Here is a 206,782-nt window from a genome sequence, read left to right on the forward strand (position 1 = left end):
ACCTTTATGATGAAACACTTATGCTTTTAATAGGCCTGTCCGTCATATCCTCAACTTCCTGTCCATCATGTAATTCTGGAGCTGAGTCTGATATGGTGACAGATAGCAGCAGTGGTCTGTTCTCATGGTTTCCTGCCTCTAGTCACTGGCCCTGTAGTGCAACTGAGCCACACATTACTCAAAGCAGGTAATAAACTAAGGCACAGATTCCTGCTCAATGATATCCTATGAGAGAGGGATTTATGAATAAGCAGAATCATTTTTCAGCTGCGGATGTCTCCCCGTAGATTCAGCCTTTCCGAGAGATAGACGGGGCTTGGTGACCTCTGTGGGATGTACTTCCAGGGCAGGGTGAAACAGAGAGCAAATGTATCAGCTTAAAGAGTTGTGCTGGGGGGACGCGTTCGTCTTCCCTGACCCCGCGTCTAGCCTCTGCGTGTCCAGCCTGGCTGTCTCAATGGAACGGTCTCTGTGGTACACGAAAGGTGAGTTTAATAGCGTGAACCCTTCCCAACTCACACCTCTCGCATGATGTCAAACAAAGGACAGAGTGCCACACCCCCCCCCCCCCTCCCAATGCACATCCAGTCACAGCTGATTAAGTGCACCTCCCACCCAGCCCTGTAGCACACACCCGTGTAGCAGAAAAACCCCCAGAATGCCACACTACTCTCCCCTAATGTACCTTATCATAGCTGGTCATGTGATCGTGCAGACCCCCCTATCCGCACTGAATAAAGACCCCCCACCGGTCCTGCTCAGTCACACCTGACTATCCGGCATGCCCCACACGATGGGCTCCATGGCAACGGTGGGGGGGGGGGGGTAAATCTCTCCCCTCAAACACGAACCTCATGCTTGACGTTTGTTCGCAGGCCTGCAGAACCTGGCGTGTTGTCTCTAGAGCGGAGCGAAAGTTCTGCACGTCCCTCCTCCCCCTTCAGATCTCCTTCAGAGGCCGCAGAGACGCGATCGGTCATCGCCGCTAACTAAAACCACGCCGCCGAGCCGCGGGGTGATCACGCACTCAATCAATAAGTCATGCCTTTACGTAAGTGCGTGGTGTGAGTGCTCCTGGTGTGTGTGTGTATTTATTTGTGTGTGTGTGTGTGTGTGTGTGTGTGTATGAATGTGTGTGTGTGTATGTGAGGGAGACTTCCTGCTGAAGTCTGAGGCTCCCAGACTTCAGAGTCGTTAGAAATCTTCCTGTGCCTAAATCTGGGCAAAACAGCAGAACTAGAACTCAACAAAACTAGAATTTCACGGAACTAGAATTCAACACAATTCAAGCAGAATATTCATTTTACTAATTGCCCTCAGATGAGAGGGCCTTTTCCCCAACAGCATTTAACGCACAGCGCTGTATCTCTGAAAGAACTTACGATGACACACTGAGGACTCACAACAGACTCAGTCGTGTCTCTCTCTCTCTCTCTCTCTCTCTCCCTCTCTCTCTTTTTTCTTTGCCTCTCTGGCCGCGTCCTTGTGTCTGGCGGCGTGTGCATGCGTTTAAGAGACAGGTACAAAAGCGAGGAGGTCATCTCCAAAGAGGGAGCGTCAGTCAGATGTCGGGGTCAGACGAACCCCAGCGAGACGAAAGGGGGGAGGGGGGAGGAGCGGGCGGGGGGGAGGTGGTCGGGGGGGAAGCCGCCGTCAGGAGCTTCAAGGAACGCGGCGTCCGGCGGGTGCCGGGCGGTCTGGACGCACTACAGAGGGACGTTTCGGCGGCTCTAGTGAAGTGCTCTCGCCCGCGCTCGAAAAGCGGCTGACCTCGCCCCCGCGACACCCCGCCCCGCCCCGCCCCGCCCGGGGGGGGGGGGCTTCGCGGGGCTCCGGGACATTCCGCGCCCTGCCGAGACCCTGCTCTCAACAAAGTGCCACAAGATAACTTAACAGGGATTTTCTTGTTTCGTACCTGTGCACAGTGTACACGCATAAACACCCAGTGACTTTTGATTTAGGGGGGGGTGTACGTGTGTGGGGTTGGGGGGGGCGGGGGGGGCGACGAGCCAACGGAAACGCGGCGGCCCTTTTCTTCTGCCCCCCCCCCCCCCGTTTGGACGGCCCTCTTTGGCGGTCTCACAGAACCCTGGCGATAAAAGAGAGCTTCATAATTGGAGCGTTTACAGTGGGACCTTCTTCCCCTCTTCTCCCTTTCTCTTTTTCGAGTTTGCGCAAACGCCAAAAGTCAAACTTTGCACCCGAGGTCAAATTTCTGAATTGATGTTCCCACAGCGAGCGTTCGGAAAATTTAAACACCCTCCCTACAATTTTCAACAAAAATGTTTTATTTTATTTTTGACAATAAATCTTTATTAGCGGGTTCCAGCAGGAAAAAATGAAATTGAATCTCTCGGTTTGTAAACCAAACTCCTCTCTGGCTTTCCGACTGGAACGGAATCGAGGGGGTATCTGACCAAAGGAAAGACAAAACGGGGCGTGTAAACAGTGGTGTAGTGCAGTAAAAGGATATAAGGCTGGGGGGGTGGGGGGGGGTTCAGTGTATTTCATGTCGCCGAAAGGCAGACTGCTTAGCCTCAAACACTGCTGGGTGCTGTTTGAGTCCGTTACAGGGTGCTCTGTCCAAAAGCAACAAGACCCTTAATCTCCCCCTTGATCAAAGACCAGCTCTAGCCCCTTCTGAATGAGACTCCCACTAATCCCGTTGGCTGCCTACATTAGAACATGGACTTACTCGCTGCTCCCTTTTCTTGTCAGGGTGTACCTGTCTTCATTGGTAAAAGAAGCAATGATTTCCAGGGAAAACTAGGTTCGGCTTTAAAATAAATCACCAGCTGCTGGTACTCTAGAAATGGCGAGTTTGCATCAAAAACTGTCAGGCAAAAAAAAAAAAAAAAACATAAATAAACTGAAATTGAATTGAACCAACTGAGGTTTTTTAAGCGAGACAGTAAACACAGTTCAGAGTGCTGGAATGGGAGCTTAAGGACTTCGCTATGGTCTGTGCGTGTGCACTGTCCCATGGCGAGCGCTTCAGGAAAATAAAGCTCACTCGTTGAAGGTTTCTCGCATTTATGACAATAAACGACAGTGTCAGTAATTCAGAGACGTCACTGGACAGATACATAAAATAAAAAATATGGCGACCGCAGGACGTATGCAGTTAGTCTCAAGCTCACGAAAAAGAGAAAGAGAGACTATGGGCTCATGATTATACACGTATGAGACCAATTTAACAGCATATATGTAAGATAATACCGTAGACCGTCTTTGACTGAGCACTTCAAAAATGCACGACTTACCGTAAGAGAGAAACAGGATATTTTCAAAAACACAGGAAAGAACAGTAAAAAAAAAATTAGCCTTGTGGTCAAACTAATCACGCACATTAATGTAATGCATACTCCAATTGCACAACAGAACATACAACAATGATTAAAGACCTGGCCTGTTCACTTAATGCACTCTGCTTCAGACTCCCACAGATGGGTATTGGATGACCGTATGTTACGATCAACCGTCTTAAGATCAACCGTCAATGTGTACGCCACTGTTTTATTTTAATCCCAGATTTGGTTGTTTGACATCGTCTTTCTTGTGACAGTCAGAGCTAGCAGCCCTCCAGCAAAGGTCATTTTGTTTTACAATCCTGCATAAACAGGATTATATTGAGCGGAACAGCATAATCCAATTGAGGGAGTCACGCTTGCATATAATCTTCATTGTACCGGCTTCCAGGTTTTTGCTTTCTCATTTAAACCGGGTGAACTCAAATGCTCAAATGGAAACGTTCTCTTTCTCACATTTGTCTGCCTTTAATTTGAGGTTGTATAACACTAGCTTTATTATTTTCATACAAACACTGCGTGCGCACATAGGTTTAAAGACCGAGAGCGACGCCAATGTTTTTGTTCGAGGCTCCTCTTAGGAAAATATTTCTTTTTTTAAAGGATCCCATAAAAAGCCACTGGAAAAATGAAAACGAGCGTTTACTTTCAAAATGTTTACATGAAAGACAACTGCTAAAAGTCAATTTACATTCGCCTGTAGAAATTACATTTTGAGAGGCCTTAAGGATACAGTCGAGTTGGTAGTGCTTAATATAGCATTGAGGACTAAATTACACATCCAAGCCCAACATAAATAAATATTAGTAAGTATGATATTAACAAGGAGCCCAATGTTTACATAAAGGTTATGATCAGCACCGTGTACAGTTCATACATACTTTCATCCCAATAGTACATATTAAACTCTTGTGTGGACTCTTCTACACACTCTGGCCTTTCGCCTAATAACACATTTCGTTCAAAAAGTCTTCAGTAAGTTCAATATTATCATTCAACGCAGTATTAGGTCCACTCACCACAAAGGGCACCTACAGGCTACACAGTTGTGATATGTGAGAGATGTGCGTCTCCCCTGATCAAAAAAGATTTTAAGTCTGATTTTAAGATTAAAATACTTGTTAAGATTAATTTTTTTACAGTGAATTTACACACCTCACTCCACTATTTATTCGACACTATTTATTTGCTAGCTTCTGTTAGCCTGCTGCTTCTAGTTCAGGTCCGTGGCGTAGGCCTGAGATGCAGTTACCCTTCCTACCTTCTGACACCGATTACACCGTACATTTGCTCCGGCCTGCTCCGGCCAGCTGGCTGTTCCCTCTCCTCAGACACCCTGTGGGCTCTTCCCTCATTCCCCGGTAGTGCAGGGTCAGGAAGGCACCATCACTGGGCCGTCTGCCACACAGACAGCAGAAAACCCCAGCCAGACTTTTGCTTAAAACTTTTTAAAAAAATGTCTCAAAAAACAATTTTCTCTCTACTTCTTTTGACGTTCTTTTGATGAGCATCTTCGCAACGGCACAGATTTGATGAGCTGCGTCTTCCTCTGACTCGCGTCTGTGCAAGCCCGGCGCGCGAACGGCAGCACGGTAAGAGGCGATGGCGGACGTCACGCGGCTCAGAGGACTGCGCATGCTCGTCTGAACTCTCTTTCGAACGTCGCAGCAACGAGCGCCGATGAGGACGACCGGGAGAAGAAGGAAAGAAAAAAAAAAGAAGGAGAAAAGCAATAAAAATGTCACAATTACAGCAGTTCCTGGCATGCTCTCTGGATGACTCATCCCTCCGCACTGAGAGAGGTCCCTGCATCCTAGCCATGGCCAGAGGAGAGCCTGAGCGGAGCGAGCTCTCAGTTCCCATTCTGCTAATGCAAAGCGGCTCACGAGAGGGGGAAACCCTCCCGGATCTGGAGCTCTTCAAACCCTCCATCACCTCAGAGCCGTACTCTGGCAGACCCGGGGAGCGGTGGTTTCACTTCTTTTTTTTTTCAAATCTGTGGATTTATGCTGGTTTTCGACTGCTTGTCATTCTTCAGGAATTCAGACGGCTGTGGCCTCTTCTGTGGTGTTTTTTCAACAGGCCCATATGTAAGGAAGCTAAGAATCCCATACGCTTGATACTACGACATTTGTGTCCCCAACAATAAAGGGCTTTGTTGCTGCTCTTGAACTACTGGTCATAGAGAGCCAGTTTTGCCAACCTTGTTGGGCTCAGGAGACACCAGTGGTCAGGGGGACTGAGGGTGACTGATGTGGAGAATGAAGTTGTTTGTGCTACACTGAGGAATCAAGGATGAGTACTCTCTTCCTTGGTGATTGTGCCAATTCATTTTTCTATAAGCCGGAGAACATTTTTGTGGGGGAAAATGTCTGTGAAAAGTGGGTGAAACACCGTCTAAGCGTTCAAGTTAAGAACCTTGCTCCAGGGTGCAATGGTAGCGTCCGACAGGAGAGTTCAGCTCGTAACCTTTGCTTTAGAGCCCCAGTTCCCTCATCATTATTCGATTCAGCCATCCCACGTGTGCTTTTGAACATGCTGTTATGAGACATGAGGCCACAAAATGGCACATGAAGTTTCTGTTGCGTTGTGTCGAAGGTTCCTCTTAAATGAACTTGTGGGCTTGTTCTTCGCATGGGAAGATTAAACTCATACCCATACAAAAGAAGAGCTGGCAAGTTCAACGAATACAGACCCAACGTGTGGTAAATCAGATGGGGTAACTCTTAAGCGAAGAAGATGACAAAATGATTTCTAAACAATGCCCTCATCCACTGGGGGGAAACTGGGAAACCCCGAAAGTGCAGACATCGTCTCATTTTCTCCGATGTTCCCGCGATGTGGCCATTACTGAAAGCCCATCCCCGAGAACTGAGTCCTTCAGCATACAGTGTAAGGGATGACAAGTCTGGTTTCCTGTTTTTCTTTAAAAAATTACAGCGAAGTGGCATGGTGCAATCATGTCACTGGGCAAACTTCCTCACTTCAGTCAGATAAAAGCGATTTTTCAGTGCTTCTCCCTCCGCCATGTCTGCAGTTAGCAAATGCATTTATTCTACGTAACATTTTAGTGGGATTTTCAATCATAATACTGTACGACATGGAGTCCTGATGGAGATCAGAAATAAATGCTATACATCTTTTTTTGATAATTGGGCTGCCTGACCACAAATGACTATGATTGGGGAAGAATTTAACCCCTGATCTCCATTAATGAGAACGGATTATCAGTTCCAGCTGCTGGAAACACACTGTCTTCATATCACTTGTATATTTTTAGTATCCTCATACTACTCACTTACTGAGGCTGCACCCCAGTTAAAGACTCAGTTATCCCTGGCATCTAGTACTTTAGGTGTTTTGATATTTTATATTGCTTCAGGGAAAACATTTTCAACATAGAAGTCCCGTATTTCCATTCATCTGTAAAAACACAAGTACTAAAATCTGTGCAACAAATGATAGATATCATAAAAGTGACAACTAAACTTTCACCTACATGTTTCACAGTAACTAAACAGACACTATTCTAAAGCAATGCAACACATGTTTTTCTACACTAAGTCATGTGACTTGGCCCCAGATTTCTCCAAGACAATTCTCATGTTTTTAAGGACATGTCTGTTCATCTTAATGAATGGGAGCCTGTGTCCATAGAAACATGAACAGAATGCTAAAAACAGATTTTCGAGCGCTTTAATTATTCAAGTCAACGCTCACCCTATGGATTCTTGATGCGGAACAGGCTGTTCGCTGGGAATTTTACCGTTGGATCGCCATTCTCATAAATAATACAGCACACCTTATTTACAACAGTTACACACCTGTTTCCAATGAAAGGACCCCGAAGCAAACGTGCGCAGATCAGGCTCCGTGTTTCTGTTTGGCCAGAGTCCCTGTTGTGAAGTCCGCAGAGGAATGCTGACAGGGCTGGCAAACAGCAAACGAGAGGACATTTCAGTAACCCTCCTGTCCTGAACTGGCCTCTGTCCTTGTCAGCCCCCACTTATGTTAAATTCAATTATACAGTCTACGGTAATTCCTACCCTGAAGTGGAACATCTGAAGAAAACTGTTTAGGGAAGGCATACAGGTATCACAAAAGAATGACAAAAGAGTCTAACGAGGGAGAGGGAGAGAGAGAGAAAGAGAGAGAGAGGGAGACATGGGGGGTGTCTGCTTGGAACAAAAGGTGAAATTATTCGGTAAAAAAATACTCCATAGTAATCTCTTGCGAAAACAGGCCAAAGATAACCCTCACGCCAGCTGGTTAGTATTACTTCCCTCTTTGACTTCAGTGGAGCCATCATTCTCTGCATGCTACATACTGTGTGTGCATGTGTGCAATGTGCATTTCTGGCAGTATTTACCATGCTCATTGCCAAAACAATCCAACTCAGACATCCTAAAATTAGCTTAACCCCAGTCCTTATAACTGCCGTCTTCATGGGTAATATATAGTATTTGAATAATATTGTTCTGCGAAGGAGACCTGGTATAAACATTAATACCATCAAGATTTTTTTTAAATGTAGTTCTTTGATACATTTTCATAACTTGAAATAATACATCATATGTCATGTCTTTGTGAAAAGATATCTGAAATAATATTAAATCCACACCACCGCATTCAGTCCTGTTTGTGGAGGCTTGCAGTCCAAGAGTTGTATTAACTATGTTCACAATACCAGTTCAACCACTTCTTCCACTTCTGGGACAGGCAGTATCCAAGATGGCTCCAACAGCTATTGGGTTATTATCAATCCACATTGGATTATTTTAAGAGCAATGCCTTCATTGTACTCACTCATTCAATCAATCAATCAATTAATTAATCAATCAATTAATTAACTTTATTTTAATAAAACAATAAAAACAGTCGTAGGCCTGAGACACAGGCCATTATTGCTATTACGGTCTCTAAAGGTCTCCTTAAAGAGGCTCCCTGCTTGTAGTGGCGGTGCTGATGACAAGAGGTCTGGAGCTGATGGCTCTCAGACTGGGCCTTATGGTGCAGCAAACCCCCAGTGAGAAAGCTGCTCCTGCTCACTACAGTTGCCATGTATTAGAATTGCCATCCAGACCATCCCAGTGTCTCTCTTCGTTCTTTTTCAGACATTGACCAATGCCTGGTGCGAAACTGAAAGTTTGAGGAAATGTCCTTGTCCTTAACTGTAGCCAAAGTTGGTGAGCCGTTGGGCATTCACACTTTTATTCAGAATCTATGCTTGTTTGTATATCTTTTGATGAATAAAGGCAACGCCAACTCAATCAAATGAGGATTCAAGAACGGCCTGCACAGTAAGTCTCTCTGATCCGAATTAGAGATCCGGAAATGAAATGAGGGAATGAGTTTGATTTACAGTCTCAAAAGTGTTTTTTGTCCTTTCTGTTTTCTGTGATTTCTGTTTGGTTTGAAATTGCTGTTTGCAAGATTTGTATTTTAGGTGCGAGACGCCTAATAGATTTTGTGAGCATGTACAGAGATAAACATAATTTATTTCAGCTGTAAAAACAACTGGCTAGACTAGATAAATAATATTGCCGCATGAAGACTCTCATTCATCATAGTGAACGGGCCTGAGACCCAGACATCTTATGAAACCCTTGAAACCATCAGTCTAGATGTCCGATCTTCTGAGAGGGAAAGGGGGAAGTCTTTTGGTTCAGAGGTTTGGGAAGAGTGGAAGAGAGAGAGGGTGATGTTTGGTTGCATCAAAAACCATGATACACCCAACCTGCCTCTGGAATGTCTTGGAACATGTCCTTGGAATGTTACCGTGGCACCCCAAAGCCAAATTCACCTCACCTGCCATCGCGTCACCCAACCATGGTGACAGCCTCAACCGGTTCAGCAGCGACCGTTGACTAACCACCAGATATCATCAGAAGGGGTACCTTCAGTGAATCTATCAGTCCTGTAAGCTTAAACTGGATCCAGCCATTCAGGGTGGAGGCAACCGATGATCAAGAAGTAATTTCAAAGTACACACACAGTATGTTTGGTTCAAGTCCCAGACTGCACCACAAAACCCCGACAACTGAATACTGCAGTGGATGCCTTCCGGGGGGAAAAGAGAAATATTTACCACACGCGGGTTTCCATTGTTCCTCTCCATTACTGTCACTTTGTCTGAATAGGATACAAATGACTGGATTCCTGGAAGAGGACGAGGACTAGGGGATCCATCCAGAGGATTGCGGTTGGAGAGCTCATTGTGAAACTGCCCCCACAAGGTACACACACATTAGTCCATCAATCTCTACACTAATCTCTGAGCCTTCTGCCACAGAGAGGCAAGGGCCACGGAGTGGACAGTAGAGAGGAACTCAATCTGCATCCACAGCGCTCGTCTATGTCTGCCTTGAACCTCAGCCAGGGAGACTCAAACGAGCTATGAGTGCCAAACATAGGCAGCATCCATCTATCAGATCCCCCCCCCCCCCATACAGCTCCTACCCCCACAGCTCTCCGATCTGCTGTATCAGTTTACACTGAAACCTGAATATCAAAATAGGGGCTTAAGGATGAAAGAGAAGGGGGAGGGGGCGGACATGTTTCTGGATTTACACACCAACCCCATTCCCGTGGAAACGACTGTGCCAGCCCCGCCACCTGTGACCTTGTCCCCTTGCTGGAGGTCATTGGTGGTGCCTAACGGGAAGGTTTGGGTGGGGCGGGTCTGTGGCAGTCGTCCCATTGCTACTTCAACAGGTGTCTACTTTGTCCCACTAGGAAAGCTGCGGTCTGTAGGGGATCAACTCAAATTCCTAAACCCCAATAGCCCCTCATCCAGACTGAGCCATGGACACAGAAGGGAGGCTCACAGCCCTGAGGTATGGTGATCATAAAGAAGACAGGTCTGTCACTAACATTCCCTGATGACAAAGAGCAAAATGTAAAATATTTTTCTTGGAAGTCTTGAAGCCCCCAGGGGATGTTACCTTAAATGGCATACGAAAAGTGTACCATGAACCCGATTTAATTGTTGTCATCAGTTGTGGTCAATAACTAATTATTAGTTATTAGATTAATAATGAGGATTCATGAAATAGTTACGTAGAATGTACATTTGTGGAAAGCAAAACTATAAATAAATAAATGTGACGAGAATATAAAAATCAAGAGGTTTCACACCCATTTCAATTACACGACACCTGAATGTTTGTATTATTGTCTGCAGATAATGAAAATTAATTTTTTTCCATTTAAGAAATGCCTACATAGGCCTCAGTCCATAGGCAACATCTAAAACAGAAAAACAGAATTCTATCTTCTTTACACCTTGCTTTGAGACACAGAGCTCCCAGCATGCCCGCTGGCTCTCGTTATATTTGTCAGGTATTAAAATTCAGACGAAAAAGAGTGAAGTTAAAAACAGCAGCCATCTCGCATTCCTCTCCTCGGCGCGCTGGACTGAACAACGAGAGCTCGTGGGGACCACACGTCATGTGCTCCTCAGACACCGGCAGGCCCCATCCGCTCTCCCGGGATACGCAGAGAGCGTCGATCGTCACGACGACGGGCTCTGACTTCGACTCGTCCATCCCTGGAATGTTGATTCTGCTGTTGCCAAGGCCGACGGGATAGTTTGACAGTCCGCTGAAAAAAACAACAAATTCTCAGAAGCGGGGGGGATCCTGGATCACCCCAGAGCTGGAACACATGCGTGCACACACACACACACACACACACACACACAAAAGCTGATGCACATGCATGCGCACACACACACACACACACACACACAATCAACAGGGTGAGTGTGAACAGAGATAGAAGGGACAGGAGAGAGAGCTTGAAGGTACTGAAGGTTGTCAGATGACGAGACCTAAAATCATGGTTTGAGGATGGCTCAAGGGTGAGAAGATGGTTTACCAACATCTTCTGCTGTCATCAAAGTGCAGATAAAAGACCACCATCCTGAAAGTGATGATGGCTAACATCACCACCACAACACTACAGACACAATACAGTGTAAATATAATCGGATCTGCATAATCCCCACATAGCATGTTGGTTACTACAGTTATTACGCCATATAAATAGTTCTTAAATATAGATGTGTGATAGAAGCTGGACTGGGGTAAGGGAGGGGCTTGAAATTGGATATCATTGCGCCATAAAAGGATGAAGAAAAGGACCTGGTAATACATCACTGAGTAAGCAGATAAAGGGTTAATGCCACAACAGAATGTTTTGGACCTGAGTGGAAAAGACAAAGGAAAACAGGAAACGGGGAATGAGAGGGAGAGTACAATTACTCTGCACGTGCACATCTCTTGCTGTATGTGAACAGAGAGCTAAAAGAAAATGGCTGCAGAGGTTTATGTGCACACACATACTTTCCTCAGAGTACAAAAGAACACAGGGAAAGAAATGTTAGTCAAGGCGTTAACAGGCAGGCGCACACAATGCCGGGAACATCTACGGCGGCCACCCCAACACAACGTGTTAATCGTTGCTCAAATGGCGAAGACAAAAAAGCATTCGGCCTGTGAGATAACAGCCAGTGGATTATGTCCCAGGAGACGAGGCTCTCGCACACACACAGTAAAACCCGTCCCCTGCCACACCAGGGAATGCGATTCACACCCCCCCCCCCCCCCCCCCCCGCCCGAGGGGAACCCCTCGGCCGATCAAAGAGAAGCCACAGGCTCGGCAGATGGCAAAGACCGGACGGGCGTGGTCGAGATCGGAACGCTAAAACCGCTCCGGTAACCGCGGCGATGCGTTCCTTTTCCTGATACGGAGCGCTTCCCCGTCCGGAAAACAGCGGTGCGGCCTGCACCAAAGGCCGGACCAGATTCCCGTCCCGTCCACAGCCTCCAGCGCACTAAAGCGCATTGAATTTGAGCCAGTGGAATTGCGGCAAAATCTGTAAGATGTTTACTGGGGGCTGGAGGCTCTGAGAAACTCGACACGTTTTCTAAAATACTCACGGCTTTCGTCTCGAGGAATGTTTTTGGAATTGAGCCACGATCAGTAAACTCGGTGTCATCTGGAATAAGAGTCCATAAATTAATTCATGAAAAAATACAAGTAAATATAATTGTAGGAGACAGCCGTGTTGAGTAGAACCAACGTTGCTCTTCTGCCCAACTACAGATGGAGAGGGCACTGGGCTGTGTATATAAACAAGGCGTATACAAAGATATAGACATGAGAAGATGGCTAGGCTCCTATTATAAAGAACACTGTGAATACTATGAAACTGACTCCAGATAAATTTAGAAAACACCAGTACCATTTTGGTTTCTTTAAGGTCGCCATTACAGCTGTTTATTTTTTTCTAAAACTAATAGTAGTCATTATAGTAGTTGCTAGTGTCCACTCGGTACTCAAGCACCTGTCGAGTCCTTCATTTGTTCCTGTTGAGGATGTGGACCACTCGATAACCTCTGAGAGCTGTGCAATAAGGCAGTGGTTTGCAGTGAGTTTTAGCATTTATATTTAGAGCTCTATATAGCATCAAATGGTAATCCTTTGCCTAAGAAGGTTTCCGTAGCAGTAGCTACAGAAGCTCAGTAGCATGTTAAACATCTGACATACAATTCAAGATGGCAGCCACTCAAAGATGGCTGGACTCTCATTACATGTGGTTGTACTCATTGACTAGAGTGACTTACAGAGCTTACATTCTTTTTATATACACAATCCATTTAAACAGCTGGGTATTCACTGAAGTAAGTCAGCTTAAGTATCTAGCTCAAGAATACAATGGCAGAGTCCCAGCTGGGACTTGACCCTACAACCCTAGTTGTAAGCCCAGTTCCGTCGCCAGCATGCTACACTGCTGCCAATTTATTTATATATTTATTAATTCACAGTGAATATATAAATGCACAGATGCTGGGTTCGTGAAAGGTCAGGATTTTTTAAATGTGCACTACTCCACCACCCGGTGGCCAATCTGTGCCATATTTTAGCTGAGGCAAATGCTCACCCACCTACACTGTCTTACCAAATTTGGTTAAAATCAGGAATACCAACTAAAACTTATCTGAGGGCAACAGGCAGAAAAAATAACAAAAGAATAGGGTTCCAATACCTGTTGTTCTTAGACTTATACCACTACCACAACAACCGCTACTACTACTACTACTACTAATAATAATAATAATTATTATTATCTATATCCACTTATCCTGGGCAGGGTCGCAGGGGGTGCTGGAGCCTATTCCAACACACATGCATACACTCATATACGCACACACACACACACCATGCCCAGTTTGGAAACGTGCACAGTTTACAGTCCTAGGGGACGGAGCAGATTCGAAAGCAAAGCCTGCCCGCATGTTCCAATTTGTTCACGTCCGGCCCGTTAAAAAAAGAGCGAGATGCAATAACCCGCCTCATTATGCCCGTTCCCCAATCGTGCGCGAAAACCCCAAAAACCGGGGGATCGAAGCGCAATGCCGTTCGGTGGCGCCAACAGCCAGATGAGGCAATTCCACCCGTAGGGAAACAGGATTTAACTGAAAGAAAAACATTCAAGAAGACAAACAACAACAAAAAAACTGTCCGTTGAATATTTTTGGAAGGAATCAGACTGTTTTAATGCTGTTGAATTAGAAAGCGATCCAAGAAAGAAAGAGAGAAACAGGCAGGGAGAGGGAGATTGAGAGAGGGAGCTGGAAAGACTATGACAGGTTTGATCCCGGGCCTAGTCAAGCGGATCGGCAATGATTGCCTGTCGCTCCTGGGGGGGTTACCACTACTGAGATACACAAACCCCGTCCAAAACCCTGACTCCCTCAGTCCAGAAATGCAAGGAAACATTTACGTTTTTGATATTTTACCCCAACGCTAATGTAAATACAATATTTTCCTTTCACATTCTTTTTATTTCAGGGCAGTCAAAAAATAAAAAGCTCCCTTACAGTTCCAGCGAAAATGTATGCGGTTCAAAGAAACTATAATCAAAAATCAGGAGTGACATTTATAAAATGGTCTAACCCAAACCCCAAAAAATAATAAATAAATAAAAAACCCAACAAATTCAAGTTTCACAGTTCACAGTTAAGGGTAATGTGATAGAATTTCTATCAATGAAGCTCATCCGTTAACATGACTTGACATGACATGACATAATGATGACAACAGGCTACTTAGCCCAACAACGCTCACCATTTTCCTACCACTACGGGGTACCCAGTGCTCACCATTTACCTGCGAACTAGACTGTCTCCAGCACCAAGCCTGGTCTTGAAAATCCCCAGAGTTTTACTGCCCCCTTGTGGCATAATTACACATTTACAAGCATTTATACCACAACTGAGCTGAGCTCTAAGACTTGTTCCCAGGTCAGAGAGACTGAAGTTCGGTCATTATTAGCCCCTGGAATTTTTTCTAGTGTTTGTACTAAATTTGGAGTCTGCATTCCAAAGCACACCAAATGTTTTTGTTCTCACATGAAGCCAGAGAGCCAGAAACTACACACATATTTTTTTCCTGAAGAATCCTTCAGATATAATTTGACTTTCACTTTGAATCCCCAGAAAAAAAAAGAAGCAAATTATGGACCCCTCACATGAAGCCAAAGAGCCAGAAACTACACACATATTTTTTCCTGAAGAATCCTTCAGATATAATTTGACTTTCACTTTGAATCCCCAGAAAAAAAAATGCAAATTATGGACCCCTCACATGAAGCCAAAGAGCCCGAAACTACACACATATTTTTTCCTTGAAGAATCCTTCAGATATAATTTGACTTTGAGTTTGAAGCCCTAGAAAATGCAAACGAATGACCCACCACCCCCACCTTCCCCTTTGCAGCAGTATTCACATGTTCTGTTCTTATTTTATCATGTCACACCCTCCACGCTCTTCCTTGGAGTAAAAAAAGAAGTGGCAATTGTTTAAGTGAACACATGTTATTTGTGTGAAGAGCTCATTATTTCCAGGGTTTTAATTTTAGGGTGTGAAGACGAGCGCTAAAATAAGAAGGAGCACATGACAGTGAGTCGTGAATAATTAAATCTCATCCTTTAATGAGGCAGTAAGGAGTGAGTCTAGACCTCTTTTAACGTATATTTTAAGGTATGTCTGCGGAATGCACGAGAAAATGGCGTAAAATGACGAGATGATTTCAAAAGTTGAGAGCATACATACATCATCTTAACCGCATTATATTACACACGTCTCTCTCATACAATGAAACTATTTCGAAAACCAAATAAGTTTGGATCTTTATAAAAGCAGCGCACTTTCCCCATGTTGCTGAGGGCCCCCTGTGATTCCTTCATAGACCACTAGAGGTCGACAGAATGCGTGCAGCAGTCAGCCACTTCTTTTCAACCCAGTAGCGCACCACCTGAGTTCCACAGCGATTTCACCTGTGGATAGTGCTACTAATGCAGTGAGCAGTGAACTGTGAACTGCGAACAATCACCTAACACCATGTGGGGCTGCCGGTTACCGTGGGGACTGACGTGGTCAGGTTGGATTTTTGGCCATGGGATGCATTAGTGCACCACAAAAGTCCTTTAGCTGGCTTTACCAAAAAAGTGCTTTAGCTGGTTTTACCAAAAAAGTGCTTTAGCTGGCTGGAGAACCAAACTGGACCATGAAAAAAAAAAAAATTAAAATATAGATGTAAGAAGGAGAGAGAGAGAGAGAGAGAAGAATAGAAGCAATCAAGTAAGTGGGTATTCTCCACATCAGATGCAGTTTTCTCTCCCAACACTATTGCTCCACTTCAGAGGCGACTGCTCCAACAGCAGCAAAATGGACCAGTTCCCTCTATCCAGATAAGATATGAAACATGCAGTTATTTAACAAAGCTAATTTTCTCCCCGGGAATCTGCAACTCTCTGGATACTTTATTTAAATAAAAATGATTATCCAGACTGAGCTGCCTGCAGTAATGAATAACCAATAAAACTGTTTTGTGGTCACAAAAAAAGGAAAAGAAAAATCTTTCCTGCAATTATTTCCTTCAGTGACAGACCAACTTAAATTATCTTGATAAAAATGTTATTTCTCAGAGCTAAATTTGTATCCTCCGAAGAGAATGAACAAAATGCTGCCGGGGCAAATGCGAATGAGGAGAATGAGGTACAACGGAATGCTGCTTCTTAATTTTCACACCAGAGCCATATAGGTACAAAAGGGTATCTTGAAATGTACATTCTAATGAAGTATGAATGACACCAATGTTCCAATTTGACGGGGTGTACGAGTCTATAGCTAAGATGTGGCACGCGGCGTCATGGTTTAATTTTTAAATAACTAAGATTAATATTTCATGAGATACTTTTAATTTTCTATTTAAACGTTTATTTTAAGCTGAGAGTTTCCGTTTTACAAGAAGCAAAACCGACAAACGTGTTATTTTATTCTGGAACACAAATGTCGATTTGAAAGAAAACTACTGATTCGTTTCAAGTAACAGTGTATGCAATGTCAATGACGATTATTTTACACAACTGGTCAAGCATGCGGACTATTTCGAAAAATTAACTTAGAATAGGCCTACTAATTAATCGCCAGTGCTGTGAAAGTTTCCCCAGATCAAATGCAGTTAACATTCAGACGAGGATGACGTTTGCTGTTGACTGTTTGTGCGTAAATACATTTAATAAACTGTGGATTCCCAACTGACCCCCGTGCAATGCTGGCAGGTAATGAAGATTCGCGCACACAGCAGGGTGCCAACTGTTAGGATAATTGCGGGGTTTATAAGGCTGTGCACAATATACTGGGTCGTTATCTTGTCGAGGAATACATCCCACAATAACTAGCAAATGGTAGGCCTATACCAATGTTAATTCTAACAGCGGACAGAAGCCTACAAATGGAGATACAACTACATACCACACCCTCTTGGAGATGACAACGTATTTGTTCAAGCAATTGGACTACCTGAACAATACAGAGTTGCGTGCCGACTTCATTTTCGTGTTTACATTTGCCAACTGCACTGTGCTGTTATTCACTTTGTTTGTGGGCCTCGTCGCTAATGTCTTCGTAGTGTGGGCAGTGATCCGTCAGAAGTCATTACAGACGTCCAACAACGCGCTCTTGGTGAATCTCGCTATCATCGATCTTCTCCGGTGCGTGGTCGACTGCCCCCTACTTCTGACCATTGAACTGCGGGGATACGGGATTGGTCAGTCGGGTGACTTGCTATGTGATGCGCAAATGGCATCGTTTTCCGTCGGCTGCTGCGTCCAGCTACTCACCTTGGCCAGCATCAGCGCAGAGCGATACCAAGCCGTAGCCAACCCTTTTGAAAATAAGAAGCGGCGAATACGGATTGCGGTGTTGATTATTCTGACGTGGACTGTGGCGTTACTCTTGTCAGTTTTGTGCATGAGTCGTCCAAGAGATTCGCCAATATATATGAAATGTAATGGGATACACAGAGAGAGCCTGCCTGCCAACGACACTTTTGGACGATATATTTTTATTCCAATTTGGACAGGTTGTTTTTCTGTCATAACTGGCTTCTATGGCCGCATATATTGGATAGTAAGGACGCACAACAAGAAAATATTTGACAAAGGGGTTTTACCTCCTCCCAAGAAGAAACCTGAAATTGTTGTGGATGATGGAAAAACAGCCGAGGCTAGAAACAGTAAATTGGAAGACGAACCTAAGAAAACAGAAAATTTTAAGGTTGAGACGCAGAAAGAGGATTCTCCCCCCGTGGCGGCCGCCAAACTTTCTGAAGTTATTGAGATTAAAGAGCGTACTTCGGACCGATTACAGGCGGGAACTGCCAAGAAAACTATGCTTACAATACCCGTTATCTCTGTGGATGCAGCAACCAGTTGCTCCCCATCAGTTTCAGCCGCTAACAGCTCTCCCTTCATGACGGCCGCCAAACAGCCTGAAGCTATTGAGAGTAAAGAGCGCGCTTCAGACCGAGATGAAATGTTACAGACTGAAACTGCAAAGAAAACCACACCTGAAATACCTGTCATCTCATTGGACGCCACAGCCGGTTGCACGGCATCCCCCGAAGTAGTCATGAAGAAAGACTGTCAACCAGCTCCCGCAGGTATGACGCTAGAAAACAAGACGGTTTCCTTCGAGGCCAAAACGAGTGTTCACGCGGCGTTGACAGATCTGGAAGGGAGTACAAAAATGGCAAGTGAGCCGGATCCTAAATCAACGGTTGACGTTAAAGTAGAAGAGGTTCCGTCTTTACCAGCGGGGGAAGCACCCAAAACAGACGCTCAGCCAAATCCACCTGCTGCGCAGGATGACCAGGAGGTGGCCGGCGCTGTGTGCATGATGCCGTCCCAGCTCGGCAAAGAGAGGGCGAGCAAAAAAAAGGAGGGAAAGCTGGCCAAACGCTCGGGCTATATCATACTCACGTTCGTCTTGTTCTGGACTCCGCTCATCGTGTCGATACTGGTCAACTTCTTCGTACACAGAAACGGTACTGAACCAGTAAGTGTCCTCCTTTAAAGCACTTGGTTAAGAAAAAAAAAAAAAACCACCTGGGCCTGTCCAATGCTATCTCTAAAATTCTTTCTGTTCGTTTGCATTTGAGGATTTTCGACCTCATGCTATATAGTCACCCTACCAAAATTTGAATGGTGCCGACTAGGGATAAATAGCATTTAATTGAAGTACTATAACACGTCGGCTTTTGGTGAAAAGGATGAGCTAATTCTGCGTCACGCGTCCAGTTTTAACATGTGCAATATTTATCCTATTAATGCCTAACTTTACATTTTTTTGCTTTCAGGTGTGGATTGTACTGGATATAGAAATCTTATCAATTTCGGTGGCCTGTATGACATCTGCCACAAACCCAATAACATACGCAGCGGTAAACCCTCAATTCCGAACCGAGTATCGGAAGTTGAAGGCAAAGTGTAAACGGTTAAAAAAACATTTCAAACGTTCAAAACGTTGATACACATTAATGACAACAAACAAATCGGCCTCAAATTATGTACGCCTATTGTATTCGCAAATGAGAAAGAACTTCATGTTAACTTGAATAATGTTAACAAACTACTCTTTTATATATCCTTCATATGCTCAATAAGGTCACTGATACATGTGTGTAAAACAAGTACAGTGTTATAATTCGAATGTACGTATTTATCATTTTCTTAGGTCAAATGTTTAGTTTACACTGTATATCCAATTATTGGACCATCACTGTAACCCACAGGTGTCAAGGTCCAGTCCTGGAGGGCTGCAGTGTCTGCTGGGGTTTCTGGCACCAGTGCTTTAGTGAAGTCATTGTTTGGCTAAAGAATCCACACACCTTGTTCTCAAGGCCTTAACATTGGCAGCGGACTGAAAGGAAACCACAAAAACTCATGGGCACTGCAGCCCCCCCGGGAATTTAGTTCGACACCCCCTGCTGTAATCCCTAGGTAGAAAATAGAAAGTCAGAAAAGCAGGCTAAGTGAGCCAGGAGCAAGTGTATTGTACAGGTCTACTCTTATGCTTCTGTAGCATAAAGGTACGTTCTATACAGCTAACAACAGTGCCCCCAAGCACCGCTGCTCGTTAAACTGCTTTCATAAACGAATAGGACATGTAATATATAATATAAATTATATTCGGCGATTAGGTTTGTAGTCAATGAAAAAACCTTGGTATTATCAAAAGATTTTGACCATTTTATTATTTTTTTTTTTTACATGTCTGGAAACACTGTGCATCATATTCAGTGAAAAGGACAACTAGCAACACAGACGTATGAGGTGAAGGTACAGGCTTTGTTCATACACGTACAGACTGTACATTTTGTAACGGACCACTTTCGGGGAAAAAAAAAAAAAAATCCCGATCAAAACCTCTTCTGCAGTAGGCATCGATCAAACGAAGGTTTGTGTAATTTGTCACCGTTGTCGTCGTCATAGTCGAAAGTCGTTGGCAAAGCTGAACTTCATTCTTTCAGATTTGAGTTATCCTTTTTCCCCCCCGAACATCAAGGCATCTCCGCTCTCCAGCACTACGTCTGACGCCGCTTTTCGCAGAACACGTCGTTTTTTTTTTTTTTTTTTTTTTTTTTTAACGGATGAACAATAAAAACAATAAGCACTTCATGCTGCTGTGTACAGTGTTTTCATCTGTCAGGTGGGGACTGCACTGGGGAATGTGTTTGCCCCTACGTTACGGGCTTCTCACGGTCTGATGTGTGGTTTCACGGAGCGAGTGTTTACACCTCTTTTACTTCCTTTCCGTTTAAACGCAAGACACCCCCTTTTTCTGTATTTGTTCGAAAAACCACAAAGGAACTGGGCTTACTCTGTAGTGACACAGCAGGTACACACTTTGCATAATTCATGCACATTTGTGACTGACAGTTCTGGAGGGGGAGGGGGAAAAGAGGGGGTGGGGACAGGGGCGGGGTTTATAACCAGTGGTCTGTAAAAGGGAATCCTGAAAGCCAAGGGGGCGGGGCCTATTTGTGCCTGCTGCCCCTCCTCTTCATGGCGGCCGTGCACTGGGGGCAGTACCACTTGCCCTTGGGCGCTTCGGTCAGTCCCACGCAGCCGTAGTGGAACCACTCGATGGGGCACTGCCGGGCAAAGACAGGACCGTTTTCACACGCGCACCACCCACGTGACCCTCCGCACCCAATCCCACAATGCAGTGCTACAGAACCTTTCGTCCATCACATTCTGCAACCTACCCATACGGCTACTGACATAGACCCCAGTGTCAGCAGGGTCCCACACACAGCCCTCAAAGCACAGGGCTCGACTCCCTGCTATTCCACTGCTGGACTAGCTGACGTGTGCACGTCTCCCACTCTTAAAGTTAGAGAATGGGGCGACATAGCTCAGGAGGTAAGACTGATTGTCTGGCAGTCGGAGGGTTGCCGGTGCAAACCCCGCCCTGGGCATGTCGAAGTGTCCTTGAGCAAGACACCTAACCCCTAACTGCTCTGGCGAATGAGAGGCATCAATTGTAAAGTGCTTTGGATAAAAGCGCTATATAAATGCAGTCCATTTACCATTTACAGAATAAAATGCTAGCGGACAGCGCCTGTAAGGACCAGGACTGAGCCAGATCAGCCCGTTTGCTAGAAGACCACAAGTGCTGCTACGGCACTCTGCTCCATGAATGGGACCCGAGTTTATTTCCCAGGTGAACTCCGCCTGACTACGCTAGGCCAAAAGGTGAAACAAAATGGCGGTACTCACGTCTTGATTGTCGCATCCCACCATCTCCCCGTAAGACACCTGCAAGCACAGACATGGGAGTTTTTTAGTGGCGCTCGTGACCAGGCCGTGGCTGAGAGCGGTCGCCGTGGTGACGGACGGACCGCGGCATCGCTCACCTGATTGCAGATGCAGTAGCGGGGTTCGTTGGGGTCGTAGGTCCAGTCCGCCTGGTTGTTGGCCTCCGACTCCGGCAGCACAGAGGCCTGCTGGGACAGCTCCTGGGCCAGGGCGGAGGAAGAGGAGCAGGACGACAGGGAGGAGGAGGACGACGAGGAAGAGGACTGGTGGTTTGAAGACTTTGTGTTGCTTCTGTAAGGTTGGAGAGAAGCGTACGCGCATTAATTCTGAAATGTTGTCTTGACAAACTAACCAGAACACTATCCAGATGCTGTGTATAGGACTAAGCACTTTCCATAGGTTTTAGGGCAATGTTTCTCAATGGCCAGTTGTCTCTTGCACACCATCACACTGCATATTAGAGAAGAAACAGAGCTTGTCTAGGCCACAGTAGAGTGGATGGAAGAAGGCTCATTTCCCGCGAAGTTAATCAGCCGCTGCGTGTGACGTCTTCAGCTCGCCCAGCGTGCAGCACTAGAGGGAGCAACAGAGGCCGGGCGGAACGTTCTGCTCCGTACTCTTAATGAGCAGAGGCTCCGCCCCCCAGGCCCTCGTACCCGAGCCTGACTGGTGCAGGCTCATTCTGAGGCAGGAGTCCTGAAGTTGAACCCCCGCCCCCCCCTCAGCTCCGCGCTGTGGGAGGCACTTTCCCAATCAGAGCTAATGAGCGCCCCCCCGCCGCTCCACACCCGCGCTTATGAAAGCACCACAGGGAGGCCCGGGGGGCGGAGCTCGGCGGTTTGCGGATTCGACTGCTGTGTGAAATATATTGTGGTACATTGGGTTTCTGGGAGGATGTGGCCTAGTTTCACACTTGTATTTAAAGGCCAGGCGGGACAGGGCGTGGCTCGGTGTGACAGGGCGTGGCCGGGGCGGGAACAGGGCGTGGCCGGGGCGGTCTCCGGCTCGCTCTCTTACTTGGTCTTGCGGCCGCCGCGGGAGTCGGAGGAGGAGGAGGAGGGGGCGAGCGTCTGCGTGAGCGTGGACGCCAGCGCGGAGGACGAGTAGCTGCTGGACTCGCGGGACAGCGGGAACTCGCGGCCCAGCTGGAAGTCGTTGTTCTTGATGGCCTCGTAGCTGGCCTTCAGACTGGACGTCCTGCGGCCCTCCTTCATCTGCAGGGAAAACGGGGGGTTTATTTATGCTTGCTCGCCCCACCAACGCAACTCGCGACGAGTTACGCATCATCCCCGAATTTCAGCTAGTGCGCTAATATAGCTCCCACTCGGGGAGAATCTTCAGCTGAGTGAGCGAGCCACAAGCCATGTGCGTGAGGTGCTTTGTATCTAAAAAAACAAAAAAAAACACCATATTTTCCATAGAAGGTATAAATAATTCATATTTGCTAATACACCACTATGACGTATCAATGGCAGTTACAGCAGTAAGGCACACAATGTGCTGTGCGTCACATACAGTACGGTGCGTTTGCCCAAAGGGGAAAAGCAGGAAGATTACAGCGTTATGATTGGCTCTGCTCAGCTGGGTGCCTCACAGTGGGGTCCCGGGCACAGTGTGGGTTATGAAACGGAGCCCCGCCCACCCCCACCATCAGGTACAGGCGGGAGGTTGGTTACCTGGGCAGTGGCCTGCACGGCCTGCGCCGCTGCCATGGTGATAGCCCCCGCCCCCGCCCCAGCGCCCGCGGGCAGGGAGCTGAGGTTATAGGAGGTGAGAGGCTGGGAGGAGTTGACGCTGTAGACGCTGTTGGAGGAGGAGGACATGTTGCTGTTCCTACAGCCTAGAGAGAGAGACACAGAGAGATAGAGAGGGGGAGAGATAGGGAGAGAGAGAGAGAGAGAGAGGGAACACTGTGACTTGTAGAAGGGTTTCAATGCGGGTTTACAGGAAAAAATCTGAGGTTGTTATCTATTAAGCGACCTTACCTGGCGTGTTCTCTTTGGAGGCGTCGGACGTGAGGGTAGAGAGCAGGGCCTCGGATTTGAACTTCTTCTCTGGGACGTGCTCTGTTGTGTGGTGAGCCGGTGTCGTGTATTTCCTCTCTAAACAGGAAACAGCGCAACATAAGAGTCAAACATCTGTAAATCTTTTGTTTTCACACACAAATCAAAAATGGAGGAGGAGACCCATCACTCACTTTCCACTGTTGTGTGAGAGTGGGCGTGGTGGTTGTTGACTGGCTGCGATGGGCTGTCCATCTCCAGTGAACCTGAAGGGAAGCAACAACATTAGACCAACGTGGTACCAAAGCACGGACGAGAGTTAGCGACACTCAGTAGCCATCAATGCAGACACAACGGTACAAAAATCACCATGTCAGCCAAACACAGGTGTGGTGAAAGAAAAAAAAAAAAAACGAAAGAACGCCTATATGGTCCATGGTGGCAGTTATTCCCATTACATTAAAAAAAAAAAAACATGATTCTATTGTGCAGCCCTACTGCAAATGGACAATGGCTGAACAAGAAGAATCTCGCTGTACCAGGAGCTAGTTTGAGAGAGGGGGCGGGGCTTCTTCTGGCGGTGTAAAGCATCGACAGCGACTCTAGGAGAGGAAGAGGACTGCGACTGCCGACGGTGACTCACGTCTCTCCAGGATCTCCGTGATCCCGGCGTTGTCCGCCTCCAGCTCCATCTTGAACTTGGCCAGCTCCTGGTCCAGCTTCCTGAGGTGCCGGTCCACCTGCGTGACCGCACACGAACCGCCACGATCATCACTCAGCGATCGACAGATGCGAAAGGCTACCCCGACATCCCACAGCCGACAAAATAATATAAAAGTGTCACAGACTGCTAAGTGTCACGCATAAGTTAGTTAGTACTCGTCTGTTTGGACAGAAAATGTTTGACTGCCATCCAGCGACCGTGAAATCAGAAAAGCCTTCCGCTTGTGTGTGTTTTGATCCTGTGGGTGATCTTATTTATTTATTTTTTTTACTCACCAAATCGTAAATCTGATTGGCTAACTGGACCTTCTCATCTGCATCCTCCAATGCTTTGTAATAGTCCTGAAATAGGAAAAAGAATGTTGATGGCAGTACTTCTGTGGTTGCTAGGCAATCGTGGAGTGAGAAAAAAAAACTGTATTACAAGTTACTATTTTCAAATGCATGTAACAAGTAGCAACCATCGTCACAGTAGCTGGAGATAGGATTCCTTCCAATTCCACCCAGGAATTAATGAACTGGACTTTCAAACTTTCTAAATAAAAACAGTCAGCTTGTGTGTATAACTGAAGCCAGGACAAAGGTTTAGCTTAATAAGAAATGCAATTTCAAAACCAGGGACTGTACTTGGCAAGGGTTGCAAAGTCATACACATATAAGATATGCTTTCCTTCATGAATCCATTGCACTGGTTTCATTGCAAGGTTATATTTCAACTGCCAAATAGAAGAACAGGGGCTTTATCAACAGCTGTAAAGCACAACGGTTAATACTGTTGGCCCACAGATAATACCTGTAAGGTGCTCTGACAGTCCCTGTTACGCTCTTACCTTCTTTATCACCTCCATTTGTTCTTCTCTCCACTCAGGTTTGTTCTTCTTCGCATTGATAAAGAACTCATTCACACGCTGCTCAAGCTGATCCATGGCGTCTAACACACACACCAAATCTCACATTACAACTAAAATACAGGTACATTAATGATTCATTTACATAACATTACGCTCATGCCATGCTGGTGTAATTCTGACATCTTATGTTCTTTTGAACTACAATCCATTTATACACCTGGAATTAACTGAAGCATTACCAGATTAAATACACTGGTCAAGAATAATAAAAACAGTGCCTCACTTGGAAATCAAGGAATGAATTGAACAATTTCAGAATAAGTTAATTATTCTTCACCTAATCAGTGATGGTGAGATTTTGCAAGACATTTAATGTGTCATCTAGTTTACACATTCAAATGAATTCATCAATACTGAAGTTTATTGTACATATCATTATCAGCATCAATCAATAACAAAATGCGATAACGTCTCTCGTTACGGTAGTTAACCTGCTAATCTTATGCGGCAGCATCGAAAGCTAACTCTCTAAGAGAATACTATTGTTAATATCAGAAGTAACTACATCTCTAATTGTGTACGAAGTGAATCGCCCAGGACAGAGCGGCTTTGCCAACTAACTGTGTAAGAAACTTCTGTTCAACTGCAGATCAAATGTACGCAACGTAGCTACGTTTCATAAATATATTACGACTCAATTGGAAAGTTAATAAAAGCTAAAATTGTTTTTCCACTGGTATTCTCCGCTAACTAACAGTGATTCCAAACAATGCCGTGACGCCATGTGTGTGCAGCAGCGTAGAAAGCTAATGTGTTACATCTTAGATGTTAACATCAAAAATGTAGCCACATAGCTAGCTATATTGAATTGAAAAGTCACTGCAAGTACCGTAGTCTAACTAGACAGTTATTTAGTTGGCTGCGTGGATTGTGTTGGTTGACTTGACGTTTGTTAGTTTCAACAACTGTGTTGTGCAAAGAAATGTTTTGAGGCGTCACGTTGTAGCAATGCCCGTACTCTGAACTTGCAGGTCCATCTCTCTCATTTCCGTAAACCTGTCGCGCAGATCCATGGGTAGCTGCTCGATCACTGCCAGAGACGAAGGGGAAAAAAAACACCCGAATGATTAGCTAGCCTGCTACCACCCGACAAGGAGAAAGCGTCAGAGCTCCTTATAAACGGGGTTAAATGCCGTAAAAATATTACATATATGTATAAATAGCACAATACTTACTCTCCAAGTAATCCTCTAAGTACAGCATTTTGGCGTGCTTGATACTTTAGACGTTTGTTAAAAGAATTCCCGTCTTTCAATATGGCGCCGTCTACCGCTGTAGCTCAAGGAAAAAAAGGCTTCTTTCTCCAACTGAGGTCATTGTAGCTGACGTACTCGGACACTTAAACTCTGATTGGACCAGTTTTGAAGTTGCGTCATAAGATTACATATGTAAATCGAAAAGCATCATGGCGCTCGTAGTCCAACGACAGTGTCGTTCGTCACAGAAAGGGATGTAGCCAATATCCGAAAAATGTAACCATTTTAGAAGCGGGTCATAATTTTTTTAAATCCATAAATGCTTACGTATATTTTCATATTGAATTAATGTGAACAGTTATGTTAATATAATTAATTTTTTTTCATCCATTTAATTATTTATATTATTTATAGACACTTGATTGGCTCTTGAAGTGTTAGCCTAGTGAAATAACATCAGCAAAGTTCGGCCGTTTCTATATTTACAGAGTATAGGTAAAGTGAGTGGCTGTGTGTGATTTAATCTAAGGCTAGGGCTAATCTGGGTGTGTGCGTTAGATAGAGAGGTACTAGTAATTGATGAATTACTAAATTAAATCAATTGATGAGACATGTAGAAAACACTTTAAATTCTTAAATATACTGGACATATACTTAATGTTGGTTAGTACCTTGATTTTTATAGAGCCAAGTATTTTTATTTGAGTACTTTTTCACTGGTTTCACTCTTAAGAGAGTCAACATCTATATAAAATTACAAATAAATAATCATAATGATCATGCTAGTTTCATGATTTAATATAACATTATATAATATAAAATATGTAAATATTACATTGTATAGGCTACTAATTGGATTGCAAGCTTTAACAGAAGGCTACATACCAGCTGTAATTACTAGGATTGAATGTTTTATAGTGTATGTCAATTATTTTTTCACATGTTGGTGTGACAACATTCTTTGGAGTATCTCCTTCGTTGCTTACATGAGTGAAGTGTGTGTGTGTGTATGTGTGTGTGCGCGCGCGCGTTTGTGTGTGCATGTGTGTGTCGTGTGTGTGTGTGCATGTGCGTGTATGTGTGTGTCTTTTGTGTGTGTGTGTGTGTGTGTGTGTGTGTGTGCACGTTTATGTAGGCCTATGCATGTGAGTGTATGTGTGTGTGTGTTTGGGGGGACTGGATTTAAACTGATCAAAATCAGATCACTTAGCTGTGCTGTGCATAGCGACCATTTTACACATGGAGATGAAGAAACAACCAATAATGAGTTAATATTGCGCAATAATTCTGAATATTGCCTCTTTATTACATTTAATTTTTTTTATAACTGGTGATAATTATTCACATTTCAATAGTACACTTTCATATACAATTGACATGCCACCTTGTGGTTAACAAGGGAGCATGTTTTACTTGTCAGATTCAATCATCAATTAATTTTTATATACCGATTCACACAGATAATATAATCCTACGATAATAGGCTACATTTTTATTTGTATGGCTCCTTTCAAGCATAGAGTAACAGTGCTTTCCAAAGCACATGCAAATAAGACTTAAAATTACAACACAAGGGGCGCAATAAAAGCAGCATAAAAGGAAAGAACGAAGTAGTTTTCCAAACATTTATTTAAAAAATAGCCTAATAGCAAAAGTCACAGATTTACTTAAAAGGTTGTTCGTGCTCACGTTTCTTGGCACTGAAATGCCGTTAACAAATGCACAGAATTTATTATTATTAGTTTTTCGTAACATATTGCATTAAAATATATTTCAATTTGTCGGATTTATGTTTTCTAAAATGTTTGACGGATTTCTAATGGGTGAACAGATGACATTTACATCAACATTTACTTTACAGTCTACTGTATAGCCAGTAGCCCACTATCACTTTCACAGGGAATAGTTGTGCTTTCCGCGCGGACAATAACGTTCCCTCAGATTTCACCCCTTGACAAACGAACGCATGCTATCTCTCGGAGACGGGTAGCCGCCCACATTCCTTATTTCTTGCTGCCTCTTATGGATCCCTACATTAAGCGTGAGATGCAGCTCCAATTAGTTAGCGTGAACCTCTAGGACCCAGAGGAACGCCCCAAGAACATGGCAGAGAACGAACTGCTTGCTCGTTTAGTCGCTCAGACGCCTTGGGCTACATGCAAAACGTGAATTGACAGCACACAACTCTCAGCGCTGACAACTCAGCTCCTGCAAGGGATTATACATAGCCTATCGTACAACGTTAGCTTTCCAACGGAATGTGAGAAATTTCGAATTCTTCATATTTCAACTTGAACTTTATGGGTTTTTTTTCAGACGAGCTGTGACTTTGGAATAACTTTCGGAGAAAACTTTGAATAACTTTACTACGGAGACAGATATTCACATTATGAAACTTTCTTCGAGGATATAAATCGAGGATATGAGGATATAAATAAAGCATTTTAAAATATTTTATTTTTGGTAGAAGTAGCAATCGTCTTTTTGAAGAAGATTCTCAAGAAGAGCTGTTTACCTAAAATTATAGGTTTAATTTTAACTGAACTGGAAAAAAAATGTTCTGAGTGAATGGTGATTGATTCTGATGTCAGCACGACTGAGCGGTCATATGAGTTCTTCATCATCCTGAAGGCAAATGTAAGGGAACACCTGTTGTGCATGGTCTCAAAAAACTTTCCACGGATTTAGCTTATGCTAAAACAAGACATCCCAATGAAACGAGTTTAAACGGAAAAGAAATGTAAAACGGTACGTTTTCAAAGACATATCATTTAATAAACTGCAGGGGTTTGTGCTTGTATTTTGCTTGAAATCATTAATATGAATGATTTTTTTTATTTATTCTTAATCTGTTTTAAGTGGATTCTGCTGCTATGGTGGGGAGTGTTAAAATGCGGAGACCTGTCCTGCAGTTGCCGCGCTCAGAATGGCTCGTGAGGACTCGGTAAAGTGCCTACGCTGCTTGCTCTTCGCTCTCAATTTACTCTTCTGGGTAAGAGAAGTCGGACGGCCGGAGCAGGTGGCGTAGTCGGCGCTCACATTACACACGACGGTGAAATTATCCTTCGCAGTTCACACTGGCCCATACTTAACAAGACTCCAAGACTTACAAGTTCATTCTTCTTCCATTTCCCTTCTAATGGTTGGCACAGTTGGCATCCGTACTATAGCCGAAGTGTTTGTCTCGGGCAGTGCTGCAGGCTATACTGACTTGTTCAACGTGGCAAAGCACCACAGATTATTTAAGATGTAGGTGCCGTTATAAAGTACAAACAATGGCATTTTCAGTCATTCCTTGTTTAGTCAGCCTTCATTAGATATTATTGTCATTTTTTAAAACCATACCCTTGTCACTATGTTTTGACTTTGTGCATCCAACCAAATTTTTCCACACTGAGTTGCGTGTAAGAACAGACGCAGAGTGAAAATGTGTTTTTGTCAAACTTAAGGCTTTATTTCTGTCGCCCTCAGATAATGGCCATCTGCGTGCTGGGCGTGGCTGCGTGGCTCAGGGATTACCTGAACAATGTGCTCACCTTGACCGCGGACACCAGGTGAGCGGCACGGAGCAGGTGCGAGCCGAAGGGGGCTGCAGCCTTTATCGGCGCGGACCTCAGACGGGCTGGTCGCCAGGCTCCACGGAGAGTCTAAAAAAGCCCTTTAGAAATAAGGAAGCTAAAAAAACAGCCATTTGCCTCTTGTGGTTTTCCATTGTTACTTGCTAAAACTTTGTGGTGAGAGTATCAGGAAATGTGAGCGAGCGTAAATAAATGTGAGCCGCAAGCTGCACCCATTTGCACGTTGATTACACCCAGCCTCCATTTTAAATTCATTTTTGCCTGTTGAAGACAAAAAGATTGTAATTTCCCCCCCCCCCCCCCATAAAAACCACTGGGCAGACAATTGCGGGGTGTACTTGTTGTTATAAACCATTAAGCACAGAGAGCAGTGATTCATCGGTCAAGCAGCCGGGGTATCTAATGGGAGCGTGAGGAGTGTCTCCTGGACCTCGTCGTGAGGAGGAGGTTGGGGAGGATGGCAGGGGGCGTGGGAAACTCGCTGAGCAAGAAGCCTGCGCCCCGGGCTGCACCTCTCTCCCCCGGCAATATCATTTCTCTCTGCGCTCCGTTTCCGCAACGCTGGTTTTTAAACCTCTCCGAGCGTGTCCGCTCTAAAGCCTGATTGGGTACGGGAGAGACAGTCTGTCCACTTCTGCGTTCTGATTGGACAGAGACGGTCAGTATTCTGCAGTCTTGTTGTAGAGAGAGACCATCGGCCCACTTGTGCATTCTGATTGGACGGAGACGGTCAGCATTCTGCAGTCTCGTCTTAGAGGGACCATCTGTCCGCTGTGTATTCTGATTGGAGGGAGGCAGTCTTAAGTGGACTGTGCATTCTGACAGCTGAGGGGAGCGACGACCTCTGACCTCTGGATTGTGGATTGGAGCAGAAAAAGGGATGAATAAGTGCAGGCATTCCTGTGGAGTGTAATCACAATTTACTTGTGGCTGCAGTATTAATACGCTGTGCCGAGGAATGGAGAGAGAGAGAGAGAGAGGGAGAGAGAGAGAGAGGAGGGAGCAGGATGGATAAATAAATAAACAACAGCACTGCCAAGTAATGTTCTGGAATTACCCCCCTCCCTCCTCCTACCCCCCCCCCAACCCCCCAACCCCCCCACAGGCTGGAGGAAGCTGCAATTCTCACGTACTCCCCCGTCGTCCATCCAGTCATCATCGCTGTGTGCTGTTTTCTAATCATCGTGGCCATGGTGGGGTACTGCGGAACGCTGAAATGCAATCTTCTCCTCCTGTCCTGGGTAGGTGTGCCTCTGCCGGGGCTTGTACGCGCGTGCAGCGCGCACCGTCCGAAACGTCCTGCGTCCCATTCCTTTTTCTCCCGTTCCCGTACACACAAAGGAGAGAGAGAGAGAGAGAGAGAGAGTGCGCTGAACTCATCTGGTTCTGTCTGAAAGGGAAATGAGGCAAATGCCTCATTGCTAACGTGTTGCACAGTTGGGAAGGCAAACAGCAGGCAAGGTCCACTCAGCAGAAATACTCACAGGCGTAGAGCCGAAAGGCAGCGACATTCACACAACATGGCGTTTCTTGTGATCGTCAACCCTGTATAACTGACAAAGCGTGACCCAAAATATTTGTTTGTTTTGTAAGCCGGTTATAGATTTCCAGGCACCTGTTAGCATGGCACAGTGTTCTGATTTCGATATTTCACGTACAAATAAAATCCAGAGACCAAGATAAAAAAAAAAGAGCGAGGCTTAGCTTCTCTATCGACTAGGCAACTTCTGACCTTGCGGCTTCTGGTCGCTGCAAGGCCTCCTGTTCGAACCTCAGACGCGAGGAAGCTCGCCTTTAAAACAGCATAAACTCGTCTCCTTAAAGAGTTTACCCCACTCAAAAATTGTTTTTAAAATTCTCCTCGCTGTTATCCTGTTCGCGTTGCTCCTGACAAACCAGGCGGCCGCGTCCCGAAATTGACTCTTTATTTACTCCGTGGTTTAAGCGTTGGCAGTTCATCACACCCCCGGAAAACTTGCGGTTTTTCGGCGAAGGAGTCGCAGGACGCGCGCGCCCGGCGATGACTACAGCTGTGAAACAATTCATTCCGCGCTTGTCACGGCGACTGAGTAACGGCTCCCGGGGTGCCGATGCGCCGCCTCCCCAAACCTCGTGAATCACAAAACCTGAGTCAACACGTTTGTCGCAGACAAGGGGGGGTGATTGACAGGCCGCGAGCTCAAATGGGACCACCCCCGTACATCAATCAGAGGGGACGGGAGATGGCTTACAGATTAGCCTGTTCTCTCACTCACTCCACTCCGCTCTGAGGCGCGGAAACGGGCGACGAACAACACGACCACGGAAACATAGTTTTAAAAAAGTCTAATGGAGAGTCACTACTGCTGCCGCTGTGACGTGGGGGGGGGGGTAATTAAGCAGGGAGGTAATTGACTGTCAGCTTCCCCACAAAGAAGTGCTATGCTCACATTACAGGCCCGCTCCGGACCGCTATGGCCCGCAGGTGATCCCGCGCTGGTCCTGAACTTAATTATAATGTCAGGGTAGCAGCTGAAATTAAATCAGGCACAATGGTCCAACAGTAGAGTGGCTGCTGTGGCGACAGCCATTCAACTGGCCAATGAAATGGCATGTTATTCTTTTCCAATCGTTTGTTGAAAACGGCTTGGAAAATGGTTTCTCTGCTTTGGCTGCAGCATGATTACTTATATGATTATGTGGTTTAAGGAACGTTTATAAAAATAAATAAATAAATAAATTATATATATATATATATATATATATATATATATATATATATATATATACGTCACAATAAATTAATATGATATAATAATGGATATCCCAGAAATATGGCCATGAACATAACTATCAGAGAACGAAACACATGGATACATTGTGGAACGTATATCTGTTGCTTTTATTCTCTACCTTTTGTTACTCAGCAGGTCTGTTTGATAAAAGAGCTGGTTTGGGGGGGTGGGGTGGGGGTGGGGGTTGGGGAGCGGAGACGAGGGGGGGAGGGGTGCGCTGTGGCTGTAATTGTATTGTTCCTCCAAATCCCAGGTGTTTGGAAGGTGGGTGGAGTTCCTGTCTTCGACCTCAGACTTTAAAAGAGGCCAGTTTGCGGAATCCCACCTGCCCCTGGTGCTGGGGGGGGGGGAGGGGGGCGGTGGGCCGGGGGGGGGGGCCCAGATCCATTCTCTCCTTTGGAGGCCATTCAGGGCCTCGGCCAGGCCCCGGCATTCTTGTGTTACGCGGGACGCGGAGCCCCGACAATGTTATCTTCCGCGGGGACAATGGGCCGCGCTCATTTATTTCAATCGCGCGCATTTGGGAGCGAGAGGAGGAGGAGGGGCCCCGAGCTCGGGTTTCGAGGGCCGCCATTCACACGGGGCCGCTCCCTTTTGAGCGGGGCGCACCCCGTGACCCCCGGAGCCCCTCGATACCGGCGGGAGGACGCGCTGGAGCGACGAGGCCTGAGGGGAGCTAGTCGTTGTGCTAGCCGCTGTGCTAGTCGCTGCACTAGCCGCTGTGCTAGTCGCTGCGCTAGTCGTTGTGCTAGTCGCTGTGCTAGCCGCTACGCTAGTCCTTGTGCTAGTCGCTGTGTTAGTCGCTACGCTAGTTGCTACACTAGCCGCTACGCTAGTCCTTGTGCTAGTCGCTGTGTTAGCCGCTGTGCTAGTTGCTACACTAGCCGCTGTGCTAGTCGCTACACTAGCCGCTACGCTAGCCGCTACGTTAGCCAGCGCACTGAACGGCTGAGCGGTAATTAAGAGCGTGCGTGCGTATCTGAGCCCAAAGCCGCGGTGCGTTTGAATAAAACATCCCTCATTAGCGCTGTGGGAACGGGACTGAGCGCCGGGCTCGGGGCCAGCGGCGCTCGTGATCGATGCTCAGCGCTCCGTAATTTCTCTTCCTAACGCCAGCCGGAGAAATGAGATGGCACCGTTTTGGCCGGAGTGGGACGGCGGGGGCAGGATATTTGCCTGGGGCGAGGAACTCATATTTCCCCCCCCCTGGGCCAGTCCGGAACTCAGCTTACCTAAATCTGAGAATTTTTCATTTTATTCCTCTTTCTTACCCTGATTACTTTCCTCTTCTCCTGCTCTACTTTTGCAGTGTCTGTCTCCATGATTTACGTGAGGAAAAATCTCAGGAAATTAACATCTAAAAGAAATGCAAATTTCAGAGAGCAGAAGCAAATGCCAAATGGAAATCTACCCAATGAAAATTGTAAATGTTATCAAAAATATTGCAGATGAATACTTTCAATGACTATTAACCGTAAAATTAAGTTGGAGCACTCTGATAACAAAGAAGACTACTAGACCTTCTTCTCTGTAGACTTTTTTTTACTCAGGATGGTTGACATTTTGGCACCGATTACCTTCCTCAGAGCATGAAAGCTTCCCTTGGCATATTTTTATGGAGTCTGTACTTGCAGAGCGCCCCCCCCATTTCTGTAGTGATTAAGCACAGGAGACACAATAAAATTGTATAACATTACTTCATAGTATTCAGGCACAGTGTTTTTTTGTTACAGGCAAGGGTCAAAGGTCAAAGGGCCCCTCTGTCTTGCTCTGGGAGAGCGTTCCTGGTCAGGTGACAGGGTCAGGTTCGTTGGAGCGTTAAAAGTTCCTGGCTACGCCCTCCCCTCGGTCGGAGAGCGAGAGGTGGATGAGAGGGTGGGGACGGACTTTGTTTGGATCCTCCCGCACTAAAAGCACAGGGGGGATTAGCGAAGCTGCGGCTTCCTGCAAATATTTAGAGTCTCCAAATAAACATCCTGATTGGCCGGGTGCAGCTCGACGGCCGCGCATAATGGAATATCTGACTAAACATTTGTTTTAGCGTGTGGGGGGACGGACATGCGTGTGTCAGAGTGGCCAGCGAGTGAGCGGCCCAGACGTTCCTCTGCGACCACAGGCTTTGGGGTTTGACGCTGGCTCTCGCATAGCGAGGGAAACTCTGTTTGCGCTGTGGCTGTTCACCGCTGAGGAAACCATCTCATTAAGTTTGAAAAACACGGAGACCCACAAAATGAAATATCCATGAAATACGAACCTGAAAGTCTATGAAATTAATCTTGAAGGCCACTATTTCATTTAAAGTCAATTTCAGAACTGATAACTTAGAAGATGTCAAGGTCGCACAGAGCCAGATGTGATTCATTAGACTGCAGGGCATGAGCTGTGTGTGTGTAATTTCTTTTTGCAGGGAATGGTATATGTTCCTTATTGTTCACCAATGAGTGATGTAGTGCTCTCCTGTACCTCATCAGTACTTTGGATGCCTGCTGGTGATCCTCTGTGTGGAGCTGGCCAGTGGAGTTTGGACCTATGAGGAGGTGAGTCTCTCTCTCTCTCTCTCTCTGCCACTTGGAATGCAGCAACCTTTCTTCCTCTGTGGTTTTAACCCCCCTGGGCACAACCTTATCAGAGGAACTGAGAGGGCGGCGTGTGCTCACTGGACGGCTTTGATCTGGTGCTGTACCTGCCGGGCGTGAGCTGCTCCAATCACAGTGCCCGGTGCTTATCACTCAGGCTCGTTAGTGAGAGGGAGAAGGGTCTGCCCCAGGGGATTATGTAAAATTGTCTTTTATTGGTTTCGAACCTTTTTCCTGCCCCGGGGGATTATGGGAGGAGGGTCATGTCTGCACCACAGGCTCCTCAGAAGCAGAGTATGTAGATGAAGCACATGGCTCAAGGCCTGTTGAGTACAGTCATGGGCTTAATACAGTGTCGTTAGCACTGCAATAAAACTGGAATCCACCCTGCCCCAGGGAATGCTGGGAGAATTAATGGAGAAGGAAGAAGTGCCCCATGGTTTCGGGAAAATGCCATCTGATCTTCTTATTAAAACACTTTACTGCTCATTACATATCTGAAAGGCCTTCATAAAGTGGTCACTACCACATTTTGGAACAGGAAATAAACTTCTTGATGGACTGATGAACATATCAACTGAGTGATGCATCTGTGAGGTGCCATTTTGAGCAGAAGAGAAAGGTCCCTCGTTTCTCTAAGCCTGTGACTGTCTCCTGAAATGTCAGCCTCCGATCCTGCGGTCCGACATGATCAGCCTCAAGTCCCGGATGCCCAGCTACGGCTTGCCGCGCTACCAGTGGCTGACGCAAGCCTGGAACTTCTTCCAGACAGAGGTAAGAGCGCAAAGCGCGGTCACGTCGAAAGGCCTCACAGCACACGGCCGCGCTCATGCCTAAGACTGTGCTCGACCGCGCCGTGCATAAAGAATGGTTCATAATGTACGTCAGCAGCTGCATAATGTGCCGCGTACATTTGAATTGCACGCGGTAATTTCTGAGCTTGAAGTTCATTCCTTGCGCGTGTGTTGCGCCTTTATATCAGGATAGGGAATGCCTTGTTACCGAGGCGACGCAGGGGAAGGAAGGTGTTCACGGCCACAGCAGCAAAGTGCTACCTGGTGACAATACAAACCGCATCCCAGCATCCTTATGGGCAGCCAGCCTTGCTGTTCCAATCTGCCTTTTCTTTTTTTTTTTTTTTGGCGGTAACTGTGTCCTTAGCGCGACCTTTCCTGGCGTGCTCTACCTACACCCTGACTCGCGTGGTTTACAGAGTGCTGAAGTGTGTGTGTGTGTGTATGTGTGTGTGTGTGTGTGTGTGTGTGTGTGTGTGTGTGCATGTCTCTCAGTCCGCGTGCTGTGAGGTGAGGAGGGTGTCCGTGCGTGTCTCAGGGTGTGGCGTCTCGGGGGTTTCAGGAAGCGCTGTGTGTCGAGGGGGGGGCTGTGAACGCGTGTGCATGTGTCTCAGTTCAAGTGCTGCGGGGTCATTTATTTCACCGACTGGCTGGAGATGACGGAGATGGAGTGGCCGCCAGACTCGTGCTGTGCCAGGCAGTACCCAGGCTGTGCCCGACAGGCTCACTACTGGGACCTGAGCGACCTCCACCAAGAGGTGAGACCGCTGGGTTAGCCTCCCCCACCCCCCTCCACCTCTAAATTTACTTTCAGTCAACTCAGCTCAACTCAACTCCAAGTAAATGCTTTTAAGGTAAACACAAGATGTTTACTTAAATTAGACTCTTAAAAAAGCTAATGTGTTTAAGTGGGAAATCACTTTATTTTCAAATGAAAGCAGCCTGCACAAGTAAACTTTCGCCAACACAAGCAAATCAAATGTTGCTCCACTGGACACTGTATCTGTTTTTTTCTTTTAAATAATTCAGTTAGTAATGACTCAAACAATTTCATATTGTATATTTCATAATAAAAAATCAAGTAAAACCAGAAAACCCAAAAACTGAGTAATGTAAAAAGAAAAACAAAATTGGTCGAAATAAGCTATACTGCTTTTTTATTTTTTTTTGAGCTGTGGTTGAAGCACTGCAGTGGGAAATTTGTATTACTGACTGGCATTCTGTGTGCTGTCACTTCCTGGAAAAGTTTGAAAGCTTTGTTAAATGCATTCAAATGATGCCGGGAACACAAAGCATGCCTGTTTACACGCGATAAATTCACAACAGTCTGTTTCCAATACCACTTCAGGTGTTTTTTCACTGTCAAATTACCTGAAGTGCTCTGGGGGAAGAATCCATACAAAACAATTAGAGGCAGTCGTGAGCTCGAGGGTTTTCTGGGAGTTGTTGTTCTGGCAGCGGGCGGGTGAGACAGCCGTCGCTGCTGATAAGTGGAGTGCCACTGCTCCTGCCAGCGAGACACGGAGGAGCTGGGAAACGGCCTCATAAAACAGGACACACTCACGCTCACGATACAGATACACACATCCGGGTGAATACACGCACACATATATCATATATATGCATATATATATAATATACACCACACACACACACACACACACAGAGGCAGGCACACACACACACACACACACGTACAGGTAGACACACACACATATACTCAAACACACACACACACACACACACAGGCGGACACACACACACACACCCACACATACAGGAGGAGACACACACATGCACGCACATACACACACACACAGACACACACACACACACACACGCGCGCTTGCGTACGAGCGCGTGCGTTCTCCGCGCACACGGACCCGGGCCGTCCCTCAGGTTAGCTGGGTGTGTGAAGCGGAGTGCTCTCCATACACTCTCGCAGCTGTGCCAGATGTTGGGGTCAGAACCTCAGGCACACGGGGGTGTGATGCTGCTGCCGCGGAGGGGAGAAACACCCCGAAACGGGCCACGGCAAAGAGGAGGCAGCGGCATTTTGAGACTCGTTCTCCCGTTCAGAAATAATTTTACATTTCAGTGCACTGCATGTTCTATGTAATTACAGTACATATTTGTCCTATGACAGCTGTATCTGATGCCTTTTTGTCTGTTGCCTTTTTGTGTTTGTGCGTGTGTTTGCACGTGTGCATACGTGTGTGTGTGTGTGTGTGTGTGTGTGTGTGTGCATGCGCGCAAATGTCTGCAGGGCTGCGGTCCAAAGATCTACAGTTTCATCCGCGGAACGAAGCAGCTGCAAGTCCTTCGCTTCCTGGGCGTGTCCATCGGGGTGTCTCAGATTCTGGCCATGACCCTGACGCTGACGCTGCTGTGGGCACTGTACTACGGCAGGAGGGCCCCCGACCCCCCCGACCCTTGTCCCGCCGCCGGGGCCGACCCCGGCCCACACTCGCCCTGCCCGGTCGAGGACGGGGCCAAACCGGGCCCAGCCCGACCCGGGGAGGCCTGGACTCCCGTGCTCCCCAACGGCCACACGCAGTTTGAGATGGAGCAGATCTCATAGCGTCACGCCCACCGTTGCCAGAAACTCGGGACGAGGAACAGTGGCCGACACGCGCTGCCGCTGCTATAGAGCCAAACGACAATCCACCATAGAAAGCAAGGATACATTAGACTGGAGCTCCTGCAGTACCAGTACAATAGGAACCCAGAATGCAACAAGAGGTGCTGGCATCTGCCGCCTCTACCATAGAAATTGGAGATACAGTAGAATGGCTGCCCTGCACTGCCAATACAGTAGAAACCCAGGCTGAAACAGGAGTTGATGGCATACATCACCACTACCACTGAAACTGAGGATACAGTAGAGTCATTGCCCTGCACTGCTGATACAATGGAAACACGTGATGAAACAAGGTGCTGGCACACACTGAAACTGAGGCTACAGTAGAGTGGATAGCCTATTGTCTTAAACAAAAGAAACAAGCCTTCCTGGCAGGCATTGCCAACACTACCATAGAAACCAAGGACGCACTAGAGTTGCAGATATTCCACTGCCATAGAAACTGTAGACGAAAATGTACCAGAACTATCCAATACCCACAAAGTGAAAGAGGATGCAACTGATTATATTGCAGCTCTTCTAGCATCTCTTTTAGTATGAGGAAACAGTTAAGTAATTCAGTACGAGTTTTTCCAAAACTGGTACCATGGAAATAGACTGAATAAAACAAGCCACTGTCTTAATCTCTTTACAATCTTTCCGTGAAGCATTCTATTCAAGGGAAGTGGAGCACACTTTTTTTTTAAAAACTGAGCTGCTGTCAAAGCCAAGTTCTTCACCTAAAAACAATATGGTAAATACATTTAAAGATGGGACATTTCTTTTTGCTGAATCAGTTTGTTTAAAGTGTCTTAATTTAACAGTACTGTGAAAACACCGAATGTCTGCTCTTTTGTTCTCCTTTGTTCGCCGTAACGGAGAGATCCATTGCTCAGCGATCGGAAAGGACTACCGTATGACGTCAGCTTGTTCAGCAGAAACCCCCCACTTGTGGCAAAAGAGCTTTATAGGGACATCCTCACTGAATGCCGTCTTTGTGTGTTTATGTATAATGCGATGTATTCGACGCTGAGCGCAGTATTGTGTCATAATGTCAGCCCATCCCTTAAGTTCTATCCCTGAGTGTTCCGTTGCACTGTCCTTTTGTACTGCAGTGTAATGAATGAGGCTCTATGAACCCCGTGATAGGTGGAGCTTATCATTGAGGTGTCTCAGATCAGGGTAATGGGATCTATAGTACCCCTGTCGTGGGCACTATACTGTGACAAGGAGGCCCTCCAAATAGCCTCCACCTTGGACGGAGTCAGCCGCACACTCACCCTAAAGATGAGCCACAGCCAAACCAAGCCAATGCCCTGTTTTTTTGACTTGACTCATTTTAATCAATCAGAATACTCTTTATGGGCTGCTGGGTGGCTCATTCAGTTAAGGCTTTGCACTGTGGCGCATGGATGAGCCTCACGGCCTTGGATCCAAATCGGACCGTGCCAATGCCGACTGTGGCCAATAGCTCCATAGTATGACGCGCGATTGGCAGTCACATCGACCAGGGTATGGGAGTCGTTCAGTCGGTTAGGGGTTTAGTTAGTTTTAGTCGGTTAAGTTCGCTATCTAGTGACCCCTGCTAGTCGATCAGGTTCCTGTGGACTGCATGCTAAAGTTGCATGTAAAAGGTCTTCCTCTGACTCCACTCTATGCAAGTTTAGCTGTAGTCTAGGGTATGAAAATAAGCAGCAGGTGACACCATGATTCGGAAGACAACCATAGATATCTACACTTCTAAATCGGCTGTGAGGTTCATGCATGAACACAGCTACAATTGTGGATGACTGGCCATTCTGAACTTTTAAAAAATACTCTTTATAACAACATTCTACGGTTGGTTCAGGCCTGTTAGTAATTCAGAAAATGTGGTAACTCCACCCTTTTTGGAGTATATATGAAGACTCAATCGTTACTATACAGCACAGGTCCCAAAACGTTTGAACCACAGGGCCATTTCCAAACTTGTACTCACCTCCCAATGTCTGAGGGTGAAATTGTTTGCTGGGAACCTTCAGTGTGGTTTTTGGACTTTTTGTTGACCTGCTGGGTGGGTGTACATGGCTGTTGACCTTATTGGCCTAAATATATAGTTACATGTATGGTACTGGCTTGGGTTTGTTTTACACACGACTTTGCTTGCTCTATAGACCATTGAATAATGGTTATATTTATTTCAATAAACTTTCTTGGTAGTGCACACATTTATCACTTGTTCCCAATTCCCAAAAAATGCAATCAAGGAAACTTTGTAAAATACATAAGATGACAGAGATGTATCTGACACTCGCTGGTGTGGCATTGGGCATGAGTGTATTCCCTGCTTCTTCTGTTTTCTATTTGCATAGATAAAGGGATACGTCTGGCATTATAGAGGTACTAAAAATGGTATGCTTAAAGAAGATGTGTTCTGACAAAGTGTACAAAAAGATCATCACAGGTGGAGCGGGTCCACTTCATCACACGACCTTCCCAACCTGCATTGCTTCCTTTTGACATAGTCATCACTAAACAGAGTATCGCATCCATTAAGAAAAAGAAAATGCGATGGGGAAAAACGCAAAGAAAAATGGAGCAAGGATGTTTTGATTGATTGGCTATTACAGTATGCTTGGTACTGGGAGTGAATCATTTAAAAGGCTCATCCAGACGAAGGGACGTCGCTGTAAAATCACAGGCTTGGGCTAGGCCACGGAACTGCCCGCTAACGTGACGTTCATCTTGATGGCAGATAAATTACTTCAAATCTGCGGGGAGCAAAGATGTCATTGAACGCCTCTATTATAGTTTGATTTGCACAGTAAAATGTTACTGCGCAACGTTTCACTTTCGGGCAGATAAATGCATAATTATATGGACGCTTTATAGAAAGTATGTGGCACTTACGACGATGAATAACAGGTTTTGATACGTGAGGCGTATATTAATAGCGTTTAATGGTGCGTTGCCTTTTCTCTCCCCAAAATATAATTCCTCCAAACACATTTCAGAAACAGCTTAGACATTGTCTGCTAAGCATTATCACAAACTGCTTGTCCACTTCAATTTCCAATAGCAGTTTTCTTTCGCGTGGCTTTCTTAATGGAAACTGGCACTCAGCAAATAACGCTGAACAATCTTTTGGAGCGTTTTCAGTCAACAGTGCTAAAAGAAAAAAATTCCGAACAACCGGTCTGAATGCACATTAAGGCACATTCCCCTCCGCTGCGGCTGTGCCATTAGCGCAGCTATTCCGCGCGGGGATGATTAATGAAGTCATCAGGGACACAGCGTGCGGGGCCTGCCAAAACGCATCACTCTTCCCAACAAAAGCAATTTGGGAAAAACGTCTCGGCGGATGCAAATAAAATTGACATTCTGATGGCAATTTGCAACGCAGAAAGTTGATATTTGGCTCTTAAATGTAGAAGAATTCAGGAGCTACGCACAGGAATAAGATGTATTGCAACTAGTAAATTAGTTTACAACAATGATTACATTATTATTGTTGTTGTTATCATTAATGCTTTTATTATTATTATTATTATCAATGTTGACATTGTTTTTGTGAATTCATCTGTGTTCCTGCATAGCACTTCCTCAGGCAAAAAGGAGCATTTTATTCCAACTCTGGGTCCTTTTGCAGATGAAGGCCGGGTCACAAGCTATATTTAAGAGCACAAAAATGATATAATCTCTACACTCATGAGACGGATGCAGTGAAAAGCCCCTTTCACCCCACCCCCCTACCCACTCCCCATTTCCATTCAAGGACAGGATACACAAAAGAAGGAAGGGCGGGGCACTAGGTTGTCAAAGTAGTACACAAAAACATTTCTTGTTGCGCTCTCCCACCCTTCTTTCAGACATGTTAAAGACCAGATAAGCTTTCACGCGAGTCCTCTCTCCACTTTTTGTGACGGTGTGCTTAACGCTCTTTTCTTTAGATGCGTTTGCCTGCGCTACGCTCCTTCTGTGCGCACAGGCGTTCGCTTGCCCTTCGCTCCTCTCTCGTGCGGTAGTGTGTCGTGCGCTCCTTCCTCGTGTGATAACGAGCGTGAACCGGTTTCCTGTCGGAGGTGGCTGGGGCTCGAGCGCTGGCAGATTTATGCCCCGGCTGTGGCTCCGTTTCCCTGCCAGGCTCGAGGTGTTTTGCTTTCCACCTTCGGGGAATTTGTTTGGAATGGAATGGATGCTATAGTTCACGACCGTACCCTGCGGACCCAAGCAAAATCCTCTCTGCTCCCCCCCCCCGAACAAACCCCCCAGTGTTCCAGCACTGTAGTGGATGTCAATGACCATCCCATACAGCAATATGGGGCTTACACATTACTTCACTAAATGCAGCCTCTCTCTCTCTCTAGCTCTCCCTCCCTACCTCCTCTTATCTCTCTCTCTCTCTCCCTACCTCCTCTTCTCTCTCTCTCTCCTTCTGTCACTCTCTCTCCTTCCCTCTCTCTCCTTTTCATCTCTCTTCCCCTCTCTCTCTCACTCTCTCTTCTCTCCTTCCCTCACTCTCTCTGCTTACTCTTTCTCTCTCTCTCTCCTTATCTCGCTCGCCCCCCCCCCCCCCCCGCGGCCTCTCATACACACACAGGGCAGGGGCAGGAACAGCAACAGCAGCAAACAGTAAAATGAGCCAGAGGCGGAAATAAAACTATTAACCTCTACCCTCCTGATAAAAATAGCCTGGGCAGGAATAGACTGTGGCTGTGTTGCGCAAGCCCCAGGTCAGTTTACCCCCCCTATGCCATGCGTACAGGGAATAGCTGCGGTGCAGACGTACAGAAACATCTGTTATCATTCCCCAAATGGAAAAAATAGGCTACTATGCGTACACAGACGCACGGAAAGGGACACCATCCCCCGACAACGGTCTATTTGTAAGGCTGTGACCGAATCCATGTGAGATCTCTGACCTGCGTCCTGCTCCTGCTCAAATCAACAATCCTCCCCGCACAGGATGTGCACAGATGATTCTGTTTGGAACATCTGCACCATAGACAGGGTGACAAGATTAATTTAACTCGGACATGCAGGCAAAACACGTGGTTTTAAACGATGAGTCATAGGTACAGTTATTATGTTAACTTACACTAACATATATTTTAATACGCTAACTCTGGTTGGAAAAATGTGAGAAAATTATATTCTGATGTTTCCCCTCACATTGATACCAATGTTTTTCTATTCCACCAAACAATTTCATGTTCTCAGGTATTGATAACGGTGTAAATAGTGCAAAAAATAAACATTAATGACTGGCAGAGTGTATGTCTTGGGACTAACATCTTCTCTACGATTAAAAACAAGACAATGTCCATCTAATTTTTTCCCCTAGTATTTTAATAGAACAGTGACTTTCTCGTTTATTCATAGACCACACTGGACAGAACAATGTGTTTGCTGTTTCTAGTTCGTAAATATTTTTTTATATTTTGTCCACAGCACAAGCCGTAACAAATTGAAAGTAGTCTTTTCTTGAATATACACAGTCTCTTGTACATTAAATACACTTTTCTAAAAGCCTCTTCAGTTTTGACAAACAAATCGAGAACAGAACTCAGACTCTTCTCCGGTACAACAAGACCAAACTCGTCGATGACCGCATGCATCTTTTTGATCTAACGGTTAAAAAACAAACAAAAAAAGAATATCCTCCTGAGACCTGCCCGAATTTTTAAAAAGGATTTTCATTTTTATGACATAATACAAGTGTCTTGGATGACAAAAAACATGTTGCAGTGAAAATATAAGATTATTGTTATCGAATGTCCCTCGTAGTGCAAGTTTCAGCATAGTAGCCTAGAATGTATGGTTCTTGAGATTAAGACCAAAGACTCATATCCCTTGCAGGGGACAAAAATACATTACTGGGCCTTGGGAGGATATAGAATTGATAGGATAATGAGTACCTGATTACTAACTAAAATAAAAGAACAGAAACGGCATTTGAAATGATCAAAATGACTGGGATAAATATTTACTACACAGAAGAACAATTTACAGCACTTGGTCACTAAACACAGTCGGCGATTTTTATTTTTATACATATTTTTTTTTCCACCCAAAAATGGAGTAAGATTTAATGAGCTGTACATGACCATTTGTTTTTAAAAAATATTCCGCGTTTCTCTATTTTTCTCTCAATAAAATGAAAATCTGTACAAAAAAACCTTGTTGCATAATTCACACAAGTCTGGCAATTTTGGAAATCATACCGCAGTTTCTGAGCAGAGCGCGATCTAGGGGAAGGCGTTCCAAGGATGAACAGTACGGTAACCTACTGTGGGATAAAAACGTTGAGAAAAACTCATTGTTCAATTTGCAATTGCACAAGGCAACAGAAAAAGAGCAATGACAGCATAAGGTCAGTATTTTCCGTCCTCGGTTTAAAAACCCATTTCGCATTGACGCGATTTACTCGCGATCACGAACGGTGAAGTGTGACGTTGCATTCCGTTCCGTTCCATTCCACGCGCGGGGATGATGTAGGTCTAATAGCGTAATGGTCGGACGCTTCATTAAACAGGGGCCGTATTGCCAGTATTGTGCACGCGGCCGGCTTATCTTGATTACTGGAAACTCCGTTCAGCTCAGCTGCTCTACACAAGGAAATTAAATTAAACTTTGCATCAGTATTTCCACCACTGCAATTTTGTTGTCGTTGCTTTACACTGTAGGCTACGTGATAGGTTTTTTTTCTGGCTATGTTGGAGAAAAAGGAAGAATAATACAATACTTCATAATCAAGTAGCATTTTCCTCAAGGTTCACAACTCTGTCTTCCTCGTTTGCTTCAGATAGCCAGCTTTATAGTCCATTCAATAGCAAAACTGCAACTGCAGTAGAAACAGAAAGATCAGTTGCGGTTTGGCCATTATCGTAAGCCTCTTTAAAGCATGACATGTAAGTAAGATAAAGCAGGAGTGTCCAATCTCATCCAATCTCACCCCTCATTTAAAGGGTTTTCTGTATCTTCCTTAATTCATTGCTTTCGAAGCGCACTAAGGAATGCTGTAATCATAGACACAAATGACCAACAAAAAACAACGACAAAGAACATCGGCATTTTCTTCTTTCGCGATTTAAATGCGTGAGTACGACTCACCGCGGCTATAAAATGTCTTCAACAACCAAGAAACACAGTTTATGCATTACTGAGCATGTAAACACGGCAAAGGAGCTTAGAGACAGGCCCGGAGAGGGGGGATATCAGGGAATGCCATCGACGGTATTCATGATGGCCAATCAACATACTCTGTGCACCGCGTAACTCAGCGGAGCAAGTAAGAGATGTAAGCAAGTGATTCTGCCCTCTGTGAAACACAGAGATGGACTGAAAAGAGCCTTATTGCGCGTGGTGCTGGGGGGTGTAGTTTCAGGAAAGGGGAAAGGGGCGGGGGGAGAACCACACAGTCACAAATCCAGGAACTGCATTAAGGTCATGCATGATGCTTCACTTACACACGCAGGCACACGCACACTCACACATGTACAGTATGTGCCTCTTCACATATTAGTATCAAAAGTCTTTCTTGTTACATCATTTTTTGCAATTAACGATACAACATAACATCCTCTTATCCAAAGCATGTGATTAAATGCTGTCTTTAAAAAAAAAAAATGGCTTCCCCCCTTCCTTGCCTCTCCAATTCTGAAGACAACATATTTAAAGACACACAATAGTTAAAAATGATTTTTCCTGTGAGAGTGTAGGATCTGAAGCTTTAAGCCCGGAGGCTGCCAGCGGAACAGCGCCCCTTCCTGGACAGGGTATCCCCAATGTCAGTGTTACACTAAAAACCAGCACACTGCAGCGCTGGAATACAAAACAGGTCCCGCTCTAGCTCCCCGGGTCTTGCAATGGCCGCGACTCTCCAGTAGGGGGGGTGCTGAGTCTCTCCCTCCCGTCCCGTCACTTCTGAGGCACAACACCGTGGCGAGGACGGGCGGAGTCTAGAGGGCGGACACCCGGACGATGTTGGCCTGCGAGTAGTCAGACGAGCTGGCCGACCCGTCGCCCTCGGGCGTGGTCACCGGCGGCGTCGGCATGGTGATGATGGCCGCCGTGATGTAGGGCTGGTCACAGTTCAGCGGCATGGTCTCGTCCAGTTTGGCGTTCAGGCAGGACCGGCTGGCCGAGGAGAGAGAGAGAGAGAGAGGAGAGAGGGAGAGAGTGGGGGGAGAGAGAGAGAGAGTGGAGAGAGGGAGAGAGTGGGGGGAGAGAGAGAGAGAGTGGGAGAGAGAGTGAAAGAGAGAGACAGGGAGAGGGAGAGAGAGAGAGGGGGGAGAGAGACAGAAGAGAAGGAGAGAGAGGGAGAGAGTAACAGTTAGAGAAAGAGAGGAGAGTGAGAGAGAACTGAAATAATTACATTTACGTACACCGCTGGGCCTTCTGCAGTCTAATTCAGAAACCCTTCCTTCAGACCACACAGAGCCTCCCACAGCTGGCCAATCCCTGCGCCATCGGATGCCATGGCAACGCTACACAACCCCGCGCGCTCTCATCGTTTTTGGCATTCGCCGTCAGACGTTGTCCAGCCGCAAATTCCACCCGGCTGAGAGCTCCGGCTCCTCTCCAGCGAGAGGGGGGGGGGCTGGCTGGCTCGGCCTGGCGGGACCCAGGCGGGCCTGGGAGGCGACCGCATCGCCAGGGTGCCGAGCGCTGGCCGGCAGAGACGACCGAATCTGCCGGAATCTGCAGCGGGTCGCGAGACGACCGGGCTGCACCTCCAGGTGTTAAAGAGAGGCCAGGCTGACTGTGGCTAACCAAGTCCCTGGGGGCGGGGGGGGGGGGGCAGCAAAACAGCGGTCAAGATGGATGACCGCACCTGCCAAACTTAAGCGGGGGCTTATAGAAACAGCTGTCTGCCCGAGCGTGGGGGGGGGGGGCACAGAGGGGTCAGCTGGCCTGCTGTAAACAGAGACTCAGTGTGATCTAACCCCCCCACCCCCGCCACTCCCCCGCGCCCCCACCCCCCATCTCAGTCTGACACTCTCAGCACCAGCAGCGCTGACCACAGCTGGGGCCTAACAGACAAAGTGTCCTTCCTTCCTTAGCAGCTTAGCCACCGAGAGAAAAGGGGGGGGTTTTGGGGGGGGGACTTGTGTTGGTTTTCTTTTTCCGTTCGGCGCGGGCGGGCTGTTTACCCCTCGTGAACCACTGCCAGCCAGAAAAGAAAAATTTCCCATGAATGACTGCTGCGCCGTCTGGCTCACCGGGGTGCAAAATGGCCGCCGCACCAGAGAGCCTCCGCGAGTGAGGAACGAACTCCGCTCTCGCTCAGCTGAAGGGGCTTCTAGGTGAGTGTTGGCTAAACAGATGTTTATTGACTACAGCCAGTGTTTCTCACATTACCGCTGGAGCCAGTGTTCCAATGCAGAGCGACGGCAGAGCCAGACTTTTCCACTGCGGAGCTAGAGCCAGCGTTTTACACTGTGGAGCTACAACACAGTCAGCGTTTTACACTGTAGAGCTAAAACACAGTCAGCGTTTTACACTGTAGAACTGCAACACAGTCAGCGTTTTACACTGTAGAACTGCAACACAGTCAGCGTTTTACACTGTGGAGCTACAACACAGTCAGCGTTTTACACTGTGGAGCTACAACACAGTCAGCATTTTACACTGTAGAGCTACAACACAGTCAGCGTTTTACACTGTGGAGCTACAACACAGTCAGCGTTTTACACTGTAGAGCTACAACACAGTCAGCGTTTTACACTGTGGAGCTACAACACAGTCAGCGTTTTACACTGTAGAACTGCAACACAGTCAACGTTTTACATTGTAGTGCTGCAGTAGAGTCAGTGTTTTACACTGTAGAACTACACTACAGTCAGCTTTTACACTGTAGGGCTACAACACAGTCAGCATTTTACACTGTAGAGCTAAAACACAGTAAGCGTTTTACACTGTGGAGCTACAACACAGTCAGCGTTTTACACTGTGGAGCTACAACACAGTCAGCGTGTTACACTGTAGAACTGCAACACAGTCAGCGTTTTACACTTTAACCTGTAGAGTTACAGAACAGCCAATGTTTTCCATTGTAGTTCGCGCCAGCTATAGTAGGGCCTGTGTTTTCCAGTGTCAAGCTAGAGTGAGGATGGCTAGCCTAAACTGAATGGAAAAGTAATGTTAGTGGATAAAGGGCCAATGTGGCACAGGGGAGAGCAAGGACGTAGATCTCATCTTCAACATTGCGGGGGACACCTAACTGGAAAATTTCTTTGGTTTTTTGCAACATGATAATATCGGAGAGGAGGGGCATGGTGGGGTCCCATGGTGGGGAGGTGTGGTTACCCCCCGCATGCCCCCAGCACACAACGCGAGTGGGGCAGTACCTGTTGGACAGCGGCCTCTCTTGGATCTGGATGGTGCTGAGCTCCTGCACGCTGCCATGGCGACCGGAGGCGGTGGAGTTGGGCAGGTGCAGGCTCCTCTTCCTGTTGCGGCGGGAGCAGCAGGAGGAGAGGCCGTGCTGGGAGGAGCCCAGGGAGGAGGAGAGGGAGCCCAGCTGGTTCGCCAGCGACACCTCCATGAAGTTCGCCTCGTACGTCTTCTCATCCACAAACTCGTGGTTCTGCGAGAGGGGGGGGGGGGGGGGAGAGCAAGGTAGCATTAATTCCGTCTTACACAGAGAGAGAGAGAGATGGAGGGGGAGAGAGAGAGAGAGAGGGAAGGAGAGGGAGAAAGAGAGAGAGAGGGAGGGAGAGAGAGAAAGGGAAGGAGGGGTAGAGAGAGAGAGAGGGAGGAAAGGGAAGAGAGAGAGACAGAGAGAGAGATGGAGTTCAAACTTATGATACAGCATTACTGCTATGCTCCCTGTGGGCATATTAAATGTTGGTTATAAATTTTACATTGCCATTTATTTATGTATTTATTCACTTTTTAACCACATTCATTTAGGTAAAAAATATACACTGGGTGTACCCCCACCTGGAAAAGGTGCCAAGCAAATGTAGAAAAAGGCCTGAGTTGCCTGAGTTGTGGAGAATACACTTTGCAGGTGTGGCTGGGTAAACACTGCAGCACGCTCATTTAAAGGGCGATAACCCTGGTGTAGACGGCGGCGAACACAGCGTAGCAGAAACAGAGCAGGCCCGTGCTGCCACTCCCCTCTGTCACCGAGACGAACGGGCCATTAATGTAATTAATTGCTCCCCTCCTCCTCTTTCCTCGTTAGCGATAACGGTCCCGCCGAGCCGCGGCGCCGCGCGAGAGAACGAGCGGCGCCGCACACGCTCGGGTCCGCGCTGTTTGAGACGGCATCGATCACGCCGAGCTCGGCGCTGAATAATGCACACCGCCAGAGAGGGGCGTGAAGCGTGCGCCCGGGCGGGAGACGATAACCCCGGCCTGCCTCAACGGCGTTTATACAGCGCTGCGTAGTGTCTGTGAGCCACTGACTCACTGCCCCAGTTCTGATTACACTCTGTCTGTGAGCCACTGACTCACTACCCCAGTTCTGATTACACTCTGTCTGTGAGCCACTGACTCACTGCCCCAGTTCTGATTACACTTGTCTGGAGCCACTGACTCACTGCCCCAGTTCTGATTACACTCTGTCTGTGAGCCACTGACTCACTGCCCCAGTTCTGATTACACTCTGTCTGTGAGCCACTGACTCACTACCCCAGTTCTGATTACACTCTGTCTGTGAGCCACTGACTCACTGCCCCAGTTCTGATTACACTCTGTCTGTGAGCCACTGACTCACTGCCCCAGTTCTGATTACACTCTGTCTGTGAGCCACTGACTCACTGCCCCAGTTCTGATTACACTCTGTCTGTGAGCCACTGACTCACTAGCCCAGTTCTGATTACACTCTGTCTGTGAGCCACTGACTCACTGCCCCAGTTCTGATTACACTGTCTGTGAGCCACTGACTCACTGCCCCAGTTCTGATTACACTCTGTCTGTGAAACACTGACTCACTACCCAGTTCTGATTACACCTGTCTGTGAGCCACTGACTCATTGCCCCAGTTCTGATTACACTCTGTCTGTGAGCCACTGACTCACTGCCCCAGTTCTGATTACACTCTGTCTGTGAGCCACTGACTCACTGTCCCAGTTCTGATTACACTCTGTCTGTGAGCCACTGACTCACTGCCCCAGTTCTGATTACACTCTGTCTGTGAAACACTGACTCACTACCCCAGTTCTGATTACACTCTGTCTGTGAGCCACTGACTCATTGCCCCAGTTCTGATTACACTCTGTCTGTGAGCCACTGACTCACTGCCCCAGTTCTGATTACACTCTGTCTGTGAGCCACTGACTCACTGTCCCAGTTCTGATTACACTCTGTCTGTGAGCCACTGACTCACTACCCCAGTTCGGATTACACTCTGTCTGTGAGCCACTGACTCACTACCCCAGTTCTGATTACACTCTGTCTGTGAGCCACTGACTCACTACCCCAGTTCGGATTACACTCTGTCTGTGAGCCACTGACTCACTGCCCCAGTTCTGATTACACTCTGTCTGTGAGCCACTGACTCACTGCCCCAGTTCTGATTACACTCTGTCTGTGAGCCACTCACTCACTGACCCAGTTCTGATTACACTCTGTCTGTGAGCCACTGACTCACTGCCCCAGTTCTGATTACACTCTGTCTGTGAGCCACTGACTCACTGCCCCAGTTCTGATTACACTCTGTCTGTGAGCCACTGACTCACTGCCCCAGTTCTGATTACACTCTGTCTGTGAGCCACTGACTCACTACCCCAGTTCTGATTACACTCTGTCTGTGAGCCACTGACTCACTGCCCCAGTTCTGATTACACTCTGTCTGTAAGACACTGACTCACTACCACAGTTCTGATTACACTCTGTCTGTAAGACACTGACTCACTGCCCCAGTTCTTATTACACTCTGTCTGTGAGCCACTGACTCACTGCCCCAGTTCTGATTACACTCTGTCTGTGAGCCACTGACTCACTACCCCAGTTCTGAGGTCTGTCTGAGCTCACTCCTTCACCACTTGCAGTGGTGGCTCTGTCATGTCACTTTTTCACTGTGAATTTGCATGTGTGTGTGTGTGTGTGTTCGTGTCTGTGTGCGTGTGTGTGCCTGTGTGTGCGTGTCTGTGCGTGTGTCTCCTGACTGATCTTTAAGAGCTGTTGAAAAAATCCGGGAATGAAGGATAACAGCGTAATTCTCAAAGGAAATGACAAAGAACAATATGAGGATGTTTCGATGTGTGTTTGCACTTTCACACACAGAAAATTAAGAGCATTCTGCTGCTGTTCGGCTGGGTTCAAAAGGCAAATAACCATACTAATGTTTCTGTTCAGGTGAAGACCCACAGTATTGCTTCTGTCCAGGCAAAGAACCATAATAATGTTTCTGTTCAGTTAAAGAAACTAATGAAGAAAATAGAATCTAATGTTTCTGTTTGGATAAAGAACCATACTAATGTTTCCATTCAGGCAAATAACCATGCTAATATTTCCATTCAGGTAAAGAACCATTGTAATGTTTCACTTCAGGTAAAAAAACATGCGAATGTCTGCAATGTGCTGTGGCAGTACGAGTTAGGGCCAAGGAACCCTCAGCAATCTACAGTGCTGTCCTGATTTTGATGAAGTAGGGGCACCCAGTGCAACAGGGATCTTACTTATATATGTGCATGCTTCTCACATCATGGCCTCTGTGACCCCCATCAACTGGGAAATGGAAGGCAGGTTTTGCAGCGGTGGGGGGTAGAGGCTCTACAGAGGGATATCAGTGAAGCGCAGGAGGTTGTTTACTCTGAACCACACACAAACACACAAACCACACACCACACATGCAGCCACACACACTACAGCACACACACATCACACACACGCACAGAATAGCACACAGATACACACACCACACACACAGACAACAGACACAGAACACACACAACACACATCACACAACACACACACAACACACCCAGCACACACACACACACACACACTCACTGACATATCCGGCGAAGAGTTCCACAGTGATTCCCATTTGCCCCAGAAGGTCTTTGAGCAGACAGGTAGAGTGCAGTTTCTTTGTTGCACTTTGTTGCTGAGACAGTTGATTTTGAGCGGATATCGGGAAAATCTAGAAGCAAAGATGCCTCTTTATACAAGAAGAGACAGCAGCAATAAAAGGCTTCACACCTAGAACAACCTCTCTTCTTAGGGCTTTAAAGAGGCATCGGGTTAAAACCACACCTCAGAGGGTCTGCTGAGGTGCTGTTGAAATAGAGGCAATTTGTAAACCACAAGTGTCAGCAGAGCTTTGGGTGACTACATACTGATCAGGGAGAAGGTGCGTAGAAGGCACAGTATGCAGACATATGCACACGTGCGTGCACACACACTCACACACACACACACAAACACATACATACAAACACTCACTGACACACGATGCACCACATCTCACTGCACACACAAACACACTGACACACACACACTCCTCTAACACACACGACACACCACACACACACACTCTCCTCTCACACGCAACACAACACCACACACACACCACTCTCTCTCTCTCACCACACCACACACACACACACGACCACTCTCTCTCTCTCCCACACACACACACACACACACTCTCTCTCTCTCACACACACACACACACACACACACACACTCTCTCTCTCTCTCACACACACACACACACACACAGCGAGTGCGGGATGCTCTCACCGTTGTCTTCTCCAGGCAGTGCAGCAGGTGGTGATGCTGGGTCTCGAAGACAGGGTTGGCTCTGGAGACCTGGGCCTGTCCCGCTTCCTTGGAGGCCTTCGGGGGACAGAGAGCCGCAGGGCGGGGTCGTTAGTCACATGACCACTGGCAGAGACCAGGCCCGGAGCAGGGGGCTCCACGCCCCGCCTGCGTTCTCAACAACGCCTCAGCCACACCTCTATGATGTCACAGAAGCCTTGCGAGAACGTCACTGGCCAGCCGGGCGGAGAGCGTCCACCCTGGCCCCGCCCCCAGCCTGGCCCTCTCTCATCTCCTAATGCCTGATGCCTTCGGCCAATGGCTCATGGTTAAAACTCGTTCTGTCTGGATTCCCATAATTCCTGTCCAATGAGCAACGCCCAGCAGAGATCTTAGCAGAGATGAGCAATTTCCCATCGTGTGCTTATGCTGTAGATATGATATAACATAAGAGTATCACACAGCCTTATTTTAACCATGAAAACCACATTTATTATTTTTTCCTTCTCCATACCATTGACTCAAAGGGCCTGATTCAACAGAATGCAGTTAATTACCAACTGGACCACCGAATCTTTGCAGTGTTTGGAAGCATGCCATGTGAAGTACTGCAGCTGCACAGCCAATTTCAAGCCAATGTCACCTGACCATCCCACTAAACCCGATTTTCTCCTTCCTGTCCCAACTGTTTCTACAGTTAATTAGACTTCAGCGCCGATGAAAAGACTCCCTGACGAAACGTCTGTTACATTTGGAGGGAAAAGGACAGTCGGAACCACAGGAGCACTAGACTCTGAGGTAGCTAAAGTGACAGAATAGTCGTTCGGTTTAACAAGGACTCTAAAGTACCTAAAAATGAAAGGGGAGGCACATAGTCGGCTCGAACGCTCTCGCATAGCCAAAATTCTTTCCCAATTAGAGGGAGAAATTCTGCCAGCTCGTGTAATGCTAAAAAGAGAAAAAATAGCAAATGCCTCATTCTCACATGAGAGGCGGCCGTGTCTGAAAAGATAGCCGTGAAAGCCCTTTTCTGGTCATTAACGCTCGCACTGGAACTGGAAAAACAAACTTCTGCGCAGGAACCTGCGCTGCCAAGCCCACGTGCGTGTCACATGAAATCCAGCCACGCGGCTACTGCCGTTTGTGAAACGTGGTCTCACAGCTGTGACAGGACTGCCATAAAAAACAAACAACCGCAGGGGTGGTTTGCTACCACATACCGCGTGTGTGTGTGTGTGTGTGTGTGTGCGTGTGTGTGCGTTACTATAAAACAGCAACCGCAGGGGTGGTTTGCTACCACATACCATGTGTGCGTGTGTGTGCGTTACTATAAAACAGCTGCAGTGGAAGCAAGAGTGTTACCAGAATAACCGCAATGAAAGTTAATATTATTATTATAATAACCGCTATATTACCAGAAAGTCGCACTGACATTTAAAAAATATTTTTTGTAAGCGACAGCTAAGCACTGCAGAGCAGAATGCATGGTGCCGCTCTGTAAACTGGCCACTGCGGCTGTGTGCGTCAGCATGAAACTACACCAGCGTTAAGAACTTAAGAATCCAGAAAAGGCCATTCGGTCCGTATAAGCTCGCTGTTTAGCTAGAAAACAAGAGAGCGTACAACACTGTATCAGGCCTGGAACTGAATACCAATACAAGGGGATATCTGCCTCTGCTACCTGGTCTGAAAAGCAGTAGCATTGCGTTGACATCTCTCTGTGTAAAGGAATGCTTCCTGAAATCCGGGTGGAATTTTCCATCAGCTAATTTTCACCTCATGCCCCCCCTTGCTCTACTGCGAGAACTCAAGCCGAAGAAATCATTTGTAGTTCACTTTGTAAAAAAAAACCCTTTCATGAATGTAAAAACCTTGATCAAATCCCCCCCCCCTCGCCCTCTCGCCCCTAGCCTCCTCCCGCTGAGCCCGGGCTTATCCGCACGCGCTCTGTTCGAGAGCGCGGTTGGTCCACAAGCGCAACGCGCCGCATTTCGTTGACTCGGGCCCCCTGAGCGCATGCAGCAGAGACATTGTGATGTCATATCCTCCATGTGATGAACAGCCATGATGCCGCTGGATGAGGCCGAATGGGGAAGGGGGGGGGGGGAGAGAGCGGACAGCGCAGGCCAAGTCCACAGCCCTTCTGCCAGATGGGTCAAAAATGCATGTTAATTAAAGAAGATAAAAGTACACGGACACAGAGCAGAGAGAGAACAGAGAAGATGGGGTTGCAGAGCCACGTTTCACACGGAGAGGGGAGGCGGGGTCGTGGAAGCACCACCCCACCGTCCCACCCTCCACCCTACCCCCCAGCTCCCCCCCCCCCCCGCCACCCCAAAACCCAACCCAACCAAGCTACATGCGGTGTTTTGATAGAATACGATGAGTCATGTTTTGCACGATATGTTGCCCCTCCCCCTCCCCCCATTTTCTTTTGGAAGGGGTCGGAGGCCGATGCAGTCATTCAGTGTGTGAGGCGGTTGGGGGGTGGAGTCGATGTTGAGGTCAGAGCCAAACTGAGGCACTTCAGAGAAAGACACCACGTAAAGCACTTGTATGTATGGGGTGGGGGGTTCTTGAACCAAGCCTGGATTTGACCCCCCCCCCCCCTCTCGAGGGGGGCGGGTGTGTCGGGGGTGGGCGCATGCACCGGGCCGTCGCACAGGTGGCCCAAGCCATTCGCGTGGTCGCCCCGGTTACCTGATGCGGTGGGTTGCCGGGGAACCCGTTGCGTTTGTATTGCAAATAGGAGTTAGTGCCGCCGCTCTTCGTCGCGTGAATTCTAGCGAGCCTGGTTTTCTGTTTTGAACAAACACACGTGTGTTTAGCTTCCCGCCGAGCGTAGCCCCTTTTTTCGTTTTGTTTTACCTGCTCTCTGGGGACCGTGGCGTCGGGTAAGAGCGGAGCTGCATTCAGATCACGATCAGGGGACGTTAATTTCGCCTCCCTGCTGACCTGGATGAGAGAAGCACTCAGACCCACCGGCTGACTATTCTGTTTGTTAAGTGAGTCAGAAACCTCGCTAAGAAGCCGCCCTGCGGTCACACAGCCCTGGAGACTGCATTCGGTCAATGCTAGTCCGTGGTCTCACAAGTGCTTTCTTCGCAAACACAGTACGGCGAGTTTAGCAGCTGCTAAAACAGAAAGGACAAATGTAAACCACTTGCATTCTTTTGTTTGTTAATCACAGTTAAATGACACATTTTGATAGAATCCAGGCTCTGCTATGAATTTTGTTCAAAATTTTTTAAAATTCCAAGTTATGACATCATCATGACAACATTACAATGCCCAGGGTGAATATTATTTTTCCTTTTTTGAGACCTCTAAATGCTTCCTGCAGAGCCAAATATGGGTATTCATTTTCATTGGTCCCGCAGGCCCTCTTGGCTCCTGGTTGAAAATCCCCTGCTATTAAAGATCTGCGGTAGATACCGTAGAAACTGGCCTTACATCGTGTTTGAACAGAGATATGGCAATACTTGGACAAGTGCTGATGTTCCACCTAAGTGAGGCACCATCTTTCTTCAAAGTCAGACCATATCTACAGCATCTGTCACTCACAAGCGCGCAACAGCAGTCTCTGATTGGTCAGTTCTGTTTCTGCTGTTTTCCACCAGCATGTTGCCGACCTCTAAGCAGGGGGTCCCTCCTTACAGGGTCAAAGGTCAAACCCCTGGTTTAAAATGGAAGTTCCCCCCGGTGCACACTTCCACTGCGCTGGGCCTCTTGCCCGAGCGCTGAAATCTCCCGCTACGGTCGCAGGCCTAACTCCTCGTGCCCAAACCGCTTTTAGCCTCTCCGAACTTTCGAGTTCTCCCGTTCTTTGGAGGTTTCTCCCCGGCTGACGGGAAAAACAGACTGTTGTTTTTGGGAACGATCCGCACGCTGGTTTTGCAGTTACGTCCTCGGATGCGCTGGAAGGAATGAAGCCATCTTTTTTTTCTATTCATTTTTTTTTTCTATCCGTTTTTCTTTTCCCAAGCCCCCCCCCCCCCTGTGTATAGTGTTGACTTGAGTATTCTAAATTAGGAGCCTTTGAGCAAACAGCGAATTATCATGTGACTCTCGTGTCGTCTCGAAAAAATCTCATTCTCGGGAGGCCTCCGCGGAGCAGGGGCTTCCTGGTACAGATCCGCCTCCATCTGAAGACACAGAAGGACCCGTCATCCGGAACATTCCTGCCCCGTCTCTCCGCTCATAGAGACGTCTCCACGTTCATTTCACACAGCTTAACGCGCTGGGCTGCCGTTACAGAGGGCCTGTATATGCAATTACGGACTGGCCCCGGAGAGAAACGCTTCACGGACTGTTTACATACCGCAGGAAACTGCGCATACACACACACACGCACACACACACACACACGCACGCGCACACACACACACAAACAAGCAGATAAACACACTGCGTGACCAGTGCGAGTTCATCGACCTCACAGACGAAGCTCGAACAGAACTGTGAACATTCCAGCACGTGCTGCGTTTAAAGAGGTCAGGGGTGACGGGCAGTACAGCGCGCAGCGCCCGCGTGAGCACCCTGCGCTCGACCCTGCGCTCGACTGCGCCGCACTGCGCAGGAGGACTCGCGCGGTCTTCGGAGGGGAAACTGACTCTCTACTGGCACCCAGGGCACCGTGTACTACTGCTCCACAGCGTGCAGCCACAGCTCAGCTCCCCAGGCCTTCGAAGCCCTTGGTAGGACCCTGAGCCCCAAGGCTGTACCAGACCTGGGTTAAACACGCATCTGAAATACTTTAACCCTGCAGAGGGTTAGACCTAGCGACCCACAGGTACAGCTCCTGCATGTTCCCGACATATTTTTTTTTAAAAGGAGCCTCTACCCTTCACCCACATTCAGGATCCTGCATATCATGAATGGTAGGCTACTCAGGGTGGGATCTAATGCTACAGGAGCATTTTCTAAAGTTTACTCTTTCACATTTAAAACTGTTCTTTTTTATTAATTTTTTTCTTCAACGTTTCAGTGTTTCATGTCCATATCTGACCCAGGTCTGGGATTGGTGACCACAGTTTGACCGCTGGCCGCGGTCTTCCGCGTACGCGGTTGCGGTTACGGTTACGGTTGCCACGGTGAGCGGCGCGCGGCTCCGCAGTACCTTCTGCGCCCGGCGCTTCTCGGCCCGCTGGCTCTGGTGGTAGATGCGGCTGAAGTTGGACACGATGACCGGGACGGGCAGGGCGATCACCAGCACCCCGCTCAGGGAGCAGATCGACCCAAATATCTTCCCCACGATGGTTTTGGGAACCATGTCACCGTACCTGGAAAAATAGGGGGGGGGAGGGGGTTGGGGTGGAAAGAAGGGGTTGGGGGTAAGAGCACTAAATATTAGCAAACAAGTCAGTAAGTCAGTATACAACATATACTGGACAACATATATGCAGGTTAAACAGAGTTATAATCGTGGAAGACCCTCTTCGCCTGTGGAAAACAAATGAGTAATATAAGAATTATACTGATATTGTAAGGTACAGTACATCACCAATCAGATTGTGATAAGATGAGATCTTAAAATGCACGGTTTTGATAAGTCATGAGGAAGGAACCAGCAGTATTACGTCACTAGGGGGTGCTATGGAGCCACTCTGCCAGTCCTTTTTTTTGAGCAGGCAAAGCTCTACTGACAGCAACCTTTTTTGAAATGCAGGCCATTTTCCTGTATTTATAATCACATGCAATTTTTTTTCTTTAAGTTAGTCGATTCAAATGAAAACGGAATGCGACTGCACATAAGTTTACGTGTTCTTTAAAATTAAACCAGTCCCTGGCCCAGTTCTCACCCGTGACCTCATTACCTTTCGAAAAAACATGTAAAAATTACATTAGCCAGCTCTTGGCGCAAGATTATTCTCGCAAACCTTGATAAAGCTCTCCGCTAATTCCCCATAATCCCACTGTGATGTAAGGCCGGTGAAAGGAAGTTGCAGTGGTACATTCAGAGTGCATTTTGTCATTTTGTGTAAATGACAAAGAGCCAGGTGCCGACTAAAACCTAGAGAGAGGGCCTTTTTAAACATCTACAAGCCCCCCTGCAGTGAATGCACTCAGCCACATTTTCAATCTTGCCACCTCCGACGGCAAAACACTGAAGAATAGGCTCGTCTTGTCCGGGAGTCAGTCCTCCGCCTGGCGCGGATCAACGGCTGCCTCCTGGCACACAAAAAGAAACTTGGCGGCATCCTTCCTCCTTATAGCAGTAAGTCACCTGATGGGGTTAACGACTGCAGAATGAGGCAGCTTCCCAGCATGCTCTACGGCAGGGATCAGCAACTCACGGTCCTCGAGGGCCGAGAACTGCTGATTTTCCACCCTCCCTTTGCCTGAGAGTCAGGTGTGAAGACAGTCTGGCCAATCAGTAGCACTAATTACCCGGGAGAAAAGAAAACCAGTGCTGGATTTGGATTCGAGGGCCAGAGTTGATTACGTTACATTACTTATCCAGAGCGACTTACATTGTATCCAGTTATACAGCTGGATATATACTGGAGCAATGCAGGTTAAGTACCTTGCTCAGGGGTACAACAGCAGTGTCCTACCAGGAAAACAAACCTGCAACCTTGGTCTTGTAACCAAGGTTACAAGACCAACTCTTTAGCCATTATACTACACTGCCGCCAGTGATGATCCCTGCTCTACGGCCCTAGCCCTGGCCAAGTTTTGTTCATGATTCAATCTCATTTGCATTCTTCTGTTGTGAAAGAACATTGTATGTGACAAGCTGCAATTCAAAGGCCAGCAGACATCAGTGCCGACCAATGAGCAGCAATGATCGAGTATCTTAATGAAAATTTGCGAGCGAGCAAAATGGGAAATATTGAGGTGTACCACTTTAATTATCAGGATTTCGGAAGCACTATTTGGCGCCCGCTCATTGCGTGAAATGTGTAATATAACCATAAAGCTAGCTAAGCTTCGGGGCTGGTCCAGTCACAGACATGAAAGACTCGAATGTAATTAAAGACATGTTAAGATCAAGTTTTCCAATTAGTTTTTAAATTAATTATGAGTAGAAGAAGAGCGGGGGAGAGAGGAACCACGGCCTCATTTTCTAGCGTTAGTATGATGTGCTGACGTCTCACGTTTTACACACCAGGAGGTCGGCTAGCTGTCACGTGCAATGATATCCGCACCCACATTCAGAGCGGACCTAAGGCTAACAATGCTGTCAAGTCTTTAAGAAAAGAGTAGAAACTACGTTAGTCCAATGGGCTAGCGAAGCCGGTAATACCTTCAGCTAATTGTCTCTCCGCTGGTGTTCGTTTGGAAGGGCTGGTATTGATCTCCGCTCATAAGAAAAGTTCCCAGAACTCAAGCTTCCTTCCGTACGTGCACGTCTTTGCACTGGCCTTTGATTACGCTGACACACAAAAAAGAACACTCGTTTGAGTTTAGAATGCGGACGGACAGCAGTGCTAACACGAAGCCTGGAGAGAATCGGAGACAACAGACAACTGCTGCTGGCCGTATCACTGTTTCGCAGAAACAAATTAAAGCGGCAAGCGCGCGTTCTCGGCAGTAAGTCGTCCCTGCTGCTCTCAGTAGGCAACTAAAGGCAACTAATCAATTTGTAATCTTTCAGCAAGTCCACTGAAGACAGTGTGATGGCTTGAGGACTGGACTCCTGCTGGCTCCACTGCTCATATTTGTGCACCGAATTGTGGTGTCCAAAAATATTTCCTTACATCAAATTTTGGTTTTCCTAGTCTTCAGCAATGAATGAAAACAAAATATTTATACTAATAAATTCATACTTTACGGTACAAGACCTTTATACTAACCACATACTGCTGAACTAGTTTGCACTTCCTCCACGTTTAGTAAAGGGTTCTATGACCTAATGCTATCTGGCCTAAGCAAACAAAAAGTATGAATTTGGCCACACTTTGTATATTTCTTCAGTAATCCAACCTCCTCAATTAGCTGAAGACCCCAACGGGAAAGTACAGTCCATATGCTGGAAGGTGATCTGCATATTGGCATCCGGAATTTAATATGAGAATTAGCCCATCTCACAGGAACTCTGGGGCTAGTAAACAAACAATATTATTACGTTCATTTTCCCAACCTGATTTTGTACCCTTGCGACGCAACAGAAGGTGAGGATTATCAGCAGTGGTGATTTCAGGGCGGCTGTGTTCCCTCTCTCCAAACAGACAACGCTGACACCAGACCGGTCTTATCTTTTATCCAGCAGCGCTGGCTTCCTGTTGGGCACTCTCTTCCTCACATTGATGAACGGCACTACAACCAAATCGCTCTGCGCCTCTGATCCACGGGCCTGATACCGGGCTGCTCTGGCATCCGCAGAATTCCTGGCCCCTCCATATCCTCCTCGTGGAAGATGACCTTGCTTTTGTCTGCGCCCGAATCTTATCAGATGATGTGGATAAAACCTGCTGAATTACAATCCCCCGCTCCCTCTAGGGAGCCATTTTAACATCACCAAAATGGCCTTTTTCCCCTCTTTTTTTAATACATGTTTGAGAGGCAGAGAGTCCTCTCAGCAGTCTCCCTCAGTCCCTTCTTTTGTGTAATTTTATACCATCCCTCCTCGTGCGCTATTGAATACGAGAGCCTGGAAATGAACTTGTGAACTGGAGCAATTTTCAGACAGAGTTTTTTGAATGGATTTCTCTGTTTTTGCAAAGGGCGGGACGAGAGCTTCGATAACCATGAGGTATTTACTTACAAATACTGAGAGTTCGGTGAAGCCAGTGGATTATTTAATGACGGGGGACAGAAGGTAACTGGTGCTGAACTGTTTGGTAGGCTGTGTTTGTGGTCCGTGCCAGATAAATATATGCTCATAAAAATTTGTCAACATTCAGTAACTTCAGCTGAAGAAGGGCACGAGTTGAGTTGTTCAGGCTTTTAAGCAAACTACTGGAGCACATGGGTGTGGTATTTAAGTCAATATTAGCTACATAACAATATGCCTGCCCATAGGATGCATGTGAGCTGTACTGGCTTAGCTTGTGCTGTACAGAGCCTGTAGCATATGTAGCATGTCTCTGTGATCGCTGTGAAGGTGATACTGGATTCAGCCTTGGGTCAAATCCCATAAACTCCCTCCCGGGAACGTTAGCAGTTTGTGGCTTTCTTTTCCTTTTCATGATCTGACCGCCGCCAGACAGCGCCTCCTCAGGTTATCGGGAGTGCGGCCTTTCGTTTTGCACGTACCACCATCAGTGTAGAAACACAAAGGAACGGGTGGCCCAAATCTGTATGACAGTTACACAGAGACACAGTGGCAGTGCTAGCAGGCAAGCCGCACCTCCTTTAACTTTTTTTACGGTGAATTTTCCAAAAAACGTTCCGTGATTCGGGGAGCTCCGCCTCCGCCTCCCGTCCGTCGGCCCCCGAGGCTCGCCGACGCCGGCCGGGCCGTTAAAAAGAGGGAGCGGCGAAATCGAGCCGACGGGACGGCGAGGAGCCCGGCGCACGCCACGCTCCGTCTCACAGAGCGCCGGGGGAAAAAACCGGCGACGCGAACGGCTTTCGCTCGCGCGACACAAACAACGAGAAGCGCTCGCAGTTACGACACAATCGCAGGCGCGGGAGGGAGGGGGGACGGGCCGTCGGAATGTGTTCGGGCAGTCGATCCGGGAGCGCCTCAGCGGCCACTGCTCATTTGCAGCGCGCGGACGGGTCTATCGAAAAAAAAAAAGCCGGTCGGCCTGACTGCCCACTCTCAGCTTCTTTCATTCTTGGAGAAGGAATGGAAGGAATCACATTGTTCAGAATCATAACCACTACACCATTCCATTCATATCTATTGTTCAGTATCATATCTACTTCTCCATTCTATTCATATCTACCGTTCCGTGTCATATCTACTACTCCATTCCATTCATATCTATTGTTCACTGTCCTATCTACTGCTCCATTCCATTCATATCTACCGTTCACTGTCCTATCTACTGCTCCATTCCATTTATATCTACTATTCAGTCGTATCTGCTACTCCAATCCATTCATATCTATTGTCCAGTATCATAACGTCTACTCCGTTCTATTTATCTCTATTACCCAGTGTCATAACAACTGCTCCATGCTACTCACATATCCAACACTACTACTGCTACTACTCCAAACACATTGTTTATGCTTTCCACCTCCTCTAGCCAGCTTGCTAACCTTGCATTTTGCTAATATATTCCAGCAAGGCTCTCTGTGTTTGCAGATGTCACATTTTACTTCTAAATATGGTGATGTGTTCCTTACACGGTTTTATTATTCGTTTTTTTTTTTTACCTTAATGCTAATAATCATTCCAGCTCAACTGTAGCTAAACAAGAGATGTCTGTCAGCCATGGCTGACTGACAGGTGTAATGCTTGAGCGGGTGAAGGGATCTACACGCATAGAAAACTCTGCTAACGCCTCAAAATACTGAATGCTGATTGGCTCAGCTGGGAAGCCAGGAAGTTCAGGTGTCCAAACTACCGATTTGCCCGCCCTGCCATTGGATAATCTGATCCTAATGAGATGAAGCTGTTGTAATGGGGATGGGAAGGTTTGCAGCGTCTTCAATAGCCTCTTTTTTTTTGTCGTGCCTCCTCTCCGAACGAAAGAACGTTCCGATCTTGACATTCAGAGCCGCTCGGTCGACAGCAGTTCGACAGCCCGCTTAACCCCGGGATAGCCGTGAGTGCTATCGAGGGGCAGAGAGAGCCGCGCTACCGCTGGCGCTAGTTTCCACTTCGTTGCCGCTCCGAACGCAATTAAGGAATAAATCAAACTCGATGGCCGGCCACGGAGCACCGTTAGGGGGGCCCGCCTGTGAATTTTTTAAAAGTTTACGGAATCATTACGGCCGCAGAGAGGTGGAGATATAACCCTTCAAATGCCTTAAGCAGTTTCAGCTCAGTCCCAGGTACTGACCAGAAAGCAGGAAGCGGGTGGAAGACCCCAGCATTCCGTTTCAGCTCCTTATAACCGCCCGCTCCTCCGACGTGCCTGCAACAGCCGTGGGCTGGGAATGGGACTTCTGTCTCCTGACTGTGTCACAGAGCACTCTTCAGAGAGTCACACAGAGTGATTTATCAATCACTTAGCGAACCGACCGGGGCCCCGGTCCCCCTGCAAGGTCAATGAAATAAAGGGTTTGGATGGACTGTGACACATTCACAAATTGGCGCCAAACCGGACTAAAGAAATTCCATGTGACACACGGCCACTTTAATCGCGGTTTGGCAGGGGTAAGTGGATACGTCGGTCTGTTTTAACCCCACTTTAAACAGCCCTGGTCTCCAGAGACCCCAGGGCCAAGACACAGGCACCGCAGTCCCTGATCCTTCTCTCTAAACACAAAACGCCCTTAAAACCTCCCCCAAGAAAGTGGCACAGTGCAAAATATCTCCAGCTACAGAAGAAGTTGCTCAATTATCAGGGAAAAAAAAGAGTGTTTTTTTCTTCATATAAATCTAGGATCATGCTCTCTATTTTTAAAGGATTTTATCGTCTCATTTCCCCTTTCAGAGTATGTATCCTGTTCGCGCTGATGAAAACTGGCACTTGGAACAGCAGAAACACAGAATTTGCTCTCCTGTCAGTCACAGTCACCGTAAATCATTTATAAATACCAATATGCCGAGAGCTAACAGATTGAGACAGACATAATTCCACCAACTCTAGCATCCGTGCTTAAAAATCCCCATCCTCCTTTCTGAAGCAACAGAGGGATGTTTATCTTTAGAGAGTTTGCTTTAAATGTTATATGAAGTTTATATTATGCATCCATGTACAGCGTCCTTCGCAAGTGCTCCTGAACACTGTGACAACTAACACCAATGTTGTGAGGTTAGGGGAAAGGCTTCACGTCTTCTCTCTGTGACATTTCTTGCAGCTCCGAGCGGCTTTACGCGTCTCCTATAAAGAGCCTACATAAAACTGCACTCACCTTATGCATAATTCCACAAGACGTTCCTCATCTGCGTCTCATCTTGGATTCGTGATGCATGTTTCCCCCCCCCACCCCCCCCTCCTCATATCCTCCTCCACTTCCTCACTGGAACACTGTCTGCCGGAGCAGATCGGTGCGTTTGACTAGAAGCCTTCTGACAGGTTGGTACAGGTGCATCAGATATTCATGACCAGAGATGCGCTACACGCCGCAACACAAGGTCTGCGCTAAGAAGAAGATGGAGATGCACATTGTTTACAGAGCAGACACGGGGGAAACTTGGGCGAGAGAACGAGATTGAGGTACAGTGCCGCCACGGTACTCTCTCTCAGCATCGCAGGGGTTAGACTGGACAAGCAAAGCACAGCGTAGACTGCCGCAGGCAACACGACTGCCAATTAAAATCACCATAAAGCACTGAAAACGTTTATGCCATTGCAGCTTTCAAGAAAAAAAACTCCCTGCTGGGTGTTGGTGATTGGACGATAGAGAAGCCAATCATATATGCTGTATAGACCATCCCACATTCCAGTGAAACACATGATTGCTTGTACCGACTTAACCTAATGCAATCTGTGAGTATAACCTATTGTAAAATACTGCGTAATTTTCACAATGCTAACATAAACATCAACAATGTAACAAAGTCAAAGAGAATGAACTGAAAGAATATATAAACAGGTAAGTCTATTTTGATGTTTCGCGAACACAAAAGTAAAAGGAATCATTTAGGACTTGCTGCGAGCCAAATAATAAATGTTTCCGACTTACTTCTGAATAGAGAGCTATTTTCTTTGATCCTCAGCTCTGCTTTAGCATGTTCTTAGTCACATTACATGCTTTCATGTTAAGCAGAAAGCTATATTCAAATTTGTTTTATGTCATTTTTTTTGGCATATGCACAGAAGAAATTCAACACGGAACAACAAGAGCAATCAAAGAGAGAAAATACAAAAAGGAAAAAAAAAATGAAATGAAAAGAAAGGGAAGAGGACTCTAAAGTACAAATAATAAGTACACAATTAAGCACTGTGATTAAGACTCAGGAATTAATACCTAGCATCCAATCCCCTACTCAGTCACACAACGTTTACAGAGCTTTGTGCAACCTTGAAAGAACCCAAACCAGATATCAAGGAAACAGAAACACAAATAGAATTTAAATGAATAGCAGGTTCTGATTTCCCCCTTATTGATTTCTTAGATTAAGTCAAACTTGCCAGTGAAAGAGGTCTCGAAAGTTAAATTTAAGCGAATTTCTGTGTCGTCCCCAAAGATGGGCAGGCCTGTAGTAAAATAAGATCCCACTCTTAATGCACAAAGCACTGAGTTTGTTTGAACAAAAGTCCTTGGGGATTAAACAAACAATTAAAGGAGAGGGGAAAAAAAAGATAACAACGAGGAAAGTAAGTAAATATAAATATTAACACAGAGCTGGGCGGCAGCGGCAATATGAAAAATTTTAACCGAGGGGCCTTCAAAATTAACAATGATTCTCTGCTGCTTTCTCACGTACTTTAGGGAAACAGCGTCCATCTAATTTAATGTAACAAGATAATTACTTTAGAGGAGGGATCTCAAACGCAAGGCCTGGACGGCCGCTGCGTCTGCTGGTTTTTCATGTGCTCCTGCACTTGAGTGCCTAATTTGAGTCATTGCTTAGCTAAAGAGTTTCCACACCTTGCTTCCAAGGCCTAAATTGGCTTCTGATTGAAATGAAATAATAATAATAATAAAAAACTCAGTAGAGTCTGCAGACCTCCAGGAATGGAGTTTGAGACCCTGGCTATTGTTAGTATTCATAACATGGCATTCAGGATTTTGTTTCTCCAATTTCTATTTATTCTTTTTAAAAAAAAAGAAAAAAAAGATTATTTATTATTTATTGATTTATGACTTTTTATTCTCAAGTTTTATTTCTCTACTTTGGAATTCCCTATCACAACTGCATGCCATCTCATCACAGCAACATCTTTAATATCCATACATTGAGAGTAAGCAGAGGCTACCGTGTGCGTCCTGTCCTCTATGAGTTGCCAGTTCCTGCTTCTTCTCACTCAGAAGTCCACCAGCATAGTTCACACTGGAGGCCCACACATCTTATGCAACCAGAGCTGAATGCTAATGCTAAGGAAAATGGGCAAAAACACTGTAAGTCAAGAAGAGAGTTAAATTCTGAGATCTTGCCTCTCTACAACACAGCAATGCATCATTTTGAGACAAGTATGATTGCCTCATTAAAAGAAACTTAAGGCCATTTCTGTCAGCAATCAACTTTTTTTAAACATACATATTTATTTATTTTATGGCTGCCATTAATTCAACTGATTGTCCTCAGAAAACGGAGGACATTTTAAACTATCAAGACCAAGTACCAGGCTCACTGAAGATGTCTGCTTGATCCTTCACATTCACAATCACTTTTTGCTGTTTTGCAGGGATTCATTTAAATTAAAAAAAAAAAAAACAGATAGGACCAATAGATGCCCTTGAAGGGCTGCTTTCAAAGCCATTTTCAAAGGTACCATTCACAAGTCATAAGAATAGATGAGGCAAAACGTACATTTTGTAAGACAACTAAGGCAGATCGTTTTCCATGACACAAAGTACAAAACACATTAACTTGGAAAAAAATATGACAAAATAAATATCAATATATAGAACAGTCACATGAATATGTATGTTTTTTTCAGATTTAAAGTCATTTAAATGTTTAATGTTTAAATTGTACATCTCATCATACGTCGAAATGCTCATTTGGGTTTGGTTTGGAGAATATCTCTAATCACATCTCTAACATGAATATGCAATGCATGCAGTACCACACTTTTCTCTGGCCCTTAAAGCATGGCGAATGTTTGCGCTCCAAGATGTGCAAACAGTCATAAAGAAACAAACGAGAAATCCCCTCATGAAACGCGAAGTATTTCTGAATCCATTACACACACATTAAATGCTTTACCCCTGGACTCCGTACAGTGGAAAAAGAGGAGATAAAATGGTGGTTACTTTCCCCCCTGCATGAGACGCATGACCCAGCTAATCTAGCCACGGACATCGTCTCAGAATATCATCAAAACCGCAACGTGACATTCGGCATCAACAATGAAATTATGCCCGAAAGACACAAGACCACGAGGCGCAATTAGGGAGATTAATATTCTTGATCTTCAATCTTCAGCAATTCTGAGGAAACATGCTGTCATAGCCATGTATAAAATTAGCAGAGCGGGATGTCATATCGAGAATCTGCTCAAGCAATACGTGAAATGTGTCCAGAGCACAGGCCTAATCAAATCAATTAAGGAAATCAAAAGATCCTCTCACTGACCGTGATAACCTGTGCAAAATGATAAATATCTTTAAATGGAAACTATCAGAGAGCCCTCGGGGCCCTTATTAAACAGTGGACTCGAAAAGTAATCTTTTTTTGCCGTTAAGGAAGAAAATAAACTGCCGAAAGTAAAGGGAGTGAAGCAAGGCAGAGAACTCATTTGGTTGCTAGGCGCCGGGGGAAAGGGTCATTGCCATCAGCTGATTTTTATCCTGTTCCAGTCATCGAAAGCGCCAGGTTCTGCGACTAGCGCCCAGTGAAACGCATGCTGTGGCTGTGGCTCTCTCCTTGAATCTTCCCTTCCACCTGACAGGGAGGGACGAGGCAGCTCCTCTCCCCAACCGCCCTTAGCATGCAGCCCGTAGGGCAGGCTAGGTGTCAGCTGCCTGAAAAAGAGCGGAGGTAAAAGAGCCAAATGCCTACCTGCCTATTCAATTTTTTTTTTAACTTAAAGGTCTGACTATCCAGTAAACGCACAGAATGATTCTAGAATCTTGGGGAACATTCCGGTTTGATTGCGGAAGGAAGCGATGATGAGAACTCTTCCCCCAAATAGTCTTGCGGCACACACGTTGCCCTGGCAACTCACCCTAATGGCTGTGATTTAGTCACGAAAAAACATCACGGAGGGTACAAAGAACGTAATGAATCAAAATGTTAAAACGGCACATTAGTCTAACAGCTAACATTCCTGATAAAATTAACATGAATTAATAAAATTTTAAATTAATTTAAAATTAAAACTGTAATGCGCTAAGGCTTTATAATGTTCTCATGTTCTTGTCATGTTCCTGGTGACATAATGCTCAAGGGACATTCAAAACTGGGCAAATGTGTGCACTTAGCAACATTCACCATAACCTTCCTAAGATTACATGAGCTTTCTGAGAGCAAGAAAATCATTAGCTGAGTGAAATATATTTGATCCTAGTTGTAAAATGATCAGACCAATGAAGAATATCACCTGTTATTTCTCTATGCCCACTGACTGCCTGGGGGGGAGAGTCTAGGGGTCACAAAGTAAAATTCCTGTCGTGTTTCTTCCACTCAGCCTGATGATTTCACTGATTAGCTCTATAGTACCTCCTGACCATATAATTGTGCTATATTAGCAAATCCATGTGATTGGAACAAAATTCTGGGGAGGACCTTTACTTTCCGAACCTTGGATTTTGCACCTCTGCTGACTGTCAAAACTTATAGTTACATACATAATGGTCATTTTATTTCTCAAATTTTCAATTTCTTTAAATGTACAATTGAGTTACTTTTTAAATTAAACTACTGCATCACCATTCTATACAGCAAAACTTAATCCATCGCATACATTTGAAGATGGATTTATTTTCTTTCATGTACATGTTCCAACAAAAGTACAAATACAATATTAGTGATAATAAAGTTAGGTCAATTGCGGCCACTTTGCTTTCAATAAGTGAGCAAGAGTCCAACTCAAAATAAGAAAATGTCTAATGTACTGCCAGGTTTTGTCACTGAAGAGGTTCTGGCTATGACTAGAAATAAACTAAATCTAAAGAAATTCAGTGAACTGTTCTCTCAGGTCAAGAATGTACAGATCCATCAGTGGCTTAGCGTTGTGTATCTGCACACTTAAACATCATTTATCGGTCCTTTGATTTTTGAGTGTGCCGTTTGCCTACACTGAGACACTAAGGAACTCTAGACCTAAGAGTGCTCTGTGAATTTCTTTTGATTTTGAATAATAGTCCACTTTAGGATTCTTAGTGTCCTGTTAGGCCATTCTTAGCAATCAATCGGTGAAGGGTTATTGTCTCCTTTAAAACAGGGAACACAAGTTGTATTATTGGCTACTTAACAGTACAGAACAGTAGTTCATCGCTCTGGATAAGAATGTCTTCAAAATGATTCATGTAATGTAACTTCTAAGTAAAGAACAAAAATCCACTTTAGAAGAGAGAAAGCAAGCTGGCTTACGAAGAACTTTTTTGCCAGTTATATAACTGAATCTTAGTTCAGTTATATAAAATTCCTATGCAGGAATTACTAGAGTGCTACAGTCTAATTACATCAAAATAAAGGCTTTTATTAAAAAAGCCCATTCAGAGTCTCCTGAGATACTCATAAAATTAGTAAATTAGTAAACAAATCAAGTAAATTTTCAGGCAATGACTTGTTCAGTGTGCTTCTAACAAACGTTTAAAAATGAATCTTGAATGAAAAGCTGGCAGTCTGTTATTCTGAGGTGCTCCTAGTTCCAGTTCTGACAGCGTAAAAAGGGACCAGGTCAGAGGAGGAAACACTCAGGGCAGAGGGAAAACCTGACACACTCTTCTGCCGGAGACCTGAAAGTGCCATCCCCCCCGATGTGTCCATTTAGCGAATGCCACACTTGCGCGTTCCTGGAACACGGAGCGATTGGAACACGTTGGGGTACCTTTGGCCTTCAGTGTACGGCCGGTGAGGGACGAAGGGGTTTGACGCCCTCCTAGACTGGGAACCCCAACACAGCCAAACTGAGACACTAGGCCTCAAACCTGCATCACCATGTCACCTCAAACACAATGGGCCTCGTTCACTTCAAAACTTTGCTTAAGTTATTCTTAATTTTGTTCTTAAACGTGTTCCAACGTAAGACCGAATGGGGATTCATGACACACGTGCAGACCTTTGTTTTTGTGCGTATCTCAGGTGCGTGAGATGACGAATGCTGACTCAGTTACTTTTACGTGCAATCCTGTTCATGTGATTAGCATAGGGAAAAACAGCCATGAACAAACACAGATAAGAAAAGAATTATGAATGCCGAAATGTTCTTGGAAATCTTCTTACAGTTTATGATCAAATGTGATCATACGCATGTTTCGTGAATGAGGCCCATTGTGTGCTTCCTGTCCGCTTCTTGCGCTACGTCCCTCACAATGTGCACACTATCTGTCTGTGTGTGTGTGTCTACCTCTGCGTATGTGTTTGTGTCTGTGTGTGTGTATTCGTCTGTCTCTGTGTTTGTATTGTGTTTGTTGTTTATGCTGCCTTATTGCATCACGTGTCACTGTAGTACAACATCAAGCTTGGAAATGATTATGTTTGCAATGTTCTCTAATAGCTGGCTTTCACACCGAATATTTTCCTCCTGGTTTTTCTCCGTGGCTTGTACTTGGATAGATTAGAGCTGCAGAAAGTAATCATCATAACTCTATAATCATTTGGATTGTATAATCATGATTATGTGTAAGTGTTAATGACCCTCTTTTTCACCAAACCTATGTTTATGAGCTTAACTCTAAAACTCAATTTCAAGCGAGTGGGGGGGAAAAAACATTATTGCATGAATGACAATTATGCTAATGACAACAAAATGGAGATTTTCCTCCCACTGGTTCTCGCGCTGTTCCGAACCTCACCACCTTCCCTCGAGTCACAAGAGAGCCATTCCCTCAAATCCCCCAGTGCCAGCTAATCAAGTGAGTGGTTACAGCCAAAATCGTCAATGGTCTGAGAAAACGATTTCCTCTGGAGAAGATTAATATCGAGTCGAAGAGAACATTAATGCTGCTAAATGACTGTGACAGGTGTGTATCTCCAAATAGAAGCACATTAACGCACCTTTACATCGGATGTTTAACATCTCATAAATTAAATTGTGCAATGCCCACAGTCCATTGCTTAAATCACTAATGCGTTTTTTTTTTCTTCTTTCCTCGCACTGGTTGAAAGCCAAGCCATTAACAATGCCTGGGTCAAAAATGCCCCCTGAACACTTTACACCGTGCTTCAAGTGAGTTTATGCATCGACCGTGTTTTCGCAAAGAATGAATCAATTATGGATTATTATTACTCATTCTAGCACATTGCTGGTCCCAGAGCACATTAAGCAAAAGAGCCATTTAGTTATCCATTAACACCTATACAGCCCTACTGTACTGTCAGGCTTGCCCATGACACTGTTATTGTAAAGAATTAGAGTGCTTACAGCTGTCATGAATAAAAGATTACAACATATTTTTTTAAGATGCCGCAAGTTTGCGGTTAGTGACCACATTAAGCCGGTGGTAATGCAGTCATGCGGTGATGCCTTTATCAGTCCACTCAGCCGGCTGGTAGGGCCCTGTCTGTATTAGTGCATTTCATAAGGGGGACAGGGTTGGGGGATATGGAAAGTGGAATTCTGGATAGTTGCCATGAGTACCGGCAGAACACTGCCACCACAGAATCTCTCCAGACACTAGATCTGCTCTACTTTCTCTGCTCACACTACTGACCCACTACAGTTGTTCGCAAGAGGTTCTGGTGCTGCACTTATCATTTATTCATATTCCTAATGAAGGACACAATGTTCATTGCCACAGAATATGAATATTCCCACGATCAAACTTGAATGCTTCAGCTTCAACAAAAGAAAGACAGAACTTTCAGGGTCAAGAACCCACAGTTGACTACCTGGTTAGTCTATATAAGCTGCTATGTTATCTCAGGCTATGTAATCATTGTTGGGAGGTAACCCTGCTGTTCAAAGACCTGCCACATTCAAGCCTACAGAAAACACACAGGGCACTACCCCAGAGAGCTGCTGGTGGGACAGCTGCCATTTAAGGGTCCGGTCACCACAGGTAGCATTTCTTAGTGCCACGGAGCACTGTTAGCCACAGCTGGATTGGCAGTGACATTTTGGTATACTGTACGAAATGCCAAGTGCACAATAAGTATGGGAAAATGCCCCACAAGAACACTAGAGAAAGGATCAGCGGCAACAATTGATTTTGCTCAGTGAGGTCTGTGTGCGTTCTGTGTCTGCAACAATAAGCCTATAGCAGTACAGCACATTTCTCACCTGAGAAAAAAAGACTAATATGGACGGATACAAAGAACAAAAAACTATCACAATGTCGAAAAGTAACACGGTTTTCCTTAACGACAGGAAACCCAGGGTTAATGCTTCGCTCACCCATTACTTTCACTTCGTAGTCCACCCCCCCTGACCTTTGAGTCCAACAAAAACATTAACTTTGAGAAACGCGAATTGCAATCAGCGAGGTTAATCTAAATTGAAAATGTAATGTAAATGTAAATAAAGTTAAATGTTTATTTCGCTCACGAAAAGATTGCCTAAATCCATTCCAGTCTTTTTGCAAATTGCAGCCTTTGTTACAGAGAAGCTTGACTCCCTCTTTAAATTTCCCCTTTATTTATCACGGTAATACCTTGCCAAAGTGGATTGTTCTAAATAAATTGCAACACGGTCTGAATGCAGCTTGGAGTTTTAGCAGGGACTGGGACTTATGCATGCATCGCACCGGTTCTGATTCATTTTCTACTGGCTCCGGCTACAGATTAGGATAAAATTAAAAAATTCTACCGCTGACATTTAAAGGCTCAGATCCTTCCTGTATTTCGGAAAATCGTTCATTACTTTCCATCATTCCATAATCTTACCGCTCTAACCCTCGCGCTTCTGATAGCCTTCTCACGCTACGGAAGACAGCCTTGGAATGATTCATATTAAGGATATTAGAGTCACGGAAACCATTACGGGTATTAAAACCAGGTTTAGGACATTTTTTTTCCCACTGTATAAAATGTAGCCTGACGCTTAAGTGTCAGTGTGCCCTTAAAAACCTCTAGCCTGATGGCTAGCACAATGCACCGCAGCTGCGACACACGTCAGCTAGGCAGAGAGAGAGAGAGAGAGAGAGCCGTTGCAATGGTTACTTCCCACTTAACCGCTAAAGGATTTATAAACACGTTGAGAGAGGCTCACGTTTGGACAGCCCTGCGGTGACACTTCTCGACCTAAGTCTCAGCTCGGGCAGGATTTCACACCCCATGGCTCTAAAAAGCCTGTTACTCACACAGGCAAGCGGACAAGAACATTTTCACTTTTGAAAATCACAACTTTGAAACGAGGTAGGCAAGCTGCTCCAGAAGTCAGAAATAATGAACACGGTTCCGTGGCAGGATGTTTTTATTAACGGCAAATACCACTGAAAGGACAAGGACATTTTGGCTTATCTGATATTATCCGATAGAACCTGCCCTAGCACCTAGAAAGAGGGGTGAAAAAAAACCGGGAGATAAGTAGATTTTCATCTGAAGATCACAGAAGGTTAACGCAAAGCCAACAGATTATTTGAAGGACCGAGCCAATATCGCCTGGACAGCAAACCAATGTGCAGTTGTGATGCTATTTAGATTCAGAGCAGAGACAAAATTTTTTTTTTTTGTTGTCATTTCACAGAAAAAACAACTTTAAACTGGACATTAATATTTAATTTGTGTAAGTGTTGTTTGCCCTAAGAATGTAGCGAATCCATTATTCTTCAACACTGTACAATAGAAGGCAGCACCCATCTTGTTTAGCCTCCACAGACGTTTCTCTGGTTTAGGGTCCTAACAGGCCAAGTCCATTGTTATCTTTCAGAACCTCTCACCGGAAAAGCACAGCATCTACCCACAATCCCCCTCCAAAAAACCAAAAAAAAAAAACTATGCGGCACCTTTGAGCCATTCAGCACTAAAGCAGCACCCACTCCTGCAACTCCAAGTCATTAAACGGAACAATACGCAACAGAGCTGAACTCCAGGTTTCATTAAAAGGAGAACAGTAGCCAGTTAATGGGGTGATAAGTCTGGAGCCGACTGGCCCAACCTGAAGCCTGCTGCCACCGAGGAGCGAAACTTAACAACGCGGCCGGCATTTCCCTCCCTTCCTGCTTTTATCTGCCGCGGTTATACAGACAGAAGTGCGGCGGATCAGATAAACGGAAGGCTTTTTTCCGTTATCGCCGCGGCTGTCGTCCGCAGATATGAGAGGGCCGCTTCGTGATGACGCTATTACCGTGTGCCGTCAGAGGATGAGGGGAGGTCCCCCCCCAGGCAGCACTAACAAAAAACGCTGCGTGTTCCCGTTTTTCCGGTCACGGCGTTCCCGGCATTCCCAGCATTCCCGGTGTGTGGCTTTGCGCAGGAAAAATGCCGGAATGCCACTATTTTCCCAACCCCTGAGGCTGGGGGATAAACGGGACGGAAAGCGGGGTTCGGCGTGCTGCCGACGCGTTTCGCCCACCCGCGATCGAGCCGCCCCTCGACGCCTCTCTCTCTCTCGACTCGGAGGCGACCCCACTTCCTTCGTTTTTGCGCTCTGGTGTCTCCCCGCCAAACGTGACCGCGCCCTCCTTCACTCCTTCTCCGCCACGCCCCCCCCCCCCCCGGTAATGGAAAGCGCCAAATTTTAGGTCAGACATTCAAAGCAGTCTGGTTCCTGTTAATGGGCAGAGATTAACAAGGGTGGGGGGGGGGTGAGTTAAATATAGCAGGCAGACACACACACACAAGAAAGCGCCCATAAGATAGGATCCGTCTTGTAAATGGAGCCCGGTCTTTGGAGCGCGATTTCAATTCACTGATGCCATCAATTCACCCGACACCGCACCGCCACGGGGGCCCCTGACGTTTAGCGAATTAATGATCGTGTTCCGCGGCGGGACGAAAAGATTAAAAATTGATTGAATCACTATGATTATTGATTAGCCTGCGGAGAGCCATGAAGTCATGCTTTCTCTAGCGCCCCCGCGACCCTGGCAGCCCAAGACGAGCCTTTGAGAAATTGGATTTTTGCGACCGTGATGCTGACGCCCCCCCCCCCCCCCCCCCCCCCCCCCCTCCCCCTCCCGGTTCACGGCCTGTCCTGTGGGACGGGATTCTGTCTGCTGTACCGGTCAGCACACGAAGCCCTCCATCACTGCGGCGTGCGGCGGTATCGGCGAGAAGGCCCGCGCGGTGAGCGAGCGCTCGGGCAGCTGAAACTGACGTGTTTCGGTCTCTCTGGCTATCGACTGCCCGTCGAGGGAGGCGCGCGTTAGCGCTCGTTTCACATTACGCGCGACGCCGCGGCTCCCAGCTGGCATATATCTGGAATTTGGACTGCACCGGCCTGACGTCTGAGTCCCAGAATCCCTCAGACCTTGGAGTGACACATAATTGGCTAGGAGGCATAGCAGAAAGGACGCTGGGCCTTAGCGGGCAGGCTAACTCTGGTTGGTTGGGAGCCTGGAAGCCTACTGTGATGTCACAGCAGACAGCGAACACAGCTGAGCAGAAACGGGCTTACATTCTTGTTCCTTCCACTGTACCCTTCGTGAAGTTTTCCAACTGCAGCCTTTAAGAAGTTTTGTCTGCAGTCCTTGTGAAAAGGACCCCAGTTTAGCCCCTTGCAGTGACGCCGCGCCTCTCAGGTCAGCGTACTAACAAGGCACCGGCAGACGTGCGGAAACGCTAGCCCGAAAACCGTCGTTTATTTATCCCGCCGGGGCGAGAGATTCTGGCGCACGTTTTATGGGGCGAAGCGTGACTCCGACGGGGAGAAGAGCCGCTCGGTCGCGAGAAAAAAAAAAAACCAAAAAAAAAAAGGGCGTTTGCCTGTGTGGAGACGGTTGCCATGGCAAACGCACGCCGCCTCCCGCCCGAGCGGCTCGTCACCGCATTGACCGGTTCGCGGAGTCTCTGAGGCCCCGCCCGCTTTTTTTCCTCCGCGCGGCTGAGGAGGAGACGGATCCGCGCGGGCCGGAGAATGAAATCGCTCTTCCATTGTGCGCTGGGTAAACACCTCCTCTCTCCGCGGGCGTACCGGGATTTAGGCTGTTTGAAAATCTATTGATGGGTTTCTCCTGCGGAGCTGGGCGAGCGTTGTGTGAATTCCTTGTTAAATATACTTTTATTGGGGGGGTGGGGTGGGGGGTGGGGGGTTAGAACGTTCCATCGCACAGCCTCAGGAGAGCAGCCCCCTGGCGTTCTCCTGCGAGCGATCAGCGAAGTGTTCGTCGATCCCTCACGCACGCACGCACGCACGATCGCTGCTCCCGGTTTAACCGCTATGTACCCGAGGGTTCGAGAGCTTTCCCATTTCTTGGAGGGCGCAATCTCCGGGTGACGGATTTAGCTTTTTCAATTTTGCTCTCTTTACTGTGCAGGGGTTTTTTTTTTTCCTCCCCCAGCTTTATGTTGTGATGTCTGTGTGGATTTATAAAATCAAAACAAATGGGAGAGTGAGTGTACTGTGGCACGGAATGAAGCTTGAGAGATTGCGATGGCGGACCAGGGGGGTGGGATGGGATTGGGGGATTGTGATTGCAGACCGGAGGGGTAAGGGGGGGGGGGGGGTCAGATATATTGTCGGTATGCACAGAATTCTGAGTGGAATTCTGCCGGCAGTGGTGAGAGCTTGTGTGTGAATGCACGTGTGGAGTACTGTAAGAGCTTGTGAACATGTGTGTGTGTGTGCCCATACGTGTATGTGTATGCGTGTGCGTGTGTATGTGTTCCACATAATAGTTCCATGTTCTCAAAACATTGCAGTTTCCACTACTGCTCCACTGATTGTGCTATGTGCAGTACAGTTTACAAGTTGCCCTGATATTGTCACATACTGATCTGGTATGTTAGGTGTGTCAAAAAAAGACAACCCTCTCTCTCTTTTACCTCACTCATTTTCAACCCTGTTTTCAACCTGTGGATTTGGATTTCACGGACTCTAAAACCATAACATATGGTACAGGTGACCATATGTGTAGTATGATTACATAAAAATGAACAACTTCAATGTGCATCTAAAAAGACACATTCACCGTTGTAAAAAAAAAAAAAAAAAAAAAGGTGAGAAGATTTCTTAAATAGAGAAGTCAATTGCAATTATGTTCAGTGCTTGTTTCTGCCAAATTGCAATTTCAGATTAAATACTGATGATAGTTTGCATGCTAATGATCCAGCCAAAAAAAATACTGAGTTCAATGGGCACAGCCCAACCAGCTGCCATTCTGGACCTTTGCCATTTTGGTTCCCGGCCCCAGGTGTACACAGGTAATTTCCCATGACCACTAGGGGGCTCTCTCATATAGAGAAGTAAAGAAAAAAAAAAAACAAGCAGGAATTACTGTGGTAGACCACCAAACCTCAGAAAGCGAACCTTTTATACCAGGTACACACGAGCAAACCCTAATCCCAAAAAGCAATCTTAGCGCTTGGCTATCTTCCAGAACAAGCTGCTCTGCGAAGGCCATCTGGTAGAGAATGGAGATGAGAAGCAGGATTCAGCAAACAAGATATTTGTCTTATTTATTAATGATGACTGCAGACTCGAGGCTAAAAGGAAATCACTTGCTCAACACGCCACATTCATTTGAGACGCCATTGCTTTGCATGAAATATTTCTCACCGAGAAACTTCCTTCCATCCGCTGCCAGTTTTGTGCTTTACTCTTATTCTGTCCTTCTCTGGAGCGCATACATACAGTATTTGTTCAGTGGAAAGCGTACCTATAACAACCAAGAAACAACTGTCATCAAAGCCAAGCTCTTCAGGGTCATTTAAACTCGCCTACACTTCATCCGTTTTCCAGTCACCCAGAAAATAGAACAGTAAAGTCAGGTCAACTGGCAAAAAAATTGAGCGAAGATAGCAAAGTCTGTACCCGAATCATAAACGATAGCAGTTGTTTCCCTTCCTGCTTGTAAAGCAGTGATGTTGAGAATGTATTTATTTTTTTGTCTCAGGTGACAAAGACCTTTCTCTACACACAGAGAGGAATAAACGAGGACATGCGACACGTGCAGGTATGGCGAGGTAAGATAAGACATCACAGCAACAACTGCGCCAGGAAGCGATAATTAGAAGCGATCTCGTTTCTTAGAATGCGTCGTTCATACCATCGCACCAACCCCAATTAACACATTTCCAGCTGCTCTATAAATAGGTCCATCACACTCACACGCTTCTCCAGCAAAGGAACATTTTAAGCACGCGGATGCGACACATAAAAGATCAGGTGAGCTAATTTCTTTTTTCTCCGTTTCCACAATAGTACAGAGTTGTTTTCGAAACACTGGGGCGCGGGCGCTGCGTAATTAGCAGACCGAGGAAGGCCTCTTCGATCAGTCGCGGGTTCGACCTGCTTCTGACTCACTCTCCTCTCCTCCCTCCGGCCTAATTTCATATTCGGAAATCCCTGGCGTTCTCCTGTCCTCCCACACCCCCCCCCCCACCTCCCCTCTCCAGCCCCCCCGGTGTCTCCCGTGGCCTGTGGATTCTAACAAGCTCGTCATCGGGCTGTACGGGAGAGCGTAGAACTGCAGAGACCCCTGGTTATTCATCACACCCCCCCTCCCCCCAAACGCTGTCCCAGATGCCGTGTGACAGCTCTGGAGCCCGGTCATTAGTGTGGCCCCTTCATCTGTCCCCCGCCTCTCCTGGCAGCTGTGGAACCTGTAGCCTACAGCCTCCGTCTCTATCTGTCCCTCTCTCTCCCCCCTCTCTGTCGCTCTCTCTCTTTCCCTTCTCTCTCTCTCGCTCTCTGTTTCTCCCCTTTCTCTCTCTCGCTCTCTCTCTATCTCTCCTCTCCCTCTCCCCCCTCTCTCTTCTTTCTCTCTCTCTCTCCCCCTCTCTCCATCCCTCTCTCTCTCTTTCTCTCTCTCCCTTCGTGCCTGTACCTTCCTGTCTAAGGACACTAAGCACTGAATTCCCTTTGCTTTCATTAATCAAACAACCCCCCCCCCCCCCCGCACCCACTCCCCCAACCCCTCCTCCACACCTGATGACTAGCCGGTAGATTAGCGTCTGCGCAGATTGCATTTCTGGAGAGCAAAATTGAAGCCTCTTGCAGGAGCGTCTGCGCCTCCTCCTCCTCCTCCTCCTCCTCCCCCCTCCCTGCTGGTTTTTAATAACGCGCTGTTTTCCCAGCATTATGCGCCCCGACTCCTGGCTCTCAGGCAAACTGACAAACAGGGCAGCTCATTAGGGGTCTTACAAATGGCTTCAGATGCTTCGCTATTCAGAAAAACCTGCAGCACATTTCTCTCTCTCTCTCTCTCTGTCTCTCTCTCTCTCCCTCCTTCTCTCTCTCTCTCGTTCGTGTCGCCACCTTCTTCCGCGGTCGATGCGGTCGCGGCTTGGGGCGGGAAAAAAAATACACAAATCTCACCGGCAACCAGGCTACGGGCCCACAGGTCACGCTTTCCCAACGGTTTAAGAGGAAGGCGAAATGTCAGAGCGATCGAAAACCCCCTGCTTTTGCCATCACGGCCTGGGACTGCCAGTGTGGTAACGTGATTTAATCCAGCCCGTGCCAACTGTTGCCTCGAGTCCCACAGGGGGCAGTGTGTGTAATTGGCTATGGTTTCGTGGCCTTGACATCATGAAACACAAAATGGAGCAGTTAGTGGCACAAGCGCACTACCATAGCTGAAGAGATAGACAGAGTGAGAGGGAAAAACGGTAAAGAAAAAGAGATACAACATACAAACATCATACTGACATGTAAGCGACAGAGAAAATAACAGGGGGAAAGCGACAGAGAGGCAGAGAAACGAGACTGGGAGAGAGGGAGGGAGGGAGGTGGATAATGCAAATTACGCGCGGCTGTCATTTTTCCGCATTAATAAGCCCTTAAAATAGCTGCAGCGCAGATTGCCTCCGTCGCTGCACCCAAATATACACCAGTCCTGGCTGGGGGGGTTGGGGTGGGGGAGGGGGGTCTCACGCAGGCCTGACGCTCAGATCCTCACAGTCCATTTCACACTCGGGGGGGGGGGGGGGCGCATTGGAACGCCCCCCGATTCGCACGCTTCACTCCAGAAAATGTTACACACGCACCTCCATCCAGCACTAATATTGCACTTCGTATCTTCGTTATCTTGACGTTGTAGCTCGTTGTCATGCCTCCTAGTTTGACTTTAACATTACTCTCTCACCTTGCCTATGCTTATAGTGTGAGCTGGACGTACCGTGTTCATGGGCTACGTATGAACTACGTAATGAACATCGTACCTCATCGGACCTGTGTTTCGCAGTCGTTCCAATGACCTTCGGTATGCACTTACTGTACGTCGCTTTGGATAAAAGCGTCTGCCAAATAAATCCAATGTAATGCAAAGTGTAATGAAAAGAGCGACTGTGCGTCTGTGGTCCTCTCTGGGCCGTGTGAACACACTGGATCTGAGAGGACCGGCGGCACACACACCGCACAGCGTACGGAAAAGGGACCGAACGCACGGAGAAGGGCTGAACTTGTTTTTTGCGCCTGCGATGGCGAAAATCGGCGAACGTTTCGCGCTAGCGCGGACGAACGGCATCTGTCGCGCGGCTTCCGCGGGCAGACAGAAGCGGGAGAGGTGTCAGCACCGCAGCGCTTCGAGCGCCCAAACGGGTCAGGGGCGGGGCTCAGGTTTCAGAGAGGAAAAGTCAAATTTAATCATCTCAGTGAGGATGTAACCCGAGCAAGTCCCCTGTACTTCAGCCACAGGTGCGCAGCAGCTCATTGCTTTCCTACGCAGGTTCAAACGGTCAGATGTGGATTAGCTGAGACGACAAAGCCAGCCCCGAGAGGGATTGCAAAAAAAAAAAAAAAAAAAATCAAAAATCTGTGAGCTGGGAGAATACCGGAGCTTTTTATATTACCGCATCAAACCCATCAAATACGCTCTCGTGAAAAAGATTTTTTCATCTTTAGGCGGAATTAAATCAAAAACCCCCGACCAGGCTAACAGCGATAAGCAGCGTTTACGAGCCTCTCTGTGTACATTAAAGGGAACGGAATTCTAAGATGGCATTATCTTGAAGATGTTAGGACCAAAGTTCAGCTTCATACAGGGCCATTTCTTACGCATCACTGATACGCTCTGGGGTTTTTAACGCTCTTCATCACTGTAGGAACTGCGCGGGCAATCACTCTTTAATTCCATGTTAAGTGTATATTAAGCCACATCATAAAGACGTATACCTCATCAACAGGAACACTATCAGATTCCCTTTTGATGGAAAGTGTGTCGTTCCCCTACAGGGGTGCTGGAGGTGACACCGTATGTCCGTTCTGCCATTTTTGGTTGGCGGCCCACCACACAGGCACACCTCTGATTGGTTAAACACAGTGTTTAATTACATAATAAACGTTGTCTCCAAAATGGCCAATACTACACACTCCTGTAGTGGGCCGAATAAGACCTTTGTTGCTTTCAGGATAAAACTCCTCAAATGAATAAAATGGGGTTAATGTTAGAGTACGTTCTATATAACTGCTAAAGAATTCTGCTTTTTGCCACACAGGGCCTTTGCCACTATGTGAGGTAAAGTTGTGTTGAGCGATGATGAGGAGGACACAGGCCGGGGCGGCGGGTTTTTCGGGGGCCTCTGTACGCGCGGTCAGGCCGCAGCGAGGGTGCTAAACACCGCCGGAACAGGAGGGCAGGAAAGCGGAGGAGAGGAACCTCATTAGAGAGAAACTGCACTGTCACCCGTCACCTCAGCGGGAAACACAAGCCACCAACAGGAGACGAGCCAACACCAGCAGAGTAAACACAGGCACACAGAGGCACATACACACACACACACACACACACGCACGCACACACATACACACACACACACACACACACACACACACCACACACAACACACACAAACACACACATACACACATACACACATGCACACACACACACACACACCACACACCACACACACTTCACACACAACGAATTTACAATAAGACACACAGGCATTCGGCCACGCACTCACCACGACACACACACACAGCAGACAACACAAGCGAACCTCATAAACAACCACGCAACCGTCACCTCACAACACAAGCACCACAGCAGACACCACACACACAGAGACACACGGCACACAACACACCGCACACACACGCACGCACACAGACACACGCACATGCACACACACACACACACGCACGCGCACACACACACACACACACACACACACACACACACGCACACACACACACACACACACACACGCACACACACACACACACAAACAGATTGCCTAAAAGAGAGACAGACGCTCCACTAAGCTGCAGCGCGGTGAACGTTTTAAAAGGAGACCGGTCTCTATCGAAAACTGTAATTGAAGGGGCTCCAGAGTACTGACTGCGTGTCGAGCATCGCCAGTCAAACAGGAAGTGGCTGGACACTGTGGCTCATTCAAAGCAGGTCCCATTCCTCTCTGTCGTCTCTCCCCCCCCCCCCCCGCCTCTGAATCTTTGCCCGACGTCCCCCCCCCCCCCCGTGATTCCAGTGCTCGGTTTTCACAACACAGCCTCCCCGAGGAGGAGGTCTCAGGCAGTCGCTGCTTCGACATTCTGTTTTTTTTTCCCGCCGCCGAGCGTCTCTTCCCCTTTCAGCGGACAGCCGCGGGAGTCCGCCCGCCTCGGGCACGTCTCCTGCGGGGCGGCGGGACGAGACTTTCAGACGCGGTCACGCGTGAAAAAGGGCAAGGGGGGGGGGACGCGGCATTCCTTCGGTCCTTCGATCGCTTAACGAGCGGCGCTGAAATGGGCTCAGCGGGGGAGGGGGGCGGCACAGCGCTGCGAGCTGTGGGCCATTTGTCGGGTCTTTAAATAATTCAGCTCTGAACGGCGTGTGTGTGTGTGTGTGTGTGTGTGTGTGCGCAGTTACCTGTGGTCGCCCCTTTATGGAGGACAGGCTGTGAGAAAAAATGCTGTTTCAGGCCCAGGGTCAGAACCTCCAGCAAACCGCGTCCAAGCAAGCGCCACGAAAACATTAAAAAGGAACGTCACACGAACGGCAGTGGAGAACATCGGCGTTGGCCTCTGGGATACAAGAGTGCGGTATCGCCTAGAAGGCACGAAAGCCCACTTACATCATCAGGTGTCATACCCAGCCACACACCGTGCCCACCCTTCTTTAGCGGCCACACGTAGCAACTTTGAACTTTGAACTGTGACATCATGTCTAACTCCCTACGGTGACTGTGACAGGTCACCTTGAGGGGCTTCAAACTGGACGACCACTGCAGTCTCTGTCATCATCATCATCATCATCATCACCAGCAGGACACGCGGAAGCACAGCGAGTGGGAGGTGCCTCCCCTCCTGTCCGCCTGCTCCGAGCTCTGCAACCCCCTCACCGCTGATAAAGGTGAGCTGGGGGTCACCCGGCTAATTCACCTTGGATCTCTCCGAAACGCCCCCCCCATCTGTTCCACAGGCTGCGCCTTGCGGACGCCAGGTGCGTTCTTTCTGCCTCACAAAAAATCTGGCATCTGGCTGGGGCGCGGGACTGGAGCGCTCTCCTGTCTGTCCGTCATTAACTTTTGGAACAAAAAATTAAAAAATTAAAAACATCGTAAAAAAGTGCGGTGAGACAAATAATGGTGGAGTTAAGTGGCTGTCATCCCCTGAAGGTCCCACAGAAGACAATGAGGCATCTGAAAATCAGCTTCAGAGTTTATATTGGTCCTTCACAGAACAAAAAAGCTTTAAAAAAGGCTCTTTCTTGCGTAGAATATATATTTTCTTTTCCTGTGACATTCTCCTTTATTCTATTTCAGAGTAGTTTTTCATGCTTGGCACACCACAAGCACTAGGGACTCTTTGCTTAGTCCTAAAGATAAATAACTGGACACAATAAGGCACATATTAATATACACTTTCACTCGTAGAAAAAGGGTTCTTAGTCTTGTCTTCATAAGGGAACCCTTTTTTAAAAAGGTCTTTGTGGAACCCTCTATGTTAGGAGTGCAAAGGTGAGTAGGTTCCCAAATTGAACCATTATGCCAGACTTAAACTAGATGGGGTTCCTCCTGGGAGACACAGAACAGCCTTTTGGAGACCTTTCTTCAGACTGAGCCTGGAGGAGAAGGAGCAGAAACATCACCTGACTCCGTGGCACAAATGTCCTATTTTGTTTAAGAGCTGTTCCAGTTCCATGGTTCGTCTTCATTAGTGTTCATTAGTCAACATAACCCCATTCCTTTTCTGTTTTTTTAATAAATATACATTCTAGGGCTTTTTCAGCTTTATCGGACAAGGACAGCGTAGAGAGACAGGAAGAATGGGGAGCGAGCGAGAGAGAGAGAGGGAGAGACAAAGGACGCGCGACTGGATTCGAACCGTCAACGTCGCATCTCGGAATGAGCAATGTGGACAGTGCTCTACAGGCTAAGAGACCAAGAGACACACCCAAAACCCAGTTCCTACACCATCAACTCGCACCACCACGAATAACAATATTCCAACACGGGCACTGGAGAGCCCACCCCCCCCCCAATTTCAATTCCTCCACTCCACGGTTTTAATGAAACGGAGGCCCCATTAAAAGATAATCACGGGAACGAAACTGGCTTTAAGTAATATGCTCGCATTAATTTTCCGAAGCCGTTCCCCCATACCCAATGAGTCATGGAACGGGCTCACACTTCGGAAAAACTTTTCAATTAATTCTGACCTTGAAACTAAAGAAAATAAAAGGGATGCATCGAGAAACACTATAAAGAAAAGGGAAAAAAAGAGGGATTATTGTTCTGCCAGGCCTGAAGGTGACTGGCTCGGCTCAGCGCTTCGCTGCCTTTATGAGCACCTTCGCGCCGCTAATGTTTTCGAGAATATACGAGGAGTCCTGCGATTCAGAGTCCAAAACAAGTTTCGCCGCCTGTCGTTCAAACAGAGAGACGTGGCTGTAACCACGGCGATGACTGTTGAGTAGCTAAGAGGCGAATGCTAAATCAGACCGTCGCCTATAGCGATGCACAACCGCGCTTTCTTCAGCCTAACAAACGTATGCTTGAGAGAAACCCGGCGCTCGTTTCTCCCCTTCTCTGGTTGCGTTCTGTATTCGAACGATCTCCTCGCCTGGCGACGTCCGGGTTGGACGGCGTACGAAAAAGGTCAAGGCCGCGAGGAGCTCGACCGTGCGTCGAGCGGAATGCGAGCGGCTTTCTGCGTCTCCGCTGCGGTTTTTAACGCCGAAACCAATCGATCTCTCGTACCGGGGGTTTTGCTAAACAGATCGGTAGAGCAAACAAACCCCGCGCCCGTAATTCTAAAGAGGAATTCAAAGACTGTTTCAACACTGCAGGGCAAGAAGAAAAAAAAAATTCAATCTCTGGTGTGACTCCTGAATCACTCTTTCATCTCTGTCTGATCGTACGCACAAACACACGCTTTTTGCCCTTAGCTTTTTACTCCAAATAAAGTGGAAGTTCGTTTTTTTTTTTTTTTTTTCTCTACACAGCGGAGTTTGTTGAGTTCATCGTCAAAATTAACTTTTCAAACCCGTGCTTGTTGAGCAAAAAGTAAGACTTCACTAGGTTCGCTGATCTCTCCCAAGGGCAGATTTCTCACCTGCAGCTCGGTCACCCTTCTTTGTACAGCCGTTCTTTGATCACGCGATACACAATTATCACATTATAACTCCCCAGCCGTCCGCGTTAATAATGCAGCCGCCGCTTAACGATGATTGACCGCAATGTTCCCCACACTGCCGTTAGCTGCATTCAACATGGCTATTAGAACCACGGGCACGTGGCAGTACCACATGTTCACAGTGCTGTGCTACACATATGTATTTAAAAATGTGTAAAGTAGCCGACACACAAATAGTACAATTATATCACCTGCACAATAAATAAACAAATGAGGCTACTGATAATAATAAAATGGTTGCAGCAGGGATAGGGTGTTAAAAACAAAGACTAAAGCAGATGAAATAAAATGGAATACAAATGTAAGGCTTAAGCTTTGTGGTTTGAACTGTCCTTTGCTTAACAGTGCTTGGTGTATGCTAGTCCACATGCATCTCGGTGTGTGGAAGCAGTTGGCAGTTGGAGTTAGAACGGACCAGCGTCCCTACATTTGGAATATTTGGTTTTGCCTCGGTCCCAGTGCACAGTTTAAATCCCAGTAGGTCACATGCTTCAGCCCATTGGTTCACCCGTTAATGGATAGGATCACAAATACATAATTACGTAGAATGTTCTTAACTGAACATTCCAATGCTGATGTCACAATCACTACTGGTACCTGAAAGCAATTGAGTTCTAGAACCCCGACTTAGAATTCTAATGAAACATTTCAAAGAACCTACTCTTCAAAGGGCTAACATTAAGTAACCTTCCACCCACTGACCTGACATCTATGTAGGTGTAATATTTCTGCCTTGGCATATCAGATTTATATGATCGCACACTTGATTAAGAAAAACAGAGCTTTAGCCTTATCCCTTTCACTACAGAAAAATACTTCTAATTAATTTGCTGGTTACTTTCACTGCAATCAAGTGTTCTTGTTGACTTCGTCTCTCAAGTACACACTCGTAAACAAGTTATCATTTCAGTGGGGGTCAACTAAAGTTTGTGTGCAGACACACTTTCTTCTGAGAAACCGTCTCTCTTAAAAGATAACGTTATGTGGGGGATTCATCACAAAAACATTAATGCTCCAATGATGGCAGCAATAAGCAACAGCGATTAAAGCACAGTGGAATTCACACACCCATACAACACAATATCTTCTCTTTTTATTATTAAAGCAATATTATATTGTTCCGCACATTAAAACAAATGACACTAGTGCACTGCAAACTAAGTGTAAAATGTAAAATAGCTTTCGAATTGTCCGTGTGGTAGTTGGTCACATTGAAGACCACCCCACTGTACCTCAGGTAAAGTTTCTCCACAGGAATGAACAAGGAGGCCAGACTAAGGTTCCCCATTTTGCATGTATTTCATCAGCAATAAGAGAAAAAAGGATAATTTATGTGAAGACATTTCCAGTGACGGCACACAAGGTAGAGATTAAGAGCGGTCCTCTGTCTCTGTTGTCATGAAGATACGGCCACAAAGGGAGAGAGAAAATCCTGTTATTCTGAAAGTTTGCCCCTCCCTCACCAACTGTAATCAGCAAGGAACTTCTCCACATCCAGAGTCGGAAAATATATACGCCCTATCTATTTTTAAAAAAAAAAGTTTACCGATAGACAATAAAGCAGCTTTGACAGTAATGATAGCGATACATGCGAAAAATACTCAATTTATAAAATCCTCTGGCAGAGCAAATCGCATTTACATAAAGTTTTCGGAATTGTCGGTAAACGTTCGAGCCACAGCTTGGAACATCCTTCCGGAAAGGCGCCGGGCTCTGCGGTTAGACAGAAAGCACCCCGCTGTAGCAGAGGGATGGTGTGTGACTGCCTGCATCGAGAGACAAGTCAGGGAGGAGGAAGAGAGAAACCTGCGGGAGCCATTGACAGGTACGGAAAGATATTCGCAACATCCCAAAAATCTTTGACGATCTAAAAAAAAAAAAAAACTGATATCAGTGAAGGGGAAAAAAAGCTTAGCGGTACAAGCTTTGACATGACACTCGTTACATGTTCCCCCATCCCAGCACTTTTTGGTAATTTGTATTTGTCCTAATAGCGTAGCTTGTTCTTCTGCCTAGTTGGCTTTGCAGAGGTTAGGTCAGAATAGTGTTCACTGTGTGAACTAAACTGTGTTCTTGGCTAGAAATAGCTGTACAACATAAGTATTGTATCTTATTGAACCTGCGTTCTGTAGTTGTCCAATGACCGTGATATACACTTTTTGTGCGTCGCTTTGGGTAAAAGCGTCTGCCAAATAAATGTAACGTAATGTAAAGCGTCACTGGACAAAAAGAAGTGTCCCTGTAATCGAGTGCTGCCGTTCGGATAAAGTGTTTGTTATTCCCGCTGATGCTGGAACGCTCTCTGATGTACTGAACTGAATGTGGCACTCGCCTTTAACAAGGTCATCTATCTGAATATGAGCTGCAGGAGCGAGGGCGTGTGTGGGTCCTGATTCGCTGGCCTGGCACGCAACCAGGCCCTCGTTTGGAGCGGCTAATGATCTATTGATCCATAGGCGATCGGCGACCCTGGACACTCCGTTCCGGCTTGACGGACTGAAGCCGCCGCGGCAGATGGCGTGCCAGTACGCGGGAATTGAGGTTTTTTTCTGTTTGGCCTGGCGTTCTCACTCTCTCTCTCTCCCTCACTCTCCCTCCCTCTCCCTCTCTCTCTCTCTCTCCCTCTCCCTCTCTCTCTCTCCCCCTCTCCTCTCTCTCTCTCTCTCCCTCCTTCTCTCTCCCTCCCTCTCTCTCTCTCTCTCCATCTCTCTCTCTCTCTCTCTCCCTCTCTCTCTCTCTCTCTCCCTCTCTCTCTCTCTCTCTCTCTCTCTCTCTCCCCCCATCACGCTGACTGATTGCAGACGGCCGGCCGACGGGAACAGCTCGCGGTTTTCTCAACCGCGCCGCGACGCTCGAGCATCGAAATACGCGCGGGGCCGGAGACGTTTGACTGTTGGCCCCGTGCGTATCGTCGGGGCCCCTGCACACGTTCCCCTCTGCGCTGAACTGATACCCGAGGATTCTGTGGGAATAGAACAGCTTTTTAGCTTTCAGCGAAGGCGACGTCGGGACCGCCTTTTTAAAAATTAACACATGCCCTGATATGACTAAAGGCCTCAAACGCTCCGGCATTAAAATGCATTTAAAAAACCGTTTCAGCTCATTTAAACCGTCAAATCCACACCGTTAGGGCTTGTGGAAATGTGTTAATTAAAAACCCTTGGAGCAGGGCCCAAAAGCATTGCGAAAACCCATAACTGGTTTTGGCCGTGACTGTGTAGCCTACTGGATCATTTGCCAAAACCTACTGTAGAATCATTTTCCTTGCCTCATAAATAAACGACGTAGAGCTTCCATTGGTGGTACTTGCAAGTTCCGCGGGAACTTAAAACTTCTTCACGGTTAATCTGACAGCTGTAGGGCAGTGCATAATTAACACCCAGCACCCAGGGTTAGGGAGGGTTTGATAGGCATGGTTCTCCGTCTAATCGCTCTGCAGTGACCCCTGCTGGTTCATTGCGTTCACTGCTGGTCTGTTAACCTGCGTGTGAGGTATCTTCCTCCAGCTCATCCATACTGGCCTGTCTTGAAGCCAAGGCGTGGACAGGAAGTGGGGCTTGGCATTACACGCTTTGGAGGGGAGCAGGTCTTTGCCTACGCTCTCCGGGCTGTTCTAGGCCTGCCTGCGGATATCGATATGCAGCAGGGCGTTCCAAATTGGGGAGAAATGAGGGAGAAGCTTAATGAAAATAAAGAAGATGAAAATAAACGATTGAGTCTTCCCACGATTGTAAATTGGTAAAGAAAGCTTTTTTGCTTTCATTTCCCTGGCTTCATTGGGCAATGCATCGTGGGAACAACGCATTGACTTCATCACAGCAATCAGCAGGCCAACGTATTTCATGCCTTAGCGTTCAGAGATCCCTTTTGCAAGTCTTTAGCAGTAGCCTTGTTCCCATTAGAATGTCACAGCAAATTTGCCTTGAAGCGCAACACAATAGCTTTCGCTTGCATGCAAAACAGCCGCTGAGCCGTGGTTTCCAAACTGCTTTTTGTCTTTCAAATAAAGTGCCGCACGATTTGTGGCAGTGTCACACGATGCAGTCAGTGGCTGCATTTGCACAGCCGAGCCCATACCAGGTGAGCAAGCGTCCACAGTGCTTCAGTGCCTCATCCCCAGGGCTACTTGTAGGCCGGTGACGCTAAAGGTCAAAGGTTAGGTCTAAAGGTCAAAGGTCACAGGTAGCTTTTCATTATCAAAGCACCGATGTTAGCAGCCAACTTTCAATGGGAATATGATGTCAACCCTAAGATGGCGCTGTATGGACGGTTTAGTGTGACATCAGCACCTCCGACAGCCAATGGCGGATAAGCAAACAGCCTCGCAAAATGACATTTACTTGACGCGTACTTATTATACACTATTTATTCAACATTTTCCCCAACTCTACACTAAGTAAATGCGCCAAGGCCTAGAGTTTACATAGCGTCTCAAAACTTTCATTTCCGCGCGTGCAGCGCTCATTTCCGTTAAGCATGAAGCTGAGAATCAGCATTCTGAAGCCGCCCAAAATGTCATGCAAATGGAGATGCAGCTACTGGCTAATGATAGGCCCCCTACACAGCAGGGTAGAGGTCAGCTTCCGCCAAACATATATCCATCCTTTCGAAAATATAACTAACATGCCACAGCCCCCTTAAGAATGGTCATCAGTCAACGCCGTGGACCCTCAACAATGGAACAATGGCGCCCCTGTCATCGCCGTCCTCTCGAGGCGCCATCTTTGTTTGGCTGGTCATTATCCGCACGCCGGCGCGACCCGCATTGATCGGGGTCAGCCTGCGGGATCGGTTGCACCACTCCTTTTGTGAAAAGTAAAAGTAGCTTCCTGCTGTTTTTTTTTTTGTCATGTGATCATATTTTTGCCGCCCCCCCCCGTACATTTACGGGACGGGACCTCACCTCGCCGCCCCTCCTTGCAGGCGGTAGCGGCTGAGCCGTAGGCCTATAAGGTTTCGGCTGGCCCCTGTCATTTGAGGCGCACGCTCGCGGTGCTGATTGTCTTGTCCACTTGAGTGACATTGTCAGTATTGTATGCGGTACCATAATACTTTCCTTCCTGCTCTCTGGGTAATACGTGTGATATGATAGGGGTAACAAGGATCCCAGGGACATCATTTCAGCATAGAAATGTCCGCTCATTAGGCAACCTTTGCAGCGCTCTAGAAGCAGTTCAATTAACAGTGACATGCTATTTAGCTAACTGACTAAGGAATTTAAACCATTCATCAAACTTTTTTCCCCATCTCAACAGCTTCGCTAACCCTACTCAAACATGCCAAGAACTTCTAAGGGTAATACAAGACATCCATTCCAGAATGTAACCTCGTGTATCGATTCCACAAATAAACCCATAAAACAAAACACAGGACCAGACCCAAGTTTCTCTGTGTTCTACTTTAACTGTATTCCTATGACAAACACAGTTAGCGCCTAGCGTTAACAGTTTTGAACACGGTCACGAAAGCAACAAAGTTTTATAGAGCAGACTTTAAATTGCTTTGCACAGACCATACATTAAAAATAGCCAACTAGCTGCAAGAACTGAAAGGTAATGAAAAACTGCTTGCCCAATGGAGAATGTCTTATTTCTCATTTAACTTCAGCTGATTAAGTTATTTATCCTTACAAAAATACATTTTGCAACCAGATTTTCAAAAGCCCTGTTGACAGATAGATGTATCTATTTCTAGGCACCTTCAAACATCCACTTTTCTGTATTATTATTGCATGCAAGTGTGTCCAGTGGAAGGAAGGAAAAGTTTCAATCAACTGCTCCACCACCACTTTGAAAGGATTAAGCTGAATGTGACATTACGTTGACGACATAAATAAATACGTTTCACTGAATATTGTCCTGAATATTGTACAATATAATGAATATTGATGTACCGAGTGTTTGACGGTTTACTTGGAAAATTGAATCCAGCACTGATTACAAATCATGTACATCACTACAAATGTAAATTGTGACATAATCAAATCTGATCACCTGCAAATTACTTCCAGTCTCCTTTGCCAAGTATATTCTAGATTGTTTGTTATAAAAATACATTACTGTTAAAGGTCCTGACTTTAACAGTAATGAGTAAAGACTGTGGTTTCATTTTTTATTCTTTGTCTATACCAAGGTTTTTTCTTCCAATGTTATTACTGAAAATGTGTCCAACTTCAACCTGAACAACATATTTCAGGGAACTCAATATTATATGTGGGCTTATTTTTCCAAACGATTCCGTTTTTTTTTTCAGTACGGCGCATTAGCCAATAGCTGCACAATCTTTTCCCCATCTCCAAGATTCCTGTCCCTGTCAATTACAGAGAAGACCAATGCTGACTGGTGGCTCCGCACTGATCAATAGGCAATAGTCACAGAGACAAGAGACCGTGTTTAACTGAAACCCAGGTGAGTCTGCTGCTAAATAAAGCTGAGACTGCTCCCCCCCCCCCCCCCCCCCACAAGATTTAAACATTTAAATCTTGTGTACTGCACAGATTCAAGTAGCGGTAATTTCCCTTTTTAAGACAGGAACTAGTCTACGGTCAGAACACGCGTGTCGTTCACCTCCCCTAGTCACGACGGGTGTTTACGCCGCTGAAGCATTGCGTAACACGCCGATACGCCTGGCTCGGAGGAAACGCTCGGATTTGAACCCGCACACCCCCCCGAGGCCCCTAGTCCTGTGAACCGCTCCTCTCCGTTAGCACTTAATGAAGCGGGGGGACAAAGCTGCTGGCATCGATAACCACTGTTTGCATTATACCCATCGCTGGTAATGAGCAGAGCCATTCTCATGACTGATGACCGCGGCTGCTGTAGGACACTAGGGGGGTGGGGGGGGGGGGGGGGGAGAGACGTGTGGGCTGCAGGGTAATCAGCAGCGCAGAGCCAAAGCCGTTGGCCTCAGGTGAAGAACAGAGAGCGGGGGTCTCCAGGCCTGTTATGCAACACCCTGACAGGTAACAGGTGACAGGTGACAGGTGTCTGATAAGAGAGGGATCTCTTTCATCACACAAAGCCATCTGTGACTCCTACAGATCACTCCTCCTTCGGGGGTGTACGGCTGCCATTAAATCATTCTTCCAGCATAAACAAAAACACACCCACACATCAAGATGATGAAGAGCACAAAAGGTTTGACTATATGAAAGTTATGCTGAGAGAAAGAGAGGGTTCGCGCTGTTAGGTTATGGTCTTATTAAGCTTTTATATGACGGAGTGAAAGAGAATTTTGAAGAAAGTCGAAAGGTTGACATCCATCCGGAGTCGTGCTTCTGTTTCCTCGAGGTGCCATCGATTTCCAACCAATTCAAAATGGTTGCATCAGTGACTTCCACCAAAAGAGAAGTTGGGAAGGAAACTCTGGCTGAGCTCTCATCGTGAACTCTGCATCTGACAGCTTGCAACTCTTCTTAAAATTAATCTCCCTTCCTCCACATTTATGAATATTGTCTATATATTATTCATTACCAAAAAAAAAATCTAATAAATAAAATAATAAAATTGATGGAATATCACCGTGTACGATATATACTGTATTTTACTGAAAGAACACTTCCATAATCACATTGTTAACAGCCAAACATACATGTATGCTAAACACATAAGTGATACTATTTATTTAAGATTAGTATAAATATTTATGCATTCGTAGCTTTTCTAAACGCCTCAACACACTAATTAAGTGTTACTGTCATGAATATCTAAGTAACTGATTGCGTGTAGCATAGCCTCTAGCATCTATATATAAAAAAACTGCAGCAAATAATTTGAGCTCATATCTTCACATAACAAAACGAATCGCTGCAGAGTAACTGAATTGTGACGTTTTGACGTATTTATTTATTTTCCCGGAAAGTGTTTTTTTTTTATTTTATTTTATTTTTTTTTACCAGTCTGAATCGTTTTTCCCGGGGAGGAAGCCGATTGCAGATAATTAGCAGAAAGTGCCCGCGGCAGGAGCAGCAGGTTCCTACCCTAGCGTTCCGAGCTTCACGCTCATCACTCAGAGAGCACCGCCAGCTACCAAACAGGAAATGATGCAACGCCAAAACCCCGTTCGGCGCTGGAGGAGGAGAAGGAGGAGAAGGAGGCGTGTTCGCGCGCGAGTCAAGTTGGAGTCGGAGCCAGAGCCGGAGCCCCAGCTGACAGGCAGACTTCCAAAAACTCAAAGCGCTGTGCGTGGCGGTGCGGTCTGTCGTCCTGAGAAATGTCACACGATCGTTCGTGAGAACATCGCGAGCCCGGCCAGGGGCTGAATCAGACGGTGCTGTGGCGCCGTAATCCCTCAGATGCTACGCCGCTTTGAAGACGCTAGCGAGCGGAGTCAATATAAAAAGCTGGTAAAAAAAAAAAACATTCCTGTGTTTAACAGGCTCCGAAATAAAGTCATTTTATTATTTTATCATCAATGCCGGCAGCTCAGAACCACGGTATTATAAACTTCATTATAAACAACCGTGAGAGGCTGTGGAGAGTTTAAAAAAAAAATGCTTTCCAGACTGTTTAGCTCAAGAGATCACTGACAAGGCTTCACAGAAGGTCATTTTCAGTGCACTTCATGCGATGCCCTTGCATAAGGTCGGGTTTCACATTAAGTCCTGAGATTCGTAGCAGGGGTTTTTAAAAAAAAGTCAGACCCTGTAATAGAAACATCATTAACGGCAGAAAAGACAGAGGATCATGAAAGTCACAGAGACTATGAGAAGACACAGGCTTACATCTTCTCCAGAAGTCACACCTCGCCAAGGTCAGACTCCCGGTGTGCGCGCGTGCGCGCGTGTGTCTGTGTGTGCGTGCGTACCCAGGAAAGGATTAAAGAAGCCATTTTGTTGGCTCAGGTCTTGAGGGATCAGGCAGAGATTGGCACATCACTAAAGGATGGTTTTGATGTTTAATCTCTTGTATCTGGGGGTAGACTAGCCTCAGTGGAAAGTTTAAGAACAAAAGGAAGTGGCAACATCCATGTATGTGTAAAGAGAGACCTTTATATAAAGTAATGAATTCCCTCTCTATGAAGACAATACTATAATAATTTAATATATTTGGAAGCATATGTAAAAATTATTTAGCCAAATACATTTGAAGGTAAATGCAATTTAAAGGGGATTTCCACCACAAAACAACCCATTTAACAGATCATGGCACAACTGTTTAAGTTTCTTATAGTGTCTGGCCAAATGTAATAATGATGAACACTTCTACCTTTCTCATTTTTGAAAAACTACAATGGGCGGGAAATTTGAACTTGCAGATACCTCCCCTGTCCTCCCATACTAGGGGAAGGAGAGTGTTGATTGAAATCACTGAGAGAAATTTGGGGTAGCTGCTGTTCCAACTGTAAACAGTATTAGCTTATGAGCTAACTAGCGTAGCGACTTAGCGTAATTGCTCTTCTGTGCTCTCTGCGATTGCAGAAATGGAATCTCAGTTTGTACTCACCCTACCCCATGCCTACAATAAATGTTGTGCCGTTTATAAGCCTTGGTGTGATTGCTACTCAAGAATCAGAAGCATTTGGTTTAAAAAGGACAACACAGAGACATAAACTGTTTACTGAAAATATTTGAGTTCATACTTTCGGTGGAATGACAGCGTGAATTTGGGTAATTGGCCCAGACATTGTAGACAGTACAACGATACATGAAGTGACTAACAACTCTCCATTGGAAACATTTAATGTTCAACTGCCAGTAGAACTGATAATGCTGCAAATTGATTTCTCAGACTTCTGTTTTTATACCACGAAAAAAAATGCCAAGTCTGCCAGGTGGTGTGAATTTTGATGTTGATGTGTGTTTTAGAAAAGCAATGAAAAACAGCAAAATGAACAAGAGCCAAACGTGATATCGTTGTCAGATAATTTACTGAAGTCTATTCGCGTAGATGTGGAGAATATCTGTATAAACTCTCCTGTGAAGGAATGTCACCAATGTCACCCGTACATTTCTCCTTACCCAACGCCTTCCTCTCTTCTCCCCAATTCTCTCTCTCGCCACTGGTTGGCTTCTCTATAAAAACGTCTGTTCTTGCTGGACTTGTTATGACAACCAAGTCAGGACCGTGTCTGAAATAGCTTGCCACAAGTCAACTGCACAAGTCGCAGCAATTTAAATCGTAGTTACGCTAAAACCCTTTAGCAATTTGCCACACTAGAGCAAAGTGGCAGTTTCTTTTTAGTTGAAGTGAAGCAGGAAAGTAAACTGAACACGTAAACCTAGATTTCTTTAGTCGGTAGTGTGAGTAACGTTAGCCTGCCTCGAAGAATGGCTGTCAGGCCAAGTAGCAAGGCCCAGCCCTTTTATTTGTATTCAGTAGGCATGGCAACCTGTGACTGCCATTATCTGATGCCCCGCCCACAGACTGTAAGCACTTGCCCACGGTAGTTCATAGCAAAGCAGGTACCTGGTAGGTTGGGGATATATCTGCAGTCAACTACATGTAGAGAGTTGGCTGAGACCTCTTTTTAATTAGGAGGATAGCTTAAAAAAACCCAGACTGGAAGTTTTTGAAGTAATTAAGAAAGCTGTATTTACCATTGTAAAGAAATTATATAATTTTTTTTTGTATTCACCGTTATAAAGAAATTGAAGAAATACGAAGAGCATTCAAAAGGCACACTGTGGAGTTTATTCAGTGGTCTGTGGCTCCGTAACCAAGGCCAATCCTTTCATCCCATATTCCAGTCTTTTCACCAGGAGAACAAATAGCAGAGGGAAAGACAAAACAACAGAGAGAGAGAGAGGAGAGAGAGAGAGAGAAAAGAGAAATAACAAAATGAAATAATGAAGTGGTGAAAGGAGAGGGAAAGAAGTTCACATGCTGTTCACATCAAATTTGACGATGCTGGTTTAACACGCAGCCATGCGATGAACATGATGTACTAGGCCAGCCTGAACCAAAGAGCTGGTTCTAAGCCATCGGTGAAGCCACTATAATCCAAACCTCAGGGGGTCACAGTGTCCTACATCAGAGAATGGAAGGTAAGAAGCAGAGGCTGACAGTGATAGATCCAGCCTGCATGTTTCTCTGAGTTTTTAAAAATATATATTATTAATGTCAGGCACCATACAATCATGGTCCCATTTACGTATTCAGCTCCAAGGCTTACTCAACCCTGTTACCGCATAAAAAAATCCATCGACATGCAACCAAACTTCACGTCGGAAATAAACCTTCCTCCATTTGGAGGAAAGAAAAACAAGCAGGGAACCGTCCAGACCCACGACGCAACTCAATTCCGCAGACACGTGCGTACCACAAAACGTCCCTCAAAGGTTGTCCGTGTGTGAGTGAGTGAGTGACCATAATTTGCCATGCATAGCTGACGGCGGCAGTTCCTGGCGCAGTGGGAAAAAACTCCAAAATGTAGTCTGGTTATCACTGACAGCCCGGCTTAAGTCTATATTGGTCTAGACTTCTGTCATAGAAAAACTCCCCCCCCCTCCCCCACCCCCTTCATCATATCCTCTTCTTTTGGTTCAGAACAACTCCTGTGAGCAATTGCTGTGAATAAGAGGGTTAGATATTGGTCTGATGGAATCTTTAAATATGTGCTGTTCTACGACGCGCATCGGCTGTTCTGTGTTGTGTTCGAGGTGCCTGTGTTCTCATCCGTTTTTTTGTGTGCCATTTATTCATTTCTTCATCAGGTCCCCCTCAGTCAAGTAACAGATTAATAGCTTAAAAGTCAGAGCCCTGTGTGCTTTTGTGCACATGTCACATCTGCTTTATCCAAAATGTGCAGTCTGAAGAAGAGTGGGCGACCTCTTTCAGCAGTGGATCAATAAACAAAACAAAGAGATGGAAAGAAACATTTTAAATAAGAGCTCACTTGAGAGTGACAATGGAGTGCAAGTCACGGAGTCAGTGTATTAGCACAATTAGTATTAACTACAAAAGCACCATAAATGGTAGACAATAAATATAAATGTGTGTACTTTGTGAGTTTAAAAAAGCTAACATTTTTTAAAACTGTAAACAATCTCATTAAAAAAGTACTAAAAATAAATGTATTCAATTGGTGTTTGCAAGGAATCATCCCACTTCCCCAAAAAATATTTTGTTTTTCTAAGGGCTGTTCTCCTTTTCCACTTCTCCAAGTTCTTTTCTTCCTTTGTTCTCGGTTCTTTTCTTCTTCTTGTTTTGTGTTTTGGCGCTATTCTGACTTTTTGAGTCAGAGTCAGTGGAGGAAGGGGCGTCTTCGGTGACTAATTGGGGAGAGAGATGGATTATAAAAAAAAACCATCGTTAACGTCTCCACCGGTAAAATGTGGGCTTTTAAAAAACCCATCGCACATTATAGGCCTGCTTCACTCTCGCGTGCGGTTGTTATTTAATTTAATCAATACTTATGACACCGAGTTGAAATCATGCAAATTGAACCTGCTCAAACGCGCTCTCTATATTTTTAGAGATCCATCACGTCAGCGGGCTCGCGGCAGTGGACGGAGACAGCTTCCGCAACATTCATTACCGTAAAGACCCTGGCCAGAGAAGCGACTCCGGCGTTCCTATCCGGCTGCGTTTATTAATAGAAACCCGCCCCTTAATAAGCGCGATTGATGTGGGAAAAGCGGATTTAGAGGCGCGTCAGGCGCAGCTGCGCAGCTCTTCTACCCGTTTCCCCGGATCAAGACGCGGATGCCTGAGCGCAGCCTATAAGACGCGGGGCTAAAAATAAGACGGGGGGTGTCCTCCTCGCATTCCTACGTGACGCGTCACACCAAAGGGAAAGGGACGCTGAGGCCGCTGTCACTGTTTGAGGGGACGGATGCGCGGCGCGAACTTCGGACATTTTTATACCCCGCGAGGAATGAGAGAGAGAGAGAGAGAGAGAGAGAGAACCAGGAAGTCAGCTTAAACATTTTCGCCTCAAAAGCTTGTAAGTAATGTTAAGCTAAATGCTTCACCGATGAAATATTTATTTGACCTATTTAAGAGATCTGTAAAATTCCCAACTTGGTCCATGGCACACAGACACAAGGAAGTACTTAAAGAAGTACACCTCCTTCCTTGTCCATCTCCTCTGTCTGCAGTAATTGGACTGCATCCATAGGATAGCCTCTTTCACTGGACGGTGACAGTTAAACACCTGAAGTCTGGCCGTGTTTCTCTGGCTAGTTGAGGACTCCTGGTGACACCACAGCTCCACCGGGTTCACCCAGAGTATTAGGTAGCCAGCCAACAGCTACAGACAGCCGTTATAACGAGCAGAACTTCCCGATCTGATATGTAATGCGGCCCACACACAGAGACGAATCACAGGGATGATGATGATAAAAACAACAGCTGCTGCGCCAGTGGTTACAGACAGTGTGCGCTCTTCCACTGCAGGGCGAGCTCAACGCTGTGAAATTGCTCGTGCTTAGGTTGCAGGCTGACGCTCAAGGCTTGAGCCTGTTAAGCTCAGTGTGGTGTGTGTGCGAGACTACAATAAGGAGTTTGTGTGTGTGTGCGGCAGGTGTGTGTGGTGGTAGTGTGGTGTTGCCGTCTGTGTCGTGTCTGTGTGTGTGTGTGTCTGTGTGTGTGTGAGCGTGTGCATGTGTGTATGTGTCTGTGTGTGTGTGTGTGCACACACTGTGTGGCTGGGTGAGTCAATGGGTCGGAGGTGGTGAGAGGATGGGTTGTTTGAGATGACCGCCCAGCAATGGACAATCGAGTCGTGTGCACAGAAAGCTATCCAGCGATAAAGCCCAGAAGACCGTGTGCAGTAGAGCCAATTCCAGAAGGACTTTACACAGCCTTATTAATGTGGCCCAACACAACCGTGATGTAACGGGCCTGTCCCATTACCCACACCACCGTGCTTTTCTCTATTTTAGTGCACATTCACGCCTGTCCGAAAACACAGCCAACATGCAGTACACTTGTCCCACACTTAATGCACCTTTACCCTAATACCGTTTCAGAGCAGTATTTGGATTTAAGTGTATCCCACTCAAATTCATCACATTCAGGGGCGTCCAAAGAATCTTCCCAAATGGCGAATTGCCAAGACGATAGGGAAGTAAACATTCCAATGAAAGCTATATATATATCATGACGCATTACTGTAGCACACATTATTGGTCCACACAGACAGTACGTCCACATGTATAATAAATTCAAATGCGCTTGGATATTTTCACAAAAGGTTAGCCACCTGTTGGTATCGCTTGCTAGCAGGAGCCGGCACAATTTCACACCGAGTTAATTGCGTTTGTTGTTGTGTGTTCTCGCTGCCCGCCATGGCGAACGGGAACAGCGTTTTGGAGTCGATAATGGCGTCCCGAAGCGCGGCGACGAATCCGCCGCACGCCGTACGTCTTCACGCCCGCTCGGACACCGCGGGCAATTACCGGAAACGCTAACACGAGTAGCCGCTCGGCTGAGTACAAAACAACCCGCCGCGTGTGAATAATGGGACGGGCCCGCGGCCTCTAGTCTAAACAACGAAACGGGGGGCAATGGCTCACTTTACGCGCGCGGGGCTTTTTTCATCAGCGCGGCCTGCGTTCCACACGGCAGCTGCTGCATTCTGGGAAAGGCCCATTACTGGGAGCAGTGGGAGCAGCAGCAGCAGCATCAGCTGGGCGAAGCAGGCGCGTCGCTCACGTCGCTGATTTCACACCCGGCCGTCGTCCAATCAGGACCTGACCGCTTCTGTTTGCAAAAGGGCGACACCCGTTTTATATAAACTAGCGAGGTGAAGAAGCCGGAGGTTCTATGCCCTGGAAGGGAGAAAAGCAGCGGACTTGAACTAAATGCCAAACAATTGATTAAATCCATCTCTCTCTCTCTTACTCTCGCTCTCTCTCTCTCTCTTTCTCTCTCTCTCTCTCTCTCTCTGTCTCTCTCTCGCTCTCTCTCTCTCGTCTCATCTGGAGCCGTGGAGATGTGGTGGACAGATGGATGTGAGTGTGAGACCGGCGTGGGATTTGAGTTCTATTCTTTCCTCGTTACTTTAATCTCTTACAATTGCATCTTTCCTGTATGATCGGGTAATAGTTTTTTATTTTTATTTTTATTCTTTACTGTATTTATCAACTAGTTGATTCGACTAGAGTTGTTAGATGTTTTTGTTTCTGAAATCTAGCAAATCTAGCCATTCATAGCCAGCTGGTTGGCTGTTTGACTGCCTGTGACTTCTACCCGCGCTACGGTGTCCGGTGTCCCCCCGTCATTCCCAACAAGGCTTTGGGAAATTTGCTAGTCCTTTTAAAAACAACGGGCCTGGGACGTAAGATCAAAAAAACCTAAACATGTAGTCTCTTCGGAGACCAGTGCATATGTTCCTCGACCCTCCAACTCAGGATTTAGAAGTCTCGCACGAAGACGGACGTTATATGTCGGTCAGAAGCAATTTTCGTCAGACCACATAAACGGCGGACAGAGGGGCGTGCAGGTGCACCTTCCTCCACTGACCCAGGGGAAGAGGAAGTGCAGGCTTTCTCCGCCATTAATGAGAGCAACCAAGCAGGGTTAGGGTGGGTGGTGGGGAAGCGCAGTCTGAACGCAACCCAAGGAGGTTACCACGGTAGCGAGTGGCGGTGAAGTTAATAATGAGCCTATGGCAGAGGGCGAAGACAGGAAGTCGGGGTCGTTTAGCCAAAGCCAGCTAGAACAGGTCGGTGGGGTTGGCACGTGGAAAAGGAGCCAACTGTCACTGATTATCAGGAGAAAAACGAAGACGACGAAATGGATTTCTGATTCAGAATCAGATGGCACTGCGGTTTTTGGAGGCATCGCATCAAACTCAATTTGTACACGCTGGACCATGTAAATGATTTTCCTGAAAATCAGTTCATGCGAATGATTATTTTCCAGACACTACAAAGCTCATTAAACCTACAGAAGCTTGTGTGTCTTGATTTACTGGAAACCATGTCACTGTGTTGAAAAAAAGCACAATGTCCAAGAAAGGGAAGAATGTTAAAAATCAGAGAACAAAAGGAGTATATAAATAGCAGTAACAAAAACTAAAAATGATCATGCATCGTAGGCCGGTCTCTCTCCTGTTTTTTTTTTTCTCTCGCTGAATTTCCACCTTTTACCCTTCTTAACCACATATACTGTATGCAAGGTCTAAGGGTGGGTTCTTTAAACATCAATGGTAGGAGGGATAGGAGCTCAGAAAGAGCTCTAGTTTCAAAGGTGTGCGAGCTAAAAAGATTAGATGCAGCTTTATTGCAAGAAACCCACAGTGATTTAAATAATGAGGCAGACAGGGGCTCATGGTGGAGGGGTAAATGTATCCTAAGCCATGGGACTAATTTCAGTGCAGGTGTAGCAATCCTTTTCTCCAATCCTACAGGGGTAAAACTGCTATCTGCCTCTGAAATATCTTCCGCCGTGGCCTGAAGACTCATCTCTTCAGACTATACCTAGAATAACCACCACCATGCTGTGTATATATATATTTAAAAAAAAAAAAACCCTTTTCTGTCATTTTTACATGTTGCCAATCCTGCACTTCTTGGTAAATTGTATTTGTCCTAGTACTCTAGCTACTTCTGCCTGTTTGGCTTTGCAGAGTAGACCAGGATAGTGTTTCATTGTTCTGCTAGACAAAGCTGTACAAATTAGAAGTAACTGTACCTTACTGAACCCGTGTTCAGCAGTTGTCTACGATCATGAAAATGCACTTCTTGTACGTCGCTTTGGATAAAAGCGTCTGCCAAATGAATGTAATGTAATGTAATGTAAGAGTAGTCCCAGTTAAGGTGGAAATTTGTGACACTGCTTTTTGCTTTATAAATGTTTACGCTCCTAATGAGGGATATGAACTTTTGGATATCTTTTTTTTTTTGGAAATTGCAGGATGCAGAAGCGCCGTGTGATCGGAGTGAGTTTATTGGGCCGGGAGGGGGATTGGAACTGCACTGTGGATTTTATTTTGGACAGGACCAGTGAAGAACCTCACCTTCAGTCATCTGTTTCTGTGTTTGCCAGCAGGAGGAGGAGGAGGAGGAGGGGAATTTTCAGTCCTTCATAACCCCAAAGCTGGGAAAGTTTGAGACACTGACTGAAGGAGCGGTCTGCCGTACCTGTGTCAAGGTTTCACACTTACGCTCCCTGGCAGGGATGAAGGCATAGAGGTGGACTGAGATCTTTGGCTCAGATATTTCCCCAAAAGGCAGCTGGTGGTCCCTGTATAAGCTGCCCATTGAAAAACAGACAGCTGACCCTCAGTGGAGGATAGTACACAGGGCAATAGCTACGGACACACATCTGGTGCTCCTGGATCCTGATAATGGGGTGGACTGTTCTGCAACAGAGTCTCTGTTACATTTATTTATTGAGTGCTCAAGGTTACGGTTTATATTTAAGACTTTTAGAAAGATTGTTTCAAGGGTTGTAGGACCAAGTCCAACCATCCTCCCATTATCCTTACCCGCGTAACCTAGCAGGGTTGCGGGGGGGTGATGGAGCCTATCCCAGGATGCATTGGGCGAGAGGCAAGAATACACTCTGGACAGGTCGCCATTTTACCGCAGGGCTGGAGGAAAAGTTTTCCTTTGAATTGTTCATTTTTAGCCCAAATATAAAGTGAGGAAGAAGTCTGTGCATGTTCTGTTAAATTTCTTGTCAGGGCTGGCCAAACTGGCAAATTAGAAAACAAAAAAAAACTGCATTCAGGGTCTAGCATCAGTGATGCCTGTTATGATGACACAGATGCTGGAAGCTAGACTCAGGGTTGAAAATGACTGCTGTAGCCTGATTGCGGAGAGAGCAGGTTAAAGTTGGGTGAAATTAAATCACACCAGTTTTAGGTTGTTTTTTAATGAATCTGGTGATCTCAAATGGGGAATACTGCACAGTGCAATAGCAGTGAATATGTTTGTATTTGTACTCAACCCAAACTGTAATCTGTCATTTTGTGGGTTGGTGGAGATGGTTTTTCACCATTTTGTTGAGTGCAGTAGACTGACACCTTTATTTGCTTTACTGAATCAACTGTTCATTTAATTTTGGCATGAGACTGTGCAAACCTACTTTTATTTTTGCAGCAGGTTACAAAAAGTCAAACAGGTCAAAATGGCAGCTTTGAATATTTTTTTACTGGGGGAGGCGAAACTTTCCATTTATAACAGCCGAAGGGCTTGGATGGAAATTAGAACAAGCAAAGATATTATTCCGTTATTGGCCTCACTGGTTAGGGCTAGAATGTGGGCTGATTTTACACTGCACAAAGGAATGAGCGATTCAGGAGGTTTTATTCAACGGTGGTGTTTTAATGAGGTCATTTGCTGTGTCAGAAATGATAGTTTTATCTTTGCCAATGTTTTTAGATGAATTCCTTTTTAAATGTTTGACTATCCTTAAACTTTTTTAAAATTGTGGACAACATTTCTTTAGTACCCTAAAAATACTTTCCTGAGATGACGTCGATTATACTTTATGGATTATACTTTATGGATTATACTTTAATCCATTAAAGTATAAAAAAATAAATAAATCTCTTTGTCTATCTCTCTCTCATTTTACTGTAAACGGAGGATGAATTGTATACCTAAATAGAGTGTACGTTTATAGCGTGTCGTTGCCGGGCGTCGTCGCCGAGCGTCGTCGGGGGAGTTTCTCCGGAGTCATCTCCGGGATCTAATGAAGTTACCGCCGGCGTGCTTCGCCACACCTCGCTCCCCGATCACGCTCTCCAGCGAGCCAACCTTCACGTGCCCAGATTTAATCAGGTGACAACTGACCTTAATGAGCCGCACGAATCCATTTCATTATCAAATCACAGGAAAAAAAAAAAAATCAATTTAAAATAAATCTTAACGGGAGATAAATTCGGACCAGGACCATAGCCTTTTCAAGGGCTTATGATAATCCATATCCATTTAAAGATGGCAGATAGATGCTGCCTGTTCAAGGAGGCAAAAAGAAACACAAAACAAAGCAGGCTATCCGGATCTATAAACGAATGGATGTTTTCCACGGAGACCACAATGGGAGATGTATTAAAATAAAGCAATGCAAGTCATTGCCATAACAGCAAGGCTTCCTTCCTTGTGTCAGGTGAGTCGAGATGTGGCAGGGTATCAGGGGCGGAAGCTAGCCTGTCATACATACTGGTGCAAGGCATGATGGGATATAGAGCATCATGCTTATAACAACGTGAAGGAGTTCATTTTAAAATAGTTTTTTTTTTTTAATGCAAATGATACACAATGGTACTTGTCAACATTCATTAAATAGTTTAGGCCTACAAATTAGGCCTAAGTTCGTGCCGATGTTTGGACATTCAGGGGCCCCCATGGCTGCTCATATGGGTGAGCTGCACCCATGGCAACCCCCACTAATTCCGCTTCCGCAGGGTATGAGATGAGATGTGTTTACATTTACATTTAAGGCTTTTATCAGACACTCTTATCCAGAGGGACTTAACTTCTTCTGTGCAAACGGTTTAGGCACCAAAGAGCAGCCGCCAAGTCAGAAGGGTCACATCCCAGAGCGACTGGTAATCCGGAGTGAGCTTTCCGGAAAGCAGTGCATCCGCAAACCCGCAACACCAAGTGAGAAGTTTTCGATTTAGTGCAGATGGGGCTCGTAAAGCCATGATGAATGTTCAGCACCAGGTTCAGCCCCACGCGAGCCAGGATGCAATTTAAACAGGTGTGTTTTCAGTCGCTGGTGGAAGATAGACAAGTCCTGATTGCGGCGGCAAGCTCATTCCAGCACTGAAGGGTAGGTGGGGTGATTGGGGGGGGGGGGGGGGGGGCAGAGTAAAGAAAAGCTATCACGCTGGATGTTGAACACAGAGGTCTGGCAGGGGTGTAAGGTTTGTTAGTATAGTGCAGAGGTGCTCAATCACGTGCCGTGGGGGTCCGAGAGTATGCCTTCCAACTGATCGCTACACCTGCTGATTTCACCCATTAACACACCTACCAACCAGAGAGGAGGGAACTAATTAGTGATATCAGCAGGCAACATGATTGGTTGGAATGAAAGCCTGGATACTCTGTGCCATCCATGGCACAGGATTGGGCACACCACTGGTACAGTGTACGTTAAAGGTGCCAGTTCTCTGGCTGCACGATAGGCCAGCACAAGTGCTCTGTATTTTATTCAAAGCTCTACTCCCGGCCTATTGTGGAGGAGGAGGGACAACGAGGAGTGAATTTCGGGCCAATCGCAGATGAGGCGAGCCCCAGCACTCTGAGTGAGCTGGAGAGGCCTGATGTCACCTGGACTGGAGTGTTCTGGGCTAAAGCAGCCTGCTGGATTGCATTGCCCTATTCTGCATTACCCTATCCACGGGGGGTTGAGAACATCTCTGCTCCCTACAGGCTAGTTTAATCCAAACTCTAATCCCTGCCTATGGGGTGGGGATGGGGGTGTTCGGGGGGGGTGGGGGGGGCGAGGCTGCCCAACCTCGCGCTGCTTCCGTCCCCTTTTCCACAACAAGGTCAGAAGCTGCAACCCCCCCACCCCCCCGCCCCAGAGGTGGGTATTAGCTCAAATTCACATTTAAGCCCTCCACCGGGCCTCTCCGCAAGCTGTGTAAATATTAGCATATTCCTCTCATATAAAATGCAAACTCCGATAATGCTTCACTTCAGGGAGCCTTCCGCTGTCCTACAAAATGAGGTGGAATGCGGGGAATACACCAGAGAAATGACACCGTTTCTAATCATCGTAAACATTCACCACGAGAAGCGCGTTCACAAATGGCATCACACACCGTGGAAAATGGCAAACGTGAAACGTCGTCTCGCAACCCGGCAACAGGTCATTTCGGCTGCACAAAGCAGCCGTGAACGGGTATAAATGACCAGGGAAAGCCATCATGAAATACTGTTTATATGGAGCACTGAAATATGTGCGAGAGGAGAACACAAATCAATGGAGGAATATAATCTGCTGGGTATCCTGAATGTGGGATTCTTGTCTCGAATCCTGAGCCTGTCACACTGTCCACTCACAGTGAATGAAGCTTGAGCTTAAATTGCACTTGAAGGTATCCCCCCTGTTTATTTTCCCCTGTGAGAGTCCTCATGCTTGGTCCCAATTGATACAGTAGCAAGTACTGGGTTCAAACGAACAGTTTGGCTACTGAGAGCTAGTTACATCCATTTGAAATTCAGCTGTATTTCTATGGAATATGAATAGGACCATAAGTAAATGCAATGCATACGATGAAGTACTGTACAATAAAACAATATGCATAGCCGTGCTTGGTTATTCACAATGATATGTATTTATCATGCCTTAATTAAAAAACATAATTTAAAAAAATGTACGTTGGTGGACTATTTTTCCTGCTGATTGCCTTTTGTGATGACAAGTTTTTTTTTTTCCTGCTGCATTGAAATACAATACAAATCACGGAAAATAAAAACAAATGACAAATTGCATTTCACTGCAAGAGCAATAAAGTTGCAGATTAAACATGCCCACACACAATGAAAAGCACACGCAATATGGTTGTATTACACTGTATCTTTACCACCCTTGCACTAATCAGGCCAAAATGAAATGCAACATGCAGTCCAATCACAGTTCTGGGGTGGGTTGAAAGGCAATGACTGACATATGATTGACCCACCCACATACTGTTTCCATTTCAGAACTGTCAAAGTCAACCAAATTTCAGCTGTGGCAACATTATTTAGTTATGGATTGGTCGCTGCCACTTGCCGACATAACACCAACTAGATTACCTGGAGTCAGCTTACATTAGTCAGCTATCTAGATACTGCTAGCTATCTGGCTAACTAGCCACAGCTAGTAGCAACCTGCAATATGTCTAGCTGTGGCTCAGAAACTCGTGCAAACATTACCAGCACAGCTGGACGCTACCAAAAACACACACGCCTGCAGGTCAGGTGGTGAAACAATGTCTGTTTAATTTCCTCCCCAGCCTTTTACAGGGACTTCTGAAACCTGTAATCATGAAAATGACTTCCCATCAGCCAGCGCTAAAAACCAAAAGCCAATCTACGAAGTGAAAACACCATTAGCCCTCGACGTAGGTGATGCCCCCCTGCGGACCAAAAGCGAATCGTGACCGACTGTGGTCGGCGGTCCCACCAGACGCCTCGTAACGGCCTTGTCGTCACCGAGGGAGGGGGAGTTTCGGCACTCGGGGTACGCGGAACCTGCTGGAACCCGCTGGAACCCGCTGGAACCCGTGCTCGAGCGGCAGAATTCACATCCATCATCGGTCGCTTCTTGGCCTTGGTGACGGTGGCAGCTCCGGTGACGGATGACGGTGTGAGAAGAAGCGGCCGCTAACTCTGGGTAACACGCGTTCTTACGCGTGACCTTGGCGGTATAGGAGGAGGAGGAGGAGGGGGGGGGGGGGGGGTAGTAGCAATGGAAGAGGAGGAGGAGGAGAATAGGTGGATAAGCGGTTGTGAAAAGAGAACGAATGACGCTGGATCGGCAAAAGAGAGAGGGTACGGCTGAGGGAGGAAGGCGTTCATTAAGGGAGACGCAGTTGCCACGGAAACGGACGGTGCGCCGAAGTTCCAGCCTTCCAACTCCCCTGCAGTGGTGGGGGGGGGGGGTGGCCCCCACCAAGAGTGAAGCTGCTTGCCTTTATGTTATACCGACATCACTGATGTCTGGGATAGTGGGAAAAAAAAAAAATCAATCATCTTTTTATCCACTCCCCCCCTCCACCCCCCTAGTGCATTCAAACGCCACTGCGGCAGGCTGATCCGCGAGCGCTCACGCCTCTTCTCAGGGGGCTGCTGGGAAGGAAGGAAGTTCCAGAGGACTGCGTGGGCCAGGACTTTTTATTTTTTAAATTTTTTTTTACGTATTCCACTCTTCAAACGATCCTTCGGAGCTGGCAGACGGGGAACCGTGAGTCACCGGGCGAAGTCCCCAATCCACCAATCCAAGCGATCCTTTCTCTCTCTCTCTTACAGACGACCACAAAAAGCAGCCGACGCGCCTTTGTTTGGGTTCCCAATTTATTTATACGCTACTGTACGAGCGATATGAAATTGAAGGCATTCGTGCCAAAGGGACTGGTGAATAATTGATTGTTAACTGTACGGAGAAGTAATTGGATAGCCAGATGAGCTCTGTGCAGCCTAGCACACCCGGCAGAGATACAGGGTCCCTGTGGGACCCACATTTCAGGGAAAAACAGACAGAATCACGGACATATGCGGCAGACTTTTTTTGATCACCGCCACAGAGTAAATGCTTAAATACATATCGCATAAATCACACCGCACTGCGCCGTACGACAACGAAAGCTCACACTTTAGCATAGCGAGCGCTGTTAATTAATATGCAGAGTATATCGCTTATCTTCTCAGCCACTGGTTCTCACCTGGCAACCTGTTGGCGAGAGAGGAGATGGTGAAACATAACTCTCCCTGTCAGCAGCTGTCGGCGGGGCCAGGTTTGCCACCTGCTGCGCAAACTCAGATCGCTCGCTCCAAGGAACCGGCTCTCGGAACCCGTCAGAAGCTGCCAAAAAATATTAAAACAATGAAATGACGGGACTTAAAAGCGCAGGCCAGGGCAGCAGAGAGAGGAGGAACCGGGCGAGCGGTGTCGCCAGATATGACACCGCTGCGCAGGGCCACGTCAGGCTGCCGTGTCTACGGGGAGAGGCCACACAAACAAACAGCACACCATAGACTGGCACAAACAAACAGCACACCATAGACTGGGATCACTAGATCTGGACCGCGTCAGGACCACGGACAGCGGCCACTTTTTTAGCTTTTAGCACTCCGTGCTCCATGAATCGCCATGAACATCGCCCTCACCGGTGGGGTTAAAAAAAAAACCCCTACTTGCCTTTTTGGCTTTTCTCCCAAAAATTGCCCCGGCTTTTAATTAAAAAAAATAACATTTGCATTGAAAGGGCAGGCTGGATGTGTTCTCGAGCAGAAACGGCTGTTTCTTTCTTTCCGTCGCGCCTCTCGTCTAACGCACGAAGCCGGCTTGCGCCATTCGGTCTTTATTTTGGCGTTTTTGTCTCGTAATTAAAGGTTTTCGAGAAGACAAGCTGTTCCTTCTGGCCCAGAGACGGGCGGGATTGCATAACTCTGGCTCGGGGATGTTGAGATCGGTGACGAATCGGGATGGTAAAAGCTGCCCTCGGGCTCGCAGCGGCACACCGCGTCCTCGTCCCGGCCACGCCGTGTTTCACCGTGCCAGTCCAGCGCCAAACGAGGCTGGGCACGAGGGGGGGGCATGTGCCGCAAGAAAAAAAAATTAAAAACAAAAAAAAAAAAAGAATACAGTTGTGACAGGTTCTCTCAGGCATAAAATACAGTCCTATGAACCTGCGATCGTGAATGTAACTGTAATACTAAAAACAGCGCTACTACTCAAAAATAATGTCAAGCGATAATACTGATGGCGAAAATACTGGTGCACAAATGGCATTTATCTTAATCTTATATATTGTAATGTCAGTAAAATAGATATGATATATTAATAATGATATATGAACATAATATATAAATAATTGCATTACAAGCTCCAGTATGAGAGAACCATATATAATAAGGCTATAGCTCTTACACATTAAAAGTACTTTGATATGTATTTTTCCTTTTACAATACAGGCTTTTGTTGTAATGTTACATTGAGATTGTGTTTGTTATTTCTTCTCAATGCACTAAATGAAATGATTAAAAACTGTTTACCTGCTTCTCTTGCATTTTGATGATCTGTTTCAATGGTAAAGTAATTATCCGTTTCAAAGTTAAATTGTGAACTAAACCTAAAAAATGAACACAAATAAAACGAGCTTTGAAATTCTGGAAAGTTACACCCTGAAACTCCAAGTCACTACCTAATTGGTTCTCTGTGTTTGGCCATCTCTACCAACTTGAAAATGCCTTACAGAAATGCTTCAAGTTCCACTGTCATCACAGGCTAACAATAGCTCTAAATTAGTCTGCCACAAACGAAGCCTTATGGCAGGGTTAAGGCTTCTGCCATAATTGCTTGGACTCCTTCCAGATTCAGGAATATCCATATTTCTGCTCAGATTCAATTAAAGCGCGTTGATGCCAAGGTGTTTGATTTTTATCACCGGCTGCCATAAAAGCCAGTGGATTCTGCAGAAGAGTCCATTAAAGAAGCAATTTTCCTGAAAGATGCGGTCCCCAAATTTTCATGTTCCTGATTTTGTGAGCATGACTGGCAGGTGTGGCCGAGCGTATTGATTGGCAAACTGTCGTCAGTATCCAAGCCACGGAAAATAAAAAAATGGACGCAGTCATTAACTTTATTTCCGTTAGGATTTTGCAGCAATTTAACCTGGAGGTCCACAAACAATGCCGCTAAGATATGTTTTTATTGTAATGAAGGTACAGGATCATTTTTATTTCCGTTCCATTTGAATGAATACACATTTAGACCAGTTATTTTACATTTTCCAAACTGTTGACTTTAATTAAAAGGTTAAGGTCTATCTTCACATGGCTGACTGACTCATTTTTGTGAGTGTAATGCTGATTTCCATAAAGCTTGTTGCACAAAACCGGACATCAACATTTTAACCCTGAATTCATGAATTCACGATAATGGGAGAGTAATTATTGACTGCAAGGCCCTGCAGTCAACTGAGGTAACCAATTTTCCTGCCCAATTCTGTATGCTCAGTCTGTGCCCGCCCTCTATCACAGATGAGCTCCCTGCCAGTCTGTGCCCGCTTTATCACAGATGAGCTCTGTGCCCAGTCTGTGCCCGCTCTATCACAGATGAGCTCTGTGCCCAGTCTGTGCCTGCTCTGTGCCCGCTCTATCACAGATGAGCTCCCTGCCCAGTCTGTGCCCGCTCTATCACAGATGAGCTCCCTGCCCAGTCTGTACCCGCTCTATCACAGCTGAACTCCGTGCCCAGTCTGTGCCTGCTCTATCACAGATGAGCTCCCTGCCCAGTCTGTGCCCGCTCTATCACAGATGAGCTCCCTGCCCAGTCTGTACCCGCTCTATCACAGCTGAACTCCGTGCCCAGTCTGTGCCCGCTCTGTGCCCGCTCTATCACAGCTCCTTGCCCGCCGCCCACACAACTCCACTGAGGGACTCCAGCAGCAGAATCCATCTGGAAGAATCTTCCCGACAGATAAATGTCACATTACACACATTCTATTCGCTCGGCGAAAAGACAACCAGCGGGGATTTATCTGTAATCTCCCCGCGTGTAACGCGCATCGTCAGACGCAGCGCAGTTTTAATCCAGCTAATTGTGCTGTAAATGAAAACACGTTTTTCCCTCCGTCGCCTCTGACCCCCAGGCTGTGGTGTTGTTCTCCCACCGCACTCCATTTCAGTTTGTTTTGACCGCGGCTTCGTAAATGTAATAATCTTTAGCGTACCATGTGTGTTCACAGGGCTTAACTGCCTGGCATGCGAGGAACTGCGTGCTCTGGCACTAATGCTGCCTTTAAACTGCCACATGGAGAAAATATTTTGTCCACATTCTTAAAACTGCTAATTGTCAATTAAAGACCTCAGTTCAGTTTAAAACCGACACATAGCCACCTTCCCTTTAGAGTTTTAGTAGTCACTTTTCTCCACCTCAGTGATTCAGAGGTGAAATAACCATCAGGGGGTCTGAGTTGCCATTTCATATTATTTCCTCTGTTATGACAGCGGTTATGTCATGTGTATGACAGAGTTATGTCACCTCTATGTTGAAGGGTTCAAGTGAAGTTTTACCTATGCTGCAAGAAAATGGCGTCACAATAACCGTGTTACAAAAGAACCAATTAGACGCAGTAAAGCAGAGGTTGCCTATTAGCTGCGTTGTCTTAATAATACAAATGCCATAAATGTCATCAGCCGAACGCTTAACCCCCATCTCTGGGTCTTTTTCTGTGGTGCACGGTTCTAACGGACGCCGCACAGTAACGGAGTGCTGTTCTGGGGTAAACAAGTGGAATTTCAGGTTGATTGGCTTTAGCAGAACCAAGCGCATGTGCGGTGAAATCTCGAATGGTTTCCGGAGTGTCCAGTGCCTCGCCGGTGTGGCATCAGGCTGCTGCTGTCACGTCGCTAGAAACCGACGCGGCCGCAAGAATCCGAGAAGCAGGGCGCTGCGACACCCCGGCCCAGAGGAGGACAGAACTGGTTTCATGTTTCCCGTGGGACACCCTCGTCGAATCGGATGAGCCGCCAAACCTGCGGCCATCCCCCCCCCCCCCCAGCATTCCTTTCTCCCGAAACAGCGGTCCCTGCGAAGTATGTCCCCCTCTGACGCTCTGCCACGCGGCTTCTCATTGCTGACATCTGAGCGTCTCCTGATCCACGCCGCCTCTCTCCGAGCGGCGCGTGCGGGGAGCCAATGAAGGACGGGGGGGAACGCAAAACGCCTCGCGGTTAACGCCCAAAGATCTTCATCGCCGCGGTTACGCCGCGGCGTCTCCTGTTTGCCGCATCGTTGCTCGTTTGTATTCATCTCGTGCTGTTTTTTGGGGGGGGGGGGGGGGGGAAGAAGAAGGGAAAAAACCCTACTGTGCTGGGGCATGATTTCTTTTTGAAGAAATAAGTCAGAAATATTCAAGCAAGGTTTTGCCCCATGGGCTTGTGTGTTTGGAAATGTTTCAGCACAGACTCTCTGTTTCTCTCTCTCTGGTTCTCTCTCTTACACACTCCCTTTCACACACAGGGCAGAGGATAATGCTGAAGAATTCAGGCATCATCATAGGCTTCATCTTTCATTCAGTCTCATGGTAAGACAAGCCAGGCTGGATATGAATGGATATGAAAAGTTGAGACACAACTTGAGGCACAAATCCCACATGGATGAGAGTAAGACTGCTGAAGAATGCTGATTGGTTTGCATACAGCACCGTACATTACTTTCACAGGCTTTGACAACTTATTTGAACCCTTTTTTGAAACCTAGAAAACATCCAATAAATGCACAGTGAACCTAAGGCTAAAAAGTAAAAATCTGTCATTATTTTCAAAGGTGACTTTTCAACAAAACACATATTTGTGGATGATACATCAAAATGTGCCTCATATGCTATCAAATACATTAAAGCTCAATGACTAATTAACATAAAGCAGCATGCTACATCTTTGGAGGATAGCTATATCTACAAGGCAGTGATGGGCCATTTCTTGTTCATAATCATTGGGGGTATTGGTAGAGCTGGACATATAGGAACATTTCCAAGGCTCTGTGTGTGTGTGTGTGTGTGGAGGGGGGGGGGGGGGTGGGGTGTGTAACTGGTATGTGTGAGAGAGAGTGCCTGTGGAATGCACGCGTTACATACGTGACCCTGATGTGTTGAGACATCTGCCAGTCATTGGACAGGGAAAGCGGCAAACGTTCGTTAGATTCCCCGAAGGAGACGCGTTTAGCATGTGATGCGTTCGCCATTAATCAATCCTGGCAGCGGTGACACAGTTCTGTGTCCGCGGGACGTCTGCCTGGAAGCAAGAAGCTGCTTAAATTAAACCCCCTGTTGAGTGAGGGGGGACTATTCCTCAAGTGGGGAGATTGTGGACCAGGGGTGGGGTGGGGGTAAGGGGTAGGGGGTGTAGAACCACCAACTCTCAAGGACATTCGCCACCCACCAAACAAATGGCACCATGGGCGACCGTCTGTCGTTGCCTATGTCTAGAACCTACCCTGCTCAGCACAGTAAGAAGTCAATTACCCGCTCAAAACGCGAAACACTTATAGGAGAATTCTGCTGCAGAACAACATTGCCCTCATTTAGCAGATCACGGCGTAACTGATTGTCTCTCTCACTCATGGGCTGGCCAAAGCAGTGTCTCATAGTGACGTACACCTCTACCCTTGCTCATTTTTTAATAACTACATCGGCTGGGTGATTTGAATTTGGACATATCTCCCCCCCCTGGACCTTCCATACTAGGAGAAGGGGGGGGGTGGGGGGGTGGCTTGACCAAGCTAACAGACGCTACCTGGGTATGTTCAGTAGTCTCGCCTGAATGTTCTCCTCAAAATCTTCTGGGCGAAAGTGCCTGCTGCACACTCGCACATCCTTTAGCCAAGTCTCAGGTGTATCTGGAGGCTATTTAGCGTTCCCAACCGCAGTCAGCCATTTTGTTCTCTCACTCTCATCTCACAGTAGTCGGTGAAAATGAATTCCTTCCTTCGCCACCGTCAAACTTGCAATTTGCCACACTACAGCGAAGTGACACTTTCTTTTCACAAGAACTTAAGCACGAAAGTAAACTGACCTGAACACCATAGATTATTTCTTTTAGATTTTCTTTCTTTAGTGGCTAGCTTGCTAGCGAGTAACATTAGCCTCTCTCGAAGGGCGACTCTCAGGCCAAGCAGTCAGACCCAGTCCCTCTGTTTGTATTCACTGAGAGTGGCATCCTGTTACTGGCATTGTCTGGCTCCTGCCTATAGCCTGTATGCACCTGTCCCATTGTAGTCCACAGTAAAGCAGGTACCTGCAGCGAGCACAGTATATTTCAGCACTCACGACGGGTAGAGTCGGCCGAGAGCCTGTTTTAATCAGGAGGACAGCTGCCCTTCGACAAATAAAAACCCAGGGTGGCATTTCTCTTTAACGTCCGAAGACAGAGGTGAAATAGGCCAGCAGCGGGGACTGCAGATTGAATTGGAAGTCCGACAGATTCACAGTTCTCTGGAGATGCGAGAGAAAATTCTCCTTCTTTATGGACATTCTTACCGCTGATAGCATTCCCCAGTTTATCTTTGATGTTATTGTTTCTCAATTCCCTTTGCCTATCTTGACATTCTATAGGTGGCCATCAGTCAATCTGTCCAAAGTTGCCGACAGACTATTGTACTGTGCACCGTCAGTTGCCTTTTTCACTGTGCATGGAAAAAGACAAAGAAGAAAGACAGAGGTCATGTGGTTACAAGGCTACAGCCGCTGGCCAAATTGGCTCAACTGCGCGGCTTTAAAAGGATGGTTCATGTGTTAAAACTGATATATTTTCTTGTGGGACTTTTATGTTTATTTGTCTTCTGTTGTTTTTTTTGTTTTGTTTTTTTGACAGCAAGCAGAGAGAAATTGTTCTGTGGCTGAGTTTTCAAAGTCAACAGATTCTGGGAAACGGGTGCCAAGCTTTTGGCAGACTCAGTTTAAGCAAGCTGACCTTTGACTCCAGGGGGCGCATTCTCCACACGCTCCCTGTCTCACTGCCAAAGCTCCACAGTTGTCTCTACCCGCCCTTCTTCATCATCCTGATTCCATGCCTTTCCTCCTCTTTCCTCTCTTCCTCCCTCCATCACTCTCTTCTCTTCATAGCTATGATTCCTCCCTCTTTTATTTCATTTCCAAGGCCTCGCCCATCCTCTGAATTTAAATCCCTCTTTCTGAGGACTCGAGGGACACAACTGTTTAGTAAGTTTTAAAATCGATTCGTCCCAATCGGGCCCATCCGCACGTGTGCCTAATATTCCGGATTGAGCGGAGGGCTCAGGCGCTGAACCGGGGGGGCCTCTGCTTAATGGGATCATCATCTGAGAAACAATGCAGCTCTGCCTTAATCCAGCATACAGAAGCATCACCGAAAGGAGGTCCCAGAAGGTGCAGCATCGCCGCGTGTGTGTTAAGGAAGGCAAGGTCTCTGAGGCTGCTGGGGAAAAAACCACCTTGAACCCTTTCTGAGGTACAGGGATCACAAAACAAGGAGGGGTACAGCGAGAAACAGGGGGAAGAAGAAGAGAGCAATCCACCATGAATAACACAGAGGGAAGTCAAAAAGCGGGGAGGAATCACGTTGTGGGCTCACGGAAAGAGGGGGAATCTCATTATGCACTCAGGGAGAGAGCGTTAGAGTCACGAGGTGTCAAAGACAGAGGAGACACAGAGAGAGATTGAGAGTCACATCTGCAAAGTCAAAGCCACACGAGGGAGAGGCACATTACGGAGTCACAGGCGAGAGTTGGTGGTTGCATCCCAATTTTTCCCCACCTCCCGTTCTCAGGAATTCTGTGTGCCGTGTGACTATGACGACCTGCATATTAAGGGATGTCTGGCTACCTCAGGAGGGTAAATATGCGTGAAATGTGACCCACAGTTCCTTACATTACGGGCAGGGATAATCCTAGACAAGAATATTGGAATATTGGTGGATGCAGTGCTAAAATGGCGGACGCGATGCTAAAATGGCGGATACAATGCTACTTTTTCCACTGCAGAGAAACTTTCCTGAAAACAAGTATGCACTGGGTATGCGTTTATCTTTGTAAAACGAGACCTAGGCAGTAGCTGGCGAGCTTTCTACAGAGAAAATCAGTATTCCACTATTGTTAGCCAGCCACCCGACGAACATTTGCTGTATTCTCTGCCAGACTTGTGGCATAATCTATACAATTATAGGTGTTTGACAAAGAGCACAGACACGGGAAGAGTTGGTTTGAATGCCAAAGCTGAAAGATTTTCTCTTCCGAGGTCATTCTACAAAAGTGCGCTCTGCTGAGTTTAGTTCTACTTCTACACTACACTACTTCTACAGGCAAAATTAAAGAGATAACAAATTTCATTCACTGCATAAAATTACTTGGCAATTTGGTAGGTAGCACTGTATTTTCAGCCAACAACTAGTATTATTATTCATCTGCCTGAGACATGGGATGTAAATGCAAAATATATGGATCTGTGGCATCAGCACTGCCATGGTTTATGAGAATATGGCACTATTAAAATCATATTATTCATGCATGAGTAAAACAGCCTTGACTTTCCACTACTCACTGTCTGCGGAAGAAATATGACTTGCTTGGGCACTACACACTGTAATCTGATTGGACACGGTCAGTTCAAGTGCATACATATTCAGTTAATGAGCATTGCAACACTAAAATCTGGTCAGATAGTTGTCAACAGAGACGGTTGTGCTCAGGTTGTAGGAATGGGGAATGTGCCATTGAATGAGAAAGACCAACTGGGTCAGCAAGCTAGCTGACCGGACTGTCTAACTAATTGATTAACTAGTTAGCTTTACCAGGCACAGCAATAAAACAATTTTGTTAAAACAGAACAAGTTATAGTATAAATTAATTCTGAGTATTTTCTTTCTCAGGAATTCCATTTCTCAATGGAAGCCATATCACAAATTTGTTTCGAAGCTACCCATTTCAACCTGAGGCATACTAACTTGTCTTTGGCGATGGACTGAGTCACCTCTTGAGATCCTACTCGTTTCTGACTAAGCGTTTTCTTTCTCCTCCCTGATCCCTGGTGCGTTTCGCCTTTGTTTGAGGAAGACCACGTGGGCGTGCTGCCGGGGATCTGGCCTCTCTTCCGCTGCAGGCCTGTAATTAGGAGGTGGCGGACCTTGTCTGCTCACAAAGAAAATTAAGACGCCGCCGCTGCACCACACAATGGCGCCCCGAGAGTCACTTAAAGGAGAACCACGAGGCGCATCCGGCCCCCCAGCCGATTCAGGGAGACACCAACGCAACGCCGCGGCCCTGCCAAACCCCCCCCCCCCCCCTCATGTGGGTTCAGTGGTGCACTCTGGGCCAAGGATGTGCTTACGAGCCATCTGAAAGCTGGAACAGTGCACTGCTTCAGAGAGAGGATATGGGAATAATCTGATCTAGACTTCACTTCTTTCCGTTTTCAAACAGGAAAAGTTGGCGATATCACTGCACAGTCGTCTGTTTTCCTCAGAATTTTCGGCATCTGTTTTTGTGTCAACTGTTCCACGATAAAGAAATGACAATAATGAATATTGTGTTGTCATGAAGAAAAATAAATGTGTAATGGATGTGTACACTACACACAATTCCAAACTTAAATGGTGTAAAATCTCACATGTAGGCCATAAAGAACAGTCGGTACAATTTAGAAACATAACTTTACATCATTATGCCTTGCAGTTGTTGTGTAAAAATGAAACATGAAAGACATGAAAAACATGACATAAACAAAAAAAAAACAGAACAGATTTTTAGAACAATAGGGGCTTGTAGTAAAAGGTTTCAAAACAGAAAATAAACTTCAGTAGCTTACTGCTCACTACACACCTGCAATAAATAAATAAATAAGTTTTTTAAAAATGAGACAGACAACATTCACGCTCGCTCACATAAACAAACACAGAAGTAAGATACCAAAACTGGTGGAGAAAATGAGACACCTTCATCAGTGTAATTATGTGGCGACCTTAGGCCAAAACACTAAAACATAATCACGGGCACACAAGTTAATTAGAGAGAAATCGTCGATTACAGCCTCTATACGCACAAAGGCTTCTAACTAGTTTTTGCCCAATGGCAGCGAATTCACAAAGCGCCTAATTTTTTAAATATAAGGAGACTGAACTCTTCTTCTGAGGCTTTAACCACCAAATCGCAAGCCTCATCTCTACTGAAATGATTATATGGATGAGTGTGGATATGATACGATGTGCGCTTATCTGAAATACAGGTGGAATATAGCATTGATGATTCTGCGTAAAATGCACGCTGTTAGAACTGTCATGTACTGTATAATGAGTTCTTCTATTCAAAGGGATAATAGTTTTGAGGTAAAGCCCTCAAACAGAGCGACACTAATACTATGCAATCCTAACGTGTTTGTATGCGGGAGATAATTCAGCACTTCAGCCTTGAAGTGAGAAATTCAATAACAAATCACAGGATTATTTCTTCATAACGGCAGTAGCCCTTATCGCTGAAAAAAAAAAGGAATATGATTTGTGAGGTGCAAAATACACTATTAAATAATCAAAATAAACAAACACTGCTTGCGGTACTACTTCTGACCTCAGAGGTCGCATGCATGATTTCATCTCATTAGCTATGTCACTGATTTATTTGCAGTCCTCCGTTTGATGTCCGTCTGGTTGAGGGTAAAACTGGTGAGGAGCGGTAAATGCCGTCGAGGATTTGGTTAAGGGAACAATTTATTTATTTCAGTATTTCTGTCAGTCACTCTTCACAAAGAAATTTATGCCTACGTTTGAGAATGAAAAGCTCCCACAGATGCACAAAGCCCTCATGACCCCTTCAGTTCCAATAGCACAGCAGAGCTCATATATGCTGCACGGCGCAGTTACATCTTCACCAGCCCTGTATATCCCATGGATCACCCTGGGCTTTGGAGCCAAGAACAGAAGAGGGCCTATAGCTCTCAGTGCAAAGGGCAAAGCTGGTATGCGTTTGCACACTCAAAAAAAGAAAAGAAAAAGAAAGCCTTTTAGAGTGGAGAGAGAGATAAAAAAAGAAGGCTCTCCCACTCTTCCTATAATTCTCCCTCTCTCACTATATCCGTTGTTCTCAGCACGAGAAACGAGATTCACACACCTTCTGTCTCTCGCACTCCACCCTGAGGTTCCAACACCCTTTTGATTGACACTCCGTTCTCTCACATATTCGTAAAAAAAAAAAAAAAAAAAAATCTTTTTAAACCATCTATTCGTGTTGGGTCAAATTGACCTTTTCAGTGAAAGAGGAATAACACTTTTCGAAAAAAATGTATTTCATAACCGGTGACTAAACCTGGGTAAGTTTGGTTCTTGTTCTGGTTCTTTTTATCTGTGTATCATGTTATGTTTTCTTTATCTATGGTTTCTTTGAGTATAACAAGATAAAAATGAAAAATAATTGAGAACGTCAGTTCAGAACAACAAACATCAATAATCTACTGCTTGAAAACTGTTTCATTTACATTTATCAAAGGTAATTAGGATTTATGCCCCCCCCCCCCAACCCCCCCTAATGTCATGTGCTAATGTCCTGGGCGTGTCTGACCCAGGATCACAATTTTGGCTGTAAAACAGGAGAACCTCTGTGCCGAACCCATCCACCCTCCGTCCCTCTCTCGCTCGCTCCTTGTTCATTATTTATATATTGTTTGCCCGTGGTTGCATCGTCTCATCAAAGTGTAATGGATGGTTAAGAAGAGCTTAAGTTTCTAAAGATTGCTTCAAGCGATGCATTATCCTCAATGAATACATTACTCTAATTTGCGTGTGTGTGTGTGTGTGTGTGTGGCCTACAACTCTCGTCTCCTCATTTTGCATGCTCAACATCAGAGATTTTTAAATAACCATATACAATTTGCCACATTTTGAATAAAATATGTTTTTTTAAATTTGTGGGAAGTGTTCATATAGGGCTCAGCAGATAATTGCATACAAAAGAAAGAGAAGTTGGACATATGGGTATGGTTTAACCTCTAGTGGAAGGTATCACCAAAACAATACACACCATTATACCAAATATTCATTTTTATATCTTCTGATTCAGAGGGAGACCTAAAGTTTTACTTAAGAACTGTTAGGCAAGTCAAAAGGTTCCATTGTCATTTTTTCTATTTGAAAGATGGTATGACCCCTTTTTGAGAAATAATAAAATCCATGGTGAGAGGTCACACTTTTTTAATCACACTCTTATATCCAGTTTACAGCCCTGTTCTGTCAATGTCTAAAATCACTTGCTCGGGACAGTTCAGCCAACCAATCAATTCATGAATCAATTCATCACTGCGACCGCAGATGCATTACTGATACAAATGAGGCAAAGCACGGGGTTAATGAAGGTTAACAGAGGTTAATAAAGTCAGACATACGAAAGCTAGCCCATGGTGCTGTTTGCACTGACGCTCTTTGCAGGCGTCTCTGGGAAAGACGCTGACCCAGACTGGGGCCCAGATATAAACTCGATCAACACAGTTTGCAAACTGTCGGCTTCTCTCAGCGTAAGACTGAGCGATCTCACAAATCACCCCCCCCGACCCGCCCACACCCCCCCGCCCCCCGCCCCACACACACACACACGTACACACACACGCCCAACCCCGAGGCTCTTAAGAAAGACATTATTTTGCAAATCAAGGCAAGGCAATTGAGCGAAGCAAAATTTAAATTTAGGCTAACTCGGTGGAGAAAATTACCCGTAATTGGATGCTCTGCGAGTGCAACTTCACCCAGTCAAAGACATTCTCTCTGGCGAGTGACATTTGCAGCTGTGCTTTAGACTTTAAAATGCAGCTTTTCACACATAAATATTGAAACATTTGACACTTAAATAGAGTCTATCTACCATCCAATCGAGTGCTAATGTGATGTTATTGCGAACACATTTCACGATAATAAAACTGAAAAGCTGAAACAGAAGTGAATCCTACACGTTCACATGGGGTGTAAACAAACAGACCTAAATATTCCCCTTATTAACAATATTTTTATGACTTCACTGACTTTAATGAAGTAAATTATCTTTACTTGTGAAACTCTTATTTGTACAGTAAGTATGGCTAACTGGCACGTCTATGTTTCAAAAAGGACCTTTTAATTGTATAAGGACCTCGGGACACATCCTCGTTGATGATAATAACTTGTTAACGACCCACAGACAGCTCCTGACGATTCCGTGATTATGATAATTTCTTTAGGCCCCTCCGTCTGCCATCTTGTTCACAAATGAGCGGAGGAAAATGGCCCTAAATATTTTAAGCGATTTAACTGGCAGTGAGAATTTTAAAAAAGCCTATCGGAGCGCTCGCCATATTACTGTAGCCATAGCTTTAAAATGGCTTCTTCTGGGGGCCTCCAGTGGCGCAGCCCGTAGAGCGCTATCCACATGCTCAAGTTCGAATCCGAACGCCGGCCTTTGTCGCACGTTGCTCCCTCTCTCTCCTCCTAGGATTTCCTGTATCTCTACACTGTTCTATCCAAATACAGCTGAAAAGGGCCCAAAAAATATATTTACAATAAAATAAAATGGCTTCTTCCACCTTCATCATGCTTTTAGTCACTCATCTTTCTGATGACGCACATTTGCCATTTTGGTATGCTGTGTGAGTTCTGTAAGTGGTTTTATTTTTTAAAAAACTTCTTGGATCATCTTGACGCCACTTCATTAAACTGAAGCTGTTGTGAGCATAGTCACATCAGGACAGTTTGGAAGACTGCATTTCTCAGTGTTCAGTTAGCGATATTGCCCTCCCCTCTCCTCCCCTCCCCACACATGAACATAAACATACAATAAATATATGTCCATAAAAACATTTTTCTGCAACATTATTGCAGAGTATCACACTGCACACATGGAGCCTTTGAAACTTGGCCTATGTTTTAAATAAGAGACTATTGTTTCGCACGACCAGCGATCGTAAAAGTCGGAGGAGAAATTATTTTATTGCAACGGAACGTTTTCTTCAAACAGGAGTTTTAAGCCAGCTTTCACAAACACCATTAGCATTCAAATTTAACGGCTTCTCCATTTAACTGCCGGTGCTGGGGATAATATGAAAGTTCGGCAAATGAGAGCATTTTATCCCTCTCCCGGAGATGCGCATTTGCAAACAAATGCGGCAGCAGAAGTGCACGAGGCAGACATTTTCTGCATCAAACCGAAATTAGTGCACTTTTGTGCCAGGAAAAACAAAATGCAGCTGCTTGAACATTTCTTATTCAGGGGAAAACCAGTTTGCAATGACTCATGACGTCATGTCGTTGCAAGTCTCTCTGGATAACACTGCCAAATGACAGGAATGTCAATCAATCAATCGAATTTTATTTATATAGCACAGCAATTGTCACAAATACGCATCACAGACAACCCTGGCCTAAACCCCCACAGGAGCAAGCCTAAAGCTACAGTGGCAAGGAAAAACTCCCTGTGGCAGATGGGAAGAAACCTCGAAAGGAACCAGGCTCAAGGGGGGGAACCCGTCCTCCTCTGGTCGGATGTAATGTAATGATCCAAAGGTAGAGATTTTTTAGAGGACCTATGCTAGCTCATGGTTGGAATCTGGAGAGTGAGATGAGCCATTTGGGGAAGCCAGAGGAGATATGGGGCCTGATGGTAGAGCCAGTGCCCAGATGACGTGATGCAGGCCGGGTGCTTTCTGCCTGTGTTTAAGCCTGCGTAAGCATCAGAGAGAAGGTCGGCATCGAGGTGACCACTTCCACTTGGACTGGCTGGGGGGGGTTTGGGAGCGGGGTTTGGGGGGGGTTGGGAGTGTAAATTTCCACTCGATCAACAGAGCTAACAGGCTCAGAAAAGTCTGACCTTAAAGGTATTGATTAAGAGGCAGGTGCTGCTCGGGGAGGCCAGATGTATTAGAGCTCAGCATATAGAGCAAACACATGGAGACACATAGCAAGCAGGCACTACCGGCGGTCACCTTGTGCAGGGAGTGCAGGGGGCGAGGGTGCCCCCCCCTCCTTCAATCTCTCAGAGAGTGAGAAAGAAAAGGAGAGAGAGAGAGGGGGGGGGGAGAGAGAGGACAGAGAGGGGAGAGAGAGAGAGAGAGAGAGGAGATCAAAAGAAAAGGGCAAAAGTGACCAGAGATATTTTGCAACAAAAAAAAAAAAAAACTAAAATATTGCGAGGAAGGTCATGCTTTGCTCTATCTGAGGTTGACTGCGGGGCTATAAAACAGCAGGAGAACGCAGCATGCCGCTTACCATCAGGCACAAAACTCCACACACCACCAACTGAAACTTTGCTTTCCTCCCTCCTCCATTTTGATTAGATCCACGGTGGACGAGCGACCACACAGACTAGGCAGAGGGGAGTCTGGTCCGGGGGCGGGCGGGGCGGGGGTTGAGGTCGTTGTTATTGCAAGCCTGCTACGGGGCTCCAAGGAGGGACCCCCACAGTGTCACTCCCTCGCTCGTCGCACCCCGAGGTGAAAACCCAGCGTGAGCCGCGCCGAGGGGGGGCTAATGAAATCAGGTCCTCCATTTTAATTAGGCTCCAGGATCACCGCTCAGGTTTGTTTCCACTCAGCGCCAAACTGCGCTCTCACAACCGTTTTGTGCTCGCGTATGTGCGAGGGCCTCTACCTGTTTTTTTGTTTTGGGGCTTTTTTTTTCAGCTTTATTAGACAGGATAGTGTAGAGAGACGGGAAGAACTAGGAGGAGAGAGAAAGGGAGAGACGTGCGACAGAGGTCGGCGGTCGGACTCGAACCACCGACGTTGCGGCTCGCAATGAGCATGTGGAAGGTGCTCTACGGGCAGTGCCACTGGAGGCCCTCCCTACCTGTTTTTAAAGAAACATTTTGCTGCACGCATCCTCGACCTTGAAAACGGGTCTGTTTGAATGTGTTGCATTATTTGAAAAAAATCTGTTTTCAGCAATGGTAATAAACAATTATCCTTGTGAGCATTATTCGTTGAAGAAAAGTCAGCCCTTGCTAGTACACCCCCTTCTTTCTGCTTTCTAGAGTGCAACCCTTTTTTTTTACCTCAAATTACTGTCGATCAACAGCACCTGATTATGTGAAATCATTGCTAATTAATGTCAACAAATGTTGGAATGCGAAAACAGAAACATCATTATACATCCAATAAGCATGACAAAGAAATAAATAAATTGAATGTTGCCAAACCTAGTTTTGTGAGAAGAACTCACAAGTATCTGTAGACTAATTTGACAAATGCTTCTATCAAGCCATTTGATCATCTTGAATTCAATTCTTCACTGTTGATTCTGTCCAGGGCAGGAATATTTAAATGGAAAGAAATAACAAAACATCGAAAGTTTGCTGAGAAGAAGCCTTTCTATCAGCATATTGTGATACTAATTGGCTATTTTTTTTTTTTGACTGGCTGATGGCAATTCAGAGAAACCTTCAACCTTGATATCCACCAGTGCTTCACAATGTCCTCCAAGACTGATTGTCACTGAGTGTCTATTGTCACTCATAGGACCTGAAGCACAGCACAATTATGATATTAAGCCAACAATACCATATTTGTGCATGTACACAATGTCGCTAAGAATCGCAGTTAACTTGCGGTAAACCCAAGAGGGCGACATCGGGTACCCTGTCCTTTTGTTTTTGTTTCTTATTACTTTTCCAGCTGGAAGCTAGACACAGCACGTTTAGCATCCTCACAACATTGTTCTGGCTGTGAAACTACTTTGCCACAAAGTCACGGCAATGCCGCAAGACTGGCGAACGCATGTGGAACGACGCGGGAGGTTATGATGCCAGTGGGCCGGGGGGGGGGGGGGGGGGTGGGTTATTAAAACACAGATAATGAGGAAGAGCGGGCATTTCAGTGATTATGTTAATCTCTCATTAATATTCGAGGCAGGTCAGCTGCAACGCTCGCCTGCACAGAACAATGCGCCCTGATTGCACAGACACTGGCTCCGAGTCTTCCATGGCCAAAGCGGTGTCACCAAGCCCCCCCCCCCCCCCCCAAACAATCACATTAAGAGGGAAGGAGGAGAGATGAGGATGAGCCGCACGCGGATGACCTCTGACCCCCGGTATAATTCGCCGAGGCGGCAAGACGGGACTTTAAAATAGCAGCATTGTGAGCGATGAGATTATCCCCCCCCCCCCCCCTTCGCAGAGAGCGTTAAGATCTGTTCCTTTACAGGAAGTGAAGTTCACAGAGCTCATCACTGAAATGGCGGAATATCTCGCCAAAGCCGGGTCATTAATAGGCAGACGAGATTTACTTTGATCTGCGATTTTACTCATTTTAATGGTAGACTGCGTATCAGATTATTTCTTATCTCTTGCAAATATTCACTCACCCCCCCACCAGCCGTAACTGCCCCTAAGCTTTTAGGGACCCTAATACAAAATTTTATTGGCAGAGATTGCTAATTGTGGAACAGAATGACCTAAAAGGATTAGGTATATGTGGGACTCTTCCGTGTCAGCAGGGGGAGCTCTAACTGTTGTAAAGCCTTACTGTATCTGTTACCATCGCTGTTCGCAATTTACAATTTAGCCATTTAGCGGACGTTTATAGCAAGTGCAACTTACAAAAGTACATTTTACACGGCAAGCAAACACCTCAACAATAAGAGCCATGCAACATTAGTCATAAGTCATAAGCACCACCATCAAGGTGCATTCCTCAAGACCTAGATAACAATAAGAGAGACAAGGGTTGTTTTCCAGATCTGGCAAGATATAGCTGCAGGTTTGTGGATTTTAACATTGTACAATTTTTAGTTTTACATGTTAACCAAACGCAGCCTGCGTCAGAGGGTTAAACTTCGAACACGCAAAGCGCAACTGCACAATGCATTAAATCCAAAGCCTATAGTTATGTCTTGTCAGATCTTATGAAACCTTTGTGCTAGCTGTCAGTCAGCGCTTCGGAGAGAATAATACAACCACACAATCGCAAGTATTACTGACGTCTTTTCTATTTGCCTTCGCAGTTGTTAGAAATCGCCCTATTAAATGAAAAATCACAATGGCAAGACTACAGGACTATATCTGCAGCCAGCGACTCAAGCAAACCCAGGTGTTACATTAGCATAAATAGGTATCATTGCAGCTTAGAGTGGCTTGGTCCTCACGGCTGTCTGTGTATCCTGTGTAATTCGGGAAGACCCCCACTGCTTCTGTTTCACTAATCTCCTCTCCCTACTTGTCTGCGATTTGACATGCGTTTTTTTTTTTTAGTCGCTCCACATTTATAAAGCTTGAGAACCAAATTATTATTACACAGACCTCAAATTCCCTCAGAAACAAAATGGCCTTTTTGTATTATCTGCGGATGATAACGCAAACACACAGAGTGGGTGAGATGTGCGGTGCTTTGCTTTCTGAGATAAGGCTCCCACTTAGAGCTCCACTCCAGTTTAATACAACCAATATATGTGCATTGGCATAAATCATGTATATAATGCGTACATATTTGTCACCCCCCCCTAGAGAGTAAGTCAGTGTGCTAAAAAATGTTCTAATCTTCTCAACTTTTATCTTGGAAGATAGTATAAGCCTCAAACCCCTTTGATGGTGCTAATTTTCCCTTTAATTGAGGGAATGAGATTTCAGACGGGTCTTTCAGAACAAGCCATCAACACGGTTTGTTTGATGTGCTCATTAAAACTGCCGCTTGATCTCGCAAAGGTTTAAATGGTATCAAATGACAGTGCGTGATGGTGAGGTATTTTAACCCTTTCACGCATGAATTATTAAACATTATACATTATTCAAAACAATTTTTTAGCATATTTTTTTTTTACTTCTACGGATATGTGAAAGAATGTTGAAAATCTGTTGGCTCCTTGAAAAACATTGGCCACACAGGCACATGCATTATCTAAAGTAATTTAAAAAAAATTTTTTTAACCTGTTCTCTAGGATAGAAGGTTATACCAGATGTACTTTGAACATTTTCCACCTCCACCCACCATTTTGACCTTCAAAACTAGAAAAGCCAATCAAGTGCAACAATATGCAGCATATCAAAATTTAGGCAAAGGTCCAAGGAATCTGCAATCATGCAGTTTGGCGATCAGAGATGCTGTTGACTAGGTAAGACCAGTTAAGTGTCATTAATTCATTTTTGATTCCATCTGAAAAGACGGTATTTATTTTTGTACACATCCCCCTTCTCCTGCCCATGTTATTACATTACATTCATTTAGCAGACGCTTTTATCCAAAGCGACGTACAAATTATGCGTTATAATAATGTTATGCGTTCCCCCCACCCCGCTGTTGTTCTTGGAGAGGTTAGACCCAACTCAAACCCACGAGATGTTGACCGATGAAGAGGAGGAGGAGGAGGAGGAGGAGGGCGGTTAGATGAGGGACTGCAGTAACGCTCGTCCGTCAACGCGAAACCGTCGTAAGTCACTCCAAATGACCCTGCCGACGGCCCGCCAGGGGAGCGCGGTACCTCTCCGGGGTCCCGTCCCGCTGCCCTGTTTCCCCGCCTTCTGCACGACGCATGAGCTCGAGCGCAGCGCTCCAAAGCGAGAATTAACTTCAGGGGGGAAGATTCATCGCATTTTCCGCCTTGAATTTCACAACCGAACCTCAAGAATGATGCCGTAAGGAACTCACAACCCCAGCCCTGCCTCACTGAGGCACATTATTAGAAAACAGTGTGTCAGCAGGAAGGCAAAAAGAGACAGATACCACACCAAGGTGGGCTGTATATTCATAAAAAGCATTTTTTTTAAACATCAAAACAATGTCAGTTCAACACCATGGGATAGAGCAGAAGGACCTGTAAGTTGAGCAGAAAAGATTTAACGTAAAAAATTATGCCAGTTCAACCATTAGTGGCAGCACAGTTCCAGCCATTGGGTGCACCGGAGAAATTTGCGGGCGGGGAACCTTCCATTTTTGGGTGTACTGATCAAAAACTTGAGTGTGGCTAGGATGACCAGCACTCACTGCAGGGGTAGAGCAGAAGCCCCGGATAGCAGCACACCGTACGCTGAAGGGTTATCATATCAAGCTTTCCCACAATCCATTGCTTTCTTTTTAACCTGAATCGGGCCACGTGCTTTCAGACCCTGTTACAAAGTAAGGGCACCGGTGCTAATTGCAGGTCACGGTCAGTTGGATGCAAGGGAGAACAAGTGTCTTCTGATTGGTCGCGGCACTTCTCGTCGGACGCGACAGCTCTCTGGCAGGGGAGGTCAAAGGTCATTCTGAGCCTCATTATTTCCCATTCTCTTTTCTTTAGCACCAAACGCTTACTCTCTAAAGAGGTCAGATGAGACCTTGAGAAGCCATAACTTCATATATTGAATGAGTCAGTCTTAATACGGGTCTAATAAGTGTAATGCAACGTTCACTGTTATTGACAGTGACATGGCATTGCTCTATATAAAATCATACTGAAGGGCATGAACAGAGCCCACCTATAATTTCAAACGAGATAAATCCATGATGATATATTGAAAATTACTGTCATTAGGCTACCCAAGAACTGCTTAATGTAACACATGCATGAATGATATAATTTGTTGGCTTTATCCTATTATCAGCCCAACACGAAGCCATTTGTGCATATGGTATACTTCCAGGTCTTTCTGGCTTATTGAGTTTGAGGCAATCCACATTTCTTTGGTGCGAAGCAGTCACGTTCGCGCACACATATCCAATCCTGGCGTGGAGCAATTCTGCTTATCTGATGCAAACAGAATTGCTACGAACAAAATGGCCAAACAGAGGGAAGAGCTTTTCTGTTAGCCAACTTTTAACCAAGGTGTTTACTGTTTTTTTTTTTACTTCCCAACCGGTTTGGGATGGGCAGTTATTTTTTGTAGGCCCGTCTTATCGCTGCAGTGACCTCCATCAGTTCTGGAGAGGCGTCTGGCTCCTCCTGAGAGAAGTGTCTCCTGGCGAATGTTTTCTCTTCGGTCCACCCCGCCGAGCGGCCATCGCGTCCGAGGCTCGCGCTCAACGTGCGTTTGCCGCTGCCCCTCGCCAGCGCCCGTTCGCACGACCGCGGGGCGGTTATGGCCTTTTAAGAACCCCCCCCCGCCCCCGCGAGGCCCAGCAGCTGCAGTCAGGACTACAATATAGAGACAACAATGTTTAAAAAAAAAAAGAAGTCGGTGCTACCATGGCGATGGACGCGATCCAAAACCGCTGCTCCCGGCGGCTGGGGGCAGATGCCGTTAATCACCAGAGCGCCGCCCTGTTGCCCCTGCGGAGCTGTGACTCAGTTATCACATAAAGCACCGCCAACGGCGGGAAGTGAAAACGGCCGAACTCTTCCTCCCCGCGGCTCCTCCGCACCGGTCCTGCCGATCGGGGCGACAGCATCGCTCGCTCATTAAAACGAGAGGCCGCCCTTCCTCTCGCCTACCGCACGTAACCTCCCACGGCACACCCCGCACAAGGCCCTCACCGCCATCTTCATAATAATAACGCCCCTTATCTGTTCTGCCGTGGCGTTATGTAATTGCTTTCACTCTTGCCCAAGATGTCTGCCTGCATATTTTCATTACGCACGGCATATCTTTGAGATCAATCATTCCGCGGGGACAAATAATGATTGATGATGATGATGATGATGATGATGATGATGTATATTTGCTCTGCAGCACTCAGGAGACGAGAGTGTGGGGGACCGAAACAGAACAGCGCACACGCCGCACGGTACGCAGCGGAGGCACGATTTTCGGGTTTCGTGAACGATATCCTCCCCAGGAGAGGACAGTGACACGCCTGCCTGCCGTGTCCCGCCCGGGGCGTCCCGGCGGGGTGGTCTTGTCGCACGCCAACGGGAACGAGAAAGGCGGCCCACCGGGCCCGCGCGTGTCACGGCCAGTCCGGCAGCGGCCGTCCAATCCCGAGGCCCTGTTTCGAGAAGAGCCAGGCGGACTTCACCATCACACCTCAGTTTAAACTACGATTCCCATCTGAAATTTCAGACCCGTCCGGAAACGTAGTATATTCTGGAGGCCACTAGCTCAGTGAGGGGCGGACATAAAATGCGTTTTTTTTTCCCCACCTTCTGAGCCCTGAGGAAAGCACGTAGCTGAAATGTTGTTTTTTTTCTAGCTCCGTCCATCCCTTTGCACATGTACCTTTTCTTTGTGCGCCGTGTAATTTAGTAGTAATAATGGATATATTTTTGCCGCGTATGCAGAGCGGGCAGAACTCTCATTATCGGTTTTGGCTGTGCACACCTGCGCCAGTGCTTTACTAGCCGAGCGCAACAATTCAACTTTTCATTTTATTATTTTTTTTCACCTTCTGAAATAACGCATAAGAATGTGCCTTGAACTGGGCAGGAGCCAAAATGGCTTCCTGTTACCACAGCCGGTGCCGCCGCGAAGAGGACAGAGCGGAGACCGAGTCCTTCACTCGCGCGAGGAAGGACATCTGCCCGAGGCTGGACCTACTGAAAATGACTCACGGCAACACAGAGATCCTTTAAAAAAAAAAAAAAAAATGTGTGCGTCATCCATCCATCTATCTATCCGTTTTCTAAACCACTTGCTCCTTGGGCCTATCGCAGCATGCATTGGATGAAAGAAAGGAATACAGGACAGGTCTGGACAGGTCCACCAATCCATCGCAGGGCACACACATCATTCACTCACACACTCATAACCCAAGGACCATTTAGACTCTCCAGTTAGCCTAACCTGCATGTCTTCGGACTGTGGGAGGAAACTGGGTTACCTGAAGGGAACCCACACAGATACAAGGAGAACAACCTCCACACACCACCACTGTGCCACCCAAAATAAGTGTAGCAAAGTAACACACATACACACACGCACACACACACCACACGCGCACACACACACACGTTTCCAGTCCTACAACTGCGCAAGCATGCAGCATTAACGATAGAACAAATGGCTATGGCCTTTCACCGGCAGACAGGAAATCCAGACAGATTCATTAACAAGATGGAGCAAGAGGGATATAGGGGAAAAAAAAGAGAAATGTTGAATGTTCCCAGGTCAGACTGCTCAGAGAGACATCCACTAATGCCCCTCCATGATTCTCAATAATTCACATATGACTTCCACCGGGACTGCTCGCATGTTCTTTCATGCATTCAGAAGCAGAAATATTAACATATTCCCCTCTCTCCACGTGTACATTTAACATTTGGCTCGGTTCAACAAGAATTACTTCACGGAAAAACCAGAGAGGGGAAAATTAGCAGAAAATTTTGTGTCAGATAAAACATTTATGTGCAGAATCCAAATGTTTTTGTCAAAGCATAATCATTGTGTATTAAACAGCCAAGTTCTGTTTGAGTCTGTGACAAGTGTATAAATTTAGAGTGCAAAATACCTCCACTACTTTAATATTTTATAGTAAAAAATGAATTAAACTGAACAGGAGAAAAAAAAAAAAAAAACATTGGACACAAGATACTTTCAGACAGCCAAAAAAATCTAACAAAAACAAAACAACTATTTCCTTATCAGCTCTGTGGTGATGTACACATGATCATTACCAAAGTAAGCATACTCTATTTTGACTTTTGTAGGGTTATTAATATAAGTGATACTATCACTTGAAAAAAGCAAGCACACTGCTTCAGGTGCACATTTAAAAACTTAGCATTTATCAAAGAACAGACCATAATACAAATCACTAACAACAAAACATATTGGCAATATTTAAAATGGAAATAAAACCACATTCAGTACGAAAGTCAGTACTTACATCTGCATGTTTTGGATATGCTAATTTAAATGATTTGCTTAGACTATTGAATATGACCCCAGTAGCTGTAAGTGCTCTTAGTGTCCTACATCTGGAGTGCCGTTGAAATTTAGCCTCGCTTTACAAGACGGGGGGACTTTTACAATTGAAACATATTGCCATGGTGATGTGGACACTGCTTACCTGGGTTTGCATCCAGAAAAGAGAGAGAGAGAGAGAATGCACGGTTTGGATTTGTACTTACGCAAGGTACACGCAAAGATAAGTTTTAATGAGATTCACAAGAGTCAACAATCACCCATCCAAGAGAAGTCTTCGCGGGTTTGATCTGCACATTTTTCACAAGCTCGGTTTTTGTGTTTGCTCCACGCCTCACAGCGGAGCCCCATCGTCTCCTGGCTTTAATCTCAGGACCATCTACGGGGTCCACAAACGCACCGCTCCGCGAAGCCGCGCAGGCAAGCGGGAGACGCCCGGTAAACCGCCCCGGCCCCCAATCTCCCTCCTGTTCGGCCTCCTCCAGAGCGCGCGCGGGGCTGCGCGATGTATAATTAACCCGGCTCTGACGAACGTGGGAAACGGCGCCGGGGCAAACGACGACACGAGAGATCAAACTGCAACGGAGCTGGAACAAATTGGGGGGGGGGGGAGGGGAGGGTCCCCCATCCGCACCCCGGATTTCTTCAACCGCACGCCATCGCGTGTCCGAGCCTCCGGCGAGGGCTGTGGGGGAATTACCCTCCTAAAATATTCACCCGAATACGAGAAATGAAGAGCGCGTCTCAATGAACACGACACAGGGATTGAAGCATGAACTAAAGGATGGGGTGTGTTTCATTTAGGGTTAATGTGACAGGATTTCTCTCAACCAACCCATCCGTTCGGGCGTGAATGTGAACCACTGCCTATCATCGTAAAAGGTAAATATTGAATGAGTTCTTAACGATCAGAAGAAGGAGGAGCAGAAGAATGAGAAGATTATCAAGGAGGAGGAGGAAAGGATTATTAACAAGAAGAAAAAGGAGGAGACGTAGAAGGAGAAGGAAGAGAAGGAGAAGAAGAAAAAAGCAACGTTGAATGTTTCTTGCGCTGAAAATGGTACACATCTTCTGTTAATATCATGACATCTGTCCGGGGGGAAACAAAGTTGTTAAAAGAAAACCAAAAGAACGGGCGGTGAGCATTCTGTAGTGATTATTATGACCCATTAAATGTGATTTATGCTCTCGGGCGTATATCAGTGGGGTTGTAAGAAAGTGACAGTGATTTTCGAATGCGTTCTGATTCATTAGCCGAGCCCTGACGCCGAGACAGACTTCCACTGGCGCTGCCAGAAAAACAAGAAGCCGGCCGTGGCGAGGTGCGATAAATCACAAGACAGATCGCCTCGTCAGCTCCGACGATATCAATCAGCCAAAGAGAGAGAGAGAGACCTCTCCATCCATTCAAATTAGCTACACGGTCTGACTAATTCCAACATCCACACACACACACACACACACACACCAAAAAGCTTATCAAAGCTTGACAAAAGTTTTGATTGGAAACTTTCACTCGCGGATTCCAAACGTAAAAAAAAATTTTAAAAAATCATCTGACAAAATATCCGTACCAAATCATCGGGGGAAAAAAGGACCACTGATGGAAAATGACTATGCATATTTTTAGTTGGTGCGCCGTACTTGGTATTCTCATTCTACGAATTGCCCACACTTCAGAAATACGTTTTCATACTGAGAATTGAGAGCCGCTATGAATGATGCCAGATATGCATTAGATAAAACTTCCCAAAATGGAAAAGGGGCACCAAATCTGCCTCACTTATGACAGCGTTCCCCGGCTGCGGAACCACGTCAAAGACAGTTTAGTCCCCAGGTCCAATGATCCCAGAGAGCGTAGGACCTACGCCGAAGCAGAAGGCAGCCAATGAAAAAGCAGTCAGCTCCTCTCAGCTCATTGGTCAAATGGTCATTTAAATATAAATTGAATATAAAACAGCCCGTTCTTGGTATATCCACTGCCCACGTAGATCTGCGGAGCATCAAACCACAACACGTGTGAATACCATCCGCCGCACGGATAGAGCGAAACCATCTCCCCCGTCTTCAACAGGCTCATCCCGCTGAAGAGTTTTACAGACGGTTATTTCACCGCCAGCCACGCCATTAGCCTAATTAAACTCACCAGGCTCACGGCTGGAAAACGACTGTGTTGTGAAAGTGGTGCCTCTCGAACCCCAGCGCGGCCTCCTATTCGCTGTGCAGCCCCGTGACATGTGATTGGGGCACTTCCAGGCTGCATTCTCCAGGCAGTCCAAAAGTTTCCCCACACCAGTTGAAGCACCAAACAGGAAGTGTACAACGATCATGATAATACAGCAACTATAAACAGTGCCAGGCCTTTCAAGTTCTCCTGAACTCTCTCTCTCTCTCTCTCTCTCTCTCTATATATATATATATATACATATATGATACAATGATTTAAAAAACTGTTAAATCCGTGTTGTGCGGCATCACAGTACTCTAAGGCGGCATGAATGGCCTTACACAGCTTGCCACCAGCACTCCAAGATCCACTCCTACTTGTGGATCCTCAACACCATCCCCAGGCCCTACAGCACCACTGCATGTGTCACATGGGTAGTAAATGAGAGGCCCAACAGCGCCAGTCCATAAAAAGCCGCAAATGACAGAACGAACGGCTCGGACCCCAGGGCGGTACCTCACTCACAGGGGAGTCCTGCTGGCCTGGCCTCTCAGCTCAAACACCGTTAGCTTTAATGGTGTAATTAATCCACGTAAAGCTACTTTCTTAATTAGATCCAGGGATGTGATGACGAATGACTTTCATTGCATTTACGATTTACTCTTTCCTCTTTATCACACGGAGCAAAAACAAGCCTCCTTTGTGAATGAGCAGCACTAAATTCAGGTGGCCGTCTGCAGTCTATCTGTTGAGCTGGAGCAGGGCTAGTTCTAGGCACAGGAAACATAAACGGTTGCCTAGGGCAGCATCTGTCTTGGGGGGGGGGGGGGGGTGCACAATAGGTCTGCAATCACTATCTCCACCACCCCCCCCCAGGTCCACAATCTTGCCTAGGGTGGCACCATGCCTGAGTAGGATGATTGAAGTAATGGAATTTGGAGAAGAATACTTTTTTTTTTTTTAAACATTGAGTCTGCCGGGGGCTCGTCAGAAGGACGAGACACAGGGCTTCGTTTCCTAATTCCTCCATTGATACACAGAGTCAGGGCAGGAACAGATGGGCAATACCCTGATTCTTATTTGTGTGTGCGTACGTGTATGTGTGTGTGGGAGCATGTGTGCGTGGGTGTGTGTTAGTGAGTGTGTGCATGTGGATGTATGCTTGTGTCTGTCTGTCTGTGTGTTGTTGTGGGTCATGTGATGTGTGGTGATGTTTGATTGTGTGTGGATGATGTGTGTGTTGTGTTGTGTGTGTGTGTTGTGTGTGTGCGTTGTGTGTGTGTGAGTGTGTGTGTGTGCGTGTCTGTGTTGGTGTGTGTGCGCGTCTGTGTGTGTGTGTGTGTGTGTGTGTGTGAGTGTGTGCGTGTGTATGGTGTGTGTGTGCGTCTGTGTGTGTGTGTGTGTGTGTGTGTGTGCGCGTCTGTGTGTGTGTGTGTGTGTGCGCGTCTCACTTGTATATTTAATCCCCAGCAGCCTGCAGGGGGGGGAGCAGGATTAAATCTGCATCAGAGTCTGGCATCAGCGAGGTGAGAACTGACGTGGTGCAGATTCCGTTCTTAGAAATTTCTATATTTGTTTTTTCACAAGCGAGACAGAAAGCAAAAGATAGAGAGTGTGAAAGAGAGAGAGCGAGAGCGAAAGAGAGAGAGCGAGAGCGAAAGAGAGAGAGCCTACCGAAACATTCCCGAACATGCAAACCCAGAGGCAAGAACGATGCCGTACGTCTGACTGGCAAATACGATGCGTGTGCGTGCGCACGAGTGGTGTGCGTCTGTGTGCGTATCTGTGTGCGTGTGCCTGCGTCTGTGTGCGAGCACGTGTGAGCGCGTGCATGCGAGTGTGCGTGCGCCTGTGTGCGAGCACGTGTGAGCGCGTGCATGCGAGTGTGCGTGCGCCTGTGTGTGAGTGCGTGCGTCTGTGTGCGTGAGCACGTGCACGCGAGTGTGCGTGTGCCTGTGTGTGAGTGCGTGCGTCTGTGTGCGTGAGCACGTGCACGTGAGTGTGCGTGTGCCTGTGTGTGAGTGCGTGCGTCTGTGTGCGTGAGCACGTGCACGCGAGTGTGTGTGTGCCTGTGTGTGTGCGCTTGTGTGTGTGTGCGTGCGCCTGTGTGCGTGTGGTTGTGCGCGAGCGCGCGCGCTGGAGGTGATGCGATGGGACAGGGCCAGTGGCTATCCCCCAGGTCACAGCGGGAGCTCAGCTCTGGGGCTCTCGTGCAGATTGGATTTTGTGTTTGACAGCAGCCCATGGCGGAGCAGCAGGTGGGGGAACATTAAACACACACCGTCAGGCAACGGGCCTGGGAGCGCGGGGGGGGGGGGGAGGGGGGGCTCAGGGGGGAACTCTCAAAGTCACACACGCCTCTGTTCTTTAACGACTCACCTACGCGCAAACAGCACACCAGAGCCTCTGAGGGGAGACCAAACGCTCCCCAAGAGCAAACGTGAGACCGAATATAAAACACCCCAACACACCGTCTTTGAGCTTTCAGACGTCTCAGACTCCAGAACTGGTGTGGATTGACAAGGTATTCTCACATCTGACCTCCAAAATTGCCCGGGGACAAGCAAGGCAGGATTGATTTTTATAACATTAATAATAAAAATATTTTTTGAAGGGCGTGCTTTTTTTTTCCCACCCCCGTGCTACATTATGCCTTTAATCATCTGCTAAACTGATAAGATGCGCGGTAGTGAGGGCAGATATTATTACAGAACGTCGATATTCCTCTGAGCGCGCGCTTCGCTGTGATCACCACGCCGACGCGACGCATGGTGATGCCGAGCGCCCGATGTCGCCGCGCGGATTCGCTGCACGCTCGCGTCATTAAGAATTAATGCGTGTAATTAAGGGCTTCGCGAGGGCTTCTTTCCGACTTGAATTGGCTCCCCGATCGGTCTGCCCTGTACAAACCCGGATGCCGCAGCCAGCAACCCCTAACCCGCCCCCCCCCCTCCCCCCCCCTGTTTCGCCTGTTCTGGGTGAACCCGACTGGAATCGCCACCCCAAAAAATATTCAGAACACGATCGACTTTCTGGGCTCCCACACAGTAAAATATCCGCTGTTACTTCAACTCTTAACAGATTAACAATCGAATGCACTCTGGAATGTGGGACAAATTTCCATCTGTAAAGAGTTGAATTAACACCGGACATATCACATAGCGTATGATAGCGTGATTCCCAGTGTCAATAGTCTCATTCCTACTGCAGACATTCATTATTATTATTCCACTGTCAGCTGTACCATTAACGTAATTAAACTCACCAGGCTCATATTTTCCAAAAGCTGACATCACTACTCCAGTCAAAGTGATGCCCACTGACGATTTACAACCACCCATTATTTTTATTTCTCCTGGATGATTTTTTTTATATTTTATTGTATTTTTTTATGAATCAGTACTTTGTATTCATCGAAGCACCAAACAGGAAGTACATAATAACCATAATGCACCAGCTATAAACGCTGCCAGGGCTTCAGGTCATCACAAACTGTATATAAAACACATTAGACAGTGATTTAAAAAAAACAGCTGCGTGACACATAATTTATAAGTTATCAAGGATATGAATGTTGTACAGCAGTGGCCCTCAAACCTGGTCCTGCAGAGTCCGCTGGTTTTTGTTCTCATCTTCAGTCAACTGCAACTAATCAAGTGATTTAACTGATTAGTTGCTGTGCTATTCAAGCCAGGAAGCTAGCAGGTCCTGTGTCTGAGGTACAGTAGGTAACACTGGAAGCCAGGATTGAGGACCACTGTTGTACAGTAACACCTCATTTCAGCGTAAAAGGTAAAACAAGCACGACCAGTGCACTCATTGGAGTAGGCTCCGGTGTCACATGACGCAATTCGACCAATAGAATTAAGACATTAGCATCGGCACGCCCACGCAAGACCAGTCACAGCACCGCTGAAAATCTGGATCGGACAACTGACGAAAAAGTAAAATCGGTGCGTCAGCCGCGGGTGCGAGGCCAAAAAGTATTTTAAATTAATTGCGCTCTTTATTTATTTACCATTATCAGCCGTCTTACTTGACGCTCTGTCTGTTTGTTTATGTTTATAGCTCCGTGCTTGGGTATCCAGGCTTAGATTAAATGAAAGAGGGCAAATCGGGTTCCCGGCCGCCCTTATGTAACGGTGTGTGCTCAGCTAGGCAAACACTTAAGCATCCCTCAGATAAAGAAATGAGAGGCTCTTTGAGGGGAAAAAAAATGATGATCCGTTGCATCATGGAGTCTATTAGCAAACGCACACAAAACGGAGCATCACTTGCCAGGCTCATAGGTTACAGAAACTGAAATTAGATTTGTCTGCCCTACTTCTGGGCATACGCTTCGCTAATACAACCAAAGAATAACCATCGGTTATTCTTTCTGTGAAATCCTCATCCTTTTGTAGGTGGGATTGGAGCAGGCAACTCACATGATTTGTCTGATGAGACCTACATAACTAACCAGTTTCCATTGCTAGTCACATGACAGTAGCTTGGCGTGCTGCTTAATTCCTAACTTAGCAGTTCCAGAGGCAGAACTGCCAACTCCAAATATTGGAGGAAAAAAAACAATAGGGGCAAATTGTTACAAGAACATAATCGATAATCAGACTGAGGAAATCTCAGCTGTGGAAGATTAATTGCTCGATACACACCGACTCATTTACACAGGGAAAAACTGTTCAAAAATAATCAGCAATCCATTGTTAAGGCTTGTCCATTGCTTACCCATTGCAACAGAAGCAAATTATCATTGGATTCTATCGTTTCTGGCGATGGAACACATCAAACTGAGGCTGTATGTTGTTTATACTGAAAAGCTTGAACTCAAAATCGTGAGATTTTTGTCTGATCTCTTCCAGTTATCCAGCAAGACACCTCTTTATAACATTTATATATTTATAACGATTTATAACAGTTCATTAAACCCTTATCAATTCTAATTAAAATCAAGCCATACAAGACTGTGACATCTAATGACAACCTGCACATGATGGTACCCTGCTGATGAATAATGTTGTGCTGGCACACTTTCAGGACTAAATGCCTAAAATACTATGGTTCTCGGTCTTCCCAAATTGTTTTTTTTTTTTCATAACCATAATTCATAAAATCTACCACTAATTTTTCAGTTTACATTTGGTACAAATGTGCTTGGCAGTCTTATGGATCACAAAGAATTGAGTTTGCATGCTGTGTTGCCTGTTGGTGTTAAGCACATTTGAATACACAGTATTTCTTGGCTATTTATAACTGTACAACCAATACAAAACAATAAATCACCTTCATATGGTCTCAAAATATCTTTTCACACATCTGAAAAAATATCTGAAAAACAGCTACAAAAAAAAGGCATTCCTGATAAAAGCAGTGAGTAAGAGTGAGAAGACATTAGGCATTATGCCAAAATTATCAAAACAGTATATAGGCTATATCCAAAGTAACCACTGCCATTTAAATAAAAATAATTTAGAAATAAAACTTGTATACATGCAGCTGGGAAAAACAATAGCCAAAAATAGCAAACTTAATAACATAAGCTTTATTTGACAAGACGTGAGTTATAGTCCTTTATTTAATAAATGAACTAGCAAATTAGACTCTGCAGGTTTAACTGCAGGGGGTGGAGAAAGGAGAACAAATGTCTAGCACCATTTGCTTATGACCGGTGCCTTTCAACACTGTGCTATTCATTAGCACTAAAAACCAACACAACCCTACTGATGAGTGTAGTATACAGCTGACCGTCTGTGCTACATGAGTGATGGGACAATAACATTGTTATACATATGTAATACATGATTTATAACACTGGCCTTATATGCTGCTGACCATTAAGAGTGAAAGTGTGCTCCCTGGATGGGAGACCACATTCAGATTTCAGCAGAAGGATTAAACTTACCGGCCGCACCTGTGGCCTGATGTTCAGAGCCCCCATCTCCATACTGGGGGGGGGTCTGGCTGAGGCTGCATGGGCTTCGTCAATCACAGGAGCTACAGTAGCACACAGGCAAACAGACATGCGCGTGTGCCTGATCGTAAAAACTGTCATGAATCTCATTAGATTTCATCTTGTGTATACTGTGCATAAGTACAAATCCAAACTGTGCATGTTCGCTCGCTCTCTCTCTCTCCTCCCCCTCTCTCCCTCCCTCTATCACACACACACACAGAGGACAAAGCCACTCCATCATTATGTTCGAACATCTCAATACCTGTTCAAGAGTTTTTCACAAATTAATTATTCGCCAGCCAGCAGGTATCAACACTGTCAGAGGGCAGCTGGAGATCACACGCTGGTCAGCCTTCCTCTCAGCATCCTCCAGTTAATGATGCCAGCCCAGTGTGGAAGAATGACAACTCCTTTGGGCATTGTGACACACATACAGTGATTGTTACATCAGCATCAGAATGTTCAGTCAATAACATTCCCATCACGTATTTATGACCTCACCCCTTGAAGGGTTCAGGGAACTCATGCTGTATCACACACTGTCCCTGTCCTACAGTAAAACCCAGGCCTGGCTGAATTACTGTTTTAAAATGCAGCAATGTGATAACTAAATAAAATCCAAAATTCAAAAATTCACGTTATGATTCTGGGTTGGTGCCATTTTTCTATGAGTTAAAATTTATTTGTTGCCGAGTTTCAGAGGGTAACCTGAGATATGGATATGTTCGGTATCGCGTCACGTTGGGAAGTTATCTATTTAAATTTTTAAAAATCCAACGGACGTGGCTACAGTACACACTGTACGCCTTCAGTCGCAACGCGATTTGAATATGAAAAAGGGAGAACAGGCGTGTAATGAACAGGAGGCGACTGTCAGAATGTCTTACTGGGTGCATTTGTGATTAAAACGGTTACATAAGCCGGGGAAGAAAACGCTTTTTTTTTTTCAGATGCTATTACGACAGCGCTCGCGAGCTTAAAAGCATGCTGGGAAAATCAGCCTGCCTCTCCTGCTGTCATTGAAACTGGGACGTTCGCGAGAATGGGGGAGTGGGGAGAGAGAGCCAGAGAGAGAGAGGGAGCGGCACTGAGGAGAGGGAGACGTGTAGGAGAGACAAAGAGAAAGGGGGATGAGGAAGAGGGAAAGAGGAATGGAGGACAGGAGGGGAGAGTAAGGCCACGTGCAAAGGTAAGGGTGATGATGCGCTGCTCTCGTTAAACCGCTAAAAAGAAGCGAATGTGAAACGTCTACCTTCGTACTTCACACAGTCACTTTCCTGAGATGTAATGAATTCTTTGGGAAGTAGAATTAACTCCCCCCCCCCCCTCCCCCCGCCACCCCGCCCCGCCCCGCCCCATACGATGGCAACAGCCGTCTCCCGCAGGTGATCGACAGGCACGTGGGCCGAGGAGGACTGCGCGACAGCCAGAGTCGGATCGGCGGGAAGCGGAACGCCGTCTCCATGGGGACCGCTCCGGAGCAGACCATCGCCGGAGGAGCAAGCTTACGGTTCTGTCCCCCGCAAACAAACTGTCTACCGCAAATAAATAAATAAATAAGTAAATAAATAAATAAAATTTGTTTTAATGTCTAGCTTGATGAGGAAAGAAAAAAAAAAAGCCCCGTTTTGACCGAGGCAACAGAATTACACGTCATTACTGCTGGCGGCTCAGGCTCGAGCTATATACATCACCAGTCTGAGAGAGATGGACTAATGTGGATTTATCCCTTCGCCCATTCACTTCTAATGGAAGGGTTCAGCTCTGCAAATCGCTCGTGGGCCGAGCTGGAGGCAGGGAGAGAATGGAGATCTCCAGCTGCGCGAAGATGTGTCACACACACGCCTATTAATGAACTACAGTCATTTAACTCCTCTGGAAATGAGACTAAGTACGGAACAGAGAAGTCCATTCATAGCTGAGAGAGCACAGAGGGCACAAGTAGCCCCTTATATCCCCATAACAGAGTGTTCTCCTAACAGTACACCAGGACTGATTAACAGCTAGAGAGAACTTCTCTGACATCTAGATATTGAAGCTTGGCATGAAAAATCATAATGGATTTTTTTTTTGCCATCCTGCAAGCATCCGTTTACTACTTGAGACCTACTGTAAAGTGCATCGAGGACAATAAAACCATTCAGAGAGGGCTATTTGCATTACGGTGTTCAATCACTGTGTCATTTAACACCACTGTGTCTCAGGTATTAATAACTAATTCATTCCTAATTCGCAATTAAACCAGCTTCCATAGCTTAATCCTTTTCACCCTACATTAAGAGTCATTACGCATGCTTGGGCGGGGGTGGGAGGCAGAGGGGAATAGGGGGGGGGGATGTTTTCTCTTTGTGTGGGTGTTTGGAATGGTGAATCACACAGATGCGCAGACTATGGCAACGGGGAAGGTCGGCTGACAGAGTGGATGGGAGGGGCATGGGGCGGAGCCTAGCACACCAGCACGGTGAGAAGCACGGACACCCGTGCAGCCTTGCACAAGGGCAGATCCTCTTTCCTCACAATGACTTAACTCATTGAAGACTAGGTTTTTTTTGGAATGTTTTTTTTTTTTTTTTGTTCAAAATTCTAAGTCAGTGTTCTAGAACTAGACTGTTGCTGTCAGCTACCAGTAGTGATTGTGACATCAGCATTAGAATGTTCAGCTAAGAACATTCTAATCATGTATGTTTAATCTCGCACCTTAAAGGGGTTCAGGGAGATCGTGCTGTATCACACACTGTCTCTGTCATACAGCGAAACCCAGGCCGGGTTGAATTACTGTTTTAGAATGCAGCAATGTAATAACTAAATAAAATCCTAAATTTTAAAATTCACGCTTTGACTGCGAGTTGGTGCCATTCTTCTAAGAGTTAAAATTTGTTGCCTAGTTTCTCTGTGGGAAACCTTACGCTGTCTGCCTGCAGGTAGAGACGATGGTAAGCACCTGAGGGTTACATACAACAAGACAAGCAGAGGAAATGGGTCAAAATGAAAAATTTAAGCGTACATGTCTCGGCAGCTGAATGACATTTTAACTAACAGAAATCCATTTTTATTCTTTTTTTTTTTAATTTAATTTTTTTACATGAGCCAAAAACCGAAGTGCAGCGCAAAGCGTTTGATTTTTCAAAATAATTAAACTTGACGGATCTTGGCCTCCCCGCACCGTTCTGAACTCCTGGTAGAATGTGGGTGTCTTTCATTTTTCTACTTCTTCTTTAAATGTTCTTTAACAGAGAACATTTACACGCCAAATTTTACAGCGGTTTTCCCAATGGGAAATGGAAAAACATTATCCTTTCTTTTCTCCCAGAAAAGCACATCCTCTGAGCTTTAAACATAAATATAAATGAAGAATGGCCAATATCTGGCAGGGCTAGCACCCTAATTCCTTCATTTTACATCTATGCCTTTGTAGAATAAGCGAAGAGCAGGCTGTTCTTTGATTGGTCTAAAAGCCTTGAAATTGCAGTGTGATGTCAGTCCTCTCAGAGGGCACATTTTAATCTAAATATCTTCTCAAATAAGAGGGAAATCTAAAAAAAAAAAAAAAAAAAGATTTGTCTGTCACGTAGCTATCAATTCAATGAAAGAATATCCAATATCAACTAGATTTAGTTTTGTTTCTTAACTAGACACAGGAAGGATTTAGGTAAAAAAAAAAATTGCCCTGTTGATATTAAAAGTGCAAGCAAAGCTTCATAAATAGCGGCCTGCCTTCCCTGTTACATTTTTAAGACTTTTGCGGTTGTGTGCATGAGTGTGTCCTTGCATGAATGTGTCTGCATGTTTGTGCGTGGGAGGAGGGATGCATTCCAAACATCAGATTTTAATTAATGTGTGTGTGTGTGCATGTGTGTGTATGCAAGTGTGCAAGTGTATGTGCGTGTATGTGCCTGAGCGTGAGTGTGTGAGTGTTTATATATATGTGTGTGTGTGTGTGTGTGTGTGCATGCGTGTGTGTTTGCATCTGTACTGGATGTGAAGGGCCCACCGTTGCCCAGTGTGAGCAGAAAGCAGACTGAGGCGTCTCCCGCTCTCAGACCCCCGGCCACAGAGCCCTGGCCAGGGAATTAGTCCCAGTTTGTAGGGAGGTGCGGGCGCTGAGGTGCGGACAGAGAGGTGCGGACGGACGCTGAGCGGGGAGCGGTGCGGCTGGCTGGCGGGGCTCCAGCTCCGGGCCCCGGGCCAGAACACAGCTGTGCTCCCCGCCCTCTCCAGCCCTTCCACCGAGACAGATCAAGGTGAATATTTGATGTGATTGGATCTGAAGCTCCTGTCACCGCCAGGGGCCCTTCCCGGGCACCTCTATCTCCGCTGGGCTTGGGTTTTCAGGGACAAAGGTGCCCTGGGCTGCACCAAGCTCAAACCAAGCTCACCTCTGTGACTCCCAAAAACAGCTCTTCTATTCTCCTCTCCTCTCTTTTCCGCTCCTCTCCTCTTTCCATTTCTCTTCCCCTCCCCTCTCCTCTCCTTTCTTCTCCTCTCTTCCCTTCTCTTCTCCTCTTTCCATTTCTCTTCCCCTCCCCTCCCCTCTCCTCTCCTCTCTTCTCCTCTCTTCCCTTCTCCAGTACCCTACCCCCTTCTACCCCCTGCCCATTGTGCCTTTCGTTAGGGTAAAAGGTGTTGAGGATACTGGATGGTATTCAATGACAAACTGCGGGGGTGTTGTGGTGCAGCACAATGCTTAGGAAAGTGCGCTCCACGGTTCCAGGTTCTACTCCTGAATGGGGCACTCCCCTCGTACCCTCTGGTGCAAGACACGTAACCAAAATTGCTTCAGGAAATAGCCACCTAAAATATTGCAAAATAAAAAAAAGAGTTCCTCTGGAAAAGTCTACTAAAATAAAAAAAGAAATAAATAAATAGTAAACGCTCAATTTAATGCTCCATTTTGACCCACGCTGACAGAAGTGCTGTAGGACTGAAGTGCCTTCGGTTCTCAGCAGGGATTTACCGATGAAATACCGTTTGCATGAACACAATCCATCACTTCAGGGCCGCGAAATCCGCCGGTTTGAGTCTGCACCCTGCCGTAATTCAAATTTTAAGCGCCACTAATGCGGATTACCTGTTCAGATGGGAATACTTTTTAAGAAAGATCAACAGATAATCCGTTATGTCTGCCTTGTCCATGTCAAGATTTAAACTTTTGCTGTGATAGCGATGACAGAGAAAGGACATTTTAAAAATATAAATATTACAGGAATTTTGCAGACACATATCAAGAGTAACTGACAATTAAAAAAAAAAATAGCATTTACATTGCATCCATTTATACAGCTGGACATATACTAAAGCAATGCAGGTTATGTACCTTGCTCAAGGGTACAACGGCAGTGTCCTACCCCGGGAATCAAACCTGTGACCTTTAGAGTACAAGACCAGTTCCTTACCCATTACACTACACTGCCGCCTAACACCCAGCAATATAAATATAGCTTTCTGGGCAGGCCTGTTATTTTCAGCTCTGGGTCGTACAGCACACAGCTGACAAAACTCAGGTTAGGCTACGCAGTAGAGACGCACTACGGCAAGAGCACTATGAAAACACACACGGCTTTCCAGAAGGGGTCCCCCGACAAACACTTACCCCCTGAAGTAATCGCGAGCGAGAAAGTGAAACGCGCGTGAAAGACTTGTCTAGCAATTCACGCTCGTGTCGAAACGGTGTCGCGTACGGCGGACGATAGCGACCGGCATCAGCGCTCTCGGCTAAAAAGCCGAGGGCTGAAAGGTAGAGGAACGAGCGGGTGGCTCTAAACTCCCCCGGTTACGCGCTTGTTCTTCCATGATATAAAAGCAGAAGGACGGGGGTTGGGTGGGGGGGGGGGGGGGGACAGAATATCAATCAGCTTCCGGAAAAAATTAAAAAAAAAACAAACTCTGGCGTCCCCTGCAGTCGCTCCATCCCGCTCCACTGAAGGGTTGGGCCCGTCTGTTCGAGACAGATACCGGCCGTCGGAACTGCCGATACGAAGACCACGGAACGCTCTGCGCCACGCTCCCCGTGTTCCGGAATTAAGATGTGGGAGAGGGCCGCGTTTCACTCAAGGGGAGTGACACGGGGCTGTCTCTTCCCCCGCCGTGCGCGTGTTTGCTTTTAATTCACCTCTGTTTGACTCCAGAGGGTTATTTTAGAGGTTGTGACACGTTTGCGCAACCGTGACACGTTCATGAAATCGTGACTCATCCTGCGGCTGAGGTTCAGACGCTGAAACGATGGCGCAGTCATCGCACTTCCCTTGGATTTCCACTCGTTTATTCGGCGCACCTGTTCGTTAATGCAAATCTCCCGCTCTTCCAAAGAGCAAGCAGCAGGTGGCCGCAACTCAATGTATAAAAGCACGCAGACGTTGGCGAAGAGGTTGAGTCGTCACTTGACCAAACGACGGAACGGGCGAGAGGCGTGATCTAAGTGACTTTGACTGCGGTGTGACTGTTGGTGCCAAACGTGGAGGATCCAGTGTGTCTGAGAAACAGCTGCCTTACTGGAATTTTCACACACTACTCGTCCCTGGAGTTTAGAGAAAGTGGTGCGATAAATGAAAAACACCCAGTGAACAGCAGTTCTGTGGGCGTAAACAATGATAGAGGTCAGAGGGGAACAGGCAGACACGTTCAAGCTAACAGAAAGGCCACAAATGCTCAAATAACAGCTGTTCACAACAGCGGTGGGCAGCAGGGTCTCTCTTGAACACGCAGTGTGTCGTATCTGGAAGCGGACGGGCTACAGTGGTCACGTGATCACGAAACCGGACGACCGAAGACCGGAAAAACAGGGCAGGAAGTATTTGGACAGTGAAACACCTTTTGTTGTTCTGACTTTTGGCTCAGTGCTCCACAAGGCTACACATATCCATGCATGCCATAGGTTCCAAATAGTTTTTAAAAGTAATGAGTCAATCAGTTTACACGGGTACTCCAAAGCAGTAATTCAGGCTACATATACAAAGACCCAATCATAGACAAGTACTCACACACACACACACACACACATCCGGTAAGATAAAATATGCTAAATATATTAATAATAGTGTACAAAATAGCCTCGATCTGCTGCTGTTTTTCATCCACACCTCATAAGACGCCCTGTTCACAGGACAGGACAGTAAGAGTAATGCACCATCGGTTCAATGGCTGACAAACGAGACGTGGTTCCGCACGCGATTCCTGAGAGCGCTTCTCCATTTTTTTTTCTTCCAGTTCCTGACACCGATTCACTGGAGTGTGGTGGACATGACATCATGCTTTTGGAGAGATAACAGTCCATTATATCTTTTCAGAGCTTGACCTCTAAACTAATAAGTAAAAAAAAAAAAAAAAAAAAAAAAAAAGACTTGTTTTGTAACTCAAAGTTAAGAACAAAGCTCTGCGATGTAACTAAAACGGATAGAAGCCGTTTTTTCCTGACTGGAAAAAAAAAGAGAATCCAGCCTGGAAGCAATAAGTAATCTCGCAGGGCTTAATAAATATTTAACCAGTGCACGGATATAAGAACATAGAGTTCAGCCGGGATGAAAAGGCAGGATTTTCAAAATGCTTACATACCGCCAGATAGACGTTGGATCCACTGGAGCGTGTTGGTGTATCTGGGGCAAAAACAGGCCCAATTACAGATGAGCGTTCCATCAGAGTCAGGGGAAAACACTGAAATATGCAAAGTAGAGTCTGGGTAACAAATCCATTTTGGAAGCGAGAGCGCAATCCGGTGCCGGTGGCTAAATGTGTCAAAAGCGGAGCGATACTGTTTTTAAAAAAATAAAGTAAAAATCACTAATATGGATCCTGTGAAGAAAGGCGTTGAAGAGAAATGGTGGGAATGACGTGATTGCAATTCCGATTCGTTTGGGTCATTTAAGGGCTACGCTGAGGCGATGCCCTGAGCTCAAAGGGGCTGGCTCAGACTCGCGGGTGGGCGGAGTAACAGGCTGAGCTCAGCGAGCGAGTCACGCCCCTTTTCCAACGAAGAGCTGCAGCCGTGTGGCTGTCAGTCCAGCTCAGGGGGGGTAACTGGTAAAGGCCTGCAAGCATATTGGGGAAGGAGTGGCGGGTGACTGGGGAGCTGAGACTTGATGCTATATGTGACACCCCCCCCCCCTCCCCCAAACCCCACCAACGAGGACAGGGGTTCAGCCCCCACCATGGTGCCTTCACAGCTGTGGTCTTCTTCGTTTCTCTTACCCTCTCTGTTTTAAACTGTACCTGTCTGCAAAAAAGGATATAATAAATAAAATATGAAAGGAGGGAAGAAAAAAAAAACATTCAAATATATTCATTCGTATAACTGAGTTCCTCATATATATATATAAATATATAAGTATGTTCATTTTTTTTCATCACAAAGTTTTGTCAGTGGATGAATCTTTTCCATGAAAATTGTCCATGGAAAAAAAATGAATGCTTTTTGAATACCTGTTAATATGTCAACGTTGGACTAAAAACTGGGGAGATAAACATGGAGGAGAGATGGGAGAGTGTTACTCTGACAGATCACTGCAAACAGCTCCGGTAAATGTATGTGCAATTAATGTGGGAGCCTTGGACTGCAAACTGTACCCAGGTGGCTGTCGAAAAGTATCAGCATTCAGTGCGACATCTTGCCACTGCCCCGGGTAACAGCTGCAGAAGATACTGCTCCAGCATCAGAGAGGGGGGGTGTTACAGCACTGAGAACAGGGTAGACCAAAAACTCACACGGGCCACAGGCACTTCAAGGTGAAACCCTTTGACCCGTGTAAACAAGAGAGAGAAGCTTGTACTTGTTGAAACTTCCGACCGCTTGTGTTTACAAAAGCGAGCCCGCGATTGGACAGATGCCTTGAGAAGTAAATCTCTCTTCCCCAGAGAGAGAGAGAGAGAGAGAGAGAAGGAAAGGGAGATAAAGAGAGAGAGAGAGAGAGAGTGATTTGTTGCGGTTTGAGGCCAGAGGGGGGAAAAAATCAACAGGCATTGATTTTTTTCTTTTTAAGTCATCGATTTGAGGTGGTTTGCTGACACAAAAATTAACTCTTAAGTCGCGACATGTGCTGTTGGTGAGATGCTCATACTCGGAGTTTGTCATGAAATTACTCACACGTCAGCTTACTCAACCTCATGAGCTGTCCCTCCAACACGTTTTCATGTAAATGGTCTTTATGTGTCATGATGTGCTGATGCCAATCATATTAATCCTTTTCCTCACGATCCCTTTTGTTCTTTACAAAAACCTCCAACGGGGCCACTCCAAAATCACACATGCAACAACCCATCATCATTATGTTACGTGGATCACTCAACAAAGATCTCTAAATTGCCCATAGGTATGAGCGTGTGAGTGAATGGTGTGTGTGCCCTGCGATAGATTGGCGGCCTGTCCAGGGTGTAATCCTGCCTCTCACCCAATGCAGCACCCCCCGCGACCCTGCCCAGGATAAGCGGGTATAGATAATGCATGGATGGATGGCTTCAACAAAGATAATGAGAAGCTAGTTATAATGATAGCAGAACAAGGGCATTACTGTAATGCTGGGAACCCATTAAAACTAATGATGGTGGGTTGGAATCAGGGGGGTCAAATGCACTTTGGCATGTACAGGTATAAAGGTCTATAACTGCAGTCTATAAAAGGAGCACAGGAAACTGACTAACAATGTAGCAACGTAGCAGGCCATGTTAAATTGCTATGTTCAGAAGTTCACATCTTCATTCAGTTCCATACATCACATTGCATCTTTTTGTGGGTAAATTGCTCTCCTCTGAGCCCCGGAGATAAATGATTGTGCCTCCAAGAATGGGATAATGAAATAATTCATCTCCGGCAAACCCTCGATGAAGATGCCCAGTGTGGATAAGGAAGTGGTTTAAAAAAAAAAGCCTACACAAAGCATCTCGTGAGAATTGAATTTGGTCTATTTCCATGGCTTGAACACAGCACTGGCCCATTCCATGTCAAGGACACGCAGCGAATGAAAGCTGACTGTCGCACGCGTGTTTGGAGAGGCAGAAAAAAACATTTTACGGTTCGCGAGGCGAGCGAGAGAGTGAATTTGAAAAGAAAAGAAACAAGGGGAGGGGATAGTGCGGTAAGAGGCAGAGCTCACCGCAAACGCACTCATGCATACACTAAACAGAGCAGAGAAACAGCGAGTGTGAGAGAGAGGGAGAGATGGAGAGAAAGAGGGAAAGAGAGAGAGAGAGAAAGACACAGAGTGACAAAGGGTAAGAGAGCAAAAGAGAGAGAGAAAGACAGAGAGACAGAGAGAGAGTGAGAGAGGCAGAGAGCGAGAAGGGGGGGGAGAGAGAGAGTTAGACGGCCAGAGAGAGAGAGAGAGACAGAGGGAGAGCGAGAGAGACAGACAGAGAGAGGAGAGAGAGACAGAGAGAGAGAGAGAGAGAGACAGAGAGAGAGAGAGGGCCAGAGAGAGAGAGAGAGAGAGGAGAGAGACAGAGAGAGAGGAGAGAGAGACAGAGAGAGAGCGAGAGAGAGAGAGAGAGAGGGCCAGAGAGAGAGAGAGAGAGAGAGGGCCAGAGAGAGAGAGAGAGAGAGAGAGGGCCAGAGAGAGAGAGAGAAAGAGAGAGGAGAGAGAGACATTTAGCCTGGCAGATTGGAAGTGTCTCTCATGTGAGTGAATCTGAGCATATGAAGGGGCTGTTGAACTGCGGCGGAGAGCGGCAATTTAGCGACCGCGCCGGCCCCGGGGCCTTCGATCAGCGGCCCTCTCTCCCGTAAGCGCGTGTGAGCACGGCCCCGTCAGAAAGCAGGGGAAGAGCTCTTTAAATAAAATATAAAAACCAAATCTCCATTCTCCCCTTATTTTGCCTGTCATCACAGATCACTCCAGTAAGACACTGCTACCTCTTCCAGAGCGGCAGGCATGGGGGGGGGGGGGGGGGGGGGGGCGTTGGGAGGGAATGCATCTGATTTAAATCTGAATGATGTTGTGAAGTACCATCAGCAGAATGATGTCCCAACAGACCACTGGGGGATGCTGTCTATTAGCTGTTTAGTAGACGAGCACAAGAAGAAAACATGTTCCCAAACAACCAAAAAAAAAGAAGAACAAACCACAACAATGGAAACCTACATAAGAGATCCTTTGTCGCTAGTGCTATCGGACTGAACAAGGCTAGGTGAACTGCAAGAAGTGCGTATGCACTGTGTACTTTCCCCCATGCATTGTACTGAAATGCAATTTATTACGCTGTTATTGTGTTTTTAATGTGCTTGTGGAGAAGCTGAGAACAAATTTTCAAACCTTGGGGTAGGACCATAAAGGCTGTATTGTATTGTGCTGCATTGTATTTTAACTTGAATTGCTATACTCTGCAGGCAACAACCCACTAACATATATATATATATAACAAATTTATAGATAATAACGTCAGGCACAGTTCATTTTTCCGCGCTCACGGCTGGCTACCCTCGAGAATGTAAATGTGGGTATAACTGAGGGGACGGATGAAGAATTTCAAAGGAAAATGAAAGCGATTCAAATGGGAAAGAGCGTATCTCAAATGAACTACAGAACGTCACTTTTTTTTTCTCCCTTCCTCCCGAAGCAACGCTGGAAACAGTGTTCAGGATGACACACAGGATGGTGAGATCACGCATATCAGGCAGCTGTGTAAAACATGCGGACGTCTGAAAAGTGAAAGTGTTTAATCTCCACCGAGATGAAAGCGACATGACGGAGACGAGACGGATACGAGTGTTGAGGGCTTGGGAAGCTGAGGAGAAATACCCTAAAAACTCACACATACTCATGGCTTATAGACTGCAGTAGAACCCCGATGCTATTTTAGTGACGGCAGCCAATTGTTGTGGATTCAGGCAATTTGGTTGTAAGTGGCTATTATCTATTTTTTCGTTCCAATACGTGAATTAATTGAATTGCTTCGACAGGCACAACTTGCGAAAAACTGCTTTAAAACCTCTCCCTTCAGGTTAATCACCCTGACTTTACACGATGGACCTGTCCAGATGAACACTCAAGTATCAATAATAAATAAAATCCTGCAACAAAAAAAAACTGGAACCGTTTTCTTGAGTATTTCCACGCACAGATATAAAACAGGCTGTTTACAAAACGCTTTAATACACACCAAAAATCTGGTGGGTGTCACCCTAGCCCTTGGCAGGCAGCGCACCAGTTAAATCATTTGACTCCAAGGCATTATGGGTATTAATCTCAGCTGAGAAACATCTGTTGTACCCTTGAGCAACCGCTCCATTGGAAGCCTTGCAGTATAAATGGGCAATTAGAGGCGCATCGATAGATTTCCTGGGTTGATACTGATTTCGGATGCTCACCCGACCGTATCTCTGCTGATTCTGACGTATCTGGAGGTTTATTTCTTTTCCAAGGCGCAGTGGACATCTACATTCCAAGACAAGTGCGCCAGAGAAACAGCCACCTAAAACGCGGGAGCGGAATCCTTGCACGGTCGTTTAGAGATCAGCTTCGAAGGAAATCCACGATCTACACGTTCAGCCACTCGTGAAATAACTCTCCTCGCCCCTCAGGAGTGGATGTGACAAAACGCACCAACGGAACAGACCCAGGCATCGCAGGCCTCCTAAAAACAACAGAAATATGATGCACTGCTCGACATACGACTCCCTCTCCCTTCCCATGACTGTGTGCAAGGCTACAGATCTAAGGTAAACAATTTACTGACACTACCACTGTACCAGCAAATCTTCTTCCCTTTCCAAAACTCCTTCACACTCATTTATCCACAGCTACAGTGAACCCTTATTTCTCCCTCTCTCTCTTTGCAGTTTATAGTTGACTTCTCCCTCCCTACACATCTCTATTGAACCTCCTTTACCTCCTCTCTCTCTCTCACCCTCTCCCTCTCGCTCTCTCTCTCACTCTCTGCAGGACCTCAGCGGAAGCTTGGTCGAGTTCCAGAATCTGTATCGTCATCTGGGGTTTGATGAATGAAACATTACACGGGTCGCTAACCCAGTGTCCCTGTCCCGGTGGTATTTATGCTACCAGGACGCTGTGTTAATGCTTTATGGGTCAATTTTGTTTGCTTTCTGCAGCTTGCACTGAAATAAACATCATAAAGGTGGTGGCAGCTTTGCTTGGGAATGGGCATCGTGTACAGGTGGAGGTGTGGAGTTTTACACATACGAGAAAATAGACTAGAGACGTAACAGAATCTACTGACAGTACTACCATACCAGCAAATGTTCTTCCCTGTCCAAAACTCCATCACACTCCACACAGCTACTGTGAACCTCTCTCACTCTCATTTCCTGAGGGGGAAAAGATAATTTAAATGCACGAGAGGCATTTCATTTGTCTTCACTTGTTGGCCAAACTCACTTTTAAATATCCTTTCAGAAAAATTTCTTTCAGACAGAAATATCCATGGAAAACTGGTGAAGCATCATGTAAACTTATGGACTGAGTAATATACATTGTCATGAAAATACCCAAATTACCTACAGATAAGCAGAATCACTGAATATGACAACAAACAAAAACAAATACTGCTGTATTTCAAAAGTGGTAGGTTGAAATGCGTAATGAAAAAGAAATCCCATAGAGGCCAGCCAGTTGTGCTATGAAGCGAAGATATTAACGGGCTTACATAACTGCGGAGGCATAGACGCTGGTCGTGACTCAGGATGCATTTTCTTCTCATTTAAGTTGTATCCCGAATACAAATGTAATCCTCAAATTGACATACTTTTCATATTGCTGTTGACACACGGAAAACATTTTTTTTTTCTTTCACAAACCGTCCAAGAATATATCTCGGTATTCAGGTTCAGGAAGCGGCAGTCCTGACCATCGACAACGCTCTAGAACAGCACATTTTCTCAGTACATTGAACAATTTGCCGCACCACTTGAGGAGTGTCTTTGAAGAATGATTACATGAGAGTAAAACTGCGGGTCCGGGACACGGATGCATGATTTTCCATGACTGTGACACCGTTGTTGGTTCTTGTGTGTCTTAGTGGTTGTGTTGTGTATTGTTATGTAGTGTATTGTTATGTATTGTGAGTCTTATTGTGAGTACGAATGTTACAGTGGTGTATTGATGTATTTTTCTGTATTGAAGTATAGTAAAAGATCGATCTATGGGGACCCCAGGAAGAGTAACTACCATTACAATACAGTAGTTAATGGGGATCTAAATAAACAAACAAACACCAACGTGTTTCTCCGTGTAAAAGCGCAGCTTTAATCCTAAATGTGCAGTGTGCTGGCCTTACAGAACAAGTACGCACTGCATTTTACCGCTCCGGTTTTCAGACGGATAGTTTTTACGTGATCTGCTGCATAAAGTGTGTACTGCCCGTCCAAAGAAAGAACAGAACGGCTATTACTACGGAAGACAGGAAAGTATTTCCAGTCCACGGTCATACCGTTCGAGTGCTTTTCATTCTGTTTTTCATTAATATTTTATTGATTGTGACATTTTCTTTTGATTACACAATACGCCAGTCAAAGAAAGGTATGACTGAAGGTTTTTTTTAAAAGACATCTGCTGGAGCTATAATATTATTGTACAATACAGCTTGGTATAATAGTCATATTTCATACCTACAGGTATGAACCCGTTCAATATTTATTTCAATCTGTTGTGCTACATCAATCTCATATATTGCGTGAAGTGAATTATGATTGATCAGCTGTATTGAGCATTATATCTACACACACAGCAGTTTTTCTCCATATAAATTTCTATTATATTGTTTGCTATCAGTAATTCTCAAAGGTCACAATTTTTCAACATTATTGTGTAAGGCAAAATAACATTACAAGCATTTTTTTTTCAGGCATTGACAATAACAAAAATAACAATTCACAGGCTTCTCAGATCATATAATTTTGCATGTATGTGTTTTGAGCATTTGTATGTGTTTGGTGCTGGGGTGGTATGTTCTTATGTATCGAGAGTTATATTTTGTGACATGTATTATTTATTGTGGTAGTTTTTTGTATACTGTATGGATTGTTTATCCCTTGTACAGTATCTTAGTGATCACACTTTTGTCATATGCGTCATAACGTTGTGGTAATCATACTTTCACTGTATATCGCCTGGACCGTGTAGCCATTTTGATGTAGCGTTTATAGTTTTGCATTATGTATTTTAATGTTGTAGTATTCATGGTTTTGTTTTCTCAAAATGTAGCTAATCCCAGTAATCCCAGTGCATTGTTGAGTCGATAACAGATAGGGATTCCTCCCAGAAAGACAGAGAGATCTGGAAGATCTTCAGCTTTAAATGTCATAAAACAGTCGAGAGGAAGAATCATTATTCATCAGTTCAGACTCAGTAGCTTCATCTGTGTCTACAGAGAGGTCTGAATTTGTGTGTGTCCATCTGATTGTGTCATAAAGTGTGTGCCATATGGGTCTTATGTCTAAGCCCTTCTGGCTTCCTGTTCTCTCAATGACTGAGATAAAACCTCATAGGATGTTACTTGTACCATGCTAAGTGTGTGTGTGTGTGTGTGTGTGAATGTGCCTATCTGTGTATGTGTGTGCATGTGTGTCTCCAAGAATGACTAGGTGTTTCATCACAGCCCAGTTTATGGCAAGCTGTCACCGAGGAACCATCAGGAGCTATCAAGGTGATGTCAGCAAGGCCACCTGGCTGATCCAAAAAAAAAAAAAAAAAAGAAGCAGATCGTCTGAATCCGTTTCAGACCCTGTCTGCGTTTGCAGGCTCTTTTAATTGCAATGGAGCGAGGGCTTGATTCCGTCTCCCAGGCCAGGCCTAGTCACAGTTCATCCTAAATGGTAAATAGTGGTAAATGAACTGCATTTATATAGCGCTTTTATCCAAAGCGCTTTACAATTGATGCCTCTCATTCACCCATTCACACACACACACTCACACATGCAAGGTACCAATCAGCTCGTTGGGAGCAATTAGGAGTTAGGTGTCTTGCTCAGGGACACGTCGACACACCCAGGGCGGGGGGATCTAACCGGCAACCCTCCGACTGTCAGACAACCGCTCTTACCTCTTGAGCCTGCCGTGGCATTCCACTTCGCCAAAATCAACATTTGCACCCCCCTGCAAGGACTGCATCAGCTGCAGCACGCCTAACTAGCGTCTCCGCTCCGCGCGCCCGCAGGAAAGACAGGAGACAGTGGGAGCGACCGATACGCAGCACGCCAGCGGTGGTATGTGACCACTCGGTGACCGAACTTTGGAGAGATCCACGGGAAGACTCTCACGCTGACACGCCCCCCGTTCGGATAGCCGAAATCGATATTTTCGAGGGGCGCCGAGGGGACCTGCAATCTCGGACTGGGTCAGGTGGCTTCAACCCGTTTTTTTTTAAATGCCGGACGGACAGAAAGACCTGACACACAGCCTGTATTAATACAACGTTTACCGAGAACGTTCCTGCATAATTTTCTCTGAATTTTAATTAATGCCATGACTCAGTCACTTCCCCAGATCTCAGTGTGAGTTCTTTGAGCGAGTTAAAAGTACAGTATGGAAACATAATCTGTTCCGGGCATCCAGTCTGTGGGGCTTATGAAACAATTCACCTCCTACCTGGAGGCATTATACCGATATCCCCTAGACAGGTAATACACCCAAGAGGGAAAAATCATTATAATAATTTATAATTATTATAATTTCACCCCCTCAGAATTACCACATCACATGTATCCTCCCCTCTGGATGTCCCGAGCAAAAATACCCGAGATGCTTTTGTGCTCTTCAGGAGAAAATATCACATTAGGGGCCCTTTCATGTGTTAATTTCATGGCTTGATAAAACCCAGAGGTTCCAAGACATGAGTTGTCTCGGAGATGAGAGATTTCCCAGCAAACTGAACTCAAAATGACCCTCGTGGAACTGACTGAGCTCACTCTCTCTCTCTGGGTATGGAGGATGTCATCTTGGGAAGCACTTAAATCTACCCTGCCTGGTGCTCTGTTCTTAACTACGCTGATGAAGGCTTTTATGTATTTTGCTTTCATCACATTGTTGGCGAAACTCTGAACGAAACGAAAGCTAATCTTTTAAAAAATATATACGCTTGCTTAACCTTGGAACAAGTCTGTTAAGAGCAAAGCCCCACAGTGGTTCAACTGAAACAGCCCCCCCCCGGCCCATTTGGCGGTTCTCCGATGGCGGGGTCCCCAGGCGTGCGGCGAGATGCAACTATCGCAACCTCACGGCGGCAGCGAACAGCGACCGTGCGCCGCCCCGCCCCTCCTCCCGCCGCCCCGCCCGCCAGTCAGGCTCGGGCGCCCGTTTCCGTGCGTGCGACGCCCCCGCCCTCGCCCTCGCCCAAAAGCGGCACCGGGCCAATCACCCGAGGTCTGCAGGGAACCGAGGCGAGGCACCAGCATGGATTTTTTATTTTTTTGTTTTTTTTTTTTAAATGCCCGCACTGCCTCACCATGACAACCGGGCCGAGAGGGGAAGAATTCCAGAACCGTGGTGCCGAACTGACCTCCATGCATAAATAAATTAACCGCCTTAAATAAAGTCCTTTACATTGTCCTTGTTTAAAAAAAATTTTTTTTTACTATTTTTCTAATTGTTGTTATTATTGTTGCAGTTATCACCGATTAAACATTTAAAGATCCAGCGGAGCCTGCTTCCTGTAGGCACTGAAGCAGATATAAAATAGCCAGGTGGGCTGTTCTAGGTGGGCTGTGTTCATCACGGGCCCTCCTCTGCAGCGTGTTGATCAGAAGCTGGAGAAACCAGACGTCCGCAAACAGGTCGGATTCGTCCAGGGCTGCTGTCGACGAAGCTCTTTATGAGAACAACAGGGGGGGAGAGGCCTGGCAGCGGAATCGTGTTTTTTTATTTGTCTTTCGGCGCCACATCACATCACCATGTGCTGAAAGGAACTTTTTCTTTCTTTTTTTTTTTTTTTTATATTCATGCCCCCGGGGTATTTAAAAACGAAGGGGGAAAAGAAAAAAAAAAAAACCAAAAAAAAAACCAAAAAAACAGAGCCCGGGCATTAAGGCGCCGTTGCCATGGATACGGCTGGAACCCCCCCCCCCCCCGCGGGACTGCATGCGGCGCTGTCGGTGCTCCTGCGGGGGCCGACACCCTGCAATCACAACACCGCGAATACGGTCTTCATAGTAAACGACCCCGCACGCCACCTGTTAAGTGCATACAATATGCTCATATCCCCCCGGGGGAGCTCCAGACTGCATTGTCTTACAAGGACAGGGGAAAAAAAAACAAAACCAAAAAAAAAAACTGTTTTTGTAGCTCGAAAACAGCCATTTCCTCAAAACAAAAACCAAAAAGCATGGGTGAGGGCACCCTCTCTTTACGGCTCTGTATGTAAACATAAACATCGTTTTAACGTTGCGTAAGCTTCCTGATGTGGGAGGCAATATTAATGTGCCATTTATGCATGAAGTGCACGTTGTCGCTCATGCTTGCTTGTGTTGTTACAAACATTGCTTACACCTCTGTATATGCAAGAAGAAAGAGAAGAGAAAAAAAGCGCATTGAATTGTTAAAATTAGAAACAGTTCATGTTATTCCGTTCCACTGCCCTGTTTGATTCTTCCGAGTGTGATTCTGCAGTATTCTTCATTTTGCATTTTGCACCAGGCCTAATTATATCTGAGGTTGTGTGAGTCCCATCGTAGCCATTGCCGTTCAGCAGCTGCATATAAAAGATACACACAACGCCTGCAACAATAAGTCTGGAGGGCAAACGTAGTAATCACATGCAAATACTCCACTGCGTCTTCAGCTTCTCACATCTTTAAAAAAACCGTAGGCGTATGTAATGGAAGCAGTTATCGTTACCGCTTTTAGTTATTAAAACACTTTTTTTTTTCTCCATAGCTTCCTTATGCATATCTCTGACCGATACACAATACAGCAGGAAGTGTTTGATTTTAACTGTTACAAATTAGATAAATATGAGGAATGATCCTGTCATTGCACATGCAAAAGGGCACCATTTAATGTCAGGTCTATATTTACAAATCTATCTATAGCTGCATGAAAGGAATATAACTGTATGCAAGGTACTTAGCTGATGAGCTCTTCTTTCTTCCTTTATTTTTGTAAAAAAAATAAATAAAAAAAACTATTTCCATTAAATGACTGATTACCAGAAGTATATTCATTCATCTACTAGACTATTGGAAGATAATGATTGTCATTAGCCACTGAACACGTATTCTTGCTAGGTCGTTTCTACTTCTGGTTTGTGTTGTGCAGTATCCTATTTCTCAATTTCTTCTGTTCCACAGACAACACACACTAAACTAAGTTAGCATTAGGAAAAAATGGTGCCGTTTCTTTCACTTCTGCAAGAACTCTGGGATATTCTGCCTACCGTACACAGCAAGCAGTTTCAGATGGCCTGGATTAAGGTGTTCATGAATTAACTGAATGAGATACGGACGGATTTGTCAAGCTTTCAGCTTTGATAAAGATCCTCTTTCATTTTGTTACATAAAAGCTGAATAAGAACATAGCCTATCAGCAAAAACTGACTAGACTATTGCGCTCTTTCTCTCTTTCGCTTTCTCCTTCTCTCTCTCTCTGCCTGTCTCTCTCTCTCTCTCTCTCTCGCATGCACGCGTATGCGCACACACACACACACACACACACACACACACACACACACACACACGTGTACACACTTACGCATACGCTAATGTCCCTGTGCAGCAAATGGAGTCTAAGTGGATTCGTGTTCAGCGAATGCTTTGGGTACATTTTTCAAGTGATCAGATTCAATTATGAAAGCAGACCTTGACTCACCGCCAAAAAGGGTCATTTGTCATGTATTCCACTTCTGCCGTTCATCACAATGAGCGCGAGCCGCTCGCAGTTACAACAGAACATCTGCTAAAAATAAAAGCACAGCTGTTTCAGACGACAGCCAGCCTTTCTCTCTGGGCCTCCCTTATCCTGATACCGATATTATATTTGGTGTTTGTGGCACCATCAACGCAAGGACGTTTAGCCTAATTTTAATTTAAGTTAGCGTTTAAACGCTTCGTATTTTCATACCGTTTACAAAATGAATTGCAACAGTCACGTTGTACGGGAAACAATTCTTGTTTTTCCGTTCCGTTCCATCAGCGACATTCACAGCCCACATGGTCAATATCAGGAGTGTCCCTTTTTATCCGAAAAAGAGCCGGTGGGGGTGCAGGTTTCTTGTTTTAGCCCAGCACCACGAGACCTGATTCTACTTATCAAGGTATTGATTGAAGACCATGATCGGTTAATTAGTCGAATCAGGGGTTGCAGTGCTGGGTTAAAACACAAACCAACACCCACACTGGCCCTTTTCGGACAAGATCAGACACCCCCCGGTCAACATGAACGTGAGTGCAGATTATCAGCCCTATTTCATTGCACTTCTCAGGTTAAGAGCGCAAGTTTAGTATACGGGTACAGCTGTGCCTGACGTTCGGCACCTGATCCTTGCTGCGAGCCAATCTCCAGGTGATACACCTGAGCTACACCTGAGGCGGCCATGTGACAGGCAAGCCAACACACTCAACCCAGAGGAGCGGCTCGCCTGGGAAAGGAACCTAGCGACTCCAAAAAAAAAAATGTACAAACTCAGTAAATGTTCGCACATAAAGGCGATCATTTAGACCACACTTTCTCACACGGAGAAATTTATCATGAGTGAACTGAAGGTTCAGTGCATATAAACATGCAGATTATTCCTTCTAAATTTCACAGGATGAAAACAGAGAGGAGAGATTCCATTTCAGAAGTCTCGATACGCAGCAAACGTATTATTATGAGACATAGACCTGATAATTCAAAAAAAAAAAAAAAAGATTATAATAATACTGGAGTAACTATTCATCCTGTTGGTGCATTCATATAAAAAATTAATCACAGTAGAGATAAAGCCTTTTTCTCCAGGTACACAGACAATGAGGCCGAACTGAAAAGCCTTTATGTGCGTTAGACCTTTCATCTGCTAGACTCCTTGCCAGAAAAGAGCAGTGGGTAAACTGTTGCCACGGTAACACCGGGAACCGAAAACGCCAAACGGGGACTAAATTCATTAAGTTCGAAAAGGGGGCTAATATGCATTATTGCTGCCCAAAGCCGCACGCAAGCCACACTCTTCTGACATTGACCTTCTCTAATTGCATTCAGGTTTTGCTTTTTAATCCTAAACAACAAAGCCATAACCTTTATTTTCTTCCCCCCACTGACATTTGACCAACAACTTCCTCTGTCGTAACAACCTACTGAGAAGCCGCTCTGTGTTTATCTGTTCTAGTATACGAGCCATTTTCTGCCACAAGCCATCAAGTGCAAAATTGCTGTATAATAGGCACATCAAACGAATATGACGTCATCCCATTTCTGCTACAGGATTATCCCATGGAAATAAATAAAAAATAAAAAATAGGATCCATCCTCGCTGAAATCCAATAAACTGCCATAGTCACGGCAATCAAAATTAGTTGCAAGATATTTGAAAGCTAGTCTGGATTTATGGCATCATTATCAAACAATGTTTTACACACTCAGTCACCAAGGCCTGGCCATTGAACACACAAAAGATGGATGTAGGACAGAGGTTTTTGTTCCTACCTGCAGTGAGAGTGAGAAGCAGGCATTGCACTGGTGTGTAGTGGTAAGAGCACCTCTCTACCGCTCGTCTGTTTTAAATTACAAGGCAGCAATTACTCACACTCTGTTTCATGCTGTAATCACTGCAGCTATCAAACCCTGATGATATCCAGCCAGCTCTCTGGCCAATGGTTAGTCTGAATAGCTGTCCTCTGATTTACCATCTTCTCATCGCGTCCACTCTCCAGGTGCATGCTGGGTAGTTTCTTAACCAGGAAGTGAACAGGTCAATTACTGTCAACATGTACTGGAACACAACACTGATTTCCCATGCTTGGGGAGAACTTAAGGGTTTGGTTTCTTCATTCAAGTCACATGAAGCACAGTAAAGCTAAACAAATCTCCAATACTTTCTGAACCAAATTTCAAAAAGAAAATATATTTGACACAAAAGGACTAAACGGTAACTTGGTGATTCTGACACAACTGGTTGGAGCAATAAAATATTCAGATTGTCCAGAGAATGTTATCACCATAAAGATATCCCTCAGTCAAATGGGAATCCAGCTGAAACCTTCCGCAGTGTTCTGGAAATGTTTCACGTTCGCGGGGAATGCCTCTCGGCATTAGCGCTGAAGAGAACGCGCACAAACAAGTTCAGCAGCCCGGAGCATACGCAGAAAAACAGCACCGATAGAAGCCTTCCTTGCTCTTTCATGTGTGAGGAAAGCAACATAAACAGGGACCACTTAACCACGAGCTGCCAGCGCTCACGTCTTGCATATCTTACATATCTGCCAGCGTTATAGCCGGACTTATATTTGGACCTTAAGGGATGCGGGATGGGGGAGGGAAACTACGAGAGGGTCTCTGGGCTGTAATTGTTGTCGGGCAGATTGCGGAGGCCACAGAGAGATAGAAGGCAGAAAAAGGCAGGAGATCCGTAACTACACTCCTACCAATGTCCATTTCACCTGGGGGATGAGTGGAGATCCTCAAGGGGAGCTTTGCCAAAGGTACTGTACAACTCACAGGAGCTTTTCCAGTGCAATCACACTTGTTTCACTTGACAAGGGCATAGGACAAATCAAAGCAGAGCAACTGAAGTACATTCACCAAGGCAAAAAAAAAAAGCTCCATTGCACTTATGCCTGGATGAGATACTCCCCTGCAGATACATTCAGGATGCTCTACAGTAATGTATCTGCAACACTCAAAGTGCTGAGTGGTGTGACTGAGATACTGTGAGATGTTCATAAGCACAGTATAGCTGACATACAGCAAGACACACCGTACCTGAGGCTCCTTCCCAAAGAGATGTACCCCAAACGGATGCGTCACTCTCTCAAATGTTTACACAATGTCTGAGATAAAGCAAGACGTACCGTACAGTATATAAGATGCTGACTTCAGCTGCTGTGAGACGGACAGTATCTGAGAAACATTGCTACGCAGTGGTGAGAGATGTGAGCCTTTTGGCTATTTAAAACCAATTTCCTTCCATTTTCACAATGTGCAGTATTTTCACGGCCATTGGAACTATAGGAAATAATGGAGAAGGAATAGAGTGCCGTGGCCTATTACAGCGTGACGTTCCATTTGTATTTATTTTTTAACCCAGAACGAGGGTGCGCACATACAGCTACTTTGACAAGAGGGGGAGTGCTCCACTTGAAACAGGCGGTAGGCTGGGGGAGCACTGAACGCACAGCACAAGGGAGAGCAGAAAAAACACGCAGTGTTAACGTAGTCACGGTTACAGAACGTTTCAAATTTCACAAGGGAGAAACGACTGAGGTCTGGACCTGGGCGTCCTCATATGTGACTGCAGCACTGAAGGCATACTGTAAAGCACCCAGATCTCTGAACACTCTCTGATCTCTCTGATCACCTCTACAACTGTGTTAATCACAACCCCTATGCATGGCATAGTGATGGGGATACTGTAAGGTGCAAGGAGTGATGTTGGATCCAGGCCTGTCTTCCTGGTTCAGGTCACACCGGGCTGCTGGGATGAGGGAGTACCACCACCATCCAGTGAAATAAAAACAGGGGCAGGATCGACCCGAGCTAACCCTTTTGCGCTCAGCGACTTTCACTCATCCACAGCGCGTCATACCGCCTTCAGGTGAAACTTTTGACAGGATAGGGATGAGACCCGATTCAAACGGCAGCACTGAAATAACGGATTAAAGCTCACACGGAGATGGCTCTGGGCCTTGTTCCTGCTGACAACACAGCACCATTCGGTTTGAATAAAAAACATTTTTACAAATCACTACTGAGAACATAACACTCAAATTTCAGTTGGCGTATGCTCCTTGTTTTCGTTAAAAAAAAAAAGAAAATTGGGCCAGTAACCTGTAGAAGCATGAATGTGTGTGAGACAGCACAGACTTGACAAAAGGAAATGAAATAAAAAAACAAATGTTTTTTTTATTGCATCACTGCAGGAAGTGATTCAGAAGGAACAACTATCATATATGTTTGGGACAGTGGAAAAATAAATGTCTTAAAGCATTTCAGAAGAAGCTTCAACACTTTGCCTATGCAGGTGAGGTTCCTTTGCCCATTAAAGTCATTCTGGATTGAATGAAGGATTCCAGGGACCAGAAAATTATAGTGGTACACTTTTACATTCCACGTGTGATGATGTCAACAGCATTCTAGGAAGTACAATCAAAAGATTTTAATCTCATTCCACTGAATTCCATTAAGCCCGAGGTGCAAAGCTGCTGAGTAGGAGAAAATATAAATTCCATATTTTATGTCCACATGAAACATTAGTCCAGCCATAAACAGCAGGCAGTTCCAATTTCACTTTCAAATGAACTCTTGTTCATAGATCATTATTCCGGTGTCTGCATAAACAGGACCTCATTTTTGGTGATCGGTCAGCCGGACGATGTGTGTGTAGCATCACTGAAACTTAATAAGAATAATGATGATGATGATGTCAGAACCGATCTGAGCACCTTCCTCCACAGACCTGTATCTGCCCTGGATCCCTAAAGCCATTACTCTCTGTCCGTCAAATTCGCCGGAGAGGTCAATCGACCTTTGGCGAGCGGCTCTTAATCACAGTCTCAGTTTGACCTCCAGTCAGTTTATGTGCCCATTCAAATCATAGTTCACGGATTACAATCACAGCAGGATCCCCCCCCCCCTGCGTGGGAAACAATATGCAATCCCTTAGCCTATTTATTGAGGATGAGATCTGAAAATACACACAGTAAAATGTCCAGTGTTAATACAGCTCTAACAGCTAATATTTGGACCAGAGTAGGACCAAATGTTGTCTGTTTGAGTTGAAGTGACACTGTTAGAGTTGAAATAACACCGGACATTTTACCGAGCACAAAGCAGAATAGAAGGTTTGAGGAAGCCAAAGCGTCTCCCCAACACTCTGGCTCTGACTACAGAGGTTCAGAGTAGATTCTCTGTTAGAATAATTCTCACTACCATGTAGCAAGACCCCAGAAGTACAGATCAGAAGTGCACGAGGGCAGCATGGAGAGCGGTGTGCCCTGATTTAGCTCAGATTTCCAGTTTAGGGAACGTACCCTGGTGTCGTCCTCCGAGGAGAAATGGCAGTCCCTGTCTCTTGTTTGAGTGACTCATCTGAGAGACCAGGAGCCTGCAATTTGCCAGTGTGAACGACGCATAAAGTGTACTCTTCAGATGTAAAGACTGTGTGGTGTGGCTTCAGAGTAAAAAACAAAAAAAAAAAAACATGGCACCACATACAGGATTAAAGATAGCAGTTCATGCTTCTCTGCACCTGTCTATACAGGCATCTGATTTGGCATCTCCCCGGTCCCTAATCCAGTTTTTCAACTAGGAATTTTTAAAAATCCGGGATTAAAATGAATTAAAAAGCAAGAAATGCTTGAGAGTTATTGCTCAACTTTTTGTGTTTATCAGCCTGCTGTAAATTATAAATTCTCTTTGTTAAAACACCCTATTGAATGTAAAGGGCATCATTGCAGCAGGGTACACAGACTCAACCGAAATTACTTCATATCTGGAAGAGCACCAAACAAACCGACATGGCCTTGCTCAGCTAGCACTGAGGCGGAGGTGCAGACAATTCAACTAACATCCTGAATGCTTTGACAAAACTAATGCAGTAAACTTTTCACAAGGATGAAAGACTTTTACTTTCACAATGTCTCCAAGGACAGTGGAGTCTTGTAAATTGCAAGTTGTGCACCTGAAGGTTTTCATCTATGCAGAACCTTGGTCAATGTGCTATAGCATTCATTGACTTTTTTATTTGTTTTGCAGATGCCTTCACCTATAATGGCTCTACAGCACTTAGTCTTATTTTTTTACAATACTGGACCGTGATGAGTGGATGGGAGGGAGTGTAGGTGAGAGGGTTGAGCCTCCTCTTTTGGTTACTATAAAATGCTCCTGTAAATGTTTGGTTTGCAAGCACCAAACGACTAAATAAAATGTCTCCTGGCTATTTAAAAAATTCATGTCATTGGATCTCATCCAATCACCACCCGGAACAAAGTGTACAACAGGGACCAAATACACCCACAAGCATCTCCAAGTTAAGTTATGCAGATCTAACTCAGTGGCTATAAAACCTGGATGTAAAGGCTCAGAGTAATGGCCACACTTTGCATCAAATTAAAAACAATTGCAAGGTAAATAACCAAAAATCAGAGAGCACTACAGGAAGTGATTCAGAGGGAACAACTGCCATATATGATTGGGACAGTGGAAAGCAGTCATCACTACAGGAAGTGATTCAGAAGGAACAACTGCCATATATGCTGGGGACAATGGGAAGCAGTCATCACTACAGGAAGTGATTCAGAAGGAACAACTGCCATATAAGATTGGGACAATGGGAAGCAGGCATCACTACAGGAAGTGATTCAGAAGGAACAACTGCCATATAAGATTGGGACAATGGGAAGCAGGCATCACTACAGGAAGTGATTCAGAAGCAAATACAGTACTGCCTTATTTACTGGGGACAGTTTAAAGCAGTCATCACCTCTCCACTGCAGTGCTCATGTAAAAACTCCCTGCTGGCTTTAGTCCCCGGCAGAGAGAGTGGTTTCAGGCTGAATCCCACGCTGTCCAACCCTAAATCAAATCAATTCCCTAAAATAATGCAGGCATCCATCCACCTCTCTGTTTATTTCCCTCTTTCGCACAGAGATCAATCACGGAGGGTGGGCAAGGCTTGACACGTAAATGTCTCATTCTTCTTCCATAGTGACTGCCGTTTTGAACGCATTATAGAGCACATTCAAATCAAATAACCTCCATTATTTATTACTCAAAATGAAAATGAAAGCTCTTGCCCCAGTACCACACACGCAGAATCTCCAAATTCAATTACACCAAATTTAATTACATGTAGATAAATATATATTTTAAAAAAACATTTTATGGGACAAAACCATGGCTTGTACCCTCAGACTATAAATATACTGTACATCTTACAAAAATGTTAAAAATAAGTTACTGATGCTCGTACTCACAAGCACAAACTCTCGACATCTGCAAAACATTCCTAAAACTCTCATTTGCACCCAATTATTTATATCAAAATTATGTAAAGTTTCATTAAAACTTTCAACATTTTATTTCACAGAAACGAACAATCCCATGTCGCAAAGCAGTGCTGCTCACGTTTTCCAGGATTCATTCACGGTAACCGAAGTAGAAGTAGGTTTTGGCTGAAGTAGACGTTGATCAATGGGAGAACTATGGGGCTGAGGGCATTCAAAATAAGGAGAAGGAGAAGAAGAAGAAGAAGAAAAGGCAGACGCTCCTCAAAAGATCTCTCCCGTGGCTTCAAGGCACAGCAGGAACAAAGGCAGACCCAAGCAGACAGGCCTTTTCAAAGAGAAGCAGTCCAACAGCCTCTGCTCATTTTCCACAATCCAGCCTGCAGGATCAGCTATTATTTTTGAGCATTGGCTTGCAGGCAAACACACTCCAATATTAGTCAGAGGTTATTGGCTGTTCTTCTCTCCATAAATCAGAGATGCATATGGGTTAATTAACCTCTAGTCCCTTCTTATTAACCTCCAAAGGCTCTCATTTCTTTGGGCCGATTATGTTTATGACCATGCATGTAGAAAGGCTAGATTGACAGTTTCTATTAAGGGTCATGGTTGACACAACCACAGCAGTAAAAAAAAAAATGCTTACCGTACCAGAAAGGATTGAACCCTTGGACGTTCCAATTAATGTTTTTAAAAAAAAAAAAAATTTTAAAATCATGAATATATGTTGCATCTAGGGAAACCAATCTTATTCTTTCAGGTACAGGGAATTTTAATGGAAGCCAGAGACACTGTACCATCGAAACAGCCCTAAGTCTTAATATCAAATTTTTATTCTATCAAAACACCATCATGTGAAATACCATGCCATGAATGTTTAATGGGTCCTTTTTGAGTTATCCCGCGTTTGGGGCTTTCGCAGTCCAGTGATTCCTGATTGAACAGAATGAGGAGAGTTCGAGCCCATGTGTTTATTCTCGTTTAACGGGACTTCATTCACATTCACAGCAAGCTCCAGATCAATGATCCTTTGCAGTCTCGCTATTATTTCATTTCCCGTATCCAGAAGTGTATCGGGGATTCAGCTAAATGTTTGGAGCAGGATCTTGCTGAGTTGTCATAAATGGCAGCGGGGAGTGCAGTGGAAAAGAGATATGGAAATACTGGGGTTCTGGTACATCGTCAACAAGGCAGTTTTCCCATTTATAATACAGGCAATAAATGGTCTTAAAGAGGCTGAGCTAGCCAGCATCAGTCATTAAACAGGCAACACCTCCCCTCTTATAACATCTTTCTTGACAGACATAGCTCTCTCTATCTCTCTCTCTCTAAAAGAAAGGAACAATGCTGGTCAAGTCAACCAGGATTCTAAAGGCTACTTTTTTGATTTGAGCCCCTATTTCACCCTTTTGGCTCTCGCCCTCCAGAACTTGTAATCATTACTGGTGAACCTTGGCATGGGCAGGCTGAAATCAAACTAATCAAACTGTACATTCTGAGCAGTTGGTCAATAATAGACAAGCTTGCAAAACCCTTTTCCCTGTAGCACTTTATAGGAGCTTGGGGGGAACAACCAGCATCCAAAGACAAATGATCATCCAATAACATAATGCTCCAACAAAGAAAACAATGGCAAGCATGTGTTAACACAACTAAGCTGGACAGCAACAGAAGATAAGGAATCTATTTGGCAGTTGCAGTGCATGAGGGTGGTAAGTAGCTGAATAAAAAAACAGTTGCTGGCATTTTGAGGCAAGGACAGCATGGATCAGAATTAGAATTTTTTTTAAATTCAGTCAATGAAATATATGAACTGAGATGAATACATTCAAAAACCATTATAGAACACTGTGAACATTTTTCAATGAAAGAAATTGAATTTCAATTAATTTCCTGAATCAAATGAATTGTAATCGATTTGACCCCAACACTGGCATGCATAACTAAGTTTAGCAAATTTCAGTATTCTTTGTAATTGAATCCTTGATACTATTTCATTTTTATTCTCATGTTCTGACATTTAAATCGCATTTACGAATGACTTCTTCCCACAATGACAGATTTTTCTTGAACCACTACTTAAACTGCACCTATGAAAGCCCCAAACATGAAACTTATATAACATGTTGTAGTATACATGTGGTGTCTCTAGTATGACAATCTGCCTGGAAAACAAACAGAAGAGGGACAATCAAACGGCAAAGACCTCTCATGGGCAATCAGGAGATAAGCCAGCAAAGGGGTCAATAAGAGTCATGTGATTAACGACCTCTGGAGACAAATAGGAAAGTGACAATCAAATCTTCAAAGAGGAGATTGCAGCCCTATGGGACCATCAGGAGATAAGCCAATAAAGAGGGCATTGGCCTGGGGCCCTGGGAGACACACTTCAGATTGAACTTTCACTCAAAAAGCTTAAAGAGCTTAAAAAGGAAACGGAACCACCTGAACTTAAAATAGTGACATGCCTATAGCCCCAGTGTGGAAGTTACCAAGCCTTGGGGTCTAAACCTTTAACAACTGAGCTCAATTTGCCAACAAGCCTCACCTGATTACTGAATCTTGGCTAAGCCACCCTTTTCTGGATTGACCTTCCCCGCAGCTTCTGGCCCTCTGCAATGTCTAAGGAATTTCCTTGAATATCCGTGATGTGGACTTACTACTGGGCATTGCCAGCTCAGTGGATTTTGAGCAACTTCAACCATCTCCACATGTTTCCAGAGTGGTCTCCGGTTCCCGGTGATGTCCCTGTCACATGGGAAACCTCTGCAGTGCCTAAGTATTCCCTCATGTGTTCCTAGTGGAATTACTCTGTGAAACTTACTTGCCTTTCCAAGGGTTCCTCCATGAAGGACCTCTCCTGTCAGCTAAAAAGATGATCAACCACAGGTTTCCTGGCCCTGCTCCTGAGATTGCTACGTGAACAAATTTATTAGCAATTAATTATATGTATGACTTTTAGCGACAAACTGTGTGTTTTGTGTTTATGCTTCTGATACAAATGGAGCATCTAGTTTTGTTTTCTCTTCACCTTTCCACATGTATTCACGGTGCTCTTCCAAATTATTCATAACCTTGATAATGCCATACACTTACAAAAAGCAGCAATTATAGTTTGCATTGTATTTGGGAAAATATAGTGCCCTCTATAATTATCCACAACCTTGATAAAGAGGAGCAAAGAAGGCACTACATTTATTATGTGGTAAAATAAATGGTACAGGTAATGAGCTGCATTGTATGCTAAAAATTGGGAAATTATTGGCTTTTGTATTAATACAAATGCTCAGAGAATAACATTTCTTTTAACAAGCAATTTAAAAAAAATTTTTTTTAAGAAATACATTGTAATTATACAGACCCCTGTTTTTAGCACTGGGTACATCCTCTCTTCGTAAGGCTAGCACTATTGAGTCATTTTCTATAGTATTTTATAAGATTGCTGAGCATATTGTATTGGGGGGGGGGGCTGACCATTCCCTCATGCAGAATCTTTCAAGATCCTTCAGCCTGTGCTTGCGGGCTACCCTCTTTAATTCAAGCCTCACATTTTCAATTGCTTCAAGTCTGGAGACCAGAGATGGCCATTTAAATGCAGTAATTTTGTGGTCAATTAACCACATCTTGGCTACATTTTGAGGTATGCTTGGGATCACTGTCTCACTGAAAGATCCATCTGCAGCCAGGTTTGAGCTTCCTCGTGGGGGGGTGCCTTGGTACTTGTACAGTTGGGCAAGAAACAAAACTGGAATAAGAGTGCAAGCCCACTTATAATTTGGGATGCCCTAATAGGACGCATCAGGGGGATCCCTATGGTGTTTTCATTCAGAAAAATCAAAAATAGAAGTTCTCACACCCATACAAAAATGAGGGCCACTGTTACTGGTCTCTTGGGTCTACAAACAGATGGAAAATGCAGGTGCCACACAGAACTGCATTTTCTTTTTTTCACTTCAGCAACAGAAAAAGCTGAGAAAAGCTTAGTGTCTCAGCTCATGTCTTTGTCAGGGGCAAAGAGCATTGTCCTACTTTTCTCAGGTTAATTAAGCTGTGGTACACACATGCAGGTGTCAGTAATCATTATAGTGGGAGGCATCACAAAGATCCTTTGCATAATTAGATCTTTCCTTTCTTTTAACTTTCACTTTACAATAGTAAAACGCATTAGCAATTCATAATAGAAAATCCACTTTCAATTTTACACATTTTAGCGGCTATATAACAAATTTATAATACCCCAGACATTCTATTGGCTTTCTGAGTTTATTAAATGATGCCTTCTTAAATTAACTAAATAAAAACAAAATGAATTTGAATTGATTAAACCAGACAAAGCTTTTCAACATAGATTGAAATGTATAAACTGAGGACAAACCGGGTGAGTAACACTGACAAGGAACGCTATGTTAGTTATTGATTAGCAAAACCATTATGTCACATATCCTTTTTTCCCCAAGTAGCATGTATGTAGCATGTACACACTCAGACACATTCATGCACGCACATGAGCATGCGCACATGCAGGCTCAAAGCATTATATATAAAAAAAATATTTAAAAAACATTCTTCCCATGGCATTTTCTGTTTCTTATTTTTTTATGACACGATGCACTTACAGAAAAGCAAAATATAATTCATCACGTCCTTCAGAGTGGAAAATTGTCAAATGTATCCTGCTCTCCCGCCTCCACCAGTGTTATATATATTTGTCCTTTACGTTCTGTGAGTCAGTCTTAATAATGCAGCTCCGTTTTGTGGCGTGCGGTATATATAATCTGACGGTGATGCGTTTGGGGTTATTTATTTATTTTTCTGAATCAGACTGTGGAAGAGCCTTTGTCCCCTGGCGGTCAGCGCTATCGAGGCCGGACAGGCGGAGTGCTTGGGAATGTCAGGCGCTGAAGCACGTTCCAGAGATGTTTAAAACACGAGGCCACCCTTCCTGCGCCGCCTCAGCAAACGCAGAGGACCTTGCCACCGGTTTTCTCCCGCATCGTCTCATATTGCCGTTAACAAGGGTAAAGGGGGGGGGGGGGGGCGGGGGAAGAGAGCTTTGCCTTATCTTTGAAGGATAAACCCTAGCCTCGCCTGTATTGAAAAGACAGGAAGCGCAACGGGGACTGTCCTGCTGTGTTGAACTGTCTGTATCTGTCACGGTCTTGTTAACGTTATACGTTTTGCTCCTGGGCGATATGCTAATTTCTCCTTATGGGGATTAATAAAGTACCTCTGTCTATCCACCGACCCATCTATCTTATGGCACTTAAGGTAGGCTTTACTAAGCATGACAGCAGATGGATATTTTTTTTCCCTGAGAGTCAATAAAGTATAATGAGTTATTTGTGCTACACTTTTACTCATCTTCCTGTTCTGCAGCTAAAAGCACTTACAGAAAAATCAGGAAACACATCTTTCTTTTTTTCTGTAAGGTGTCCCTGTGGCGTAGTATCTGTAAAAAGCGCTATACAAAGAAATCTGAATTCAAGTTAATGGTTAACTTTCGAAATGGTCTCAATTTCATTTTGTGTAAGGAATCATAGGACAAAGAGTTGAGAACTGGTGGATTTGCATTTCAAAAATGTTTGTGATGACTACTGTGTGGAACATAAAATGGAAGGTGTCCCGTGGCAGACTTTCTACCTTCAGAGAGTCATTCAGGTATTCTGCCCCACTCCATCCCTGAGAACTGACGGAAGCTAGTGCAGTTCAAACGCATGTTAAAAGGCCGAATAAACTGACGGACCTGATGATTCTAGGAATGACCATGAACACAATTATCACGAGCAGCCAAAAACAAAACATACTGTGTTTAACACTTAAGGTGAACACTACGACTTAAGAATCACTGATGGAACAGGAATGTCCACTGGAATATAGACACGACCTATGCCAAGTCTTCCTTGGCATGAGTAGAATCTGGACCAAAGTTAAGTACCGAATTAAATATTTAAGCACCAAAGTATTTCATCATTTTATATCATGAATTTAAAAAAGCAGGAACAAAATGTTCTCAAGTTCTTTCTGCTGGAAACCAAAACAAATCTCTCAAAATAAAGCAGTAAATCTGTCGACCCATAATTCTTCTGGAAACCATGCAGGAGAACACACGCTCAATTGCCCGTCCATCGGAACAAAGAAAAGACATTCTTGCGACCAGAAGCATAGTTCTCACGGTCTAGTGCCCCCCGACCCCAAACTTTCTCCCGGTTTTAGCGTTTTTTACACCTGACATTCAACGTCACCGAGGCAGTTACCCCGGCTACACTCCATTTGGCCTCAAATCACAAAGAAAAACAAGACAACCCGTCACACACGCTGTCAGAAAATTCACCCTGACAGGGAAAAGGAACGAGAAGGTTTCTGCTGTAAAGGGCAACGGTTAATCAGAAGATTAAGGAAAGGCGCACGGAGGAGCAAGTCTGCGCTTCCCGTCTTATTAATGCCTCCTGCAGAATTTCGCTCGCAGAATTGAATGCGAATGTTTTCTGATAGCAGATTTAAAAAATGGATGTCTTTTCTCTCTCTCTCTCTCCGCCCCCTCCCTCCCTCTCTCCAGAAATCTGATGATAGGTTTCCACGGTGCCGTCTGCGCGAGTGATATTTGCTCTTAAGATGAATCTATAGCCGGGGTCACCTCATATCACAGAGGTCATTTAGAACCACCTCGTCGACGCTCCCAAGGTAGAGGCTCCCCCCTCTCACGGAAGAAAGGAAAAACAATATATTTCGCGGAGGCCCATAAAAGTTTAGTGCATCTGAGGTAATGCATGTGCTTGTGCTGGAGATTAATTTATATGCTGATGAATACATGAACAGGAGGAACACGGGCTGCTCCGTAAGGGGGGCTGCTCATTCAGCAGAGCCGTCACCGCAGGCACTGAACCAATCCCGCCGGGGCCGATCGCTCAAAACAGGAAGTGACAGGAGCACGCGTCTCCGAGCAGTCACCAGAACGGCAACGTCTGCGCGTCTGTTTATCCCCATGTGGTACCCTGGTACCATTGCCTGGGGTAGGAGGATTTAGGCTGGAAAAATCCCAGGATGACCACGAAGACTGCTATAAATAAACAAAGACAGTAACTTTTTTGTCCCCCCCCCCCCAGCTGTGGTGACTTTGGATTCACCAATGAATTCTCTGATTTATCAACGAATCGGATAATATATTCTCAAATAGCCTTCGTCCTATTTTGACCAGTCCACCCCCCCCCACCCCCGCCCCCTTGCTCAGATGTACACCTGCCCGCCAGGGAACTATCGCCAGCCTCTGCTCTCATGTCGACTTAAAACAAAAATGGATCCAACAGTGAAACTCAAGAGAATGCCCCTGCCTTTCCATTGGATGAGCTTCAATAATTAAACGCACTGTACGGTATTTGCCGAGCGCCAGGTTCCGCAAGCGGCCTTCAGCCCCGATCCCGCCGTTCCTCTTCGAAAATAACCACATCGGCTTCGCTGCTAAAAAAAAATGCATCGGATTACTCGAGCGGCAGCATTTATTCGAACCATTCAAATTAATTTATCGTAATCCTGCCATTCAGATTATCGAAATCAGAAGCGGTTGATGATCATGCATGTCTCGCAATGTGAGAACAAAGCCCTTAGCTGTTAGTACCGACACAACCACAGGAGCGCACAGTCATGGTGTGCATGCGTAAGCATGTCTGCAGGATATACAACAGGGCTGCCCAACCCTGTTCCTGGAGATCTACCACCCGGTAGGTTTTCATTTCATTTCACACCCGGTTCTACCACCTAGTAGCTGAATGAGATTTCCAGCTGTTGAATGAGGTGTCAGTGTTGGATGTGAAAACCTGCAGGATGGCAGATCTTCAGGAACAGGGTTGGGCAGCCCTGATCAAAGAAGAACCACATGTGTGGACTTCTCTGAGGAGTTAAAATGGATTCCCTCTTTGTTAATGCTCATAAGAGTAGTATTTCATCACCATTTGAAATGGTCTGTAGGTGGCATCATAAAAAGATTCTTTTTTATGTACGGCGACAGCGCTGAGTATCGGAAACAGCAGACGCCACCCCTGCAGAGGCATACATTAAATTAATTTCTTTGGTGTAATCCACTTGCGGCTAAAATCATTTGGAAATCGGAGCGGCTCAGACAGCCCACATGTGGCGGGAAGAGAAGCGAAAATTGTTCGGAAACAATCTCAATTATGAGATAATCAAATCAAGCAAAACCAAGGGAAATTAGCTCTCCCAGATACAAAACCTCATTACGCACACCGAGAAAGCCTATTTCATCTGCGCCCGGTGACCGTCCATCCCTGCTTAACGAACAGCGTTCTCTCTGTTACATTTCTCTATTTGAGAATATTTAGGAGCACATCATTTTTTTTAAAAATTCCCACAATGCATCTGATGTCCATGTACAGTCCCACAGTTCGTAGTCATGTTCGTAGTCATGCCGACTTTCATAATACACTGCTCTAACTTCTGTAAGTGCAGTTTCTTGCTTAACTGATGTTATGATGGAAAAAAAAGTTAATATTTTCTGTAGCCTTCTAATATCAGAGCGGTTCAGACTGAACGACTGAAATAATGTTCACAGCTGTCAAAACAAAAATTCTACACGTCCCACGTGGAGACACTTCCGTGGATTAAGCGCCTGCCAGAAACCACGGCAGAGATAATGAATTATGACTACTATTAATGTTCAGTGCAGTTGCAAGCAGTTTTCTCACTGCATTATTTTCAATATCTACTCTATTTGTGTACACTTGCAGTACATGGGAGTAAAGGCTTTTATATCCAGGAAGTGATATTTACATTGTGAATAAACATCAGTCATGTTCTGCACTGATTGGCAAGCTATTAGCTGTTAATGACACTGCAAACATTCAATGGGAGTAACTGATGTTCTGTGAGATCTGGGACCTGGACCCTCATCCTGGGTCAACATTCATAAAATACACCAGAGTGGGACTACTGGTCCAGGATCAGTTTTCCCATTTGGCATATTTTGGAATTCATCATTTTTTCTTATCTGTGTTTGTTCGTGGAACAGGATTGCGCATGAAATTTACAAACAGCCAGCATTCATCATCTCATACACCGGAGATATGCACAAAAACAAAAGTCTGCGCGTGTCATGAATCTCATATTGTTTTTTCGAACGAAAATATTTAAGAACGAAAGCAAGGATAATTTAAGAGAAGTTTCGCGAATGAGGCCCACTGAGTGAAAAGTGATGGGCACTATATACACAGAAACACTGCATTGGTCTCTCTCTCTCCCTCTCCCACACACACACACACACACACCTGCCCATTAAAAGCAACTGCAGAAATTATGACTCTGGCAACGGAACAAGGAGGCATCTATTCATTCAGTGTAGGTAAATGGTAAATGGACTGCATTTATATAGCGCTTTTATCCAAAGCGCTTTACAATTGATGCCTCTCATTCACCAGAGCAGTTAGGGGTTAGGTGTCTTGCTCAAGGACACTTCGACACGCCCAGAGCGGGGTTTGAACCGGCAACCCTCTGACTGCCAGACAATCGGTCTTACCTTCTGAGCTATGTCGCCCCGCTATGTTGTAGGTCTGCTCTGAATATTTAGCGGCAGTTCTTGGACATCACGTACAATCAGACGGGAATAAAAATGCAGCCATCAGTGAGAACAGAAGCCCACTGGCTCTGTGTCATCTAATCAGGAAATTAACACAATTGTTCTGCACTTTCCACAAATTATGAAACTCAGCGCAGCTCGAACGGTAAATGGGAAAAGGGTTTCTGAAAGAGGGCCACGTGCTTTATCAGCAACGGCTTCCATTTTTTCATTAAGAGTTAGGCTGTCACGTGGTTTGAATGTCTTATTGAGTACCTTTAATGGTTTGAAAGTAGTTTCAACTAATACAGAAAAATATGACCATATCCCATTATTTCAGTTTTAAATACACTGCAAACACTTATGTTCAGACATCGATTCATTCATATAGCTGCATATACTTACAAAAAACTGAGAATGATGTGTTATGATATAGGCTAATTTGAGAAGGCATCCATTACATCAAAGCAGTGATGTAATGTTATACACACTTACGTTACTCCAGTGTATATTGCTACCGGAGATTGATTTGAGCAGAGAGAATTTAAACAAACTGCTCACACACAGCCCATTGCTAGCTCTCTATTCACAGGGGGAGACATCATTGGGCACATGACCAAAATCGTATGGGACATCTGACGGAGACGAAGTAGGGTAGTGAACAAATTGGTTGAACTTTGGTGACCAGGACTAGAAGAGTAGCTGTTTTCGACTTCTGCTGTGTTTATTCTTTGCGCTTTAGAATTGTTTTTCCTCCTTAGCTGCTCCAGTTAAAAGTGTTTGTTAAGCCAGGGCCTTGTGGGAGTACCGGTAGCACTTGACACCTTGTAAGCCAGTTTCAATACACAGTCTTTTGTTAGCTGATAAGGCTGCTAAGTGCTGAGCCCTGCACCTTTTGTTGACTAAACCTTAAATACAGGATCTTGTAGGAGCTGGTTAGTAATGCACCGAAGAAATAAGTTTCACTTCTGTCACCAGGATTGGAATAAGTAGCTGTTTTTGACTAGTGCTAGGTTTATTCTTTGAGTATTAAAATAGTTTTTTTTTTAGCTGTTGTTGCACTCCAGTTAGAAAGTGTTAGAAGTGTGTTAAGCTAGGGCTTTGTAAGGAGTTTAGGTAGCCCTTGATATCTTGTAAGCCAGCTTCAGTAAGCTAACTCTCTTTTGGAAGCCAATGCTAAACACCAAGCCCTCCACCTGCTACACAATCAGCTCGTTAGCTTTAGCACACCTGTTAATAGTTGTCGTACTCAGCCTTTTGTGCGCAAAGACAAGGCAATCTATTTGTGGAAGCACAAAGGAAGGCCACGGCACTTTTGTCAACTCGCTTCTATCGTTTCTTTTTTTTCTTCTTCTTTTTCACTCTCTCTTTCAAGGCATTTATATCAGCATACCCTGTGCCTTCTTTCTATCTCTGTCTTCTCCCTCTTTCTGCTGGTTCTAGCGGTATCCACCTTGTCAGCGTATTGCATCTAACCTCAGCGAATCCCCCAGGTCTCCCTGTACTACCGACCATCATAGATGAGGAGGGTGATGGAACTGTCAGTCACCAGTGCAGAAAGCTCAGTTCATCTCAGGCATATGCTTCTATCCTGCTTTTGCATTCCTTTACCCTCCCTGAAACATGGATTGCCCCCACAGAACACAGGTACTCCTGCTGCCCCCTTGACAGCTTACACCTTCAGCCACCCTCCTAGGCTTTCGAGCTGTGGTGGTACATCAGGTCTGCTCATCTCATCCTAAGCATACATTTCTCATTCCTCCTCTCATACTTGCCCGTCTCTAATCCCATGCCGTCATCATAAACTACCCTAACCCTCTTCATGTTGTTCTGCCGCTCTCTTGGTCCACTTGACAGCTTTCTAAAAGAGTTTGGCTGTATCCACTCCTTCTCACAAAGCTGGCAACAGTCTTGGGTTTTCTTCTTCAAAGGTCGTTTCTAGAACCTGCTCCACAACCAACCTGCCACCCTTCTTCATGTTTCTGACCATCCCTCTGTTTCCTTCTTCCACTCTCCTCTGTGTTAACAATTCCAACTCTGTCTCACCTCACTCTGTCACCACGGGACACAATCTATGGTCTCCTCGCTCTTCCTCTCCTCTTCTCAAAAAGCTTTCCCTCGACCTGTGTGATGCCAAACTACAGAACAGCATCACGCCTTATTTTTTTCTGAAGTGTTTGAATGTGCCGTTTCTAACAAACTTTCTCCATTTCTCTCTTGGAAGAACTTGCTGGACCCCAGCCAGCCTGGCACTTCACTGAGACTGCATTCCTTGCTGTCACTGAGGTACTGCTTACCACCACCCCGCCCCCCACCCCCACCCCCCCATTCCTCAGTACATCCAGGCTACGTACCTCTCCTATGCCCACAGAGCTGGTCTATAACTCCCCTATTCAACAGAGGTAATGTACAACCTTCCCTCATTCCAAACGAAGGCAGTCCACTGCATTATTCTTGCAAATGGAACTCAGAGCTGTTTTTCAGAAGGACCTGTGTCGCCTTAAAAACGCTGACCAATGTCCTCCACCCTTTTGGTATAAATTGAGCAATTCCTTTTCGCATGCAGCCATTTTCCAGAAGTTTAGCTCAATTTCCTTTAAAGGGGACGGGGAATCATAACATTAAAAATTTAGTTCCTTTCCCCCCGATGAGGAAATTGGCTCAGTTTTCTTTTGCTTTACTCCCTCAGGAAATTACACATTGCGCACTGTCATGTTTCTAAATGGCACAGAAAATAAACATTGATTGATTGCATTGACCAGTCTATAACTCTCTCCTGATCCTCTATAGCAGTGGCTCCCAAACTGGGTCCGGGGGGACCACCGTCTATGCTGGTTTTTCCTTCCAACCACATTTTCAATCCCATAATTTTAACAAGCTGTTAATTTTTCCTAATGACACACTTAATATTCTGAGGGATTATTTATCCTCTTAAGCCACATTATGTCAGAAATAGCAATGTATGCCGTGGCGAATAAAAGTCTCATATTCAATTTGAGCTTGTTGCACTAGTTTGCAAATGGTTACATAAAGAGGTATAAAAAAAAAAACTGATCAAATTAAAGACTGGACTGAATCAACAGGCTCCCCACTGGTGAAAGTGTGGAAGTGTGGACACCCGTCCACTAAAACTAACCGTCTGATAGACAATGAGGAATTAAAAGACAAAGGAAATAACGGGGCCAACCTGCACTGTGTGAGGTTTAAGGAAGAACATAGTGAAAGAACTTAAATACACGTGCTCAGCAACCTTAGTTGAGCAAGATTTTGGCTGTAACCGAAAACAGCATGCACAGGCATTCCCCAGGACCGAGTCTGAGAACCACCGTTCTGTAGCCAGAGTTTCCAATCTGGGGACGCACCGTGTATGCTGGGCTTCTTTCCTACAATAATTGCAACCCCTGAACCATAATTGTAAATTGTTCTTCAGACATTTAATGCCTATTGAAGGGTAATTTACCCTCTTGAGGTCGCATTACGTTAGAAGGAGTGCACAAAAGAATAATGTTTCATATTCCCACTCCGGGGACTTTTAATCAGTCAGGCTATATGTGATGCTTTAATGTTCTGTAATGTGCTGTATGGCAAAAGTGTTAACGTTAAGAAATTGATTCAATTATAGACTGAATGGTGAATTCAGCAGGGTATTAATTTCTGAACGTGTTGACACCTGGTCATTGAAAAGAAGAAGAGTTAATTGGTGAGCAAACTAGTTTAAAATTATGTTCAATCTCAAATATTTTCAGCAGTCTTAATTCATCAAGATATTGGCTGTTACAAAAACCAGCACACACAGTGGTTCCCCAGGAATCTGAATCACTATTCAATAGCACCAATCTATATCCCACCCCAGCCTCTGTATAGTATTGGATATTAACCCATCCTTGGTCCCAAGTAGAAAAAATCCAGGCAACCACCCTCCTCTGAAGAGGTTACTCTAGAACAGTGGTCTCAAACTCAGTGCCATGGAGGGCCGTGTGTATGCTGGTTTTTATTCCAGCCTCAGATCTTGATTATGTAATTAGTTCAATTATTTGCTGAATTAGGGATGCAGGTTTGCACATAATGGTGACCCGACGTCTATGGTGACGCGCACTGTCTAAATAAAAAAAATTATATATAATATATTCTGTGCTTCAATGCAGTTAAATGCATATGGTAGAATGAGTAATTGGACTCAATTAAGGCAGCATTAATTGGTTGGAATGAAAACCTACATACGCACGGCCCTCCATGGCAACAAGTTCGAGACTGCTCTAGAACCATCCTCTGGCTTGCTGTCAGATGGCCATCACATTCACATCTGAGCACGGAGCGAATCAGTAAGCAGGGAACTGGCACAGCAGCAAGAGGAATGGAGGGCTATACTAACATCCTATTTGCCCTGGAGGGGAAACGGGCTGAGGTCATATCAGTAAGACTTAGCATACCGCCAGCCTTATTAAACTCCCATGATCCTCTACATTAACAGCCTATCCTTTATACAGCTAGTCTTTAATGCCGACAGCTGCTCCTTCATTAGACGCCATTTGACAGTCTGTACGCCAATTAGGAAGCTGCTGTTTAAATTGGAGCAGTCACTTTTTAAAAAAATTTTTTTTTTTACAAAAATCCAAGAAATGAATCAATTAGGAGTGCCTGGGGGCAGCACAAGGGTTAACCAGCTCACTACATTTTCTCTCTTCTTCAGATTACCTGGTCCCCTCTGCGCCTTTTGGCGTTAACTGGCCGATGTAGGGCCTTCAAGAAAAGTGCTCTACCTGCAGAGCACTCGCAGTCAGTGTGCGAATGCGTTTTGCAAAAATTCTGCAAAGCGTGCGTATTGTAACTGCCAAACATTTCACTGTTTTCATGGAGCCTCTCTCATTACCCTGCCTGTTCTTTATGAGGACGCGGTGCCCCAGAGCTCGTGAAATTAGTCACAAAAGCAGAACAAATATAGTTAATATGAAGTGCAATTTTGAAATGCAGGCGTAAAAAACGCACGCTACGTGATTCAGTTTTGATGTGCTGCTGGGAGCTGACATTGCTAGATTAGCAGCACGCAGAGCCAACACTCCTTCAATTGATGCTTTGTGACCACGACACTGGACAAAATGTCTCTCGATCAAACAGACACACATTCTTACATTGCTGCTGTACACAAAGAGGTGCAAAAAGGTATTCTGATGCACAAAAACACAAATTATTTCAAGGTAACCATAGTTTTCTTTTTGATGGTAAAACATTTGAGCATCCAAGAGATTCTCTTGCAGGTCTGCAGTATTTCATGGGATGGGATGGGTTGAGACAATCAAATGTTCCCACATTTTGGACCTCTAGAGTTAAATGACAACCTAACATACGGTGTACTGTGTTCGTTGGTATATTGAAACATCTTAAACAAATACATATAGTCAGATTCCCTGTCTTAATTCAGAATCTCCTTCAGGTCAGTGGTTTGCTCAGACATAATATCACTCATATTCATCCCCTTCTTTCCGTTGAACATTCAGAGTCATCGACTCCTATCGAGTTCCCTCTTGCATCGTGGCCGTCAAAAATAAACGACAATCAACATTATATGGAGACTCCTTCAGGTGAGGAGACACGCCACATAAAACAACGCAAATTACTTTCTAGCTGCCGGCTAAATAAACAACTGGCCAAGGGCCCGGGGGGCATTTTTCCGTTCAAGGTAGAGCCATTTTCTGTGTCTCCGCCGTGTCTTCGGGGGAGCTGTCCACATAAATCCCTGCCATGGTAAAAATGGTATAAATTTCCCGTCACTTGTCCAGCAGCGACGTAACGATACATTAATAAATGATATACACATTTTAACAAAGGCCATGTTCAATCTGCGAGAGTGCGCGCTCCAGGAGGAGGCCGTTACCCACACCGATCATCATCCGTCTGAGGCAATTCCATAGGACAGGCTGAACGATTCTGTCCAGAGCCGGGCGATCTCAAAACGCTTATGTGAAGCGGGTACATAGCTTTACAGACAGGGGGGGATTCATTTCTAAGCGAGACTGCACCGCTTCGTGTAGGAGTTCCAGTCCCACTTTCACTTTTATTTCAACCTTATGATGTTCAGCTTGCATTCAGAATCTCATACTGCATGCAAGCCATCGTGTGTGCAGGGTAGATGGGTCCAGGGAAATTCTCCCATTTCTGGTGCAATTGCAACTGCATTAGTTGAAACTACTTTTGACACTAACCTTGGGCTATATGCTTAGCAGTAGTTCATGCACTGACATGGAATGGCAATGTCAAGGCGATTTCCATTTCAATTATATTGCACAGTTCCAAAAATCATTTAAATTCTATACCTATGCTGGTGCTGTGATAGTATGTTCACATTGCAGATATTTTCCAAGAACATGTGTCAGTTTCTAGAGGAAGGGATAGAGTGAAATTCAGAAAATTAAAAGTTAGGTTTTCAGGTTTTATTACTCGTTACTTATTACTCTAGTCTGACAGCTAAGCCATATTTCAGCACAGGTCAGCACATGAGTCATGGGAATATATCGTGCTAACATTCCTGTCCAACCGCATCTCCATACGAAGTCTTTTGCATCATCTGATCCACAGCACAGCCGCATACTTGCAACGATTTGACATGATTTCCATGATCTTGCGCTCGAATATTATCACCAGTTGTATAAACTTCAGTCCCTAAATACGTCCAGCATAGCCGTGGAAACTGGGAACCTGTAGCAACAGCAGTAGTTAGCAGTAAAATGCATTGAGACCGGAACGGTCGGGCAGCATAGCTCAACTGTAGCCAGTCAGCGCCTGGAGCTTTCATAATTACAGCGCGAGGACAGCAGAATTCAGAACCTCGGAGAGCTCCACTCCTGGGACAGCGCAAACGGGAAGAAGGGGGACCGTTCATTGAACAATATTTTAAGGATGATCAGATTAATGAATGAATGAATGTACGCATCCAAGGTAAATCATTCTAATGACCGTCATTAAATAAACGTATTTATACGACATCAACATATTCGGCATGTGTTATCACAAAACCCAGAAAATCAAAATATGTGCTCCACTGTAACCTCTGAAAACATAAATAATAATAAAATAATAAATAACAATTTAATCACGATACAAAGTTGAATATAAAGTTCCATCAATTAGTCATTTATTATAACCCCTAACGTGTTGTCTGGTAGCCAGAGGAAAATCCACTCGGTTGGAAGAATTGCGCCTAGCAAAGTTTTAAAGAGGTCTGAGGACAGTCCATTGTTTTGCCTGCTCGTGCACAGGTCTAACTGTCCCCAGAACCGGTATGCATTAATGGCAGTGCATATTCCCCGACAACCTTATTGATAGTTCATCATTAAACTCTCAAAATATAGTGACGTGTAGGGATGTACGTTAAATAGCCCTGCCAAGCAGGTTTCTGTTAAATTGTTTTCTTAAATTATACATAAAATGACGCTCACAATTTAATAAACACTCAGGAAAGCTTGTTAGCTGTCGGACATCTCTTCAAAACAGTATTAGTAAGATTAAACTTGGTGCTGATACTTCGAATCAACACGTGTACTTGTATACTTGTATTATGTATGACAGCGCTTTGAAAGTGGAACGTTTTCAGTGAATGTGTGTTGCCATTGGGTGGGCCCACGCTACTTTGTGCAGCGTTCTACTTCCACAACAATATCCAAACAGCCAACCGAGCGCATCCTGGGAAATACCAGGAGAGGTCCTATACAGCATACTGACGACCATATTATCAGCGCTTACCCGAGCGTCGTCATGGTGACGATGGTGTACCAGAACGCTGCAGGGATGCTGGTGAACTTGCTGGCCGAAGATCCTTTCTCCGCGTAGAACATCACCGTGGCGAAAATAATGATGGCCATTGTCAGAGAAAAGAGCAGGAATCCCAGTTCAGATGCACAGCTCTTCAGGGTATAGCCCAGGATACGCAGTCCTGCTGAATGGCGGGAAAATTTGAAAATCCGAAAAACGCGGAATACTCTCAGGGTGACAAAAGCTCCACTCACGTCCTCGTTGTCTGCCATGACCAAGCCAATATAGTATGGCATAATTGCGACCACATCTATGATGCTCATCACACTTTTCACAAACTTGTATCTACTTGGCGCAGCAAGTAGACGCAACATGTATTCGATGGTGAAGATCATAACGCAGGCGGTATCCAAGCAGAAGAAGGCCAGTGCATAACGCTCTCCGCAGGACACCTCCTTGATGCCCTTAGGTGAGGTCCCACAAGGCACCGTTTCTACTACGTTGGCCATGACAGAAACCGCAATGAAAAAGCCAGTGACGTAATAGAATACGAGCGCCATTGTGCTAGTGTGAGGGTTTTCAAAAGCCCGCCACATCGACTCTCGGAAAGTCATATGAGGGGGCGCCGAATCATTGTTGTTTTCATCGTCTTGGTCATCTTGAATTCTTTCAGCATTCTCTCGCCGGCGGTCCTTGTACTCTTCGTAACAACAGTCCCCAATAATTTCAGGTATTATCCCAAAGAATGCCAGCTCTTCGTCATATGCAGAAATGCATTCTTGTCGTGGGTAATGCAGTTTGCCGGTGCGATAAAAATTAAGAATGTGTCTGAATATATCTGGGTCTCGGTCAAAAAAGTACTCGTTAGTTTCTTCGTGGAAAAAGAAGTCTCTCTCCGTGCTTCCAAGTAGAGTGTCCGGGTACCGTTCCAAAGTATTCCGCCAGGTCTGAAACCTTGTTCCACTGACATTAAGGATGATGAGTCCGTCCTGTGTTCTCCTCTTCTCCCTGGGGGGTGTGGGCATAGGTGCGCTCGCCACTGGCATCCATCCTATGGCTGCTGCCCGGGCAAAAGGAAGCCAAGCCGCGACTCCCGCTGCCATGCTGACCCGCTGTTGGCAACACCTGCAGAAGCTTCTGTTACTTCTTTGTCAGTTACTGGACCGCCGCGAGGCGACGAATGGACATCTACAGAAACAACGTAAACCCAAAAGATAACAATTCATAATGTGCATGTTTCAGCAACGAGAGCATACCGTTCCCAGACTAGGCGATAGGGTACGTGGTCGCGCTATACAAGAAACGTTGTACAGAGTGATATGTTGAAATCAACTGTTACAGAGAGCACGCATAAGGTCCCTATTGGACTCTCGTGAATTGTATTAGAGTTGAAATAACGCCGGGCAATTTACTGTGGTTCTTCGTCTAAAGTTTTCGCTCTTATTTACATTAGGTCTTAATAAATCGGCGTCCAAAAGTACAAAAAACAAGTCTGGTGAAAAATGGCATTCATCTACGTTGAATAGGAATCACGGTTTCCCTGTGTTGTAATAACTATTCGAATAGGAAGACGAAGTCGTGTAGCTACACGTAAAACATATATGCTTTCTGTTATGAGGCTGATAACAAAAATATTACTCACCTCCACGAAAAAGTGATTGGATTAAAACGGGGGCATATGTTTTTTCTTAAATATCACAGGCAGTACTCCAAAGCCTCGTCCGGGAAGCTAAAAACTGTACGCTGTTTCGATCCCAAGTAGCAGTGAAATTTCCTCAGCACGGTGCTTGCAGGACAGCAACAAGTTAAAAAAAATGCTAATCACACTCCGTAATTTCGATTAAGCACACCTGGACCACGTCTTTCCGTAATGCACAGGGAAACGACCTTCCGACAGTGGTCTCTTTTAAGGTTTCTCCCCCGCGTGGCTGTTCCTCAAGAAAAGCGCAGCTGAGCTCCTTTTATCCAGTACAAGACCACCCTGCCAAACACGAGCCGAGGGAAGACAAACAAATAATTAAAAAAAAGAAAAGAAATAAATTGTGAAGGTTCCACTGGAAATTGCACAGTTCATACATCTGTAGGGAACAGTACTATGTAAACCGTTAAATTAATCTAATAATTTTTTTTTTTAAACCTGCAAGCAACTGAACGGAAATTGAGTCGCATGCGTCTCTTTCCGACCACTAGGTCTGAAGTGTGCAGCTGTAACGAAGACCAAAGTTCTCTGTTCCTAATGCGGTGGAGGCGTGTCACGTGCCGCACGCATCAGTTAACACTTAAGGATATAATTTTGACTAAATTATTTTAGCTGGTGTCCATATTACCGTGTATATGAACGTGAGATGTGTTACAGGGTCAAAAATGAATTTAACTTTAAATAGTAGTATATGCACCACTGATGTAGCCTTTCCCCCTCTCCAAGCACCGAAAATTAAAATTCTTTAAGCGATACTCAAGAAACGCATGGTATTCGGTTACAGATTTTTTAAAAGTGTCTTTTAACTGCACTAGTTGCTTTACTCCCTTGTGAGTCATAGCCTACGTGGTAAACTGCAATGCCGCTAGATGGAGACAATCTTTAATTCAGATTGAGACTGCTTTTCAAATTCAGTACCTCAGCACTCTGAAGCTGAAATGAATGCACCATCAGTTAATACACCTAGCGCAGATCACCGATCTCTCTCTCTCTTTCTCGCTCCCCCTCTCTCTCGCTCTCTCTCTCCGTCCTTGAATTGATTCAACACCCACAGACATAACATTGTATTGATCTTGACACGACACGACTGTAAAAAATATTAATCTATACAGTGTTAATATCATTACTAAAATTATTCTTTAAATTATTATAATTACCAGTACCATCATTACGACCAGACTGGTAAGAAAGGCACAGAAACATACATGCAACAGTTCAATTAATGCACCGTCACGTCGTTTAGTCGTTTGCGCGGTCTGCAACTAGGTCGGACTAGTGATGTAGTTTTAAATAGGGAAAGAAGCAAGCGTGCTGAATATATCCGCGATGTGAAATTATGGCGTAAGAACGTCGACTTTAATAATTATATAACGACACTCTTCTGCTGAAATGCCATTAGCCAGTCATTTACATTATTTGAGTAAATCTTTTCATAATCGTTAATATTTCGAATATTACGAATCCTTGTGGTTTATAAAGACTTAATTAACCCTGTTATCGCTTTTTTAAAAAAATAAGATATTACTCTCACAGAATGCTGGGTGCAGACCCACAGTAGGGCAGTGTTTCCGGCGCTAATGGTCAGGGTGATGTAGCCTATGTGCTTGTGTAGGCCAATTGTAATTAATGGTAATTAAAGCTATCACGCTGCTCACAATATGAGAAAGTAGCTGGCATGTTGTTTCGATTGCAGATAGGCTATTAGAAAGACAGGAGAAAAACAATAAGCGTAAATGAAACATTATTTCTATAAATGTATGAGTATATTAAATCTATAACGTAGGTCTAATGCGCATCAAGAGAAGAACATTAGGGCTACGATTTAAACATTTGTGGTTCCGGCTTTTTTGAAAACATCAAATAACTATGATTTCCTTACTTTTGTTTTCATCGTTGTATGTAATTATAGATTGTTTCATCATAAATGGTACTTGTTTTTGTCAATGTTCCACAAATAGTTCGGTATAAATAGTGTTCTTCACACTGTTGAATAGGCGTTATTGTCAACGTAATAAGCGGCTGCACTCCGCCGTTTATCGTCTAAAAAGCACGCAGAGAAAATTGCAACGAGGTTGAAAGCGCTTCATGGGTCTTTAGGTTGGCTGTCAGTTTTGATCAATGACTAAAAAACTTCAATAGTAGAGGTTGCAGCATTATTGGACGCGTGGCATAGGGATTTTCTTTTTGCGGGCTTCCTCTAAGGAAGGCGATGTCTGTTTGCGTCAGTTGAGTTTTCTGTAGTGGCCATTAAGATAAGCCAGAGCGTCCCTTTACTTTCCAACGATTTGCTCCGCAGTGTAGCCTACGCAAGACCATTTAATTACAAAAAATATGACTGCGATCAATGTTGCCAGGTCTTCAGCGTAGAATGTCTCCAGGCAGCTCTCGGAAAGTCAATGTTTCGTTGCGCAAAGATAAGGGGCTTGAAGTTTACATTTTGCAGGTTCCATGATTCTGTGAGACTTGTAGCCAACGACGTGCGAATCTTTGTAGAAGTCAGCATATTGTTATTATTTTCTTGAGTCCTTGTGATCTGCACGTGAACCGGTTTTGGTGTGCAGGCTACACCCAGTTAGTTAACGGAGCCGGGGTAATTACTGGAAACAAAACTGCACACATGCAGGCCCTCCAGGAATTTAGTCCCCTACACCTGATGTAAACCTTCGGAGTTTGGATACGTCATGCCTTATGTAGGAAACACATCATTCTAGATTGCAGAATACATTTTGTTTGTACTGTGCCGAGATGTTTGCTGCTCTCCGCAAACGAACAAAAAAAAGTTACAGGGCGGTTTCTGGTGAGTGACAGCCGGGGCGAACACATATTTTCAAGAATGAATGTAACTTAACCGAAGGTAGCACACATTATTCTTCTTCTGTTGTTTCATCATTGCTGCAATACCGTGAAAACACGGCGTCTGCTGAGAACCGCTTTCAGCCAAGAGTTGCTCCATTCCTGTGCAGATTGGATATGTCTGAAGTCGTTGTCTTCATCATTACCTAGAAATTCCGTGGTTCAACAGAATTTAACCTTTCCTAGCAGTTATAAATCGGTAAGTCGTGAATTGTGCAAAATGATGGAACGCGCAATGACAGCTGAATACGTTTAAAAAGACCCACTTAATTTTTTACAAGACCCTGTTAAAGTCAATAAATTTATCTTCTTTTGAAAAGAGCTGTGTGTGTGTGTGTCTGTGTTCGTGTGTGTGTGTACAAATACAGTATAATGAAATAGAACACATTACTCTTGAATAGATTCATTGAAATAACTAGTTCATTTGGGAAGTTTGAGTGTAGACAATGTACGTGAAAACGTATTAAAAAAAGAAAATACATGTAAGAAATAAAAATGGGATAGTTTAAGGATATTTGTAACCTAATACATGCATCACCAACCATTTTAGCTTAGGACTTCATTTATATCAACATGTATTTATATCAGTATGTAATCCCTTTAACCCGGGGGTCTGGAACCGTGGCATGGAGACCTACCGGATGTGTTGGTCAGCAGGACATAAGTCATCGACTGAAGCTGTTTATTACACAGTTAGCTCGCCTCAGTTCATTTCTTGGGTCTAAACTAGTCACTGATTGTACGGTGAAGACACTGAACAGCAGACCCCGCCAAATTCTGAGACCAGGGTTGCAAACCCCTGCTTCAACCAGTTCCTGACCAATTTATCCCGGGACACCGTGTCACTAAAGATGACTGAATGTTTCACCGATGTCTATGAAAGGAGGTGGAAGATTTATTTAGTATATGTCAGGATAGGTATGATTTAGAGAAGCATGTGGGCAATGCAGTGGAGAAGGTGGTTTAGCCAGTAATGGGAAGACTTGTAGCAGAAAGCAAGAGAATGCTGGTGTCACCATGGTTACTGGTGTAAATCTGTTGGGATGGGATTTTTATGGTGCCTATGTGCATGCATGCCTGTACGAGATCCAGGAGAGAATTTGTGTTGTGTGACATTTTGTAACCAATAGTCATAAGAATTAGATCAGTGTTGATCATCACTGACCTTCAATTGTGATTATCGTTGCTTAATTCATCTTCTAATACATTTTAAACAATAATGCGACTACAGTCTTGGTTTTGAGCTTAATATTTGTTAGCCAACATCATTGCAGATTGGGTCAGGGAAAGTATCTTGAAAGACCTTAAGCAGACCAGGTTATGTACAGTAATAAAATGAAATCACAGTAAGAAATCTGTCATCAAAGCTTTTACACATTGCTGGTCTTACGGGCTGCTGCTGGAGCACTTAGGCACAGCCCAGTCTTCCTCTCCTATTATTGTCCTTAAATTCTGGCTGTCGAAAAATTGTCAGTTGCTCAATACATCATTGTACCACGGAACCCTATAGAGAATAGTGATGTTTTCTCCCCCTATGTGATCTTGAAAAATATTTTATTTTGTCCTTTATTTATGCAATTCAGCTAATCCAGGAAGTATTTTCTGGATGCTGTGTGATGATAAATTAGTTATATCATCAATTAGGAATTACTTATAATCAGGAAATGCTACAAATATTTTTACTTGTGATGTGATATAGACATTTCACAGTGTTAGTTTACACTTAGCTAGTTAGTTTATGTAGCTCTTTAAAAAAAAAAAATATGATTTAGACATTTTTATCTATATGAGAATGAAATGGGCCTTACAGTTCACTTAAAAAACTGCATAATCAGGGTCCACAGTTATATTATTTAATAATAACGATTATTTGTTTATTATTATGCATTATTTTGGTGGGTTGGGAGCAATGGAAAATCCGATGCCACATTTCATATGCTGGCTCCAGCTGTATCTGCAGTTAATCACCAGAGATGAACATGTGTACATACAACGTATAGCACGTCAATAGCAGGCAGCCCTCCACGCGATGAAGCAATACAAATCAACATCGCTCGCATATTCTGTGGACCAGACGAGGCCTGTCCTTCTGTGGTCCTAAACGGGGGGGCAGATCTCCTGCTTGCACCCAGAACACTGTACTGTTAAGGGCTTGCTTGCATCAACTATTTTACGATGCCAATGTTTTAGGGACAACGGTTCCTTATTTTGTAATGTGGGGTGGCAAAACAAGCTTGGAGGTCCTCACCTTCATCGCGTTTTGGATATCCAGAGATAACGCACATCACGGTAAAGTCGGCACGCTTGTCACGGCAAGAATCCAGCGAACAAAACCCCACAGTTATTTTTAGTCCCAGAAACGTGCTGACTCAGAGAAACCCTTGATAGAATGTCCATTGTTTACTGAGGAATTCTCTGGAGGCATTATCATTGTTGTCCGTTTCACCATTACAGACATAAAAGCAAGCCACTATACTTCCACAAGCATGTACTGTGGTATAAAGTATATAGAATGTCACACCTCTAATAACCCATAATATCATTTGGTTACCAAGTGTCCTTTTGGAGTCTCCGGATAGCCTTTTTGGAAACCTGCCTTGACATAGCCCAGAGAAAAATAATGCAGAATGCTCATTCTTTGGTGGTACTGTCATCAAATTTGAACCAGGATTTGTCCAGCGTTGTGGCTGTGTCTGCATTGCGTTTCTAAGCCCACCAGGCACAGCCTCACGCACCTGTATTCACTCAAATAATATCTTTTAGTTGAGAAAATAACTTACAGTTCCACTTTGTTTGAGCTTCTGTTAATTTGTTTCAGTAATATTGAGAGTAATTCTGACTCTTGGAAAACATACTCCCAGGGGTCTCCTTTCAGACGAGACCAAGATTTAGCCTGTAATCGAAAGGGTTCAAGAATAGAAAAAAAATTATTTTGGGTATCCCATTTTCAGGCTTGTGTTAAAAAAGGGCGCGATACATAAGGGGTTAAATATCTCTGTGATCCTAGACATTTTTTCAATAAGGATCTTGCCGAGTTGTGCATGGCTCAGTTGAAGGCTATGTGTTATAGTAAATAATTTCCCTCTCGCACAATGAGTACACTGTTCCTTTCAAATACTGTTTCACAGTTGTGTGCAGTCGTAAATGAACTATACTCAGATTATGAAAGGAGGATATGAAACAGAATCTTTCACTCTTTCACTCCAACCTTTGTTTTGCCCTTGAACTAATTAGTCACATTGTGGAACGCTTAATTAATATGTGATTATCCAAATGCGATGGAGAGACAGTGGGCTAAGCCCATGTCCCATTAGATGTGTCAATCCAAGCTTGCCATTATTTGATCCTACTGAGTGTTATGCATTTCAAATAGCACCCATCTTTAAAACGGGAAAACCTCTTTAGTACAGGCAACAGATATTACCAGGGGTATATATTTATTTAATAATTTAATTAAGCTTACAAATCACCAGCCAAACACCGGTAAAACATCAAAATTAGAATATAGCAGCAATAACTTGAGGTATTTATTTGTTTATGTGTAGTATATCAGATTGTATCATGAACATATATGCTGTAAATGCTTGTATTTGGAGTCATATATACTTGTATTCAGAGTCATTTCAGTAAGCCATTAATGAAAGAGTGCAAAAAAACAACAGTCAGACCTTTTGGCAGACCACCAATTCCCATTGGGTGAGCTGACTTTGAAATCAATCATTTTCTAAAGAAAGACATTTTATTAACATATTGAGCTGCTTTATATGGTGAACCAGGTCACAGTTTTGTGAGATCGGTAAAAATAAAATGATCTTTTGCAGACTGGCCTTTCAAAACCTTTGATTTTAAAACCAATAATTTTACTGTAGATTTACCATTTTACTGTTATACTGTGGATCTGGAGTATTTCATCATTTGAAGAGGAGTAAGTGTTGCCCATTTAATTACATGGGCAAACTCTCCAGATACCCGAAGTGAATAGCTATAAAATGTATATTTAATCATGCTCTATGAATCTGTAAACTGTGGTTATATTTTAGAGCTGTATGACTTTGTGGGTATGAAAGAAATGGCCCAGAAAAATTACTCTGTGAAAATGATATAAATCATTCATAGCAACTGTTCTGCAAATTTAACCCTGGTGATCATTCAGATTCAATGTAGCTTGTCGTTTCTGCAAAAAAAAAAAAAGGCATATCAGCAATACAACACATGCATTAAAAATGTGCTGTCATTGTCAGGGCTCGGGTGTAAAATGTAGAGTATTGGGTGATCTGCCTCTTTGCCTCTCTCACTGAAGGACGTGTGCACTGTCCTCTTTGCGCGCTTCCGAGTTTAACGTTAAGGAACGACGCGGGCGCGGGTGTGCGGGGTGGAACTGCAAAGTCTTACAGTAAGAGAGCAGGAACCGGGCTTTCCAAAAAAAAAAAAAAAAAGTCAGCCAATATCAACACGACCAACCTGTTCTGCTCAGGGAAAAAAAGCCCCACAATCCGTAACAGATAAATTAACACGCTGTCCAGGGAGCACTTGTGAACTGTGCCAAACCACTTTCTCTCCTGCTTAAGAATGTAAAAAAAAAATTTGAAGGGGGGGGGGGTGTAAATGAGTTTGTATTCAAACAGTTTTCCCTGCTCACAGAAAGGCTCATAGTGTCTGTGTGGCTCCTTTTTACACTCAGTCCAGTACACTGAGATGAAGCTGCCTGTCCAAAGCTGACCATCTGCTGTACAGCACTACCCAGAGAGGCACATAACGTTCTCGCAAAAAATATCGACGCGTTGCTGCGGGAGCGATGCGGTGGGTCGTTTGAGCGTTGCGGAAACGTTCGGGGAACGGCGTGCAGTTCGTTAGCTCGCGGCGAACAGCGCCCCTGTTTTGAGGCGCGGATGGAGTTGCTGAGGAGGGCCAGCAGCCAGCTTCCAGGACAGCTGCATTATATTGGTTGAAGCCCCCATCTGTGCTCGTCGTTCTCCGATGCCAAAAACACACCACCTCCTTAAACCACGGGATGGAGCGGCGTGTCGTCTGGTTGTGTACAGTATGCGTTGCGTAGATCGTGCGAGAGGATTTGCACTTTTGTGCGTTTTTGTATGTTTGAATATGTGTGTATGTGTGTGAATATGCACTATATGTGTGTTGCATGCAAATACATTTGTGCGGATAAGTATTTGCATATATTTTGGCATATGGATATGTCAGTGTTTTTATACGTGTGCGAGCATGTGTGTGTTTGTGTGTGTGTGTGGGCATGTGCGTGTGTGTGTGTGCGTGTATGCATACATCTACATGAATTAAATATGTGCATTCATACATTTGTATGTGTGTGGAAACTGTATATGTATGCTCAGAGTAACATGTCAGTCACACTGAGCTTCAGGTAGTGTCTTTGGAGGGGGTTGAGGGGGGGGGGGGGTGGTTACTGGTTGTGTCACTCAATAAATTGTTGGCTATTTGGCTAGGTGGTACCCTGGTGCGCTCAATCTTTGACATGTTTACTTGGTTAGCCCGCAGAAGCTGGCATAATGACCACTCCACAGCCTCTCCACAGGTTACAGCAGGTGGCCGACGGTCACGCCGACTCCATTTTGGGGTGATTTAGCGTCTGAACTGCGGGGCGAACTGTGCTGGTCTCTCTGTATGTCATCCATTTTGCGAGTGGCTCTGTCTCGAGTCTCGACGGGGGTTTCATTCGATCCACCGAGCGGGGTGATTTTTTTTATTCCCGCGCTATAAAAGACAAAACCGGTCGCCTTTCAAGCCCATTTACTGAGCGGCACACGTTAATTTACTGTGCCACCGCGCCAAAGACTATCATGCATATGTGAGCGATGTGGTTATGCCTCCGTGTACCAAGAGGAAAAAAATGGGCATACATTTATGAATATATACACCCGTAAAAAAAAGGCTGAGAGAAATACAAACACAGACTGCGCTAGTGCTGCACCGGTGACAATCTGTACGAAAGCCTGCTGGAGTCACTCAAGCATAAGAGCTTATTACAGGCATTTCCTGCAAGACACGGCCTTCCCCTGTTCAAATCCCCGATTCACATCTCCAGGTGAAATTTTTTTTTGGGGGGGGGGGGTGGGGTGGGGGTTTATTCTCTACCCCTCTAACTGAATGTGTGCTGTGGACTGTGATGTTAGAAGAAGCAATGGCTGACATGTTTTAGCGCTGAGCTAATTCAGTTTTGTGTAGCTGGATGTACACAGGTAAAAAGCCAAACCTAGATGAGGTTGGAAGATGATCTGTCATCTATGATAAAACTTTGATGAAAGACATTTGGATGCTCTATTGATGCACAATTTATTTTGTCGGTAACACTTCACTTGAACCCTTCAACGGATTATATAAACTGTCATCGCTTTTATCAGCAAATATTATGACAATAATATCTGTCATAACATTTACCGATAAAAGGCTGACAGTGTTATGTTATTTGACATGAACTGGCATTGTCTGTTATGCCATCTTATGACAGCTGTTATGTCGTGTGAATGGCGGTGTTATGTCACCTTAATGTCAACGGGTTCAAGTAAAGTTTTACCATTCGGTCTTTAGTTCAACCACCTTGGTTCTAATGCACGTCACTGTCTTTATTCACATTTATGCTAACGCAAGTGTCATATTTCCCTGGATGAAGGACATGGCATTTATCTTCTAGCCCAAAAAAAAAAAAAAAAAATCTGACAGAAAATTTCGGTTCTCAACGGCAGATTACATGCTTGCAGGACGATCAAGGTCACATTTATCCTCAAACTCTTTTCAAAGCTTAAACTTCTCCAGCACTTACTGCAGAGGCACTGTAATGGTGCATTGTAAATGGAAACGCCTACTCCCGTATGTCTGACCTCCCTACCCACAATCAAGTACCACAGTTTTTCTTCTTTGAAAAAAAAAAAAAAACACCCACAATGCTGTGCAGTGTATAACATTCCCAAAATGAGGTCATATCCCAGTGGCATATGGCTGGATTTATCTCCATGCGAAGGCGCCGCCTCCTTCCTGCCTGCCGCGGCACTGGCGGTAATGAGTTATTGACAACCTGTGGAGCTCGTAATAAAGAGCTCAGGCCCTAAACCAGGCTGCGTTGTGGCAGGTGGCATGAGGAGGGGACGGGGTAGAGACAACCTGAGGAAGGCACATATGTCCCAGGATTACAGGGCCATTTGTTTGGTTAGTTTTTTTTTTTGGACCATTTATTTATTTATTTATTTATTTATTGGTCATGTGGGCAGGTTGGGAATCCCTGGTTCTAATAAGCTGACTTGCTATCAGACAGGGAAAGTGCTTCAGTCTTTTCTGAGATTTGGAGGGGGGGGGGCGGTGTGGTGGCGTGGGGCGGCAGTGTAGCACAGTGGGTAAGGAACTGGGCTTGTAACCGAAAGGTCACAGGTTCGATTCCTGGGTGGGACACTGCCGTTGTACCCCTGAGCAAGGTACTTAACCTGAATTGCTTCAGTACATATCCAGCTGTGTAAATGGATGCAAAATGTAAAAATGCTATAGTTGCTAAAAGTTGTGTAAGTCGCTCTGGATAACAGCGACTGCTAAACGCCTGTAATGTAATATATTGCCTTTTACTGCCAGAATGAGACTCCTGCCTTTGTGATGCGTTAGAACACTTTCTCCATGGAGGCATTAACACCATTCAGTTAATATCACTGCTAATTATGTTTATAAAAGCAAGAAATATTTAGCGAGGGTTTCACTAAAAAAAAAAAAAAAAAAAACTTTACTCATATTTTATTCATTTTATAAAGTGCTCAGTCATTTCTAGGAATTTTTTTTTTTTTACTTTAACAAACAAAGCAAAAAAAAAGCAACCTGTGGTTGCTTTTCAGTCTCAAACCTAATTATGTGCCAACAAACTCGCAGCCACAGCCTGGCTGTTTGATCTGCTCCCTCGCCATTCAGAATTATACGCAGATTATGCACAAATACCTGCAGGTGCTTAAACTTTACAGTCAGAAAATTGTACTGAAATTATTTTTCGTCCCGGTGGCCACATCTGCTTTTGGCAGATGTTTTCAGTGGAAACTGAGGTCTGTTTATGCACTGAAAATAAACGCACATATGCAGACACCCACTCGAGTGCAGGCACATGCGTATGCAAACACAAAGATAAACACAGACACGCACACACACACAGACACACACAAATACACACACACGCGCACATACACATGCACATACACACGCGCACACATGCACACACACACACACGGTACACATGATTTATTGTCACAGATATTCTGAATGACAGTTGCATTAAGGGTCTGAATGATTTTTTTTCCTCCTCTCTATTTCATTCTTTCTTTATCACTCCATCGTTCTCATCCAGTCTTTCTCTTTCTCCCCCTCACAGTCTCCTGTCTTAGCGCACAGGCAAATGATTTTGAATCCAACATCTCCTTCTGCCTACTTTGCTTTCCGGACTCGAGGAGTGCAAACACTGTAAACTTGGGAGTTAATATTCATCCTTTTATTGCACACCGCTCAGCAGATGCTGTCTCCGCAGTTGTAGGCTCACACACCATCTGTGCATTGGAGCTCGGAAGAAAAAAAATATCATAACTTTGGAATGAATGGCTTCTGCTGTTGGAGGCGGTCAGTGTTCTAGAACTTTGCGTGTGGTCGTAACCTAGCAACCGAGCAGGGCTTGGCATCACGTGGTCTCATTCATGACAAGATAATGAATTAAGTCTCAGATGCAGGTTAAGACAGCACTTCCCAGTCTGTAGTTCACAGACCTGTAGGGTGTATGGCTGGAGCAGTGTATAAAAATATATAATTTCACAGACTTCTATGTTTATTTTACGAATATGATTGACGAGGCAAATATGTTTAGAAGTACAGCTCAGTCTGTAAATTTGCTTTGCTATATTTCACTTTTTTCCCCCAACATTTTCATAGCTGCAAATTACTTTTAGAATGAATTTCCTGATTGGTTATAACGTGGTGGAATTAGCACTAATAATAATGGTTCTGTGGTTGAATAGCAGTGTAACTCGAGTTCAAGGTCAGGATTTTGCCAAATCTCTTCCCTGACTCAACTGAAAGGGAAATCAAGTCATTAATTTAATCAGGTCCAATACTTTAAAGCCAAGAATATTCTGCAGCTGCAGCAGCTTTTGTTTGCCGTGATGAGCAGCAAATGTCCTGAAATGCTTCAGCACGAGGCATCTGCTAGCCTTTGGCAGGAAAGGCCCTTCGGTTGCACGAAAATCTGAAGATGGTTTCCCATCGATTTTAACTTCACCCCAAGCTCACGTGTAGCTACGGTGATTTTCATGAAAAGGGCTTACTGGCCATTGTTGCTCGACTTGGGCTTGGTGGAGGAACAAGACATACGCACTGGTAGCACCCTTACTGTGATGGATAGAATTAATGACATGATAATAAAATAATGGTTGCCATCCTGTGGATTGTCCAGACCTGTCCAAATATGCAGGGGAATAACAAAGGTGATCAAAACAGAGGAACACCAGTGATAAGTCACTTGACAGGGTTTTGGGCCAGCACCTCTTTTTTTTTTTTTTTGGTTGAAATTTGAATGAAACTACATTCTCTGCACTTTGGTATGTCAGAGTCCTACCATCAGATTGTTTTATAAAGGGCTCTACCCTTACACACGACTCTGACCCACCCTACCAGAGGCAGCATCCACAAGTGAGTGTCCGGACATATAAAAGAATACATCAATAAGTGGAATTCAAACTTCCATTGCCACACACAAAGTAAAACAGCATAATTTCGTCAAAAAAACAATTTCCCCAAACATAATATTGTGTCAGCTAAATCAAAACAAACAATTTGCATTAAAGTTGCAAGATGGCCTAACTCCAAGGCTGAAATGCTGTTTATATATTTGTTTCTTTTTCCTTAGCTAGTAGTTTGTTGTTTTGTGAGATGCCAACTGGCAGTTGGTCTTTTTTATATTTCCAGAGAGACCAAGGCTGAGGGCAGGGTTTTGGCTTTCTTTCTGGCATCGCCACATCATTGTTTCTGCTTTCCTTGGCAGGCAAAATAACATCACAGCTTGGGAGCACTGCAACCCTCTTGTCTACTGCCCTACCGGAATCTACCGGAATCCGCCTTTCACCCCGTGAAATGTGCACTGCAAATCTCAGCAAAGATGCTTTTGATGTAAAAAGCCAAGTTACTCATACAAACATAAAGCATATGATCTATCGTTATGTAAAAAAACAAAAAAACAAAACAATTTCCTTAAAATGTTTCTAAATGAATGACACAAAAATGATGCCAGGTTACAGCCAAGTCTAGCCTTTATGTTTCAGCCTTGTGTTTCACAGAAAACAAAAAGCTATATTCAAAAGTAATGCTACCTATGAAGGATAAGAAGCTTTATTGTTTGGCTGTGTGAAGTTGTATCTGAATCACATGAGGTCAGAGGTTAAGGAAGTTGATTTCTGTAAGGAGCATGACTGTGAGGTTGTAATTATTTCTGTGTGAAACCCTGAAAACACCAAACTCTCTGTGCTGCCCAGGTATGCCTTGTCAACCTATTACTTAGCGAACGGTGTGCCTTCTGTCCCGGCGAGGTCTGGAAAGATGTCAATGCACAAAAAAACTATGAAAATAAGTCGATTTTGCAGTCTGCAAAACTCACAAGTCCCTAGTCACTGAGTTAGCTTTCTGCAATATGGTTAGAAGTCTGGAAGGTTTCCTCATTTACTCCCAGTGATCTTGATCTTTTTCAAAGTGCAAATTTCTTGTGCACACCTACATGTGCACCCCCACCCCAACCGCTTCGGGGCGCATCAAAGCAATCAGCATTTAGGACCTTAACCTTCTCCCTCTCTCCCTCGCAACTCAACACCGGTGGGCCATTTGCAGAACGCTTCATATTTCCAAGTGAGCGTTTATATTTCATTTCCATAATCGCTCAGGTAGGGATGTTTCATACCCCCTATGCAAATCGCCGTGGAAATAAAAAGAGGGCAGTGCACAGCGTGGGTTTGCCAGGTTCCCAGAGGCACTGATGTGGCCCACTCGAGGTAACTAATTTCATTCTGACGAGCAGTACAACTTAGGAGGTTTTAAGACTTACATTACATTACAGGCATTTAGCAGACACTCATATCCAGAGCAACTTGCACAACTGTTTTTTACACAGCATTTACACTGCATCCATGTATACAGCTGGATATATACTGAAGCAATGCAGGTTAAGTACCTTGCTCAAGGGTACAACGGCATTGTCCTACCCAGGATTCGAACCTATGACCTTTTGTTTACAAGCCCAGTTCCTTACCCACTATCAGATGTCAGATGTGCAGAGGTAGGAAGTTGTTAGCGTTCGTGCTTGTTTTTTTAATTTTAAAATTTTTTTTTTGCTAGTGTCCCTCAACTTCACAACCAGCCCTCACACGCTCAGTCTGAATGTGTGTTTCTCCGGCTCTCTGTCCTGGGAAGTCCTTCTGTAGGCATCAGCCGCGGGTCCATCTGTCATCTCCCCCGGTTCAGGTCAGACGTTTGAAGTACAAGGTTAACGACGTAGCCACGGGTCACGGAGGAGTTTAATCTCGTCCCTCGGGGAGGCGGGTGACTGATGTACGTCAGGTGACGGAGGTAACTCAGACCTGCCATTCGCCGTCAGGGGCTTTACCCACGATTGGCTGGGATCCGGCGCCAGAGCAGGTGCGATGCGGCCAATCAGGGCCGTCGCCCGAACCGAATGCGATGCCCCCTGGGTTTTGGGAGGCGGGCTCTCGTTGGAGACCGAACCGTTTCGGCTCGTTGACCCGACTTTGTGGGACACGAGCACCTCTTACTGAAGCCCTCCGCTTACGTCTCCTTCGTTTGTGTGGCTGTAAAGTGGACGGTTGAGATGTGAGCTGTAATGTGTGAGAGGGGCACAGGCAGGCAGGGGCCTGGCTCTCTGACACACACTACGTCGTCCCTTCTGAGGGCTCTTATCAGGGCCGACTGTGATTGGCAGATGGGCTGCCCGGAAAAGTCAGCGGAAAGGGACAGATTTTTCCATTTCACGGTCGTCACTCGGAGTCAGGCCGTGACAGTGACAGGCCGCGATAAACTGTCGGGGGGGCCCGAGACCCCAACCGAGGCGGTGGCGGGGGCCTTCGCCCTGCTGACCTTGACCAGGTCACGTGACCGGGTCACGTGATTACATTACCCGCAACCCAGAAGGGGGGGGGAAGTAGGAAAAGAAGTCGGAAAATTCTGTAAAAACCACGGAAAAAAAAAAAATCCAACGTCCTCACCTCACGGATGGCACTCCTCAATAATCCTGTCGCGGCAGTTTGGAATTTAAAAACCAGACGCCGCGCGTCTGTCACCACCCCGCCGCGGCTAAGCGCGGGAATATGCTAATGGGGCTGAGAATCCCTCAGTCTGCTCGCGGCTCTCTGACAGCCTCAGAGAGAGAGAGAGAGAGAGAGAGAGAGAGAGAGAGAGAGAGAGAGAGAGACAGAGAGAGAGAGAGAGAGAGAGAGAGGGGGAGAGAGAGAGAGAGAGAGAGAGAAAGAGGGGGAGAGAGGGAGAGAGAGAGAGAGAGAGAGAGAGATGTCTGCGAGTTCCTCGTGGCCGCGGCGACAAATTGAGGGCAGAGGGGGGGAGCAGCGGTGCAGGATTTCTGCCACTTCTCCTTCTGAAAGGAGCTCTTGCCAGATTAATTGCCCCCGAATGCCTTCCCCGCCCGCACCTTCCCCGCCCGCACCTTCCCCGCCCGCACCTTCCCCTGCCTCCAGCCCCAGGGCCTCTTTTTATCGGCACATCCTTTAATCTCCCCAAAGTGCATTTTGGGAGATTTGTCTCCCCCGTCTCGCAGGTTTCAGGGGTGTAAGTCTCTCTCTCCCACTCCTGGCTGCTCTTCTCCGTGTTTATCTCTCACTTCCCTGTTGCTCTCCTTCTCGGTGTGTATGTGAGGTGTGTACATCGGTCTGTGCGTGTGTGTGTGTGTTTGTGTGTGTGTGTGTGTGTAGGTGTGTGTTTGTGTGTGTGTGTATGTGGGTATTGTGTGGGTGTGTGTGTTTGTGTGTGTGTGTGTAGGTGTGTGTGTGTGTGTGTGTGTGTGTGTATGTGTGGGTGTGTGCGTGTGTGTGTGTACATGGATGTGTGGGTGTGTGTGTGTGTGGATGTGCTTGCGTGTGTTTCTGTGTACGTGTGTGTGTGTGTGTGGGTATTGAGCATGTGTGTGTTTGTGTATGTGTGCGTGTGTGTGTGTGTGTGTGTTCACTTCTGAATAAATGATGTCATACTTCTAGCTCAGTGAACAGGTAATTATTGCTTCATTAAATAAAGCCATTTGATTGACTGTCGTATCAGCATGAACAGTTTTTTAATGGGATAATATCCTTCCTTTCAAAGTAAAAAAAAAGAAGAAATCTATTCATAATTTCGCTGGCCTTGCATACAGTAATTGCACGGAGCACCTTTTGAAAGCGAAGCACACTGTATTTCACATAATTTGACAAGCTGGCATCTGGGAAGTGAAAAGGACGGCGCGTTTCTCCCCACAGTTTGTCACTCAGAACGAGATAAGAATAAAAAGCCTGCGAGCCGAGCCATTTATGCCACACTCTAGGAAAAAAAAAAAAAAAAAAATGAGATGAAAGTCTAATCTCCGCTAATTGATCAATGTGCCTCGCTCTAACACAAAGTACAGGAGCTCGGGTCTGTCTGTGGAGCACAGTTCGCCAGAGAACACTGGAATAAACCTTAAAGCCTGTGAAGCCATGGTGGTTTAAAGTGGCTACACACAGGTGCCACACACAGTGCAACACCTGTGACATATAAATATCAAATTATCTTCAATTTGAACTCGAACGTGGATGTTACCACGTCATGGAAATCACAGCCATTTTCCTCTAAATAAGGCTGCATTTGAACATTTCTTGCACTCTTCATGCCAAAAGTTGGTCATCAATTAAATATTTTTCTTAGAACTGTTTTCGTAGAACACGGCCCACTTTGGGGATTCACGTGCATCCCACACACGTACAGTACTACCACACAACTGGCAGGCGATTGAAGTTGCTTTAAGTATAATCAAATGCCGATGGTTTCATGTGTTTGTGATGTATGTGAAGTATGTGCACGTCATTACCCTATGGCAAAAAGACTTGCAAGACTTTGTCGAGTAACAGGAGGTGAAAGCTTAACAATGATGGACTCAACCCCAGCATATCAACAAGTAGTTTAGAGGATGGCCATAAGGCTGTACAATGCCATCAATGCCATTAATCTCAATGAGGGTTTGTTCAAGCTCTACGTTCAAGCATATAGCATTGCAAGAGCCCTAGCACCATGTCAGAAGGGAATGGACCAGATATTATAGAGAATTGACGGTATGGTCTTTTAGATGACTGTAACTAACTGCAGTTTGCGAAACAGAAGAATACATGAGACACTTGGAATTAGTGTTAAAGAGGGCACATTGGTGATGAAGAGGACATTCATCTCATGGAAGTTCAAACCGAGTTACTTATTAAAGCAGTGCATTTCCCAACGCCACAGAGCTCTTTACTAGTGCCGCAGAACGAACTGTTATGGCACATTAATTCCCACTTTACCCACATTCATGCGACTAGCGATAGTTTCATTGCAGGAGAGCATGAATTGGAATTGTCAGAGAAAGGCACAATAGGCTTTGATGAAGAACAAAGAAGCCCTGATCTCCTCGAAAGTCTCACGAATGTAACCATGTTCAGCTGATCTTCCAGTTCTTCTCTTTTCGAAGTGGGAGCTGAACAGACGATGGTACAGAAAGGCCAACAGATTTTGTTTGCAACAGATAACAAGGAAACGGGCATCGGCTGAAGTCCTTACTTTTTTCTCACTTTACAAATATGTAGCAGTTTGCTCATTTTAAAATAACATTTCCTGAAGAGAAAAAAATAATTATTTCACGCGTTCTTGGTGGACATTTTAATTTATTTCCGCATTTTCTAATAAACTATGTTGAGTCAGCTCCGTAATAAGTGTCAGGGAACATAAACATTGTGCTGGCATTTCTCCCCTGTGCCTGATTTAGAGGTAATTTAATGATTCAGTGAGATAAATGGCACAATTAATTGAGTGCATGTTTGACATCATGAAATAAAGGCTTTATGGACCTTTTCTGATGGTAGAGGACTGAAATATATGCAAGATAACATCCCAGTCATTTCTCCGGGCCCAAGTGATGCATGGGAAATGAGCATTATGGATGCGTCATATTCGTACGATATGAAATACTGCCATGCGATTGGTTGCCAGATCAGCCAGACTCAGTTTCAATGGCCTTCTACAAAGATCATGAGAACAAAGCCATTTACGTCTACCAATCCTGTTGTCTCTTACCTATTATGGCAATGTTCTTTTTTCTTTAATAAACATAAACTGCATTCTTATATCTAAATTAAATACCTTGCCAAGTTGTTGATACGCTTATAATTATTTCCATCTGTTGGTTCCATCACAGCAGTCTTTTTTACTAATTACAATTGGGGTAAGTTAATGGATATCTGCCACCTGCTACATATTTTAAGGAACAAGATCAGCCAGCTTGTCAGAGAACCGTGGCTAGCTTCACTGACGGTCGAGAAGCAACAGAGGACCGCTCACACTCATATGACAGGTCCTCAGATTACATACAGTACTACGAAAAAAGGGAACTCGGAGTGGCTCGACACGTCACGTGAAACCAGTAAACGACAGGTGCGGTTCACAAGGATGCGAAGGCTGTTGCAGAAGGAACTGGGGCAAGGTCCTGAGAACCGCCCCCAAAAATGGTACAGATGGTACAGTCACATTCTCTGCGCCCCTTGACAACACAGGTTGTCATGGTACTGTAGCTCCTACCAATTCAGAAGGACATTCCCACTGGGCCCGTACATTGATTAGTGACAACCTACTACAAAGGTATCCAAGGTATATCAGTTGAAACTGTACTGCCATTTTGCTTTTAGTGTATAAACGGCTAACAGATGGACTACAATACTGTTCAAGTCACCCTGAATGATGGCATTTGCAAAGAAAAATAGCTAACAATAGTAGAGATCTGTTTACTATTGACAGCTGACACTGCGTGTCCTAACTTCGTTCTCTGTTACATCTAATCTGTAGACGACTTAGTCAAGTTT

The 206,782-nt window shown here is 45.3% G+C and overlaps 4 protein-coding genes and 1 long non-coding RNA gene across 8 annotated transcripts; 3 read left to right on the plus strand and 2 right to left on the minus strand.

Annotated features, from left to right (window-relative positions):
- The first annotated feature begins 16,493 nt into the window (after nucleotides 1-16,493).
- LOC135258858 (5-hydroxytryptamine receptor 2B-like) lies at nucleotides 16,494-20,330 on the plus strand. 2 transcript variants are annotated; one of them, XM_064342505.1, is made up of 2 exons: nucleotides 16,494-18,716; nucleotides 19,018-20,330. In XM_064342505.1, exons 1-2 carry the CDS (start codon nucleotides 17,148-17,150, stop codon nucleotides 19,186-19,188), a joined length of 1,740 nt encoding a protein of 579 aa, XP_064198575.1. In that variant the 5' UTR covers nucleotides 16,494-17,147; the 3' UTR covers nucleotides 19,189-20,330. The 2 variants fall into 2 exon arrangements, with proteins under 2 accessions (XP_064198575.1, XP_064198576.1); XM_064342506.1 differs by having other exon boundaries at nucleotides 16,494-19,134.
- On the minus strand, nucleotides 19,887-26,454 carry ing3 (inhibitor of growth family, member 3). Its single transcript, XM_064342508.1, has 12 exons — nucleotides 26,294-26,454; nucleotides 26,077-26,148; nucleotides 25,038-25,138; nucleotides 24,484-24,549; nucleotides 24,128-24,224; nucleotides 23,679-23,750; nucleotides 23,467-23,583; nucleotides 23,158-23,321; nucleotides 22,499-22,695; nucleotides 21,580-21,772; nucleotides 21,443-21,481; nucleotides 19,887-20,814 (listed from the first exon to the last, which is right to left on the minus strand). Exons 1-12 carry the CDS (start codon nucleotides 26,319-26,321, stop codon nucleotides 20,698-20,700), a joined length of 1,263 nt encoding a protein of 420 aa, XP_064198578.1. The 5' UTR covers nucleotides 26,322-26,454; the 3' UTR covers nucleotides 19,887-20,697.
- A 1,824-nt stretch (nucleotides 26,455-28,278) lies between these two features.
- On the plus strand, nucleotides 28,279-40,867 carry tspan12 (tetraspanin 12). 2 transcript variants are annotated; one of them, XM_064342510.1, is made up of 8 exons: nucleotides 28,279-28,951; nucleotides 29,174-29,306; nucleotides 29,786-29,868; nucleotides 30,998-31,133; nucleotides 35,138-35,203; nucleotides 35,909-36,016; nucleotides 36,651-36,794; nucleotides 38,303-40,867. In XM_064342510.1, the coding sequence occupies exons 2-8, from the start codon at nucleotides 29,241-29,243 to the stop codon at nucleotides 38,615-38,617; spliced, it is 918 nt and encodes a 305-aa protein (XP_064198580.1). In that variant the 5' UTR covers nucleotides 28,279-28,951; nucleotides 29,174-29,240; the 3' UTR covers nucleotides 38,618-40,867. The 2 variants fall into 2 exon arrangements, with proteins under 2 accessions (XP_064198580.1, XP_064198579.1); XM_064342509.1 differs by having other exon boundaries at nucleotides 28,280-29,062.
- Nucleotides 40,868-44,040: 3,173 nt separating this feature from the next.
- On the minus strand, nucleotides 44,041-188,358 carry kcnd2 (potassium voltage-gated channel, Shal-related subfamily, member 2). Of its 2 annotated transcripts, XM_064342512.1 has the most exons (7): nucleotides 187,761-188,358; nucleotides 186,110-187,306; nucleotides 58,476-58,638; nucleotides 56,057-56,155; nucleotides 53,339-53,434; nucleotides 48,988-49,226; nucleotides 44,041-46,774 (listed from the first exon to the last, which is right to left on the minus strand). In XM_064342512.1, the coding sequence occupies exons 2-7, from the start codon at nucleotides 187,219-187,221 to the stop codon at nucleotides 46,597-46,599; spliced, it is 1,887 nt and encodes a 628-aa protein (XP_064198582.1). In that variant the 5' UTR covers nucleotides 187,222-187,306; nucleotides 187,761-188,358; the 3' UTR covers nucleotides 44,041-46,596. The 2 variants fall into 2 exon arrangements, with proteins under 2 accessions (XP_064198582.1, XP_064198581.1); XM_064342511.1 differs by lacking the exon at nucleotides 56,057-56,155 and having other exon boundaries at nucleotides 187,761-188,355.
- LOC135258863 (uncharacterized) lies at nucleotides 60,316-62,604 on the plus strand. The gene is made up of 2 exons (XR_010331115.1): nucleotides 60,316-61,473; nucleotides 61,569-62,604. It is a non-coding gene; the product is annotated as an uncharacterized LOC135258863 (long non-coding RNA).
- Nucleotides 188,359-206,782: the final 18,424 nt, after the last annotated feature.

The sequence above is a fragment of the Anguilla rostrata genome, chromosome 7 (genome assembly GCF_018555375.3).
Source record: "Anguilla rostrata isolate EN2019 chromosome 7, ASM1855537v3, whole genome shotgun sequence".
Classification (NCBI taxonomy): Eukaryota; Metazoa; Chordata; class Actinopteri; order Anguilliformes; family Anguillidae; genus Anguilla; species Anguilla rostrata.

Bases quoted from the DNA above. Each gene is read 5' to 3' on its own strand.
- LOC135258858 (XM_064342505.1), top strand. From the start codon at position 17,148: ATGACAACGTATTTGTTCAAGCAATTGGACTACCTGAACAATACAGAG. The intron at 18,717-19,017 runs GTAAGTGTCCTC...TTTTGCTTTCAG, and splicing joins ACAGAAACGGTACTGAACCA to GTGTGGATTGTACTGGATAT.
- ing3 (XM_064342508.1), bottom strand. From the start codon at position 26,321: ATGCTGTACTTAGAGGATTACTTGGAGA. The intron at 25,139-26,076 runs GTACGGGCATTG...TGTGTGTGTTAG, and splicing joins GATGGACCTGCAAGTTCAGA to ACGCCATGGATCAGCTTGAG. The intron at 24,225-24,483 runs GTGAGTAAAAAA...GCGGTCACGCAG, and splicing joins CCAATCAGATTTACGATTTG to GTGGACCGGCACCTCAGGAA.
- tspan12 (XM_064342510.1), top strand. From the start codon at position 29,241: ATGGCTCGTGAGGACTCGGTAAAGTGCCTACGCTGCTTGCTCTTCGCT. The intron at 29,869-30,997 runs GTGAGCGGCACG...ACCCCCCCACAG, and splicing joins ACCTTGACCGCGGACACCAG to GCTGGAGGAAGCTGCAATTC. The intron at 35,204-35,908 runs GTGAGTCTCTCT...CTGAAATGTCAG, and splicing joins GAGTTTGGACCTATGAGGAG to CCTCCGATCCTGCGGTCCGA.
- kcnd2 (XM_064342512.1), bottom strand. From the start codon at position 187,221: ATGGCAGCGGGAGTCGCGGCTTGGCTTCCTTTTGCCCGGGCAGCAGCC. The intron at 49,227-53,338 runs GTGAGAGCATCC...CCCCTCTCGCAG, and splicing joins ACTGCCTGGAGAAGACAACG to AACCACGAGTTTGTGGATGA. The intron at 46,775-48,987 runs GTACTGCCCCAC...CTCCTCGGCCAG, and splicing joins GAGAGGCCGCTGTCCAACAG to CCGGTCCTGCCTGAACGCCA.